General features: G+C 35.1%; 19 protein-coding genes, 1 long non-coding RNA gene and 1 pseudogene across 34 annotated transcripts; 12 read left to right on the plus strand and 9 right to left on the minus strand.

Annotated features, from left to right (window-relative positions):
• The first annotated feature begins 3,656 nt into the window (after positions 1 to 3,656).
• On the plus strand, positions 3,657 to 4,645 carry LOC136408499 (uncharacterized; annotated as a pseudogene).
• A 20,548-nt stretch (positions 4,646 to 25,193) lies between these two features.
• Positions 25,194 to 87,290, plus strand: rsh (radish). 4 transcript variants are annotated; one of them, XM_066389404.1, is made up of 29 exons: positions 25,194 to 25,323; positions 25,526 to 25,602; positions 50,808 to 50,966; positions 55,354 to 55,459; positions 57,495 to 57,548; positions 59,136 to 59,425; positions 59,514 to 59,648; positions 60,858 to 61,123; positions 61,177 to 61,360; positions 61,421 to 61,645; positions 64,098 to 64,313; positions 64,369 to 64,461; positions 64,730 to 64,951; positions 66,628 to 66,731; positions 76,637 to 76,912; positions 79,821 to 80,021; positions 80,081 to 80,321; positions 80,379 to 80,559; positions 80,614 to 80,806; positions 80,869 to 81,078; positions 81,854 to 82,147; positions 83,088 to 83,207; positions 83,259 to 83,406; positions 83,745 to 84,025; positions 84,077 to 84,256; positions 84,315 to 84,603; positions 84,946 to 85,120; positions 85,178 to 85,514; positions 86,892 to 87,290. In XM_066389404.1, the coding sequence occupies exons 3-28, from the start codon at positions 50,926 to 50,928 to the stop codon at positions 85,349 to 85,351; spliced, it is 4,899 nt and encodes a 1,632-aa protein (XP_066245501.1). In that variant the 5' UTR covers positions 25,194 to 25,323; positions 25,526 to 25,602; positions 50,808 to 50,925; the 3' UTR covers positions 85,352 to 85,514; positions 86,892 to 87,290. The 4 variants fall into 4 exon arrangements, with proteins under 4 accessions (XP_066245501.1, XP_066245502.1, XP_066245503.1 ...); XM_066389405.1 differs by lacking the exons at positions 25,526 to 25,602; positions 59,514 to 59,648; XM_066389406.1 differs by lacking the exons at positions 25,526 to 25,602; positions 57,495 to 57,548; positions 59,514 to 59,648.
• Positions 87,291 to 96,025: 8,735 nt separating this feature from the next.
• Fbxl4 (F box and leucine-rich-repeat gene 4) lies at positions 96,026 to 100,607 on the minus strand. The gene is made up of 11 exons (XM_066389101.1): positions 100,264 to 100,607; positions 100,107 to 100,207; positions 99,504 to 99,713; positions 99,206 to 99,446; positions 99,029 to 99,154; positions 98,823 to 98,971; positions 98,660 to 98,766; positions 98,450 to 98,602; positions 97,675 to 97,906; positions 96,350 to 96,545; positions 96,026 to 96,292 (listed from the first exon to the last, which is right to left on the minus strand). The coding sequence occupies exons 1-11, from the start codon at positions 100,468 to 100,470 to the stop codon at positions 96,215 to 96,217; spliced, it is 1,800 nt and encodes a 599-aa protein (XP_066245198.1). The 5' UTR covers positions 100,471 to 100,607; the 3' UTR covers positions 96,026 to 96,214.
• A 392-nt stretch (positions 100,608 to 100,999) lies between these two features.
• RpL39 (ribosomal protein L39) lies at positions 101,000 to 102,264 on the plus strand. Its single transcript, XM_066389196.1, has 3 exons — positions 101,000 to 101,115; positions 101,232 to 101,335; positions 102,108 to 102,264. The coding sequence occupies exons 1-3, from the start codon at positions 101,113 to 101,115 to the stop codon at positions 102,154 to 102,156; spliced, it is 156 nt and encodes a 51-aa protein (XP_066245293.1). The 5' UTR covers positions 101,000 to 101,112; the 3' UTR covers positions 102,157 to 102,264.
• A 461-nt stretch (positions 102,265 to 102,725) lies between these two features.
• On the minus strand, positions 102,726 to 105,036 carry Ostgamma (oligosaccharide transferase gamma subunit). The gene is made up of 7 exons (XM_066389195.1): positions 104,814 to 105,036; positions 104,578 to 104,750; positions 104,020 to 104,143; positions 103,820 to 103,960; positions 103,478 to 103,769; positions 102,912 to 103,077; positions 102,726 to 102,844 (listed from the first exon to the last, which is right to left on the minus strand). Exons 1-7 carry the CDS (start codon positions 104,892 to 104,894, stop codon positions 102,829 to 102,831), a joined length of 993 nt encoding a protein of 330 aa, XP_066245292.1. The 5' UTR covers positions 104,895 to 105,036; the 3' UTR covers positions 102,726 to 102,828.
• An 874-nt stretch (positions 105,037 to 105,910) lies between these two features.
• Positions 105,911 to 108,016, minus strand: LOC136408185 (uncharacterized). The gene is made up of 3 exons (XM_066389043.1): positions 107,706 to 108,016; positions 106,740 to 107,062; positions 105,911 to 106,675 (listed from the first exon to the last, which is right to left on the minus strand). The coding sequence occupies exons 2-3, from the start codon at positions 107,015 to 107,017 to the stop codon at positions 106,180 to 106,182; spliced, it is 774 nt and encodes a 257-aa protein (XP_066245140.1). The 5' UTR covers positions 107,018 to 107,062; positions 107,706 to 108,016; the 3' UTR covers positions 105,911 to 106,179.
• Positions 108,017 to 108,331: 315 nt separating this feature from the next.
• LOC136408343 (putative E3 ubiquitin-protein ligase UBR7) lies at positions 108,332 to 111,296 on the plus strand. Of its 2 annotated transcripts, none has more exons than XM_066389269.1 (4): positions 108,332 to 108,630; positions 108,724 to 109,120; positions 109,303 to 109,478; positions 110,379 to 111,296. In XM_066389269.1, exons 1-4 carry the CDS (start codon positions 108,433 to 108,435, stop codon positions 110,751 to 110,753), a joined length of 1,146 nt encoding a protein of 381 aa, XP_066245366.1. In that variant the 5' UTR covers positions 108,332 to 108,432; the 3' UTR covers positions 110,754 to 111,296. The 2 variants fall into 2 exon arrangements, with proteins under 2 accessions (XP_066245366.1, XP_066245367.1); XM_066389270.1 differs by having other exon boundaries at positions 108,334 to 108,630; positions 110,397 to 111,291.
• Positions 111,297 to 113,473: 2,177 nt separating this feature from the next.
• On the minus strand, positions 113,474 to 117,589 carry 7B2 (Secretogranin_V domain-containing protein 7B2). The gene is made up of 6 exons (XM_066389273.1): positions 117,449 to 117,589; positions 116,141 to 116,220; positions 115,912 to 116,081; positions 115,135 to 115,340; positions 113,699 to 113,886; positions 113,474 to 113,641 (listed from the first exon to the last, which is right to left on the minus strand). Exons 2-6 carry the CDS (start codon positions 116,207 to 116,209, stop codon positions 113,567 to 113,569), a joined length of 708 nt encoding a protein of 235 aa, XP_066245370.1. The 5' UTR covers positions 116,210 to 116,220; positions 117,449 to 117,589; the 3' UTR covers positions 113,474 to 113,566.
• A 648-nt stretch (positions 117,590 to 118,237) lies between these two features.
• Positions 118,238 to 126,206, plus strand: LOC136408362 (uncharacterized). Its single transcript, XR_010752073.1, has 3 exons — positions 118,238 to 118,551; positions 120,730 to 121,246; positions 123,186 to 126,206. It is a non-coding gene; the product is annotated as an uncharacterized lncRNA (long non-coding RNA).
• A 1,843-nt stretch (positions 126,207 to 128,049) lies between these two features.
• LOC136408480 (maspardin-like) lies at positions 128,050 to 130,896 on the plus strand. Of its 3 annotated transcripts, none has more exons than XR_010752082.1 (6): positions 128,050 to 128,263; positions 128,327 to 128,496; positions 128,690 to 128,993; positions 129,051 to 129,299; positions 129,688 to 130,011; positions 130,048 to 130,890. XR_010752082.1 is itself a non-coding variant. In XM_066389470.1 (5 exons), exons 1-5 carry the CDS (start codon positions 128,165 to 128,167, stop codon positions 129,766 to 129,768), a joined length of 903 nt encoding a protein of 300 aa, XP_066245567.1. In that variant the 5' UTR covers positions 128,050 to 128,164; the 3' UTR covers positions 129,769 to 130,030. The 3 variants fall into 3 exon arrangements, 1 of the variants encoding a protein (XP_066245567.1); XR_010752083.1 differs by having other exon boundaries at positions 128,153 to 128,274; positions 130,048 to 130,896; XM_066389470.1 differs by lacking the exon at positions 130,048 to 130,890 and having other exon boundaries at positions 129,688 to 130,030.
• Positions 130,889 to 134,990, minus strand: LOC136408495 (coiled-coil domain-containing protein 112-like). The gene is made up of 8 exons (XM_066389488.1): positions 134,737 to 134,990; positions 134,574 to 134,677; positions 134,269 to 134,498; positions 132,445 to 132,595; positions 132,108 to 132,325; positions 131,550 to 131,752; positions 131,105 to 131,350; positions 130,889 to 131,048 (listed from the first exon to the last, which is right to left on the minus strand). Exons 1-8 carry the CDS (start codon positions 134,889 to 134,891, stop codon positions 131,015 to 131,017), a joined length of 1,341 nt encoding a protein of 446 aa, XP_066245585.1. The 5' UTR covers positions 134,892 to 134,990; the 3' UTR covers positions 130,889 to 131,014.
• A 3,363-nt stretch (positions 134,991 to 138,353) lies between these two features.
• On the plus strand, positions 138,354 to 152,973 carry LOC136408477 (very long chain fatty acid elongase 7-like). Its single transcript, XM_066389467.1, has 7 exons — positions 138,354 to 138,728; positions 145,694 to 145,769; positions 146,013 to 146,203; positions 150,979 to 151,059; positions 151,113 to 151,275; positions 152,533 to 152,669; positions 152,728 to 152,973. The coding sequence occupies exons 1-7, from the start codon at positions 138,642 to 138,644 to the stop codon at positions 152,917 to 152,919; spliced, it is 927 nt and encodes a 308-aa protein (XP_066245564.1). The 5' UTR covers positions 138,354 to 138,641; the 3' UTR covers positions 152,920 to 152,973.
• Positions 152,974 to 156,284: 3,311 nt separating this feature from the next.
• CkIIbeta (casein kinase II subunit beta) lies at positions 156,285 to 159,962 on the plus strand. The gene is made up of 6 exons (XM_066389612.1): positions 156,285 to 156,384; positions 156,783 to 156,858; positions 156,920 to 157,022; positions 158,151 to 158,360; positions 158,417 to 158,588; positions 158,643 to 159,962. The coding sequence occupies exons 2-6, from the start codon at positions 156,787 to 156,789 to the stop codon at positions 158,749 to 158,751; spliced, it is 666 nt and encodes a 221-aa protein (XP_066245709.1). The 5' UTR covers positions 156,285 to 156,384; positions 156,783 to 156,786; the 3' UTR covers positions 158,752 to 159,962.
• Positions 159,963 to 160,390: 428 nt separating this feature from the next.
• LOC136408555 (eukaryotic translation initiation factor 2 subunit 3-like) lies at positions 160,391 to 168,448 on the minus strand. 2 transcript variants are annotated; one of them, XM_066389611.1, is made up of 7 exons: positions 168,306 to 168,448; positions 167,043 to 167,217; positions 162,008 to 162,244; positions 161,737 to 161,954; positions 161,431 to 161,681; positions 161,213 to 161,378; positions 160,391 to 161,028 (listed from the first exon to the last, which is right to left on the minus strand). In XM_066389611.1, exons 1-7 carry the CDS (start codon positions 168,375 to 168,377, stop codon positions 160,732 to 160,734), a joined length of 1,416 nt encoding a protein of 471 aa, XP_066245708.1. In that variant the 5' UTR covers positions 168,378 to 168,448; the 3' UTR covers positions 160,391 to 160,731. The 2 variants fall into 2 exon arrangements, with proteins under 2 accessions (XP_066245708.1, XP_066245707.1); XM_066389610.1 differs by lacking the exons at positions 160,391 to 161,028; positions 161,213 to 161,378; positions 161,431 to 161,681; positions 161,737 to 161,954; positions 162,008 to 162,244 and adding an exon at positions 162,648 to 165,773.
• Positions 163,505 to 178,661, plus strand: RhoGAP54D (Rho GTPase activating protein at 54D). Of its 4 annotated transcripts, XM_066389608.1 has the most exons (10): positions 173,370 to 173,495; positions 173,651 to 173,838; positions 175,045 to 175,199; positions 175,260 to 175,479; positions 175,533 to 175,888; positions 175,946 to 176,115; positions 176,175 to 176,333; positions 176,459 to 176,621; positions 177,061 to 177,212; positions 177,359 to 178,661. In XM_066389608.1, the coding sequence occupies exons 2-10, from the start codon at positions 173,702 to 173,704 to the stop codon at positions 177,905 to 177,907; spliced, it is 2,061 nt and encodes a 686-aa protein (XP_066245705.1). In that variant the 5' UTR covers positions 173,370 to 173,495; positions 173,651 to 173,701; the 3' UTR covers positions 177,908 to 178,661. The 4 variants fall into 4 exon arrangements, with proteins under 4 accessions (XP_066245704.1, XP_066245705.1, XP_066245703.1 ...); XM_066389606.1 differs by having other exon boundaries at positions 175,533 to 176,115; XM_066389607.1 differs by lacking the exons at positions 173,370 to 173,495; positions 173,651 to 173,838 and adding an exon at positions 163,505 to 163,626 and having other exon boundaries at positions 175,533 to 176,115.
• Positions 169,598 to 172,599, minus strand: LOC136408322 (zinc finger protein ZFP2-like). The gene is made up of 3 exons (XM_066389240.1): positions 171,247 to 172,599; positions 170,480 to 170,748; positions 169,598 to 170,425 (listed from the first exon to the last, which is right to left on the minus strand). The coding sequence occupies exons 1-3, from the start codon at positions 172,318 to 172,320 to the stop codon at positions 170,122 to 170,124; spliced, it is 1,647 nt and encodes a 548-aa protein (XP_066245337.1). The 5' UTR covers positions 172,321 to 172,599; the 3' UTR covers positions 169,598 to 170,121.
• A 1,856-nt stretch (positions 178,662 to 180,517) lies between the features above and the next one.
• LOC136408204 (uncharacterized) lies at positions 180,518 to 181,982 on the plus strand. Of its 2 annotated transcripts, none has more exons than XM_066389068.1 (3): positions 180,518 to 180,738; positions 180,790 to 181,565; positions 181,615 to 181,982. In XM_066389068.1, exons 1-3 carry the CDS (start codon positions 180,591 to 180,593, stop codon positions 181,915 to 181,917), a joined length of 1,227 nt encoding a protein of 408 aa, XP_066245165.1. In that variant the 5' UTR covers positions 180,518 to 180,590; the 3' UTR covers positions 181,918 to 181,982. The 2 variants fall into 2 exon arrangements, with proteins under 2 accessions (XP_066245165.1, XP_066245166.1); XM_066389069.1 differs by having other exon boundaries at positions 180,790 to 181,560; positions 181,615 to 181,842.
• A 1,255-nt stretch (positions 181,983 to 183,237) lies between these two features.
• SF1 (splicing factor 1) lies at positions 183,238 to 190,645 on the minus strand. Of its 2 annotated transcripts, none has more exons than XM_066388736.1 (13): positions 190,334 to 190,645; positions 190,071 to 190,273; positions 189,540 to 189,689; positions 187,523 to 187,598; positions 185,955 to 186,107; positions 185,795 to 185,901; positions 185,571 to 185,737; positions 185,358 to 185,516; positions 184,977 to 185,121; positions 184,295 to 184,348; positions 183,640 to 183,813; positions 183,473 to 183,559; positions 183,238 to 183,420 (listed from the first exon to the last, which is right to left on the minus strand). In XM_066388736.1, exons 1-13 carry the CDS (start codon positions 190,519 to 190,521, stop codon positions 183,299 to 183,301), a joined length of 1,785 nt encoding a protein of 594 aa, XP_066244833.1. In that variant the 5' UTR covers positions 190,522 to 190,645; the 3' UTR covers positions 183,238 to 183,298. The 2 variants fall into 2 exon arrangements, with proteins under 2 accessions (XP_066244833.1, XP_066244832.1); XM_066388735.1 differs by having other exon boundaries at positions 190,071 to 190,276.
• A 3,109-nt stretch (positions 190,646 to 193,754) lies between these two features.
• Positions 193,755 to 196,671, plus strand: LOC136408481 (alpha-tocopherol transfer protein-like). The gene is made up of 5 exons (XM_066389472.1): positions 193,755 to 194,078; positions 194,347 to 194,506; positions 195,502 to 195,757; positions 196,255 to 196,365; positions 196,417 to 196,671. Exons 1-5 carry the CDS (start codon positions 193,997 to 193,999, stop codon positions 196,669 to 196,671), a joined length of 864 nt encoding a protein of 287 aa, XP_066245569.1. The 5' UTR covers positions 193,755 to 193,996.
• A 19-nt stretch (positions 196,672 to 196,690) lies between these two features.
• LOC136408492 (probable E3 ubiquitin-protein ligase HERC1) lies at positions 196,691 to 217,374 on the minus strand. Its single transcript, XM_066389484.1, has 55 exons — positions 217,032 to 217,374; positions 216,784 to 216,973; positions 216,507 to 216,721; positions 216,256 to 216,428; positions 216,050 to 216,201; positions 215,822 to 215,991; positions 215,596 to 215,761; positions 215,325 to 215,537; positions 215,075 to 215,271; positions 214,728 to 214,826; positions 214,498 to 214,650; positions 214,035 to 214,265; positions 213,514 to 213,716; positions 210,568 to 213,455; positions 210,398 to 210,517; positions 209,868 to 210,059; positions 209,613 to 209,813; positions 209,247 to 209,552; positions 208,492 to 209,037; positions 208,079 to 208,415; positions 207,746 to 207,871; positions 207,431 to 207,588; positions 207,085 to 207,259; positions 206,936 to 207,028; positions 206,078 to 206,223; positions 205,832 to 206,021; positions 205,598 to 205,774; positions 205,317 to 205,541; positions 204,891 to 205,258; positions 204,672 to 204,837; positions 204,429 to 204,580; positions 204,190 to 204,375; positions 203,902 to 204,111; positions 203,617 to 203,847; positions 203,368 to 203,564; positions 203,183 to 203,315; positions 202,783 to 203,019; positions 202,439 to 202,724; positions 202,183 to 202,345; positions 201,883 to 202,066; positions 201,585 to 201,820; positions 201,142 to 201,280; positions 200,931 to 201,035; positions 200,729 to 200,871; positions 200,543 to 200,674; positions 200,242 to 200,359; positions 199,780 to 200,166; positions 199,623 to 199,723; positions 199,361 to 199,559; positions 198,756 to 198,994; positions 198,020 to 198,127; positions 197,831 to 197,964; positions 197,621 to 197,774; positions 197,337 to 197,558; positions 196,691 to 196,829 (listed from the first exon to the last, which is right to left on the minus strand). The coding sequence occupies exons 1-54, from the start codon at positions 217,290 to 217,292 to the stop codon at positions 197,343 to 197,345; spliced, it is 13,227 nt and encodes a 4,408-aa protein (XP_066245581.1). The 5' UTR covers positions 217,293 to 217,374; the 3' UTR covers positions 196,691 to 196,829; positions 197,337 to 197,342.
• Positions 217,375 to 217,986: 612 nt separating this feature from the next.
• LOC136408412 (zinc finger protein 239-like) lies at positions 217,987 to 226,405 on the plus strand. 3 transcript variants are annotated; one of them, XM_066389362.1, is made up of 4 exons: positions 217,987 to 218,127; positions 218,344 to 218,440; positions 221,819 to 221,923; positions 224,470 to 226,405. In XM_066389362.1, exons 2-4 carry the CDS (start codon positions 218,351 to 218,353, stop codon positions 225,229 to 225,231), a joined length of 957 nt encoding a protein of 318 aa, XP_066245459.1. In that variant the 5' UTR covers positions 217,987 to 218,127; positions 218,344 to 218,350; the 3' UTR covers positions 225,232 to 226,405. The 3 variants fall into 3 exon arrangements, with proteins under 3 accessions (XP_066245459.1, XP_066245458.1, XP_066245460.1); XM_066389361.1 differs by having other exon boundaries at positions 218,003 to 218,127; positions 218,349 to 218,440; XM_066389363.1 differs by lacking the exon at positions 221,819 to 221,923 and having other exon boundaries at positions 218,003 to 218,127; positions 218,349 to 218,440.
• The last annotated feature ends 2,792 nt before the right edge of the window (positions 226,406 to 229,197 follow it).

Here is a 229,197-nt window from a genome sequence, read left to right on the forward strand (position 1 = left end):
GTGTCAATATGTTGGTGTTTTTATTTAAGTTGAGTTGAAAAAATAGGAGGAAAATGTTAATCTCGTTTCTTTGTCTGAATTGCTAAGGTGATGCGCCAGTTGGTATTTGTAGGGATGAAATTTTAAATCATATGCAGAATTCTGTGGAGGCTTCGCTTGGATATTCCTAGGGCAAGCGATTGCCGATAAGCAGATTTCTTAGGACTTCTTGTGAAAACAGCTCTCGCTCGTTCAATATTTGCAGACGTACACACCGTTCTTCGACGTCCAGGTTTTTTTTAAATGTTTTGCACAGAGCCATTTTCACGCCAATGACGAACACATGTCGAAAATTGTTATTTTGATTTTTTATCCTTGCTTGTTCTTCCTTGGCGTGAAAATTCTCGCGAACTGTTCACCAAAAAACTTTACATTCCAAAAGATGTCGTTTGTTGTGGTGTAGCAACAATTCTGGTGCTAAAAGAGCAGATTTGAAATGGAACTGAAACAATTGATTGAGATTCATTTTATCGGGAGATAAAATATTTTAAACTTAAAATTCAAAATTGAACGGAAGTTGATGGAGGACATTTAGAAGACATGACTTTTAAAAATTGAATAGTTATCTAAATGACTATTAAATTCCATAGAATTAGCTATACAGTATATTTTACGATATCAGCCATGTGAAGTAGTGTATGCTTCCGTGCATCTCCATATATAGTATACAAAAACGAAGTAAACATAGTGAAGTTCAGCTGTAGTACCGCATGAATTCTGCACTGTTGCTGGCTGGCTTAATTTGAAAAAAATTAATACTTATGATTGTTTCACGTTTGAGAGTTCTATTTATTTTCTTACTTAATTTTGAAAAGAAAAATTATTTGAAATAAATTTGCTCCTGCAGTATGACACCTGATCGTCATCATGTTTATTTCGTTTTTTTTTTCTTTAAATGGAGATGCGCGAAAGCATACACTCCTTCATATCACTAGTGTCGTGAAATATACTGGATACTAGTCCAATAAAAGATTTTTTTACTTTGATTAGAACCTTTTTATTTGCCTTTTAAAGTGCATAGTCTAATATGGAAAACCCTGTATTAATAAAGACACCAAAATAATTTTTTTAGATAGCCTCTACATTAGTCTAAAAAAAGTATTCTTGCTCGTTATTGCTAAAATAAACCATTTTTGAGAAAAAACAATTTTTATCGAATATAATTTTCATTAAATAATTTTGTATGTTGGTTTAATATGGGCCCTTTCTAATCGTATGCATTCCCTGGCTCTAAGAATTCAAGATTGTTTTGTCAGCATATTCATTGAACGTAAATCCCCTAATATTAAATGAATAACACAGGAATAAAATATTACAAAATTTAAGGCACTATAAATTAACTGACGCTAGCACACAACCCATTATCGGTAAAAATTGTTTTTTCTCTAAAATGGTTGGTTTTTGTGAGAACGAGTAAGAATACCTTTTTTTTTAGTTGAAGGTAAAGACTATCTTAAACAATATTTTGAAGCCTTTATTGACACAAAGTGTAGAAAATTATGATTTTTGAGTTAAAGCTGATCTGATCCTGGCAAATCAAATAAGTCAAATGTATCTAAATGGCATAATTTTAAGTAATCCCATCTAATATCTATCATACCAAAAATTATTTAATCACATTAAGTACTTTAAAACTTATTCAAGAAAAACTGATTTGCAGAGGCGTCCTTTAAGAGCTTATATCTCCAAAGGGATGATCTGTAAAAAACTTTTATAGGAACTTGTCATATTATTTTGATGCATTCTCTATGAAACCAAGAGATTATTCACATATTCTGGAATATCTTGTATACAGTGCTACCCGTAGTCTGCATTATATGAGATTTTTTTTACTTATGAATATGGGTAAATTTTAACTTTACCATCAGGTTGCGCTTCACAAATGATGAGAAGTGACATATAAATCGAAAAACAAATAACTGTCTATAACAGTTAAATTGCAATTTTTTTTTCAAAAATACTCTAAATCTATGATTATTTCTCAAAATTTTGAAACAATTCAAAGAAACAATTTTCTTAGTTGAATGATGAAAAACTGAAATAAAGTAGCAAAATTTCAATTTTTTTCGGGATATCTTCAGGTCCAAAGTGGCATTTTCTTGGAAACTAAATTATGCAACTTTGTCCCAATTTAACCGACCTCGCATCTTATATAGTTTTCGAAAAGCCAACGATAGGCCTCGAATTTAAACCACCCTTTACATATAATGCAATATAAATCTAAGAAAGACTTTAAAGATCTAGGCAGGAGCATTTTTTATTTCAAATTTCAACTCTGTTACCAATTGGGCCTTTAGGTGTCGAGAAGTGTTATGAATGATTTAAGTTATCAGACATGTGAAAATTCAAATTTATAATATTGCCTTCCTAATAATCATCTATGTATGATAGATTTTTTAAGAATGCGGGAGCTTGCTACAATAGTCGGTCCTCGAAAAGATACGTGTTTTGCGAGCAAGGCATTCGGGGAAAAGTTGCGTAACATGATTTAATAATGAATCAATTACACTGTGCGTCTTCTGAAGTGAATAATTCAAATTTCTCATATTAAGGATTTTTAAAATCTGTTCTTATTAAAATTGTGTTCTCATCAAGTTACTTAAATAAATTTTTGTAGAAGCTCGTCTAAATTTTCTTAATATTGTCACAAAACTTTCGTTGTTAGAGTTTTTTTACGTTGTGCCGATGCTTGCACAACTTACGCATAATTTAGTTTTCTTTGAAATAAAATGTGGGTTTTTGATTTTTGGACTCATTAGAATTATCCACTTCAAAAAACGAGCAGTTTATTAAATACGAGTTAATTCTCAACGATTATGAGTTTTAATAACCATTATTTTCTCATCGATGGTATAAATAACAAGTTGCTTGGCCTTGACCAACAGTAGAACACACAGGCAACTGTCGAATTGGCTAGTCATTAGTGGAGTATGTTAAATCACAGATAAAGTAATAAAACAGCCAGATACTTTTGGGCGTATCATTTTAAACTTTATTATTGTTGAGTACCGAGTTAGTCATCCACTGTTGTAAGCAGTTTGCGAAAATGGAGCAAACCGCTGCATTACAATCTCAGTTAAACGATATAATGACGGAAGCAGCAAAATCAAAAAACATTATTAATTATGAAGTGAAGATGGACTTAAATGTGCAACTTGGGGACGGATTTGTGGGGCATTTCTACATGGCAGATACTGTAGATAAAGATTCAAATAAGGTTATACACATTGCTATAAAAAAATCATCAGGAATAGACTTCAACTACAATCCTGTATTTAAAAACGAGATTATTTTTTATAGGAAGATCTATCCGACATTGGCGGCTCTTCAGAAAACCGTTCACTAGCCCAGACCGTTCAACAACGTTCCTAATTTCCTGACAAGTAACCTCGAGCCCAAGAAAGAATATCTGGTAATGAAAAATTTGAAAAAGCAAGGTTTCGTTTTGCATGACAAAAAAAATACCTGGATCGTGAACACTTGAAGTTAATATTTCAAATCTACGGCAAGTTTCACGCTTTATCATTTATGGTAAAGAAAAGAGACTATCCAACATATAAAAAATGCCAAAAGATATTACATTAATGTTTGACGTATTTCTTAATAGTTCGACCAAAATGTTTGAAGAATGCGTGTTTTCCACAGTGGATGCCTTAGATCACCAATCTGATGTCTATGAGGAGCTTAAAGATTTACCGAAATACATAATACCAACTCTGAAAAAAGCTATCCAGTATACTGGACAGTATAGTTGCACTACGCATGGCGATTGCTGGTCTAACAATATGATGTTCAAATATTCGGTAAGATTTTTTTAAAACAATTTTTGCCTCTTGCATATCATTAAAGCCTATTTCCAGGAATCTGGGAAACTAATAGATATGAAATTCGTTGATTTTCAACTCACCCGAGAAAGCAGTCCTATTCACGACCTATCCTACTTCTTCTAGTCAGGAGCCAGCAAAGCTGACATGGATATTTTAGAGGATTATCTGAAAATCTATTACAAGTCTTTTTCAGAAGTTATTGAACACTTTGGCGAGAAGGTGGAGGAAATCATGTCGTACTCCACTCTTCTATCAGAATGCAAAGAAAATGCGTCGCTGGGTGCTTTTCTGGGAATCAATTTGTGGCAAGTCAAACTACTGCCAGCTCAAGAATATGTGGATGATCTGAAAAAGGTCTCGGATGATGGTGGCAGTGTTGATGAATTGATGAACTTATTTGAGAAGGTTCGCTTGAGGACGCAATCTCAAGCTTTTAAGGAAAGAGTGACAGCCGTATTGATCCATTCTTACGAGTTTGGGGTGATTGAAAGAGATAAGATTGTAAGGAAGCAGGTGGAAGAAAAAGTAGAACCAAAGACAACCGGCGCACGCTCGCAGATTCAAATTAAGTATATGTTGGAAGTTGTGTCCAAATTATCCTGATACTATTATAAGTGGTACTGTTAAAATATTTGTATTCTGTTAGGCAATACAGATGTTCAGCGTGTGTGTGGTTTTTATGTATTTATCTTGATTTTTAAAGAAACCAGTATTTTTGTTATTACTTTAACTGTTTTAAGAAAGTTCCTATATTATATAATTTTTTTAATACAAGTGTTAAGGACTTTAGGTTATTTTTTTTTTTGTAATTTGCTTAGTTCATTTATTTGTTCTTTCATGCTTTAAGTTACACCAATGTACATATATCGATACTAATTTAGAGGATTTCATCTTGATGCCAAATAACCGTACCCATCAGGCCATATGGAACTCTTTATGGCTGGGAAATACGCTATTTGTCAAAAGAAGCTTTCTAAATTGGACCATTGCCGCGATCTGCAATTCGACGGGTCTGTAATACTCCAATAAAAGCGACTTGTATAGGTATTCACTCGATTTATGATATCAGGCACGGCCATAGCTTATAAGGGCTCCTGGTAGTGGTGCGCCCCTGGCTGGAACTCCTCAGGTTTAGTACTTAAGGGATGAGCGTAGTGGTTTTGCTCTCTTTGACCAGTGCTCCCTCTAGACATGTGATCGTAAACATAGTTCGTAATTTTCCCAACTAAGCAAACTCCCGCTTCATACTTTGATCAACATTTGTCATTATTAAAATAAATGAAAATTAATACAGTTCACTTTCGTAAACCAAATTGTTGTTTTCGTGGTTTCGTTTATCGAAGGAATCTTAATAACAAGATTCCCTATATTAGTCTTTTCACTTTAAAAGGCAAATAAAAACTTTCTAATCACAGCAAAAAAAATCTTTTTTTGGAGTAATATGCCGGGTGTATTTTTCAAAATTTACCATTTCTAAAAGCGTAAACTAAAATTAAAAATGCTGAGAAACTTCCATCTTAGAATGGAGAGGGGTGACGAAGAATGAAAAAAGTTCTTATCCCCGATCGATCACAGGCGTGGCAACTCTCGTTTTTTTTAATTAGAGAACATGGGTTAAATGACATTTTAAAGGTCTTCCAATTCTGTAAACAACCGTGCCAATATGTTGATATTTTTATTTAAGTTTAGTTGAAAAATAGGAATAATATATTAACATCATTTCCTTATCTAGATTGCTGAGGTTATGCACCATTTGGTATTTGTAGGAATGAAATTTTAAATCCATATGCAAAATTTTGTGGAGACTTGCCTTGAATATTCCTAGGGCAAGCGATTGCCGATTAACGGATCTTTAAAGGACTTCTTATGAAAGTAGCTCTCACTAGTTCACTATTTGTAGGCGTTCTTCGCTGTCCAAGTTTTTCTATTTTGCACAAAGCCATTTTCATGCCAATAATAAAAACATGTCGAATTTTTTTTTTTAATATTTATCCCTGCTCTTTCCTTGTTGGCGTGAAAATTCCAAAAATTCAGGCAACATTACAGAGTTCCTGCAGTACGACAGCTGATCGTCACTATGTTTACTTCATTTTTTTTTAATGCTATAAATGGACATGCGCGGAAGCATATATTACTTCACATCGCTAATGTCGTGAAACATACTGTATATTACTCCAATAAAAGATTTTTTATTTTGTTTAGAATCTTCTTATTTGCCTATTAAAGGGCATAGTCTAATATGGGAAACCCTGTATTAGACAATGTGATGCACTGAGCCGATTTGTAGCCAGTAAATCGAACATTACAGAATCTAATCCTACCTGCTATTTGAAAAATTGCGCACATTTTTCTCTTATCATTCATTTTGATACTATTTTGACGTCATAACAGGGTAGTAAAGATGCTTTTTTTGATTGGGCAATGGGAAAATTACTCTGACATGGATTGTTCGACAGTACGCACCTTTAGTGATCAGGTTATTAATAATTTTTCTAGACCCTGCATTAATAAAGGCACTAAAATATATTTTTTTAGATCAAGTCGGAATATAGGAATTGTGCAAGTGAGAAAAGGATCGCACAATATTTAATATACCTCCGATAGAGACCAACAACGAAGTGGGTTCAACCGGTCCGGCCGACGTCTTCCTTTCGATGTTTTAATTATTATTGATTTCGCCGCCTTCGCAGCGATGGAAATTTTTAAAAATGTCATAGCAAAAAGCACCAATGTAAATAAATAAAAAAAAAACGAAAACACAATAACTCTGCACGTTAAAATAGAATTCTCGACATGCTTTACTTGCACTGCTCAATTTATTTAATTTCCGATATCATTTTATTTCGTCGCGAGACTATAGCCTGTATTGACGGCTCAGTCTTGGACCTACCAAAAGATCATAAATTCAAATCAAATCAATGATGTATTGATGTTATGTTATAATGGGGAAGTGTATAATCGTTTATAAATAAGTCAAAAATTCGAAACTAATTTAATAAATTACTAGGACTTATATTAATAAAAGTTCTGAAACCGTGAAAGATCTGGCAAAACACTAAACTGACTCCGCCCACTTCGGCCGCTAGTCTTCCAACCTACTTCGTTGATCTTTGTCTAAGGCATATCAAATTTATGCGTATTTCTCCCACTTGTACATTTCTTATGTTGCGACTTGAGCTGGTGATACTTGTGCAGTCATACATATAATGATTGTATAAAACGGATATATGTATGTATTAATAAACTACACATAACTTTTTCTGATGTTGCAAATGACAGCTCACGGGCTTGAACTAATTGAGAAGTTACTCCTTAAGGACATTAAGATATTTTCCCTTCAGGGCAATGAAACGGAATCCGCAAATTACGTGCAAATATTTATCTTGTTCATGAGATTTAATGCCATGCTGATATACACTGTTAATAGTGCGGATTTACTTTGGCGATATCGGTATTCCAACCTATTAAAAAATCGGCCAATGCCATGAAAATTAATTTTTGTATTGACACGAGAGAGATAGACTGAGCATATCATTAAGAGATATTGAGGAAGGAAAAATAAATCCAATTTATTTTATCTCTCTTTTACAATTTTCTGACTAAAAATATACGAATGACGATTGCGCGACCCTGCATGAACGTTCTAGATTCGACGAGATCAGTCAATGACAAGACATGTCACAGTGGTTTATATCTGACCAAGAAAATTGCTCGAGAAATTTGGAAATTATTTGGGAATCGCAATAACTGAACTGAGAATTTCAAAAATCGACCTAAAATATCGTCTGACTTAAAATTTTATGACGACGACATAAAATATTATGTCGTCGTCGTAAGATTTTATATATGAAATTTCGACTTTGTCCCATCATCTCCTTAATTTTTTTATAACATAAATATTTTTAGGTATTTTTACGAATCAGTATACCATTTTACCGCCTAGGTCAATTCAATTTGTTAGAAATCACAATATTAAAGTTGGTTTATGGGAACAGTCTCCTATTTTCGGTAATAAATACTTAATATTGATAATCTTTCGTCTAGGGAGATTGTTTATGTTTATGTCTGGTTCCTTTTTCTGGCTACGTTATGTTTTATTCTTGGGTTCTAAGTACCGTTTACTTCTTTGCATATGATATAGGTATACAGTTAGTCGTCGTCTGTAAGAGGTTACGGAATCACCTCAACCAAGCACTTTATTTCTTATACAGGGTGTCCGGATACTCCGTGTACAACACTCTATCAAATATAGTACAACTCATAATAAGTTGATTTAACTAGACTTGCCTTAGTACAAAATTTTATAATAACGGAGCTACAGGGTGTCAAAGTTGAAAAAGGAAGTCAGATTTTCTTTAATATCTTTTGACTTCTGCAAACTCATTTCACGAAATTTTGTATCCGGGAGTTTTTTGGGATGAGAAATTCAAATTTATAAACGATTTTGATGTGTCCTCTAGAGGGCGCCACAAGCGACCATTAGGACACTTTTAAACCGTCAAAACTTTTTTCTGCCACAGTGTATGTCAATTTCGAGTACAAAAATCTTTTACCCTATCTTTTCTGCTTAAAAAAGGTATACTTGTTAAATGTCGCTAAAGCCAACTGTTTAAAAGATATCTGCAATTGTATTAATAGATGCAATTTTTAATTCAAAGCATTTTATTACAAAAATTTCATAGCAAATGTTCAAAATGCGCACCATTTTATTTGTATTATAACTTAAGTTTTTTGTTGTTTCTATGAAGACGTTTAAGTAAACAAATGAAAATAACACTGCACGTCTTAGTTCCTTTTTGACGTTATTAACGTATTGAAGTTTTATTAAGTCAATAACTATCGCTTTTTCACAATGAATACTTACACCTATAGTGAGCAAGTTGACATGCTATTGGTTTATGGATTTTGCAATAAAAACGGCTGGGAAAGCGTTCGAGTTTACCACGAAAAATTTCCAAATCGTCGAACACCCAATCATCAAATGTTTGCAAATATTGAAAAACGGCTCCGTGAAAATGGAAGTTTTCAACCGAAAAGAATCGACGGGGGTCGAATTCGGACAATTAGGACAATGGGTAATGAAGAAGCTATTTTAAATAGAGTCCAAGAAGATCCGAGAATTAGTACCAGACGTTTACAAGACAACTTAGCAGTTCCCAAAAGCACAATTCACGAAGTTTTGAAAGAACAATTATTATACCCTCTCCATATCCAAAAAGAGCGATCGGTAAAAGATCTTGTACTTGAATTAAAAATTGCATCTATTAATAAAATTGTAAATATCTTTTAAATAGTTGTCTTTAGCGACATTTAACAAGTATACCTTTTTTAAGCAGAAAAGATAGGGTAAAAGATTTTTCTGCTCGAAATTGACATACACTGTGGCGGAAAAAAGTTTTGACGGTTTAAAAGTGTCCTAATGGTCGCTTATGGCGCCCTCTAGAAGATACATTAAAATCGTTTACAAATTAGAATTTTTCATCCCAAAAAACCCCCGGATACAAAATTTCGTTAAATTAGTTTGAAGAAGTCAAAAAATATTAAAGAAAATCTTATTTCCTTTTTCAACTTTGACACCCTGTAGCTTCGTTATTATCAACTTTTGTACTAAGGCAAGTCTAGTTAAATCGACTTATCATGAATTATACTATATCTGATAGAGCGTTGTACACGGAGTATCCGGACACCCTGTATAATATACTAGTAGTTCATACTATTATGTATTATTCTGGTCACCCACACCCTGTATGAATTACTTTTTAACCGACACAATTCAGACTTACGTCTGAATTTTGTAATTATTTAATCCGCTGATAACGATTTCCAAACCGTAATCCTGTTACGGTTTGAAAATTTCACGTATAAAATATTATTTAAGTCCTTTTAATTCTTTCCACGCTAATTGTAAGTGAAATTCTCTCCATATACTGAAAACCTACAATGACAGAGTAAACACTTGTTTTCAATCTATCGTTCGACTAATTGTCAGGACGATTTTTCTTCCTCGCAAAATGTCACCCAACTGGCATCCTATTATATTTAAAATTTACAAATTACCAAGTTGAAATTAAAATTTCCTCCTTTGTGCAACCTGTGCTGCTAATAAAATAGTGGACGCCACCACCAGTTTTGTGGACTAGACGCTTCTGAGTTATATAGCAAAATTACTAATTAGGCCTTTTCACGAGGTGCAATTTGAAGACTCTTCTGCGGGCTCCAAATTAAATTTTTACTCGACCTTTGGAACGAGGGAATCTCTCGAGAACCAGACAAAGCAACACCGGCACGACGCGAGGTGCCTCAAACGGCGACGACGCCGCGATGTAGGACTCGCGCGGTGCGTCAATCTCCAGAGATCCCATAATGTTAACGTGCATTATTTCATTCAGTTCGATAATGAGGCATGAATGCAGTCTATTCATGGAAGTATTGTTGGCAATATGCGAGCACCCTATTTCAAAAATTTAAATCCGATGAGAGTAACTGAATCATGATCTAGAGAGGAAAATTAGATGATGAAAACTTTTTTTTTATTTAAGTTTTATTATCTATAGCGTGTCAATTTAAAAACGAATCACCTTCAATATTTCGGCCCATAGAAAATATATAAATAGGCAAAAAAACGAACCTCTTGAAAGTCGATTTATTTTTAAGGAGGATATTCTTTAGGTCGATTTTTTATTAAGTTGCATGCATCCTTTAGGTAGAAACAATTACTAAAATCTCAAATGGGCAGGGAGGCTGAATCATATCTCATTTAAAAGATCTTTCACTTACCTTTCCAAATGTATCTGTTTTTTTTTTCGTTAAGAGGTTTTCAAAAAATAATATCCCAACCTTAAAAAAAATAGATATAAATTGTATGGCGGAAAATTTTTAAATTAATATTTTAAGTGTTCAAAATGGTATTCACTATTTTCTAAATAGTAATAAAGTCTATTTTCAAACTCCACTCTAACATTCACAAAAACTTCTACTTGAAGTTTCCTACACGCAGCTGTAATTCTTTTCAATCTTGTCAAATTTCGAGGATGGGCTTTATTAACAACAGATGATTATTTTGGTTTTCATTTGTTTATTTGCATTTGTAAATGCATTTGTTTAAATATTTTATTTGTAGAAAAAACAGCAAAAATAAGGCTATTCGGTTAAAAAAAGACGATGGAGTTCTCGAGTTTTTTCTTAAATTATTATTTATTATTGTAGTTTATTTTGTCAGTTAAAAGCTGGTAATAGCGTTTTACATGCAGATCTTCGTCATTTTCTACAAAATGGATATCCACCACGCTATTTTCTCTATTAGACAGTGGCTACATAATAGGTTTCCTGACAAATGGATTGGTTGAAAAGGACCAATTGAGTGGCCACTGCGATCGCCCGATTTAACACCTCTGGATTTTTCCCTCTGGGGGCATCATAAATCTGTTATTTATAAAACCCAACCTCAAGATTTGGAAAGATTGAAGAGAAGAATTACAGCTGCGTGTAAGGAAATTCAAGTAGAAGTTTTTGTGAATGTTAGACTGGAGTTTGAAAACAGACATTATTACTATTTAGAAAACAATGAACAGCATTTTGAACACCTAAAACATGAATAAACATTTTTTTTACCCTACAGTTGATACCTAAACTTGTTTACGGTTTGGACATGATTTTTCAAAAACTTTAAATGGAAAGAAACAAGTACATTTGAAAACCTAATTGAAAGACCCTTCAAATTAAATATAACTCAACTCCCCTTCTCGTTTAAGATTTTAATGCTTGTTTCCACCCCCGCTAGATGGTGCATGTACTTTAATAGAAAGGTGATTTAAATAATGTTCCATTGAAAATAAAAGCGACGTATTTTTTTATGTTTACATATTTTTTATAACGACCGAAATATAGAGGGTGGTTCATTTTCAAATTGACATGTTGTATATTTGTCTGTGGGCTAAATTCTAGGTAAACCGACTGTATTGTATAGCAATGGAATTGGCTATTTTCACATTTTGTGTATAATTGGTTGCCTACATAATAAACTTGTCCATTGGCTCAGTATTGCGTATGCAAATGTGCTGTTAATGGCGCTGTTAGTAATAGTCAAATTTAATAGGAAAATTTTATGTTTTAGGGATCGAAAATAATTTTTTGTAATTCAAGAGTTATTGTTATTTTCGTCAATTGTTGTAAAATACAACCTTTTTCCACCACTATTTCATCGACCCGTCGCGGTAAAGATACATCGCCCGGAAAAGAATCATGTCATTATTTATTTTTTCCATTTTAAATCAGTCCTGGACTGAACCTTCGAGTCATTTTCAGTCTTTATAACCAGGTTGAACGTTTCGTTAACGGTCTTATTTCGATTGTGAAGAGCTTTCGACGCTCAAATTGAAAGCTGTATAACCCCGGCGCGTACTGAAACGGAAACAGGGACGCCGTTTACCGCCCAAGACGCATTGTTTAGGAATTCTATTCGGATTCTGTTGTAGTTACCCATATTATTTAATGCGGAATTGTGCCAGCTGAAACGTAAAGTTTTCCAGAAATGGCACTCCTTCGCTTCCCTTTTTCCTTGAAAATCCATTCAATTATGCTTCGAGCTTATGCTACTTTATTCTCTGCTATAGCCTTTAGAACCACCTGTTATTAGACGCCGGATATTTTTAGTAGTGCGAGATGTGCAATCTAAATTTCGCGTTTTAGTGATATATAAAATTCCAAGGATTCTTCCATAACTTCCTAAATTAGCGATCCGAAGGCTCGGAATTCTCCAAGCATGCCATTCGTTCCGCTATCAGATTCAATAGATTGAAGGATCCATATTGATTTGAAGGCACCGCCGCGTCTTCTATTAAGTGGTCCGTTGTCGTAAATCACCGTGATTATCTCATTAATTTTATTTGTGGTTTTGATTTGAGCAGCACGTTCGAACAAAATTCAAGCATACAAAGACGAGGTTTTCCATGTTGATTAATGCACCCACAAATTTCTTATTTATTGTCATAAATTTACGTCTGGGAAAAAGCTCCCATTACCGCATTCATAACTCAGTAGTTTAAATTGGTTTAGAGGGCGATTTGGGCTTTTAATCCTAATTAGGGCTGAGGCTCCTCTCCACATCAGCTATTGAAGATTTAACTAAGTTTACGCCGTAATTCTCATCTCTAGTTTGTGCATCAAACGATACGAAAGGCTAAAATAAGATATATCACTTTTAAAATATTTACTGCTCCTCCAGCATCTCCCTCGTTTAAATTAGGGATATCAAATTTTTATAAGTTTCCTTGTTTTCCCTTAGGAGATCAAATTGACATTTTGATGGAAAACGACGAACTGCTCGCCGGAGAAGATGTATAAGTGAAGTTTTCTGTTGATTATCCCTGTCTTCAAGTGATCGTTACAAAGATTTATTTGAAAACTGTCAGTCCTCATCGCTTTATAATTAGGCAACTAAACTTACGCCACGATGTATACAACTTGCCATACACTCATATTTATTGATGATGAGCAAGTTGGTTCCAAAAATGGTATTTCGGTTACTTTTCTCTTTGAAACAGATTTGAAAATAACGGTGTAAATATACACAACGTAAGGTGCGTCTCCAACGTAGGAAGCCCGTTATAATGATTATAGAGTGGGCTGGGTTTGTCGCGTAAGTTCAACAACTTGCATTTTCATATAATCTATAATCCTTATTAAACGGCATGACTTGGGAAAAACTGGAAAACGGGAGTGACTAAATTTGTTACAAAAAATTTCTGCTAAGACATATCAAATGCCTCCCTTTTAAACACAACCAAAGACAATATTTTTATATGGCCAAATCGTCACAAATAAATGACAATTTATCATGAAAATACGTCACAATACTTAAAATTATCGCTAAGTGACCAGGTTTGTCACAAGAATCTAATCATCTCATAGCACATATCACTCATAATTCTTCAAATAACCTAAGCACCTTTTGTTTATTTTACCCCTGAAATGTAATTTTAATTAAGAAAAATCTGCGTTTTAATATATGATTTAAAATTGCCGTAGGTTTTTGCCAGGTGCAAAACACTATTCTTTTAAGGATTAGGGAAACGATAAAAGTTAGAGGATGACTAAAGTTAGAAAACAAATGCGGAGTTACCCTGTAATGAAGTTGTTGCACATCACATGATGCAGTACGTAAGGATTCAATTTGAAAATCCGCTCCAAAACAAACAAGTCAATTAATTTTCTTGCTGAGATCTGCATTTCCACTATTTCTAAAGACATTCAATTTTCTGATATAAATTCGTATTTTCCACTGCCAAAATTATAAAATTATTGATAACGTTAACGTTAATGGACCGTCGTATTATTTACATTGCCTTAATGCTAATTAAGGCAATGTAAATGATAAATCAATCCAAAATTAGCAAACTGAGTTATATCGGAATATTTTGAATTTTGACCCGTACTTTCATCTGAAAATTTGTGGTGCGTTTTTGTCCATGTTTTTCTGGGACATTCTATAACCCCCCAAATACAAATTTGTTACGCCTAGTTACTCATAAAGCTACGCTACAAATTCTCAAAATGCAGTAAATAGGAAAATTCGATAAATTTAAATCAAACTGACAACTTGTGACAGACAATTTTTATGTAAAGACAATAGTGTAAACATGGTCACTTTGTGGTGAATTTTTCTTTCAAAATAGATAACCCAACCAGGGGCTAGGTTTACCGTGCGAGTTTACGACTAATAGGTTACATTAGTCATTTTTTTATATGTAGCACAAATTCCTATTTCAGTATAAGCGTAGCCAAAGAACACTCAGTATGAAAGCCACAAACGACGCCCTCAATTCCAACCAACAGTTCGCCTTTGGAAGTTTGAGGCCGCGTTGCAGCCCACGTTTTATCGTTGTTGGCACAGACAAGCAAATATGCGATATGAATTATGCATATTCATCCCTCTTTTTTCATGCAAAAAATACCCCGCACGCCACTAAAAGTTCAGGACGCAAATTTCGCGAGATTTACGGCCAGATCTCCCCGGTGTCACTTGCCTTAACGATCGATGAAATTTTAAAACCTTTTGGCCGAACCACATCTCTGAAGTTTGAAAAGTTTTATTTTGCTTTTAGGGTTATAATATGGAGAAATTGGTTCTGTGCTGAAATGAATCTTTTACGACCTCTTTTCAGTTTTGTGAAACAAACATTGACAAACAAGTATATAAGCGACATCGATGAAAACACCACAAAACCTTTAAATTAGATTCGGGAAGTTCAGGTGAATAATAACTTCCCTTATGCGCCATTGCTTTGGCGACTTCCCTATGAAATTCAAACCAAACGAAATTTTGCCCGACTTCCCGGTGAATATTTTCAATTTTCGCCACTGAGATATGGATCTTATAAAACTTTTTACATTTCAGAACGGGAGCTACTAAACTTTCTTTGAAGAACAGTCAACGAAAAAACGTATTTCAGTACTTACGTGGGTGCCTTATTGCTTATTTATTAAAATGGGGACCGACGAAACGACGTTTTGTGGCTTGATTTCTTCCTATAAATATTTCAAATTACATTGAAAAGTTGGGAATTCGCTTAGGAACACTATTTTTGTAGTGTTATGTCGACAAATCTGCGAAACTGTGAGCAAACAAATTGTTTTTTAGGTCAAAAGGGCCCTAGAGGCATCCATTCTTTTCGAACAACATGCCGCTTTCCCCTTCGAAGAAACTTCCAGGCTCGACGTTTTTAAGTTTACGCCTTAATCAAAAGTTGCGTGAACGGTGAAACAGTTCAGCTGGCGATTATTTGCGCTTTGACAGGGGTGAGCTACGCCACAAAAGACAAAAAAAATCAAATTTGAAGTCTTATATTAAACGCCATCAAAATGTACTTAAATATCTACCTTTATGTTTATCAAGTGCAATAAAAATGGAGGAGAAAAAAGTAGAGAAGAAAGTAAAGAGAGTAAAGAAGAAAAAAGTGTAGGAGAAAAGAGCAAAGAAGAAAAGAGTAAAGAAGAAAAAAGTGCAGGAGAAAAGAGCAAAGAAGAAAAGAGTAAAGAAAAAAAAAGTGCAGGAGAAAAGAACAAAGAAGAAAAAAGTGTAGGAGAAAAAAGTAAAGAAGAAAAAATGAAAGAGAAAAAACTGCACAACTCAGTCTCCCAAATAAAAAAATTAAATGTGATTCAGGAAAAGATAACGTCTGTTTTGCATTCTCCCCACGCAATATTTCCACAAATTTCCAGGACAATGTCTAAATTAAAGCCCCGAGGGTGAAAATCACTGGCCTCACAACCATTTTTATAATCCCCTCGTGCGGTTGAAAATAACGTTAAATTTTAAAAGCATAAATTTCATTTTGAGAGGATCTAACATATAAAATATAAAATTTTAGGTCGTGGTAAAGCTGTGTGAATAAGATAAAAATATTATTACATGTTTTAGCTTCATTTCTTTCCTCATCTTCTTTACTTATATTTCATTGTAAACTGTTTTTTCCATAGACTATAATTGGAGAAATTAATAAAATATAAATAAAAAGATAGTATCCAGGACCAGTTTTGCTAAAACCCAGAAATACTGGTCAACTAGAGTAAAATAGAACAGAAACAGTGACGTATCATACTTTGTTCAAGCTCGAAAATTTCTTTACATTTTAGAAATTGAAAATTCCATGACTGAAACTTCAGAAAAACGTAGTATAGTACGCCCCTGATTTTAAATAATTAAATTTCTGTGCTCATAAAGAATATATATGCTAATATAAGGCAGTAAAAACAGTGGCGTAGCACTGGTGGTTTAAGCCTGACAAATCTCTAAAATTGAATTTACGATATACGTTTAGTATTCCTTTGATTTTCACGGGAATGAAATTGAAAATTTATGTCGTCGTAAAAACTATACGACTTATGCTGAGATATAGGGCACGTTAAGCAATGATATAGCATACGTCACTCAAGCTTGAGGATTTCTTAAATTCTCAGGTTCTAAAAATTGCATAATTTGTCGCTGATCGCTACGAAAGCGACTAGTACGCCTCTGATTTGTGTCTCTATATATATTTTCTGTATAAGATGCAAATTCCGTAAAAAACTCATTAGGAAATGCAATTTTGTGTAACTCGTATCATATTGCGGGGCCTCGGTTCGCTTGTCCCGCAGAATCCCACTCGTTACACGAAACAATGTATTTCCTAACTGGTTACATAAATAGCTATTTCCATATAAAGAGATTTTGCAGACACATCTCCTACATTTACAATAAACTCATATAGGACCTGGGAAACCACTTGTAGGTTCAAGATCGATACTAGCGTGCTAACTAGACACACAGCTTCAAAGGACTTCATTTGCATGACTGAATAAAGCGACGATTTAGATAAGTAAACTTCTAGTTTGTTGAGATTCAAGCTTTCCTGGAAAATACGTTTCTACTTATAGGTGAAAGAGCGAATTTTGATCATCAATAAAACTGTTTGCCGGACCCACATAAATATATTTTCAAAAGGCTTCATTCAAATAACACCCCGTAAATTAGAGATATGGACCGTGCAATAATAGATGACTTTAGGGCGTATTAAGTAGGGAGGCGAATGTGCTATTTGAGTTTCGAGTTTGTTATACGGTTCCTTAACTGCGTTTTGTCCTTCGTTACTCAAGCTAAATAACTCAAACCATGTTGGTTAGTAAATAAGTTTCCTTTATATGTATACGTTTTATTTGATTTAATCTTTGTATATCCCGTGTCACATAGCACGTCTCATATTATATGATATATATATTTAAATATGCTTCATAAAAAAAGTTCAGTGATGTCAAATCAGATGATCTAGATGGCCAGAATTGGGCCATGATGCGTCCAATCATCCTGCTCCAGAACATTTCCAAAAAGCGTTCTTTAAAGCATATTGAATTGTGTATAGGTGTTTCCTGGCACTGGTATCATAAAAGGTTCATTGCAGCCAGAGGCATGCTATCAAGAACTTTAATTCAGTATTTAAGAATTTAAAAAAACTCACGGAAGCTTTTTTCGGAAGAAAAAAATTAACGACCAACGATTTGATTATTCAACAATTGCACTATGCAAGGATGAAATTTATATCCGTGAAAAATTCGTCTAACGCTCTCGCGGTTACCGCCTGTTCTTTCGGCAATGGCTTGAAAATTCGTTTTAATGTCGACCACATCCAAGCATACTTGTAATTTTACATCTTTGGGGCTTTTTGATCGCTTAAGAGGCCTTTTGAAATTACCACCTACTGAACCAGTTAATTTAAACTTAGATATTAATCCAGTAACTGTTGATTCCTGAGCATTTCTTCCTGAATGCTGAGCATTAAAGACAAGTGTATTTTCACCGAAAATTAGTAAAATTTCATCTTTTTAAATCAGTTAAATGAGGTTATTTAATCAAATTAAAATATTTATTCAACGCATAACATTAAATAAACTAAATAAAACAGTAAAAAAACTTTCTTATAATGCCTACTTTGTGTGTGACACCGCTATTACCACTAGAAATTTTGTTACGAGCTTGCGATGAAGTAATAAAAATCATACTTACCGCATGCAAAACTGTTACTAAAGTAAAACCCGTTATTCATCGGCATTCTCCAGATGACCTACATTTCATATATATTCCCGTCGTTGCATGGTGAATGAAATTACATTCGAATCCCTTTACAAGACCGCAATTAGCATTATTCAAGTGAAATGTTTTGTTTCCATTATCCGGCCCATTTACCATCAGCTAAATATGCACCACGTGGAGCGCAGATTTCGGCAAAACACACCTGATGGAAACTTTTGAGGCCCTTTATGCCCTAAATATAAATGGGATTAGATTTTATCCGGAACCCTGATGTTGCCATGGTTACGCACGGTTTCTTTCGCCACCCCTTTTCAAATTAGAGGTAATAGAAAGGAAAGTCGGTTGTCTATTGTCAAGGAAATGGGTGCGCTCATTGCTGGTTCAAGCCGAGCTCGTAATGTCCATTAATTATTGAGCAGAGTTTTGAGAGGAAAAGTTGCGTATTAAATAGGTTTACAGCGTCACCAATAAAATCCGCATTATATGGGAAATTTTTTTATTTAAGAATTTGGGTAAGTTTTGACTTTGCCTTTAGGTAGTGCTTCATAAATAATGAGAAATGACCTACAAATCGAAAAACAAATGAGTATCTAGAACTGCCAAATTGCAATTTTTTTTTTCAAAAATATTGAAAATCTACCATTATTTCTCAAAATTTTGAAAAATTACAAAAGAAAAAGTTCCTTAGATTCTTATTTTCTACCCATATGCCAATATACAACTTTCTTGGACGACTTGCATTTTTTAATTTTTTTGTATTTCTGCATTTCCGAGGTATTCAAATTGGTCAGTAGCCCTGTAAGAATAATTATAGTATATCAATGTAATTGTCTGAATGAGTATTCATTAGTTAAAGTTGTAATAAATATATCTTTTTAAAGAAAACGTAACATTTTTTAAAGACGCCACGTATGCCTGGAAGCAAAGTTAATCTAGTTTATAAAGACCATGTTTAGGTTACCTTATTGCGGTATGTTTATAAAGTTTATTGACACAGAATTAGATATATAAACAAGTAATTATTTTTACAAGGTTGCTGACTAATTTGGATTCCTTGGAAATTTAAAAATACCAAAAATTGTTTTAAAATAAGTTGTCCGAGAATGTTGAAAATTGGCATTTGGATAGAAATTAAGAAACTTTTTCCTATGGATTTTTCAAAATTTTGTGAAATAATAGATTTTGAATATTTTAGAAAAAAAAATTCAATTTGACAGTTATAGTCAGCCATTTGTTTTTAGATTTGTAAGTCATTTCTCATCATTTGTGAATCGCAACCTGAAGGTAAAGTCAAAATTTATCCAAATTCATAGGTAAAAAAAATCCCATATGATACGGATTTTATTGGTGATGCTGTATTATGTTTTCACGCGTTATATCAATAACCACCCCATTTCGTCATACCAACTTAGCTATATCAATACCGAAGCCCTAAGGACTCTCAATAACACCGGTCGCCTGAAACTCTATGTCTCTACAGACACTTAAACATTCTCTCTGTGTAACTAACTGTCTCCTAAACCGCACCCATATAATTAAGATTCAAAATACACGTGTTTGGGTGTAAATTAGTGATCACGTTCTCCCTTAGGTTGTTTGACCAAGTACACCTCTTAAATATGATGTGCTAACAGAGGTATATTTGGAAAATCAAACCAAAATATTTCCTATGCGATTAATTTAGGGGTTGGGGATGTTGCGCTAAATCTCAAATTGTGTATTGAATATCCGAATAATGTAAACAACTCAGAGCTGATGTAGCTGACATCTAAGCACATACTGGAACAAGGTACCGAAGCATCGTGGGTGTTTGTGTTTATGACATGGTTGAGGACAGTTAATTTGCGCGTTAGATTGACGTTAGAAGGTAACTTCAAATGTTCCATGATGAGAGAGTTTATATTAGAAAATCAGAGGTGGAGTGTGACATGCGCAATTTGGTGGAAAACGATAATCGGACATTTAACAATGCAAACATTTTTATAGACAAAAAATGATTTTGTTTGGAAATCCACCAGCACGCTTCTGATTTTTGAGCTCTATTCGGATTTTTGCCAGTTAAGCTTAATAATCGCATGCTATTGTGGTCGCATCAGAGGCATTAAACCTACTGTGTGAGCTCTTATGTACAGATACAGAATGTCCCAAATCAAAGTGTGTATTTTAGTGTATTTTAACCACAGATTTTTCTAATAAAATTAACAAATATGCATTATTTGGGTCCAAAATCCATTTTTATTAGCTTCATTTCTGAACTAATAATTTTCAACAGTATTTGTCAATTTTCCAAAGAGAATCTATATAAATTACTTGCACTTTACAAATTTGCGACCAATTAAAGCCAGCTTGCAAAACTCCAAAAGTTTCTAATAAAGAGGGAAAATTCCCGATATACATGTAAGGTTACCAAGGCCAATTTATCTCCATTAAATTCGCCAAAATCGATAGAATCCTGCAAATATAACGGGAAGGGATGGAATTTAATTTGTAACCTGTTCAACGAAAACCTTTATATTATACATATAACAAACCCATTAGAGGCGCATTAAAAATGGGCGTGGGGGTCTCAAAGGGCAGGAGGGGTGGGCGTAGGCGGCTGGCTGCATCCGGACTTCGAACAGGTTGTTCAGGATTTCAGGTTCAGAGGGAGACCTTCACCCCCTACTCAGTGATGCCCCAGTTTCTAAATTTAGCGGAGTTCGATCGATTTGGCTCGACTGCCTTTTAGAGCGGGCACGCTTGTTTAAATATATTGTTATTTATTTTATTACACACAGGTATTCGAGATTTGTAGAATATTCAAAAACGCCTATGAACTTATCAGGAGCAGTATAGGAGTACAGGGTGTTCCATTTTCCAGGCAATTGGGAAAACTTTAAACAGCTTCATTCGCTATGTTGAGTAGAAGAAAAAAAATTACTTTACGAACCAGACTTAAAAGAAATTATTTTTGCAAAATCGAGATAGGAAGTCAACATTACTAGATCTTAATAGATTTTCCACAAAAATACAATTTTCCCTAGAGACTTCAAAGGAGAAATGTGACTGGATTAAAAATTAAACTTTAATAAGAGGTAGTTTGGCCTGGTATTGTGACGATAAAACATTAAACAAGACATATAAAGCACAGAACTACACTGTATAATCATTGAACATGTATTTTATCAGAGAAAGGTCAGTTCGCCGCAGCATCTTGATCTAGTTAAATCGAAGCAACATGGGTAAAATTCGAAAAAACTCACGATTTTGCCCGTCTCTCGCTTTTCAATTGTTTTTCTATAAGTGTTTGATATATCCTCAATTCTTAAAACATTCTCTCAAAACACTCCTAATTTAAAACTGACTCTTTGCATATATAAATTTAAAAAATTAAATGAATGAATTAGCTTGACTACCGAAAATATACAGAGTGTCCGAAAATAATGTCAAAATATTTTGGGAGGTAATTCTAGAGATTAAAATAATTTTAAAAAGTCCTTATAAACATATCTCAAAAACTTCTTCAAAGAGTTAGAACTCCATAAAGGGTGAATTCTGAAGATTAGTTTTTCGCAATATTTTCAAAACGGTCTGGATTAAAATTATAAAATTCGATATACTTTAATAAGATGGAATGAAAAAACTCCTTTTGTGTTAATAATTATAAATTTTAATCAAGGACGTCACATACAGGGAATCTTCTACGTAAATGTTGCCCTAATTTTGTTGTTTGTGACATTTCTTAATTTTTAAAATAAAATTACTGAATCACAATAATTTTTAAGTAAAAAAGGTCTTCTTATTTAATCGCGTTAGGACAGACTCTTTCCCAGAAAAATGAATTTTTATAAGTCGATGCATAAGTAAATGAACATCAAAATCTATGAAAAAAAGAATTAGAAGATGTATTGAAATGAACGGAGGCCATATTCAATATTTGTTATGAATAAATAATAAATATTTAATAATATTAATCTTGTTATTGCTGGCTAATAAAAAATATATTTAAATTATAAGGATGCTTACTATGTTTATTAAAATGCATTTCGATGTCCATATATTCGCGCATCGGTTTGTAAAAATCCATTTTCCTGGAAAACAATTTATCCTAACCAGATAAAATGACAGGATTTTTTTAACTTAAAAATATTTACGATTCAGTGATTTGATTTTAAAGATTAACAAATGTCGCAAATAAAAAAGTTGAGGCAACATTTACGTAGGAGACCCGTTGTATGTAATGCCCCTGACCAAAATCTGCAATTATTAACACAAAATTTTTGTCTCATTCCATCCTATAAAGTATACCGAATTTCGTAATTTTACCGCAAACCGTTTCGAAAATATTGCGAAAAAACCATCTTCAGAGTTCCCCCTTTAACGGGTTTTAGAACTTTTAAGAAGCGATTTTTGGAATATATTTATAAGACTTTCTTTATTATTTTAATCTCTAGAATCACTTTCCAAAATATTTCAACATTATTTCGGGACAACTTATATTTGTCATAGAAAATTCACTTGACCACGGCAGCTTGATCTAGTCAGATGAACGACGATAGAAACCGAAAAGCTTATTTTACTAAAAGCTCTTATCATTCGGCAGCATGCTAAAGTACTATAAATAAATGAGTGGTTTCGCTGCTTCTAGCGGGTGCGCGAAGCAGGCGGCAGCCTAGTTATCCAGGATGTGTTCGGACATTTAACGAAGCGACTCTTCTATGATATATGTATTTTCGGTGGCATTACAAGCTAAAACGTAAAAATGTACATTTACTGATTTCTAAACTCGCTGTCCATCTTTTACATAACATTTTTTCTGCTGTAGACCAATAAATCTAAAGAATGCGAAAGCGAACAACGGACATGCCTGCAAAATGCTAAACATTTTATCGAATTTTCCGGGCCTCGCCTCTCCCAAACCTGTTCCATTTTTCCCTGATGCAAAGGATTATTTATGAGACATATCTGCGTCGATATAAGTTGCCATATTTCTATAGTTTTCGGTTGTGTTGAGAGATTTCGACACCGGAGGTCTTCATGGTGTTAATAAAATTCAGAGAATGAATGCTTCGAAGAAGAATTTGTCAGCGTTAAAAGGCAGGGGACAAAGAGGTCGATTTCCGCTCCCTTAATATATAATCTTCCATTAAACAATATGATAATGGAAGGAGAGATAAATGGGGCCAAATGTCGACGCCCCGATCCTACTCAATACCTGTTGTGGCGCTGCTGTATCGTTTCGTCGAAGTATTTTTATTATACTTCTCGATGACAAGCAAATGACTAAGATGAAAATACTTTTGTCTCCTTTAGCAGGAAATTTCAATTAAGATCGATTATTTCTATTTTCTATTAATATAAAACTTATAGTTTTGCAACTTTGTGAAGATTTTTAAAAAGGTACCACTTCAACCGGTACGGACTGTACTAATAATATTCAGTAGTAGGAATTACATTTGTATCAAAAAGTGGCATCACGAACAATTCTGTAGTGAATAAATCATTCGCACGGAAACGTTCGTTTTCACCCGAAGGCCCCGTTACACGCACAGCTTTTACCGAAGCGCAAAAACAAACCGAAAGGTGGCAAAACAGATATTGAGTGGAATGGAGTGCTGAGGTTCCCAGTTTTTATTTTCCGCTTTATGATGTTACTGGATGAAATATGAACGCCCGATGCATACAACGGAAAACCTTCTTAGCTACTGTCGAGCTCTGACCTGAATTGCGTTAACAAAAGCTGGATGCTGAAGATTTAACGGGAAATAGGGTCAAGTTGGATTATTATTCATGTGGAATTGAGCTGATAATGTATTTGTTGCTTAAAATGAGACAGTGGCAAATTTAGGAGTAAGGGGTTCAAAGCAAATTTATGGGGTCTGTTTATAGCACTCAATATGTACCACGTCATTGGCATACAACAATTCCTAAGGATCGAAAAAATTTCTAAAATGACTTCATGTTTCAATTGATCCTTGATATTAGGTACCTCAAAATGGCCTCAGGTGTTCCCTTAGTTCCAATTCAACTAAGCAGGTGACTACAGAGTTGAATGGATATTATCCGATAAAGAGAATTGGACGCCATGCTCCCATGCCTGCCACCATGCATCTCAGACTTAACATCTCTGGATTTTTATATTTAGATGTCCTAACATACATTCAAGAAAAGTATAAACAACAAAACATAAGAGTTATTCATATTTTTTTAACACCCCATATAGTTGGAATTTTTGATCCATCTCATGCACGAGAGCGCGTTGTTTCAATTTCCAATAAAACGGATGGATAAATTGTTAAGTCGAGCGTTTCAATCGCTAAAAATACAGTCCACAACCCATTCCAGTAACACCAGAGTAAGTGACAGCAATAGGAAAAAAACGCATTTATTAAACCTCGACTTCGCCTGGCTATACTAAAGTCCTCGTTACGAGTAAAATGTATATCGCGACGAGCCCCATATAATACCTCTTAGCGAATAAGTGTTCTTATCGACTAACAGACAAGCCAAAATATATGGAAAAAAAGTCGACGACAGCTACTGCAAAATAAAGCCCGCAAGCGAGAGCCGTACTTCATCGAGATAATGAAACGCTCAGCAAATATAGAGCAGAGTTTTGCCGACATCAAAATATACCTGTTGGACCCGGCATGGAGACGCACTCCATCCCGGATCCCGGCGTGATTCCCGGTGACGTGAGCATCTAGCCAAGATCAATTCTTAGGCACCACGCTGGCTGGTGCGCCGCTACAATCGCTGGATTCAGTTAGAAACCAACCAGCGCCTGTTCCAGAGTCCCTTTCCAGGCGTCGCGCTTCGCTTTCGCTCTGTGTATAACTGCTATACGGTTAGTGTGCGTCGCTCTATGTAGATCTAGAATCGCCTCTCGTTGACCATCAGCAACCCGATTGCAATGTAAGTCTCGCTTTGGCTTTGGCCACTTCTGCCTATTACTCTAGACGTAGATCTTAGGTGTTGTGTATTGATAGCACTTCATTAGGCTCCTAGACACGTAACAGCTCTAAAAACCCATTATTATTACATCGCAACACTAATAGTAGCTAGAAACGTAGTCCACAAAGGAAGTTTAAAGTTCTACTTATACATGCAACTATAGCGGAAAGCGAGGCGGAATGCGATAGAACAACGTACTTATCCAGCAAGAATCCACAAGTTGCAAAGCGTAAAAAGCACGTGAGTTATATGTTAGTTTTATGTTAGTTTTATGTCTCGGGTATAATTTCGAGTTTTATTGACGCAACCGAAGGATGTCGTAAGATTAAAGGGGGATTATCCCGCAATAACGAGAAAACAAATAAATGGGATTTGAGTTCTAATGTGACTAACCCTAGACATTCGCCAATTTTGTCAAGAACACGTTACATTTACCACTTTGTCAACCCGCAAAACTGCAGTATAGAACTCAAAATGAAATATTCCACACTCTAATGACAGAGAAGAGCAGCTGTTGACCCGCAAAACGACAACGTTGATTCACAAAAATGGCGTTAGATGACTCATTTGAGCAATATTTAATCACAAAATTAAATATACTATATATATATATATATATATATATATACGAAATCCATAAACAAACAATTCCCCTGTCCAAAGTGAAATGTTTCAAATGCTTCCTAAACGGTACTAAATCCTCTATGCTTGCCCTAAACTGTGCATTCTTGAAGTCGGATTTATTCACGTGGTAAATCAACTACACATCCGGAAAGTAAGTATACCATGAAACACTCCAGTTTCTGGAAAGCAGGGCAATTAATTTAATGGCTGGCAAATGAATTTGGGAGGTTCCGCTAAGCCGATTCCCCGCTTAATGGAATTGAATTAGGAATCGGAAATCACTTTGCAAGGACTTCGGGTAGTTATTGTTGTTCAATGTTTTAATGTGCAGTCAATTAAGATGTAAATTTCTAAAATTAACTCTTAAGGATTTGGAACAAAAAATTGTGTTCTGAAAAATTCGGAATATAAAAATTGATTAATACCGCCACTGGCATAATATTGTAGAAAGCCGTACAGTGTGGAAAAGCTAAATGGAATAAATTCAATATCTGCATATTTCGACACATGTGAAAAAAATATCCGTCAATTTTAGATTCTGAAATTACATCCTGTAACGGAAAAATTTCATACCTAAATTCAACCCCCTTTGCGTGACAGTTGCGACCTCTAAATTTTTAAATCGAAATTATAGATTTGTGATATCTCAATTGAAAGGCATTTTCACTCTGTATTCAAAATTGTTATGGTTTTAAACTTTACTGCAAAGAGTAATAGGAATTGCTTAAACGTAATCCAAAAAAATTTGTTCCAAAATAAAAAATTGATTCCGCTGCTGGACGACCTCTAGAGAGCTAAATATTTTTCCCATATATTCCTATAGTTCTTTTAAATTCTTTACCTACTTTCAGTGGCGCAGATATTGTCTTTCTCGAAAGAAACATTTCTAATTAAATTCTTTAAAAATAGCACAAAAAACATCTTTCATAATAACAAATTGGTACGGTCACTAGACGAACATTAGCCAACTTAATTTTTTTCCCTTATAGTTCTATAGCTACTTTATACTTCTCAATTACTATTAATGGCTTAGATGTTTTCGTTCTTAAATTAGAAATTGCTAAACTAAACACCTTCCAATTGCTAAAAATTGAAAATTTTATTAGCCAGCACAAATCTTTCTCCACCTCTATTAATATTTTTTACCAGCAATAAGTTTTCCTTCCTTTACCAACATAATTTCCTTCGCCCTACAACCATGAGGCAGAGAAATTTTATTAATTTCCATTTAACATTTAAATTCCGAGTTTCATGCTGTATTGGGGGATTAAACAGGCGAACATCTTAATCCAACAGCGGGTAACTACGACATGGAAGTTTTTATTACTTTAGAAAAGAATTCCAGGGGGGAAATTTACTTTGACTGCTCTGTGATGTAAAGGTAACAAAGTAAACTCCCGGCTAAAGTTGGCAAACGAATGGCCTGACAAAGCTTTGTCTATGGAGAAAAAGCGTGTAAATAATCCTGATGGAATTTTGCAAATATTTGAAAACAACCAATAACTCACGAAGTCAACAACTAGATATCCTGGAAATTGCCCTAAAACAAATACAGGGTGAAACAGTCAAATAGAATAAATTCAATATCTGCATATTTCGACATATGTGAAAAAAATACCGAAACATACCAATTTTAGATTCTGAAATTACATTCCGTAACGTAAAAATTTCATTTATAAATTTAACCCCTTTTGCATGACAATTGCAATCCCTAAACATTAATGAATTTTTTTTTATTATATAATTATAAGTTTATGATACCTCATTTGAAAGGTCTTTTCATTCTCTATTCAAAATTCCTATGGTTTTAAACTTTATTTGAAAGAATAACAGAAAAAAATTCATGTAATCAACGAAATTCTCTACAATAAACTAAAGACTAATAACTAACTGATACTACTTCTTTACTAATAATATAATAAAGTAACAAAATAAATCAATGGCAATGTACATTGTCTTAACTTTTCCAAATCGGCAGGTAGAGAGGCGAGAATCGCTAGAATGGCCAGCAGAATCACCCGATCTTACTCTATTAGAGTTTTCATGGTGATATGTGAAGAATATGGTGTACAGAACTAAACAACACGATCTAGTTGACTTTAAAAAAATAATAACGCTGACGATTAGATTGGTTATGCCTTAGTTGTTGATTAATGCTAAAAGAAATTTTTATTTATGGTTAGGATACTGCCAAGAGGTTCAAGGCATGCATTTTGAACATATCATAGAAAATTAAGATTGATTTGATTTATTACTTTAACACATTATCAATAACGATATGGTATTAGTTATTAAGTTTTAAGTTTATTATAGAGAAAATCATCAATTACACGAATTTATTTTTTTGTTATTCTTTGCTATATAGTTTAAAACCATAGCAGTTTTGAATGGGGAATGAAAAGATCTTTCAATTGACGTATCACAAACCCATGCTTTCGATTTAAAAATTCCGGGGTTGTAATTGTCACGGAAAGGGGGTTAAATTTAGGAATTAAATTTTTAAGTTACAATAATTGAAATAAATAATAATTAAATTAAAAAAAAATAATTGAATTTATTCTATTTAGCTGTTCCACCCTAAATATTAAACGAGTTTTACAAGAGCTTTTAAGGAAGTTTAACTGCAACTTCAGTCGTAAGGACCTGAAGATCAAAAGATCCATAAAGCTTAATAATAAGGAGCGCTTAACGAACTTCTCCGCAGTATTATAATTATTGTATGCACTACAGACGCTTAATAATGAAGTTAATTAGAAAAATGGCATTTTGCAGTTTTGTGCCTTGCGATATTCGACATAATGGCCCTCGTTGAAAGCGACATAAGAGTCGCAATTACGTGTTACGTATTACAGGACTCCACCTGTATCCTATTGGCACAATTCACAATGTATTTTTGTACTTTGAGCACATTATTTTGAAACATGCAGCTGAACCCGATTCGTTTCAACAAAAATAATGATTTCTCATTTACTTACGGCGTGGAAAACCATTATGGGATACTGATATGTTTAGCTGGTTGCCTATCTATCTCCGGACACGTGGAATGCACTTGAAAAACCTTCCAGAGGATTTTTTCAAATTTAAACAGGTTATATTTTATTATACTAAAAGTGGGTCAAACTCGCGAAAACCAGCTATTTCGAAAACCCTGCTGCTCGGTACTCGTAAATAGAATTTAGCCCTTACAAAGTCTCCAATTTACTGCCAATACTACGGAAACAAGTGTAACCAAAAACAAACAAAAGTAATATAAAAGCGGATTATTTGAAACAATCCCATTTTATTCCGTTTTAAAATCAAGATTTAAGTTTTCGACCCCCAGTCCGCGGCCATTAGAACGTAATAAAGAAGAGAAACGTTTTTGTGTCGATTTCTTCGAAACGTTCGGAGAGATTAGCAGGGAGCAGGAAGCGAAAGCAAACTTCTGGGATTTCTTATTGTTCTTGGAGAAATGTGCTTTATGAAATATATGTTTAGTTTGAAAGCGTTTTGAAATTATATCGACTTTGCATGCATTTCAGAGCAGGTTTGACAAAGATGGGAATGTGACGATTTCCAATTGGAAGCTCCGTATCTGATTTCATTAACTTACTATATGCCTATCTTATTCCATTTCAAATATTGCCCTTCTTCGCAGTAAGTTTTCCTAGCAGTTTTATTGGGAAACTACCTATGCCAATGACTTTAACCTAGTTTTCAGCTTGTTCTTTAATCTCTGAGTTTCACGAGTTTTTTTGTATTTAATAAATGAAGGCGTACAAGATGAAAAAAAGAAACTTTCGAGTAAATTTAACGAAATCTTAAACTGACTCAGTTTTATTACATTCCTAACAGCCTTATTGGAAGACAACCGACGCCAATGACTTTAATCTACTTTTAAGGTCAAGGTCTGGTCTCTAATCTTTGAGTCTCATAGATGTTTATATTTAATAAACTAAGGTGTAAAGGGGGAAGATGAAGATATTGGATTCAACAAGAGTGACCGCATAAATAGTACTTGCAGGTAGCAGACCTTCTTATGGTAAAGTGATTGAAGTCTACCATTTCAATCACTAAACTCATGCGCTCACTCTTATTGAATCCAATATTTACACCTTCTCTTCTCTACGCCCTGTTTATTAAATAGAAAGAACCGTGAAAATCTGAAATTACAGAGAAAAAAAAGAAAAAGTCATTGGCGTAGGTTGCTTCCTAATAGAACCGTTGGGAAGTATTAAAACTGTGAAAGTGAAGTTTCTTCCCTTTTCCCTTTTGTACGCCTGTTTATTAAATCCAAAGAACTGTGAAACCCCGGGATTAGAGAGAAAGCTTTGGTCTTAAATCTAGATTAAAGTCAGTGCCGTAGGTTGCTTTCCAATGAGGCTGCTAGGAACGTGTTAAAACTATGGCAGTAAAAGTGTTTGTTGAATTCACTCGCAGTTTTGACTTTTCCCGTCAATGTACGCCTCTGTTTATTATAATACAAAGACCCGGGAAAATCAGAGATTAGAGAGCCAACTTTGGTTTTCAAACTACACTAAAATAATAATAGTAGGGTATCTTCCAATAAGTCTGTTGGTAATGGGTTAAAATTAAAGTTTATTTTCTTCCCTCTTGTACGCCTCTGTTCATTAAATACAAAGAGCTGTGCAACCCAGGTACTAGAGAGCAAGCTTGTTCCTGTAACTTATAAGGAGAGTTTTTTTCGACAATTAGTGAAGAGATCTTAAAAACTAATAGAGTTACGAAGTTGGTTAAAAGAGGAAAGAATTGCAGGTTTAGGGGACCAATTTAAAACCACTTATGGTTTCTTGAAAAAGTCCATGGCTTATTACGAGTGCTGGTAATGGTACTATTAAGAAAAAACTAAATTTTTGTCAATTTCTTTTAATAGATCTAGCCGTGTAATTATTGGTTGTAGAGAAATTATGTAAATATGAATACTGTAGATAAATTTGCCCTGAAAATGATAAGCTTATCAGATTTTTTCTGGCAACTGTCAGTTTTGAGGCATGACATAAATTTACTTTTTTTTAAATAGAAAGTATAGTAGGTTATGACCTATTTGAAAAGATATTTTTCAAGCTTCATTAAAATGATATCAATAACTAGACAGTTATTTTTCGATATAGTGGACATAAAGCCTTTTTTAATGCAATATTACAACTTTAAGATAGTTGGTCATGGAATCGTTCATATTGATTTATTATTTGTTTGAAATTGACAGCCCGCATCATTTAAGTCATAAACAATTCAGCGTTTTTCTGTACAAGGTGTCCGGAATAACGTCGAAATATTTTGGGACGTGATTCTAGAGATTAAAATAATGACAAAAGTTCTTATAGAAATATCCCAAAGTGCCTTTCAAAGGATCTAGAACCTCTTAAAAACGGAACTTTGAAGATGGTTTTTTCACAATATTTTCGAAAGGGTGTGATAAAATTTTGAAATTCAGTATACTTTAGTAAGTTGGAATAAGAAAACTTTTATCGTGTTAATAATTGCAGATTTTAATTAGACACGTCACATACAGAAAGTCTTTTACGTAAATGTTGCCCTCATTTTTTTTTGTTTGTAACATTTTTTAATTTTGGAAATCAAATTACTGAATCGTAAATATTTTAAAGTAAAAAATATTTTCTTATTTCAACTCGTTAGGGGAGATCGTTTTCCAAAAGAAGGAGTTTTTATAAACCGATGCACGATTACATGAACGTCGAAATGCATCTTAATAAACATAATAGGCATCCTTGTAACAAAAATAGTTTTTTGTTAGCCATCAATAACAACACTAATATTATTAAAAATTTATTACTTATTAACAACAAATCTTGAAAATGGCCTCGTTTATCTAAATGCATCCTCTAATTCGTTTAAAAAATATTGCGAAAAAATCACCTTCAGAGTTTTCCCTTTACGAGCCCTTTTAAGAAGCAATTTTTGGGGTACGTATACGAACTTTTTATATTGTTTAAATTTCTTGAATCACCTTTAAAAATATTTTCACGTTATTTTTGAACACCCTGCGTAATATTTTCTTTAGTCTTAATTTGTTATGTTTGTTGACTCTATGTAATTTCAATAAAATTGCCGTTGCTCTGTTATTAACGATGATGACGATTACTACTGTAAACACTTCCAGTAAATATCGACAAATTGGAACAATGGGACTAACCCGTAAATCGTTAGAATGTGCGATAAATGAAACTCGAATTTCCTATTATTAAACTGAAATCTAATTAAACGTACATTTGGTATTACTGGATTATGAAGGTTTTTGCATTTTAGGCAGTAATCAGGTAGTGAAGGGTTCGCTATTGTGCACTATATTGCAATTAGTCGAATGCGGCATAAGTTTTCAAATATAGGGCAATATTAAGTAGTTGCTCCTCGGCTATGCAATAGAGTGCTCATCTCAGGATCTCTTTGCTCGTACTGGAGATAGTTTCCCTCTATAATATCGACGAGGGAATAATGAAAAGGCCCGTGAATTCCAGTGGTATTGCCACAGAGTGAGGCAAGTTATAGACTTGCATTGCCTTTATATGGCATTCAAGAATATTGGAAAATAGTATCATCTATCCCCCGGGCAATAGCGATTTTTCTCATTTCTAAACTTCGCCCTGGAGACCTCAATAAAAACTTTCTTTGTTGATGGATTAGGACATGCGCAGCCCAAGGACTCTAAAAACTTTTACGCCGTTTAGGAAAGATTTTAATAAATTATTTTAATTCTCCCGCCCTTTCCCTTATTGCCTGTTAACTTGCCTATACGACTTCGGATAAAACTTTTTTATTGGTCGTAACGGTTTCGATAGCGGCATTTGAGAAAATTGCGACTGGGCTGCAAAAACAAGCGTCTGGTTGGGAAATGGTGTCGTTGGTTCCTCTCAGCTTTTTTATCCTTAACAGTACATGAAACAATACATTATCTACGCCATTAAGAATGGGGGGAAAATATACAATAAAATATGTCAAACTTTCTAGTAATTGTCCAGTGGCTAAACGATTTTTAAAATTTTCTGAACTATATACTTATTTCCGTATAGTTCTATAGATGCTGTATATTACGCTCTTAGAATGGCCGAAAAAATTGTGTTTTGCACGGTTCATTTCAATAAATTGATGGTGCCACCACTTAAATACTACTAGAGAGCTCACTTTCCATATATCCTATATGTAGATATTAATGTCCCTACTAATCCTCAGTAGCATGGAACTTTTTTCTAAATATTGAAATATCTAAACTAAACTCTTCCTAATTGCTAAAAAAACTGAGTTTAAGAAAAATTGGTACCACCACTGGAGGACTACTAATCAACTCAGATATTTTTTAGTCAATGACGTAATTTTTGATAGTTATGAAGCTTGACTCCATGTTGTCCTGTTGTTTTCGATTTACTAAATGTCCCTAATTTTGATATAAGGGCCTTAAAAGAATGAGACAGGAGAAGAGTTTTTCTGACGAGGACATCCTTGTGATTGAAATTGTGTCCGAAACCTGAAGGTACAAGAGGACATAGGCAAATGTATGAAAAATTGCACACGGTGGTCAAAATAATTTTACAATCTAAAATGAGGTCCAAAATGACAGAAAATTAGAAATCTGTACCGGTCTACAGGGTGTCCCGGAAAATTTGGGCATGCTTTCGGATACAAATACAGGGTGCCAAAATAACATGTCAAGTTTCTATTAAAAAAATTTTTACAGACCCTCCCTACCAAGATACAGGCTCCTAAACGACGCCCCTGAAAATCAGTTTTTATTAAATAACTTTTAAAGTACTTGAAATAATTTGATCATTTTTAATATGATAGATACTAGTTAAGGTTCCTTAAAATAGTGTCTTTGTTGGAATTTCCCAACATAAAACGGTTGAAAACCGTTGGGCCTCCAATTGTTGTTGCGCCCCAATAAAATAGACATCCTCGAGCCACCGTTACGTGCCGAATTAAGATGGGAGCTATGCGTTCCGCCCATCTGGTTCTTTGCAGCTCGGGGTTGTAGCCCAGAATTGGAACCACACCGACCTCCAATAAACCATCAGGAATTCCCCGGCGTAAATATTGCACGATGCGGCACCCAAATTAGAGGGTGGCGGCATTGATATAATTCAGAATAGGTTAAAAAAGTAGCATCTCTCCCACCAGTTCTTGTAGCCCTAAGAAGTGGGGAAGTTGGCAGACTCCTCGAGGGCGAGACCAGGAGTACTAAAAAAGACCTCTAAGAGTGCAATTGGACTCCCGATTGAGAAAAGCATCTCAATCTCTCTATCTCTCTCTCGCTACTTCGTAGTTACTCTCATAACTCAGGGTCTATTGGTCGCTGCTCAATCACTCCAAACTCTATACATGTACACTAAAGCAAACAGCTCTAGCAATTTCGCGTATTCTCACCCTAGTCCTCAGATCTCGCGTACACGGTGCCTTCGACTGTATCCGCGATTGTGAATTTATACAAGATAGTAGTGTATTAAATGATTAATTGTGCAACAGTGTGTTTTGTGAACTGGAAAACCCATAAAACCTACTTCCTCTAAATGACGGTAGACCGTCTGGTCCTTCGAAAAACCCAACCAGCATAAGTGGATTACTCCGTGGGTATCTATTGAGGTAGTCACTTCTGTTAGGCAGACTCTAAGAGACCCTGGCCTAAACAGTCTTTGAAACTCATTTTGCTGTTTAAGTTCGCCAGGAACCGACCAACTTGTACACATTAATACTCACATTTTTAACACGTTGTATGATAAAAACACAAGAAAAATATTTTTGGGTAGCTTGAAGTTTAAACTAAAAAAAGAGGTACTTTTGTTTCACGTTAATAAAATGAACCGTTTTCCAGAAAACGCCAATTATTTAAATTAATTTTTAATTAAATTAAACCTTTTCGAAATTGAAATAAAGAATTGATAATTTAAGTGTTTAATTAAAAACTTCAGAAGTGGGTTCAACACGGCCCCCTTGTAGTCTAATACATTCTCGCGCACGACAAATTGAGGATTGTCGCACCCGCCACAAAATCCCAGCATTGTTTCTATTTGATCAGAATGAAACGTAATTCTTTGAAACAGTTCCTCCCTAGCCTATATCTTGGTAGGGAGGGTCTGTAGAAAAAATTCTTATAGACACTTATCATGTTATTTTGACACCCTGTATATGCATTCGAAAGCATACTCATATTTTCCGCGACACCTTGTATAATTTCCAACTTTTCAAGATAAATCTTGATAAGTTATTTAGGAGGCCAACCCTGGAATTGCATAAATCGCACAGTGGTCCGAAATGCTAATTCTTTGTTTGCTAACTGACATCATAAGCGCAATCACTACTCCAGCAGGAATTAATCGGCATTTGCGAAGATATTATCACTTCATCTGCTGTGCAACTAAATATACCCCATTGAGACTATTAGTTATGACCCAATTCACATGCGAGGGTCATGGAAGGGATGTAATTCACCTTTATCCAGTAAACACCTTTATCACACTCCCGGGAAGTATATGTCGGAACGCAAGAGTGCGAAACTGAGTGATACTTGGAAATCTCATAAAATTCATTGTGATGATTCATTTGCGCACGTTGGGAGAAAAATATGTAATGAAGAACTTTATTAAATTGCAGTGTGATTTGGTATTTTATTGAATCGATTGGGGTAAAAACTAATTACGTGTTCGGACCAAATTACCAGGATTTTTCAATTTCCTGTGCAACTCATCGGAAACAGTTTCAGCGAAATTATTATATATATTCGATATTTGCATTAAATTCAAATTAATATTTATGGCAGCCATACAAACTATGTGGCGCTCGCTGAAATGATGGTGAAATTGAAAGAGCCACCGTATTTACCATTAAGCACTTTACCCCGATTACAATTTTTATAATCAACTTGTTGGTTAATTGATCCATTATTCAATTATGTGAGTCGCGAAACATTATGATAAATGACGCATTATTATATGGGATGCCTTAGCATCTGGTAAATAAGAGCAATAAATCATTATGTACATCAGATTGGGTATCATCTACAATGGGGTTGTAAGGAGTTGGAGATATACTCAATAATTATTGTTAAAAAGGTGAAATCAACGAAGCAGCACCAAAAAACATTTATAAAACGTTTATAAACTCTTTTGATGAAAATTCCCTTTTATATCCAATGAAAGTTTCAAGTGCCTAAAACTACCGGTAAAATCAATTTCCAAAGAAACTGTACAGGTCTCCCAACGCAATAACGATTTTCCCGTAACTTCTTCCAAAATATCACAATAATAATTTTTTACGAAGCAAAGAAACGTCAATAATTGAGCGAAGCGACGCAATCAATACGTTGAGATTTACGAACGGCAAACAACTTAATCGACTATCTGGAGCATGAGGGGAAATTACCGATGGGCATCAGTCTTCCGGAAAGAAGCGAATTCCAACATCACAAGGCAGTCGGTATAAATAACTCGACAATAAACGACCTTTTGTTAAACTTGTGGATTCCTTTACCTATACTGTTTTGACCGTCAGCCGCAGAGATTTCCGATAAGATATAGCCATACTAGTACATTCGATAGGTAGAGAAAATTGGATTTTGTTGATATTGGGAAACTCCGGGTTTAAATGATTCTAATATACCCGCTTTCGTTGCGTAACAAACGAAGAAAGTTGCCTGTAATACAAGAGCGTCACATATTGTGCATGAGCCTTAGGTAAGGGGTTACAATTCCGAGAGTGGGACAAGAGGAGTATTTTTAAGAACTTAGAATTTCAGAATTAAATTTCCTACATTACTGAATTTTCAACGGATTAGTCAGTGACGATTAGAGATTTTGCTAAAAATTGCTCATTCACCATTGTCCAAAATTTTATACTTGTGTATCAAATTTCTTTGAAAATACGTACCGCTTATCGTTGGGATTAATAGAAAACAAGAGAGAAAAAGTAGCTGTGAAATAAGCATTAGATTTCAACAACGATCTCCACATACATATAGCTAAAATCTTATTATTAAAATTCCACAATTTTCTTAGAAACAAACAAATATAAACATAAACAAATGTGCCAGATTATACGACATACATCAAAAAGTAATAGATCACACAAGAAGGTAGCGCCGCGATGGACCGTTTGTCTTTGTTTTTACCTCTGCTGCCGTTTATCGTAACAAGATCTTTATATAAGCATTATATTAAAAAACCCAAATTCTGTAAAACATCAATATAGCATGATAATTGGAAAGCTTTCAATATTTACGTTAAAGAGAAAACCACATAACGTTTTACTTTGTTTCGTCTTGCCGATAAATAAGGCTTATTCCTAAAATTGTACCAAAACCTCGAAAAATCGGTCGTTATATCTTAACAACTTTAATAAATTTTTATTTACACTAGCATCTTAACCTAACAGACGATAAGGAAATTTAATGAAAGAAAAATATAACGATATTGATATAATCCTTATTGGAGCACGTCCTTTACTGTAATATCGACAGTTAGAAAACAAAATCCCTGGATAAAATTTAATTTATACAAATATTGTTTTTTAGCTCTGATTTGTTGCTCCACGGAGAATTTTCCGTTGGACTTTTACAACCTTAAAAGAAAAAGAAGAATTATATTTTATTAATAATAATTAAAAATTTCTCGATATTACTCTAAAAAAAGATATATATAATTTTATTTCCCATCAAAATGGAGAATGCGCTTGTCCAATAATTAAGGTATACCGTAATAATTTTTGTCAAGCACTTTATGGACATACTTCACTGAAAACCGATCTTCTACTAAATAGTGGAATCAACGTTAATCATTCCGGTCTAAATCGAGCTTCCAATTAACCGGACCGATTTGGATTTATCCTTGTTAGTGTCCGGTTTCCGGAATAAATAGACGCTGGAACATCGAGCTGACAATGTTATTGGGGAGACGAAATTCCAGAGTCCAATATCTTAACTAATAATATTGGATAAATACCCGAAAATGATGTACGAATAGTGACGTCGCTAATGAAGTTCGAAATAGTTCTTTGTGTTGTAGCTTTGTTTGACAATTAAGCTACAAAAAAACTTTAATCAGAAGAAAAGTGTGCTAAGTACTTTTAGGATAAATTAGACGAAGTGGCAACATGTAAAAATAATTTGAGAAAAACAGGAGAATAAGTTGTAGCATGGCGATTATTTTTGGTAGGACTAAAACAGTGAAAGTAAGCTATGATTAACCTAAGGGTGCAAGAGGAGGGGGGACCTAGAAAATCTAGACTGAGGAGAATAAAGAGACCTCATAATCCAAATAAATTCAGTTGAATAGCTATATATTTGCAACATTGCAAACATTTCTGAATCGTGTCTACATTCGCTGTCAGGCGTATACAGACTACATCCGGCGAGTAGGGTAAATCGTCCACAGGCTTTATAACTTCATTTATTTTGTTGGGCAGAGAACTCGTCGGATGCACTCGGCATACGCCCGATAAAGATTGTGAACGCGACCCCAATGACAAGTGCGCGCGCCCGATTTAAAAGTTTCCAGTGTAGTAAGGATGCATTTACTGATACTAAAAAATACACTCAAACGACTTTGTAACAAAACGAATTTTTGGAAAATTGTAATATCTCAAACGATACCTCTACGCCAAAGACTTTCTGTAAAAATAATCACTCATTTAATTTATATAAACTGAGAAATTTGCAGCTTAATTTGTTGTGAAACAAAGACGTAGTAAGGACTGATTTATTGCCTTTTCAAAATACGATTATAAAGAAAAGATTTTAGAATATTGTGATCTCTCGAACAATTCCTTTAAGCCAATGAATATCTGAGGAAACAATCTATTTTCTACATATAAACTCACAAATTTTGATCTTGATTAGCCAACAAACAGAAGCGTAGTGAGGATTCATATACTGACACTACATTACAAATTTAAACGACAATGTAAAAAAGGATTTTTTAGTGTTAACTTTCAGACAGTCCGTCTACGCCAATGACGCCTCTAATAGGCTCCTTTTCTCTATTGAAAAAACATCCGTTTTAATTCGCCGCAAAAGTCTCTTTGGCTGAACTGACTCTAGAGAAATTTACAAAATTTCGTTTCATAGTAAAAGTGACAAAATGTAATTACAAGCGGTAACTTTCAGCTCAGTTTCAACGCTTAATTCCGTCTTGTTGGTGTGACAAGTCCCTTTGGGGGTTTCCGTCGGTAATAATAATTATTATGAAACCCGACGATGTATCTGAAATATGACTAACGTTACTGTTATACAAATTTTAATAATTATCTTTGCGGACTCTTATGAAATAACTTATTAGTGATACTAAACTGCCCATTCATATTTTTATCCATGGTTCTATAAGAATCTATTAAACTGACATATGTATTTGTAAGCACATAATAATACCTATTAATTCCTATAGGGTAACAAAAGCTAAACAGCGCTAATAATAGTTTTCCTGTCATTTTTATCATCCCCTTAGAAAAATTGTGCCTTTCACCTCCCTTATTCATCGGGAATGATAACTTTTATTATATTATCGTTACATATATGTGTATTCTTTACATATATACGCCTATATTTTTTCATTGGCGAATTTATTTAAGTTAAAAATTGTGTATCAATTGTTTTAATAGGATATCGCGAAACAACGTATTATGTATACCAAGTTGCTAAAATTATTCATTAATATTTTTGTTAACGGCTCTACAAGAATATAATATGATTTTGCATATCGGTTTGTAAACACATGATGAGGCCTAGTGCAACAAATGTTATCGAAGGAGAAATGATGAAATCGAGCGAGCTTCTCCAGGAAGGATGGTAGCCTAAGTTATATGCTTGTCCAATAATACATATTCTTTCATTGTCGCATTTACTCAATGAAAAATAATGCTAAAGATCATTATACCTGTGAATGATAAGCAAATGCAATGATGCAACATTTTTCTCATTTATACCTGAAAATATTGTTCTAAATTTGCTACTTATCTAAACGTTTAAGTAAATGGCCGACCCATATATTTCGGCTGCTACTGGGATCATTAGGATAAAAGGCAAAGAGGAACTATCGCACACCATAAATTTCAGTTCCAGGGGCCGGAAAATAAATAATTCCCCTCGGTTATTAATGAGGGTGTCTCATTCTTCAATAGGGATTTACGACGATAATATTTTAAGTTTTTAGGATATTTATCCAACAACTGGCGAAGTCCAGAATCGACGCTGAATTGAAGTGCAGAGATTGCTGATCAATTTTCAAAATCACAATAAAATTAAACGTCCATATACAGGGTGGTCGCTAAGGGTGTTCCAATATTTAAGGAGCTGATTCTCCGGATTGTTCTAAGACAAAAATGTTAGATAAACGTATATCCTAAAATGAGGCGTGTCCGAGATACAGGGTATTAAATATGAAAAAAATATATATTTTCAAAATGGCGCAAGTTATTTTATTGAAACTCAATATACATACACAGTAATCCAAACAGTACATTTCCCTTCTATTTAAAAAAACGCTGTAATCATAGACGTGCATAGGAGTAATTATGTTAATTCTTATAGGGGAATAGGAAGACGCCACTGGTATGTTTCAAATTGGATACATTTTTTTTAAATAAGAGATTCAATAAATACAAAAAAAATGTCACTTGTGTTTTTTGATACGATAAGTCATTTTTGAGGAAAAAAATAAAATATGCCCCGTTAAAAATTTATGCTGAAAATAGTAGCTTAAAATAATAATAGGCATTTTTGAATGTGTTCAAGAGTCCATGGGAAAAAGGATAGATGTATGTATGTTGACAAATGGTTATCATTTTCAACAACGGTTATGATCTCTTCAATTTAGAAAATACCAGTGGCGTATGTCCTATTTCCCTATAAGAATTAAAATGGTAACCCTTATGTACGTCTATGATTAAGCGTTTTTTTTTTAATAGAAAGGAAACGTACTGTTTGGATTACAATGTATGTATATTGAGTTTCAGTATAATATTTCGTGTCATTTTGAAAATACGAAGAAAAATGTTTTATTTTTATTAGTATTTAACACCCTGTATCTCGGAAACGACTCATTTTAGGACATAAATTGATATAACATCTTCGTGTTAGAAAAATCTAGAGAATCACCTCCTAAAATATCAGAACACCCTTAGGTACCACCCTGTAGAAACGTTTAAACGTTTCTATGGAACAAAGCTACATTGTCCTTAATATGCGTAATACACTGAGACGGGCGAAAAAGGACCTTGCATCCATAAAGTACACAATATTTCATGTTTGCCATGTTAAAAGTCCTCTACGACGAAAACAATCGCCTCAAGCAGCTTAAAAGTAGGTATATCAAGAACACGAAAAGCGTTTTAGAATATATATCGCTTTTTCCCATGCCCTTCTTTTACTTTCGCTGAATTCGTGTCCTTTTCGTCAAGGTAACGCAACGCAGACTTTTTGGAATTCCCTTTTGTACCGGCAACCCAACCCAATTTGAATTATTCGGTTCGGGGGATACGCGAAAGTCAAAGCTACACCTAAATAACTATATTCAAAGACGAAATAACTGGAAATTTTATTATCTTATCTGCATATTTTTAACGACCATGTTAGAGCAATAAGCCCTAAGGGCTTAGGAAATGATATCTTTGAGGTCTGGAAATTTGATGGAAAATGATGTTTTAGAGGTCTCTGTCTTGTGGATTTGATTTTGGCCTTTAAGCGTCAGGTAATAAATCGATAAAAACTTTCGTGTCCTATTGGATTATTAAGAGATTTTTATATAACGCTGTTCTGCGGCCATGAATTAATTCATCATAGCCTTCGTGTAACACAGCATGGTATAATCGGAGCGGTAAGTTATCTATAATTTAAGCAGATTTCCCACAATGTTTTCCCTATGCCTTTCTTTCTCATACTCTTTCCTTTACTATTTTCCTAAATTTTGTCGTATGATTTTTTCTACAGTTTTCTTTCAAACTTTTTCAACGCTTTTTCACACTTTCTTCCTTTATGTAAAACCGGAAGCGTCCAGAATACCATTTTCAGGCAAAAACGAAGAACAAAAAATTAATTTGAAGATGTTATTTTGAGAATTCACAAATACTAACCAGTGATACGCCAATGAAAAATTATCCTATTGATGTAGTATAGTTGCTCCAACAGAAGCACTATGTACCATTTTATATCTGATTTTATATCAATTTTGCTAATAATTTAACTTTTAAGTCAAAATTAACGCTCTTACGAAATATCTTATTACATTAATCACTTGGAAAAAAATTGTATACGAAAGTTAAACATACAACAATCATTGTCATGTCATGCCATTGTCAAATCAAATAATTATCATGTCATGCAATTGTCATGTCGTCACTATCACATAAAGATAAACATATGTTAATTGCCTTATTCTACTAGGATTATAATTTCATCGGCTCTATTGTACCAGTATCATAATGGATCAGTTTTGGAAAATTGATTTTATATTTTATATTTTATATTTCATATTTTATTTTATATGTACAATGCAACAAATTAATAAATAAATAATATGCTTATTACGTAGCTGTGAAATAAACAAGACGATATAGTTCGATAACTTTCATCACGAACTTTGACATCATTGTGAACATGTGGCAAACGTAAAACAAGCAAACCGTATTTGCCAACATCAGTTTTCTGATTTAATAATAAAATTTATCTTGTGATAATTATTTTCCTTTTAAGATAATTAATTTACGCTATGTCTGAGCTTGCCCTCCCTCCTAGTCCAGAAATAACTTTTCGCATATTAATCGGGCTTCACTTTCTGTCGATTACAAAAGACGCTGTAGGGGATGGCAGAAGTACGAAAATATTAATTTCATTAAGGAGTCTTTGTATATACATGACGCGAGATATGGAAATTTGTTTAGCTTCGTCTCGAATGGCGAATAATTCATTTGGACCGCCGGTAATACCATGTATAGGGCTAATTTATATGGGCAAATTTTCCAGTAAAGTACGTGTCTGTCTGCTACCAGCGTTATCGTCGGTGGGCAAACAAAAGGAGAACAATTTCAAATATGTCGGTGTAATGTGGTGTAAATTTACTGTTTTTTAACTAGACCTGTTTTCCGTCTAGACTCCTTCGTCATGAAAAACCTCTATTTAGGCAAAAAATGGCGGTAAATATTAATTCTTTTGAGCATTCTGCACTTCAGGACCCTTGCGCACCCTTCCAGTAACTACGTAAAGCACGTTTACCTAAATAATACGATCAAACATAGCGGAACAAGCCCAAATGACGTTTTGCCTTCCTGAACAAATAGAACAAAATGAATTTTCCGTTTGCTCTCGAATAATTTTCAACTGAAATGGTGCATTAGGATGGCTGCTACTTGTTGAGCACAAGATTAACAGAGCATAGCCCTTTGATTGGGTTAGCGGCTCATTATGATGTCAAGCCGAGTAAGCTGACTTCCAGCTAAAGAGGCGTGGCAAAACTTAACTAAAGCATCATTTGGGGCTATCTCTTCTAAATCCTCCGGAATAGTTTAGATCAGAGAACATAAGTAATGGCAGAGCTAAGGTGCCTCAATGCTGAGCAAATTTATGTGTACTCGTTTATCCATGCCAACAATTGAAAAATTTGGCGTGGAAAGGATGAATTTTGAATGATCTCATCAAATAAAGTAGGAAAAAATAAACACGGTTTTCCAAAATTTGAGTTTTTTTCGAAGGTCATATGCATTTTTGCTAAAGGTGGCAATGGAACGTCATGTTGGTTGAAAACATTTGCACATTTACGTGGTAGTTTCAAGGTGTATAATGTGTCAAGCGTCTCAGGATCAAGCTAAAAATGCTGATCAACGGGCAAGTTCCAATTTGAGCGTAAAAAGTACGAGGATAGCCCCAGAAGTATCCGACTTGACATATAGATGACGATTATTTTGTTAAAAAGTTGCTTATAGTACAAAGACCTAACTTTAAAAAACTTATGTCTAAAATTTGAGAGTGCTATGTTAATTTGTGTTTGCTTTGGAGCTGTTTTAGTAAACGTTTTTAGAGATTTTGTGAATATGAAAAAAAACTGTTCATCGATACGTGATTTAATACTTTCATTTGAAAGGCCTTAGCCTATCCAACGTTAAAGCGGAGTTGGATTCTACTCAGAAATCTGATCCTTCATTAACAACTGTAAAATATTGGGTGGCAGAGTTTAAACGCGATCGTACGAGCTGCCAAGACGAACTCCGCAGAGGTCGACCTAATGAGATGACCACTCCAGAAATTGTGATCAAATTCCACAAAACTGTATTGTGCATCGTATTTTGACCGGACGATTATTGAATATGAGAAAATTATGTGCAAGATGGATGCTACGATTACATACAATTGACCAAAAACAGTGCCGTGAGGATATTTCAAGGGAGTATTTGACAAAGTTTCGCAGCAATAAAGCCCAGTTTTTGCGTCGATTCATAACCATCATTTCACACCTGAGACGAAAGAGCAGTCAAAACAATGGACTCAAACGGAAGAATTGGCTTCAAGGAAGGCAAAATTCCTTCCATCTACAGGAAAAGTGATGGTGTCAGTTTTTATTGAGTGCACGTGAGATAATTTTTATTGACTATCTCCTTAAAGGAAAAACAATAAACGGTGAATATTATACAAATTTATTGCAGCGTTTGAGCAAAAAATGAGGAAAAAGCGACCACATTTGGGGAAAAAGAAAGTCTTGTTTCATAAAGACAACGGACCAGTCCAAATTTCCATCATCACGTTGGTCAAAATCAATCAACTTGGTTTCAAACTTTTCAGCCACTCTATTCGCCAGATTTAGTCCCTTCAGATTATTTTCTATTTCCAAACTTGAAAAAATGGCTCCGTAAAAAAAAATTTGCCAATAATAAAGCAGTGAAGTTCGAGGTTGATACCTATTTTAAAACATTCGAAACTTCTTATTATAAATAGGGCAAAAGTGTATCAATCTCAAAGGAAACTACGTGGATAAGTAATGTAATATTTTCCAACATTTTTTTTTCTAAGTGTTAGTGTTGGTACTTCTACAACTATCCTCGTACAATGGTTCGAATCGAAACTAGTGACAGATAACCAGTCAGATAATAAATTAAGATGGCGATGTTGAATTTGTCGTTTTTCTTTCATGCTATTTGGGAATAAGAACTCTTGACAATTTGGAGACAGAACTTTCCTTTGAAAAATGAATGGAAAAACCAAAATTGTAAATCAGTCGGAAATTCCTCTTCTCAATTCCACAGAATTCCTCTTCAGACTGTTAGTTAGCTGCTCGCTGACTAAGAGCTGAGGAAAATCGAGTTCTCTTTGCCAGGGAACATTTCCAACATCAAGCCAAGAAAAGCATATTATTTGCTCACAGTAATATTCAAAGCTTTTGTGTGGGCAAATTACAAATCACATCCACCTAGGAGCATACTAACTTCAAATGAAAATACGTTTTCTTTGTTGCGCAATTACGGACTTATTTTTCTCACATTTGCAAATTACAAATATGTCCAACGTTTTATTAATGTAATTTTCATACGACTGTGAAAGAACCTATCTCTGTATACATATACACTAATGGTTTCCAACCCACAGCCAACAAACCGAATTTTCTATTTTCCATTTTCCCGCAATATGAGCCTATTAAAATTTCCCTTTGCCATTACGGTACACGTCGTTAGTAGTCGAACAGCTATGTTGTGCAAAGTGCCCTTGTAGGGTCTGGTAAAGTTTTGTGTTATGTTTGATATACCTAGCTGTTATCACCACACGAAGTCTACAGGGTATTTCATTTAAAGTGACACAAACAATTATCTCCGAAACCAAATTTAAAATTAAAAAAAGTTTCAAACAAACATTGCTTGTTATGAAAGGGGACGTTTGCGCACATAAACAAATTTTTACTTAGGTTTAAAAGACATTTCAAAGCCAAATTTGTTTTTTTTTAATGAAACAGCCATTTTTTTTGGTAATTTTGCAAATAACTTTAAAACATTTTTGCTAAAAAAGATTTTTTCTAAAGATTCTTGTTTTCAAGATGTTAACAAAAATTTAATTCACAAGTTCTAAAAATTAACCCAAAATCGTAGTAGAAATTATTTTAAAATATTTATCAGTCGAACAAATGCTCAAAATGTTGATTTTCCGCTTCGATTTTCCAATTCTCATAGCAAACGATTTCGAAACATTTCTTCAGTGATTGCTTCACAAGCTGCTTTACGGCGTTTTTTTTATATCATCCGGAGTTGTTGAGTACATTTTTTCTTTAACATATCCCCAAAGTAAAAAGATTAATGGGGTCAAGTCAGATGATCTGTGTGGCCAGTTCACTAGACCATTACGTCCTATGCATTTTTCAGGAAATATTTCATTTAAAACGTCTCGTGCCGCATGAACAAAATAGGCTAGACATCCATCATGCTAATAGTACAAGGCAACTTTTCAATCAATAGTAAGATCTTCCAACAAAACCGGTAGATCATTTAACAGAAAACTACGACATTGCTCTCTATTTAAATTGCTTTCAATAAAAAATTGTCTTATTATTTTGTTGCCGACAATGCCGCACCAAACATTAATTGACCAAGATCTTTGATGTTTTACTTGTCTTAACCAGTGATGATTTTCAAATGACCAATAATATATGTTGTGGCGATTTACCCCACTATGGTTTGTGGAAGTGAATTCGCAAAAAAAGCACATTGAAGGAAAAATTTTCATTCAAATCTAATATTTCCTTTGCCCAAGTACAAAATTGCACCCGCCTTTCAATATCGTTGTCATCTAATTCTTGGTGAAGGGAAACATGATACGCATGCAACTTATTCAATTTTAAAATGCGATGCACAAAGAACCAACGAAATGCTCGAATCTCTCGACAATTGAAGGCAACTTAAATGAAGATCAACAGCTACAGCCGTTAAAATAACTATTTGATTGTTTTATTGGTGGCAGTTCTTGCGTGGGTTTTTTTACTTGTTTCCAAGTTGCAAGAAAGATTTCAAGAAATTTCTTGATTATTTGATAAAAAGTTCGACAATTAGGTGATCTTTCTTCAGAGAATTTTTGCACATAAATCTGATTAACTTCAGTGCCGCTTTGACCACTTTCTCCATAAGCTAACACCATTTGAATTTTGTTTTCTTTAGAAAAGGTCTCCATTTTTCACTTTAAAATTAACACCTTTAGTTGAAAAACAAATAATTAGCTTCGTCTTAAAAGTTCCTTTGTAATTTATAAATAAATTCGACACAAAAAGATATAAAAATACTACTTTATTCTAGTGAAAACATTACTTTTTTGTTCGACTGATAAATGTTTAAAAATAGTAAGTAGTAAAGTAGTAAAATTTACTATAATATTGAATTAATTTTTAGTCTGAATTTTTATTTTCCATTAAAAGTCGTGTGTTTTTTTAAATGTACCACTTCAATTTTTGTTGATATCTGTAAAACGAGAAATTTTAACACAAAAATTTTCAAGCAAAAAATACTTAATTTCTTAAGCTTTTTGTAAATTTATTTAAAAAATTGGTGTTCTATTAAAAAAAAAGAAAATTGATCTTAAAATGTCCTTTAAATGAAATTGATTAAAAATTTCCTTATATGCGTTAGACGACCCCTTTCATAACAAGCAATGTTTGAAACTTTTTTTTATTTAAAATTTGGTTTCGGAAATAATCGCTTGTTAAATAAAACACACTGTATATGACGAACCTTAGGTATACAGACGGTTGTTTTGCTATGGTATCAGTGAACCCATATAAAAATCAGTAACAAATGAAATAAATCAATAATGGCTATTCATGATACGAAAAACTAAATATTAACAAATTCATGAATAATAACGGAAACGAGTAATAAATTACATTGCGGTTAATGTCGAACCACGCATATAGGCACAATATTCGGCTTTAATAATCTGAATTTGAATCTAAAATAACATTGTTTGTGAACTAAACTTTCCTAATTAATTTTCGGTGTGAATGTCCCAGCTCTGTTCCCTTGAGAACAGAAGTTAGACACGTGTTTAATTTTTAATTTTACAAACTTTGATAAAGTAATGCAACGAACGAGCAATGTGATACGTAAATATTGATTGTCTATATATGGAAGCATCTTACAACTCTAAAATATGCAATAATAATTTATATTATGTCAGACATATGTAGTGTAGGTATAGCATTCATGCATCAGCAGGATTTCTTAATTTTCAATAAGTACTAAGTCCATTGTTCCAACATAAGAAGAACATCCTGTTATAGTACATATTTAAAATATTACGAAAACTTGACGTTTAATTAAAACTTTGCAGGATCAAAATCTCATCCTCAAAAACCGGCATAGTAAATTTAATAACCCACTACTCCTAAATATACTCTATTTTTAGGCCGCAAAGTTATGTAAACTTTCTTGTAACTGTCAAACAATAATACGTCTCATTTTCGTACAGCTTTGAAAGTTAACGAAAAAATTCAAAATATGAGTTATTCATAACTTACAAAAATCTCGGTTCGCCATAGAGATGTTTTCCCCTACATAAGTGATAAATGAGATTTTAAAAATGAGAGGCGGCAATTGACTGAGCTATTTCAAATTGACAGGCTAAGTCTCTAAAATGTGAATTTAGTGTCAATTTGATAAGAGTAAAAAGAAGTTGATTAAATCTATTAAGAGCAGCAGTCCCATAATTAATGTCTAACTACAGATATTCAGACATGTAAAACATTAAGATTGAACCAAATTTACTTATATCTAATTTATTATAATTATTCTTGGAAAAAACCGATTTTTTAAAATATTTTCCCAGAAGGTTTTTAGGTAGGGAATAAGAATATTTCCGAAATTTTGACATAAGTTAAAGAAAGCCTCGTCAGTATCATTTTCCTGATTCATAGTCTAGCGACAAAATCGGAGGAAATTACGTTACCATGAAATCTATATAGTACATCAGAAGAGTTTAATGTAGAAAGGTACTCTGTATTTAGAAAGAATGTGCTTCACTGAGAGTTAGTACCGAGAATGTATAGCATCTATAGGAAAATACAGGGCGGTCCACTTTTTTGTAACAAAACTTTAACAGTCGATAGAAAAACTTATTTTAAGAAGAACATTTCATATCACTATAGGCTCATAAACGTTTCGTTTTAAAAATACCGACCGTTGAAAACTTTTAAAAAAATTGATTATTTTTTATAATACTCCAACCTCTGAAGATATTTGAACCAAATTAGGTGTATAGCATCATATTGTATGCTGTCATATTCAGTAATATCACGGCTCACGAGTAACCAGTGTCGGAGTTGTGGGATTTTACTACTATAAAATTCAATAAATTATTAATACGGTCCTGTCTAAAATTAAATCTCTATTTTTGTCCTAAATTAGTAATTAATTCTCTATAAAAAATGTGTCTTGACATTTTTTCATATCTGGCTTAGTTGTGTAACAAATTCAATTAAAAAAAAATTAACAAATTCCTTCTATCTAACCCCGTCGGACTTTTGTGTTTGGAGATTTAAAAAAAAACAAGTGTATACATATAAACAAGGGAAGAACTTATTGGCCGCATTAGAGATGCGTGCACTCAATTGAGAAATTATAATTTAATTGGTGTTCTCCGACCCATTAGACATCGGTGTGAATTATGTGTGAAACAAAATGGTTCATATTTTGAACACCCACTTTAAATTAAGTGAATTTTTGTAGCTGTTTTTCTCTTTTAATTATACAATACGTATCATTAACAATAATAAATAATAAAATTTTATTTTAAACAGAACCGTATTAGTAATTTATTGAATTTTCTGTAAATAAAACCCCACAACTCCGGCACAGGTTGCTCATGAGCTGTGATATTATTCGAATATAACAGCATACAATGTGATGCTGTACACAAAATTTGATTTAAATATCTCCATAGGTTGAAGTATTTTATAATAAAAAATAATAGAAATTTTTTTAAACTTTTCAACGCCCGGTATATTTAAAATGAATTGTTTATATGATATGAAATTTTCTTTTTAAAATCAGTTTTTCTATCAACTGTTAACGTCCTGCTACAAAAAAGTGGACCACCCTGTATATAGAAAATGTGATGCCTAGTAGTCTTCGAGTGGCGGCATCACTAATTTATTAATTTGGACCGTTCAAAACATATTGTTGACAACTGTTTTGAAAAATTCAATTTAAAAGTTTACTCATCTCCGGCCACAAAAAGACGTCATAGGGACACTAATACATGGCTGCTCTCCGTCCAACAAAATGGGATCAATTTTAGTAGAATACCGGCAGTTTTCTGCTGCGTCCAGTGCTTTTATTCGTCTTTGATACTGATATGTCGTGGGAAGCAGCGAGTTGTCAAGGCAATATATTATGTAAAGCGGATGATAGGAATGATATAATATGGTAATTATTCACTGTCTAACTTATTTACGCATTATGACCACAAACATAACCATAAGTAAACGAGTGTCGCCGCAAAACGTATTTTAAACGTGTTTATTTAAATGGTATCTTTCCTTAAACCTACCTGAAAGCCCCTCAAAGTTTAATCTAGACAAAAAAGCTGAAACTAATCAGTACCCAACAGCTAAAATAGAAAGTTATCCTTAAGTAATTTATGCTGAACTTTCAGAAACCCGACAAAAGCTGGATTCAACTTGGCAAAGTTCCGAAACTCTCAAACTTTGCCTTCAACAAAAAAAAACAATAAGTATTCACCGTAGATATATAAATTTTCGCTTCCACATTATCTTATTAAGTAGTTAGTTGTGTTGTGAATGACCTCCTCTCACTGCAACTCTCCCGATCCCTGTAGCGATCCTTGACACTAAGTGTTTGGTGTTCAGCAGGAATCAACAGCTGAGTCGAGACCCGATCCCCCACCGGTACCGAACCCTCCGTCGTCAATCCAAGATTCGATCTTCCAGCATTAGATAGCACCAGGCATCTGCGTCGTCAGAATGAGCGATGGCGGCGCAGTTGACGTCTCCGCGCCTGCGCCATTACAGGTCCGGATGAGCGTCTTCGAATTTTCTTTGGCTGTCACATCAGGCTTGTACAAACTGCATGCAGGTTTAGTAACTTGATCATTTCTTACTTGTATAATGACATATTCCAGGAAAGTCTTTTTTGTGCTTGAGGTGCCTGTTTCACTATAGAAATTCATCCCGTCAAAATTTTCATTTTTGAAGAGGGACTGCGTGTTAGACACCTAAAGATTATACAGACTTTTTCGTCTCTATTACATAGGGTCGCTAATAAGTTTGGCAAACATTTAAAATCTCGAAATCAAACTACAAATTCAAGAAGTTTTTTTAGACGAGGACAATGTTGCCAATTTAACACTTTCTGAGTTTTCTTATTTCAAATGACACAACCCAGGCGTTACTACTTTTGTAGGTGCCGTTGAAGGTTCTATAAACATGTAAAACTTTAGGTATCTCAAAAAACATGCCGAGAAACTTGGATACTATCGGTGGCAACATTGTCGGCTGACTGTATTTTTTCTTTTTCCCCACAGCCGATTTCCAGTCAGTGCAAAATTGCGAGATATTCTAACAAAAAAATCATCGAAACAACTTCTGATGTGGACAAGAGACATTTAGGAATGTTTTTAAATCGGTACCGGCCGACCATCTGAAAAAAAGATATAATCAGCCGCAAATGTTTCCGCTGACTGAGATACTTGCCCCGTTGCCAGGCTTATCAGCAATCTTACATTAAGCACAATAATAATTATCGATCATCATCAATTCTGGCAAATACACAGTATGCACAATACGAAAAGGTAAATAAACTTCTGCATGCAGTTTGCACACAAAATAGCTATTTAAAAGCTGAAAGAGCACCTTATGACCGTCATGCTCACTGCTTCGCTGGTCATTTCTAGAACTGATTGGGACCTGGCGACATCATTCCACATCATCGCATTTTACTATAGTCGATTTGTATTTGAAATGCTTGCGCTGTAAACAAAAAATGACACATCGGCACGCCTTGATTGGTCCACCGGCCATTTGTCGCGTTGCTGCTATTGGTCACGTGTCTTTGTTTACACCACGGGCAGTTTAAATTTGAATACACTATAACCGCATTCAACACGGCTTTTTATAATTGCCATATACGAACAATAGTCGTATAGCTGTCTTCATAGAAACATATTGTTATAGCATTAGTCTTTTTCCATCGTTAAAGCTCCTTAGAAAGGTCTTTTTTGCAGATTTTATTTCAGTATGTCCTCTCTCCAGTCTTCAAGAATATGATGTTAAACGCATAAAACTTACTTTGTGAGTATTAGAAGAGGAGAAATAGAACGCGCCTAACGGGCGTTAAGAATTCGATTTAAATTCAGGCTAACAGCACCCGCAGAAATAAGCAAATTTATTAAATAATTTAATCTAAACAATATTTATTTATGCATTTAAATGCATTATTTCCTTGATACAGAGTATTGAAATAAAAAATTGGGCAACTTGTTGAAAACACCCTGTAATTTTTTTAATTGTAATAAAAAACGAAAATCTACCATCTAAAAAGCCACTAAATTACATTAAAACGATAGTTTTGCTTTTTGCCACATCCCTGAAGAGATTTTCTGAGAATTTGCTCAAAATCATGTTGCGAGTCAATGTAGCACACTTTGAACTTGCACAAAACGCACGAGTGAAGAGAATCGCAGTGGCACTAACCCAACGGCGATTTCGACAGAAAAAAAAATTTCGCTACAGGAAAACATGATGAAGTGTCACTAAACATATCACTATGAGATTGCGACAAAGAATTCTGCGAAATTTATGAAAATTAAGCCGACTTGAAATGCTGGAAAAATTGAAATTAAAAGGCAGACCCGAGTTATGACGTCAGCCACAGCTTCACTCACGACCTCGTCGAAGTTAACTGAATTCGCGTATGAATCAAGGAAAAGACAGGTGTGTATGTGATTGATGAAGATAAACGAAGTATCGCTTTAAAATTTAGAAATGTAACTGTTATAAATAATGAATTATTTTGCCTTCTTGAATTTATAAAGTCCTTCAAAAGTACGATGTGAACAGACTCGTATCAAGTTTAATTAGTAGTTAATTTGATCTTTGGTTTAAAATAGCGCACGTGGTGTAAATATACCAATTAAGTAGCTGACACATGTAAAACGAGGATTTATACAAAAATAAATTATTACAGAGTATCCCTTGGTAATAAATTTTGAAGTAAAATTTAAAAGAAAACTCTGCGTAAAAACGCATAGATCCTAAAAGAATCATTGCCACACCGAGTCCTAAAGAAAAGATTTTCAATGGCATATGATCAAATTCTGTAGTTTTAAAACCCCCAGTTAATTCACCACTATGTTCCTTACCCAGTCTTGACCAAATTCAATATAAAAGAACATAACTTAAATTTTATAAGAAATCAGTGGAGAACTAAGCTTGCATCTAGGGACACTCCAATGAGAAAATGGAAAAGAACCATAAACATGAGATGCGCCACTGTACTTCGCCTGATTATGATTTTTGATAACGTTATTCATTATATAAATTAGTAAATTTATTTTATTAACATTAACGGCGCAATACAGAGTCGTAGAAAGGTCCCCCTTCACGAACAACAACACATCACAACTTTCCCGTTACTGTCTGACCACCTTGGAAAAAAGCTCTGGAAAACAGAAAACTGCCTTTTTTAGATTTATGCAACCAGCTTGGTAACACTTTATTTTTCCAAGAATTAAGTTGAACATTTCTAAAGACTTAAAATCTTGATAATATCCTAAAATCGCAGTCTTATAAATCAACTTGGTACTCCTCTGGTTTTCGAGAAATTAATTCAAATATTTTTGAAGATTTAAACGATACTTTAAGCAAATATATCGCGGCATAAGCAATGGTGTAAAGCGTGAGAGTATTGAGCATATATTTTATGAAACACGAAAGTTATTTAAACAGATGAACCCGGTATGAACTTTTGTGTTAAAAGGAAATAAGACACATTCTATGAATATTCTGGCGATCAAATACAGCAAGATTACGCCTTTCGATTGAGATTTCCTTCCACTTAGATTCAATTTCCATTAACGAAGCTAAATTGATTGGCTCAGAATAAAGAAGTTATAACTCTCCTCCGGCTGCATTCTGGTCAGTTAGCTGGGAAAAGGGATTAATTCAGAAATTGTGTTCCAGCAGCAGATCGAGAGAGATTCAATTACGGCATGTTTTTGCAATCGTGCTTTCATTACTTAATGCCGTTTTAGCCTGATTTCCTCAGTAGGTATGCACAACGGAATATCTATTGAACTTTGGCTATTATAACACGATTAAGACGCCCTGAACGGTCAGGAAATTTACTTAAAACTTTTCGGCTTGGGCTAACTTTACCTTTGGCCAACATAAATTTCGACTTTGCTTCATGAGTTATTTTCAGCAAAGTGAGTTACAAAACCTCCGGAAATTCACCATAATTATTTTACCACCGAACATATATTTACCATAGAAAGTTCACTCAGCCGCTGCACCATGTTTTAATAGTTAAAGTTTCCCCACCGTGACTAATGTCTTTGAATCAGACTTTTCCAAATAGGACGCCCTGTATATTAAGATGTTCTTGAAACCTACAGGGTTAAACCAAGTGCCTTGTATGCGTGTTTCTATGTTTCCTTCTAGCCGATTGAAAATTTTTTAAAGGAATTTTCTATAAAGTGCACTTCATGTTATTACTTGAAAATACTGAAATATTTCCCCACTAGACTATTACTTCAGAAATGGACTTTTCCAAATACCACACCCTGTATATTAATACGTTCTTGAAACCTACAGATTTAATGCAAACGTTTTCCCTGTATACATACACAAGCCGCATTTAAATTTATTTATTTGGGATCATCCCGCGAAAGTCCAATTTAATACAATTTATTTAAAATAGGGGTAATTAACTTTCCTCAATTTGCTCCCGGCAGATCAGAAAATGGGGCGCAATTTAAGCCAAAGACATTTCGGAAAGTAATTACTAATGGCGTTGTTTTTGTCCTTTCAACTTCTGTGGACTGTATCAAAAATAAAAGGGGACTTCCATTTAGAAAACTTTACCTGCACTAATCTTGTTATTTGAGTCAGATGTAACTGTAATATTCGACAAGCTCATAATGAAGGCTTTTATCCCCGATGAAGAAAACCCGGTGTATCAAATTTCGAGTAACTTTGACAAAATGGTGAATGGTTTAGTCTGATTTCAGAACGCGTTTTAGTTGATTGAAATTTAGGCCATTCGTAGATATAACTAGTTCTTATGCACCATAATCATTAATATTTTCAATTTTCTACTATGACCGGACATGAACACATCAGCACGTTTACCGACGAAACCTCAATAAATGGATTCAAATGCGAATTTCTTTATTTACAGGACAATGACAGCCCTTTGTTTCGTTTGTAATTTGCCGATACTCTCGCACCAAGTCGGCCTGGTTTGGCAGGGTGGTAATGGATGGGATGACCTAGTTCGGGAGCAGGTACGTGCAAAATTACTATCCAGAATTTATATATCTGCTTGTTATTAGGAGGGCATACTTTTATTTTAATGCTTGCTCGCTATGGTTTCCAGGCTTACATAAGCTGCTGCTACAGTAAGAATGTGAACGTAAGGGCTCTGCAGGGAGCGAACTGCTGTTACAGGAATAAAATACGCGGGTATAAGTCTGGCAAGGGGTAATGTCTCACAAAGTCTCCTAAAAATTTCAATGCGATTGAATGTTTTAAAAGGAATCTACAGCTTTAACGAGAGATAGAGAATGTTCTCTCCTCGAAGCCATATTCGTTTATGCAGAATTTTCGATTCTAAAGAGTAAAACTTATTAATTTTTTCGAGCCTCTAATGAACGATCTGAGACACAAATCTTGAAAATTTGAATGCAATTGAAGCTACTAAAGGGCAGCTACAGTGGCTTGAAGCGTGCGAACATTCGTTCGTCGTTTTTTCTCTTCTTGAAGTGATATTTATTTATGCTGAAGCTTTAATCCTTAAAATTTAAAATTTTACTCTATTATTTTAGCTCTGATTATTTAGAGAATGATTTGAGACACGAATCCTCAAAATTTTAATGTCATGGAGGCTGCTCAAAGGCAATTGAACCATGCGAATGTTCCAGTTTACATTTTCTTTTATTGGAGCCATAATATTCCTATGAAGAAAGCGTGACCTTGATGAGCAAAGTTTGTGCATTTTTCCCAATTATCAGAGTTTAGTTTAAGGCACTAATCTTGAAAATTTGGAAGATGTCTACGGGTAATTGCGAGGATTTAAAGCATTAGAAATTCACCTGTTCGCAAAAAAAAAAAAACTAATTCGGAAATATCGTTTTTTATATTATTTCCCGAGAAATTTTAAAAATACAAAAGAAATTTAAAAATTGAAAAGAAACTAGAACAGAGAGGTTTGTAATTGTAGTGCCGACATGGCTTATATAAATCGGATAATAAAGCAAAATATGGAAAATAAATTAAAATTTTTAAAATTCAATATAAATACAAATCAACAAACGCATCGTTGGAGACCTATAGACTATTAAAAGCCTCAGATTTCCTTTTTTATTTTGCCAGTTAGCCAAATAAGCACGAAAGAAATGACTGTATTTATTGTTTGTCTTTCTCACTAGATTACACAACTAAAGAATATTTTAAAACCTTGCCAAAATATTCATTTGATACCTTTCTATGCGCTATAATGCACTTTTCGAAACTCGCAAATTTTTCACATAAGGTATTTAATTTTTCCAAAACTTCGCGCGGACAAACGCAACATTTTAAATGCGAAATATGAATGTATTATTGAGAAACTAAAGTTTTGTGTTCAATGAACGACAGCCTTTCCGAAACATGCAAAATCCTGGAATATCCCACCTGGGCCAAAGGCTAACAAAAGAATTTTCCGCCACTGAAATTGAAATGGAACATTAATGGTACATGTGCTTGGATAAAGCTTTTTCGAATTAGACACAGTCGAGTTCACATTCAATTCATGGTGACTGACGTAACTCAGGTGTATAATGGGATTTCCACTGTAATACTATTACGTTTTACCCAATGAAATAGTTTTTAGAATGACTTTTTTACAGTTTTCTTATAATATTCTACTTGCGGTATAACCGTTTTCCAACTACAGTCATTTATACACATTTCAAATTAAAAAACAATGACATGGTTGAGGTGTGGCTTCCCGATTGTAGCGTTGTCATTGGTGCGACGGGCATTTGTTATGTTCTTATTGGTCACCCATCACGGGCTTTTGCTTAGACCATGGGTATTTCGAATCTAAATACACTATAAGCAAATAATTTTGTATTTACTGGCCGTCTTTCACTCGATTACCTCCTTAAAAGACGGTGATTGATGAGTCCCGTATTAACCACAACCCCACAGAATATAAATTTGACGTATTTCATTACAGTTTTTGACGTTAATGCGCATCAATTTTTCTTGTGAATTAACCATATTGCTGTTCCATTTTGGCACAACTTTCTATTAATGCTTTACCTTTGTCTTTTTCAGGCTATATGTGAAGGTTATCTGTTAAGTGAATCCACTTATGCAATCCAAGGGCCGGTAAGGATTTGAAGCTTACCATCTGCAACATCTAACAGTTAAACACGACGCAGAGCTGTTTCTTCATTTTTTGCTTTGACATGGCTTTAGAATAGAAACGAGCATTGCAGATTTTTTTTTTTGCTTGACTTGGAATGCAATAGTGGAGCTACTTACTTACACGATTGATATGATAATATTATACCACTTTAGGCTTTGCTTTATTTTAAATAGATTAAGGGACGTCTGCACCGATCGAATGTAACTATAGGGAAGTTGCTTGCGGTGGCAGTTTGGAGATTATTTCCGACAAGTGTAATGTCACAGGCTGATTAAGGGCGAAATTATTAATGTCCCGTTAACGTTAACTGCAAATCTGATATGTGATAGCATCCGTATAACAGATATGTAATAGACTAAGCACAGTGAAACTCTCTATCTTCCAAGAACGTTTCTTTAACAAGAAAGATATTAAAATTTATTAAACTATGAAATATATAAAAATAAACTATTTACTTTCAAATTTAGTAAAGTTTTTATAGTCAATTAAAGCTGATCTTTAAATCTGTTCAGAACTTCTGAATAAACTCCCAGATTAAGCTCATATTTTGAAAACTCATAAAAGATACGTAAATGCTTCTTATGATCAAATATCAACTTCCTAGAATTTTTTATTTGGGAAATGTAAATTTTCAAATTCAGCAAATCAATTTACAACCACTCAAAAAGGTTCTTCGAATAAGTCAGGAACTACCGAATAAACTCACGTATTAGGTTTATATTTCTAGAATACGCATATTTCAAGATACACGAGTGCTTGTTATCATCAATTATGAAATTTTTAGAATTCTTCATCCAAGAATCATAAATCTTCAAATTCAATAAATTTATTGATAGTCGCACAAAACAGGTCCTCGAATCTTACTGGAATTTCCAAATAGACTCGCTGATTGAGCTCGCATTTCGAGGACCCAAAGCAGACACTGGAGTGTTTGTTATAGCCAAATATGGGCTTTGTACAATATTTTATTTGGAAGTTATATTTTTCAAATTCAGTATATTTATTTATAGTTATACAAAGCTAATCCTAGAGTCTTACTACTGGAAAACCCGAATAAATTCGCGAATTAACCTCATATTTAGAGGATTAATGACCGATATAGCCCCATAGACAGACACCCCATGTCACGAACAGATGTCTGTCTGAAGGACATCTATCTGTGAGATATTAAAAGTGAGCCTTAGGGTTGGTCAGATTCTTGTTTTCTATAAGAATATTGCTCGATGTTAAAGATAACAGAACATTAATAATTTGGCCTTTACCAAAAAATTGAAATGTAAATGGCAGAATGATTTTTCTGTAGAAGCGTTTCAAGCAAGGGAGATCTTGCGCGCATGACTGCGACACAGGGACGGACTGGACTGGATTTTAAAGGGGGCCGAATATTTTTTCTACTAATTAAAATAGGAATTTTTAAAATTGACCTACTTTACATATTTCCAATCCAATCCATCAGTTGGCCCTCTCAGGGACATGTACAAAAAATCACTATTGCCAAATTCAACTTTTTCATTCACCGGTTCCCGACTAAAGGAACTCCTTTGTAGCTCGAAGAGTCGACAATACGGCAACGTCTTGGAGGTCGCCGAGATTCGGCTACTCAAATATGTTCCATTTCCCCGCCGGTGGAGAGTCAAGAAACCTCACCTCCAACGGGGGGTAGAAGAAGGCGATCTTCCTTGGCGCAATTGTCAGATATTTTATGGGGTGGATCGAAGAAACAGCAAAAACAATTACACCGAAGAGAGACCCTCGCTGACTTAGCCAGAAGCCTTCCATGGGGCAGACAGACGACCACAGATACGGAGAAGGGCCCCACTCCCAGTATATGCACCAAGTGAGTGATTATTTGATGGACAATGGTAATATGCCTGTTGGGTGTTTATCATTTTTTTCCGTTGCTGCGACTTGTTTTTCTGATGCAGGCTAGGGATATTTGTACAAGTCCCACGAGTAACACGTTCAACCAACACTTTTTCATCACCCATACGTAGTAGGACACATTATGGCTTCAATTCTTTTATTTACAGACCAACACGAAACATGACCATAAAACTCAGGTTAGAACAGTCCCCTTGAACCATTTAAATCACATCAGCTTTCACTCTACGAAATAAATAAAAATCCTTGTGCACGCCCTAATAGAAAACTTAATTCAAATTTTATATACAGAGTGTATTCAACATGGCACTCAAACTCTTCCGTACGTTATGAGGACCATGCCCTAGATCTCGCAAAATTGATCAAAGTAAAATGGTTATTTTTGTAGCGTTCGCACAGAAGAATGTCCAACAACATACTGACGAGCTAGGGCTCCACTTTGAATACACTATATACAGAGTATTTTAGAATTAACTGTACATACGCTAGCAGGGTTTAGAGTACTTCATGATTCAAGTTCACCCATATATCGTAGGTAAATCTCGATTCATTCTCAAAATACAGGGCGTTTTCCTTTTTTTTACTCAATGACTTTATAATCATAACTTTTGACTTACTCGTTATAACTAATTCAAATTTGATTGGTGGTTAGCAACGGCCTAATATACACTATAAGATACCATTAACAAAGATTGTAAATTGCAGGTCCAGACTAGGAAAAAATCTTTTTTGAAATTTGTATGAATTTGAATACCCTATATATTATTTTCTTTAAAATCATATGGAGCCTTCAATAAAGCGTTAAAAGTTATCTTTACCACATTAGTTTCATAATCCTCACACATATGATTTTATTCCAATAATAAGACTTTTTTTTTTAATTTAAATATTTAATAATTTGTCGAAATAAACACCGTCTTTACATTGTAATAACGAAAAATTGAGTTAAATAATAACAATGACAAACTACAAAAAAACAGTTACGAAAGCTGTTCAGTGACTGCCATTCGCTTGAATGCATTTTCATGCTCTTAGCGAAAGTTGCCTTATTGCCTTTCGTATAATGTCGGGATTATTTCTAATTGTTACACAGCAGTCGTTTATTCTTTGTAACAGCTCCTCTCTTGTATTATCTCTCGTTTATAAACCTCAAATTTTAAATGACCCCGGAACTAATAATCTAGTGGCTTAAAATCTTAAAATCTGGTAATCTAGTAGGCCATGTATGAGGACCACGACGTTTTACCTACAATATATAAGTGAATTTGAATCATGGTAAAGTACTCTAAATCTTGGTAGTGTATATACAATTAACTCTCCAACACCCTGTATACACATAGTGTGAAACGGCTTTAAACACGTTTTTTTCTATTCTCTATTTGACGAAGAAAGCGAAGAGAATCCAGTGCGGACTCGGGTATAAAGAGCATCGGCTCCAAGTCACGTCGCGACTCCCATCACAGCGCCATTTCCGAATTGAAGGCGGAAGTACAGAGAATGTGGTTACGCAAAGAATCGATGACTGCCGCTGCCATTGTCAGTCCCAGCTCTGTGTCCGCTCGACGGGACAGTGGCGAATCCTCCAGAAGCGGCAGAAGAGATTCATATTCGCAGCATGCCTCCAGAAGAGGTTCTGGAGAGAGCAGCAAAAGCAGTAAGGTTCAATCATTTACCGAAATAATCATGCGTTAACGACATTTTATTTAGGTAGAAGAGGATCTACCACGACCATCCCGCCACCTCCGCCGCCCAAGATTGTTGGTGCTACAAGAAAGCGCAGAGATTCTCGTGGGAAAGTTGAAGCTCCGACGTACTACAGGCAAGAGCAAAGACCTTCGACTTCCTCTACAGCTTCCGATTCTGGGACTTCGGCGGGAATGTTGCAAATCAAGTAAGCTCGTTCAAACCAGTTTTATCCAGTCTTTGAAAAGATGCTTTTATGTGGGTCTAGCAGTGGTTCCCTGGTTCCTACAGCTACCTGCACTTCTTCCACTGATTCAGCCACGCAGTTTCAAGGCAACCTTCCATGTCCAACTATAATTACTTCCAGCGTTACTCCTCCAGCTACATCGCCCACAGTGCCAACTACCACCGTAACCACACCCACTCATCCTCTTCTGTCAACGCGTAGGGACTCTACCACACAATGTGGAAGAATAGGACGGAGGGATTCTAGGTAATTATTAATTATTTGATGGATTTCGAATAGTTGGCATGTCAATAGATAAGCCGAAAAATCACCAAACAAATATTTATCGTATAAGGTTCAGTCGCCCTCAGATCTTTCATCTGGTCATTATCATCGGGGAATATTTGTCGGGTAATACTGGTAATAACAATAAGCCGATCCACACATCAACCAGTTTGAATCTGTTTCCTCTCAATTTCTGCTTTATTCCAATAACTTGATCCCCATAACGTGGCATTGAGCTGCAATTATCAAGTCTCGTTGATATTAAGCTTCTGAAAAGAATTATTCACCTGGCAAATCCATAATCATAGTACAAATTGGTGAAGATGTATAAAATTCAGGAAGGCTGTGCCTGCTTGCCTCCAACTCGTGGATGAACCTTGTGAAATCCAAGAGGTGTAATATTTTTAAAGGTGTGGAAAGTAGAACATTTCGCAATCAAATGCGTGCAGGAAAGTTCGCTTTTGATTTGATTGCCCGCTGTCTCTCACGCGAATACAAAAAAGTTCCTTTCATTCGCTTAGCGGCCGAGCACTACAGTTCGATCTGCCTCATCTGCCGGTTTATCTAATATGTATTATGCTGTCCGTTGGAATTTTAATGCGTCATGTATCCAGATTCTCTGATTCGCGCATAATGCAGTTATTCTCGATTCAGTGTACCTCTCGGATTCTTATTCATGCCATGCATGAATTCCTACACGCGAATATACACTGTGGAACCAAATATTATAGAATAAATTCAACATCTATGCACTTCGACATATATGAAAAAATACAGAAATTTTAAATACTGAATTATATCCTGAAATATAAAAATATCATTCCTAAATTCAACTCCCTGAAGACAATAGTCTCTGGATAAGAAACTTACATATATAAAACCCTGCAAATGTTAATGTTTAAGCAGGGATAATTGGAGACCGTATTATAAGTTCTTTTTTCATTAAGGAAAATTTGAATGGAGATAATTATTTAGGACTACTTCAAAATAATGTTGTATCAACGCTGGCCAACTTATATCCTGATCAAGCGAACCTACAAGTTCCAGCTAATTTGATATGGTTCTAGTAAGATGGAGCATCATTACATTACCATATTAATGCCCGGCAGTACCTCGATTTTACTTTTCCAAATCGACGAATAGGGCGGCGAAAAGATATGTGAAAAGTATGGTGTAGAAAACTAAACCACTCGATTTAGCCGATATAAGAACAATAACGCTTGCGATTAGATCAGTTATATCTCAGATATCTATTGTATTAATGTTAGAAGACAATCTTATCTATAATTAGAATATTGCCAAGAAGTTCGAGGCATGCATTTTTTACATTTCATAGTACATTCATATACATTCGTTTTTTCATTTTATTACATTATCAATAGTGAAATGGTGTTAGTTATTCAGTTTTTAGTTCGATGTAGAGAATTTTATGAATTATATAAATTTTTTCCCGATTATTTTTTGTAACAAAGTTTAAAACTAAAGCAATTTTGAATGGAGAATGAAATTACCTTTCAAATAACATATCACAAACTCACACTTCATATTTAAAAATTTAGAGGTTGCAACTTTTTCCCAAAGAAAGTTGAATTTAGGGATGAAATTTTTACGTTGCAAGATGTAATTTCAGAATCTAAAATTGACGCGTTTCGGTATTTTTTTCACATGTGTCAAAATATGCAAATATTGAGTTTATTCCGTTTGACTGTTCCACACTGTGTTATACAGGGTGTGAAGTAAAAGGATAGAAAATTTTCAATGGAAGATAGATGGGGTCATTTTGAATCTATATAATCATATTTAACCTTATACAAAGTGTCATCGTTCTTGAAATATCAGCCTTGTTAGATTTTTGTATGAAACAATTGAGGTGATATAGTTAAGTTCATCTCTTTCAGTACCAAATACTTTCCGAGCTTGAATTTTTTTAATATGCTTAATATGCATATTGACAAAGCAAGACAAAAATTGATCAAAAATTATTATTACAATTATGTAGACATTTTTTTCCGATGAGGCGCTAGCTCAAAAAGTTCAAATAATCTTAGAAATTTCTCTATTGCATACCCTTTATGACATTATGACAAAATTATAGGTCACAAAACTAAAAACAAAAGGAAATATTACTCACAACAAGAAAATAAAGGACATTAAATTGAAATAAGTATTAAGCATTTGAAAATTTCTAGTGCTAACTTTAACTCAAACAACACTACTATTGATTAATTTTATTTTCAAAACGAGGCCCTCTATTTTCAATGCATTTACGAGTACGTGCCCTCTTTCGTATTTCTGCCGTTGTGACACCTAATCATATCTCCCATTGGAAACTTTTTACCACTTTACCAAGCGCTCTGTATAAAATATACCCAGAAATTTGCTTCTTTAATTTTATGAAAATTCGATGTTTTTTCTAATTCCCGACAAATTTCAGATCTCACGCTAGCCCAGAGAGACGTAGCTCACGACTCCAAAGACAAAACACCGCCTTTGATGAATGTTTGCCCCCAGGAATAAACCGGCGTGGCTCCCAACCAGCTTTAAGTCCCGATGTGGACGACACTAGCCGGAAAGCTCGAAGAGATTCGTTGAGCCCTGACTCGGCCTCAAGGGGCAGAAGGGACTCCCGATCTCACTTGAGCCCTGACAGGTACCATGAGGTATTTAATACAGCAATATATATTCTACAAATAATAATTTTGTAGGTCTGGCGAAAGGGATATCAGTCCAGTGCGGCGCAGCCGAAAGAATAAGCTACGAAGACAATCAACTAGTGTAGCGGGCAGATACAATCACAGGTACAGAATGTGCCTTACAAGTATTTCTGGTTACATAACCGTAACGTGGCCAAGATACTACTTCATTGATTTTTTCGTGTTGTGCTGCCATCTCTGCGCAAACTGACGATAGTAATGGCAACACGCGATTTGATTCGTTTTTCAGATTATGGATTAATGGGAATGTGATAATTTTGTGAAGCATAAAGGGCGCGCATTACTAATAGTTATTTTAACAAACAATTGCATTAATGAAGGAGATTAAGCAAGAGATTGTTTCCTATGTCAGGTCGCCGGAGAGTTCAACTGGTTCCTCGCGAGATGGGAGCCCCTGCGTCCAGGCTGTTCCTGCTCCCATTTCCGAAAACTACAGACCAACGATAAGACGGCAATCAACCACTGAAGAAATATTAATTGCCAGGGGATTCCGACGACAATCGACTACCGAAGAAATGATCCGCTGCAGAAACTTTCGCAGACAGTCGTCACAAAGCGCCGAAGAATGTCAGAGGTGAGGAAAAACCGCGTTGAAAAAGTTAAGAAAAACGATAAGATTTTTCGCTGATTGACAAAAAATGTAGTGTCATAAGAGAGGTGGTAAAGTGTCACTTTTACAACTTCTATGTTCCATACAGTGTTGTTGAAAATGTCAATAATTACAGTTAATGATCGTTAAAGGAAGGTTTCATGACGCATGACTTACTTTATTTAATCTACTTTACTTTTGTTCTAGTTCTTATTCTAAAAGCAATAGTTTCTGTATTATTTCATATATCGTTAAAAATGTCAATTACCATCGTTGTAAGTTAAAGAATAATCATATGACCCGCTACCAGCTTGAACAACCCCACTGGAACTCCATTATAAAAAAAATTGCGGTAATAAATGTGTTACTTCTTACTCTTCAAACAAATATACTAAGTAACATAGAAACTCGAACACTCAGTAAAAATATTTCGACTGCGATAATATTAAGTACAAATGTAAGAAGGATCAAAGTAAGTCAATGATTAAAGAACCAAGTAAATTTGATAATTTGAATCCATTAATTGGAGTTTTTATAATTAATAATATATTGAGGCGCCACGATTTCTTTCACATTCATTAATGCCCTCAGGCATACTCCTGATGAGGTGGTTAATATCCTCCTGAGGTATTTCATTCTAGGCACTTCTATCTCATGTGGAAACGGTGCGAGAGTTTGAGGGGGCAACTGTAAAGTTCGCAATCTCTTAACGATAATATCCCACACGTGTTCACTCGGAGACAAATCTGGAGATGTTGAAGGCCAAGGCAACAGTTCAATCTGAGCTTGTTGAAAATACTCCAACGCTACTTTTGACACGTGTGGCCACGCATTATCCTATTAAAAGATAGGATTTTAGAGAGTTCTTAAGTATGGAACCAAATAAAGTTCCACTATTTCTTGCGGATTGTGCGGTCATATTACTTCTAATAAAGACTAGAAATAACCTAGAGTTACAGGCCATGACACATCATACCATAACAATACGATGAATATGCCTTTCGACAAAAAATTGTTGATCTCCTCGTTCTCCACGTCGCCTTCTAACCGTCATGTGAGTCCAATAGAACCTGAATTTGTCGCTGAAGATTATTCCGTTCCACTTCTTATTCCGGACTAATCGTTCTCTACTCTACTCAAGTTGATTTCGTTTATACCCCGGAGTTAAAGGTAAGACAAATTGTGGTCGGTTTGACAACAGACCAAAACTTCTAATTCATCGCTATATATTTCGCATTTCAATAACTCTGCCGTGTTCTACAAACCACTGTGATTGGCAATTGCTCTGGTGGTAGAAAATCGATCCGTATAGTCAAAAATCTTAGATAACGATCTTGAAGTAGTGTCGTCATGCGAACTCGTCCGACAACTATGACATCAAATGTTAGTTTTTCTATCCTTCATAAAAATATTTAAAAAAATAAATATTCGAAACATGCAGGCCGATAAGATTGAAAATGTAATCACATTTTTTATGGCATCACAAATATTTGTGCAAAATGTTATCGAAATCGAAATATTTTTACTGGGTGTTCGGGTTTTTATGTCACTTTATATAATATAACTGTTTTCCTTCTCAGTTCTACAAGGAGAGCTTGGAATTCTCAGATTTTTACTTAAGAATGAATTTGAAATTTTCAGAATGCTTTTTTCATTTTCAGATACAAAGGACGTCGCGATTCCTCAGTTCAAATCCTTGACGGAACTGTGACTACAATGACTGTCGAAACTAGCAGTACGTTTTTCGATTCAAGCACACAAACAGGTGAGAGGTACTGCAATACAGCCTTGTGTGTTTCACTGCCTCCTATTAGGTTACACCTTGCAGTTTCTTGTGTGTTTTCTTAGCTTCATGGATGTTAGAAAACATTAGTTCTGGCATGAGTCATGGTATAGTTCCAAATCACCATATAGTTTATGTAGTTTGCCTCAAATCAACATTTTGGAATTAGTTCGATCGTTAAAATACCAATCAAAAACTGAGTAAACAGCATTAAGTTGTCACCATTGGTGAATGTAATTTAATTTACCTCTATATTCTCCAGCAAATTTTGCAAATCGTGAGAATTTCATTCTTTCTTTCTTTCCAAAGAAAATAAAATCATGAGTAATATTTTTAGGCGTTCTCCTCTCCCCGAATGACGATGATAAATCGTTTGGCGCGTTAGCTGTTGTAATATAAAATCATAAATATCTCTTCCTAGTAACCGTAAATATTTATTTAAACATCCTTCTGTGTCAATACGTGGCAGTCTTCACATATAGCAAAAATTATTACTTAATTTGATGCAAATCATTATTGATGTATCATACCTTTTCGAGTTATAACCCCGCAAGAAAGTCTCTTCACAACTCTAACCCTACTTTTCCAGTTTACGATATCTAATTCAATCAATGAATTTCTGGGTGTAAATAAGCGAATTATCGCTCTGGCACATTGACATAATGAAGTCTTTATAATTTATCATCTCATCTTACGCCTTTAAATGATGGACCAATGTCAAACGTCATACTCATCATTACTAAATTTCAAGAGGCAAAGTTGCATGGGAATCGATCCTGTGGGGGTGGGGTTCAACGTCGTTTGGCGCCTCTACCTATAAAGGGTTGCCAGTTTCGCCTAGATTCTACTGAAAGCTGTAGATTATTTCTTTCCATCACACGTGGCTAAACGTACTTAGGCATTTTTATGTGGTTCGAGCCTATTATTGTATATATATTTGAAAAGTTCAAGTTAACGTTTGATATTGTTTCATGAGACATTCTATATTATTCCAACGTATGTACTTCCCATTCGTTCAGGTAAAATCGTGTATGTATCAGTAGTTTCGTTTTTATCAATCTACTATGAAAAACATCAACATCGTCTTCGCAGAAAAACGTCTGTGAATGTGGTAGATTTAACGAATAATATTTTCGGTAGATTCCCCTTTGAAAGGTGTCGGCAAACCGCTGGTGTTTCTCAATCAGTCAGTGTGTTTGTGGGAGTTGTAGAGTACACGTTCCTGTAATCGGATCATTAACAGGACTTGTGCATGCCCATACCGTGTTTACGTGTTTATTCCAATTGAAACGATGGAAAGATGAAGTGTTGTGGATCACTAGACATGCTTCACGGATAATTTTCCTACTGAAAATTTCCTCACCTCGTATCAAGATTTCTTCTAACGATGGTCCGGATTCTCTTCCCGGTTCCTCTAAAGGTACTCTTTTCCTTTGTGGTTTTTGACTGTACGTCGCTTTTTATTTATGTACAGTTTTTGTAATAGGTTACTAACGAGGGCAGGAATTTAAGCTCTCTGTGGTCTACATCATAACACAGAGATTGTGATAAATGTGGATGTTTACTAATCCGTCATGAACCATAAAGGGCTCATGACAAATCTCTGTCAATCATAAATTGCAACAGATCCTAGAAATGTCTGCTCCTAGAAATGGGTTTTAAAAAATTACTTATAAATTGCCAATATGGTATTAACAATTAATTATTCCCGCGCAATAATCTACTAGCTCTCGATGCGGCTGAATGACTCCATTGAAATTTTAATTAGTTTTCGTTATTCGATCAAGAACGCAGCAATAATAAAAAGCCTCTTGCTTGCTTTTGGCGTTAGCTTCATTTTAAAATCAAATGGCCTCATCCAATGCAAATCGAAACGACGCTTTTTCGTGGAAAACCCGTTTAGTATCCCTTCCCTTCGACGGCCAAATGGTGATGATGTCCCGTTAATTTAACCAAAAAACATAAATGAGCTTTAAAAAATACCAGGAGGAAGTAAATTTTTCACCATATCGCATAATGCTCGCATGCACATATTCCATTGCCTCGCATTTATGCCTGCAGGCAGGAATTTGAGAGGTAATTTCAAGCTCTATCAATAAAAACCCTAATGATCGACCTATATATTCTTGCATTTCAAACCCCTTGCCTTCAACTATATTGTAAACATTGACCAGCCTAAAATAAGTTAGATTACGTGTCTAGGATGGGGTTACAGTGTTAGCATGCAAACATGTGGGTAATATTACTCATGGAAATTTATCACCTACTCCTCCGCTAATAATAATTAACCAGTGCGTGAAAATATTATTTAATCAGCGGCGACTACTCAGCAGTTTCTACAAAAAAAAACAACGTGTGAGGTAGATCACTATGTGCTGACCCTGCCCTATTATAGCCCCATTGGATTGTGGAAAAAAAACCTTAAACACAAGAGTTTCTTTGGGTTCTATCTATGCGATGGGAACAAGATAGAATTTTCGTGATAGAACCTTGTTAGACAAATTACTATACAAGCTTCGGCAACGCCGCAGAATTCGAGTCACATTTGGCATCCAAAAGCTGGGAACGGCTATTCCGCTCCCATGCTTACACACTAAGCAGTTGTTCAGTAAAATGTGCAAAGATGGTAGGAAGCCTGAAATCCTTAATAACCTGCAATGGTCCCTACAACCCCTAAACATAATCCTAAATGACCGTTTTTCGTTCCTGAAAACTGAATCAATGAATTGAAGGCTACAACCACCAACAACACAAGATAACATACTTCAAATTAATCACAATCAAAAAATGATATAATACATAAAAGATGACAATGTTGAAGTAAGTGGGTGTATTCAAAACTGCTATGATTTTAAACTTTATTGTAAAGAATAACAAAAAAAATAAATTCGTGTAATTGACAACGATTCTCTATAATAAACTTAATAATTAATACCGTATCGTTATTGATAATCTAACAAAATAATAAAACAAATCAATTTCAATCTTCTATAAGCTGTTTAAAATGCATGCCTCGAAACTGAAACTCTTAGTAGTATTCTAACCATAAATAAAAATGTCTTCTAATATTAATTAACGTCTGAGACGTAACCGATCTAATCACAAGCGTAATTGTTTTTTTTAGTTTAGCTAGATCGCCTGGTTTAATTTTGTACACTATACTCTTCGCATATCCCCATAAGGACTCTAATTGAGTAAAATCAAGTAATCCTGCTGACCATTCTAGCGATCTTCGCTTGCCTATCCACCATTTTGCACAGCACGATCACCTGGTTTTACTCCATTAGAGTTCTTCCTACAGGAATATATGAAGAGTATGGTGTACAAAACTAAATCATTCGATGTAGCTGATATGAAATAAAAATACCAATAACGTATGCGATTAGATTAGTTACGTCTCAGATGTCGATTAACGTTAAAAGACATTTTTATTTACGATTAGAATATTGCCAAGAAGTTTGAAGCGTGCTTTTTTTATATATCATAGTACATTAAGATTGATTTGTTTTGTTATTTTATTATTATACATTATTAATAACGAAATGGTATAATATTAGTTATTAAGTTTTTAGTTTGTTCTGGAGAATTTCGTCAATTACATGATTTTTTAAAAATTATTTTTTCAAATGAGGTATTACAAACCCATATTTCCAATTTAAAAATTTGGGGGTTGAAATTGTCACGCAAAAGCGGTTGAATTGAAAGATGAAATTTTTATAATACGTAATAGGATGTAATTTTAAAATTTAAAATTAACATGTTTCGGTATTTTTTTCACATATGTCGAAATATGCAAATATTAAATTTATTCCATTTGGCTGTCTCACCCGGTATGATTTTTCTCCACTAATATTCAAATTTATCAACATATATTATATGTACATTTTATTAATTTATAATTTGTGAGATAAAAATGACATGTGTAAAAATTGCTAGGCGCGGCGTCCCAGTAATTTATAAGACTTTGATATACAGGGTGTTATAGAAACAATGGTATAAATGAGTGTTAGTGCTAGAAGATAAAAGAATGAAGCGATTCAGGTAAATTTACCTTATACAAAAGTTGCTTGTTTTCAATCTACAGGGTTAGAGTTTTTGATTTATAGACTTGAAATTGCTCCTAGGGAAGTTTTTGGGTACGAGAAATTTATTAAATATATCTGTTTCTTCTTCATCGGCAGCGATAACTCCAATATTTCTACGAATTCTGATATTCCTAACTTTTCTACATCAAAAACATATTCTACAAAAAACTCGCATCTCTAACGGCTTTCGAGATATTTTCAATTTAGTGGTTGCGCACATTTATGATTTCTGTTAATATTAGTTTCCTGATACGCCTCATACACCTTATGAAATTTTCAAAAAATTAACTAAAGTAAATGTTCTAAATGTCGACCGTCTATTTCAATACATTTTCCAAGTCTTAAACTAAAATTTTGTCTTTATCATTACTATTATTATTATTCAATGTCTGTCCAAGTTCTTAGCACAAGATCTATATTACGAGTATTATCTTGGATTATTAGTTAGTTTTTACTGAGAATAGTGTACAATTCCACCCCTACATTTGTGTGTGAACCCTTATTCTCAAATAGAATAAAAGAAATTGGGTTCCACGTTTGGTAAAAATGCAAAAATAATCCATAAACAAAACTGTATTTATTTGCAAAATATGAATATGGTTTATGTAAGGGAACAAGCGACACAATTTTAAATGAAATTTAATTTTTCAACGCATATGATAACATACCGTATGTTCTAAATATTTAAACAAACGCACGTTAGGCAGATTTAATGTCTAACTGTAAAAGCATTAATTTTGATTCACTTCTTCTACATTAGGCTAATTCCTAACTGATGGAATTCCTGAAACAGTCTTCGTGTAACAGAGATATAATCGGGGCTTTACTCTGTACAAAAAAATAAGAACTTTAATTAATGTTTCGAAAACTGCTAGAGACAGGTACAGGAATCATTAAGCAGAAATGATCAAAAGAAAATATGGAGGGAACCTAAAAATGAAATCTCATTTAATATAGCGGAGTAGCTAGTACTTTTTTATACAGGATGTCCATGAAACAATGGTACCAGATAAAAAAAAACTTTCCTGATAGCAAATTGCTAATTTTCATTCAACAACGTGTCAGAGTGATTTTTTTATTCAGTAAATTATGAACAACTCCACAGTTGTTATTTTCAAAATATCAGTTTAATTAGAAATAAATTTACGCTCTCAAGAACAGAAAAATTAATTAGTATTTTTAATATAAATTAATATCGAATGATGATTTAAAAAAGAGACCACTTCAAAAATTCAAAAAAATTGAAAGATTCATATCTGATGAGAACTAGGAGCAAGAAACTGAATATTTTTTCAATAGATATATTTTTTCCTAAATTTCCTACACAATGAGAAAGGTTCAGATGCTTTATGTTTTTTCTAGAGTATTTAAAGTGATTATTATCTTGAGTTGTATTATTTACAAATGGCACTACAACCGGGGAAACCAAAAAGAAATGCAATATACATGGTGCCACTTAATGATTATTAATAGTCAAATTTGTCACTTAATGAAAGCAGTTAATAATAAGGGTGAGTAAATTATCAAACGGCATACATAAAGTTCAAGGCTACATACTAAAGAAACGGCACCTTAAAGTCTCATAATTAAATCATGAAATATAAACCCTTGTTGACGTAATAAATTTTCTGAATACAACCCATTTCTATGCAAATAAGTACACATAGAACTTGACAGGTGAGACACTTTTCACACGCTGTAAAAAGTGAAATAAAAACCCTGCCGTAACTTCCCTCTTCGCGAGAAGGTCAAATGCATTAACCTGATTCGCTCAGATTTTCCATAAAGCTCCGAGATGTTGCTTTTCTCGAGCTCAAATGGAAGCGGCTTATAATTTATGCAACTTTAAATATTTGCCTATACAGGGTCCGTCGTATATATGGAATAATGGCACTAATTTTTTAAATAATTTTTCTATTAAAAAATGTTTAAAGTAAAAGTTACAAGGCTAATTTGTTGTAACTTTTTGATGTCCTTAAACTTTTTCATCTTTATCCCATAACATTCTAACGAAATCCAACTTTAAGTTTTCAAATGTCACCTTTTATTTCATAATTATTTTATGGAATCTACACTAATTTTCAAATACAGACATAACATTTTATTGGGGTTAGGTAACAAAAATCTCGAGAAAAAATCGTTTTCCTTATTTTATTTTAAAAAAATTCAATTTGATCAGAAAAGTACAATAATAAAAACATCCTCTGTATCTTTTAAATCTTATGTAAGTTAATGTCACTTAAGTTAATAAAACCAAGTAAATAGCATTACAGAAATTCCAATTTTTAATTTAAAAAAAAGCAGCATCAATTTTGGGCTTGATAAAATAAAGTGACCAGCCCGGTCACCGGATTTAAATATCTGTGACTTTTTCTTTTGCGGCTATTTAAAAGATCAAGTTTATAAGGATTGACGAAATAACGTAGCTAACTTAAGGGCTCGTATCGTAGGAGTAATGCATCAAGCAAAACACCTATGTTCGGATGAGAAGATCATTCATGCAAAGAATAGCACTGTGTTTGGATTACGATGGAAGATATTTTGAGCAAATACTTTGAGCATTAAATAACAAATAATTTTTGCAAGTAGTAAATTGTTTTTTATTTTTCTGATTTAATTTTTCTTTTTAAATTTAATAAGGAGAATTTTTTCTCGAAATTTTCCAACAAAATTTGATATATCTGTATACGTAAATAAGCATAGATTCCATTTTAAAAAATAAAGGATAACATTTCAAAAACAGAAATTGGACTTCATTGGGATGTTAAATAAGAAAAAAATTTCATAAAAAAGTGACAACAAATTAGCCTTGTAACTTTTACTTCAAATATTTTTTGATAGAAGAATTATTTAAAAAGTTATTACCACTATTCCATATACAGATGCGAGCAAAAAAATAGCGTCACCTATGCCCTCGCAGCTTTAAGTTGAATATTTTTCTACCAGTTAAGATGAGTGAAATCATAAGTACAACACGTTCTTTGAACACTTTTAAAACCATCTACAAGTAATTTGACGTCGATGTGTCGTATATTAAAGAAAATGTTGGGGAAAGTTACAAAAAAACACAAAAACGAAAAGTATATGACGGACCCTCTGTATATTGAGCGTTCATGTCAAACCTTCACTAGAATTGGAAGAATTTGAGGTAGCAAACGTGATTTTATTTTTTCTAGCCAAAAATATTTACTGTAAAGCCGTTACAAACATCTGAATCTGCGAGTATAGTAAGACAATCTGCGTAATCCCAACGCGTAAAACTTCTCTCCTATATTGATCCAGCTCATTGGGCGCCATGAGAAAGCCAGACGACTACTAAAGTTAAATGCGAACAAATAATCGAAAATGACGCCCTGCGAAACGAAATCAACTATTTATAGCCGTTAAAATTTCTACTGTTCAATTGAATACTGTCCGTAAAAAATTAAAACAAAAATTTTCCATGCCTTAAAGAAATTGACCTAACCCCCAAATACACTCTCTCTTGCACTTGCAAACATATGTGATTTTAATGATCGCCACTCTCCTTGGTTCCCTCGATACCATCATGAAGCTCCAGAGATTCAGATTCAGTCATTGCCCGATTTAAGCGACCCTCGACTAAATTTTCCAGGCAACAAGTGTTTGGAATCCATCCAAAACACTGTCACTTAATTAAGGTCGTTGATTTTATTTGAGGATCGAGGCATTCTCTACCATCTGAAGTTTATTTATGAGGATACTACTTGTAGATTGTAGCCTGTGGATTCGCTTGGGCGATTTCCATGGAAATTATTACACGAAAGGAGGTTTCTAGTGGTAATAACAAACAAATCGATGTGGTTTATACATTTTTTATCATGCAGGAACAAACAAAACGGAACGAGGTCGTGAACGATGCCTACTGGAAGACAAGACAAGAAAAAAATCATTACTTGATATTTTTGTTACTATGGCTCAATCCACTTTGTCTGTTGAAGGTTTATGTTTTAACACTACCTGTATGAAAATAATCACCGAGCAAATATGGCAATATAATAATTTCTAATTCCAAACCTGACTAACTCATGACAAAAGCAAAAAGCCCTTGAAACTCAGGGGGGCAATATCTCAAAATTACACGAAGATTAATATATAACATTTTAGTTTAGTGTTTCAGCAAGTTGCCCAAATTAACAAACATTTTCAAGTTGGTTCTTCTAAGATTAGTGGCATTATGAAGTTGGAAACTCCTCCGTTCCCACTAATTTATTATTAAAAATTTCTATTTGCCATTGTCAAGAAATATTTTTAGAGCTTTATAGTTGACAATCTTATTCTCAGATAGCATCACCTGCCTTCGTTAGCAAAAACTTTGCATCATTCAACTATAAACATATTTATTCACCATTAATTCAGTCGAGAATACAAAAGTATTATATTTTTATCACAAAAGCAGCCATGTGACTTCATTTTATGGCATATTATACATATGTCTATTTACCATATTAAGACCTCCCAACATCGTCAACTGAATAAAGCAACTACCTCCTACATTTACATACAACCCCCTTAAGTCATAAATAGCCTTCTCAGGGCTCATTTTTAAGGATATTTGTAGCTTTTCTTCGGTTATCGCAATAACAAGTTTTAGAAAAAAGCTTAGTATTGATTCTACATAGTTTAAACATATTAAATGATTGTTGATTAAAACCATCTGTCATTTTCCCAGTGTTACGTCACTGACTTTAGTACAATTTTACAACCTCGTTTTTCCCTCTAATCAACAAAATTTACCACTAAATTTCCTCGCAACACAAAGACCAACTGAATTGTTTTAACTAAAAGTGGTATTCTCTTTGAGACAAGTTTTAAAAAACCACTTTCTCCCTTTAGAGACGCAGTTACGCCATTGACTTTACTATGATTTTATTCTACAAGACTTTTCCCTTTGATTGAAAAATTTGCACCTAAATATCCTTACAATCTCAATGCAATACTGAATTTTATTGAATTTTAAAGCTGGATTTATGTATGCCTATAGACGGATACGCCTATGGGGTATTTGTTATCTGAAGGAGCGTAGTTTTCTCTACGCTTACTTTAAATTTGATTTAAATGATTTTGCAATTTTAAAAATTTGCATATAATTCATTTCAACGCTTTTTTGGAAAATTGCAACGGCTTGAAATTTTGATTCTTGGATCATGCTTTTTTAATGTATTTTTATACGAAACTGAACGTAGTTTTCTCTACGTTTATTGCAGATGTCATCGACATAACTTCCCCACTTCGAAACCTGCAAATTTTTAGAATTAATGTCGATCCGTAATCAAACTTCTATGAAAATACTTCTAAAAACTTCCAGCTTCTCAATGTTCCAGCCAAGAAAGCCGAAAAAGCTTTAATTAATAATCCACGAGAGCTCATTCATCAGTTTGCTTTCGGTTATACGAAACGTCTTTATCTGGACACAATGTAATTTTAACCCTCTTGTTTGCCCACCTGTTTTAATTATTCCTTAGGTACTCCTTTTAGCTTTGGGCAATTAGGGTCACGTACCCAAATTTAGCGCTACTGAATAAATTGTTTGCAGACAAACTTCAGTTGATACTATTGATTTAAAATGTTTGGAAATTTAACAGGGAAACGAAATTTTTAGGAAATTAAAAACTGAATAAGAAGCACTAAGTGGTAAAACACAAATCATAGCTTACTGGCTGTAAATGGTCGTAAACGACCTAAAAAAAAACAACAATTATCGATGTCAGAATGTCAGATGTCAGAATGTCATTATCGAATGTCAGAATTCAGAGATTCTAAAACTAGTTTTTCCCATTCCAGAACCATCCCCCCTCTACGATAACAACCACTATCACGAGGAATGCCTTCGATGCAACTCGTGCGGCCTCAACTTGACTGGACCGAACCAGAAAAGGGCGCGACGGTTCAAGAACCACATTCTGTGCGATCTGCACTTTGCCGACGTGGCGCTGATGGAGTGCAGCGACTTCATGCAGCAGCTACGCAGCTTCAAGCCGCAGAGTCTTGGATGCGCGGTGGCGCGCAGAAAGAGCAGTACCACTCTAATATTCCCGTTACCACCTCAGGCGTGTTCTGGTAAGTTTCCTTTTCTCGGTTATGTTATCAAGTTGATTTCGCTTCGGCTTGTGAAGGTTCCTAAGAAAATAGACCACATAGCGCGGCTTTGCCAAAATCAGCTCTCCGAACCGCGGCGTTTTGTGTTTCAATAACAAACTGCGCTAAAGCATTGCAAATTGTGCGAAGTACTAATCAAAATTTACATTCAGGTACTGTCTAAGGTCGTTCTCAGGCCGAAATACTGCTATAAAAAAAAACCTTGCAAAAAGCAGTTAAATTTAAGAGAAAGCCAAGCAGAAAATAAGGGAAGCTTCAAGGGTAGGAAACAAAAAGACTCGTGGAATTAAGTGTTCTTCCGATAGATTTAAGTGAGCGTATTTACACCAAAATACAGTTATATAATTGACGAAGTTGACATTAAAGTACATCTACCAAACGTCGAGAAAACACTTATGGAATTGTGTTGCCGGATTGCCAAAAATCTTCTCTCCTTCATATCCGAGCACTTAAGAAATTGTGCGAAAATACCGTCAACATTTTCCTGACATTTCATTAGAATTTTCTGTGCCCAACATTGTCACTGATGAACTTTTATTAAGAATTATTATTAATTAAGGTAGATAGTGAAAGAGAAAGTTTTGCAGACTAAGATGGAGCATGCACGTGTGGCTGAGGAAGTTGGCTCGTTAATTAAACTTTTCGCTTCTAAACGTCGACTTAACGACACAGAGACGTTCAAACACAGGGCACACGTTGGATGAGGGACCATTGTCTTCAAGGGATTAAGATTTATTTTTTACGTATCATAATAAAGATAAGTGTGTCATGCGTTATTACATTATGTCTAAACCGGGTCTATGTTATTTTGCTAAACATCACGAACCCGTAGCTACCTGGCTAATGATAATATGACTTATTAGTTTTTTAATAATAAACAGTCTAATCAGAATAATTGTCATATGTGTACCAGATAAACGATCCAGTAACTGTTATCGTAGCATGTGCTGAATACATTTACTCACATCAGATAAATGAGCCGTAAATCGATATTTTTAATTATGCATTATATATAACAGCTTTAATGGGATGGTTTGAGAATTTCCTGTTAAATATGTATAATTGCGTTTTAAATACCATCCAATCTTCAACTTTTACTTGACGACGAATTTATACGTTTGTTATGGCTAGACAACTAAAAACAATAAATAAACATCTACGTTTTCTCCCTTCACTTGCCGGCCCAATTTCACGCCCATTGAACTAATCAAATCCAGATTTATTCCAACTATTATTTACTTAAACGAAAATGCTTTTCCTGATACCTCTTTAACAACATTTGAATACATGTCTAATACACACAATTTATAAATAATATTGACCGCCTTTTTCAAGCGCACACGTGAATTACATTATTTTATTGACAAGGTTATGATAATTAATAATTCGAAATTTGTAGAGTTATAAGAGTTTGGATGAGTATGGTAATGTGAAGGAATTGCAAGCAACCAAAGTGTGTATAGTTGGGTCACTCTAAGTTTGAACACCAAGCTGTTTTAGCTCGTTTGGTGTTCTGCCTTACAGTGAGCGGACTTTACACCACAACATCGAAGATGGCATACAGGAATAGAGCGTGAATGGGACCTGCTAATTTCTTTAGGCACTGGAGCAATGAACTATCTAAGCACCTTGTAAATATAAATGTGTTACTCTGTGCTACTATGCGTTATTATAAATAACAAATGAGTGACGGTCATCGCACGTTCGCCGATTTCTGTAGACCGCTAATTAATGAAATGTCTAAACACCTTAATAAATATAAAAGTGTTACTGTAAATAATTTTCTGGAAATTCATTTTTGAAAAACTTATTTCCAATTATTTATTATGTACAAACAAACAAAAGCTTCCAATAAAAACAAAAAATAAAGTTACATAAGATTTTTAAATTGACCTCCTTCCATTTCCAAACAGGCAGGACATCTTTGAAGGATCTTTGAACTCTTTCTAAAACTCCCTCATTGACTCGAAGTTGTTGGCATTTTAATTCATTCGTAGCTGCAGTGCTTTGAGGCTATTTATAGGAGTACCACAGACTAATGTTATCAAATATAAAAAAAAAAAAAGAAATTTTGAGGATTTAAATCGGGCCATGTTGTAGGTCATACTATAATTCTGCGCCTTCCTATCCATCTACCATATGTGGAAAAGTTTAGTTTAAATACTCTATAATGCTAATCGAAAAATGAACTGGAGCACCATCATGCTGGAACCACATTTGTTACCTTAAATCTAAAGACAAAATGTATATCGATTATACAGCTGTAGCAAGCAAAAACTTGTGTACAACAAATGAATTTTAACTTATATTGACAACAGTTAAATATGGTATTTAATGGTTATACTATAATAAAAAAAATGCAACTTTCGGCAAAATAGAAAAAAGGAGGTAAAAAAGTATAACTTTTGTTTGTATGTAACAAATAAGTAATAAATAATTACAAATAAATATTTCAAAAAAGAGTAACCTTCCACATTTCCGAAACTGTAACTTTGCGGATCCATGTTTACCAAAACTTTTTTGTTTATTTTGGTCCATACTATTATATCTTTATATATTTTACACTCTTTTTTTAACTCACCGTATATGATAGAAATTTTGAAATTGTTACCTTAAATATAGGTTTTGTTACATGTTCAGTATTCATTTAGAATTTAACATAGGATCCGAACATGAGCAAATATACAAAACGTATTATTTAAAATAAGAGAATTGATCTTACTTCCTGTGAAACTAGAAATTAACCATCTATACGCGCAATTTATAGACACAAAGTTATTATTTTCGTCCCTAAAATTTCAAAATTATAATTTTTGTATCACACGATATACACTCTAATAAAGCCCCATGGTCCAAATTAATGTTGCAGATGAGTTCTGCGAAGAATTTCCGCACAACTTTATACCGACACCCGGATACTGGATCGAATGTTCAAGACAAAAAATCACGACCGACACGATTTGGGATGAGAGCGAGTCGGATCATGACAATGAAATCCAAGAGGCGAACGAAGAAACCACAGATGGCACGGATCAAGAAAACGGAAACGGGATGAAAAGGCGCGATAGGAGTGCGTGTTAAAATGTCACGCCGCTTATACAGATTTTTTATAAGTTCTTGTATACATAGGTTGCAGTGACTTGTATGAAGACGACGAAGATGATGACACATCACTTCCGAGGAAAAAGACCACCATCGAGGAACAATGGGAAAAGAACCAAGGATTCGAGCTGACGAGCGTAGAACAAGAGACCTATGAGAAGTATTTCTACGGTACGGAACATTGGAACTATTTTACCAATGACGAGGATTTGGGCCCGGTGATATTATCAATCAAGCAGGAAACCCTTAACAACAGAGATCAGTTTAGGTGAGCTATCTTAACAAATTTTATTATTACTTTTATCTGAGTCTAAAATGGCTTTAGGATATTGGTTAGGGCAATCAGTTACACGGTCCATGGATTAATCCCAGCCAGTTGTGTTTTTGCTGACAGATATAACAGGGAAGAAGTGGTTCGGTCCTTGGGTAAAGAAGTGAACATAAATCCTCCATTAATCCTGGGGCAGTTGCCCGATACCCCTGAGGAACTTTTAAAATTAGATCAAGTACATGGATGATTGTATTAAAATGACGAAGTAATTACAATTATCTTCTCATAGGTGTTCATAAAATCGGAATTGAAAGTGGGGGTGATATACGTGAAAGAGGGTCAATATGCAGAAGAAGACATCCTTGACAATAACGATAACTCCATGCCTTTTGAGGAATTCCTACAGATATTGGGGGAAAAAGTCAGACTGAGGGGATTCGACCGTTATAAGGGAGGCTTAGACACTGTGCACGATCTTACAGGTATCTATACCAATTTCTCCTAATTTTAAGAACTAACAAATATTTCTTTTGGCTATTTCCAGGTCTCTATTCGATATACACCAACTGGAGGAACATAGAGATAATGTTTCACGTGAGCACTCTTCTGCCTTATGAGAGCCATGATCCTCAGAAACTGCAAAGAAAGCGGCACATCGGGAATGACATAGTGTGCGTGGTGTTTCTGGAAGCTGACAACACTTCGTTCTCGCCAGCCTGCATTAAAAGCCATTTTTTACATACGTTTATCTTAGGTAAAAAATCTTATTGGCTGCATGAATAATGGACAGTTATAGTGGGCGAATTTACGGACGATATTGTTATACATATTGTACAACTTTCTCGGTAAAATCTTGGATCCCCCTAGACTGTCTGGGAGGCATAGTTTTGTCCCTCTTTTTTTAGTAAACGAGACACTAACATATGGCAAGTAAACCAGAGGAAATGACATCAGCATTACGTCTGATGTCTTATATGCGACGTCTTCGCACATCTCTAAAGCAAAATGACTTTATGGCACCCTAATACATGGCGGCTTTCAATTCAAGAATTTGGAGCAATTTTAGTGGGTCTCTAATAATTTCACTTCTCCTGCGTTATTAGGCATTTAACCTTAACTAATCTAAAATAACGCGTATTTTATAACCGGCCGGGAGCCATTGGTAATGCTGTTGTTTGACCTTGGAGGAAGGTATTCTTGGCGTCCAATCGACCCACAAAACCACCCTTCCCAGTTTCGCCCTTGATGGTGTATCATACAGAACCCGAACTAACCTCACTCACTTGTCAAACTTGATCAATATTATTGTCTATGGGCGCATTCACAGCCATTATTGGATTGGAAATTGGAGGATAAACACTGTGAATGGCTTAACCTATTCGCCAGATGTACTTGATATACGCCCGAGAACTGCGAATACGCTCCATAGCATTTATACCGGATCGAAACATCATCTACTTTTCAACATATGATTTAATTGATCATGTATAATAATGATATAATGATTTTTTTATGTTATTTTTTTTTAGTGCGAACGTCTCCACGTATCAGAAGAAAACCTACGCGGTACGAAGTTTCAGTGGTGACTAGGGACGAAGTCGGAGCTTACAAACCTTATTTGTGGGAACAGAGTTTGTTCGATAAAGGACCAATGTTCAGAGAATGGCTACTGACGAAGATTGTGAATGGGGAGAGAGCGAGCTATTCAGCACCGAAATTTGCAAGAATGCAAGAACGGACAAGGTCTCAAATGCTTGAAGACATCGTTGCCAATTTACAGAATCACGCAGAAACGGGACAAATTCCCAAACCGTACCGAAGAGGTGAATTATTCATCTGTTCAGTTCTTTCGCAATGAATCATGTTGCACCCATTTCCCATCCTTTGGCTTTAATAATTACATAAACTTTATCCAAATTTAAATTTCGATACGGCATTTTGTTGACAAACCTGATTATAGTCTACCAAAAACGAGCCCAAATATTTAATCAGATAAATGCAAATGATCTCATTTGCATGTTGCAATATCCCTGATAGCAATGCTGAAAATTTAGTCATATCGAATTAGAACGGATTAGATTGGATAGGTTAAAAGAGTTGCAAGTGCGAAAACAATTAAGTAATTGAATTCGGTCTTAAGATGAGAAAGATATGAAGGATGATATGTATGTATGCGTATAGAGATACACCTATGTACATATTCGCGACATACTCGAGGTTCTCTTAAAGGACAGTTTCAAAAATTTATAACTATCAAGTCAGGCTTCTTTAAACCACAATCAGTTCGGTACTAGATAGCTTATAGTTCGACCTAAATGATACACTATTTTCGTTTTTAACATTTTTCGTAAAATCTCCGAAACCAAAAACTATTTTGCAACAACATTTAAGATATATCAAAAATTCTCGAAAAAATTTAAACTTTTTTCCTGACATTTGACCGATTTTGTAACTCCCACCATTTCAAAAATAACAAAAGTGAACGAACTTAAAAAAGAGAAAGTGTATAAGAGATACGTATAAAGAAACAATGAGGTAAATTTTCAATATTCAATGCCCTTTATCCTAAAATCATTAAACAAAGCACAAACCTTGCAGACCTTTTGGGTACTTCTTTTTATACTCTTTGACGCATACTCATAACAGTGAATCCCATTTAGAATCCCTCGAGCATTTTTATATCACCCTGTATATGTAATTACAACATGCAAAATATACATACAACGAATAATGGGAAAATTTAACAATTTCTGGCTCTTGTAGGTTCTTGGAGACCCATTGGCCACATGCGTCCCTCTTCACCTCTTCTGGACAGCGTAAGAGACCAGTTCGAAGACTACGACCAAATCGCCAAAGATTTTACGAAATACTTCCTCAACACAGGTCCGAAATTTACCCATTTTCCAACATTCTCACTAACGTGCTTAATAACAGAGGAGAACTCTGCCGCGAACTCGCAGCTCTTCGACGTGACCTTCATGGTGGGCCAGAGCAAGCAGAAAGTAAAATTAGTCGGCGTTCGAGCGATTCTCGGAGTGCGGAGTAGGGTGTTTCAGGAGATGTTGTACGGCATACAAACGGGGTGAGATGCAAATTTTGATTAGTTCATACGTTATTCCAACTCATTAAAATTCGGGCAATGAAAATCAATTATTGTCCAGCCCCTATATTAATAACGCACAATGATAGTAGAGTGTCAAAATTTAGCAGCCATGTGCGAAATTTTTGTGCCAATGTTTCACACAGTGAGGTTAAAAGTTCAGCCCATGTCTACTAAAATTTAACACTTGTTAAATTTCTAACCTCACTCATATGTCAAGTTTGACAGCTATAACTGTTCGTTATTTATATGGGGGCAAAACAATTGTTAATTCCCACACCATTCCAAGACATGTTGAGCGTTGATTCTATCCCGCACAGATTTGGTTCGCCTCAAGTCCCTGTGGCCGAATTGTTGGCAAGGCCGGTTCCCACGTTGTTGAGTCCTCAGCAATCCCGGCCCAAATCGAGCAACTTTCTACAAGTACCGGACATCGAAAGTCCAAGACCGAAGAGCGTTCCTAGCTCACCAATGGTCAAGAGGGCGTTCACGCGACTGGGCACCATAACCGCGGGCTGGGGACGATCCATACGAAAGCACAACACCCAACAATTGTCAGCTGATGACAAAAAGAAGTGGGCAAGCAGTCAGGATTGTTCAAGTAGGCGCAGCATCTCTCGAAAATTCAAAATAAGATAGACTTTCATTATAGATAAGGAAGGCAAGGATAGAGATGGAAAGGAAAAATGTCCCACGCAATTACCCGTGCCAAGACTAAGCGTATGCGCAGACGCTCAGAAAGTAGATAGGGCCAAGCTTGCGCAGACTGAATTTTCTATTATCGAATTTGATTCAGATACCTTTAGAATATTACTGGATTATCTCCATACAGGTGGATACAACACAATACATTGCATATAAGGGCAATTAACAGATAAATCATCTTACAGGGTCATGTCCGCTAACCTGTTCGACAATACCAGGGCTGATTTGCGCAGCCGAACACTATGACTTGCCAGATCTTTTACAAGCATGTTTTCACCACGCTAAACAATTTTTACGTATCGACGTGGTATGCTGTATGCTCTGTTCTCTAGAAAACTACTACTGGAGATATACCTCGGCCTCCGAGTTGGTCAACATGATACTGGCCTTCGTCGAAACACGAGCATATGCTCTGTTCCAGTCACCGGAGTTTCTGAATTTGAGCGAATCCATGGTCCAAATGATTATGTGCAGGTAAGTATCTATAGTCCATTTATTATATAAGCAGACTGACGTCACAAAGGAGAATGAATTGTTGTCAACCAACAAATATAGCTTTATCTTGGTTTGTTGCAATGCGATTTCCGCGCCTAGTTACTCTACACGGTCCTGAAAGCTTGCAGATACTACAGATACTTATATGAAAAATAATGAAAAAAAAAAGAAAAAAATCTGCAATTTTTGCAAAGAATCATGCAGTACAATATCAAAAAAACCATTTTTTCAAAAAAGAAATTATTCATTTTTGCCGAGTTAAAATGATATGAACCCAATCGTTAATTTAGAATTTGCGATCAATGCATTGAATTCCTACAGGAACTTGGAAATTCCGGAAATAAGAAAATTTGAATCGATGTTGTCGTGGGCACGGCACAAAATCCGCACCAAAACCTCCAGCAAATTGGACGCCAAGTTAGAATTCAAATGCATCATGGAGCGGCTGGCACGCGACTTGAAATTATACAGGATTTCCCCTCAGGAACTCATTAAGGTGAGCAAATATAACATTTTATAAAAAACTACATTACCACAACGTTCGTCCGCACAGGTTGTATTGCCCTCAAAGGCAATCAAAAACGAACGGATCTTGGAGACGTTAATGTTCCAAGCGAATTCCGGAATGTACAGAATACAAGACTCATACATAAAAGAATGTACCCAAAGACTGCAGAAACAAGACTCGCGCTTTTCAGAGTGGGAGTCGTTCGACTACAGCACTTAGATATTAAGCGACAATCACCAGAAAGTTGTTGTTTTCCCAATAAGAATCCAAAACTGTTGTGATATTAAACGTACTTGCTCCAAGTCTCACTGTCAGATTGCTTTTAGCGAACAGCTTCATGCAGGAATAATTGTCACAAACATGCGGGCCGATCAGTGAGTATGTACAGGGTGGCCACCGAGAGGTGACCTTGTACCTTATCTCAAAAACTGTAAGAGTTACAAAAAAACTTTAAATATAAAAGTTTCATAGTTTTGTTAATAGTTTTTAAGTATTTTATGTTTATGTATACAGCATGTCTCATTTTCGCGGAATGGAAACCAACTTTCTTATTTTGAATTAGACAGTATATGTTTTATTTTTTTATTTGATTCTACGTAAAAATCAAAGCCTTTTTTGTATTTAGTCATATATACCTATCTCTCATAGTTTTTGAAATAATGAAGTTTTCATTTTTTTTTCAAAAAATCAACTAACAAAGAAATAGTAATATTTACTTCAATATCTTGTGTTTCAACAAGATAACCCCTTTATCATACGACGAGTCAAGTAATACGTTTTTTGCAAATCAATTTTGAAAAATGGATAGGGAGACATGGTTTTCTTGACTGATCCGCCAGAAGTCCCAACTTTACCCCTTTAGATTTTTTTTTGTTGGGGACATCTAAAAGGTGTAGTTTATAAAAATAAAATAAGTGATATCGAAATTCTAAAGCAGAGAATTAGCGTTGAAATAATTCGTTTAAATCAAACAGATTTTATCCGCAATTCTATTAATAGATTAGAATTAGTATACACTACTTGTATAGCCAACCGTGAGGGATATATTGAAAATATAATTTAGTTATAATATCATGTCTTTTATGTTTTACTGGTTAGTGTTCTGCTCTTTCTAACGTAAGATCGAAGTAATGAAATATTCACTACTACAAATAATTACCTATAACTCAAAAACCGTTAACTTTTTGTATTGGACATATATATGAAAAAATATAGAGAAAATACAAGTTATTTAAAATATAAGTTAATATATAGGGTGTCCCATTTAAAATATTTGACTTTTTGCGCGTCAAAAATTCAATTTTTTGTTCCAAATTTTTCGGTACTCTGTATATTAATAATGCAAAGTGACCAAATATCAAGTGTTAGTAGACCATCATTCACTTGCTATTTAAAAATTATCGTTTTGATTTGTATATTGAAGTAAATATTATTATTTCTTTGCTAGTTGATTTTTTGAAAAAAAAATGAAAGCTTCATTATTTCAAAAACTATGAGAGATAGGTATATAGGACTAAATCCAAAAAGGCTTTGATTTTTATGTAGAATCAAATAAAAAAATAAAACGTATACTGTCTAATTCAAAATAAGAAAGTTGGCTTCCATTCCGCGAAAATGAGACATGCTGTATATATAAACATAAAGTACTTAAAAACTATTAACAAAACTATGAAACTTTTATATTTAAAGTTTTTTTGTAACTCTTACAGTTTTTGAGATAAGGTACAGGGTCACCTCTCGGTGGCCACCCTGTACGTAGGTACCATTGTGGTACCTATATTAATATTATCGTTTTCAGTAGTCATAATATCGTTTTTAATTTGAGTAATTATTGGTACATTGTTGGGAAAACAATGTAAAAAATTCCTCGTGAATTAACTCTGTTAATAAGGTTAAGAACCGCTATTACCTGGGAACAAATTAATCTTAAAGTGCATGTCTTCATCAAGTTTCATTTCAGATCATTCACCATAGGTACTGCACAAAAACAATTACGGGGAATTCTCTTTGCAGAACTTACTTTTATTTGTTTCTAAGTCGGTACTTTAAGCTTGAATTGAGCAGCAATTGAAAAGTTAAATGGGTGTGATCTCGATTTCAGAGTCAATCTTTAAACACCTGTAAGCTTAAAGATGCGACTGTAAATAGAGGAGATTTAGGGTGTTTAGTTTTTTTTGTTTGTCTCAAGGAAAATCTTCAAGAGACGTCCGGTCTGGTGTTCTGTCAATCGAATAGTGTAAGATTTGCCAAGGCGTCTACCCACTAAAATCCTCGGGTTTCTTTATCTTGCAACCTGCAGCAACCCAAAATTGCCCCTAGCGAATAAATCGTTACTGTGAGGGACTTGGAGCTTCAGCGGTCAATTTCTTCGATCTATTTTATTTATTTTTTTTATCAGAACTTTTTTTCCGCAAGCTTTGAATTAATAAAGCCATTCACCACAAATTTCTAATATTGTGTCGAATAACTTTTATCAATAATTCACTTCTGCTTAGGTCTCTTTTGTGTAAATATGCAGATATCCATATGTTTATATTTATAACTATACATATGGATACCCACATTCTTCGTAGGTGCAAACGTTGGTACTGGTCGTCCATTTCTTTTTGGCACCTTCGTTGTTATCTCAAGGGTCGGAGTTATTGCACCCCTATGGTGTGCCACCATTCGTACCTTTTCCTTTTATTAGGCCAGGGATTGCTGTCCCTCTTGGCAACAACCTTACGTGGGTTAAAAAACGCGTCGATGTAAGAAAAATATTAGGCGGCTATTATCCGATATAGATAAAAAAAAATTGCAACAACATAATCTATAAAAGCCGAAATTTGTCTCACTGTAGTAAATTGTAGGTAGATAATGATTGTAAACTATAAATACAAGCACTGAAAGAAGCTCACCGTTAACTTTTCTGCGCCTTTAGAATAAAACATTAAAAATTACATTAAAACATTCGAAATTAGTTCCAAACAACACACGATCGCTTCACTTTAAATTAAAAAAAATAAAATGGTCGACCTACATGAAGTTGTTTGGAAACTGTTCAATATACTCAATTTCTTCTAATTGTCTAAAATAGCTTCATTTGTCCTCTCTGGTTTCCATGCATTTTCCACAGGAGTATTACGATTGTCTGAAGCATCACAATTAGAGATTCTACACCACTGGTAAGTGAGTTTTACCAAAGCTGATGAAAATTTTTTTGTTGGTCACAGTTTATTAAGTTTCACACTTGTCTGAATTATAACAAGGGTCCAATTGCAATTTAAAACTCGATTTGCAATAGCATTGAATTAAAATACCTGTTTTCCAAATAAATATCACCTTCCAGCGAGCATCAAGAACATCACGAGTGTCTGAAGTACATATTTTCAATTTTCAGATGTGAATGTCAAATTTATTTTACCTCCACTCCGCAATAAATTTTTATTCCATAAAAAAACGTATTTTGCCAGTAAAAATCACGTTTCGTCAGGACATCAAGAATACCAAAGTTGTATGAACTATTATTTGAAGTGCCATTGATTACAAATGTTCACAGATGAGGGAAGAAACTAAACTAGTTTCATTTCATGATGATGAAATGCCCAGTGCGGATGGGTATAAATTTCTCTGGATTTTATGCATTTGATACACTCGAACTGATGGAGTTAGACCATTTAGAGAAAATTTCCACGAGACAGAAATAATATTGTAACAATTTAAACTTAATGTGATCAATGAACTAAAGTGGTTAATACCCCACCATCAGCGAATTTGTGAGAAACAGACTCAATTCAAGTGTAATTTTTTTTAAATTTACATATGTGCAACAAATATGAAGCCCGACTTATTAAGACTTCCATGCACCCAATCCTGGTATATTTTCGGTTTTTGATTATGCGTCTGATTAAGAACGAATTTAACTAAAAAACTAACAATTATACCACAATACTGAAATGCGTAATATTTAAAATTTTAATTGTTGCTCAATTATAGCTTGATTAACGATTGATTAATTAGGGAATTTCCAAAACAGATATACCTTCCTAACTCCATTCTATTTTGACTCCCTTAACTCATGAAAAACCTTGATCATGAATCATTATTATAACATGTATATGATCTTAGAAATATGCAGCAGGTTACAGCGGACCTTATTTTCTAAATTATTTAACTACATGTTAATTAGTGAATGCTAGCGGAAGCAAACATGTCCCAACCACATTTAATCTTACTTACGGTAGTCTTAAGGATTCCTGTACTATATGAATGTAACATAATCTGTATGTGTTCGATGTTATTTAATAATTATTATTAAAAAAAGAGGTTCAAGAAGCACTATAATAGCGTGTTTCCAAGACTTGATATATATATTTTAATTACCTAGGTAGCAAACGAAATGTTGACATATTTTGATACTAAATTTCTTAAATATCTAAGAATATGTGTAAAATTCGGAAAGTGTGCTTGTGCACCCGCGTTTTACCTTAAAAGGAAAATATGAAGCAGAGTTTAGACATGCCAGTGTTGGCGCCGAAAAGTCCTACTCCTTTTAACATCATTATTGCCACGAACAAATACACTTTCAGAAATTCTTACTAACCTTATGATTTCGGTAATGTGGTAAGTATTAATTAAGTGTCTTATATACACACACACATTATATCTTAATGGCGGATAACTTACACGTGCACGCGTTTCTGCGGACTATTCGTGTCGCCTTAAATGTTAATAAAACGTTACTGTAATAATTGTTGTCTGTTTAAAATAATATGTTTTCTATTGAAACACTCCTTTAGTTTTAAGGAACTAAATAAATATTCCTGTCAGGACGTTAAATTTTTAACCGACGACGACATCTTTCAAGGTGTCATTCTACCTAACGGCCCGCAATGACCGCATACAACAAAGGTAACAGTTGTACGACAACTTTTCGACTCTTAGAAATTCGGAGCATTGAAATGACATCAGGTCTCATCTAATTTCACTTAAAGGGTATCAGTAAAATACCAACAGTTGCCTAACTGTTGCTTTTGCTGGAGCCGGCCAATGAAGCGGGAGGCATCGGTGGTTTGTTGTTGATTTTACTAGTAAGATAGGATATACTGTGTATGTACTTATATTGATTGTTTCTCACTCCCAAATAACAATTTTAAAAAAATTAATAAAAACACCTGTAACTGTCGCCCACTGGTTACTGCAGAATGAAGTAAAATAGACTGTGAAGGCTCTCACTGCCGGTCAAATTATGTTTTAAAATGTTTTGCGGGTCTTGAAACCCATCAAAAAATTTCTTCCTGCTCTGTACATTATTAAAGGCGATGAGACAATGGGCGAGGCGGAGCATCATTCTAGCGGTTCTCGACAGTGACTCAGGGAACAACTAGATTGTCTGCCGTATTTATATTATGTGCATAATCATGTAAATGAGAAGGGCAAGCGATACATGGGGAAGCACACGCTTCTAATCTGAGTCCAGAGATTGGTCAACGATTGAAAGCCTAATGCATCGCGTGCGCCGAAGCCCCTCCCATCAATGCGCACGCATGCACACAGCGTAAACCGATGAAGTTGCCGCTTCAGTCATCGTCGAGAAACGTGGGAGGTTAGTTCGCCCATAATGATAATGACCACTGCAGGAAATTCCCTTATGAATCACTGTTTCAAGATTCGGAAAACATTTTATAATGCGAAATTAAACAGTACCACCTTCACAAAATTAACTCAAAGGTTCACTGTCCTATTTCTCTGTACGTGTGATCAAAATCCTATACTAATCTAGTAGCATGATATTCTAAAAAATTATATAATATGATATTATTTAAAGTATGTAATAAAGATACTAAAGCCAAAATCTATTTTAAATTCGCTACGGAATAACGTACTTACAATGTTATATTAGGAAAATGGCACAATATACCCGAATACATCAAACCAGAGATGAGGTAGAGAATTATTATTGTTGATATATTTTCTCAATCGTTAATCACAAATAATATGCGAATTCCAAAATGGATTTATGAAGAGTTATTAAGGTTAAGGTTTTTGTAATAAAGTTTCGTTAAAACTGTTCGCTGTTTGATTTCATACGCGTTCAATTAGAGGATACAAAGTAGTCCATTTAACTTATACGGGGTCAAATAGTACTTATTTTTTGCTATGTTGAAAGTGCTGGAAAATAACGGTCCCTAAAAAAGCTGTTGCAAGGCTCCAGGACGTCAATTTAACCGAGTCAGCTTGTATTTAAAAAACAAAACGTTTTTGAAACTTTTGGGTTCAAATTAGGGTTGATCAGTTTCTGTTTTAAACGTTCTCAATCTTTAAAAAAATCAAAAGTAAAAATTGTTTGTTGCAAGTTTCACTTAAAAAAATCAAAAATACAAATAGAATCCAATTTTTTGCAAAATTGCAATAAATTTTGCTAGCCAACATACACAAACAATTTGTCAAAATCATCTAGAATTATTTATAACAAAAAACGAATTAACCGCTTTCGTATCTCATAAATCGTTTCCTTACGTCAACGGAGCAAATGTTCAACCGTCATAGTCAGACTAATCAACCGGGAGGCCAGGCACACGGTAGAACGATTACCTATTCAGAAACTCGAAGTTGGGAGCGTTCGATCCATCATGAGTTTTACTGATCGACCAAATGACCTTCCGACCGATCGACCATCAAATAGGTAAGCTGATTAATTGACCGACTAACTATGAAAAAAAAGCTATCAAAACAGTTAGAGTTTCAAATTAATTTCGACTTGAAGTAGAGGTATTTACAGTTGAGACCTAAAGCACAAACAAATCAATTTGAATTTTTAAAAAAGTTTTGAAAATCTATGAAACAGCTTAAATTGCGATACTATTGTTCGGTCATGTCTAAAGATGGACCTAAATGCCTTCTAAACGAGACAAAATTATAAATAAGTTCCACTTACAACTAAAATTCTAATTGCCGTTCTTAGCTTGATAAAACTTAACTGTGAACCACTAGAAGCGATAATCAGATCTCACCCTCGGGCACCAAAAGCATGAGCCAGAATTATGTCAGCAACTTCCACTTTCACTCACAAAATGACACTTAAAGGCGTCACATTTTCAATCACTAAGTCATGAATAACTAAAACTGACTCAGACCAGAGGTGCACATAATTGACGCTTAAAACACAAGAAAATTGAATTTTATTTCCCCAATTACAATTAAAAATCTTAGACCTAGGTTGATCGTGAATACCATCATTGAAGTTGTGGGGAACTTTAGAAAGGCACTTTTTTTCGAGCCTTCATTTTTGACACCAAAAAATCACAAAAATGGAAAACCAAAATAATGCTGAATCTTGGAAATTAAAAAAGATACTGCCAAACGATTTTTGTTTCGAGCTAACTCGATTATTAGTTTATTCGTATTTCGAATATCTTGTTTGTCATGCTACTGCTCGACTAAATCAACTAAGAATTGATATCAGTACGAAAACATACAAAATACTTTACGACCTACCTTTTGCAAAGATACGAGCCATAGGCTGAACGATCACAACGATACGATAGCTTCCAAATATTTAAATAATTTTACACCCTTTTTGCGAGCGTACAGCTTATTAGTCTAATCATGGAAATGATACGCGAAATGAAATAATATATAGCGTGTACATGCTTGAGGAAGGACATATAAACAGTGACAAAAACTTCTTAGAGCGATCAACAACACAGAAAATAAAATTAAGCGAAGTTAAATTAGGTACAATGACCAATCACTTACCTTAAATATGCCTTCTGGAATTATGATCCGTTTGGAATTCTGCCAAAAAAACTGCCATTCCTCGATCATTGAGAAAAAAGATGTCAGTTACTATTTATTTTCGACACAACACGCACTGCACTGCCCGGTTTCACGTCCGCCCATGGCTTTTTTCTTTTCAATCGTCGAAATTTTTACTTCGATTCAATTTGAGTTCCTTCCGCCACTCGGCGATCGTGCGGCTTCGTAATCCCGAACGCAAACGAAACGATATTCCCGGTATTGTCAAATAAAATCGAATTTTAAATGTGCGATTTTTACCCGTTTTCAACCGAGCACAATCTCGTACGAGCACTCATTACGTTTCTATTTAATTAATCTTGAAGTCTGCACAAATGGTTCCAAATTTCTTGGACATTTTAAGTGGAAATTTGATGATTTTCGCGAGGGACACGGGAGGAAACGCGGAGACGCCATTAACACTGACAGCGTAAGTGTTATTCTTTTGTTTCCAAAGCCTTCTTAATCCAAAGCGTCATTTTCGAATGACGTATTATCACAAAAGTAGGTGTCGATTTATTTGTGCTGAAAAATCGAGGTTAAAACGAGCGGCCTTTCAGCGAATAAAAATAACCTGGAAGGGGATCTCCTTCAGCTTCGAAAATTTAGCATTCGATAACAAAAATTGACCAAAATCAGGTGTTTCTGTTATGATTTGGAGCCCAATTGTACATATTTTTTAACCGGAGGAAGGAACTCGCTTTAAAAGAACAAAAAAGTTAGCAACATATGTAACGAATTTTTCAAACACAGTCCGCATTGCGAATATCTTGTTTATCGTGCTACCACTCGGCTGGATGATTTAAGAAAAGGCATCGGTACGAAAACGTACAAAAAACTATCCATCTGCCTGTTGTAAAGGTACGAGTCACAGGCCGAACTATAACGATGCCAGGCCTCCAAACATTCAAATAACTTTACGCTCTTTTTTGCGAGCGTAAAGCTTATCGGTCTAATCATGGAAACGATAAACGCAACGAAATAATATACAGCGTGTATGGATGTGCTTCTGTGAGTTAAATTTTAACAGACCAAAAAAGCACAGTGGAAACCTCAAACATCAAAAAATTAAATATTAATTGCCGAAAAAAAAATCTTCATAACGGTTAGACTTTCAAATTAATTTTGACTTGAAGCAGATGGGTACACAGGTGAAACTTGAAACAAAAAAATTGAATTTGAATTCCTGAAAAAAATTTTGACAATCTTCGAAACAGCTCAAATTGCGATGTCATTGTTCTCCTATGTCCAAAGATGGTCCTAAATGCCTTCCGTAAGAGCCAAAATTGCAAATAGTTTCGACTTTCAAATAAAATTCTAATTACGTCATTCAACTCGACTTCGAAAAACTTACCTGTGACCACAAGAAACAACAATCAGAACTCACCCCCATGCAAAAATAGCGTGAGCCAGGATCAAGTCAGGAACGTCCGCTTTCACACTGTCACAACATGACAGTTAAACACCTTCCATTTCTATTCACTAAATCATGGATACATTAACGATGTACCTCACAAGTCTTTAGAATAAAAGAAGATTCGATTATCCTGATTATTAGTGCAGCGCGAATTGCCAACGTCTTACTCAAAACCACGCTAACATTCGACTGAATCACCTGCGAAGTGATATCGGTACGACCTGTCTTTTGTAAAGGTACAGCTGATCGGCCCTTGAATCGATAAATGCGACGTTTCCAGATTTAGTAAAATGGGGGAAGAGTTGCCAACTCGACCCCGACGAAATAAAAATATATTTCCTTTTGCAAAGAGAACTTAATCCGAGATTTTTCGTGAACAATACTAATTGAGAATTTTCTACAGCATTAAATATGTTATGTTCATAATTAATATACATAACGGGTATACCAGAAGTAAGTGCCATAATTTCAATCAATAATAGAACTTGTAAAAAAAAAATCCTTTTCAAGTATATTTTTTCTATAAAAGATATAGTTTTTCAGTTCAATTTATTAAAAGATTTATCACAATTCCGCAACCCGTCTCTTTTACTTATTAAAATTGTTTATTCTATTTCGGATCCTTCGCATAGGTCCCTACTGAATTTTTCACCTCCTTCCTAATTTGCGTATCTTTTTTTTTAATAATTCAATAATCACGTACAGCTAAGTAGGAGGGGTGTACTGGTTATTTGCCATTAAAATTTGTTATTTACTATTAAAATAAACAAAATTTTTGGCTTACTTACCAAAAAACCTATTGGGGGTGGGACGATCTGGGAAGCGATGTGTATAAATCCTACGAGCCCCGTTAGAGTTTCCACGGATTTCCCCATGAACTAACACCATATCGGTGCGCTCATTATTTATAAAACGCGACATTTTACACCAAAATTTCTCAACAGTTTCAAACGCTATCACAACATCAGAACCGAAACGTATCGACCGCAAACAATACAAGCCGCATTGTGCATCCAGCTTGAATCACGGATAATAAAAAAACTTTACGATAATAAAACATCCACAAAATATTTTCAGTGTGTGTGCTTCAATTTCTTCAAATACACAGGCGGTTGCATAACGTGATTTTAATAGATGAAAAGACCGGAAGTAAATGTGAGTTTTAAAAAAACTTATTTAACAAGAGCTGTTGCTTCTGATAAATTCTGTTACTTGTTCAAATTATGGCACTTATTTCTAAGACACCCTGTATGTATATAATAAAGATAAAGCCACTATCCAACATTTTGTTTCGGTCTGTTAAAAACTTAACAACTTCGAGGGCCGAATAACATATGTACGTGAGCTTTTAAATTTAATATTTCATTTTTTAATAACAATTTAAAAGACCGAACGACCAACTGAGCGACCGGCAGACCTACCGTCCGACGGTGGATATCGCCAATTTAGTCCATTCTGGCCATTTTTGAAATGTCGGTATACTTTATAAATGTAGATTAAATTGACAATTTTAGATCTAAAATTGAAATATAAATAAAGTTTGAAATTTGCCTTTGCAGAAAGGAGCAAAATCTTGTTGAAAAATGACAAGTAAGATTTAGAGTTTATTTAGTAGATTTTTCAATTTATTTTACTCAGACAAGCGAAGAAATTATTCAAAAAAACTAAACAAAAATCAGGATTGTACAGAAACGAAGGTGACTGGGAGATGAGTTTATTGATGAATAATTTAAATGAGACAACGAGCTAGCGATCCAAAATTTGGATAACAAACTTGATATTTTTAAGAGAAAATCTATATATCTAAACATATCTAGAGCCATAATATACAGTAATAATTTCATTAATGTCTCATTAAATAAGATTATTTTAAACCACCATAACTCCTATTATAAGTAGTCCGGAACTGTAAACTCACAACTTCTCTGTATAGTTATATGTGGATATTGTTGCCTCCATATTTCAACCTGCAATAAGCCGTTTTTGGAAAACTCCGTACAGCCTCCCTATAAAGTAAAACAAACCTCGTGTTGTCGTACCCCATCGCAAAAGCTGATATCCAAGAGACGCAATTTTGGCAAAAGAAACAACGCCTTCTCGCATAACTCTGAAGAGATATTTTTGATCCCTATCAGATCTAACTGCGATAACTCCTTACAGGACAACACGATTGACATAAGTTGCTGGTCAGTAACGCCCCTCCACTCCGAAAGAATTAACCTGTATATAGTGTATTTATTAGCTATTGTATTTAATGTAATAATTGTATAATCTAAAAAATCAGTAAAGTTACGTATGTGATTAAAAGTAAATAAGATTTAACACACAGGGAGTTTTCGGAAGTACACGGGTGTTAGCGTTGCCATAAGCCTACCATCAGGCATTAGTTTTATTTTATTTTTGTACTTACTCGACTTTGCATATCATTTGATGAAAATCGGCTCATAAGACAAAAAACTTGATGGCGTTTGGTTTTGCAAAACATGGGCGCCCTACGCATGGTACTAAATACCCTTTACAGCACTCAGTGTATATTAAATAAACGGGCTAACACACCTTTACAAAAACCAACAAATATCCGAATTTATGATTTATTTCACCATTTGACCTTTTTGTGAGCTGATTCTTACTTGAAAATTGCTTGCTGTATACCCCTGTTTTTACAGGTTAAAATGTATGTTTTTCAAATTACGTAGAACTCAAACAGCCTTCAATATGCAATTTTGGTTTTTCTTTTTAATTTCAGAGAAAAGCATAATGGTTCCACGAAGTATGGACACATTCCGCATGTAGTACCGTTTGGTCCCATATTTAAGGCAGCAGTAGGTACATTGTGTGAACCGGTAATACCAGCAAATTTGAATTTTCCCTAACTAGGAAAGATCATATAGCTCTCTATCAAGTGTTTCCCATTTAGGACGATCTTACATAAATCACAATCGTATCAAAAAAATATTGAAAAAGAAGGAAAATGTCATCTTCAATTACTTTGATATTGGAAAATTGTTAAAAGCTGTTTGAACCTGGATACACTTCTCTCATTCACCCAAAAAGAAAAGTAGGAAAATAAATTATTTTGAGTAACAATAAAGCTCATGATCCCTCTAGGGAGCCCCCTAATTAAAATGACCGCTTTTGCTTTCTAATTCCACTGAAAACCAATGACATCATAGGATTTTTGAAGGACAACCCCTCTATCTGTGCCAATTTTCGGGTAATCTCATTAATTGAACTTTTTTTGCCAGTTGTTTGCCTATAAAATGAGACATTTTTTTATTTGTACACCCGGTACGTTGATCAACACTCCTGAAAAACAATTCACTTGCCCATTATTGATAATGGCTCCTACCGTCTTAATTTCTTGCAACCGCCAGCAATCTCCTTTAAGCAATCACCAGGACCTCTATTCATTAGGCACCAACCCAAGTCAAGTTCTTCCAGGTTCTCGCACGTACTGAACTTACGCACTCCCTCACTGGTAAAAGAAACAGTTTTCCAGGAACTCCAAGTTCTTAACTTCTTGTTGTACATGGTTACCGCTTCGACCACGCTGTCCATCAAAACGAGACGTTCACATAAATCTGTGTAATAATATAAGAATATAATGAATGTGCCAATTAAATAAATTCCTGATCAACTGCGCTTTAAAACAGATTTTCTTTACTACATGCATGTCGTAACTATGTTCGGCTTTAGATTTGGCACATTTCAGTTATAAATAATAAATTAAGTTGTAATATCAAAATCATGTTTGCAGATCTTTGCACAGAACACTTAACTAGGAATTTTTCTATACATCTTTTACTAACATTAACGGGCTCGCGTATATGTACAGGACGGTTCCTTATACTTTGACAATACTACCGCACTGCAATACTGAGTTCCAGATAGCCTGGAAGAATTCCTTTAAGTCATCATAAACATAGTGAATTTAAAAATTTACATTATAGTTTCCAAATGTGATGTTCTAAAAAGTTCATATTTGAACTTGTGCATTTAAAATGCTTTTCTGCAACTCACCATAAAGGTTGTAGGGAGCATCAAAATATAATGAGACTTCCTGTACTAATATAATCCAAACACCTAATAAATTAAAATCTAAAGTTCAGCGAATATTTAGTTACCCAAAATTAAATGCTCCAGATGTGGGTTGGCCATGATAATTTGTATAAGATCCTGATCGATGATATTTGTTAAACTCAAATCTAATGCAACTAGCTTAGTGAGCTTATCCAAAGGAGACCTTATCCAATTGTCTGTATGATGCAATCTTAAATCTACAGATTCAGCATCAAGTTCCTAAGTTAGAACAAGCTTGAATTAATTATACACACCCACTAATTCCCGGCATAGGGCGATTTTATCGAGTACATCGATGTCCACAAAATAATTATCGTTCATGCTTAAATGTGTCACCGTGTGGCTTGCTGTTTCTATAATACTAGAAAGTGTTTTAAGGGACTATCTTTGAATTTCAGCGGATCCAATTAGGCTTACTTTTGCAGCTTGCAATGGTACTCATAGTTTAATCTAACATTGAAACACAACTGGTATTCATTACACCATGATAGATCCAACTTTTTAACATTACGAACCTTGTTTAAGAAGTAATCCAAGGTTTTGACATCAACAAGGTACCAATAGGTCTGGAAGAGATTTATAAGCAAATGGGAAAACAAGTTTGTTAAGTATGACTATAAAACCTTAAGGCTAATGTTTTGATACAGAGTGGGATCCTGTGCCAATTTATTCCAACGGGTATTCACTTCTGCACATCTATTTAAAGACTTTAAGTCCAGGTATTGAAATATTTTTAGTATAATTTCGTTCTAAAATAGAAACCATTATTTAATTTTATCAACTGAAACGTAGTCCCTTACTGGTAACATGGAAAAATGATCTGCAACAATAGTCTCATCTAAAACATCACAATTTCCAGTTTTCTCCATATCTCTCACAGTAAGAGAATCTGCTGGAAACTTTATTGGCTTTACTTGTGTCAAACCACTTTCTATTAATTTGTACTGAAAATGATTTTCTGGCTGAAATCCACTCAGAAGAATTGCATCAATTGCTGTGTGATACTCTAAATGACGTTGATTAAATTCAATTCTAAGTACACTGAAAAACACTAGTTAAGCATAGTTGCAATAAACTGAAATGAAGCTAAGAACTAACTTAACTAAATAATTAATTTTCCTAAGTGGAGGAGAAAACCTCCTGGAACGAGCAGCACACTTCTGAGGAAAACCTTCCCAAAGCAAGTGCCACTTTTTACGATTCAATTCAGCTGATGCTGAATTGAGTCGACCCCAAATTCGTATAACAGCCCCGGGATTATATACCTCATATATGAAAATTTCTCTAGGTATGACACTGCTACCAAACCTACAAAATGCACAAAATTAGTTGTTTGCAAAATATTTAAGATGAGTCAGTTTATACCAGTCCAACCTTTTTATTATGTTTGTAATGCAAGTAATCAGCCCTATGACGCCTCTGGATTTTTCCATTAAAAATTAATAATTTTTTAAACTCAAATACTAAATTTTAAAAAATTGAAAAATTGAAAATTAGCTTTCGATACTGTCACTACTTTTGAAATGGTGAGAGCTACAAATTATAATATATATTTGAGTGAATAAAACTTTCCATGGAATACCAAAGTCCTGCTAGCATAAATTGACTCACTCTATGTAAAACATAATTGCCTTTTTCAAAAATTTAATGAGAGAAATCATTCCTTGAAATTAATAAAAAATGTAGAGGATTATGACTTACTCTAATGTGACAAAATCTTCAGCATCCAAAAGATCAAAGTCTTGAGGCCGGTACTCTTTTTGAGTTGATGCACTGTCTCTCCACCATTTGCCATAAGATCGCTAACAAATTTAGAAGTAAACACAATTAGATTAAAAAAGAATATGTAGATACTTACCAGAAAGTACGCTTCTGGAAAATCACCGTAGGATGGATATTTCATGTACTTTCCTACTAAATTGATAGGGGCATAGGAGTAGTTGCACTGATTGTTGTATCGAGAACTGTGGTTTAACACCAAATAAACATATTGCTCCAAGTATTTCATTTTAAAGATGTTTTCAATTGGGATAAATCCTTCTTTATTAGCCATCACGATGTCCATAAAGGCATTAAAAATTTCAATTTATATCACAGAAGTAGAACAATATTTCAAAATTTTGGTGTCAGTCAGCTGACCATTCATATAGTTTGTTTAACATGTTTTAGACTTTTCTTTTCGTAAACAATAATTTGCATGGGATTGATCCCGATCAGCTGATTTTCAACCAATCGCAATCCACTCCAGTCAATCATTTCCGAAGGCCTTTTTGTTTTAGCAAAGAGGAATTACTCCACTAAAAAAAGTATGGCGGCCTAGTTAGTCTGAGGGAAATTTTGTAAAATAAAAATTAAATAGACATTCGTGTAACAGAAAAGAAATTCAATGCAAAATAATAATGTGTGAAAACACCGTTGAATTAGAAAATGATCAAGAAATATTAAAGATAAAGGAAATTTTAAAATCCATTGTAAAATGCTATTATCCTTTTTAATATTTACGGCCGCCATATTCCATCCAATTCCATTACTTTTCATTTTATTGACAACTGTCATAAATGTCACAACCATTTTTTTCTCTCTTACTCTCCCTAGTTCTTCACTCATTTTTTCTCTTTCTCTTTCTAATCTATAGCTGCTTCTCTTTTTCATCCTCCACTACTCTCTTTCTACTGCCTCTTGTTTGGGTCTTAAAAACGGCTGCAAAATGGTAGGTAAATATTTCTGAAAATATCTTGTTAATCCTTTATAATTATTTATTAAAAATGAAACTAACCACAAAAGAAAATGTTGTAGTATACGAAACAATAAAATATTTACTTTCAGTCGGCCCATAAGACCTTCATTATCAAGCGAAAACTCGCCAAAAAACTGAAGCAAAACAGACCAATTCCCCAATGGGTGAGAATGAGGACAGGAAACACAATCAGGTACGATATTACAGCGGTTTTTTTACACAAGTGAGATTGCATGCATATTTGCTGGGTAATTTGGATTTTTGGAATGTTAAAATGTGTCTTATAATAAGAATCAAATAGAGGCATAAAATCTGGTTTATACATTACATACATACAGTTAATCGTAGTGGTGGTGGGCCCCACTAGGGATGCACGCAATACCATGAATACTTTTAAAATTTTGACATTTTAAAGCTTATTGATATGACAGAACATGTGGTACATTAAATTCAATGTATTTAAAATATTCATATTTAAACACTAATATTGAATCTGAGTTCAATAAAGGGTTCAGTCACATGTAAGTCAAATATATGTTGTGCCATTAATGCATTGTGAAGAATTACTTGGTTTCTAAAAGGTAAATTTAGATTGGATTGGCTTACTATTATCAGAGATCAATTTGATTCATTTAAAATTGTTTGGTGGGGATCAATCTGATTTTAGGTCATTGTTTTCATATAGTCTTTTTTCGTCATCTTTCAATTCATATCAATACTTCCATTTCTAATATTCCAAACTATCAGTATGTTCTTTTGAATGTCTTTTACTAAACAAACTGCAATTGCCATTTCAAAATGCTCTATCAATTTTGAACATATGTAAGATATTCTTCTTGTCAATTTGTGTAGTCATAGAATATAGAGGACTCAATAACCTTTGATAAGATGTAATGTATTAGTTTAATCAAATTAATGAATAATCGAATATTTCTGTTTTGACATTGTTTTTTCTTACTTTTCAGATACAATGCAAAAAGACGTCACTGGCGTAGAACCAAGCTAAAATTGTAGGTTGACTACGGTGATTTTAAGTATTAATTCAAAATAATTAATAATTAAAACCACTTAATTTTAATGAATAATTAAAAATATATTAAATTCAATATGTTTTTGAAATACCAACCAAATACAAGCTACTAGTTAAAGTTATATCTTTTCAATTCGATGCAAGATTTATTTGCAAAGTGAAAATAACTTGAAAAAGGGGTGTTAAGATGAGTAGTAAGTTTATTAACTTTTGAGAAAATGGTGGAGATATTAAAAGTGTTCTGTATTAAGTCGTAATACCATTTTAGTACACCAAGATCAAGAGATAAGTATTTTATAAAACTGAGGAACTAAATAACTGTTATGAGATATTTAGTACCTTTGTGTGACTGATTGCGTACATATTGTATGTTATAAACAAGTTTATATAAATTCGTTTTGAGCCGTGACCCCGTTGCCCCTAAATCCTTTACTGCATTAGATTGATTAATATTTACCTGAGGAAATTCTAAAGCCCTAATCGAACAAGGTTTGTTAACGACCGAAATTAAAAACACAAAATAACAACTCAACAATAACAATACTCATACAACTCAACAAACTCAATTTACTTTATTGGACACATCTAAAAACAACTTTATTTAAAGTGTGCAGCTCCTGAGAACCAAGAGAGACATTTCCAACTTCTCAATGATTTCATTTAAACAGGAAGCTTAAATGAAGGGAAAATAATATCATTTAAAAGGAAATTGAATACTTAACTATTGAACATGACTTACCTATACGGATAACCGTGCGTTTTTGTCCGGAAAATTGACAAAATCGAGGAAAAGAATATAGTAATGAAGACAAGACCTATAACAGCCTGAATTTTACGTTTCCTTGAATCTCCTTTACCTTTCGCTGCTTCTGTCATGAAAATAATACCGACTGCTACCGCTGCATCTAAATAAACTAGCTAAGGAAAATAAGTCCACAACAATGGAAGATGGCGCCAGGCCAAAGACGTCAATTATTATTTTGTTCCTGTATAAATAATGAACAGTGACAGTGGCCAAATTTGATATATGAATGAAGTTAGAAATTTAACATGTGCTAAATTCTAATAGATGTTTACAAGCTCATTCCGTCAAATATTATCACAGGAATTTTATACATGCCTCTTCAAGTTTGATATTTGTTAAATTTCTAACTTAATTCATATGTTAAAGTCGGCTCACTGGGTTATTGATTATAACTTATATAGGAGTAAAAGAATAAATGGTTTTTATGGCTATATCCAATTTTTAACAAGTTGGAACAGTGTGTCTATACTTATTCTTAATTTCTAAGTGTTAAAGGATACTCAAAGCCATAATAATATAAGTTTCCACCACAAACTGCCCTTGTGAATTTCCATGAATATAAGCAGTTTGCCCTTGCTGATTTCTGTGTATGAATGGAGGCCCCCTAATATGATTCCACATTTGCCCTGAAGTCATTGCAAAACAGAATAGCAAAGCCCAAACGCCCCACATGGTCTTATTGTACAAGAATTCTAAATTATTTCTGCGGATATACAGGAAAACACCAACAAAAAGAACTAGCAAGGCCAGTGACAAGGTACCAGAGTAGTTTGCTGGTCGCATAATACGGATCTAAAATGCTTATATGTTCATATTTGGACATAATTGGATTATAAAAATACTTGAATGTCAGTTCGTTCATTGATCCAACGGGCGATTGCTTCAGCCCCAAATCCAACCCTTTGAATATCCATGGTGTCTGCTGCTTTGGGTTTACCTTTGGCGGGGAAATGAACAAACACTGGGGCAGTATTTAGTTTCATCTATACCAAAATTTGATTAGTTTATTAAGCACTACCAGAACAATGGAACATGATGTTACCATTTGGAACACTTCTGAACCCTCATCGAAATCTACCATTGCAAAAAACAGTTTATTAAAATGAGCCATGTTCATATTGTACCTAAAGGAATTTGCAACCACTGCAAATTCATCATTGGCTTGTCTGCAAGAAAAATACCCCATTACAGCTCATTCATACAAACATAATTATACATGGTGATTGCCTGTATGTTTGATCCTATAGGTATTTCTATAATTATCGATTCTATGAGAATATATATAATAAAGCTTCATAGTTTTTTCCTGAATCTTTAAAATCTACTGTCAAATTGAACAGATGAGCATCACGAACCTGTCAAAATAAGACGTTTTTGTTTAAATGATCACCCATTAAAATAAAAAGAATGCTTATCTGCTCATTTTGCAATATTTGCAATACTCATACCTGTTCAGTTTGAGAGTACATACTAACAATTCATAAAGAAAATATGAAACCTAATTTCTATGTGAAAGATTTTCACAGTACCCATAACACAAATTAGCATCCATTAGATCAAATACAGGGAATCATCTCACACAATAAATCATAATGTTTACTTGCAAACCATGCACTGTCTCTGAGGGGCCAAGGCAGTGAACATGACTACAATGGAGTAATTCCTGGGGACAGCTTTAACAAAATCTTTAAACTTGTTGGCATTAAACCGTAATACCACTTTCTTGCTTGCCAAATCTGTTAACTGTTGCACCCTTTCGTTTAAATTCGAGGCCTTCAAGGAAATTATTATTACATTGTGGAATTGTTTGATCGTGAAAAATGTATGGGGACCTACCGGTTTTTTGCTTTGGGCGTTTGCATGGTAAATGAATACCACGGAATACAACAATAACAAGCTGAAAACAAAGTTTTTCATTGCGAAGGCCAGTTAAGATGTTTTTAATGTTTAGTTTTAGTTACTTATTGTTAGTAATACTTAATTTGGTTAACAATTTATTGCACCTTTCACGCCACTACTTTTTTCCAAAGAGGAATTTTAATGTTTTCAAGTGGGAATGTGACGTTTTAAAGTTCTGAGTCCACGTATATGTGCAAGGACAAGTGACAGTTAACTGTCATCAATAACTGTTTTTCACATATTTCTTTTAACGAACCAATCAACTGCAAATGTGGCAACGCCGGTTCCATTCCAACTAATCTACGATCATTTAAAACCAGTCTTATGAAGTATAGATGGAATGCAAACTTTATTGTAGTAATCGTTTTATAAAAAAACAGATTTGAATAAATTATCTTTCGAAGGTGACTAAAAGGGACCTAAACTGACAAATAACCTCAATCAAATGGATGCCACTAAATTAGTGGAGTCCAGTAATACCCTCAACTGAAAATATGCGATAATCAACTCTATTGTTAGAGACAGGCACAATATTTTTGGCGTTTCGACATAAGAAATCTTTTATATTATGAATATCTATTGAGTACCTTTCTACTTTTTTTTAATCGCTTTGTATTGACGTTACAGATCCAATTCGGATCTGCCCCTCCTGAATTTTAATTACCTATAATTCATAACGTTCGGAGTAGTTTCTGAATTCCGGAGACATTTAACGCATCCAGCTACTTCACTTGCATTCTTTTTGAAGCCCCTCTAATGTTTCTTATGTAATTTTATTGCAAGCGTTGACTATTTACTTTTCCACCTATTATCATGGTGTAGTTCCTTCACCATAACATCAAGATCTTTTGTTTGCGTTTAGTTTAAAACAGTGAATTAGTATTTTATTTTTTGTTAAATTTCCACGTTTTAAAGAATTTGTCGATTTTAGAATAAACCAAAAAAAAACACAGATTTCAGTTTATTTATTTATTTTTTCGTACAAAAACATAAAACAACGGACCTCTCAATGGAGAGATAAAAAATGCACACTAAAAACTGGGCGAACAATAACAAGTATTGAACAAATGAATTTTCAGCTCGTGCAATAAAACCTGGTGAATCATTTTCAGCGTCTGTATATAAATATATTAAATTTTAAGTCATTATCTTTGAAGCAATGGTAAAAAACATCATTTTCACGACGTCATGAAAACAAATTTTGACACGTTTCTAGTACGGCGATAAATTAAAAAAAAACAAACAAACAAAAGTTGACATAACAAAAACACAATAACAAAACATAGGTCAAAATAAAAAAAAACTAATCCTCTGGCTCTTGTTCCACAAAGTCTTTGAACAAGTTCCTGCGACAATTATTATTTTCCTCGTAAATTATCAAATAAAAACTACTATCGTTAATATCATTGATGAAGTCATAGGCGATATGAATTTTGCAAGATTTCTGCCACTTAGCCTCCCTTTCAAGTTTATCTAGATTAGGCTGGTGAAACGCTACATATCCCTCAGTCTTCAAATACCTAACTCTTGAATCAGCCTCTTTATTGTCATCACTCTGTAAAACATCGGTGTCGGTAATATCTAATTGGGTGATTCTCTGATGCTTCCTGGGAGATACAGACAAATTCCGAGGGCACGACGACAGCGACCCCTCGTTCTTCGTCCTGCTTTTATCCAGATTAAATTGACTTGTATGAGATTTGGCACTGGTGGAAGAGTGAAGTTGTTTTATGGGCGTAAACATCAAAGTGAGACGCGGTATACTGAAGAACGTAGGCTGTGAAATCCTTCTTAACGGCCTGATTGTCAAAGGGAAATAATATTATTTTTCGAGATGATTTAATTTTGAACAAAACTATTCACCAAAATGTCTGCAATGAATGCGAATCCTGGAAGCTAATTTTATTAGTAGCTAGAGCTTCTTTATTAAACCCATGCTTCATAAAACGGATGTTGGTATTCATAAAAGTGGCCACTTGTTTTTGTCCTTTTACAGTTCGCCCAAACCAGTGTAGAATTACATTTTCTGATAAGTAATACTTCAGGAGGTGCTTTGAGTTTTCCATCAAATCTACATAGAAGTCAAGCAGCTGTTGTGCCTCTATTGAGTTAGTGTCTTCAGCCGGTTTTTGGTTGTCCATAGCTTCAACAGATTTTTCTTAGACTTTAGATGAACAGAGAGGCACCTAAATTGATAAATAGTCTTTAGGGTTCATTCCTGCACATAGAAAAAGAGCTGGGGTTCATTTAGTTTCTACACACATTATTAGCCAACCCTGTACGTATGTAAACTAATTATTGTCCTTCATTTTCAGGGGTGACAATCAATCAAAGAAAAGTAAGTACTTTTTAATACGGAAGTTTCTAAATAAAATCAAAAATTGATATCTCTGTCTATAACTCTAGTTAATCATCCCCTATTTGATAATAATATTATTTATTATCAATAAATTATTTATTTACAACTGCAACAATTACCAAAAGAGTACAAAGACTTATAATGCTCCTGGATTTGCAATAATTCTGATAAGAGATGGAAATGCTAAAAAACAGAACAAGAAGTGATAAAACCCAGATCAATGTGCCTGTCAATGCCAGGATTTAATTATGTTTCACAGGATTTAAAATTAATTGTAATGAATGTTGGTGCATATGAGGTTAGCTTAGAAAGAGGTATGTTCTGATAAGTCACATAAATAAATAGAATCCTAAATATGAGCAAAGCAAATTTTGCCGCAAGCCGTAAATAAAGCTTTAAAAAATGTATGGTATTGAGGTGACAGAAAGCTCAGGTATTTATGATTTATGTGATAAAATATTCCTACTTACTGAATGAAATAAAGCTCTTATTTGAAGGCCTTTAAACATTGGAATGCTGAGTTTTCTTGTGACAAATGGTTACCATGGGAAACACCTGTTTGGTTTTGTTGAGTGAGGCCTTTGTTAGTGGAGGCCCTCAAAGGATTCAAATAAGATTCTGAAACGTATTTGAACTGCAAAAACGTTTTAGAAAAGATTCGCCTGTGGCTACATGATTGGGTCGGTTAAACGGTTTTTTATTTATTATTAGAAGCATATTCAGTTTGTATTTCTTTACAAAGTAAATTTTGAATTTGTCTTTTAATTGTAAGACATGTTAAAAGAACATAAGACACTGACACATTGTCGTGCGGCATCGCCGCTGTTGCCATAGTTTTCGGCATTAGCAACGTTAATTTACCTCATCCTAGAGGTCGCGCAAGAAAGCCCGTTAAGGTATCTTTAAATTGAGCCCCATGTACCACGTAGAGTTCTTTACAACGTAAATTAAACAACGAAGTCCGCACCGTTTAAATATTAAACTCGTGAATTTATATATCTCGAGGAACTAGAGGATTGTGTAGCAGCGCACTGTTGCCTTTCTGCATTATGGCTTGTAAGGGTACATGGCCTTTGCCATTTTCAATTTTCAAGTCTCCAACGTTCTTTGAATTTCGGGCATGTGCAGTGCGGAGACATTTCTATTTTTGATTAATACACGTTAGTAAAAATTATCAGTGTTTTTCAAGGCAGAATTATGTCGGATATTCCAGAAAAGCACGAGCGCAGTTCTGATACCAAAGAGATCTCTGAAACACCAGAAAACGAAAATTCGGACGCAGAAGAAGTCGTCACTCTCAGTTTGAACGATGTTCTCGAGCTTGAAGATGAACTTATCGAGAACACAGCGGCAGTTTTAGGGGCTGCAAACGATAAAGTCTGCTCCTACAAAGAGGTAACTTAATAGATTTCCCTCCTTATTCCATAAAAATGGGCATTAATTTCGTAAAATAATTATGGCGGGAATTTCCTTCACCATAACTTTTAGGGGTATTTAAAACGTCAAGCCCTTTACTCTTGTCTCACCTGTATCCCAGAAGCAAAGGACGACCCAGAAAAGGCAGCGGGTGTGTGCTTGGCCTGCTGTTACCACTGTCACGAAGGACATGATTTGATTGAGCTCTACACTAAAAGGAATTTTCGTTGTGATTGTGGGAATGGAAAATTCTTCCAATCTGAGAACAAATGTTCACTTGACCCTACAAAGAACAAGTTCAATGAACTCAATTCCTATAATCAAAATTTCTGTGGCACATACTGTGTATGCCATCGTCCATACCCTGATCCAGACGACCCTGTGCCAGATGAGATGATTCAGTGTATTATTTGCGAAGATTGGTACCATTCCAGACATTTAGGCATTGAGGTGCCAGATAATTTTTCTGGTGAGTTGAAGATGATTAATCACAAAAGAAAAGGCTACAGCCACCATCAATCTGAGCACCATTTATTTCTCTTAAACCTTGCATTGCAAAAGTATGCAAAAGTGCGCAATGATGCGGCGGCCTGTTCTTAGTTAATCTCGACCATACTGTAACCTTTCTATTTTAATGTAAAAATTTTGCAGAAATGACCTGTGAAATGTGCATTACAAAGCATGATTTCTTGTTGTATTATGACAGTTTAACAGTAAACAGTACCATTGGAAATAACATAGATGAAATAAATGGTGATGAAGAGAAGTCTATATGCAAAAAACCTAAGGAGAAATCAGAGAGAGCTACTGCAAAGTTTTGGCAGGAGGTGAGTATATTTTTCTATATTATTAGGGAAAAGTCCCAGGGCAAAAATTTTAGCTCATGTATTACTGCTATTTTTTTTTAAAGCTTAAGTAAGTGGAAGTATCACATGCATGTTTAAGATAAATTTATTTGTTATATAGTGTCAATGTCGAGGTTTTTTATGGAATGGTTTATATAGTTTGTATGTGTATGTACAACTATTTGTTATATGTATATATATAAGTGGCAGACTGCAGAGGCATTCTGGTGTAGATAATCCAGGTATTTTGAGATACAAAGTGTTTCAACCTTCACTACTCACATTTTATGTGAAGTAAAGAAAAATAAAATTGAAGGTTTAATTGAGAGGTTTCAAGGAAGAAACTCTGACCTCCATTTTTGTGGGAAACAATTCATTTTTCAGTTATTTAAAACGGCGCACATGACTTCATGATTCATTTTTTAATTGTGTATATATGAGCCATTTACAGTCCAAAGCGATAAACTTACGTATTATAATTAATTCTTTCTTTTATAATCAGACTTAAGAGACTAAAGATAACATTTTTTTATGGCCATTGAATAATAAATGTTTTTTTACTGTTTTTTTTCATTCTTTTATTGTGGTATGTGAACACGATCACACTGTTTCCGGTGTATTATACGAATCCGTTTTATGTGAACTTATGTCATAGGGAGGTCTACTATAATTTATTACAATAAGTACTATAGATAATGACCACTGACAACAGCTAAATTTGACAGACAGGTGACCATAAACGTAGGTCGTTGATTAGGCCATTTTGTATTTACCATCAAATATCTCACAATAGACAACAGACGAATTTATCTACAACATACCTCTGATGATGTTTTAACGCCTACTTGGAGTCTTTCTACTGATCACCCTTTACTACTAAAGTATTCTGTTTCCTTGCAGGCTTCCTGGAGGAAACAATTGTGTACTTGTGACAATTGTTTAAAAATGTACGAAAACCAAGAGATCGCCTTTTTATTAGACCACGAAGATCCTGTCCACTTATATGAAGAAAGGAGTAAGGCGAAGGCGCAGGCAGTAGTGGAAGATCAAAACAATCGATTCTTAAGTTCAATGGATCGTGTGCAGTTGATTGAGGCAATCAGTGGATACAACGAACTTAAAGAGCAATTGGGAGAGTATTTGAAAAAATTTGCAGAGAACAAAAAGGTGGTTCGTGCCGAGGACATTCAAGAGTTTTTCGAAGGAATGAAAGCTCGTAAAAGGGCAAGAGTGGAAATTCCTTATTATTGCCATTAGACAGGTAGCATGTTGGCTTTAGTGCATGCTTAATAATAATCTCTGGTCTTGTAATATACTCATCCATTTAAGGAAGAATTCAAAATTTTGTAAAAGTTAACACATAAATAATTAATTTTTTTAATTTTTATTAAGAAATGTGTCCTCTGAGAATTTTTTTTCGCTATATTTGTAATTGATGACCTAGTTTTTTAGCTTTTCACAAGTATTACTAATGCATGGCTGTTTAAACCCATTTTTGGTCGTTTTTACATATGCAAATACAGAGTAGAACGTATATATTTTTCTGTAATAGAGGTGACAACTTTCTGGTGTGCTTTTACATCACAAAAGTATCTGTTTCCTAAGCAGAAAACTCCGAAACAGAGTATTGGAATTGGCTTTTTTAATGATTTTGAGGATGGTTTTCATCCCCTTAACATCCTCCAATTTTGTGTGCTAATTTTCAACTTTCTGACCTTTCAAACACAAGCTCTCAGTTTGATTTCGAGGACCCGTGAAAATAAGTATAGAGGTGTCTCTAACAGAGCGAGGTGGCAACGTTTAAGATAAATATAATACTTATTTGTTAATGTTATGTTAATATTGGTGATGTAAGGTTAAAGTTGAAGATGGCGGAATAGTAGATACATTTTACAATTAATGGTTGCATTTTTACTCAAAATCCGACCTCCTTCTCCCTCTATACGTTCAAGAGAACATTGATTGAAATAATATATTCATTCTTAGAGTTGCCGCTAACAGCCATAAGCCATATAAATTTCACAGACGCGGCACAGAAAATAAGCAAGCTGACATATATAGGGCGATCCTGAAATTACTGTACAACGCTTGACTAAAACTTCCTGTTCAAAAATAAGACGTTCTAGGCAAACTTACTCATATCTAATGTACTTCGTTTTGGCGCTACAGGGTATCAAAAATCTCAAATTAATACCGTTTTTTCGAAAGAATTGCTAAGCACTTTTATAAATTTTTACTAATTTCGAAACTAAAATTTTCCGCGGCACATAAAAAAAATCAATATTACATAATCTCTGAAAAGAATTCAATATTAATTCCTGAGAAAATGTCGACATTAATTCCTGAAAAGAATTCAATATTACTTCCAGAAAAATATTGTGCATTCTTGCAAACTCAAAACGCAGTTTACAAAATTTGTATATCTCATTTCATATGGGGGAGATTCGAAATTTTTGAATTTTGGAGGAAACATGTATTATGAAAAGTTGTTTAGAATTAAAAGATAAGTCTAACGATGATGTTTTGCACAAACTTTTATCAAGACTAAAATATTCTGATAAATTCAAATAAAAAAATTTCTTATAGTGCATACTTTCAGTCGGTCACTATATAGTTATAACTTATTTTCTGATTATTGTTTAATAAGATTGTTCATAAATGGGGGAAATAAAACATCCGATTTATTATATATATATATATTCTTTAAATTTTAATAAGAAACCTTTTTCTAATGTTTTTTGTTCATCATTTATTAGGCTTTCGAGAGTTGTATAATAATTGTCATTTAATATACAATAGATATAAGCATCACGTGGCGATCTTGCAGTGAAAACTTATCCTTCACCAAATTGTCCAAAGTTTGTAATTTTTACTGATAGCACGTTTTTGACTTAGCTAGGCAACAATTTCAATATTTATAATAAATATATAATATAAATATAATTCTACCTCTCGATTGACCTTCTTAAGGCTTTCTTACCATTTATTTTTATATTAGGAATTATTTGGAACTCGATTAGGAATGAGTCTCTTTGGTACCTTGTACTTTCATAAATATTCTGCCAATCATCTGGGATGGCACCATATTTTCTTCTTTTCAATTTCTAGCATTAGCGCTTTCGATTAACATTATTCGAATTAAAACTACCCGTTTTCCTAAGTTGCCTTTCAATACTCACGAAAGATTGATGGTTCGGAAGGTTGCGATTTGGATATTTGTTATGATAGACTTTCACACTCATATGTCCATTTCTCTCTCAGAATCCATACACTAGAAGCATGTTAACCTTCTGAGCGATAGAATAATGTTCCATTTTAAAAATTAAAAAATATTGAATTTACATTTAATGCAACTCCGATCAACAACAACTATGGTAAACACTATCGGTATATGAGATGTACGGAATATTTATTTTATTGTTGCGTTTTTAACATTGTTTTCACAACGAGGATGAATTACAAGGTATCGTAAACAATTTTTTTTATAGAGGACCTATATGTCTGGCGAAAATTTTACGAGACAAAAAAGTTTCAAAATAAAGTTCACTTGTGGCAGAAAAAAATTTAAAGTCTTTCGTACAGGGGGTAACAAAAATATAAACTTTTATTTACGAACCACGCACCATTTTTAATATTTCCGCGCATTAATAAAAGATTCTGCTCACGTTAAAACACGCCAATTGACGTAGAGTAACTCTTTGTTCCAAAATTAGTAAAAATTCTTTCGAAAAAAAGGTATTCATTTGAGAATTTTGATGCCCTGTAGCGCCAAAACAAAGCGACATTGGATATAGGTAAATTTGCCTAAAACGTCTTGTTTTTGGGCCGGGGATTTTTGGCCAAGTCTTGTACAGTAATTTCAGAGCAATTTTGTATAACCGTAAGCTCCGCCATCTTAACAAAACATTTTAGATGAATTTCTATAATGGATCCATGTAGTTTTTGGAAGACCACCTGTATATTTCAGTACGGATGTATTATTTCTTAACTAGGGTCATATTTATTAATACATTTTATGAAGGTGACTAGGGTGCTAGTAAGGTATTGTAACACACCATGAAAGCCTAACGTCAATACATGTTGTTCCCCTTTTTGGCTGCTACTGGCAATTTCTCACCAGTTAGAAATGGGTTACTTTTCACCCTCTACGAAAAATAATGCTAAATCAATAATATATTTAAAAACGCTGTGTTATAATTAACCTTTAAAGACTGGTGAAATAAGCGGCTAAGATCGACCCTGGCCACTTCAATCGGGTCTTCGATCATGGGATTTGTGGCGCTGGGACAGTCAAACATATGTTCAGTGTCACACATGCAATCTTGCAGAGCTTGGTAATTGCGGCTAAACGCCGCCGTATTCTCAAAGTTTTCCAAACAGCCTTGGTCCTCTGCAACATGCAAATTTTGAAATGTCACTAAACTAGCGCTAATAGTGTCGGGTAATAAATTAGTGTTTAGAAATGCATGGTTTATTAGTGCCAATGTAATTTCTGGAACCAGGAAGTTCAACTGCTTTTAAAGAAGGATTTGCACATGTGGCGCCAGTATTTTTGCGTGTGCATACACGTACATTTTTAAGTGTCAGTAAATAGGTGCCAATAGTTGGTGGTAATAAAGCAGGATTTGGGCATGCCAGTGCAATTACTGGCACTTGACAATTTTCATGTCTGTATGCACACGCAAAAGCATTAACCTTACTCAGCAGATACCAACTGGTGAAGCATGTGTAAACCCCCAAAAACAGTTGAATTTTGCAGTTGAACATGTGTCCCTGCTTTAAAACAGGGTTTGGACATGAACGGTTACGCTAGTATTACCTGGCACTGGCACAAATAATATACAGGGTGATTTGTTAACAATGAGCCAACCGAAAGCTGGAGACACTATACATCAGATGATGACAATTGGAGAAAACATGCCTTATTCGAAAGTTGATAGTTTCGGATATATACAGGGTGTTGAAAGTTAAAATTTTAATTCATTTTTTTGCCATTATACTGAGAGTATCTAAGTTAGACACCAAACACTTGAAAATTTATATAATTTTTTTTTGCGTAACGAACTATGCTATGTGTTCTCGAAAATGAAAATGTATTTGGTTTGCTTCGCTTTTAATTTCTCGTATTATAAAATTTGAATATAGTATGTGTCAAATAGATTTTTCCCAAAAAAACGAATCGAGATATAGAAATGAAATAAGAATACACAATTGATGGAACAATGATTGCGGTTTCAGATTTTGAATGAAATTTCATGATCATATAGTGCAATGTTTCATACAGTGTTAAAAGTTATTAACTCTAAATTCTGTAAAATTGACCGTAAATGGCATCTTCTATCAGCATCGCCGAAATTGCAAAACGTATCTTATTTATCATTTAAAAGACATAACTTTACGAATTTTCAAGTGCCTAACCAACATATTTTGAGAACAATAGCAAAAAATGGATTTAAATTTTAAGTTTCAACACCCTGTATATATCCGAAACTATCAACTTTCGGATAAGGCATATTTTCTTCAATCGTCACCATTTGACATGTAGTATCTCCAGCTTTCGGTTGCCTCATTGTTAATGAATCATTCTGCATGTCTAGACTCTGTTTTAAATATGCATCTTCGTGAATTATAACCAAACCTGTGTATTCAACCGGGCATGGGTTGGGCGGATTGCAATACGCGGGCAGAGAGGCGTCAGTTTTTATCTCTTGCTGACTTATTTTCAATCCAGGCCCCAGGATTTGATTTCCATCTCCCGCTCCTCCAGAAATGTACTGGTTTCCCCATAGAGTGCTATGTTGCAAGTATTCCTGGTCTCTGATGCTGGGGTACATGTTAGTATCGCTGCCATTGATTAGTTATTTGTAGACATGCAGGTATCACCAGTTCGAGTCGGAACATAGGAATTACGCAAGTGAGACAAAGACCGCATAAGTTTTAATATGCCTCCGACAAAGACCAATAATCAAGTGGGCGGAGTCAATCCGGTTGGCGTCTCCACTTCGATGTTTAGATTAGTATCGATTTCGTTGCCTTCGCCACGATGGAAATTTTTTTAAATATCAGTGCAAAAAGCGGCAACGTAAATAAACAGAAAAAACGATTCATCCATCACTAGAACTTATACTAGTAAAAATTCTGGAACGGTGAGAGATCTAGCAACTGGATCTGGACTGACTCCGCCCACTTCAACCACTTGTCGCACGGCCCACTTCGTCGCTCTTTATCGGAGGCATATTAAACCTTATGCGGTCTTTCTCCCACTAACCCAATTCCTATGCTCCGACTTGAACTGGTGATACCCGTTGATAGTATGCCCCGTTGAAATCAATTTTTGGTCAGTTATTCATTTCAATGACAGCATAGGCAAAACAACGTAATTTTCTTTAAAAGTGTGCCTGCTGAAAGGACCTACCCTAACCCGTCATAATCTAGTGGAAAAAGTTGTTCTTCCTCCAAATCTCTATTCATCGCCCGAGTGTCCAGTGGCAAGCCGTCACTTAAGTCTAGATAAGAGACGTCTGCACCCTTGTTTTTAATGCTGTTCAGCCAACCGCGAAGCAGCATACCCGATAGCAAACCTTCCTGAAAATTCCCGCCCGGATGATGACCACAGTTATAAATTCACAGCGACTTTCATATACCTTTCCATTAGGTATGTAGGCCAACGTTCCCATAAACGGGAGGACTACGGCGATAAGTGCAGCTTTCATGTTTTTAGCGGCTGAAAAATTTGAGATTTAATGAAAAACCTTCAGTTTTTAAAATCAGATTACAGAGTTCGCAGGGAATAGTTACTACTTCAATTACTCTATTTTCCACTCCAGAAGGGGCTATTACTAAATTCATTCTCTGAAAATCCAACGGTAGTTCGAATTTTGTAGGCGATTTTTATTACGTTTTACAGAGCTATATATTTTTAGGGTTTTGCTACCCCGCTATCCGTTAACCGATCAAGTTACAGATTTTGCCATCTACTTACAGTACTAGGGGGGTTAGTTATTCCTAATCTGATTGGCGCAGAAGGTCTGTTGGGGTTGTAACAATTTCTTAAAATTTTCACTGTGTTTTACAGTCGCGAATTAAGGCTTTACTACGCCACTGTTATTTGAAAATTTTTATATTTAATTACAGTAAATCAGGGGCGCACTTGGCTCTTTTTGAACGATAGCCAAGTGGATAGTAAAAAATTGTTATACGCCAATGATCCACTATACAGGGCGTTTGTGAAGTCCATCGATTTGACTGATAAACGTTTTCCCGTAAATGTGAAATTTTCGATGTACAGGGTGCGAAAGTGTCGTGAAATTTTACGAGCGCAAAGACGCTCCGTTAACTTCGCTGGTAGTGCGAAGCCTATTTTTCGTTCCGCCAGTGGCGTGCGCAGCAATGCGATTTGGATATTTTAAAGGAAAAATTGTCGGCCTCTTCCTAGACGAAAAAAAAAAACTTTTTTTTTGCGTTTGTAACATTTTTCGAGCCAGCGACGGGGAATTTGGCACACGAAAACCTCTCTTGGTTCGTCTTGTAGGACCGTCACGCTCATATTTTTCAGGCAATAATTAAAGCGATTTTAATAGACGACAAGCAATCAACTGCTCACTAACATTTGTGTGTAATTGTATGATTAACGCGTATCATGTGTGATACTGAAAAAGACCCACATTAGAGACGTGCTAATGTCTGTTTTTTTGCTTCGCATTCAGGTCCGAAACCACTAAACGAAAATTACACCAATTTAGCACACGTGTTGAGTATGTACTTATTGATAAAGGTGTCGCAGATATTGTTGGAAATTTCCGTTTTACACACCCGCCTCATTGCACTGCACACAAAGGAAACCCCGTTTTAGAGCAGATAGTGATGTGAAACAGTTGATGATGATGATTCACTAGTAACAGCACTAATAAGGGATATTTAGGTGATTTTCAAGGCGAATTGGCAAAACTTACCTCTTTCTATTCTGTGGAGTGCACACAGCAAGAAGGAAGCTCTTGTGCTGTACGATCAATAAAGTCCTGCGCGCTCTGAAGCTCACTTTATCATTATTAAACTTACACAGAGTGACCCAACCCCCGCAAATATTGGTACTTTTGAGATAACAATGGAAAATCCAAATTACTTTTCTATTATTATCTGCGAGATAAATTACTACTTACGATCTACCTAGGGGTTGAGGTAAGGTAAAGTGAAAAGGGGACTTACAAAGGTGGTCGCGTGTGGGGCGGAACTTCGCTCCCCGGTGCCAGTAAAACGAAAGGGAAAATTAGACTAATTTCCACCATTTATCTTAGTGAACGTTGGAATACGGCCGAATTGCGGGCCGCATCTACCTCCCCCGACCAACCGAGCTTTCGGTACTTGTCGTGAGTTCGGACTGATCACAAAGCCCCTTTATATGAATAAATAAATGCTACAAGTCCAAAAAGGAGCCATTAAAACTGGCGCTTTGTTGTAATATTTGCTGTAACCAGCTTTTGAGTCCGTGACGCAGCAATTTCGCAGCGTTTTCCAAAATGTTATTACGTCGGAAATCCAAGAAAAACGTGGAAAGCCCATCGGAAAATTGCACGAGAGTGGTACACCCAGCATCGTGGGTGTTTTAGCACGTTCAGTTCGTTTCGTTCAAAGCAGCCTCGTTGGCGCCGGAACCGAAGACTCTTTCACGTCCCCCCATTCTGGTTCTTGATAAATGATCCACCAAGTCTAATTCAACCAACCTCACTATTCTCGCAGTTTGGTGTTTACATTTGGGTCGCGCTGCAGAGGTGTTGGGAATCGCTGGAATAAAGCGCCGCGACGCTTCTTGCAACCACCAGTTAAGTTTAAACGACGCTTGCAGACGCCCACACAAATAATCAGTCGTCGGCCCGACTTCGACGAGGAAGTTGTGTTGTGTGGGGCCCTGGTAGCTTTTTCAAGTTTGATGCGTAGTTTTAAATTGATAAAATGATAATGCATGGTACACGCGCCCTCCCTACATTATTAATGGTGATTTTTCTCGAGAAGTGTCACCGGGTTTAATTTAGTGTTGGTAAAGTGGCCGAGTTTTGAGGTAATTAAGCGATATTTGTTGATACATGTGTCTACTCGTCCAGAACGATTTTCTTCTTTTAATTTGAGAAAAAAAGCGTTTTTGCCCTTATTGGCATAATATCAAAGCTGAAGGAAACGCGGGGTGGTGTTAACTGCTCATTGTTTATTTAGTTTTTATGGGCACATTTAAAAATAATTGTGAGACTCGTGGCTAGTTGTAAGGGCTACATCGACTCTAGTCACGTGTCGTCCATCGTTTCTCGTCACGTGTTGTCCGTCACTTATCATCTGTCACACAGTGTTAATCTTTTTGTGACTTATCACTCTTTCTTAAGCTATGACTCCATGATAAGTGTTCTGAACTGTGAATTTGACAACATTGTACTTAGCTTGCCATGACTGTCATAAATCAGAAAATAAAGGTTCAAACTTTTCTGATCTTCTTGCTTGTTTTTGAAGCATCGCAAGGACGAACCTATGCCTGATACAATGGTTATTCTTACGCAGTCCCTGCCCTAATAAACAATAAATTTCGCAACATTAGCGTATTAGGAACGTGATAACTTAAAAGCAGAAGCACTAAATCTGAACTTTTTCGTTACTTTTCCGCTTGTTTTTTAGAAATTCTAATTAAGGACGCCTGCCATATTCATCGTTTATTTTTACACGAAATTACAGCTCTTTCCTCGTTATTTAAATGGTAAATTTTACAACATTATACTTAACTAACCAACGTCGCATTAAATCAGAGCCCTGAATTTTCAACCTTCGCTGGCCTGCATATTTGTTTTTGCCTAATTATAAGGTTGAACCCAGGTAAATTGTCCTTAAACGGTCTTCCTTTAACAAACAATAATTTTAGTGCATTGAGCTTAGCTTGTTAGGAGAGTAACAAGTCAAAAATATGCACATTCAATTTTTGTCTTTTTATTACTCCTTGTATTCAAAAAAATCTGATTACGGACCTATGCCAAGCACATTGATTATACTTATGTGGAGCCGTGCTCTTTCCTCGTTAGACAAACAGTAAATTTCACAACATTGTACCCAATTTGCTTGAATTGAGTCAGAAACTAAGACAAAGAATTTTCAAACATTTCTGGTTTTCCTGCTTATCTGTAAGGAATAGTAAAGACGAACCTGTACTAACTACATCTATTATTCTTGCCTGATTCCTGCTTAAATAAACAGTAAATTTGGCAACATTGGGCTTCATCTGCCAGGAGCGTACTGAGTCAAAAAGTAAAGCACTAAGTACACATTTTTTGTCACTTTTCGGCTTGTGTTTAAAGAAAATTAGTCCCGAACCTCCTAACTAAATCTTTATTATCCTCATAGAGACTTGCAACTCTTTCGTCTACACATATATAAACACTAAATCTGACCATATTATACTGGGCTAAACAAGCTCGCAATAAAAATCCGAACTAAAACTTTTAATTTCCACATTTTTTTCTGATTTTTCTGCCTTTTTTTCTAAATACAGACCTGTGCTAACCGCATCGATTAGTCTTTTATGTTTACTTTTTCTGTAAACAGTAAATTTGACAACATTGCACTTAACCAATCAGGCTCGCAATACTTTACAAGTACACAGATGACAGGTGGCAGACGCCATCGTCTCCGTCTTTGCTAGCGTGATTTTGGCTACTTTCGGTCTAGAATTGGCGTAGCCGCTGCTACTATGGCTTAACGAATCTTGTGAATTCGTGCATTAATTCCCGCAAAAAAATCGATATCTAGTTAAGTTTTCTGATACGAACTTTTTATGTCTCTTCATGAAACTTTGGGAGTCTTCGAAGCCAAGGAAAATAAAGCGCTCTTTGCGATAAGTTTTATGGGATGAATTTTCCTATATAAACCGTATTTTAGAAACAGATATGACTTTGAAACTCTGCACTTGCCGACATAAAAACTCCATTATTATTATGACAGGGATAGATTTATGACGCTCACGCATTTTTTCCTAACTTCAATCAACGTCAGTCATCTGTCAAATACACAACAATTGATTTCTATTACACTGCCCGATTTTTAATAAGTTTACTTTCAGTGTTGCCACAAATGGCAAAATCTACAATTTTTAAAACCGCGAGTAATGGAAATCAAGTCCCCGCAGTACCTAAAAAACCTCTTTGAGCGTCCATTTTGCGTCGCGCTTTTCAGCCCTTAAAAACAATGTCCTCATTCTTTCTAGTATAATGTCTATGTGGACATCACAATGCATTACAGTCGGATTCAATTCCCCGGAAGCTGGAATAAAGATTTTAATGCGAACATCAGGTTTTCGCATCGACGAATTCACCGAGAGCTAAACAACAAATCAAATTAATGATTCACTCTATGGCTTAATCGAACGTTCCCTCGCTTGCGACAATAAAATATGAACATTTGCCGACATTAAATTATCGCCCACGTGACACAGTGGACCATGAAGGGATGGTGAACAATGGTTCCATGAAGTTTTCGGGGGATGCCGAGTAGCCTGTGATGCGTTTGCTGACTTGGAACTACTTGATTATGTTCGATATTGCTTTCGTGTTCTTTCTTTTCCTGGTTGGGGTCACGTGTCTGGTTTATTATTTGCCCGGCCGCAGGGTGGACAACCAAGAGACCTCTGCCGGATACCTGGACAATAATGGCCCTTTGCAATGTTACGTGACCGTTCCTTCAGGGGATGTACAAAGGACGCCCGTCAATCATGTTTGATTCCCGTAAGTATTCTAAACCTCTTGTATTCTTATTTGCCAAAAATTAGGTGTTGCCATGGAGATCAATCGTTCCTCCCCTGTAAAAATAACGGGTGATGACAGTGGCCGAGTTTGACACATGAGTAAGGTTAGAAATCTAATAGGGGGCTGGTATAAACTGACATTTCTAACCCAGAATCTTAACCAAAATTGCTCCGAGGTAAAAATAACCAAATTTAGCGTTGCGGTACGTAAAGTTTTGGATTTTCTGTTTATTTCATTTCGAAATTCTCATTGTATGGTGAATAAATTGTGACCGAGTTTATCCCGCAGTTAACTAAGAGCAATAAAATTTATTTTATGCACATTATGCGAAGTTACGTCACGTGTCAAATTCAATTCAATTTAATTAAATTTTATGCAGTCAGGCAAACGGCACGCTCCAGGTTTTGATTAGACGATTTCTCCTTCAAATCCCACACAAACGATTTGACAAACAACACGTGACCCTGACATTTGTTCTGGTGACAGAAAGACGATATGTGGGGGCGAAAACCATCGAGTATTTCTGAAAATTGCTCGTCCAGATCGAAGATCTCTGGAAATCACTTTGAGAGGAAAAAATGCTAACATTTTGCCTGTTTTTCTTTGACCCGCGCAATTTCTAGAGGAAATGTGATAGATGCATAATGAATAGAGATAACATCAGATTTTAGTTTAAAAAAGATATTATAGTGCGTAGAAGAACACTTCGTGTACGATTCGTGAAGTCACAGTGTTTATGGAACAGCTGTGGAGAAAGGACGGATGCGGAAAAACTTTTGTGTAACTGGCAGAGAGCAGCGAAATACATAGTCAAATTTGCAGTGATCTCGCAGTGAATAATTTGACATCTGTCAGATTTCTAACCTCATTCACACGTCAAATCCGGTTGCTGTCACTGTTAATTTATACAGGGGCGAAGCGATTGATTCCCGCAAAGACACCGCCCGATTTTTACTAGCTTTCACATAGCCGGTAAAAAAAACAATAACCGAAGCACGGTTGACGAATATCTGTCAATACCAAGTTGTTCGGCGGTTAAAGATATATTACGCGGCCTGACTCGACTCCCCTTCTTCGCCATTAATCATTTAAGTTCTGGGAAACTTAGCAGGCAAAACGGTTCTCCTGAGGGCTTGAATAAATGGCTTTTCAATTGATTAAAAACAATATTCCCGTCTTTCTTTTGACACTAACTAAATTGATTGATCAATTTCATGCTTACAGCCTTATCGGCAATGTTTTCTCAGAGCACCAATCGAAGCTTGAGTGGCGAAATTATTAGAGTTTATTAACTTAGGAAAATCGAAGTTTAATTTCCAGTTAAATCCCCCTTCATTCGAGTTTATGCAGTTGGAATTCTCATTTCCTGGATAGAATTACTGCTGTATCACTCCAAGCTGGAAAAGTGATGGATTTCGGAGCAGCGGCACAGAATTTATCCTGCATTCGTAAAGCTTTTTATTCCCTTTAAAAACCTGCAAAGTCAACTCGGAACTGAGCGTGAAAGAACTTTACGATTAATAAAATTGAGCGTGTAATTAGCCGGATTTATATTCGTTCTATTTTTGGTGTTCTCGCTTGAAATAGAATAAAGTAGAGGAAGGAAACGTCGCTAATAATTCTTTGGCTGAAAACAAATAATGTCAAGGCGCGAGACGTTTTCCGCCAATTATGTTAACCTGCTGCGGCCTTCTTTTTTCCCTTTTAGACTCCTTCAAGGAAATCCATCTCTTTTTCCGCTCCCTGCTAAAGTTAAAGGAGTTTGAGGGTGTCAAACTTCTGCTCCTAAAGAACCCATTTAGAAGCGTTTTGTTCTGGAAAATTGATTGTGTTTCACGTTGTTCTCGCCCAACGATCTTTGCGCTATTTTCTAATTTACCGCTCGTAAACGAATAACAGAGACAATTTCTATTTGCAGATGGATGCAGGACGTCACCTCAGGAGCACCGATAATTCGCCACGTAGTCATTGAAAAGGTGGGAAAACCATATAAACTGATTGTATTCAAGTGCCCACTTCAAATTCATAATGGAATTGAAAAGCGATTACCACCGAACATACGTTTACCATAGAAAAGTCTTCCTTCTACCTCGCGCACCTGCTGAAGCCAGCAGCTTCGGAGCGCTACCGGATGATAAGTAGCAACAAAAATAAGCGACGGAATTTTTTCTTTAATCTGACCAGATCAAAGTTTCGAAGCCGAGTGAACTTTCTATGATAAATGAATGACCGGTGGTCGTTACATCCGAATATCTGACGTTCAATTTTGTTTTGGTCTTTAGTAATTTAGCCAGAAATGGTCAACCCGGGAAAATTGGAAATTCGGATATGATAAATGACATTTCAATTTAGAGTAGTTTGGGAACATTTGTCCGCTTTTGAGTTCCCTGATTGTATGTAAGTATACAGCGTGTCCCAGATAGAACTTCCCGATATCGAAAACTTGGAAACTAAGCGAAATTGAAGCTAATTCAATGAAGGAAGTTCTAAACAATTATGTTATTAAGGTAGTGGCGAAAAGGGAACGATTTTTCTTTGAAAATTATGCATTTTCAATAAACCGTTATGAAAGGCCTCTATTTCAACAAACCACCAAATTCTGAAGAAACGTTCCTTAACACGTTGGTTACGTAAATCACCAAGCTAGCAGTTTCCAATAATTCCTCAAAGATAATAATCCACACAGCAAACCAGCTTTTCTCTTATTTGGCCCGTACGATAGCCTGATCTAAACCCGTGTGACTCATAGCGATTTTCCGTTTTTTCAACTCTACTGTTATTTTAGTTCCTTTCAACCGTCCTGCTCACAGGCAACAAATCGAGACATAAAACTAGTTATCCTCTCGTTCGTCCCATACTAGGATAACCAAGATTCACACCGCACGGCTGAACCTCATTTTTCATCTACCACTCATTTTCCATATGCATTTTGTCACCCTAGAGCTAAAGTCCTCGTGATCAAATTAACGTCGAGCTAGCACCGATGCGGGACAGAAACTTTTCTGTCTGTGACTTTGTTGGCTTTGAAATACAATTCAAAAAGACTTCCAGCGTGTCACGTTTTTCTTTATTTGAGTAATTTGAGGACGTTTTTAATCTATTTTGGCACCACTTTAGCGCGTTGACTGCTAAGCTAAAATGTTGATTTTGTCAACGTGCATTATAGGTCTTCCATAACACCAATATGGTTCAACAGCGAGGTAAATCGATTTCGGGTCGCCCGAAAGAATCGGAAATATATGAATATACCGATAGGGGCTTTTTGTACATGTTTTTGACTGTTTCTGACAATGCCTTGTTGGAGTAAAGCTATTTAAGCAAATAAAGAGGAATTTTCGATGCAGAACCGTTCGGTCTAGTTCGATCGAGAAGCAGCACATAAAGCTTCGGTTTGATGCAAAAAAGCAACAAGTTGACGGCATAAGAGTAATAAGTAATTAATCTAACGCGGTTCCTGATAGTTGCTGTGTACTGATGCCATTTTATCATGTAATTTCGCATTTCAAGTAAACGAAATTAGAGCAAAGTCATCGGTCTCCAGGCACTGATGCGGCACTACAAAATTGACGCCCGGGAGGGACTTGTGCAACTCAAAAGGTCGAAATAATTGTCTGGAACTTTCTTCCGTTTGACCGAATTCTTAGCTCCTGAAATAATTACAAGATGCCAATATATTTCCGCGCTCGACTTGGGACACTCTGTATACCATAATCAGCATCAACAATTATAATTGCATTTGAGTTAGGTAAAAACTTGATTTAATGAATATTTCAATTTAATAAATGTTAAATTAAATATTAATTTTCGGCTTGCGGAGATGAAAAACGATATTAGTGAGTATACGGGCATCACCAGTTCGAGTAGGAACACGTGCAAGAGGGACAAGGACTGCAAAAGTTTTAATATGCCTCCGACAAAGACCAACAACGAAGTGGGCGGAGTCAATCCAGCCGGCGTCTCCACTTCGATGTTTAGATTAGTATCGATTTCGTTGCCTTCGCCACGATGGAAATTTTTTAAAATATCAGAGCAAAAAGCGGCAACGTAAATAAACAGAAAAAACGATTAATCCATCACTAGAACTTATATTAGTAAAAATTCTGGAACGGTGAGAGATCTGGCAACTGGATCTGGACTGACTCCGCCCACTTCAACCGCTTGTCGCACGGCCCACTTCGTCGCTCTTTGTCGGAGGCATATCGAAACTTATGCGATCCTTCTCCCACTCGCACAATTCCTGTCTTCCGACTTGAACTGCGATACCTGCATATGTACTTTTTAGTATAGCAGAGACGGGTCTTAGCTGGCGGGTCTGAAGTTGACGAGTCATGCACATTAAGGTTGACCTGACTGGAGGCACTAAAATATTTGTAAATAGTGTCTCGCAATAAAAATGAACGGAAAAAAGGCTGTTTGCCGTTGAAAAATTGGAGGATCCTCTAGTTAAGATGCCCCAGTTACAAGCATAACTTTGATGTTGATAATAATGCCAGCAGGAGTACTTCCGGTGTAACAATGATACTTCATGCTATACGATTACCGAACACCTATACATATTTATATTAATAAGTAGGTAAAATAAATATACTTTTAAATACTTTTGGTAAATTATTAGAAATTGTTGTCTAGGTATTCTAGGTAGGTATTGGTCAGTAGAAATGCCGTAGGTCTAGGGGACTTTTAGAAAGGTACTTTAAGCAATTAAGATCTCTCTGTTATTACTTATAACTACACACTTAACTTACTTAATTAACTTTGAATAATTCCATCAATGTTTATTATCATATCGAATTCATATCCCTATACGTACCTATATTGAGTAGTTTAAGTCGGTTATCATTCAAGTTGTCTGAAGAACGTTGAACATATTTACTGGATGGCCTGTGTTTTTATCAATTACAATAATAATAAATTCCACTGATGATTGTCTTACTCATTACTGCCTGTCCTATTTCCGGCATTCGTACAAAGTTTGCCCCATGGCGCGAAAAACATCGAGATGATTCAATATAATGTTTTTATAGTTTCCTAGTTCACAAAATAGAAAAATCCATTAGAGGCGTATCGCGAGAACTAAGGGCTAAACTAAAAAAAAGTGCACAAATGATATATTGATCTATGAGAGATGAAAAGTGGTTTCGAAATATGAAATAACAATGCCAGGTCCGGATTAAAAAATAAGTGCGTTGGCGTCGATAATGATATGTTGGGCATGACGCACGATGGAGATGATGTGCGCATGTGCTGTAGGGAGGTAGAAGCTACCAAAAAAACGTTTTTCGGTCAGGCGGACTGTTTTTAAAATATTTTAGATATTCGTCGAAATATTTGAGGTTTTCACTAATTTTGTGATGTCCTCAAAATCCCGAAAACCAAAAATAGTTTGGCAAAGCCATTGATGACATATTAAAAGTTATGCTAAATGTTTGAAGTGCAGTTGGTGATATCTCGGATGCAAAAGGTTGAAAAATCAGTTATCAATTCCATCTTGTAGAATTTTCCTTGCGCCTTTCGCGTTTTCTTTAAAGTAACTTAAATATAAATAAATACGGAATTCAGAAACTCACTTTTTTGAAAAAGATTATTTACTTTTGCAAACGCCATATATGCGACCTACGCATAAGACGTCTTTTTTCTAATTTAACAAAAAAAAGTTAAAAAGTTAGGGCAACGTTTGCGTAGGAGACCCCCCGTATGTGACGCCCTTGACTAAAATCTTTTATTATTAGCACAAAAAATGTTTCTCATTACATAGTACTTATTTATGTACACTTAATTTTATAATTTTTGATGCAAACCGTTTCGGAAATATTGCAAGAATATCATCTTCAGAGTTCCTCCTTTAGCGGTTTCTAGTTCCTTTAAGAAGCAATTTTTGGGGTATGTTTGTAGGAACTTTTTTCATTATTTTAGTCTCTAGAATCACCTCCAAAACATTTCTACGTTAGTTCCGGACACCCCGTATTTAATCAAGTGAGGAAACACCTTTTTACACATCACTCGCTGCTAAAGATGCTTTTGCCCGCTTTCTCTCATTAGTCACATACATTACTGGTTTTTTTTCAATGTTATTTTTTACCCCGCATATTATTGTTCGAGATCAATAAATCTTAGTTATAGTTAGAACATTTTTTTGCAAGAAACGGCGTCTTCAAAACTGCAAATCATGGTAGTCCGAATGCGAATATCCAGTCCATGGTTAAATCAGCAATACACCAGTATAAGTAGATCAATCTACAGGGTGTCGCGTTAATAATAATTCCCTGTAGCTTTCAGGCAAATTTCTACTTTGAAGAACCACATGCGGACTCGTACCTGTTTTAAAGTGGTTTTATCACCTCCACTAATTTGAAAGAAAAGAATTAGTTTAAGTGCAAATTGTAGACAGTAAATAGCTCTGCTTTATGCTGCACTATTTGAGCCTTAAATACTGAAGAATTGACGATTGCAGTTTGAAAAATACAAAATCTGCAGAAATTTTCGAACCCTTAAATTAAAAATAGTAACGTAAAAATACCATGGAAAAACCTAATTTAGAACCGTGGAAGTCGAATTGGTATCACAATGAAGTTGAGTTATGATGGAATTTTCTCAATTTTAATCCGAATTTTATTGTGCAGACCCAATTTGTATATGTTAAATTGTTATTTATTATACAACTACTTGTGTAGGGCACCCTATATGCGACGTTGCTAGTTTTTGCGAGGTTTCTAATTATTTTGATACTTCTCAACATTGACACTTTGTCTTCAACATATGTCATTGAAGTAAATAGAAAAATAAATATTGTTATTGTTAATTAATTTTTGAAAAAATAACAGATACACTTAAGAAATACACGTATTTGCATAGATATTCCAAAAAGCTAAAATTTGCAGCTAAGTATCTACTTGGAACATGAGCAACGTAAGTGAATGGTCTCAGTCGGGCGAGTATCTAAGTTTCCGGAGTAGCATTCCTTTGAGAAAGATTGTAGTAGATCCAGATGACTCAAAGGTATGTACCAAGTAAGTCGCATATTTAATTCATAGTTTTTTTAAAACACCCTTAAAATTGCAGGCTTGGCAGATTTATGACTCTGGTCCAAAGAGCATAAAATACCCCTTAGTATGTCTTCCTCCAGTTTCTGGAACTGCAGACATCTTTTTCCGGCAAGCCTTGGCACTATCTGCAAGAGGGATTAGAGTTGTATTAGCTGAAGCTCCCAGTTATTGGTCAATAAATGAATGGTAAAGTTGTGTATTTATAATCATGGCTATTTAAGCAAGGAAATTGTTACAAAACCAGGGGTGTGTTTAACATGCTCAAGTTTTTTTTAACTGTTCACAACTCCATCAATCAAAAAGTCAGAGTCATTAACTGAGAAATAATAACATCTCTTTACCTGGTAGAAAATTAAAGATAATTTGTGGTGTTAATTAGGTGCGAAGGTTTTCGAAAGCTCTTGGATTACCTAGCTGTAACAAAGGCCCACATTTTCGGAGCTTCTCTGGGTGGCTATTTGGCACAAAAATTTGCTGAATACACAATTTCTAGTCCAAGGGTGGCATCACTCATATTGTGCAACAGCTTCTCAGACACAAGTATTTTTAAAGGGCATGAAAGTGCCACAGTATACTGGATGTTGCCTGCATTAGTTCTAAAGAAAATGCTCCTGTCAAACTTTGAGCCTGAACCTGCCAAAGATCAAGATATGGTCAGAGCAGTGGATTTTATGGTGGAAAGGGTATAAATTGTTTCAACAAAATGACTGAACTTTGTGCTTAGATAGATTTTTTTTCAGCTTGATAGCCTCAGTCAAAATGAACTTGCAAGTCGATTAACACTAAACTGTATTCGTAGCTATGTGGAGGCACACAAATTAATCAATTTGCCTGTCACTATTATAGACGTATTTGACAGAGCCCCACTAAGCTTGACAGTAAGGGAAGAACTGTACAAGTGCTACCCTCAAGCAAAGCTGGGACATTTAAAAACTGGAGGCTATTTTCCCTATTTAAGTAGAAGTGCCGAAGTAAATTTACATTTACTAGTAAGTAAATTTTAAAATGTTCCATAGATTTTAGTTATTGACTCTCCATACATTTTAAGTTAACGGTTAATTTTCGTTTTTGCATTTATTTCCCAAGAAGAGCTTTGTCACCAACACATTAAGAAACAATAAAACGCCCAACCCTTAGCTTTGTTCATATGTTATATGTTTTAGTTTACTAATTATCTTCCATATTCTACTCATTTTTCCTTCAACTTAGAATTCTAACAAATGTTAAGCTTTATGTAAATTTTTTGACACAATAACTTCTTCATAATATGTAAAATTCGGCATCCTTATTTTCACAGGTACAAAATAATTGATTTTCATAGCTCTATCTGATTGTTACTAAATTGGTTAAATCTATTTATATAGCATTTTCATATAGATTCACTTGAGGCAATTTGACAATACCTCCATGGCCACTGCAGACCGACCTTTAGTCAACACTGCCCAGGCTGATTCTTAGATTTACATTATTTGGTCATGTCCGAGCCAAGTACTTTGTACCCAAACAACATGCGTGCTAAATATTGAGGATTAATCGTACTTTTGCTGAAGAAATTAATGCAGGTACGGATTTGTGTTTTGTGGATGCTTTGATGATGAAATTTACTTTGTGACGATCCCATTCCTAGATTAAGGTAAGATACTGAAGTTTTCAATGCTAGCGATTGCAACCATGGTCCAACTTAAGATAATAAAATAGAGTGTTTTTTTTTAATTGAGGATTCTGCTTTTGTTTTAGTTTTCTTTTTATTGCATAAGACTGACTATCAATTAGTAAATTGTCTTCGGAAAAGGCATTCAATAATTGAGATGGTCACCATTCCAACAGATTAAAAATCAATTTTAAAAGTACGTTACTTTGCTTCCATAACATTACAGAGGCAGTAGCCGAATTTGAAATAATATTAGTGATGTTATATATCTAACAAAAGTCAAATTTTAGTTAAGATTTGCCGAGTGTCTAACTCCACTATGCCAAATATTGACACAAGAATTTAGTAGATGACGACTAAAATTGTTAGAATTATAAGCTCACTCATATTATATCGAATTCGGCTATCGTTACCGTCATTGTTATATATACAGGGGGGAATAATTGGCTTCTATGGTCGATTTTTATAAGTTGGGAAAGCAAATAAATGTAGTAAACGATTAACGGGGCTAATACATTCCCTATTACCAATGAAATATGCTTGTTTTTCGCTGTAATCTAATGATCCCGTATTGACTTTACTGCAAAGCTTACGCTGGTCAGAAACTGGGAATGAAGTGCCATAGTATACAGGGTAGCCTAATTGTAAATATTATAAATTTAACTGAAAGTAGAAGATATGCCTTTTTAACGAATATCGGCTCAAATCTTAATGAACGTTTATATCAGCGTTTATTTCAATCCATTTTTTTCCTATCGGCTTCAACTCGATCCTTATTGCAATTGTCGAGATGAGCGTAGTATAGATTTCTGCATTGGAAATTGCTGTTTTTTAGTTAAGTACCTACAATTATTATTAATTGTGAGACACCTTATACATATTAAGTTATATAAATATATGATAAGAATACTATAATATATTTTGTGATACAGCTTCAAAATAGCCTTAATACAATTAAGAATACAAATTGTTGTGTATATAGCTCTGCAAATAAAATGATTGTTACGTTTTAACACTTTATAAACTTCGTAAAATTTGCTCTTTTAGTAATAGTTACGTCACCTTCTTTCTCCAGTCCGGAATTCCCCTAAAATAATTATTTCACTAATTAATATTGTAGGAAATGTTGACGAGCTCACTTACAACTTCGGCATGACAAAAATAGGCCACTGTACACTATTACTATTAGGTTCGGGTGGAGCGTTCACTCGGTGGGTCCATTGAATAGTTGGTTGCATAAGTCTTCCGGAGTCTTTGGTGGCACGGGGTCCCGATGGGGCCCTTTTTGTAGGCTCCGCATTTATCTTCTGATGGATTTGTCGCATTTTAGAGATGTGTATTTCGTCCATTGAACGAAAGTGTTTTATCATTCTATTCGCAGTTGCTGCCCTAAGATCCAAATTACTCATTTGTGCGGTCAATTTTAACTACAAGTGGGTTTGCAAAATGTCCGGTCAAAAAATGGATTTTACTTGTCCGAATGTTTGACCGGCAAATTATGAGACAATTATGGTCGATTTTAAGTAATCAGGATATTATACTTGTCCTCTTGTTGCGCGTATGCAACAAGTGTGAGTAAAGTGCGTACTTTCTCTTTTTTTCGAGCTGCTCATCAACATACTGCTGATGCCTCTGGCTTTGCTCCAGTAACGTTTTGGATCCCCTCCATTCAGTAACGATTCTGCGAATGTCGATTTGATTTTGCTTTTTCACGCGTTCCTTCTCGATTTTCTCCAGCCTCTGTTGTTTCTCTTGCTCTTCATCCAACAGGAGCTTTTCTTCCTTTTCCATCTAATAGCGCATCAAATTATTATCGATAGCATTTTACAGTAATGAAAAGAGATAATGTATGCTCTGGTCCGGGAGACATGGCCATCACGTGACAACCCGAATAAAAATGAATAAAAATACAGTTAGAACCGTCATCAAGAGATCCTCCAAAAATTTATTGAGAGAACTCCGTGTCGTGTCGTTTCCACGTCTGCTAGTCTCTCCTCTTTGGTTCTGGACGTCTAATATGAATTGTCTTTTTGCTATCCATTTTCAACAATAAACAAACCCTCTTTAATCCGCAGCTTTTTTAGCTGACTTACAACTTCCGCCACGTGATCGTCCTCTCTCGTAGCTCAGGCCTCAGAAAACTCACCTTCCATTTAATGATTTTATTCTTCAACTGTAGAGCGTTTGTCGCACCGTTCATCGAGTTGCATTCGCTCTCTTTGCGAGACTTTTCTAGCTTCTTGTCCGCGTTGACCGCGCTTTTTTCCTGCTTCCACTGATTAATCGCCTGTTTCTTTCTTTTATATAAATCGCAGTATTGTTGGTACCAGCGTTCGTGACATTTTATGTCCTCCACGGATATATCTTTAAAATAAAACGCAAATCGGTGAATAGGAAGTTGTAACGTGTCAAAGAAACTTCTATGGCAATAACTTCAGGGAGAGTAATCATCTAACTGTCTGACAATAGAATGAGTACTTTACCAGGCAACTTTTCATGTAAACGCAAAGCTACATCATCAATTTGACTGCCATACTGTTTTCTCAGTTTTAAAAACAACAAGTGGTCCTCTTGACGCCAGCCGTTTTCATGTCCTCCATTTCTATGGACAAATTCAAAGAACTCTCGGGCTTCCTACCACAATATACGAAATTAATTTATATAAGAAGAAAATACAGCATGTCAACGTGAAAACGAACTACCCTCGTTATTTCGTCCCTTACAAAAGTATGTAAATATGTAAAAACAGGTCGATTTTATTGTCAAGGGAAGTGTTCTTTAAGTCGGTTTTCTATTAAATTACATGCATCCTCTAGCGGGGCTGGAAACAACCATTAAAATCTTAAATGAGAAAGAGGGTGGAGTTATACTTCATTTGAAAGATCTTTCTACTATCTTTCCAAATATACCTGTTTTTTTTCATTAAAAGGTTTTCGAAAAATTATGTCCAAACCGTAAACAAACTTAGATATCAACTGCACTTTAGAAAAACTATTTATTACTGTTTTAAGTGTTCAAAACGCTGTTCATTATTTTTTAAACGATAATAAAGTCCGTTTTCAAACTCCACTGTAACATTTACAAAAACTTCTACTTGGATTTCCGTACACCTAGCTGTAATTCTTCTCTTTGATCGTTCTAAATTTTGAGGCTAGGTTTCATAAATAACAGATCTAAGGTGCCTCCAAAGAAAAAATCCAAAGGTGTTAAATCGGGCGATCGCGACGGCCACTTAATTGGTCCTCTTCGATCAATTTATTTGCCAGGAAACCTATCGTGTAACTACTGTCTAACAGGAAGAAAATAGTGTGGTGGAGCTCCATATTGATTTTTTCCTCTGGAAACATCTTAAATCTGTTGTTTATAAACCCTAGTCTCAAGAGTTGGAAGGATTGAAGAGAAGAATTACAGCTACGTTTGGGGAACTTCATGTAGAAGTTTTTGTAAATGTTAAAGTGAAGTTTGTAAACAGATTTTATTACTGTTTAGAAAATAATGGATAGTATTTCGAACACTTAAAATATGAATAAACACGTTCTACAATACAATTGATACCTAGGCTTTTTTACGGTTTGGACATGATTTTTCGAAAACCTCTCAATGAAGAAAAAAACAGGTACATTGGGAAAGGTAATTGAAAGATCTTTAGAATGAAGTATAACGCAACCCCTTTCCAGTTTAAGATTTTAGTGATTATTTCCACCCTCGCTAGAGGGTGCATGCAATTTAATAGAAAACCAATACAAAGAATGCCCATTGAAAGTAAAATAGATGTGTTTTTGCATATTTACATATTTTCTTTAAGGACCGAAATATCGAGGGTAGTTCGTTTTCGTATTGACACGCTGTAGGTTAAATCTACTAGGAGTTACTGCAGGTCGACGTGAATTATCCATAAAAGTTAGCAGTAAAATAACCAAATGTCAAATCGGCTTATTACTTAAGTCATAGAGGGGTTGAAATTTAACTAAGCGCCCCCTGGCTAAATTATAAAATTACGCCACTGCGCTGCAGCGCATTTATCAGATTGGTTGTTAGTCAAACGACATGTATTACTGGTTACATAAAACAATTGTTCAATGTAACTTAAGTGGCGTAAAACTAATGTTCTGATAGGGTGCGAAAAAATTCGTTTCCAGAAAAATGAACTGAAAAAAAATGTCAGAAAAGGGGAAAATTCCTCGATACACTACAGTAGTTCTCTCCGTTACGTGAACATAAATTCTTCTGTTATTTTTTTATGACTATCTTCGTTTTATTGACGACTTCATGCTTACTTTAACTAGGAGTTTTAGCAACACACTTACTTTGCATTGTCTGAAACTCCTGCTTTTTATTTTCGGCTGCACGAATTCGAACATGGTCGTATTAAGATTCACCCCCCATTCTGCAACCTTTCCATTGTAGTACAAATCCAGTTCATCCAGCAAATCATTCTCCAAGCTTTCAAGCCTTTGAACTCCACTCTTAGTTGCCATTTTAAAATTAAGTATATCTTCTTGAATACCAATCATTTCTCGCTTGAATGCGTCAAAATCTGTAATTTGCGGCAATACCTTGTAATTTATCTAAGAAAACGACCTTTCAGCAGAATTAAGTTGTTATTATGTACCTTTGATTTCGCCAGCTTCTTTGCTCTTCAGAAAATCGAGTTTCAGTTTCATTCGCTTAGTAATGTCCTGAATGTTGAGACGCAAAGAGTTATCCACTTGGCTCCTGAGCAGGACGATTATTAAAAATGTTCATGGATAATTGGAAATGAATAAAATACCTACCGCACTTTGCTCCGATGGGATTCCCCGAGGTCCGAAGCGTCGGCCAAAAGAGGGCCGAAATCATATTTTTGTATTAAACTTCTCACGTTGTTCTCTAAATTTACTATAATATTTTCTAACTTGTTCGTCTCACAATTTCTAGTTAAAATCAACATTATGATCAAACGAATGAGGCGCGAATTTTCATTAATTGCTTATCGATCAAACTTTTAAGTTCGTAGGTAGGAGACGAGGGTGGAACCCTCATTACACATAAAAAATCAATCGATAATATCTAAAACGGGGTTTGTACATGCAAGACAGTGCAGAAACAACATCGATAACCGGAAAAAAAACGTTAAAGACGAATTTTGCAGGGCTTTTTTCGTGTTATATTCCTAATGAAAAATTTAGTGTACAGGGTCAGTCAAAAACTTCACGGCAAAGCGAAGCCTCTTTTTTTTCTAATGCAATACCTTGTATTTTATTCAATAACTGAAATCTTCTCGAAATTGCAAAAAAGAACACTCCACATGCTTAAATTCAAATCTTCTGGAGATATCGAGTCGTCGACATTACTTTTTACTGTAATTTACTCAATTTTAGATATGTTGAATTGGGCAAAAACAGTCGTAATGTTAAAGAAACAAAGACATAAGGAAGATAATTTTATCGATGCCATTGAGGAAAGAAATTGATCGAAATTTTGAGAAAAAAAAGTGGGGAATTTTGATGTATTTTCATTTTTAGAACACTTATGCATGTGATGTGTGTTATCCGATTTTTGTTTAGAATGCCGGGAATATTTCAGTTATTGAATAGATATTGAATTTAAATCTTTGTGTAATATGGATAATTTAGTGAATAGCGATTTTTGGTTTATACTAAAAAAGTATTTAAAGGGAAGTTTCAGCGTTGCCAAACTTATAAAAAAATCATGAACTTTGAAGAATTTTAAATGAAAGTTTGGAAGAAATATTTTCCAGTTTAATACATAAAACCCGCTACAGCCGAACAACTACCGAATATGTTCTTCTTACTGCCAATTTAATTTTCAAACGCACAGTGTATTTTCTCGGGCTCTCAAGGCAAAGTTGTATTTTCAATGTAGTCAACAAACTCAAGAAATGCTCATTTTCAACACCATATAGCAAAGGAAGATGTTTTTCGACCCCAGGTCATGCACGAGACCTTCGTTTTTTTTATGATAAAGTTGTTACATTATGATCCATAAGCAACAATTACCTTCATTTACGCGTTTTCCGCTTATTAAGAAAACTCTCATTAATTTACTTCCTTCATGTAATGTTTTATTGACGTCAAACCCATCATTATTGAAACTTATTTTGGTTTAATTGATCACAGGTATAGATTTTTTTAAGTAGTTTCAGGTAAACATTTAGCAAAAAGTAGCATTTGTAAAATTAGCACAAAACAACAGGGACGTCCTTTTCTCCACAAAAAAAAGGATTTTCAATGCGATAGCAGGTGCAATTGAACTCGTTTGTGTGCAGGGAGTATTTAAATCTTTATTTACATATTTCTCTCTTCTGATGCAAGAAAGTCAATAAATACTTACGTTTTGTACCCATATTATTCTTCAAAAGTAGGTCTTCTATGGTTATGCAACTCTCATTCTCGTTCTCTTTTTCTTTCCCTCTCTACAGCCATATCTCGTAATGCTCCAATTCGATGCCTCAAGCAAGGTCGTTGGATTAGCAAAGAGTTCTTTCACTTTTAACACTGAACTCCGACGAAAATCGTTAATTGGCGTCATTACTGATATGAGTCATATTGTGTTTGTTCAACAGAATATATGGCGTTCCGATGAATTCACACGTCTGTGTGTCCGAAATACCGTCATCTTGAAAGTACTTTAAACGGCCCACACGTGTAATGATTGAAAATTTCAACCAGATATTCGCTTATTTGGCGCATTTGCCAAAATTTCTAAAAATGCTTTTTTTTCTCAAAAAATCGATTAACTGCCGGTGTGGTGCGCTTTTGTTAATTTGGGGTGAAAAATGACGCCTTCAGCATTATTCCCTTATTAGGCCCTTCATCGACGTTTCGGAAAATAGATTCGGCGCCTTCACCATAATTTGGAAAAATGTTTGCACGCGTTTATTAATTGAGGCAACATGTTTTATTTTCGCTCATTATTTCTTCATTAAATACAATTTCTCGGTATTGGATAAACTAAATACCGTCGGTATCTGACGATTTGTACACCGCGAAACTAGAAAAATTCCAGACTTGATATGAATTTTCCTCATGTTGCCCAATAGTTATAATATAGTGCATGTCACTCCATATACAGTACAAAACGAAATGCGAAAAATATTATTTTATGTTAATCGTTGTTCTTCCACTATGCCTGCTATTTGAATAACACGCACTACCGTTCACTTAATCAATTGGAACAAAATTGAACGGAAAAGGTATTTTCGATATTACTTCTTCTGTATTAGTCTGTACCTTCCGATATTCCTCTGATAAAGTAATAATCGGAGTCTTAGGAATTGAAGTTAACTTCACAACTCTCTTATTTAAGATTCTTCCCCGTCACTCTGCAGTACTTACGGGATGAAAGAACATCATTTTTAATCAACAGAACAAAATCGTTTTTGAATCAATTTCATCTTACTTTCTGTTTACTACGTTATACAGGGTGTTTCAGGAGGAGATGCATAAACTTCAATATGTTATTCTGCATTCAATTTTAGGCAAAAAAGTTCCTATAAACATAAGTTCGGAAAGGCTTCCTTTAGGACATACAGAGCGATAAATGTTAATTTTGAAAATATTTTAAAAAGTTTTTCAAATTGGTCGTTGATATTTTGAAGAAACCTGAGAACATCATTAAAAGATGTTTTTTGCAGCAAAAGTAAATTAAATCTAGGCAGTAGCGTGCGTACTACCAGTTGCCACAATCAAACAGACAAAAAAATGGGACTCCAGTGTTTTTTGAACACGACTTCCTGATTTTTTAAATCCTCAACCATTTTGCTAAAACAGAGGTCTCCTAAAGTTTTATCGTAAATTGTGTCATTTTGGAAAAATAAGCAGTTTATTATCAGCATAATTTCTAATGCTTTATTTCCCGAACACGACGCACTTTACAATAAATCTTTAAGAAAATGCTATTTTGAAGGAAAACTTCTTTAAAATACAATTTTTTTTCTTTCTTTCGTTCTAAATTATTTGTCTTCAAAAACAACTGTTTTGCAAAACACTTAAAAAAAATTTTTAATTTAACTTTCATCGCTCTGTATGTCCTAAAGGAAGGCCTTCCGGGCTTATGTTTATAAGAACTTTTTTGCTTACAATTAAACGTAGAACATATTGAAGTTTGTACATGGTCCTCCCTAAACGCTCTACATACCTACGCTTGTACGTACAAAATATTCTTCAAGACGAAGCGCGTCACAGTTCACGCGTCATGCATAGAATCGCGCAAAAAGGGAAAAACGACTGATGCCATCAAGGATAACTGCGTCATGTGACTTGCTACCGAGCAGGTACCTACTTCAGCTTCAGCCAAAGTACCATCACCGCAGGAGCATATTTTCAAAAAGAATTAGGGTGGTGGGGGAAGATCCAAAAAGCTCACTTATTACCGAAGCCTGTGACATTTCGGTAACCTTCTGCTGCGACCATCACCGCGCTTAATATTATATGTCTCAGTATTAATGATACTTATTGTAAATAGCTACTTTCAATTTTTGATACTTTAGCGGACCTAGAGGTATTTGGCGCGCGCCCGAGTGTCGTACCGTTCAGCCGGTACCACTGTAGCACCAATAATAGTGAATTTTTATTCTTATTAAGAGTTTGATAACGGCCGCGTTCGGGGAGAGTGACATAAGCCTGTTTTTGTGTTTTAAATAACTGGAACCTTAATATCTATTAAGTGAGAGAAAATAATGGATCTGGAACAGTTTAGAGAGATTATGCTAGAAGAGCGCGCTTTCTGGCTGAACATCTCTCATTATCCAAATACCACCATGAGGGTAAGTAGGGGAAGTTTTGTTAGTTAAAAAGTTGAAAAATTGGTGGCAACGTAACAAAAATGAGTCAAAACAACAGCAGAAGCATATTTTTGCCTTGAAAACTCATTTCTTCATATTAGCGATCGTTAAATTGAAGGTATATACAGTCGCTGAAGATATATGTCGCATTAATGAGAGAATAAATATGATTAAAATGTTGGCTCATAAGACACCTTAAAATGTGATTATTTTTAATAAACACCAAGGTCCTTCGAGTGGTTAAAATCTTACGCCGACAGTCTCCGATGATGAAGACTGATGTCGATCTCAAATCATAATATTTCTAAGTATTGTGTTTTGCAAGCATTGCTAAATAGGCCAAAAATGCGTCTTGAAGTTTGCGAAATTTCTGCTACAATCACGATATTGCTCAATAATAATAATGATCTTGAAGCACTGAAACGAAGAAACCTGCATCATAGAATTTAATAATTTAATAATTTAAAAAGCATTTGAATAGGTATGTATATACAGAGTGTCCTATAAATATGCGGCACGATGTTACGGGAAAAATTTTTTGGTTCAAAATAAAGAAAAAAAGTTCTTCTATGAACTTAACACGTCCGGAATCGCTTCATTTCCGAAACACCTACGGGGTGTTTCGAAAGTATCAATGTGATGCACAAAATTTGTATAGATTTTAAGAAACCGTTGTGAAGCGATTCGTTCGGAAACCCCCGTATACATCATGACACAATTTCCAAATTTTTTTGTACCGAAATGTTTTGCCTCGAAATTTCAGGGTTCACTTTCCCAATTATTGAAATTTACATATTTTCATCTCATGACTGGGTATTAGATTGACATATTTATTAAATGTCGTGTAAGGTAAGGCCATTGCTGTGTTATTGCACAATTGTTGTCTTCTTCAAGGTATTGTGTGCTATCCCGGACATTTACTATATCAACGTGGATGTCCTCTAAATTTTAATACTATATGAGTCATTCAATATTCATTAATACTTGAAAGAAAAATCGAAAGGCAACAAAAGTTCATTTTTAAGTACTGCAAAAAGTCTTATTGAGAATAAGTAATTTTTGCTTAGTTTAGATGTTAAACCTGCTTAAAGAGCCTTTGTTTAACAGATATTTTAAATGACTTTATTATACTCAAAAAATCTCTAGGAGCAATTTTAAGTCTATAAATCTAAAATTTATTTCCAGTTGACAGCATTAAAAGGAGTATTTAGACACCCTGTAGAGGAACTTTTGAATTTTTTTTACCCTTTATCATTTATTCGGAAACACACTGTATAAAAAAATTAATAGCTAGTTCGATATATTAAATGGGTTTTCATTTTTAAACTTCCCATTTCCTTGATATTATCCAATTTTTGGTTAATAATTTCTATACCTCCCTCTAGCGCATTTCGAAACATCAATCAAAAATTATTTTTTTATGTTCAGAAAAAGCTCTTATTATATCTCTATTACACCGAGACTGTTTCAAGAATTTCATCAGTCAGGACTTGATGTTATGTAAAAAAGTCGATCAAAATTAGTGTTTTGCGGTTAGACACAAAACCTGCCCAAACTGCATTTTTTGAAATAGAACACTCTGTATATTAGCAAATGTGCTGAAAAACAGTTAAATTTTCTCCAAAACGACGTAGATGGTCCTATACCTAAACCGCAGTTTTTCGCAAATAAATGCAGTTTTGTGTATTTTCGCTAAAGATGGCCGTGTAACGCCATGTTAGTTGAAAACAATTGCATCGTTGAAGTAATCGTGAATATTCGTTTGCCGTCGTATCGACGAAAGCCTCTGGACGGAGCTAAAAATGATAAATGAAAAATTCCAGTTTGAACGTGAAAAGTCAGGGGCGTACATAACAAATTAATTTTTATGACGGTATTGTAAAATAAATGCGGTACCCAAAATTGTTATGTAACAATCGCTTTTTTTCTTTTACGGTATATCAAAAAAGTATTCGTACATCTATTAGGTTCCCTTACCTATCTATGTATTTTCAATAGTTTTGCGAAATCGAAAACATACAAAAAACAGTTATAAAATAGGTTTAACAAAAAAACTTTTCAAAGCGAAATAAAAGTCAATAATATTTATTGCAAATAAAAAATAAACTGGTAATCGAAAATGATTAAAAGAAAAAATCATTTGTACACTTCTAAATATTTGTTTTTTTAAATTGTATACAGGGTGTTTAAGTACGTTGCCAAACTTCAACCGGTGATTCTTTAAGAAATTCTGAAACGAAAGTTGCAGATAACATATGTCCGGTAATGCATTACTTTTAAGATACAGGGTGCTAACCTTTTTTTTTAAATAGTTTTTTCACAAAAATCTTAATAATCCTTTAGCCGATTTTATTGAAATTTGGCAGTGTTATTTATCGTTATAATTGTTATTTATGCGCCACTGTCTTTTTAAAACTTTTATTTTTTTTCCGCATTAAGCAACTAAGCTTGATGCGAAGTTGTATTTTTAGTTACTCAATGCAAAAAAAATATAAAAGTTTTAAAAAGTCAATGGCGCATAAATAACAATTATAATGATAAATAGCACTGCCAAATTTCAATGAAATCGGCTAAAGAATTATTAAAATTTTTACGAAAAAAACGAAAAAAAAAGTTTCACACTCTGTGTCTTGAAAACTAAGTATTACTGGACCTATGTTTATATAAACTTTTCGTTTTAAAATCGCACATAGAATTACCCCTTAAAGTTTGGCCACGTACTTAAATAACACCCTGTATATGCAATTCTGATAAAATATCGAAACGTACCAGTTTAATGAAATCTATTAAAATGTTCTAAAGCAATTCAATATTAAAATTGAACAATGGGTCGAAAAGGCAAAGAACTGAGTGTGAAAGTCAAAAAACTTATTGCGCGTCATTGTGAACAAGACAAATCAGCGAAAAAATAGCTAAAACCATTGATAAACCGACGAGTACTGTATCATACATATTAAAGAACTTTAAAAATACAAGCTTAATTGAAAATAACACATTCAGGGCACAAATAACAAAGCGAAATGAAAATTTCATTATCAAACAAGTTCAGAAAACCCTCATGTGAGTGCCCCTTTCTTGGCTGCTGAAATCTGCCACTGGACAACGCATCCATCTAAAAACTATTAGAGTCGTTTAAGAAAAAGTAATTTCCATGCTAAAAAATCTGTAATAAAGCCATGAATTAGCAAGAAGAATCGAAAATTAAGAGTGGGATTTCAAGATCCCATTTAGATAAGTCCTTGGAATTTCGACAAAAAGTAATATTTTCAGTCGAAAGTAAATTTAACCTTTTTCGCTTTGACGGAGCAAATTTTGTCTGGAAAAAACCAAAGGGACACACGAATCCACGGAATCTGCAACCAGCAGAAAATCATGGAAATTGAAACGTCTTAGGCTAGGGTTGTATGGCTGCAAGTAGGATGGGTAATTTTCATTTTATCGAAGAAACCATAAATAGATTTATGTACAGACATATTAACATAAAATTTACATAAAAATGCTATAAAGCTTGGATTGGTTGAAGATTATTATTTCCAAGGTAATGACCCCGAACATTGCTCCAAGCTAATGCGTGAATGGTTGTTGTGAAATGTTCCCCACCAGGTTGAAAGCACCTCCCCAGTCTCCAGATCTTGATCCTGTTGAACGTTTGCGGAAACGTTTTGATGGACAAGTTCGAAAACATCAGTTCCAAAACAAAACTCAAGCTGAGCTAAAGGAAGAATGGTAAAATATTTCTCCAGAAATTACCAATAACTTAATCAACTCCTTGTGTTGTCGTATACAAGCAGTTATCGAAACTAAAGGATATCTTACAAAATATTGAAACCCTATTTTTCTATTTAATTAATTAAAAATATTTCAAATCAGCTATGTGTACGAATACTTTTTTGGCTCTGGTATTTTAAATTGTTGTTTTTTTTTATTTGCAATCAATATTGTTGATTTTTATTTTGTTTTGAATTAATCTTAGTTTATAACTGTCTTTTGTATGTTTTCAATTTTGCAACACTATTAAAGATACATAGATAAATTCAGTAACCTAATATAATAGGTGTACGAATACTTTTTTGGCCAATTTTATGTATATTACTTGCGAATAAGGTCTCATCGCAAATGTAGGGGTGGAGTTGCATACTGTTCTCAGTTAAAACTAACTTGTAATAACATTAATCTTTTTCTAAGAGATCAGACAGACATTGAGTAATAATATAATTAATAATAATAACAATAACAATAACAATAACAATAACAATAATAATAATAATAATAATAATAATAATAATGATAATTTTTTTAAAAATGATACACTCACTTTCAAAAGTTTTGTCTCTCTACTTATATTGATTTTAGCAAAGTTTCATAAAATCTTCTAAAACCCTACTGAAAAGTGTGAATTTAGAGCTGATAAGAAATGGAATAATATTTTTTTACACGTTATATATTATAGTTTATTACTGTAATACATATAGTAATAGAGTATGATATAAGTACAGAGTGTCCGGAAATAACGTCGAAATATTTTGGGAGGCGAGTCTAGAAATTAAAATAATTTAAAAAATCCTTTTGAAATTGATGTCGTGTAAAACGGTATTTCCGGTCATACCGGAAGTGCCACCATTTTATAAATAAATTTCGATATATGTAGGTTTATATGAAGTTTTCGTCATTTTTTGGGACCTGGAATACGTGGTGAAATTTATGGCTTTATATTCAGAGACGCCTTGTATAAATCAAATTTGCATAACAAACCAAAAACTATCGAAATTTTTAATACAATGCATAACCATAACGCAACAAATGCCTACTGCACAAGACAGGTTTCTTATTATTAATTTGAGCAACATTTCGACTTGGTCCAATGCATTTGTTTGATTGCGGATTAGTTGCCAAATCACCTCTTCGTTTCGCATTGTCGATAACGCTTTAAGCAAAATCTTCATTTCGATTCAGTTTATTTAACTGATATATTACTTATTTGGTGTTTCATTTACCAACATGCATATTGTTGCATATAGCACCCATTTTCATCATCCACCTGCGGCATTCTGCTGCCAAAGGAGTAATAACTAAAACAAACATTGATAGTTGAACAGCCTCGCCTTACGCAACTAATCCTCACAATATTGCCGGTGCGGTTCATGCGTGGCATTAGCATACGGTAATTTTCCGCAGCTCACGCGGTTTAATTTAGGTATATTCATGCGTGAGTCCTGATTCTTGCCTGATTCACCATTAATGCTGTGGAGAAAAACACGTGGGTTTACACTTTAGAAAGGGCCCGTCGAAAGTGGTTTCACCATGGAAACCTGCACAGGTGGGGGGGCCGGGGCCCGTGCAAGCAGTCCGGGCCCGGGCTCGATCCGTGCAGGCGGGACGCGTCCACTGATTTTTCCAAATGTGTTTATTTTCCTCACGTTTGATGAACGCAAAACGAGAGACAAAAATAAACCTCTCTGATTAAAATCGAAATTTGCGGACGTTTTCGAGAATAAAAAATAAAAATGACCTCTAAAATGCCGATATGGGAACAACGCTCTTTTGCTGACCTCTGTGTTCTCCGCGAGATTTAAAACAGGTTATTTTTCTAAGAATCTCGAAATGGCCACCACCGTCTCACACATAGCCTGGACCCGGAATACCCATCCAACTGGTCATTATGAGCTCTCCTTCACCATGAAAGTCGTTGACATTTTTTCTCCTGCTGCTTCCTGGACGCGTCGAAAAAATAGTTCAGTGACATTGGTAATATCTTGGAAATTTTGCAACTTATCCGATCAGAAATTGCAAATTTAGCGACATTAGTAATTACTCTAACACTGGCGCCAATGAGTCTGCTTTAATGCGCTGAACTGTCCGACACATACAGGGTGTTCCTAAACATTATGTGCATATGGAAGGGGGCGATTCTTTAAATTTTTTCATGACTAAAAGTTCACATAAACGTAGGTCAGCAAACTCCTCGTTACCCACTTACAGGGTGTTCAAATTTAAGAATTTTCCCGGTTTTTTCTTTATGCCTCCTGCAGTTTTTGAGATATTTAGCTAAAATTTGGAATAAAGTTTGCGCTGTAGGACTTACCTAATTAGGCGTGTCAAATGGTTTGATAATCTACGGGGTGATACTTTTTCAGGGGTCATGCCCCCTTTTCTCTCCCTGATCTTTTTCGCGGTGCGCGGCTTGTAGATTCTAAAATGCACAATGACTTTTTTATTTTATTTAGAAATTCTTTAGTCCCTTGCAGTGTTTTCGTATTTACGTAGGTTACCGAGAAAAAAATCGATTTTCTACAATTCGATAGATGAAATTAAAATTTCCTACGGGTGACCCAAAAAAATAACCTAAATAATAATAATAATAACCTTAATAAGGAAATTACGTTACAGTAACTGCTGAAAGTACCCCCCTCCAACCCTTACGCATGCGTCCACCCTTCTCATTGATGCCCTTTCGCCCTTAATCTTCCTAATACTCTTTCGAATACTCTCGTAGTATTTCTTACAATTTCAAATCCATCTAATAGTCGTTTTCGTAACTCACCAACGATACTCGCTTTAGTTTCTTTTATTTGAGCATCCTGTACAGGGTATTCAGGAAAAAATATAAATGATATAGCAAAATTTTGAATTTTTCTGGACATCTCTGGAAGTATCCGAAATTTTTCCGAGTTCAAAGTGGCATTTTCTTGGGCGTTAAATTGTGCATATTTGTCCCAATTTGAACGACCTCATATCTCTTATAGCTTCCAAGATCCCAGTGATACCCCTCGAATTTGGACCGCCCTGTAGATAGGTAACGAAACTTTTGCGCACCTACGTTTATATGAATTTTTAGTCGTGAAATAAGCTAAAGAATTACCCCCTTCCGTGTACTGTGATACTGTGTGTACGTGATATCCAAGAACACTCTGTATACTTGACCTAAACAGCACGGCTTTTTTTTCCAGGATATTCCCTTCCTAGCAAAGGTAATGGCGGAACGATACGTGGACATAGGCCTGACCACATACGACAAACTAAGTGGTAAGTCACATTTTTTATGAATAAACTTATTTTTAGCAATTCGGTAATAGTTAACCTTAAAATAAACAGTATATTATAAAGAGTATGATAATGACGACTAGTCGGTGTAGCATTAACCGGTTGACATTGAACTCGAATTTTTGAATTCGTTTCTTAAGCACCTTGAAATTTCATCAGTTGTTTTTTCGTTTAATTCGCGCCATTCAATAAATATAGGGTGAGCTCAACAGATCGATGTTTCAGATCCGAGAACCTCCAGATGGCCTCTCATGCACACCCCCATACCGACCGTCCTCATGGTACTCACGTATCTTTATACAATACTATGGTTGGGTCCACGATTGATGGCCAATTACAAGCCTTTTAAGCTAAAAGAAGTCCTGTTCGTATATAATGGGGCACAGGTTTTGCTCAGCTTATATATGTTTTATGAGGTGAGTTGTGGGCGTAAATTTGATGATTATGCCATGCACATCCTATAGGTATGAGGTCTTTACAAAATTTCGTTATTCTTTTGATTCAAATATTCATATCCAGTTACGATTGAATTCTTCTTATTATTATTATACAGGGTGTTCCAAATCCGATGTGCTTTCATCGCTACCTATTAAACGGTAAGAGTTGTAGGGCCGGTTAAATTAGAAAAAATGGGCCACAATTAGTACTCTTTCAAGAACTGGAGTCAATGTTGCCAGATGATTTTTAGTTTCCAAGTTATTATGGAAAAACGAGAATTTGGCCAAATGTAATTTATTTATAAATCGGAAACTAAAGATTTTTCAGTGAACCGTTTGACATAAAAATTTGTTAGTTTTCTTATGTCTACAAGCTAATACATTTCTAAATTTTAAATATTGCTTAGTTTTTGAGATAATGACAAGTTGGGTTTTTCAAATATGAACATGTATATTTTTCGACAGATTTTTAAAAGTTCTATGTAATCTCTTTACAATGATGTATCACATGATAGAATTTTTTTTTGTTTTAGTTTGAAAAAAGGTACTTTCATTTTTTCGCAATAAGCTAAGCCGGTCCTGGATCTTTAAACAAATCAATTATTACGTTTTGCTCAAAAATATTATATAGGCAAATAAATTATTAATCAAGTCATAGATAATCAATAATAAATGAGTAATAATGCACTTTTAATTTAAAACATTTCCAAATTTTAAACTATAAGAGATTGTGAAAAGCGGAAAAATAATATCTGAATAGATATCGGTAATTATTTTTATTTATTATTAAGTTATATTATTAAATTATAAAATATTATTAAAACCTTTGGTTTTTAATTTAAAAACTAAAAATCATTTGGCAACATTTGTTTCCAATTCTAAAGAGAGCATTAATTTGGCACATTTTACCGACCCTACAACTCTTACCGTTTAAAAGATAGCTTTGATAACACATCGGATTTGGAACACCCTGTGTAATAAGAATGTGAAGGCTTTATTAGCATCGATAAAATTTACAAAGAAAATTAAGGAAATCATTAGGTAATTGCGTTAGTATTTGTCATTAATTAGAATCATATTTGAATAAAATTTTTCGCACGAAGAAAGACGGATAAATCACTTTTTTGTACTTTTGTCAACTTGTATCGCTCTAAAGTCGTTCATAGAACCATTTTGCAACATTGATGTGATTTAAGCTTAAGACAGTTTTTAAAACTCCTGGTAACTTTACCAACGAGATCATTTTTATGGGAACGCAGCAAGTTGCAGGAACTTGAAAAACCGGGCCTAATTAGATTTACCTATGGCAAGCCCAACCCTCATTTTCTATAGAGAAACAGTTCTGTAACTCCGAAACAATGACAGATGACGTTGTGCTGTTTATGTCGGTTGACACAGCGACTGACATCAATGTCATTTTTATACATGTCAAAGAACACAAAGTTCATGTTTAACAAGACAGAACGGCGCTACACTACTACAAGAAATCATAAAAACTCATACTATATCGTAGCACAGCTCAGATCGCCTTTTAATACTAATTAAGGGTGTCATTCAGAATACCAATAAATTCTACCTGAAAATACATACTATTTCAACTTATTAAAAATCGGGCGGCGCCACGAAAATCAATCATCGTTTGGCCCCTGTATAAATAACAAGTCACAGTGACAGCTGTCGAATTTGACACATATAACTAATATTAGAAATCTGCCAAATATAAAGTTTTTGTGTAGGCTAAAGTTCTAGCCTCACTATGTCACAATTGCCTATTAAAATTTGATATCTGTCAGACTGAACCCCGCCTACGTGTCAAATTCGTTGTTTATACGGGGGCAAAACAAATAGTTTCTGTGCGGCACTACCCGATTTTTAATCAGACAGAACAGCACGTGGCACTGAATGAAAGCCTTTCCTCATTCACATTAGCTCCCATATACTCGTAGTAACCTTGACATTGACAAAATTACATAAGCGGCTATAGCCGTATAATCACCCAGTGCGCTTCTGCTTTCACTTTCTCCCAGTAGAGCGCACGAGACGCTAATGATTAAACCCACGTTCAGACGAAATTACATGTCTGAACGCATTTCTCATTGATATTGGTATTTGCAATAATTGCTGGCCTTGAATTTAAAAGTAGATAAATCGACGCCCTTGGCCTTAGAGTTTGGAGGAGAAAGTTGGTCAAGGTGCCACATCATGTATAGGAAGCGAAATGGTAAATGGGACTTGTTACATGCAATGGTAGCACGACATGCGCTATGCAAGGAACGCGTTCAAGCAATGTACATACACTGAGTATCAGTGCCGTGATGTTAACTGTTGATATTAAAAATACACACTAATAAATCGCCAGATGCATGAAAGTTAAATTTCATTGCAACGGGACATTGATGGACGCCAATTCAAGCTGAATGTTCTAATAATTCTGTTAAATTATTTTGCAAAAATGTAATTAAAACGAAAAATTCTAATGAAAACACCTGCCAAGGTTGCGACAAGTGTTACTAATTAGCTACATAGTGTTCGCTACCGGGATGAATGCGGACAATGCTAGAATATATAGGAGATAATAGAGCTAAGCAATTCAATCTGACAGTTAAACGGATAGACAGGAGATGGCGTCATTAACACTGTAGTTTCCTTCATTGCCGATATTGACAGATGACATTTTTAAATTCTATGCCGCCATTTGTAAAAGTTGCGAGATTATTTATGATAATTAAATTGTGTTTATGATTTTGATAGTATTAATCGTTTTTTTTCGTGCACTTTCCATGTTACAAATTGAATAAGGTAAGTTAATTAAAAGGTAAAATAACGTGCTGAACACGATTATGATATTTGTTTTCCACTAAAACACCTGTTTATAAGTCAAAATCATTGAAAATGAGTAAAATGCGATTGTGGGGCAAAGACAGCAATTAATTTTTTTTGTTTTTAGGCGTAGTGGTACGTAATTATAGGATAAAACTGTCACCAATCGATAAAGAAACTTTATTTAAATCCATTGAGGTAATAAAATTCGATATTCAAAGCCGCAAAACAATTCAAACTCAATTATGAAACTTTGCACATACACGTTAATCGTTCTAAATAACTATAAATAAACATATTTCAATGATTAAAAATCAGTAAAAATATGCTTTTGTTTACCCTTTCTTTCATTTACAGTATTAAAAAAATTAGCATTAAAGAAAAAAATTAAGTATTAAAAATTCCAATATTGGGGGTAAAGATGGAAAATCAAGTTTTCTACTTTTTCGGCCACAGCTCAGCAGCATTACGAGCTACAGCCAAGTGGTCTATGAAGAAATTGAAGCTAACGATCAAGCTATCTAACAGTTATTTTCGTTTTTTGATCTCTTCAAATTCGCTCATAGAAGACGAAAATATTTTACTATACTACTTATGTGTGCCCCACTCTCCCCTATATGTATAATGGACTGTTTTAACTGGATACCTATAGTGTCCCTTTTTAACGTACACTTTGCAGAAGCTTAAAGATAGTGTCTCTCATAGGTCCTAAAACCTCTAAATTTTGTATTTTTTCTCATGCTTTGTCTGGGAACTTGCACTTGAAAGGGATAGTAGAAATCTACTTTTTTGAGAATGTTAGAAATAGCGTCATTCATGAGTTTAGCCTCAAGGAAATCTTTTGAATCGCCTGTATTTCTCATGGAGTTTATTATGCATGTAACAGAGATCAAGCTAATTCCATCATACATCTGTTTAGACAGTTAACTTAGGTACAGGGTGTCCAGGAATAACGTCAAAATATTTTGGGAGGGAATTCTAGAGATTAAAATAATAAAAAAAGTTTCTATAAAGATACCCCAAATATTGCTTCTTAAAGGGGGAACTCTGAAGATGTTTTTTTCGCAATATTTTCGAAACGGTTTGCGCTAAAATTATGAAATTCGGTATACAGAAATAAGTTGGAATGGGAAAACTTTTTTTTGCGTTAATAATTGGAGATTTTAGTCAAGGGCGTCACACATGGGCGGTCCCCTATGTATTTCAGTGTGTGATTCAGTACTGTCATTTGGGGATGGTAATTTAGATAGATATACAAGGTGAGTCGTAACGGAACCGACACAGAACAGGATAGTGTAGGGGACCCCAAAATATAACGATTTGTTGAATATGTTTTTTTCTACGATTTATATTGGATTAATAGTTGAGGAGATGATCTCTGAAGTTGGTTTGCAATTTTTTAAAAAACGGCATATTTCAGTAACGCGTCACCACAACGTAACCAAATTTAGAACATGTTTTATTCTTATCGACATCTTTAATTGGTAGAAATACGAAATCGATAGATGCTCAATAAGGGTTAGAGCAGGAGTGAGGTAAGGTCTAAAAGAGTTGGGATTTTTTGTCTATAAAGACACGGACAATACCATTTAATAGCAAATTTAATTATAAAACTTCTGTTCCCCTTCAAAATTTATCGACAATCTTATCATTTTTGATAAAATCGCAGTTTCATGGAATAGAACCATACCAAATTAAAGGGAAAGATATCCTAAATGTGGTATTACATAAGCACGATCTTATTAATTCATTAATTTATTTTTATTCACCAGCCAACTTCGGAGGTCAATATCTTCTCAACTATTAATCGTAAAAAAATTCAACAAATCGTCCTATTTTGAGGTTCCCTACACGCTCCTACTGGTTCCGTTACGGCTTACCCTGTATGTAGCAACCTGAAGTCGCCTTAGGACCAAAAATTACCCTTATTTCAGCACTTTGCTAGCGGTTGGTTCTTCGACTACAGCTTCAGATGTCAACCGGTGGACTACTCCAACAGTGAGAAAGCCATGAGGGTAAGCGCGCTCTTGTCAGAAATCTTATCTCAGCCTCAAAAGGGACATTTCAGATGGCCCGACTCTGCTGGATATACTACATCTCAAAACTCACTGAATTCGCCGACACAATATTCTTCGTTTTGAGGAAGAAGAACAGTCAAATAACGTTTTTGCACGTCTACCATCACAGTCTCACGCCTCTGGAAACCTGGTTCCTAACGAATTTCATGGCTGGTAAGCCGGTTTCTGCTCCTCATTAACTCGTAATTGAATAATCCGGATTTGGCGCATAATTAACGTTTTTGTAATCGTTATTCAGGTATCACTGGTTTAAGTAGAAACATAGGAATTATGTTTGTGAGACAAGGACCACATAAGTTTTAATATGTCTCAAACGAAGACCAACAACCAAGTGGGCGAGGCCAGTACGGTCAATGTCTCCACTTTGATATTTAGATTGGTATCCATTTCGCTACCTTCGGGGCGATGAAATTTTTGTTTAATATCAGAGCAAAAAGCAGGAACGTAAATAAGCGAAAAACCTATTAATTCATCATTAGAACTTATATTAGGAAAAATTCCGAAACGGTGAGAGATCTGGTAACTGGATCTTGACTGACTCCGCCCACTTCAACGGCTAGTCGTGCGACCCACTTCACTGATACCTGTCGGAGGCATATTAGACCTTATGTGTCCTTCTCCCACTTGCAGAATTCCAACGTTTCGACTTGAACTGGTGATACCTGTATACCTTCTCATTTTAAAAATGGCGATTTTCTCTCGACCTTCTGTATTAAGGATCGAACGTGATATTATTATATGCTAATCGGCATTAATTTCCTAAATCCGATTTTAAAATGGGCTTTGCAACAAAATTATTATTAGACGTTATATTATATTATGTCAAGGCTTCTTTGTTTCGTAAAATCGCCTGTTCACGGCATTTAATTGAGAGAATTCCACATTTCTGTAGCCTCAGATCGTTTAGTCCGTGTTGAAATTTTCTTTGATGAGGTTTAATTCACGATTGCAAAATTCTTTGCAGCTGGATCGGCTACGTCGTGCAGACCAGTATGTAGGTAGTTTTCAAATGCAGCAAAGAATAGGCCAAGTGGTAACAGTGTAACAGGCCATTTACGTTCAAATATTGCGGTTATTGCGAAACAACTCGTTGGAAAGTACCAACCTACATATTATTCACTAAGGCGCGATTTACACATGTACAAAATATCCATGATGTAGCGTGTGTTAACACTTGAGGATACACACCCAATATCATCTGTGAGTACCTCATCCACATGCAGACGCGTTCGAATTATACAGGGTGACTCAAAAAAAAACGTAACTGCCAGTATCGATTTCATTAATGGAACGATAAAACAATGAAACGTCTTTGTTTGACACACTGCATTTCTCAATTGCACGTCTTAGCTAACTTCGAACTTTCCCTATGGTGTGACCTTGAATTCACAAGATTCACTTTAAATTTAGGAGGGCACGGCACACTGCAAAATCTCATCAACAATTTAGTGCACGCAGTGCTGTATTTTTACTACATGATGGCTGCATTGGGACCGCAGTACCAAAAGTATCTGTGGTGGAAGAAACACTTGACCACTCTGCAACTGGTAAGAGCATCTGATCGCACTTGTTCAACTTGCTTACTCAAAATAACGTAAATTCAAGGTTCAATTCATGATCGTTTTTGCCCACGCCTCGCAGCTTCTCTACAACGACTGCGGATACCCAAAGTTTATGGGGCCTCTGATGATCTGCAATTCTACGATATTTTTCGTGCTGTTTGCTAACTTCTACTACCAGAACTTTATAAAGAAGAAACAGGTGGGAGCTGCTCAGAAGACCGTTAAGAGTGAATAAGCCAGTGATGGAGACGTCGAATTACCATAATAGAGGAATAATAAATAATTATGTTTGTTTAAGTTTGAAATTTGTAGCATGTACCCGACAGGAGTAGCCACATACAATGAACATGAAACAAGTAATAAAATTGCAAAATGGGAATTGCTTTGCGGTCATTCCACTGGTTGCAATTGTAGAAAACATATAGATAGAGAATCAAATTAAGCATAAATAGCCACAAAACGAAACAAATTATTGGAGAGATTATTTTAAAAAAATGAAATTTACTTTGAAAACGCTAAAATCAACATATGGATGTGGTACCGTTTTCAAAGTAATCGTAGTAGTGTGGCTTTTTGCTTGCCGCGCTGTAATTGATCTGGCGAATATTTGTCGTGTTGTTATTGATCACCAGTCACTTCTTCTGTTTACTCAAAACACCCTTCAAGCCTTACTGTCCTTGCCCGTATCATGTCTAAAACTTAAGCCAAGGAGTATATAACATCTTTTGCTAGTAAAAGTGGGTATATGCTCAGGTAGAAATGCAGTACATAAGGGAAGAGTCGCGTTGGATAGCAAGTATGAATATCTCGAAATATGATGAGGAAAATTATTTCGTCATAACATGTTGAGTTGTAGGTCTTTTGTCATTTTTGCTGCACAGATTAGTACATATAGGTATAATAAGAATGCCTCTAGTACATATAAAAAATGTTTGTAACCCTACGTATTATACATAGAATAGAGATTTGTTATTAATGATGCATAGAATAGAAATAGAAAATATGAAAGTCGATTGCTCAATATATACCTGTAAGGGTAATAGTTACATAAGGCTCAAGTTCAAAGGTAAACCGTCCATCGACTATACTTAGCATTAAAGTTAACGCACCACCAAAGATTAGCTTAATATAGAACTTTCAAACTTTAAAAAATTTTAATTTTGAATTGGAAATCTTTATATTAAAATCCAAACCGAAGGAAAATGGAATACCAGCTAAGATTTCATTTTTTAAGACGAATCTTAACAAAACGTTAAGGTTCTTGCTTTTTTGGTGAAGGAAAAACACAGTCATTATTCACCAAAAAAAAGTGAATCAGTTTACAAAGCGATTTGAAGGAGATTGTGAGTGGAGTAACTGGAAATGTTAAATTTCTTGGAACTCAGGAGCTACTCAGATCGCTATGAATAAAGCGTGATTAAAACACATGAAGGCAGATTCAGACTAGATCTGCCAAAGCCACGAAAATAAAATAAAATACACCCTTATATAAAAAAGATGAAGAAAACATCACGAGGTTGAACTGCGGAAAAAACTTAATGAACAGAAAACTAACTTTTAAATGAAAAGAAATTTCATTGATGCGTTAATTTTGATGCGATGTATTCTATAATATGTACCGTAATATAAGTACTTTTCTAATTATTGTTTAACATCAATATGTTGTAACTTAAAAGACTTAAAATATATTAGTTTATTCTGATCTATTCTCTTTAATTTCTGATTAATCGTTGAACACCCATATTTAAATTTTAATATTAATTTCTAATTAAACCTCAAAAAACAACAATCCAAATCTCCTCACGTAATTTAAATCATAAGCACAAGGGTGTCTCAATAAGTATAGGGTATCAAAGAAAGTTTCTACAATGGACATGAAATTGTGACCGATAGGATAGAAAAAACTTACAGTAATAGGAGAATTTATCACTTAAACCTGTGACATTTTTTGAGGCACCAAGACTTTCTCAATCTTAACCATGAGAGTGAAAAGGGATATTATGTTGTTTGTGTTAAGTTTTGCACAATTTTTATGTGTATTTGGAAAAAATGGTAATGTTGGATTAATTACTGACTTTTGCCTGCCAAAGGGTTAATTTGAACAACCACCCAATGCCAAATAGTATCTATTTCCAAGTTTCTTTAAATCTTTGATAAATTTAATATTATACACTTCAACAAATTGAGTCAAGGTCAAGGATGTTTGTTATCTTTTTGGTAAAGCATAACATATGGAAGGAATGATTGGTTAATTGTTAAGTCTATGGCAAATGAGTTCTGGGTTATTCATTTCCATCTAATTTAAAATGTATAGAGCTAAACAATCTGAGGTTCATAAGTTTCCTTTTCTTGGTGGCTTCATTGGTACACTTTTTTTTTGTAACCTTTACCCGTAAGAAATTTATCATCACTGTCTGAAAATGAAGATTCTCTACTCATGACAAGTGCTCTGTAAATTTTTATTGAAGAAGGCTGCATAGCGTCACTTCTATATTTGCTGCAACACTGCTTTCACAACATTGTTCCAATTCTTACACTAGGGATGTGCTATTTCTTGAAGTCTGTAAGTATTTGCTATTTCTAGACCACCAATCTAAGTGCTACTGATTTATTAGCCTTCTTGAGGATGACTTCCTGTTCCATGATGTTAATTAACATTGGATCAGATTCCAACTCTTCACTCAGGTAGTAAAAATTTTCAAATGAATCACATCTCAATAGGGGAAGATTATTGTTTTCTGTTCCTGTCAATGAGATATTACTTCCCTCAAAAATAATTAGATTATCACACAGAAGTGCTTCAGAAAGCAGTAATCCATCATTGGACTCAATTCCTTGTGAGTTTGTGTTATTGTGTTTGATGAAGTTTAAAAGCTTTGTGGCACAGGGCATCAGAAAAAATCAGGGCATAAACGACATATATGTTGAATTTTTAATTATAATTTTGGAAGCTATCTCCTCAGAAGTAGGAAGCAGTAATTTGATTTTGTAGCAATCACATTTTTACACTAACCTCACTTTGGTGAGCCCCTATGATTAACCACTTTCGAGAGTAAGCACTGACGTGCTTACTCTAGAAAGTATTTCCAATTGAAAAGGCGTAAACACCGAGTTTTTAACTTTGAAATTTACGTTGGTTTACTAATTATTGATGGTTTATATACCGATTTCATGCAAACAGTATTCGAATATTACTTTCATTTGCTATTTTGCACCGGCAAACCACGAGGACCGTGTGTCCAATACAAGCCTTTACACAACTGGATAAATAAAAAATATTTATATAATAATGTCGAATAAGTAAATTAAGCCTTAAATCACTATTAACTAATTTTTGCACGTTTAGACGCCAACGCTTCGATAACGAAACGCCGAAACAATTGCGCGCCACGTTGCCAGCACATGAAATAATAAGTCACGTGATTTTTTTAGACGTGATATCGTGCAGATTGCGCGACAAGATGAACCTCTCAACCGTGGGCTACAATATGCTATTAAAACCTTAATAAATTAGGTAACTACCCTGAAAAAATATAAAATACTAAAACATCTAAAAACCATTTTAATTCTTTCAACGCGACTTTCAAATTTTTTGTTGCGCGCCAGCAGATGTCGCATGATGCGTTACGAATATTCGGAATCCCTTATTTTTCGGCATAGATGAAGTTACCGTAAGCGTGGCTAATCAAGGCATAAAAAGGTATTTATTTTCAATATTTCTTACATTTTACTTCTCAAATTTGCTCGTTAATATTTATCCATTCGTATTTGTCGTATATACTAAGCCGAGACGTCCAAATCCAGTCCAAAAGGGTCCAAATATGTCCTAAATCACAATGGGTCGGGTCTTTAAAAAGGATTATTTTGGGCAGTTTGGCTATATCCATTTCATACTGTTTTCTCTCTCATACATTAGGCATTGCATTGCTTAGGGGGGTACTGCTAAATGAATGACGTTTACAATCGAACGTGCTTATCCACATTCGCAGTCACAGCATTTTGTTGCCGTTTTGTTTTCCCTCATGGAAGTTTGACTTTTGCTTGGGAAGGTTAACGTTTCTTGTGGAAAATTATCATTTTTTTGGTGTCTTTTTGTAGAAAAATGAGTAGCTCCGAGGAAGTTTCCTGGATATCTTGGTTTTGTGGACTCAGGGGCAATGAATTCTTTTGTGAGGTAAGCGATTACTTGTTACAAGCTTATATCCCAAGCTCTACCTCCTTGGATCCTATTTCAGGTGGACGAGGACTATATACAAGACAAATTTAATTTAACAGGACTCAATGAACAAGTTCCACATTATAGGCAAGCCTTGGACATGATTTTAGATTTAGAACCTGGTAAGTGCACATTAAAACTCAATCTTTAGCTCAACATAACATAATATAACTCGAGCATAGCAGGAGCATCTTACCAAATGCTCCTGTTATGGTTGACAATATGTAGATTTGATTGTTTATCAATCTTGTAATGTAGTTGTCTTGTTTTGTTGCACACCCTTGAGACTACATATATTTTAAGAGTGTGATTCTGTAACATCAGATGTATTTTTATAGCAGGGTATTTCTGTGATTTGCATTTAGTTTTATATCAAAATTGTAACTACACATCATTAGTATCCAATGTAAATAGCTTCAGAATCCAGACATAAATATGCCTATTTATATGACCCACTGCATTTGTGTGAGGTTCCCGCTCAAACCTTATATTTGTAGGAAACAAATAGCATTTTATATCTATTGTATAATATATTATTTTTTAATGTTTCATTTTGACCATTTCCCTATAAGTTTTTTTTATCACGTAAAGGCTGAGCCAGAGTTCAATAATGGTAGGGGGGTTGCACCAGTATTTAATGGTTTCCTTCATAGTTTTTCCCTAAGAAATTTGCAGCACAAGGTATACAATAAGAAATTGATTATTTATTATTTCATTCTTTCCTTAAGCACACTTGATGGAGATACATGAAGGAAGAAAGAGTGCTGCTGAATGTAGGTTTCGATGAGATAATAATCTACTGTATGGATTGTTGTCATGATTCCATATACTGAATAGAAAACATAATGTAAATTCACGAGCTTAAGACAAATTTTAAAAATCAAAATAAGAAAAGTTAATATATACTGAAAAATTAACATGTTGCATTCAGCAGAACTCTGAATGGTTTTAGGTTTGAGCTTTAAGCCTTTTACATATTTGCACTGCTTGAACAATGGGCATCGCGCGTGGTCAATTACTGATGCTCTGCTGCAGTGTGAAAAGCTTAATTTAAATGTATTATCAGATTTCTTTAAAACAGTATTACTAGGCACATTACAACTGGTGAATCTAGTACATGGAAATAAATGAGTATCATCAATTATTAAAAAGTCATGCGACTTGTATCACGCATCTTGTGTAGCGGTAGTTTTAATTAAACAATAAATGGTGTAACAATTTTCAAAATTATTCTGATGTCTTCACGGCAGATGACGAATTGGACGACAATCCAAATCAATCAGACCTCATAGAACAAGCAGCTGAAATGTTGTACGGATTAATTCACGCAAGATACATTCTTACAAATCGTGGAATTGCTCAAATGATTGAGAAATATCAGGTGGGCGATTTTGGATATTGCCCAAGGGTGTACTGTGAATCTCAGCATCTTCTGCCTGTTGGATTGTCAGATGTTCCAGGTTAGAATTTTGAGCAAATTAGTGAGTTGAACAAGTTTTTTTTTTTTTAATGTTAGGTGAAGCTATGGTCAAAACTTATTGTCCAAAATGCATGGATGTGTATACCCCAAAATCATCGAGGCATCATCACACAGATGGTGCCTATTTTGGTACTGGGTTCCCACATATGTTGTTCATGGTTCACCCAGAGTACCGACCAAAGCGTCCTACGAATCAATTTGTCCCTAGGTAAGACTAGTAATAAGTACAATGAACAGTTCTAAATAATTGATTTGTTTTTAGGCTGTTCGGCTTTAAAATTCATCCTCTAGCATACCAATTGCAGCAACAAGCAGCTTCAACTTTTAAAATCCCTCTGAGAACTTTAAATTTAAACAACGGTAAACGTTAGGAGTTTTGATAATTCCTGCATTGTCGTAACGAAAATTAAACAAAAAAAGTTAGTTTTGATGGAGTTTTTACAAGAATTTATATTTTTGTTCACATGTCTAATTAGTATTCCATTCCACCATAGATTTACTTCAGAATTCTTCATTTTGACGAATTTATGAAAATTTAGTTCAGAATTTCTTGGTTAATGAATTTATTAGGAAGATGTCAATCTTTCTTATCAGTCAATTTGATAGGGAAAGAAATATATTTACTGAACGTTGATACAAATCAAAGAAAAATACTAGATATGATAAATGAAAAGTTACACGTCTCAATTTGATTTGCTTGGTAAAATTTCCTCGTGTGAACGTGTTGGTTTGTTCCAACCAGTCAGAAAACCATCCCAAGACTATGAATTCAAAATTAGCAATGTGCTTGTGCAAAAGGACTCTTGAACCGTTCCAGGACAGTTTCCTGATAGATTGGAATAAGGCGTATATTAAATCAAAGATACCAAGGCTTATATCAAATCAATTTTGCACTCAGTGGTTGCAGCAACGGCGCATCCTGTATGTTTTTCCAATATTCGTTTTCGATGAAAAACCGAGATGGTTTATGCTGTGGAACAACATCTACAGGCTTATCTTTGAGGAATTGCCTTAATTAATTATGAAAAAATGTTAATAGTGTAAAAAATTCGTATTTAAGACGTTAATGCAGTTTTTTGAATTATTTAAAATAAGAAAGTTGACATCCACTTACTATATGAGTGTACATACCCACACAAAGAGAGCAGTTTACTGGCTCACTTCATAATTTTATTTTACCTGGCTTTTTGTTCCATGGAGCTTTTGAAGTACCATTTTGCATTTTTACGTTGTAAATCTGTAATACAAATTTTGTATATTTTCGGGTTTGCTCCTATTTTTGTTAAGATTTACATGGCAAATGATCGTTAAAGTAGGGGGAATGATAAGTGCATACGTATGTATAAATAGGAATTTCTTAATTGAATCGTGTCTACTCATCTAATCCAGTGGTATAATTATTTTAATATATTGATGGAAGGTGCTCAACTCTTTACGATACACGAGACCTCGCCAATTCAATCCGGCTTACATTAGACCATCCTATTATCGTTTACATTTCTTGTTGGGTTATTTATATTATGATAGTTCAGGTATTGCATCTTTCTGTCAACTGTATAGAATAGATTAGGTATATTTAAAATAGTTGTGTTTTATTGGAATTCGGAGAATTTTAGATGACACTACTCGATAGATATTTCGGTCGATTTGGATGTGGGGTCATGGGTTGGCAGATAGTTCAACTCCAAGCATTTTCATGAGCATCATTTACAATGTATTATCAATTCTAGAATATTCAAAGTCTGGTATAACCTTGGATTATCAGTTCATTTAAGTCGCACTGTTCTTATAAATTAATGTTCTAATTTTCTGTAATTTAATATTGCTTTGCACGGGTAAAGGTGAATATTTCAAATTTTAATGATTATCTGTAGTCTTGCTATGTCAGTATTCTTTGAACCCTAGAGGGTAAGAGAAAATTATGAGGAAAGTTTATCAAATAAAACGAGGTAGTCAAGTTAGTCAATATCCTATTATCCATATAAACTAAATGAAATTAAATAGAACAAATTATTCAACTTTGTCGGTAAATATAGTGATTATATTGTAATATACCAAATGAGAAGATTAAATACAGGCAAAGCAATAAGTATACAGTGTGTCCCCGGATATGTAAAACGATTTTTGTAAACGGTAAAAAATGTCTGATAAAATTATAATGCAAATTAGTTTTTAACCAAATAGAGTCAAATCTAAAAAAAAATTATTTTAAATCTGTTTTTTTTTCGCTTTTACAAGAATCGTTTCACCTATCCAGGGACACACTGTATAAAACCTGCAAACAATTTAGTGTATAAAAACTCCTAAGGATAATAACGTTAGTTCAAAAAGCTTTTATGAAATATGTAGGTTTAATTGGTAGTAGGTTCAATCGTCTCCCCTCCCCTAATTTGTCCCCATCCGATAAGACGCCAATGTTTTTCCACTCTTCTACTAAGGGCAATTTTCTCTCCCACTTCAGTGCAAACTGGATTGGTCAAGGCGATTTTACACAAATCGGCCTTCGTAGCCACTACACGTCCTCCGGTGCTAAGTGAACCGATGTTGACCAACAGCACCTCAGATTTCGTCAAACGTTGTACTTTGGCACCTTTTTTATCGCCTTCCGTACGTACTCCCAAGAGTCTTTTTAGCAGGTAATAACTCACCTAAAACAACACATTTTATCTATTAAGCATGAAATGCTGGTCAAATCAGCTGCATGAATACTAATTTTTCCATCAAATTTAAATACCTATAGTTAAAATACAAAAGCCTCATTGTAAGTTGTACCAGATAGTTTTTAGATAGCGAAACTCATAGGGGTAAAGAAACAACAAATAATACATTTACCTCTAGCTCAATAAATATGTTAGGCAGAGCTCCAATGGCACCTAAAACCTGACCCACCAAGCGGTCAGCTCTGCAAAGTGTCGGTTCTATTTTAGTACCAACTCCGATAAGCCCTCCAGGGACCGCAAATTGCAGCTCATTTTGTTCCGTGTACAATGAAACAATCCTTAAAACCCTCCCATCATCAGTATGAAATTCTAACACCCTAAAAGTCCCACCTTGAAAATATAGGTCTGCAAGTCAGCTTTCCTTCAGAATCTTTGCTCACTAGGCCAGGCCTCACTTCAATCTCTTGGCCAACCTTCAACACGCCTCTCAATATACTCCCTCCTGCAACTCCACCTTTAAGGTCATTTACTTCGCAGCCAGGCTTATTGACGTCGAAAGATCTGATGACGATCAAACGAGGCAATGAAGTGAAATCCCGTTGCGGAATTGGAATCTTCTTGGTAATGTATTCGCATAAAACCTAAAAATGATATTTTGATGTAAACTTATGAGATGGGTAAAATTACGGTTAATACTTCAATGTTGTATTTCAACTGAGCGGAAATTGGAATGATGGGAGCTCCTTCAGCGACAGTTCCTTGGACGAACTTCACGATTTGCTCGTGTTGTTCCTTGGCTTGCCCCTCTTTGACTAAATCAATTTTATTTTGCAAAATAATTATGTGCTTTAATTTCATGATTTCTATAGCGGCCAGATGTTCGCTGGTTTGCGGTTGTGGGCAGGATTCATTGCCTGCAAGAAACTGTTACCTATAGACATTCTAAACATACATGTAAAGACCTCACCTGCGATCAGCAGCAACGCTGCGTCCATCACGGCGGCTCCGTTCAACATGGTGGCCATAAGAATGTCGTGACCAGGGCAGTCCACGAAACTAACGTGGCGCACCAGCTGGAATCGTCCCGTGCAAGCGGGGCGCAGGCATGGAAAACTGTCGTCTTTCGAAGATGATCCCGAAATGTACGAAGCTGGACGGGGGCATTTTTGGTTATCACACTTATAGATTTTAGCATTGGCATACCCTTAAAATGGATTACATCAGTTGAATTGCAGTTCATGGATTCACGTCAAAGAAGCAGATTATTTAAAGTATTCCATAAACTACATAAACCAGAAATTGCCTCGAAAAATAAAATATTGCGAGTTGCACTCAATTTTTTAATTAATTCTCTTCTGGAAACAGCGTCAAATTCCTCGAGAGTTTCCTAGTAACTATTTGGGCTGCAGCCAAGAGGAGATTAGTTATTTAAAAAAATATCACGATTAAAACGACACTTTCTAGAGGCAAACTGGTGCTAACTCCATATTGTTGTTGCAATTTTTTCTTAGGTCAACAAAACAACGATAATGTTTAATAATTGTAATAACTATTCATATTTCTATAAAAAAAAAAGCCTAGCCGTCACAGTGTCTATCGACAAACTACTTCATACAAATACATCAGTAAATCTACTTACTAATTATCAAAAACCGGTCTTTAGTTCGTAACTTAGTTCCACAATATACAAAGTGACCACAATACCTACCAATAAATTAATTAGAAAGACTTTAACACATGTGACATGGTAATAATATTAATAAATTCTCACTTCTGAACTATTTGTATAATTGTTAAGAGATTTAATTCCTTGATTTGAATCGGTCCATTATGGTCCTAGTACAATAAAATGCAGCCATTTCGATTCCAAAGGTGCTATGAACTCGTCAAAATAATCGTACATATGTGTCCCAATACTCTTTCTCTAAATTAAAATGAACCTAACAGTACTCTAAAAAACTTATGCACGGTAAAAACCACTGACAGAGCTCTAACGAAGTCTACACACATACACGTTGCTATAAAGGACGTATAAACAAATATTGTAAAAAAAATTAATTGCAAAATTAATTATACAAAAATATTCAGAAAAGCGACAAAACATAATAACGTCTATTACTATATACCACTACACAGGGCGTCCCAGAAACAAACGGCACAATTTGAATAAGGAACAGCTCATCAAAAGCAACAACTTTTGTCAAATAAGTTTTTTACAACTTACATTTACTTTCGGTATTTTTACTTATTAAAACCAGTCTATGGAACCGCCTATGGATTCAAAAAAATCGAAGTACACACTATTTTGTGGATGTTTTGTTATCGTAAAGTTTTTTACTAACCGTGATTCAAGCTAGATGCACAACGAGACTTGAATTGTGTGCGATTGATATGTGTCGGTTTTGTTATTGTGATAGCGTTTGAAACTATTGAGAAATTTTGCTGTAAAGTGCCGCGTTTTACAAACAATGAGTGCACCGATATGATGTTAGCTCATAAGGAAATCCGTGGAAATTTTAATGGGGCTCGTAGGATTTATTCGCATCGTTTCCCGGATCGTCCTACCCCCAATAGGCATTTTTATACGTAAGTCAAAAATTTAGTTTATTTTAATAATATACAACGTAACACCCCAATAACCAGTACACTCCTCCTACTTAGCTGTACGCGTTTATTGATTATTCGGAAAGAATGATACGCATATCGGGAAACGAGTAAAAAATTCAGTAGGTACCTAAGCGAAGGATCCGAAATACGATCAGCAATTTTGGATACTATATGCCGGTAACGGAACTGTGATAAATTGTTTAATAAATTTAACTGGAAAACTATACTTTTTACACAAAAAATGTACTTGAAAATGATGTTGCTTTTTACGAAACTCTCAGATCTTAAAATGTTTTGCAAGCGTGAAAAATCACACTCCTGTCGCCTTAGTTGAATAGCAAAATTTGCACGTCGTATGCATACGATTGATTTTCCACACTCGCAAAACAACACTTTAATATACTTTTGTGACTTCTATGTAAAAGGTATTCGGGTTCTCAATAATTCCGCAATCTGAATACCAACATATGCATATGCAATGTTTTTGCACAACAATCAATTCAATTAGCCAGAGGGCGATTGCATGGAATTAAAGCAACGGTCAACCTTTTGTCAAGAAAACAGATCTTCTCACTAGACTGCTTACTAGACTAATGCAAAATAAAATCTAAAACAGTAATTATGACTAAAACCATAAGCTACATAACCTACCATTTCCTTTTAGGTTCTAAGGTTACAATTAAAATGTATTTAAAACAGATAACGCCTGCAACTATCCGCGGAACACTTGCAGGAGGGGCGGTCAGAAATGAAGGCGTCTTTCTCCGGAGTATCTAATTTTGGACGCCCCTTTTCCGGCGTTTTTACCGCGGGACGATCAATGTTCAACATGTAGTCAAAATTCAGTTCCTCCCCTTTTTTTATTTCTCGTAAGGCAAACAGTGCTAACCTGGGTAAATTGGGATTCAGGGAATCAATCCACGTAGCGTACACTCCCAAATTTGGATCACAGGAGTGGTTTATGAAATGGGAAACGTTGCCGTGTGTAGCTGCGTCCACAGTGTATAAGTTGTCACGCGAGTTGTAGTCTAAGTCGAACAAATAGGTTCTTCCTTCGGCATTATACAACTTTCCTCGTCTCTCTGCTTCATCGTGATTGATGATTTCGCCCACATACTCGCAAATAAACTCCCCACAAGGAACTTTTCTCAGAACCTTCACCCCCCAGCCGCAGCCATTAAAGGTCCGAAAAATGCAAAGGGGCACTTTCCTTCCGTGTTGGATCACCCGGTTCCGACAAGTAGAGTCGCATTTACATAGTTTATTACACTCAATAATGGCATTACCGGGATTTACATTGACCCTTCCATTAGTGGTATAAGTAAAAGCTCTATTAGTCTGTCTCCCGCAACATGATTTCATGCTTGGGCCGCATTCTTTGCACTCACAATGAACCTCCAGGTCTTCTGAAATTTCTATGTCCCCAGTAGCGATATACTCATTTATGTAACAGAAGTTTTCTGGGGGGAAATCTAAATCAGCATTATTTTCAACCGTTATGACGGCTTCAGACTTGTCCATTCTGTTTATGACTTCCTCCCATCGGCGAATTTTAGCCAATTGATCCTCTCGTTTCAACACCAATAAATATGTCAATAAGGCTCTTTTACCATCTTCAATCTTTTTAACGAAATGTGGGTGAATGGATATATTTATGAACTTTAAGAGTTGCTTCTGAGTTACAAGTTTTTTAGGAATGCTTGTGAGATCTCCTTTAAGTACTGTGCTAACGAGCATCTTATCACTAATATCATCGCTTAAGCCAAACTTTTCTCCTAGTTTTTTTAAAACATCGTCGGTAAAATACCCGCTGAGGTAGTTTCCTAAAATGTTATCTGCTCCCTCAAGATGCTCTATTGGCTCCCAAGTATTATAATCAAAATCATAACCCTTCCATTTAATAAGAAAAAGATATTCTCTCTTGTAATCATCAAACTCCATTTTTTCTATCGATTCAACCACAAACTTGTTCTTATACGTTGACGACATAATCTTTCGTCTTTTCCGTTTTTTACCCCTTTGATTCCAGCGGTTAAGGTCCAGCAGGGCAGTTTCCATACTAATGCGGCGACCTGCAATGTCTGGTGGCCAAGTGACCTGACCTTTACCATTGTACTGTAGCTTGTCTACAATGCAAAAAAACAGAAATCAATACTAAACAATCCACAGATGGCGATAATTTTTCGAATTCAAGATACTTTTAAATTTATGATATAGACAAGTTACGAGACAATGATCCAGGCCCTTTGAAGGCCTTTCAATTTGGCCTTATTCAGAATTTAATGGTAGGAGATTCCGAGGAAAGAATTGAGTGAAAATGGTACCAATAGGATACATACCGGGTGTTTCTGCGAAATAGTTTTGCATAAATTTTTTCACAGATTTTGAAATAGAAATTAAAATTTTTTTCCGTTGATACTTTGCCAGGTTTTGCCATATGTGCTACTACATGATTTACACCTTCCGGTTTAACCGGCAGTGACATCAACCTCACTATTTTAAAGGAAATTCCAAAAAGTTATTATATATTTGGAAGGGACATAAAATTTCGTTTACAATAATATATCACAAGTTGATATTTGTACACAAAATGGTGACAAAAATTAAAATGATGACGTCATTTCTACCATTTCAATAAACAGTTTTTGCCATCGTTTTATATATATATATATATATATTATCTTGTGATACTTGCAGAAACACAGGGTATATCTACTATCAAAAGAGAGAAAAGTGTTTTGTCTGAAATTTATTAGGTAAATGATAGGAAAAGTTAAGTTGTTACCTCAATCTAAATTGGACTGAAATTTTAACAAAAACTTAAAAGTATCTTAAAATACTTGTTGGTTAATAGCAGGTTCATCAAATTCAATATTCAATATTTCAATTGAACTATCTAGATTTATGGATTTCACAGTTATGGTATATGATGGTTACAAAGGCAGCACTGAAAGTTTTTAAAAATAGTAGGATGCAACAAGAAACCTTTAGAATGTTCTCTTTTCTTATTTGTAAACTTATTAAAAAGTAATTTGGTGACACTTCAAATTATTTTTCTTACAAGCGTATAGCAAAGGCCCGTTACATTTCTCATTTACAGGTTTTCTTAAATCACCACATTTTAGGAGCAATTTTTCAATATTTGGCTAAGGAACTACAGCCATAATTAATAACTAATAGCAGATGAATTCTTTAAACTGAAACTAACTCTTAATTAACAAAGTAGGGACAGCTATCTGAAACCCCTTGGCAATTGACAACCACTTAGACTAATGTGTATCCTTGCCTCTAAATTACTTCATGTGTAGTTGTTAAAAATTTGTGCTTAGTGGCTTATAGTTTATGTAATTTACATTTACACTCTTAGGATAATCTACCATTTTATAACCACTTACCCAGTTTAATTGTAATATTTCTCTCCAGCTCATTTTTGAAGCGTACAGTTTGAACACCTGATATAGCTTTAACTACAGTTGATTTTCCATGGGCTACATGTCCAATGGTTCCAATATTAATAGTAGCTTGCCTACTGATAACTTCAGGAGATAGGGCAGTTAACTTGGTTACATCCTGAAAATCATATTAGTTTATGTTGAATGCTGGCTAAGTAAACTGATGAATGATTTATTGTTGAAGAAATTCAATATACCAAAGAAATACCTAAAGGTGCCTTATCAATTTATTCATATGGGCAAAAGGATAATTTTAGATTGCACATTCTCTGTGAAATTTTATATTTATATTGTTTCACATCTAACTTAACCCCTTATTGATTTAGTGTCTCTATTGAGTAATTCATGGAAATTTCCTGAAAGGTAATAGATACAGACTTGGTTAAATGGGAGGCTTAATAATGGCTGGTCAAGGATGTTCCAAAAGGGTGCCTATACATCTTTTAGGAAATCTAGCTGATAGATATTTTTGCACACCTCTTGCATTACATGTAAGTGTACTATTCTGTTAAAACCACCAGTTAAGAGTTAAAGCAAAGGGGAGATTTTCTAAGCATTCTGAAATATCCCCCTTCAAATAAAATGGAATTGTGCTTACTGGTAAGAGAATGTTTATGAAAAAAGCATTAATTATTAAACGTAAAGCAACATTGGTGGTAAGCCATCTTGCTAACACCAAGGTTCTTCCTAGACCAGTAATATGTATTTCTTCTACTGAAAATTCTATTATTTGTTACTGACTAAATATTTTTATATACAAGATAAAAAGAAGTTCATATTGCAATGGTGCCATACACTTTCTTTTCAAAATCAGACCAGAGAATATATAATTAGATTTTATTTATCTATTATCCTTTTAATCAGCTTTGCCAATACTATAAATAAAGGAGATGCAGTTTTGCAATATGTATCCTGTACACTATGCAAAGATGCCTCTATTAAATTTGACTGCAACAATAACGGGGACTAACATAGTGGCCCCTATTTATGTGGGGAGCTCGAGAGGGAAAGCGGAAGTATGCAGTCTACAACCAGGAGCGAAGAGTGTCAATTCCACTTTACCCATTTTGCATTCCGAATGGGAAAATTAACAAATGAAATTATTAATTTTCCAGATGCCAAACCAAGCCACTTGGCCAGTTTTAAGGTTAGGTATGCACGTTTCCAAAACTACAGCAAATGTGCATTAAAAGCATGTAAAATTACCAATTTCGATAAATCCTGCTTATGTAAATTGGGCTGCCCCGTAGTTACTCCACTATTTTCACTAGATGCCATTATAATTAATAATATTTGAGGAAGTCAAAAGAAGCGGCAACAAGATTATCTCCCAATCTTTTCGTTTTTTTTCTGACTTTGACTTTGAGACGTCAATTGACGTTATTGACATTTAAATGATCTAGCATGCGCTGCGCAATGGTTCAGATGCGTGACCATGATCACCTTAGGAATAATTCAAAGCTAAGAAGTTTGTGAGAGTTAGTTTAATATTAAAAAATACATAAAGAAAATTTAACTAATTATATAGGATGGCTTTTTTATGATATGTAGAACAAACGGTGATGATTAAATGAAAGTTTGATAGTTATTACGAGATCCCACGAGGAAGTAAAAGTCTTATTCACACCTTTAAGCAGTGGCCCCTGGACGTCTCTGAACTTGAACTTTGGATAATTAGCCCGGAATAACAGATCAGGGAGGGCAAGATGGGTGAATATGCAAATCATCCTGGGAATGCCCAAGGATGATATGAGCTGAGGGAAAATAGCATATTTGATTAAGGACCAGAACCTTCTGACCTTCGTCAAGGAATTGGGACAAGAATGTGACAGTTAGAATCTACATTGGATGGTGGTTCTTCTGAGAATATTAAAACTGAGAGGAAGTAGAAGGACTGAGGGAAGAAGAAGGCCTAAGGAATTGGGAAGCTGCACTGAGCATGTGTTTATCATATTAAACCATGCAAGTTATTGCAGGGATTATGCTGATTGACATTTTAATAGAAAAGAAAGCTAAAATTCACAGAATGAAAAGAGAAGTCATAAATGAATTGCAGAGAACATGACTAAGTAATACAGTTATACATTGACTATGAATGTTATAAACAGTATGTCTACAGAAGAGGTAGAAATTAGATTTAAAAAAGCTACAAGTTAAAAGGAAAATGTTAAAAGAATCAAAAGAGCTGGAAACTAAGAATAGTAAAAACATCTGCCACCACTTGAAATAATGCTAACAGCAGTTTTAGACTGGGTACCTATAAAGATTTCCTTCCTTAAGAAAATGTTTATAGTTTTATATCTTTTTAATCTGTGCAAAAAAATACAGTTTTACATTTACGTAGCTATGCAAAAGAAAATTTATAAAAGCATTAATTTTAACTTTTTCCAGTATTTTGAAATTGGGTGCCAAGTGCCTAAATATTGATACACAATTTTTTTTCATAATTGTTTAACGTGTTTACCACAGAAAAGGCACTTTATGGAAAAGTGCGTTTTTTTTTTAATTATCGACACTACAAGCACGACTGGACCACAGAAATTTAAAAATGGCCATATAGTCGGGTTTGCCACCAAAATGTTAACAGGGGTATTCGTCCGAGCCTTTAGTAAGGGGACGTGCTATTTTCAGTTAATTTTAACTAAGAGCAGTGTTCAATTCGATCACGCTAACAACCCCTATTATCAACACCTACTTACTAAACAAAATAAAAGAAAAATCTATACATATACAATTAACATTAATGTTTATAACTGCAAATTATCGTCAAACAAATATAATAATAAAATAACCATTATCCAAAATGTTTAAGACACAATGATCCGCTAGGATAATGGGGCCTGTTTTACTTAATGTATTTTCTAATTAATATAATAAACTCATACTTAACTGGCATAATCGTAAAGCATGAAATACTACAAACTAGACATATGATATACATAAAGCAAAATAATAATAATTACAAAAATAATTAAAATTTTGAAATTTCACAATTTCCATTTAGTAAATTTTCAAACAAGTCCTATAAAGAATTCTTTAAATGTACTTTATTGTGTTTCAAAAGATAGTCTTTCCTGTTAAAGGTTTTATGACAAATATCACATTCAAACGGACGTTCCCCAGTATGAATTGCTCGAATATGTTTAATCAAATGGTCATTTCTTGTAAAGGCCATCTCACACAAGTGACATGGAAATGGTCTCACTCCAGTGTGCCTCCTCATATGGACATTTAATCGATTTCTGCACGAAAACCGAAATCCACATATTTCACATTCAAAAGGTTTCTCTCCAGTATGACGACGCATGTGAATTGTTAGTTGGTACCTACAAATTTTTCTATGAATGTTCTTGGCAGAATAAAAAGGATGAAATTCAGACCTCTCCTTAAACTTCATTTCACATTGGTCACACTCGTGAGGTTTGTCTCCAGTGTGACTCATGCGATGCTTTTCTAATCCATATTTCCTATAGAAAAGTTTTCCGCAAATATCACACATAAGATCTGGTTCAGGTTTTGGTCTCCCTTCAGGTTGGTGTGATTTGGAATGGACGTCTAAACCGGCTTTGCTTGTGTATCTGTTTCCACACACAGGACAACCATGGGGTTTTTCATTTACATGTACTCTTTCAACATGTCCATCAAGCATCTAAAAATCAAAATTTGAGGGTAACTTTTTTTTTGTTACCCATTACGAAATATTACTTCACATTATCTGAGTAGGTCTGTATACCCAGTACTACACTATGTTGATTTGTGGCCGGGAAATCGCATATTACAGTACCCGATACTATAATTAAGGATCTATCATTTGAAACATTTTTCTCTTATTGTGACCATAGTGGGCACTAATTTTTGCCTAAAGATAATATGAAACATTGCAATTTTCATTTCTTTAGATGTAAATAATTAAATTAAGACCAAATGCACTTGAGACTAGCAGGTTTTGATGAATATTATGAATTACGTAGGGCTGTGCCATAAGAACAAACGTTCACCATATTTTCAAGAAATATTATTTGTTTTAACTTTTAATACATTTTTTTAAAAATTAGGTAATAGTATGAAATAAAATAATATAAAACATAAATCCATTAGATTTTATGTGAAGATAAAGTTATATTACCTAAAAGAATTTAATACTTACACCTTGCTCAATAAATCTTTTCCCGCAGTCTTTGCATGCAAAAGGCCTTTCCTTTTTGACATGTATTAATTGATGTCTTTTTAGCTTTGCATTTCGATTGAAGCTTTTACCACACTCACATGCAAAAGGTTTCTCTTTTGCTTCCCCTGTGAAATGGGTGTCTAAATGTTTATAATAACTATGCTTATATTTGAATTTTACATTGCAGGATTCACAATAATAATTTGTACTGGAACTGTTGGTGCAATGGACTGGCAAATGCCTATCAAGTGCCCATTTCGTTGCAAACTTTCTTTCACAAATCTCACATTTAATCTCCACACTCAATAAATCTGAAGAATCAGAATGGAGATCTTTGTTATGTGAAGTTTTCTTCTTCTTTTTAACTTTTGACAACCCTACTGTTCGAGTTCTGTGTAACACCTGAGTTCTTTTTCTTCTAATTCTTTTAGGTTGCCAATCCGTTTCATCCCTTTCACTTTTTACATCTACATTGTCAAGTCCTAATGTACTAAAATCAGGGCTGATTTCATTTGAGTCTAATTGTTTATCAGAAGCTTGTTGCTCTTCTTTGATAGCAAAAACACTTATCTTATTTTTGAGGGAATATTTTAGAAAATCTTGTATGTCTATTGCCACTAGGCCTTGAGATATATTACAGTAGTCCTGGAGTTCTCTTTCAATTTTTATGCAAGCTTGGGATAAATTATAAAATTCCTCTAGACATTCAAAACACTTTTTGCAGATTAATGGATCTGTGACTAAACTCAGATTAACATTTGGTAAGCAAACTTGGATTAAATTCTTTAAATGCTTGGCGTTCCCTTGGGAATTAAGAGAGAAATAGGAATCACCAATAATAGCATAGAGACATATTCTGCACACTTTTTCCTGTTGGATATTTGGTACTTCTAAATTATCATTTTTATCTTTTATATTACTGCAATGTTCTACATGCAAGTCTGCATGTTCAGGAACATTGTCAGGGCTGTCGATACCCTCATCTGCAGACCTGGAAGCCTCTGCTATAGGCAAGTCTGGGGATAAATCCAAATCTGGAGTGCAGTTAGCCATTTAAAGTGTTAAATGTGAGTTACCAATTCCAACGAGCAGTGTGATACTATCGATATATTTTTTGATTTCCTAACACCTCATTGACACTTCTAATCCATTCACTCAACGAAAAACGTTCCAAGTTTCTCCATAATACCATGGACTATGGACCCTATATAAATACATATTCCTCCACTATGGAGAGAAGTGGAGAGGAGAGAACTCAAAAGCAAATTTTACGTTGTAGCACTTTAGTGTCACTTTTAATGTTTCTTCCTGGGGCTAAAGATTGTTATTAAAGTAATACAAAAATAAGAAAATTGAGAAAAAGGCAAATAAAAATTAGTGACAAAACTTTTATTTATTTATTTTTTAATAATAATTAACCTTAAGAATTCACAGTTGAATAAATGTATTTATATCTTGACGTCATCGAGTATGCACATATGTCTTTTAATCTGCGGGTAGAAAGAGATTGCAAAGGATTTAAGATATATAACTAACAGAACAGCCTAACTCGTCAAACATCTAATGAGACTGTGGGTAATGCTGACTGATCAAATAATCCAAGTTGAATCAATTCTGTCCAACGCAAGGAAGAAAAGGAACAGAAAAAGACAACGACAAGAACTGGAACCGATACCAGAAATACGTCCAAAATATTTCTATGTTGGTGCAATGAAAGGTCTTGACCGAAGCTCAAAAATTAAAATATTGTTCTTAGGGTATTTCTTTAATAATCACATCTTATAGTCAATTATACTATTGATTGTTTTAACATCACTAGTTTTTCACTTGTAGACACCATTTCCGAGTCGTTATAAAAGATTACCCAGAGACCATGGGTACTTTTCGTATTTTGATCAGTAATACTGATTGACAGTTAGAGACATGCGCTTTCACATTTTAGTTTTAACGTATCTGTAGTTTTAAACCCTAGAGATGTTCTTGAAAGGAACTACTTTCAACGATTTGAAACAGTCATAATTCACACGTACGTGGTATAAACTCATTATGCACTTGGCTGAACATCAGCGGTATGACGAGAGGCCAGCGCAATCAGGGAAAAAACCAATTGCTATGAGTCACTGTCACATAACATGTCAACGGCTGTATTAACTTAAAAATATTCAAAATTATTTAAACACCAAAATAATTTATTAATTTAAACACGCAGGGAAATTAAAAAGAATTAGGTAGGAAGCTTTAAAGAATAAATGAGTAACTATGAAACAAATAATAAATTAAAGGAAACACAGTAAAATAAGTCTGGGAAAACGTGGCTTCCTCAAAAGCCGTCACAAACCGTTAACAACCCTCTAACTCGGTTTAATCTCAAATCCATTTTTAGGAGTGAATTTCAGTAACTAGAAGTGTGCCATAGCTTTCTCATTATTTACCAATGTTAGCTCCCACCCCGACTTCAAGTAATATCAAAGACAATGAATTTGTTGAAGTTTTTAAGAAGGAGCATAATGAACAATATTATGTTCTTCTCAAAATGCACTTATCTTTTCTGCTTGACATGACTATGGAGGAGTAAGTATACATTTAAATTTAAGACTTAGGTAGGACGAAAGTTACTCATAACGACTACCCAGTTACAACACCTTTATCCAGGTACTTACATTCTTAAATCTGAATCTCTCAAACAGACATTCATGTTTAAGTGATTAATGTTTCTGAATTGTCAAACTTGGGCACCGAGAAAAGAAAAAAACTGTGCCTTATTAGGAATAGTTGCTGTCTCTACTGACTTTCCAGCTTGAAAAATGGGAAATTGATAAATCTGTAATAAATGACTATGCCAGATGCCCCTGTTATCCCAGAAGAAACATCCCATGACTATGTTGTAAGAGAAAAGCACATACCAAAATTCACTGTAATCATGCACCAGTCCAATAATTCATAAATCTAATTAATAAAATATTTCTAAAAAAGTATATTTCAATAATTTAGGACTCATTGCCTAATTACAATGAAATTGAAATTTGTACTATTCTACTACAAAATTCTCCTCACTGTATGCCAAATTTGTTATAAGACTATCATGATTTTTTTCCCTTAAGACCTGCTTTCATCTTTCCTATCACATCTACCTACTGATAACCATTACAGAAATATATTATTTTTGTTGTACCTTGTGGGCATGCATTCCCAGCTCACAACTCCAAGAATTGTTACTTATTTAAAAAATCTGAGTTAATTTATTTATAATTCAGAAAATAGCATATAATGGTTTTAAAGAAATTATCTATCTAATAATTATTATTTTTTAAATTAATGTAAGTCTCCTTGTCCCTGAAAATGACAATTAAACTGTAATTTCTGCGCTTACGAACATCCATTAAAGTACGTCTGGTTGACATTAACAATAAATTTTACAATTTCTATTCGTCAATTCTCTGATGGCCTAGTCACTCTAAACAAATAAAGTTTAGGTTTACTTTCTGTTAAATTTCAAACAACAAACAAACGGGCAGCTGTTGCTTTTACATTGTGCATTGAGTGCCTGATGTATTCAGTGACATTCAGTTCAATTATCAAGCTTGACTTACTTAGATTAGCACCTTGCTAGATTGTTAGACAACAATGCCATTTTTATGCGATCCCCCGACAGGAATAGGATATTTTAAGTGTGATTTCCACTTCAGCCTAGACAAGCTTGAACTGCAATAATTGTACAATTGGGCCCTAGTCACATATTGATACCTGATATTGCAGCATCTTCTTATATACTTTTAGGAGTGAGTGTTTATCCGAAAAAGTCAAAATAAAGAAGTGGCATTTGATATTCAATAAGAAACTGAAGAATAAACCACATCATGAAACTTGTAATTTAATCGAAGATGTGAAATGCCAAATACAGCAACTGATAAGCTTTCTCAAACAAGACAATAGTATGTGCAATTTCCTGCACTGATAATTTCCCTGTTTGACTTATCAATGCGATGTTTCAGATGTAAAGGCTGAAGGAATATTTAGACGAACCGGCTCAGTAGAAAGACAAAACGAACTGAAGACTTTATTAAACCAAAGCAGTAATATTAATATAAGTTTTGAAGGGTTCACTGTTCATGATTGTGCTTCAGTATTAAAAGCCTTCTTAGCTGACTTGCATGAACCGCTAACCACTGATTTTCATTTCCCATTGTATTGTCAAATAGCAGATTCACCTAAGTAAGGCCCAAGTATTCGAAGGATTATTTATTTAAGGAAGTCTGATTTACTAGATTAAGTGATCCTGTGTATGAGTCCAAAATGTTACAAATCATCCAGTTACTATTGTTGTTGTTACCAAAAGAGAACAGAGACCTACTTGAAAATATCTTTGAGTGCTTGCATCTGGTCGCAAGTAATGAAACCAGTAACAGAATGTCTGCAGAGAACTTAGCCAAAGTATTCACTCCGCACCTATTATGTCCCAGAAAATTAACTCCAGAGAGTCTGCTAAAAGATTCTCAGATGCTGTTTGGAGCAGTGGCTTTTATGATTAAAAGGTATCCTGAATTATTCGACGTTCCTTCTGCATTGATGATAGATCTGCGAAACCACTGGCGAGCAGCCGGGTTGAATGAATCTGTGAAGGGTGTGTTTAATGTGACTAATAGCTTTGACCATTTTAACCTGGTATTTACATTAATAGGGGCCGCACATACAGTATTCACTTTTGTCGACAATAAGATGACCGCGAAAGAAAACGAAGAAAACGTGACCGATTCTGCTCTTGCGGAACTTTATGCGCACATCCAAAGCCTTCCGGAAAGCTCAAAGAAACGGAAACTGGTCAAGCTGTTTAACAAACAGAATGGACATGTAAATACATTCGTCACCTCCGTAGTGGACGATTTGAAAGTATTTTCTATTCTTCCTAGGGAACTCCTTTACAAGTTGTGAGAAGCTCCGCACCCAAAAGCAACAAAGGCTTTGGAAATTCTTTAAAAAAACACATGTTTCAAAAGAAAATCTCGAAGGGCGTCAAAAGACCTGGATTTTTACAATTGAAGAACTCCAGCAGTGAAGAAATGTTGGACGTAAGCCTTTTATTGTGCAATTTGTGAGCTTTCGCTTATTGTTGCCGCGCATTTTCATTTCTAATATGCCTACAATCATTGCTTCTCTTTTCTTCAGCATGCAACTTTTGTTCTATCCATTTTAGAGTCCTCATTTGCATCATAAATCGTCCTCACGAGGACGGCTTTTCTGTCATAATTTTGATAGCAGTTCTGAAGATGAAGATCATTTAGCGAAGAAACTGAAGAGTTCTTATTGTACTCCTGTTGAACGACCTCGGAGTAAAAGCGACTCCGACATAAGTATAGGTATGAGTGTAATTTCCACTTAGTTTAAAAAATTCCGTAATGCACAGTTACTAGTCCATTTGCCTTGTGTCACGTTTTTGAAGTGCGCATGTTCCAATCGCCATTTTGTTAGTAGTTATGGTAACCGTATAATTGAAGATCTAATTTGTTTTGATTATGATTCTCAAGTCAAATGTCTTTGAAATGTTCAAATCAAAATTTGATGTTAATCGTAATTGGCTTTTGCGTTAAGACTAAATAATGGAAAAATCCTGCTCAGGTTATTTCATTAAGTACAGATGTGATTAAATCATATTTTTACCATATACCGGGTCGTTCCGGGGGTCACCGGTATGACATAGATTTACAAATTTGAACCCCGTACGCGATTTGCTCATTATTGTCTTTGAATAACCATATTAGCTTTGAAAGAAATTGGCTATTAGTATTCTCTCAACAGGGAGTTCTTCAGAATTCTCAGGCCAGTATTTAACTAGCACTCCAGCCTACGTCGTAGCTCGAACTGGCGATGTTTTCACACCAAAGGACCAGGACAAGAAAAGTATGTCTCCAATTACCAGGTCAGCGCAGCAAATGTCCAGAGCTATGCAGGTATTACCATCTTTGTATGCTCGCTTTGCTAATTTGGCTTTACAAGCGCTTGTGTATGCCCTGTGGCAAGTTATCGGGGTGCATTTAACACTGCTATTTGCCTTAAGCGCGATGTCATTATTTATTTTATGCCCAACTTTTAATAGGAAACCATGATGACTCCCCGTAGCAGAAAACCGGTCCTACTGCTTTCCCGTACCAACATAAACAACCTGGCCAAAATAAATTCGACGCTCACGCATTTAAAAGAAGAAGATTCTTCCAATTCCTGTGACGTTTTCTGGATACAGGACAATACGTCAAAGCCATTCGGGAAATCTAAAAGTGTTGTGGCATTAAGCGTTGAACAAATTCCGAAGCCAAAGATGAATAAGACAGACAGTCCAAGAACATTGAGCGATACCTTCAAGCAATACCTAAGCGGTAGGGACATGCTGACGTCCGATAGTCCTACGGATTCCATGTTTTCGAGCCGTTCGGACGATTTTCAGTCGTGTGCTAGCACGGAGGATGTGAATGATGATGACGTGTCCGTTTCCAGGTTTGATAAACTGTCCGATTCAATGCTATACATATTGGACGGAAATGTCCCTGCTGATGAATTGTGCGATAGCAACGGGGAAAAGAGACTGGTGCTGAAGCCCAGGCAATTTGACGAGAATGGCAAGCCTATTGTATTCGAGACCTCTTTTTAGAACATATAATTATTCACGCACAAATGGATCGAAACTATTTGTTCACAGCTTAGTTTTCATTGCGGAAACCATGAGCTTGCGACCAGCAGGTGATTTTTTCCATTGTTAGCAATGGGTCGTTAAGCTACAATAATGTCTGTGGCTCTAGGCAACGTGTCGTGCCGTAAGGCACAAGTAGCGCCTGTTAATTTTTTGTGGAGCTTTAATCAGACAACTGCGTATAAAATCATTCTACTTACATGTAGAAAATACAAAAAAACATCTTTGTGCGTAGGACGTTATACGTACCACGGGCAGAAAGAAGGATTACCTGATTACTTGACCGAATAAAGGTCCCCTGCTTCGCATCGGGCCTCAAAATTCGGCCGCTGGCGTAATCTTCTTCATTCAGCTCTCTACGCGTCAATAACTACTACGTTGTAGTTAGTTAATACTATTACGTACGTACAATGTTCTTAGTTATTTGATTAAAGGCGATTAAAGGATTAACAGGCGTTATTTTTACTTTGCGGCTCGTTTTCGCCCGCTGATCGTAAACTCTTTGAGTCAGCTACGGAAACTAAGATATAAATAAACATTTTTGATCCATTTGGCGTAAAATGTTTTTGCTGCTTTTAGAGATGATTTTATCATAGTTATGTTAGATGTACGTGGACGCGTACATGCGATTAAGTAATATAATTTATTTATTGTGATCTTCCAGTAAGTCTGACGCTAATTGCATTGACTGAATAAAATGGTATGCAATATATCAGCAATATTCTTTTAATCACAGTTGTACCTTAGTGACCTCAAAAGCTTATCCGGTGGCTGTTGTTTTGATATAGGATGTACATTCATAACGATGTGAAACTGTTGCACACAAACCAGTTAGGGAATATGACAAACTCGTCTTTAATCTCTGCTCTAAGTTACCCGATAGGTCTCACCTTTCAGAGTACCCTCACAAGGGTAAACGCCCAGAAAACTGAATTTTGGAAAATTAAAGAAAAACGCATATAAAAAAGGTCAGAGTATCAGTAATCATTCCAGAACTGATGGAAAAGTTAGATACACTTAGCTGATTTTATAGTGTATTTAACGCAAGTCGTACGGGCCTCCGGAGACTACAGATTTTGAGCTGGCTGACAGTTTAATCGACTTCTTAATTGGTATAAATATACGTGTGTCTATGCTAAATCGGCTAATACAAGAAGCTCCGAACCTTTTTGTGCTTTGCTATTTTTGAACTTTCCATTTATCAACCATTGTATAGAAGGTGGCACACTGAAAAGTTCCCACTCAGGTTTTTTTTTTGTAAGCAAATAAATGAAAATATGCTTGAACACGTAAACCTTAGTTTTCAAGAGAGCAGCAAACTTTCTACATATTTGCTCCCCCTCTGCTCCAACCCCTATGAAGGGGTGGCTGTCACCTTTAAAATCTTAAATGGAAAGATATGGGGAGGCGGGCGAGTTATAGCTTATTTTAAAGAGAATTGAATTCCCTTTGTTATGGGACCTTCCTCATTGGAATCGATTTAGTAGTTCGTGAGAAATAAAGACATGAATTATAAAAGTAATAAAATTTCTTGTCACTTGTATCAATGAAGTAAAGGTTGAAAATGTTCACCTCCAATCTCCATGCTATTATAAAGACACTGCTCGAAATGTTCACAAACATTATGGAGTATTTCAGAAGTTACTTGTTGGCACTATTCGTTGCTGCAAGTCTTCTAAAGAATCGAGTTTGGTTGCATAAACTTTAGATTTTTAATTGCCCCATAAAAAAAAATCCAATGGTGACAAATCAAGAGATTTTGCGGACCATTTAATATGACCTCTTTTCCCAATCCATCTACTTTTGCAAGGAATCAACTAATAATAGCAGGTTTTTCGAAAGATCAAGTGAAATTTCAAAATACTATTATTAATACACTTTTTTGTACATTTTGTTTATGGAACAAATATGAGGAAGATCCCATAACAGAGAAAATTCAATTCCTTTTAAAATAAGATATTATTGGTCCCTCTGTTTATTTCAGATTTTAGGGATGGCAACCGCCCCTTCGTAGGGGTTGGAATAGAGAGGGTGCAAATATGTAAAAAATGTGTCTCTTTGAAGACTAAAGTTTACGTGTCCAAGCATAGTTTTATTTATTCGTTTACAAGGAAAAAATCTGAATGGAAACTTTTCAGTACGCGATCCTGTATAACATCGATCAGTTTTCTTTAAAATCCCATAGTCATCCTTTACCAGGTCGATTAATAGTTGCTCCCCACGAGAACTGATTACTTTCACCACCTAACTCTATTTTCTTTCTTAAGTGCTAATTAGAATCGAAAAACGCTCAAAATTGAAAATATACTGAATAGAAGTAATAGAACCACTTGCCCTACTTTTCCCTCTTTGTATAATGAATTCTTTACTTTTTATGTAAATAGGCACCCGAAAATGGTCACTCCTTAATTAAGAGATAAAAGATACGTCTGCGGCGACATGCAAGGAAAGAATTAAAGGAAAGCGAGACGCTTTTCAGTTAGTTCCCATTTGGAAGTGTCTTTCGTTCGTCGGGGGTTTATGAAACAACTCGGGGTTGTTTAACTTGTATTATTGTAGAGTGTATGTGCAAGCGTGTCGTAGTTAAATGTGCATATTAGGAGCGGAAAAAGACTAATATGAGATTAAATGAAGACCCAGGAAAATGTCTAAAAACAACAAAGTACAACCATCAGAAAAGATCCACATGTTCAAGGAAAGGCAGCATCACGTGCAGTATTACTACATCAAAGCAATGTTCTTATTACTGGAAAAAAAGCAAGTTGTATTTCCTTTGACTGTGTTTCTATTAGGTAAGCAGAGACTTTGATAAATCGATTCCCTGAGCACGGATTTATGTTTAGTTTTAGTGCTGTTCGGGCATATTTACTCCTTGCTAGGCAAGCCGAAGAATTTTCCAAATCAGCACGTAGCCGTGAAAATAGCAGAGCATGTGGCCGACCTTTGCCTGACTGCCAGCATACTCATCGTTATACTCTATTTGCCAAAAAATGGCAGAAATTTCTTTCAGTTCTTCACCAGCTTGTATCCTGAAGGAAACAAGCTATTAGGGCCATTGCTTGCAATGAAGAAACACCACTTTTGGAGGAACTTCCTGATCTGCAATATTTGTATCGGGAGCCTAATTACCTTTGATGCCTGCTTTTTTCTGATTAATTTCGGATGGGATACGTACAAGTACCTCATCTTCAGCGACGTGCAGTTTTACCTTTACAACTTGGTCCTCTTACTACTGTTGGCACTGGCCAGAAAAATGGAATTGAGATTTTCGGAGTTGAACGAATTGCTGGAATATAAAACTGAAAATTTTTTAAAAACGAACACCAATCCAAAGAATGAGAACGAGGTCGAGTCGCACCTCAGCTTCATCCTAAACTCGGAGCATTTCTACAGTGTGAGGACTTTTAGGGTGATGCACTACGATTTGTGCAAACTGGTCAAACGGTTCAATGAAATGTTTGGTAGAATCATTTTATCCACGGTAGTGTTCAGCATAGCGAATATCTTGGCGAAGGTAACCTTCATTATCGATTTCTATGTCACCCCAAGGAGTGAGGAGGAGAAGCAGAAATGGGCAGTTTTCATGGGAATTATTGGCTTCTGGATTTTTGCTAGTATGGTGAGTAACAAATAATTCATCATGCACAGTTACGATGAGTAAATTACAGGCGCAATCTTTCTTGTTCGCATTCTACGGGGAACAAGTGACCAAGGAGGGAGAAAAAACCACAAGAATCTGTTTCTATTTGTTAAATAAAGTGCCATTTCAACCAAAGAACAATGACCAAAAACTGGTGCAAGAAGAGCTGACTAACTTTGCGTTTCAAAGTTACTCGCATATTCCTTGTCTCTCTGCGGGAGGATTCTTCGATGTTAACTTTAGGGTTTTGGGATTAATGATTTCCAGTGTGACTTCTTATTTAATGGTCATAATACAGTTCCTGTTGAGGCAGCAAAATAGTAATAATTGACATGTTAAATACGATGTTTGTAGAGTACGTGGATTGTATTAAATTTGTAATAAATTAATTGAGTAGAATGTGGAAGATTAAATTCAAGACTCACGTGAAATGAGCCAGAACCAAACCCAGTGCGTAGAAAAATATAAATTCGTGGGACTAGTCCAGGGTTATTCTCAGACCAAATGCTTTGCGATTGATCTCGTAGTGACATTTAATTTCACTACAGATGGTAGCCTGAAAAAGTAATAAAACGCATAGTTCGCGGACAAATGAAACATCTTTGTTCTACACTAAGAACGCAAAGGAACTCATCCTCTTAAAAGCCCCTTTTCGTAATATGAATATACATTATTGGCAAGAGCATTTTTCTCCGACTATAAGGTCCATCTACAATGAAAAAATTTACACTCTGTAGATTATTAGCCAAGGATTCAGCAGCTCATCTTAGATTACGAGTAAAATAAGAACGTGTAGGTATAACTGACTATTTTATTCTTATCTTTTATACTGCACTTCACAATAAATACCCTAACAACAAATGATTACTCCTTACTGTTTTAGTCACATAAAAATTGAAAACAATTATTTTAATAGTTATCTAATTCATAGTAGTACGATTAGAAATGAATCTTTCCCCAGGCTAAACAAGCAGACACTCGCAAGTAACTATCAAATATCTCACAAAATCGCCGGGAATTTTGCATATAAAGTTTTGTTATAAATAAGAATATACCTAAGCAGAATCTATCGAAAAATAAGTGATGTACAGGGTCATCTATTACAAATTGACCATAAGTACATTTTTTAAATGGAACGACCTATATATTATTGAATAATACGAAGAGGCGTATTTTCCTGATTTCACATATACTTTTGTATATAATGTATACTTTTGTATTTAAAACTCAACATATTTTGTGGTCCTCTATACGCATCTGTCCATTAAATTGTGAGTCCTCTGTATATTGCGACATGGGCTATTCAATTTACACGAAAAGATATAAAAAAATCGTGAAGACAAAATACTTGCATATCTAACTAAACTTTTGTTAAAATACAGAGTGTTTTCGCACTTATCAAAACTTTTGTTGAGGCCATTGCCTCAGCAACTGTAGGCAAGACAAAAAATTGAAATTAAACAATCGACTTGTAATGACGCCCTTTACACGCACCTGTTCTCTATCCATTGCTTTGTGTGTACTATACTTACTTGCATCTTCAGGTAGATGTGAAGGGCTACCCAATCATGTGAATGCCTATTAACGTCGCTTTGTATGGTAATGCATAAATAAAGCCTAACCGAACCCCAATTATTCCATTAAAACTAAGTCAATCTTTCAATGCCGTAGCATTCTATTTACGGTAAATCCTAAACTTTGACAATTCAAGCTTAACTAGAAGGAGGTGGGGGAGGGGGCGCAGTTAACAAACTAGTGACGTCAAAGCCCGGTGGAGGGGGCGGCACGGAGGTGGACATGGCAGCTGATGGAGCAGGCCAAAATGGCGGAGGTGCTGTGATAAAGAATGCTTGCTAGTCACAATTAATAAAATTAATATATCCTACCTGAAGCGGGCCATTGCGAAGCTCCCGGTGGCGGTGGCTGGGCAGCCCACGAGGACATCAACGGTGGAGGTGAACTTCCAACCGACCCTGAAAAACATAAAATTTCAGTCTCAATCACATAAAATTAGTTTAAATCTTTAGCATTTTCGAGAGAAAAGTATTCCTACCAGGGGGAGGTGGTGGGGGTGGAATTCCAGGCGTCATTTGAGAAATCGGACCCCAGGGACCAGCCCAAGGAGGTGGCGCCATAGGGGCGCTTATTGGAGGCGCCATCAGTGGCCTGGGGGCTGCTTGCGGCGCAAAAATGTTAAACGAAGGTGCACGTTTTGGCATGTTGTCTGCTGTAAAATATCACATATGTTATATCCACCTTAACCACATTAGACAAATCCCAAATCTTGGGGAAAATTCAGAAAGGGTTATGTTGTCAGTCATTCAGATCTCAGACCCGAAAGATGGTATAAAACATCATGTGTTTATGGTTTTAAAATGTCCGATCAGGAAAATATATTTTTTCAAAATCCTAATGATGTACATATACTACATATGCTATTAATCAACTTTGAAATCTAGTCATTTTTCAGTCAGCTTTCTGCACCGAAAAGAAAACTTTTCTATCACCTCACGGATATTTCCGAAAATGTTTGGAATTTATCTAATTTTAAAACGGATTGAAAATTTATATAACATTGAACTACGCATATTTGTCTCAATTTAGCTGATGCTGAATATTTTTCGTTTAGAAGATCCTCATACGTATACTTTCTATATAGAAGTGTCTAATAATGCATTTTTACATTACAGTTAAAGGTTTTTGCTTACCTACAGTCGGAGGAGGTGGTCCTTCTCCCAATTCCGCCATCAGAGACATGTACTCTGTAATTAAATCCGCAATATTAGGTATTACATTAACAAATATAGGACAATATTCAAATAAGAAAATTTAATCAGTAAAGGTTATAGTATCAGTCATAAATACTTCAGCCCCGAAAGATGGTATAAAAACATCATTTTAAGCTCATCTAGATATAGGTTGCCGTGTACCACGTTAATCTGTTGATTCCCGTCTGATCACTGAAATAGAGTGAGTTAGACATAATTAGCGAATGGCATGTAAAGGACAACTATTCTGCATCACCACAAAAAGAACTCGACCCTCGGGCAAAATTACACATTAGAGGCCATAAAAGGCCAAAACAAAATAAAGAATATCGGCAAAAAGACAAATCTTCTCCGACACTGACAATACATATTCCTCAAAGACGATTATAGGTCAAAGAAGGGTTCTTTCATTTACGAGGTGTTGTAGTGAGTAGGCGTGTTGGTGAAATCCCAGATTCTTCGATAGATAGAACATCACACTGAAATATTTTTCGCTGTCCTCATCATCAAAAAAAAAAAAGAAAAAAAATCATCTAGAAGCCGTCACTGAACAATCATATCGGTCGGGGTCTACTCATCATAATTCACCAACAATTTAGAAATTATTGAAAATTTCCCTTACCTTCATCTATTTTTGTTATATCGCCACCTTCCATCGGAGGTCCCCCTAAGCCTGGTCTCTTCGATCTGCAATCCTTGGCAATGTGTCCCGCGGCACCACAGCCCGAGCACACAATGTTGTTGGTCACATTTGGTTTGTCTGGACACTAGAAAATATATACCACTTTTAGTAATAGTATACATATAACGAACAGTATTAAGTACTAAGAATATAATTATCAGTAAGGGTATGTTGTCAATCAGAGGTTTTCAGCCCCGAAAGATGGTTAAAGCATCATGTGTAACCAGGTAGGAATAACGACAATATTGTTCATTAATGGGTTCATTATTTATGTCACTCTAATGGAGCAAATAATATACTGGAAGTATAATTTATACTTACCAGCCATGACTTGTGATCACTTGCGCCGCAGTTACTGCATCTCAATCCGTCATTCTCTCTCAAAGTTCCATTTAATTGAGCTAACTCGCGTAGCTGCATTCTTCTTAAATCATTTTGATTTTCTGGCACTTCTACTCCTTGCCTGATGACTTCTTTGATCTAATTAACACCAAACGTCTTATTCCCACTCAACATGCCTGAAGCAAAACTTACTCTTTCAACTGCCTTTTTCACACACTCTGGATTGGTAGCGGTTATGTAGGCGTGCAAAGGTTCGTCTTCACCTGGTAATGGTTGGCCGTCTTTCCTGCCAACTTTTCCTTCTTTGACACTCCCTTTGCCTCTGATAATGATTTTTGCTCCAGTTTCTTTCTCCATTGCTAGAATTCGAAGTATACAAACGTAAGACATTTCCATATTTAAAAAGTAAAACTTACTTTTCAACGTATTGCCTCTAGGTCCGATCAGAAGCCCAACGAAATTAATTTCAGGATGTTCTTCTTGAGGAATCATGACTTTATCACTCACACGAATTACTGGAGGTCTAAAAATCGTTACATAAAAATCTAAACAAGTTCTCAGGTATTAAAAGCTTACTTATAGTCAGTAGGAGGTTTGAAGTCAGGATTAATCGACTGCATCTTCATAACTAAATTGTGCCTTTCCTCTTCCAATCTCTTCCTAGTCCGGAATTCTCGTGTATTTAGCCGCTTACCATCGCTGCTGTAAATGGGCTCGGGAGATGGAGATCTGTCGAAAGAAAATGTTTAAATGTATTTTTGCTCCCTCATCGCTTCATGCCGTCAGCCACTTCTTTGAATAGTTTGAAGCAACTGCACGACAAAAGCAGTGTGATTCTTAATTCTAAAATTTTCGGTTATTGTTGACTACGCTTACTAGAACTATAGGATCTAAATTCGTTATGTAAACGTGGTCAACAATACTTTTCCCCAACTCCTTGCGAATCTGTTTCCTGAATAAAAGTTTGTTATTAATTGTTATTGGCTGTAAGATAAGGTATTAATTCTGTGGTGCTAAGGCAGAACCCGACACAATCAATTAGATCAATAGGCCCATCGGCTTCTGCCTTAAGACCACAGAATTATGGCTGGAAATAAATGTTTATCATTATTGCCTGAAAAGTGAAGGTAATTACGGCCTGAAAATAATTGAAATTATTAGCTTTGTTGGCTTGTTTTTGGCTACAAAAAAATCTCTTTAATCTGAAACAGATATTTTTCATTAACACATAAAGATTCTACAGGGCTTGAATGATTTTTCTAAAGGATCAACTATATTTAGTTACATATAAAATATGGAACATCCAAACAAAAGATGCACTTTTCAAAATTTCCACAATACAATAGAAGCACTTATTTAGCCACGCACGTATAAATTTGTATTTTTATTTAATTCGATTTAACTTTTACGCAGAAGGTGAAAGTTTATATTATCGGGACTTTAGCATTTGATTGAGAGCTTTATTTTAGGCCAACTATGTGATATAAAATATGGGTTGGAAAACCCGTAGTTTCTGAGATATAGCATGTGAAAGTTGATTCTTTGAACATTTTCCACACACCTTCTATTTATTTTTTTTTTTGAATCAGTAACTCATAAAAAATTTCATATTCAATTGACTCACGTTTAACGTGTAAGCAATTCGAGACAACTTACAGCCTACAGTAAAAATTTAAATAATTTATGTCAAAAACCAAAAGAATAGGAGTTGAGTGGAAAAAAGATGGTCTAAATAGAAATGATTCAAATTCTTAGTGTTGGTCGAAATGCATAATGAAAATTTTGAAAGCGGCATCATTTGTGACGTGAATATCGGCCACAGGTTTGTAAAAACCACCACCGTCCATCTTTATTAAAAATCCAATGACCATGAATGGAATCAGAATTTCAAGAGGTATAGATGGATAATTCACTGGCACAAATCAAATTTATCAGGTATTTACTTTTTTTTGCAATTCATTCTTAAAAAATGAATGATACGCAGTTCCTCTACCAAGAAACCTGATAAATATAAAATGAAATAGTGAAGATTAATAAAACAAAGTCAACTTGTCAAACCACATTTAGGCTGCTTTTTTCACGTGACCAGGCACCAATGAACCATTCGTAGTTGTGCCCCTGATAAACAATATCCTTAGACCAACCTTTGTTCTGGATTAGCTGGAATGCCCAAGTCTCCTGAACGTAGTTTCCTACTCACTTCTTCAATCTGTAGTTGCACTGAAATGAAACGGGTTAGCGAGGGCAAACGCCCTTTTGTTAGAAATTGTGTTCCAATTGAAACAATTTACAAATAAATAAAAAAAATTAAAAATGCATTAATTTTAAGATTAAACCTAAATAAAATCCGTTACTAACTAGTGCACTCATCTGTTCACTTATAATAATAATTAATAATAATGATGACTAGAATATTATTGTTAAACGTGGGAAACAACCATTTATCACGATTCATAGACTAAATAGATCGACGATCAAATTGAGAGCTTCAAACATATCAAGACGTTGAGAAGATGTTTAATTATCTGATCCGTTATGAACTCTATGCAAAAAATGGCATTCATTATCGCATTAACCAACATTTGCAAAAAAACGTACTAACCGAAGAATACAAGAGATGTAGAAAGAGAAGCCAAGAATGTAAAAATACTCACTTAGATCAAATATTACCCCTAATAAACATATCAGAAATATATAAATATCTAGGATTGGACCAAAATGTGAAACTAGATCACAAAACAGACAACCAAGACTTCAAGGAAGTAATATATGTATATGAGTGGATTGAGATTAATACTTTAATGGATCAGATTAAATCTACAAAACCTGTTTAAAGTTATCAATACATTCGTCATGCCTTGCTTAATGTATTTCTTCGGAGTAGTGAAATGGTTTACTGTAGACCTCACAAACAATGATAAAGCAATAAAAGTAGCATTTAATAAGGAGCAATAACTATATCCCAAGTTATGTATTTAACAATGGGTACCCGAAAGACTAGATAGAGCTCGAGGATTGATTGACATAAGTAAACTCCACATCAAACTGATAAAATCCATGAAAACTGATACTTTCATTATAAAGATAATTCATTTCACAAAGTCATATGTGCTCTAGACAACAACTTTATTCCACTAACTCTAACCACAATGGAATACACATTATTGGAAAAGAGAACACATATAAAGGAAACAGAATAGAAGGCGAAACAGTTGCATAGAAGGTACTATAAAATTGTGAACCAAGATCAAAAAGATAAGTTAAGAGCATACAAGATGGACAGCTACCCCCTGAAACAAAGGGTTTAATGCTTGCAATACAAGATCAAGTTATAGCAACTAATTACTATAAAAAATATATACTGAAGGGTCCCAATTCCAACGATGATAATGAAGAACATGCTATTTATCCTCAGAAACAATAAAATAATTTAGTTCATTCTCTCTGTAATTGAAATAATCTTTCTTATTTCTGTTGTTGATTTTTGTGATGGTTTTTAATAATTATTACTCCCAATTTTATCTATGGGTGCCTATTTCTTGGTAGTTAACATGTTGCTTCTGTGTTTATAAGTGCTACTTTTGGATTTCCCAATTTATCAATTTTTGATAACTGTTTTGTCTCTTTTTTTTTGTTAATAAGTTTTCTATTCTTCATTTTGTTGAATGTTGACTTTTTATTCTTATAAAGTCTTGCAGATACAGGGATCATTATTGTTGTTTGGTGGTCTTGCAACAGAAGTCTTCTTTTCTATTGGTTTGTTGTTTGCTTCATGGCATTGCAGCCTTTTTACTCAATTTTAGAATTCATATTTTAAATTCAAGTTGTCCTTTTTAATTTCTGTACTTTTGAATATCATCCTCATAAAAAGTTTATATATCTTATACCTATTATTTTTTTCAAATGGTTAAGGGAATAATATGTCCACATATAACCTGCAAATGTCCTAAAATATCAATTGGTTTAGAAAATTCAGACTTAAAGACTATTACAGAAGACTATCCTTGTCATTATACCAGGCAAATACTAACGTGGTACCGCATACTGAGACAACAAAATACCAACTTAAAATATACTTACCAACAAAAATAATATCATAAATAATAAACAAATGATAAATGGATTCAGAAGCAGCAAATGAAACAGTGAATAGTCACTTACACAAATATGCCTGTTCCTGCTCCTTGTTCAGGTTGCAAGGCAGAATTGTAGGCATCCCCGGAATGAAAATTTTGTCATGTTCCCCTCCACCCCACCTAGACCTCCTCTTACGTTTCTTCTCTGCTGTGCCATCTGAGTCTTCTTGACTGCCTACAGTCCAATAAAAAATGCATTGTATAAACCTATTGATATAAAATTACTTGTAATATTAGCAGGTGGATTAATGAATGTTATTCTTAATTGATCACTACTCTTAAGGTTTACATTCATTGAACAAAGCAAAACTGAACAAATATCAAAGAACAAAAATTATGTCAGCTTCCATTTAGTTTTATTTGTAAGATAGTTTGACATTCAGCAAAAATCCCAACAGTTCCACTACTGTTGACTGTTAAACCTTGCAATTAATATTAATACCCAAATATACAAAGACCTGTTTATAAATCCAGTAAAGCATACATAAAGCTAGCGTAATATAAAACAATTAAACCAGTGCAAACATTCTGACTATACATATAACTATGACCTTACCAGTGGAGTGATTAGAATTCTCCCCTTGTGCTTGCAAAAAGTTGACATAACTTCTTGATGCAGCCAATGTGGCCAAGGTATCTTGAATAAGCTTCTCTGCATCAATTTCTGCGGGGGTTCGTTCCCTTTTTCTTGAAGGACTCCTGGTACGGCTTCGTTCACGTTCACGATCTCTCTCTCGATCTCGATACTTATCTTTAGACCTACTAAAGGGGAATTCAAATAGAGTAAATTCTGGTTTTGGTGTCTGGTGAATTACTTACCCGTCTCGATCACGTTCCCGATCTCGGTCCCTTTCCCTATCCCGGTCTCTGTGCCTTTCTCGATCGCGATCTCTGGAACGATGCCTCCTATCACGATGACTGTCTCGGTCTCTATCACGATCACGATCCCTGTCTCGGTCGCGATCTCGGTCCCTGTCTCTAGAACGATCTCGATGTCGGGAAACCATTGTTGATCACAAATTTAATTCAATTTTAGTAATAAAAGCGAGAATAAAGCTTAAAAATGTAAGAAAACGCAACGCTTTCGACACGTGTGCCGTCTAGTACCCAAAGAAACTCTATTTCATTTTACAAAATGGCGTAACCGTAAGCGACAAGTAACGTAAGCGATAGAATAGGAAAACTATCGATAATAGTCGATATCGATAGTTATCATACGTTCCGAGCATCGATACTGTCTGTACCCAGTCCAGGAAGCTGGGTTTCTTTTCACGTTACTTGCCTGTCGCTCCTTCGTGCATTTAGTGTAATTTCTGTGTGCTGCATACAGTGTCGTGTATCTCACTTTATTAAGCAGTTACACTGACCTTACTCCACAGCTATTCACATTCCCCTTGGCTATTTCGGCACGTTACTCCGATACTAGAGAGTCGAACTGTGTTACCATATGAGCTCCGTTCACGAAGTATCGATATTAACTAGCGCACTTTGCCGCTGTCACGTGTCTATAGGTTGTTCGGTGCAAAAGCCAATGCATTTCATAAAGCTGAAATTCACAGTGTTGCCAGTTGTATTTTTTCGGCATTTCTTATGCTGCACCTACTTGCTACAGATAACAGAATGGATATGCAATCTGTGAAATTTAATAAAAGCGATAAAAACACTTTTTCTCTGAAGGCATTCAATAGCAGCAAAGGGTCGTTGTTGTTGGTTCCCCGTTCAAAATACTCTATTAAGGGTTCGACAAGCTCCTTACACCGGCTATTTATCTGCTTTGGAATATCGAAAAACACTAATAATAAACATGGAATATATTCACGCTAGTGTGTCCTTAAAAGAACAGTTTGTTTTAAAGTAAACACTAGTGAAACGGAAGCTTTGTTAGAATATAGCAAAAAATTGGATGGCATTTTAGTGAACACAACCATCTCAACAAAATAAAATAACGGAATGGGGAACGCGTATTAATAAAATGAACAAACATGCGACAAGTTTGGCAACACCGCGCTCCGTTGCCAACATTGTTGTTAACATTTTCATTATTTATGTTCAGGTTAAGTTTAAATCTTTTACTAAACGTTAACGGGCAGGTTACCCTTAAATCCAAATGTTAGTTGTAGTTTATCCATATAATTATTGTTCACCTCATTGTCACGAATTCCTCATTGAAAACTTTTCGTATTTAGAACGCGAGGGTTGGCAATGAAATTATTATGTGCATCGATTTTTATGCTGAACGATCTATATCTGTTTTGATTGGTTTAAAATTGATTTTCAGGTTATGTTTCGTACTAGTTTTAAGTACTTAAGTGACTTCGCTATAAAGGAAATAAGGGTTGACCGTGATATGATATGTTCCACCTCCATTGACATACGCTTAATTGACAGGTTAACAGAGATGGAAATCAATGACGTTATGGTCAATAGGGATTGTCAGAACATGTTATTGTTTTTTCTAGATCCCTTATATGCATCGAAAGAAGCCACCCTGTACATAGATATGCCAACTAAAAAATATTTAAAAAATCCCAGATTTAAATTTTGATAAAAAAAAACCCGATAGCTCAATAACTCGTATACCCTCCTTGATTATTTAAAACTGCTTGGCATCATGACATGCTCAGAATGAGGTCGTCGATGTCGGGTTGGGATATCTCTTTCCATGCCTTTTTAAGCCTTAAAAAAGAGTTCTACCATCTCTTGGTATATCTGTGCAAAAACCTCTTCTTTGAAGCACATCCCAGATGTGCTCAATAGGGTTTAGATCCGTGGACTGCTCTGGCCATGGTAACACATCGATATTGTTGTTCTCCAAAAATTCCATTGCAACTCCTGTTGCTTGTGTTCTGGCATTATCCTGCACGTAAACAAAGTTGGGGCCAATAGCTGCTGCATACGGAACAACAGGTTCCAGTTTCTAGTCCACATATGATTTGCTAGTCAAAAAGGTCTACAACAGAATAAAATCGGTTTTTCCCCGATACTGACTCCTCCCTACGCCATAATTATTCACCCTCGAAAAGAGTGCACTTCCTGAACGTTATAGAGGTGGTTTTCATTCTCTCCACATGCAAACTTTTGTAGAGTCAGGATAAATTCCAAGCCGGGAATTTTCAGTGAAGAGGACATTTGTCCAATTTTCATCTCGTCATGGAAAATGTTCTTCTGCCCAGAAAAGCCGTACTTCTCGATTACCCCATAATAAGGGTTGAACTCTTAAAGGTCGACAGCTATGCAGGTTGTTTTCATATATTCTACAACGTACAGTATTAGCCGAAACATTAACATTATGTTCTTGCTGGAACATATGTAACTCGCAGTTCTGTTGCCGTTACTGTAGGGTGTTTGAGTTGTAGAAAACGGTCTTATATAGGGGTTGTAATAGGAGCTGGACCTCAGTACCTTCTTCCATCGGGAAGAGGCCACATCGCCCCCTTCCCGATACCATGCATAAAGTCGTGATACCACTCTTTGATTAGTACCCATCACTATAGAAACTTGAAATAGCCTCATGCCTTCGTCCAGAAGGCCCACAGCTCTAATCATTTCTTTTCTTACCAAACGTCCTCGCTGCATAGTTAACAGGCACTATATTGACTTAAACGTATAAAATTAAAAATTATTTTTTGGTTTACTGCAGGAAAATTAAAAAAACTATTAACGACCGATTTTTTGGTTTTCGGCTATAGGAGTAAACGTTAAGGAAAAATGTTGAAGTTTTCTACTAATAGGCTAAAACAGGACTAAAGTAGTTGTATTTTTATAAACATAGTAAAAATTACCTGTGAACACGTTTAAATAAAAATCAAGCCAAAAACGGACATATTCCTGGACATTGCGGCTGTCGGCACATGACCCTTTACAGCCCCAAGCAATTCACTGATTCATTACATTTTAAATAATTCTTTCTTTTCTTTTCTCAAATTTAAATTGAATAAAATAAATCATGCTATATAAAAGTTTTTTCGGAGGCGTTTAAGTGGCATAACAACAAGAAACCAACCGAGAGGACCTCCTCTAAGAACGGGGATACCCCGAAGTTTGAGAAGCGCAGTAACATCTAGTGTCAGCCAAAAGTTATTTTCGCTGAAATTGCAAATTTTCAGTTTTTTCCTACAAATAAACAATTTACGAGACCTTTAACAGCGAAATAGTTTCGGTGAATTTGAGTCTTGGCACTCAAAAAACTGACGAAATTTGACCTCACCGCTCAGAGGAAAGAGCCTCTTTAGTAAAAAAATTTACGTGCATCAGGTTAATCAGGAATTTCCTTCTTAATTCGCTATGAGATAGCGATAACTAATAATGAGGGTAATGTTTCGAATCACATCAAACAGTAGAAAGCGCTAAACGCTCGTGAAAGTGAAACGGCTGAACGGCTTCACGGTAATTTTAACCACAACTCTTATTTTGATTGTAAATAAAATTCCCAGTATAGTTAGTGCGAGGCAGGGGAGATTTCAATCGTGCACAAGACAAAGAATGACTTCTTCGGAAAAATCTGGTTATTTAAATATCATCAAGGAATGGCTTTCGAAGCAACAACACTTGCCACAAAACATTCGTAAGTTTTCAAGCAATTTACCTCTTTCATCTGTTTATAAAAGTATTTGCGTTTCTATAGGATGACCATGAAAAACCAAGCGTTCAAGCATTAGGGACATGTCTGACTGACCACTGATAACAGTGGTCACTCAGATGTTTAACGGCAAAAACCAACTGCCTAACAAACGCCCTACTTTCGCGGTCACCGACTACTGCAAGGTTTTTTATGATCGCCCGTTATCACCGATTGCTTGAAAACATTTCCAACTAGTATTTACATATTTTAGATGATAAACTGTTAAATAGATTCCTGCACTCCTGTAAATACAGCCCAGAGCAAGCCAAAACGTTAATAGATCTGTTTTACACCTTAAGATCTCAAGCTCCAGAAATATTTGCGAACAGAGACCCCACATCACCCGAATTGCAGTCTGCATTTGAAAATTTGTAAGTTAAAGGTATTGTTATGACTGGTTATTTTAATTGTAATTTGGCCAACTGATTGCTGATTCACTCGGCGGACAATAGAGTCATCAGGCACGAAGGCCGCGCGGCTCACTTACTCTAAAGGAAAAAATTCAAAATTTGTAAAAATATTTTGGGACACGTAAACTTAGTTATCAGAAGGACACATTTTTTACATATTTGAACTCCCTCTGCTAACCCTTGCGAAGAAGTGATTATCATCTTTAAAATTTAATTGTAAAGAGAGGCGAGAAGGGAATTGAATTCCCTTTGTCATGGGACGTTCCTAGTATTATTCGGTCGATAAATAAAATGCACAAAAAGGATATTAATAATAGTATTTTGGAATTTCAATTGATCCTTCAAAAAACCTAATATTATCAGTTTGTTTTTCGCACAGGTAGATGAATTGGGAGAAAAAGACATATTGAATAACCCGCCAGATCTCCTGATTTGTCACTATTAGACTTTTTCTTGTGGGAGCATTTAAAATCTAAAGTTTATGCAATCAAACTAAATTCTTTAAAACATTTGCGCAACGAATGGTGTACGAGTGCCAACAAGCTTCTCCCAAAATGTTCCATAATGTTCGCGAACATTCCCAATACTGCCTTTCTAATTGCATGTAGGTTAAAGGTGAACATTTTTAACATTTACATTTCATATCTTTATTTCTCATGTACTATTCAATCTATTCCAAAAAGGAAGGTCCCATAACAAGGGGAATTTAATTCCCTTATAAAAATAAGATATCACTCACCCTCTCCCCTTTCCATTTAAGATTTTAAGGGTAACGACCACTTTTCGTAGGGGTTGGAGCAGAGGAGGTGCAAATATATATAAAATCTGTCCCCATGAAAACTAAGGTTTACTTGTCTAAGCATATTTTCATTTATTTATGTATAAAAAAAAATCTGAGTGCAAATTTTTCCGTGCGCCACCCTGTATAATTATTTCCTTTAAACGACTACTTACAGCGATTACATCCCAATGCCGAAACTTGGAGAAGCAAACGAAAGAATTTTCATTTACCGCATGAACAGTTCAGATATCACCAAGTATGACTTCGTGAATTCCATTAAGGCTTTCTTTATACTGGCGGATATAAGAATGATAGTAGAAGAAACTATTCCTGAGGGCGAAATTCCGATATATGATACTTCTAATTTCACTCTGAAGCATCTGAGTAAAGTTAACTTGCAGGTTCAGAAGAAATTTTTTTTCTACTCCCAGGTATGGCAAAATTCTGAGCATATACAAGGTGTTTTTTTAAATGAGTGCATTATTGCTATTTTCGAAATGGCAGTAGTCTCTAGATCAGTTAAATTAGGAAAACATTGCATTTTCTGGAACTCATTTAAGAAACCTCTGCAATGTTGCTCAATTTTAAGCAATTATCGACATATTTGGGAAAATGCAACTGATAATATTCAGAATTTTAAATACGAACTTGGAAATTAAATCTCGTAGTTTCAAAGACTTTCATTGCTAATAAGGTGATAACATGATTTTACCGATACTTTTTGACCGTTTCGCCCTAAAAAATAATCTTCAACAATTTTAAGCTCAGCGCTATATTTTCGTGTTTCCCCAAATTGTTCAAAAATCACTGAAGATTTGGCAAAGTTGTGGTCATTTCTTAAAGGAGCTCCGCAAAACGCAGCTTTGTAAAGAGAATTTATAAAACACCATGTATAATTTTTATCCTCACAGTCCCATTTATTTTGCAGGAAGCTCATCCCATAAACCTCAAATCAATTCATGTTGTGAATATCCCAACGTTTCTTGATAAATGTATGCAGTTAATGCGGCCTTTTATGAAACCTGAAGTGAAGAAAATGGTACTACTTTCGCGTATTTTTTTATGACAAGCTTCAATGAACGATTTTTAGATACATACTCACGTAGACAAATATAGTACTCTTCACGAATACATAGCTCCAAATCTTCTGCCTGTGGAGTATGGTGGAACAGTTGGGACTGTTTCAGATATAAAGAAATGGTGGATGGGAAAAGTAATGGAGCATAAGGATTATCTTACGGACGAAAGTAGGTGGGCTGTTGATGAATCCAAGAGAACGAATGATAATCATTCGAGGAGAACACTAGGAATGGAGGGTAGTTTTAGATCCTTAGATATCGATTAACTGTGTGCGTTTCGATGTAATGAACGCATTTAAATAATAGTCAAACACGCTTTAATTATTCAAAAATATATGCAACATAACAAAAAAAAAAGTAGGTATTTTTTAAAAGGAAACAATGTTATCTCAGCCTTCATTTTTGAAGAAACCCTTCATATCACCTAAAACCATTTTTCTATATATTTCGATTTCCCTAACATACAGGGTACCACAATAATGTGTTTGACCTTCTATTATTATTCAGCATCTTTCTAAAGTATGGAGGATGCGAAACCGCCAATTATCCCAGAAATTACCTAAACAAATACTCTATAATTTTCAACGGCATACGCTTCCTGCAACAAATCCTCTCAAATATATTTCGGAATTTATTCTGAAAGAGCATAAAATTTCCTTTATAATGATACGCCTAAAGTTTATATTTAAACCTAAAATGATGGTAAAAATGGCCGTTTGAAATAGTCAAAATAACGCTACCTATATTTTTATTTTTCATAATTATTTTTTCATTGAATCAACTATGCCTCTTATGAGATCCCCATGCTACCATCCTAATCTCGAACATATTATCCTGACGATGAAATAAAGGTCGATATGACAAGTTTACGTAAATACATTAAATTATGATAGATATTATTGAGACACCCTGTATTTGTTGACAAACTCACCAGAATTTAACTACCGTAAGACCAGTCCTCGTCGGACACATTACCCTGTTCGGTATTCCTCGCTAACATGTAATTATCCATGTCGATTGACCTACAATTATTTATGGAATATCTCAGCTTTTCAGCCATAATTTCTTGGCTAGAATAGGGTGGCAGTCTCAATTGGAAGAAACACGTTTGCGCTGTCGGAAGACCATTCACTGCCTTGTCCACTTTCATTACCTAGAATAATTCCCAGATTGGTTTGAAGAGGATATTTTTCTGAGACTATGCTTGTTATATACTTGAAATCTTTGGGATAAATCCGCTAAGTTTGCGGGCAATCGGGATCTACCAGACACAAATCTCATGAATAAGACCCTTTCGTTGTCAGCGAAGCTTTCGAGGATGCTCCATAACCATTTCACCAATTGGCTGTTTTCATCAAGTTCCCGATATCTAAATTAATGCATGATTCAAACACTAGCAAAATACTATTTACTTCTACTGTGCACCTTACGATCTTCTTCAGAACGTTTATTGAAATATGAGACATGCCGCATACGAGCTGTTCCAAATGGTCAGCAGTCATCAAGCTTAAAAGAGGGACGGGGATAATTCCAGACATACCTTCTCTGATGGCGGCAACCTATTCATGGATCGCTTAAAAATAAACTATAGAATTCTTTACTAGAAATGTTTACCTGAAGATCAAATTCCTGAAGCCTAAATTTCACAGCTTGTTCGTAATATTGGGCTCGATTCTCGAAAGTCAAGGCGATATTTTTTCCCCCGTGAGTGATAGGAACAATCTGAACAATGGTAAGACATTTGATCAACTACACCAGTACGGTTCACAGGTGTATATGCAATAGTATAGGTAAAACTAGTTCAAGTGGAAACATAGGAGTTGTGCAAGTGAGAGAAGGGCCGCATAAGGTTTAATATGCCTGCCATAATGAAGTGAGTTGTGAGTTGATGTGGGCGGAGTCGTTCCGGTGTTTGCTGGATCTCTCACCGTTTTAGAGTTTTTACTTATAATAAGTTCTAGTTATGGATTAATAATTTTTTTCACTTATTTGCATCGCTCGTTTTTGCTCTTATATTTTTAAAAATTCCCATCGTCTCGAAGACAGTAAAATCCATATTAATCTAAGCATCAAAGTGTCGGCTAGACTGACTCCGCCCACGTCAGCCGCCAGCCACGCATCTCACTTTGTTAGTCTTTGTCGCTGACATACTAAATCTTATACCGTCCTGCTCCCACTTGCACGATTCCTGTTTCCACATAAACTGGTTCTACTTGTATAGTACTTCAAATATCCTCGACTCTGTAGACCTCTTACATATAAAATGTGGTAAAATTTAGTTAAGCCGTTTCTTGAAACATTTATCTTTTCCATAATTTTTGAACGAAACTGTAGATATAACATAACAGACCTTTCCCGTGCAACTTTGGCCTTCGAAGGTTTGCAAAGGTATGACTTCGTGAAAGTACTCAGCGGTCACTCCGGACTGATCAATGTCTCTTATGCTTCGCAACGTTTGAACGTACATTGAGTCAGTATCTTCTAAATCTTCTACCGAAACTGGTTCTCCTACTATTAGTTTCCATATTAAGGCTGCTAAAGGTATGGCCAGAGGCTTTTTTGTCCTTACAGCCACACCAAACAAAATACCTACAATTAGTGTATTATAGTAAAATGTATTAAGTTATACTGCTAATAGTTTGAAATATGAGTAATTTATATTTAAATCTTATATCTAAAATATTCAAAGTGTTGAATGTGAGTTTCATCATTATATAAAGTACTCCAATGGCGTCTCTTGTTAACTCCAAACGATCTAATAAGTGCCCCAATAACTAATAGAATTGTTTTTATTTTTCAAGGGGAATAATGCCGTTATCAATTTTAAATTTTGTTCGACGAAAAAGAAACAGATTACGCCAGTGAATTTTTAGCACATTATAGTTCAGCATAAGCTTATCACATAAGAAGAATGAGAGGATGAAGACTGTTGGTAATCACTAAAACGCAACTTACCAACAAATTTAAACCACATCAAGTGCTGAGTGGAATTTAAGTTGGGATTAAGGAGATACTTGTCTCGATTAAATCCTTCATCGTTTAAAGCATTGGGTGTGGGAACCAAAAGTGGTACCACATTGCTTGTAATCTCTTGGCACATTTCCGTAATCGTGTCGTCGAACACTCCACCAGCGTCATCGGCACCTTCACCAACCTATCATACATTAAAATAACTGAGTTAATATTACATAACAAAATGGCAAGTCCTTGAACATACCAGTTTAACTTTCCACGCTCTTGAAGGCAATCTCAGGTCTTGAGGTTTTATTTCCACCACTTGTTTGGCAATTTGAATAAATATCGGTTTAACTTTACGGCCTAAAAACCGTATTTATATTTTTAAGAATACTTCAAAATTAAGGACCAACATTCACCTTCCTGCGATATTCTTCTAACAACAATAGGTGGCCCGTAGTTTTTACCCTGTACCATAGTCTTGCCAATACAACGCACAAACGGCAAAGTGTATACTCGGGGAGCTAAAAGTGGCCTTAATTTATGGGAAACTAAACCCTCCAGTGGTGGTACATTGAATTCGGCTTGTTGAGCACTCAATGGCATCAAAGTCCAGCATGAATATAATTTATCAGAGAAGTTGTACAGGAACTTTAATCTGGCTTGGACAGATTTGACGGAAATTCCTTGCAGAAGATCGAACTGAGGAGGAATTTCGCCAGGCAGGCCAAAGGTTAAGCATTGAGAAGCTCCGGGAGTTCTTTTAGGAAGTGGTGGAGCTGTCCAGGCTGCGCTGTGTGTGCGCCCTAAATCAATATTACCATTTTATCAGGCGATTACTTATAAAGAATGTCCAAATAAAATTTTATTATTACACTGACCCGTCGAAATTTGTTTGATTCCTTTATTGGACAATTCGGCTATGACTTCAGGGTCGCGAACCAATGAAACGTGAGGAAGACCACACTGACCTTCAGTGTTCATACCCCATCCGAATACCTGTAACAACGTGTTTTTATGAATGAACTAAAACTTTACAACTCACCTTATGGATTCTATTTACAAATTTAAATCGCAATTAGATTAGAGAAAATTAAGAATGATCAAGAAATTTAAACAAATGCTTGATGTTTCAAGTTTTAGTTCTTCTATTCAATTCTCTGAATTTTTATAAATACATACCTTTCCACATCTGCTGAGAATGAGCACATGTTCGGTTCCAATGGCAAAATCTTCGATGAAATAATCGTCTAAACTGTTTAGTTGATATGGTAAATAAGGAGGTCTATCCTTAACTAAACTGTGCCAGGGAACCTTCGGCAAAAAATCACACATTACATTGCTTTTGAAATATATATGATTACTTACCCGATCTATGCCACACACATAAAGTTTTCCGCTCTTGGTTAGGAATACAGTTAAATTAGTGCCGCAACCAACCTTCTTGATCCCTATACCACACATTGTGTCTACCTTTTGGGGTATGGATTTTGTGGTCGTGTGACCTAGACCTAAATATTCATAGAATATTGTTAGATCTAAGTTTTGTCACAAAATATTAAAGAAATACCCAATTTCCCATAATCTCCTTCACCGAAAGTCCAAACCTCCAAACCGTCCTCAGAAACACATGCAGTGTGATTCAGGCCGCACGCCACTTGACCGATTTTGCAGCCTGAAATCTCTCATTTAGTTTGAAGTTTTCACTAATTATGTAGTGCTTGTCATGTATTTTTGTTAACCCACTGAATTATTTCGTTAATTATGTGAAATAACTTTACCTTCTAATGCAATAACTCTTTCAGGAAGCTTCTTATTGGATGTGGATCCCAATCCTAGACGGCCATAGTCTCCGTTCCCGAAGGTGAAGAGTTTACCATCGCTCGTTATAACGGCGCTGTGTTTAAACCCGCATGCGACCTAGTATATTTAGAGTTATTATTCAAAAATTTAAAAATATACAGGGCGTTCTTTAAATGACTGTACAACGCCTGATCAAAAATAAAGCGTTCTAGGTAAACTTACTGATATCTAATGTTGCCCTATTATTGTATTTTACGTATTTTAGTATTTTTGGTGTTTCCTGAACAACTAAAATTTACATGGGTAAGAGAATTTAAAAAGAAAAATAGTACAAATAGTATCAAGAGTTATAGGCTTAAACTTCACAACATTTGGCAATTCTTTCTCCTATAAAAGTTGACTGAAACAACTTTTGCTTTACCTGCACGACATCCACATTTTGCAATGCTTCAATTTGCCGGGGCCGGCGCTGCCGGTCACTGTTGCCATGACCCAGTTTTCCATAGTCACCATCACCCCAAGAGAATACTTCCCCACTTTCAGCCAACGCGAGGCTATGCCCATCTGATCCTACTGAGGTTGCCAAATCAGTGATTACGAATCCCTGTAAACTGGAAATCACACTTAAGGAGTGAAGATCGTCGGAGTTTCCTTGACCTATTATGGGAAACGAAAGCAGTAAGTCTTAAATTAAGCAATGACGATGATTAAGAACAGACCTAGGCGGCCATAACTTCCTTCCCCGCAGGCCATCACTGTACCATTGGCAGTAATAACAAAGGTGCAATTCTGACCGCAAACGATTTTTCTTGACGTTGAGAAGGATTCTACTGGCATTGGAGATGAGGCACTGAAACCGAGCTCGGCGAGTTGCCCGTGTCTATCTGACCCCCACATGTATGCCTTAAGTTAAAGAGTAATAGCTGGAGACTCCCAAATTAATATGTACATAAAATATATATAAATTATAATTAGGTTGTTGCTAGTTCATTTGACAAATATAATAGTGTGAGTTTTACCTTGCATTTACCACCAATTTCCCAATCTTGAGGTCGTTGCGAAGCCCATTGCATGATTTGCTCATCTTGCTGTATGGTCCAGAATCCGTTTATGACAGCGGAAGGGTGGAACTCTTCGTCCAATACCCGAGTCACATTCAGAACACTCTCTGGTAGATCGCTTCTGCGAATAAAAAATATTCTCTATTTATATACAGCGAAATTTGACGAGTTAATTTTATTAATTAGACATTTGTTTTTCTATTAATCACTTTACCTTTTGACTAAACTATCAGCCATCTGCGCCGCTAAACTAAACGTGTGCAGCCAATGGTATTCCTGTACTATTTCAACGTCATTGCGATCGTTGTAGGGTGTCAGTTTATAGCAAATGACCTTTTCTAAGTCGAGAATTATCGCTAACGAAGCCAAACTTTTTAAATAAAGACTGTGCATTAACTGGACCCCCATAGAAACGTGCAATTTTTCCGAGTTATATTGGTTGAGCAAAATTTTCGGCAAGAGATTGGCCAGATTCTTGAAAAACGGAGAATTCTTTATACCTAAAATATATCTTCCTTCAATTATATGCACTCAAATTGTTGTAACGGAGATATCTACCCCGAACACCTTTCTTCATCAAAGCACATCTCACTGCAGCTAAAGGCAAGTTATTCTTTAAATCTTCTAAGCTGTAACTTAGTAAACTAATAGTTTTAGACCGTGAAAAGGCTACGGCCACGCTGCTAGTTGAGTCAATCCATTTTAGGCCATTTGTATCTACTCCACCCATTCCGGTAAGGGTGTAAAGCAAACTTCCATCGTGAAGAGACCAAATATTGACAACTCCGCTTGGTCCTGAAAATATGCAACTTATTGAAAACAGCAAATTTTAAAGGTTTGTCCGAATAATTCTTGCTTTTTGTGGAGTATAGGCGGGATCTCGATAGATCTGGATAAATTAATAGAACCACATTCAGTATTTTTACAGAAATATGTATCTCTAGCAAACTATGCTCACCTTTTAAACAACCACTTGCAAGCAACATTCCACTCGAGTGAATTGAAAGACTGGTAACGGCATTGTACGAGTGACCTTGGGAGGAGAACATTAAACGAGGAACTTCGTTTTTCACATTTTCATGGTCAGGAGTCTACAAAAATCACATAAAATACAGCCGAAAACAATCAATTTCTTTAAAATACCCGCCAGACATTTACAGTCCCATAGTTGGTTCCTATTGCGAGCAGCAAAGGAGTAGGACCTTTTCCAATTAATGGTGACCACGTGACGCTAGCAGGCTCATGACTCAATATTATGGTGTGCAAAAGGATTAGTTTTTGGTCGGATATCTTCCATAATTTGCAAAACATGTCCACAGATATTGTGGCCAATAATATTCCTATTGAATAGAACTTCAAGGATGCAGAAATGAATTCGAACACGCTGTTTACCTCTCGGATCCCACTCAAAAGATGAAATTGCATTTTCATGGGCTTGGACGGTAATTATTGTAGAAAGACTGTTTACATTGGCGAGTTTTAAAGAGCCATCCAAATATCCAACGGCATAGTGTAAGTTTTCATGGAACCAATCCATATGGACAACTGCGTGAGGCACTGAGAAATTCATTAGTATCTCTACCTGCCTTAATTCCTTCAAAATGGTCAGAATTGTAACAGTGCCTATAAAATAGGATTGAAATAAATTGAAAATAACTCAATTTAGACAAAACTTACCATCAATTTTGCCCACTAACAGATATTCCTTATCCGAAGCTTCCTCGTTTTTATGCTTCGGCCAACACAAAGTGGTAATGAACTCTTTTTGGTGCTCGATGAACCAATTGTAGCCTTCAGATTGTTCCGATCTTTTGATTGGCCAGATGTTTATTACGGTGTCCAATGCAGCAGCTAGATAATCGCCCAATGGTGACCAGTGCAGATGACCTACGAATCGGAAAAAGTTAAAAGTATCCAAGAGAATCATTGTAATTAAATATTTACTATTTACATATAATATCATACCAATTAATTTTCCTTGCAAATCACTTCCAAAAGTCTCTCCATTGGTGCTGAAAACTAACGTGGAATCGAGAGCTGGTTGTTGACCAGATTTAACGCTCCATAACCGTATCGTGCCGTCATATCCCGCCGAAGCCAAGGTGCAGGTCTTTTCATGCCACGCTAAAGTACTAACTCTATTATCATGCCCTGAAAAAAAAATCAATTAGCTGCAAATAAAACTCCGTTGGAGAATAAAATACCTTCAAGAACAACTATATCTTGCTTAGGCATAGTTCCGGAAAGGTCGGCGAAATTTACTTGTTCTAAACTAGAACCCGACATTATTTGCACTTTAGTAGCAATACATTTGAACAACTGTTGAGCGGCCCATTCCCGTTCTTGTTTAACTACTCTGTAAAATTTAATTTTCTATGTTTTTTTGTATGTACAGTAATTTAGCGCTAAATATTATTCAACACTTTTCCAAATAATTTGTTACTTACCTATTAGACATAATGTACGCTGAAAGGGCATTCGCTAAAGATAAAGGTCCTACCCCTCGCCTCTCCATGTGAGGACTTAGGCAAGTCTCTTCTTTAGGAAGATCCATTAAAGAGCAACCTCCGTGCGTGGAAAGTATGTTTACCAAAGCTTGAGTGACGGCAAAGCCTGTTGACGAGAAAATTGTTAATGTTAGGAGTGTCTAGGGCACCACCAATTACCAGATTGCGGAATAACGACTCCGAAAGCCCCCATTAGCAAATCCTTGGTGCATATATTAACGACCAAATTTGACGAATCCAAGTCGTTTTGAGCCAAAGCTGCTATACTAACACTTAGATATTTAAGGCAAGAATTGGCGGCACTTGGTAGTTGAGTAGTGAGCTGGTTGAAATCTTTCGGCAGCCTGAAGTTGAGGAATTCGGACGAATCTTGAATCCTGCTTATCTCGACCCGATTCATGGCTGTTAAAGTCATTAGTCGCACTACTTTCCTTATATCTCCCAAACCGATTAGTTCCAGGCATGAAATTAGACTCGCGTAATTCGTAGACATTGATAATAGAGATAAAACGTTGAGTATAACTTGTCTGGAATGGTAAATTTCAGTATTTAATACACCCGAACGCAAAGTAGTTTTCACTCAACCTGCAAAGCAATATTCTGATAGACGTGCTCAAGTCTTTAATGCCCAATATTCTTTGCAAAGGAGTGTTTAAAGTCATGGCTTGAGCACCTATGCATTTCGATTTAGTTCCTTCGCGTTTCTCAAATTCCCTTGGTACATTCGGGACGGATTTGCCACCTAGAGGATCGATCCCTGGGAAATTTATCGTCTTCACAAATAAGTCTTGATCAGACATGCCAAGGAACCTATTTCAAAATTTTAGTAATGAAAAGAGAAACGTGAAAAATAACTTGTTAAATACCCTTTAATCTGTTCCATATCGTCGCACTCGGGTATAGAAAACCTCAAACTTTGCATGTTTTCTTCAGTTATGTCATTATTATCAAGGATAATATCGGGACACTGCAATGCCAAGATGTTCTCGGCTTTATTTTCGGCTAAGTATTTGTTTTTGCACTTATAGCAAATCACATAAAACCTGACGAAAAGTGAGAATTAAAAAAATATTACCCACCTTTCAGAAAATTTCGTATACTTGTCAGTAACGTAGCCACATACTCCTGGTCCCCACAAGGCTCCACAGCCTGGATGATAAGAAAACATATGGGCATCTAAATAAGGCGATAAATGTTCACAGTAAGGACATACTCCGCATTTGTTAGATATATCGACGAAATTGGCGGTATTTGCATCGTCATTAGCAGGAGGCTCCTCGGAAAATTGCACTATATTAAATTTATGATAAAAACTTGTTTTTCTTTTAAAAAATAAATATATTCACCATCTTGAGTATTTTCTTGCTGCATTTGTGCGTCCTCAGGGTTGGCGACATGAATTCCAGGATTACGTAATAAGGGGTGTGCTTCACCTCGCACATGCTCACGTTCGTGTAGCTGTTGCCTAACGCGGAATCTGTCTTGTAAAGCTCTACAGAATGAAAGGTAAAATGGTATACATTATATTTCAATATTACATATTTTCAAGAAACTATATATTCAGAAATATATATGTTTGAAGAGAACACAGTTAGGTAATTACACCTCAAACCCTCAAAACATCATCTCGCATTACCTTAATTAAGAATAATGTCAAAAAGGGAGACAAAAACTAGCTCCGATTATCGGAACTTAATACCGAACTCGACTAAAGTTACTTATCAATAATCTTTTCTGTTCCATGAGTATAACTCAGTAAATTAAAAATACTCCTTACGGACATTTATTATAACCGATAACGGGAGTGCAATATGAGAATAGAGCTAAGGCAGGATCCATATACATGAGATTATCCTCGCCAATTACTTGTTCAATTTTGAACTGTACCAAAGACACAAATGACATAAATTGAATGAATGTCTGGAAATTTTAAAATGCAATTGATTGATAAATGTTTTTGCATTTGAATGGACAAGACATAATCAATGTGCCACATTTACCGATAAGTGGAAAACAAGTGACTGATTAGCAATGATAAAACAATTTTGATGCGTTGCAATACCAAGAGTTTTATTGTATAATTTCTCACAAATTTCGAAAAATTCTATTCATCACCGACTTTCTAAATTCTTCACTAATTTAGAATCTTTTTAATTTGTTTTCTCGTTTTTACTCTAAATAAAATTTCACAATAACTATTATACCTCTCCACTCTTTCTGCAAAAGACCGTAATTCTGCATACGCCCGCCTCCTGGGCGCCATCCCTCTACGATGAATATATTCCACGTCTTGCGACCTGTTATAGAAAAAAACTCAACTAATTACAACTAAGTATACAAACTCGATACTTACAATCTAAGATTCGAGTCTATAACAGAATTCTGACGTTCAACCAGATCATGCGACGTAATCCACAATTCCCGGAAATTGTTCACATTACTTGCACTTTGATCGGGTCTAGTTTCCAAGTACGGATGCTCGCACATCCATGTAGCAAGCATGTTGATAGTGCGTACGCTAACTTCGCCTAGAAAACAAAAAAAGTTCTGGTCTACATTCACCAATTAATTTTTGTTCACTTATTAAATGGACCTATTAGAAATTTGACTTCTCAACATGTGCAAAAACTAGATTGATAGAAGAAAAATCAAAATAATGATACATTTAATTCATGAACAGGATATATAAGCTCTCCTACCAGAACTTCTGGTCTCAGAGAGAGCTTTTAAGATGTGTTTCAACGGGAAACCCATTTCTAGTAGTGGTGCTGCTATGGGTGGAGGTGGTGGGGAACCAGATCGATTTCTCACATGCCAGACATTATCTTCAGACTCGCTAGATGTGAAGAGGTTCTGTCTAAAAATATTACTTCTTGATAACCTCAAGTATAATATTGTACTGCGTTCTTATTTACAGAAAATTTAATTTTGGAATAATATACGTCAAAATCTGTAATAGTTTGAGGAGAGGTAAAATAAAGGTAATTTAGAACAAAATATTATACTAAACTGACCTGCTATGACTGGCAGCGGTTGGACTGGAGCCTAAAGACACGGTTCTCGAACACGAAAATGGGCTGGATCCTTGAACAGTAAGCGATGAAGGAGGTATCAAGGAAAACCTCTGGCGTTTGGAACTTCTAAGTTAAATTGGAACTGATTAATGCTCTCTTATAACGAATTCGGACAAACAAAATGTGCGCGAGAGAAACAGACAGTAGTGAAACAAAATGGTCGTCTAAGGTTATCTTCATCAGTCTGATCCGTTACAAAATGTACAAAGACAGCAGAAAAAGGCGTCTATTTTGCCGCACTCGCATGTCTGAATTCGCCATTAGTGTTGGCACCTTAGGGTCATCCCTGGTGGAAACTCCCGTGACACACTGCAACCAGGTTGGTAGTTTAAGTTATTTGTTGAGCTGCTTTGAGACGAATTTTGCTCCAAATCAGAAATGTTTTTGTTTGAATCATCAAGGTCACTTTTATTTTTTGAATGGTTCATGTGAAGAACGGTCATAGCCCGCTCGGCATCGGCCACCGTAATTATATTCTTCAATTTGCATTGTTCTATACCAACATCAACCAAATCAGTCATAACTTCTCTAATACAATCTTTTTCTTCTGTTGACTTCTTATCGTTGACGAGGAACAATTCGGTAAATTGAGATGTCATAATAAATGAACCTGAAACGAACAACCACATTTTGAAGGAAGCTTAGGCTTACATATTTATGAGAACTTAGTACAAAGAGCTACATACCAAGTGCCTTTAGAGCGGAAAACTGTAAAAACGCCAACTTCAAACATTTATCTTCGACGGAAGCGAACTTCCTTTGCAGCGCCACTGCTTCTACGTTATTATTCTGTCTATTAACATCGGAATTTTGCTCCCCCCGTAAAACTGTCTCACTTTGGGAGGTCGCAATCTTCGTGACCTCATCCAAGATATTTGTCACAATTTCATTGGTGAGGCTCTCAACAGTACGCCGACCAGCAGGTTTATCTTGCGTTGTTTTGACGCTCACTTGAGAATCGGAACTTGAATGCACCATCTCCTCGCCACCACAAGATCTTTTTCTGCATTCGGCGTTCAACAGCATTAGTTCTTCTTCGCTTAGATCGTACAAAGGGAAGAACACGTCGTTTGTAACGCCCGAAAGTCTGGCTAGTTGGAGCAGGGTATCAGTCGTGAGCCCCGTGTACTTGCTTGTGTTAAATGGTTCTGGTTCTATGGGTTCTAAATTGGCTATTGCTACGTCGGATACTCCTTGATCGTGTTCCCATTGAACGTTAACTGTAGTGATACCTGGAAAACGATATACATGGTTATTCATATTTGCTGATCAACATCGGAAACTCGTAAGCTCAGCTCTTTTCAACACAAAAATTCGCAATTTTGCCTCAATTTAACTGACTTAGTTTCTCTTACTGTTTCCAAGATGCCAATTTTAAGCAGCATATCTGTTTAAACTGGTATGTATATCAATATTTTTATTGGTAAATAAAAATCCATGCCTTTCTTTAAAACTCCTAAAATAACCGCTTTCTTGCCGGTTGTTTTATGCCGACAATACCCTCCCATTTTAAGCCCTCGATCCAGTCCCCCAATGACAGCTAAGGCCGGCCATACAACACTACACAGTTCTTGCAAGTTAATATCAACATCCGCTTTCATGTCTTCCACATCCACTGAAGATGCCTCGTCCAAATTATGAGTTTCCATATTTGGGACAAGTTCTTCAATTTTATTTAAACGTTGCTTCAATACTGTGTTTATCTCCAGGGTCCATGTATCAGAATCGTGTAGCTTTCTTAATAAACCTAAAGTTAGACACAATTAAGTTTCAACATTAAGAAGTAACAGATGAAATATGTAGATACCAATGTAGGCTTCAGCTAAAACTGCATGAAGAGGGGCCAAACTAGGCTCACCAGGTAAAACGTCTCTCTGAGTCCCGTGAACCTTCATGTCAGTAATTTTTACCTTTTCCCCAGGATTAGTACTATAAAACATCACAGAAGGATACAATTCAGGGGCCTCAACGTTTTCAAATGCAACTTTAGGATCTTCTCCATTTTTACCTGACAAGTTTTGCAGTGTAAAAACCAACAAATAAATGGAAATTTGCTATTTACCGAAACTTAAGGTTTTAGCATCCATATCCAGAACTACTGTAATGTAATCGCCTTGAGTGTAACTTTGAAAGCAAATATCTCTTTCGCCATTGTGATAAAGGCTTCCACTATAAGCTCTATACAACCACATGTCGTTGGTTGACCGGTGGCTGAAGTCTCGAACTGGATATTTCGAAACGCCGATGCAGGTTCCTAATTATTAGATCACTATTAGTGAATGCAATTCATGATTGGATAAGGAAAAGGATAACTAAATAAATTGTTTTCTGCTATACAGTTAGTAGGCAGATTCACTGGACTAAATTTAAAAGACATAAAGGTAAATTTACAAGATAGACGTTTGCAACGCAATTATAAAACAGTTATTTTGCAGCGTATCTTGTTAGGAAATGAATAATTTTATGTATCTAGTGGGATTTTGCAGGTCGAGCGAAGCGAGAACTAATATAATAGATTTGATGGTCTACAAAACACAATAAAGTTGACATAAAGGAAGTATAAGTATTATGAAAAACTGTATTAAGACTTACCTTCGTTGCCACGATTTTCCTTGACAATAAGTATTTTCCACTGGTAGCAACCGGATTTAATCGCCTGCAGCCCGAGTCCAAAACCCCTTCCCCCAGAACCGTGTACCAATGTCAAATTACCTAAAACAACTCCTAATTCGCACATTGTCAAAAGCGACATATCTACCTACCTTCAATAGAACACTTGAAACATTTATCCGGATCGAAACCCATATCATGCACCGGGACATTCCCTTCAGCCTCCTTGAAATCCTTAACTGTCAGCAAATCATCGGGAGCGTTGGCGCTTAAAGACTCGAGCGATAACGACTCAAGTTTATTCGAACTCATACTTTCACTCCCTTGCACCTTTGACCACATTTCCTTCCCCAATTGACTGAAGAGTTTTGTTACTATAAGCTTTCTCAACGCATCGTCAATGTGCACGACCTTTAACTTTGGTAATATTATCTGCAGCAGCTGTATTATCAAGAGTTTAGGCTTCAAGACTCTTATCTGAGAGCTATAGCTCAGAGCTAGACTGGATGTGTCTAAAATAGATAATAAGGCATACATCCATTTTTTGGTAGCTAAAAGTCTTTGAATGTTGTTGCTCGATGAAATCACTCGTAAAAACAACAAAAAGTCGCTCATCTGGCGATCATTGCCCCATTGGAACAAGCCGCTGTTTAAATTTTGGCAACATTCGTCGAATATTTCAATGATTTTCAAAAACTGATCATGCAAAACGTTCACGATAATCTCCAAGGGAATGACATCCAGGTTTTTCGAGTAAATACAGCAAGACATGGCTAAAATTCGAATAAGCCTCAAAGACGCGATGCTTAACGCCTCACTTTTTGTGTACGGAGGAACGAAAATGCTGCCTACATTATTCCCAACCATTTCGAATAAATTCTGCACCAAATCGTTATTAATTACTAGACTTAAGTCAATAGGTTGGAAGCGAGTGCTTAAGGAAAAAACAGTCACTAAGAGCAGCTGTTTATTTTCGGAGCTTTCGGAAACCAGCCTTTTGAATGAGGCTGTTAAAAACTCGTAAATTCCCTGCACTATGGTGCGTATTTTCTCCTGAATTTCCAAAGGAGAACTCTCAATTCCTTCTAGATAATGATGATAAGGTGTGCAGGAGTCTTGTCTGTCTATATTACCGAGCCCAAAACAGCCTTCCAGCAACTGCTGTTGAATGCAGTTTAGTACCGTTAAGGTGGGCTCTTTGGTAGTCAAATGATATAACAGCTGATCCAGGCCCTCGTAGCGGCTTTGAGCCCTATATTTCTGGTTTAATAATGACTTGTAAATGAGAACTGGGTCGTTGCTCCATCCATTATCTGCTATGTTGTAAGCAACCTTTTCTTGACTGTCATTAAGAACAAAACTCGTACAAATACAACAAATTTGACGCAGGTCGTTGAGAGCAGGATCTCGACTAGATTTATAAAACTCCACATAAGGTTTTTCAGGGGCATCATCTTCGCTATTTAAGTCTATGGAGGACATGTCGATTTTCAAGCTTTTAACAAAAATCAGCAAAAACAAACAACGCTGCAGTACTTTTTGACAGAGAATTTCAAAGTCGACTTCTCTGAAGTCGTAGGCGACTTTTTCTTGATTAATTATCTTCGACTCGTCCCCGTCTTTTTCATCTTCTAAAGTTTCATCTTCCCGGAATTTCAAATTGCACATAATGCTGAATAGTTTTTGGCGCAAGGAAGTGGAAAACTTGAAAACTTCTTTGTAAATCAGATTATTGGTACTACCACGGTCCAAAAAGCCGGTGACTTTGAGGACAGCGTAGAAAAATGTGCGCGTAATGCGGTCAAACATTTTTCGCTCTTCCGTGTCGAATTCGAACGTTTCAGTCTCCTGATTTTGAGCGACTCTACTGAAAATGTCGTCAGGGTTTCGGTGCTCTTCTAAAACAGCGCAGGCTTCCTCGTACTGATAGGGCACACCGAAAGCAGTTCTGCAAAGCCCTTGCACTTCAACTGGAAGGCGTTCCAAGGTGGCCAACATGGTATTAATATTGTCAGTGAGGTAAGACAGTTCCGGTAAGCATTCCACACCTAACCCTTCATTATCAATTCCACAGGAAAAGAGTCTACTGACTAACCAATGACGGCATTGTCCTTCTTCCTTGGTGGGCGATTTTCCCACTAGCATGCCCCCCAAACATCGGCCTATCAGGATCGATACTGTCTTCTGTAAATCTACTATCCAGATCCACGATTGCTCTGCCAATTGTGCCAAAGTGGGTGTTTCAGAACGAGAGCTGTCCTTATCGTTTTCATCGAGTAATTCAACCGGCAAAAGCTGATTGAATTTATCTAAAGCGGTCAATACATCCAACAGAGCATTGTACAATGATTTCACGTACTGAATAGGCATTAACAATAAAGAGCTCATGACTTTAAATAGCATGGCTCCGGCTGCGGATTCTTGCAAGACATTATACAAGAGTTCTAAAGAGTTTGGATAAATTACCAAAATCTCCGCTGCCTCCTTTAAGATCTGTATCGCAAATTTGAAGAGACACTCCAAATGCCCAACAAGGAATTTCATGCTTTCACACGATTTCAAATTTTCTAAGTTAGTAATTTGATTATCCAGAGTGTAATGCGCCAACATATGATTTTGCAGTGAAGCTAATAACCTTTGCAAATGGTACACTTTAGAATTCCCAGGGTTTTGCCATTTACTTTTAGTTTTTAGTGCCAAAAACTTCGACACAGAACCTAAAGTTTCTTCAGTATTTTTGGCAAAGTTTTTCAGAAGCGCATGCATTAGATTTGAGGTCATTTCAATCTCTAAATCTTTTTTTTTCTCTGCATTTGAGCCATACCCCAATAAGGCTGCTATATGTACTGGATCTTCCAAGCTACTCAGTATGATACTTAAAAGCATTCTCTGTCCCTGAGAAAGCTTATCGCCACTGGAGAGATGTGAGTGCAAAAATTCTACCCTTTCGTTTAAAAGGGGTAATAACAAGGGGGCTCCGACGTTTAAAGCTTCACGTGCAAGGTCATGAATTTGTTCAGGGGATTCTATATCTACCAAACTAAAACGTAAAATCATCAGATGTACTATTTGCAGTTTAAAAAATTTTGAATGTTTACCTAAAAAGTGCAGTCCTAAGATCTTTGGCGTGCTTCTCCAAAACAGTTGTATTGAGGTTAGCGCTGATACACAAATGGAAATGCGTACAAAGCAATTTCAAATTTACCAAAACGAAATCCTGGTGATCTTTGCGAGATTTGAATGGTCGAGGTATATTTTCCTCATTGTAACTAAATGATTTAGCATATTTCTCCAGGAAAGCCTAAATGTTAATGAAAATATATTAGGTGTTGAAATTTAATTCAAGCCAAGCACAAGGTGCGGTAGCATATATGGTGGCGCAGGTTATTATCATAAAATTTAATAACCTATACAGAATTACTCAAATTCGCTGCTCACCATTGGAAACTCGCAACCACAAGTGATACGAAGCTGGTTAAATTGAATTTGAATATCCCTGTTAGAACTGAAGTTGCCGCCGACTTGTTCAATTTGCCAATAGATTTTGCTGATTTCTATTGTTAATTAGCCAACATTACATGACGCACCCTATACTCTCATTAGCTAACTGCTTTAATACCTTGAAATGGAAAAATGTCTTCTCGTGCAAATCTAGGCAAAACGGTTTATGTCTGGTGATTTGTTGAGTCTCCGATGGCACGGTGGTCCAAGCGATAGAGTGCGAAGTGCCCGAGCTGATCTGACGTATCATGATTCCGTCCAGTCCCATTACTTTCAAAGGGCTGGTGATGGGACTGGAAGTGTGTCCTTGGCCGCATTGCCCCATGGTATTCGTGCCCCAAGCGAATACCTGCCGTACAAATTATAATACCTATGCACTATGTCCAATATAAAGAGGACCACTATGTGTATCGCATGGAGGACAATCTTATATTGGACATAATAAATAAATGACAAGAAAACTCAAATTAAATTTGAATAAAAATGTACGACTGTTTTCAAATTAGATAACTTTAATATAAAAAAAGGAATATTTTAACATATTAGATGGCCATGAAAAGAAAATAAATAATACAACTTACTTGGTGATCATCAGAGAGCGCTAAACAATGATTGTCGCCAACGGAAATGTCAATTATTCTATAGGGAGTTAAATCTTCAATTAATAGTGGTTGCAACCAAATCGCGTCGGCCGAACCCATGCCTAAGGTAGAACCGCTACCCCAAGTGTAAACCTACAAAAAGAAAATTGGCAATCTGATTTATTATATTCTTGTATCTTAATCAATGATGATTTAGGTATTTAGTTTACCTGGCCAGCAATAGTCAAGGCAAGAGATGACGATGTGGCTGCGCACACCTTTTGAATTACCAAACCTTGAAGTGCTTCAATTACTTTAGGCCGGCAAACCTGAAATATTTTTTGCTTATAAAATCTGCTATATAATCTCTGATTAAATAATAGACTCTTACATAAGCTGGACACAAATATAGTCAGAACAGTACATTTTATAGAGATTAGTGTCCATAAATAATCGTAGAAGAAATTGACTTTCACACTATTATTTGTTGATGAAAAATGGATAAGTAATTTGTGAAATATTCGTTCGCAAATATAACGAAAAAATGTGCAGTTCCGGCTGTTTGTGAAAAGTTTACTTTAGCAATTTCTCCATGCCCTAATTTTCCGTTCTCTCCACTACCGAAAGACCACACAGTTTTACCATCCCGGGAAACCACCAACGTGTGGGAACTTCCACATGCCACTTGTCCCACATCTTTTAGATCAGCTACCATTGTGGGAACATGTCTTGCTGCATAATCTCCATGGCCTAATCTACCATGATCTCCTTCGCCTTTAAAATTTTTATTATACGCTTGGAAAGTAAAGAAATTATTTGAAACCAACCCCAAGTCCACAAATATCCATCGTCAGTGATTGCAGCACTATGTCTATACCCAGCATTAATATATTTGATGGTCTTTCCTAGAAATGGCCCTCCTACACGCTCGGGCTGTTTATGAGTTGCACAATTCCCATGACCTAATTTTCCATAGTCTCCATCACCCCAGCTGAAAACATGTCCTTCTTCTGTCAAAGCTAACGTATGTCCATCTGACCCTAATTGCAAAATAATTTACCCACAATATTACAGAAAGTACACCATTCAAGTATCTACCTTTAGAACTAGACAACTTTTTTACAACACTCTCCAGTAAGATTTTCTTTGGAAGTGTCTGATTTGAGGATTCTCCCAACCCCAGACGTCCATAACTCCCTTTACCACAAGCAGTCACATGTCCATCCCAGTGAATGGCAAATGTGCAATATTGCCCAGCTTCAATCTAAAATTTCAAATTCCTGTAGCGTGCAACTTAACTATATTTTATATAAATAACAATTACCTGCTGAATTTGACTGAATATTTTAGATTTTACAGGCAATAATATTTTTTCATTTTGTCCTTCAGCAAGTTGATGGGAAGAATTACTACCCCAAACAAAAACATCTGATTTTTCAAAGACACCAAATTCAGATTCATTGGTAGCTGACTCAACAGCAGAACAAGCTCCGCCTAGATATTGCATTATAGATAAAATTTATACATGAAGTAAGTGTTTAAATAAACTAACCATAATCAACTGCCATTAAGGTCAAAATTTCCAACATACACAGGGCAGTCTCATACATAGAAATAGACCCAGAACTAGGGAGTTTCTGTGTTTTATCCTTCAGTCTGACTTTTCCCCCCTCCAGCTGAATAATTGCACTTAAAAACAATTCACTGGAAAAAGTAGAAACTGTGATAAAAACAAACACAAAAATGAGAATTAAGTACCTTTCAATCACCTCTTTACAAGAGGCCTCTAATGCCATATCTATCCATTCTAAAAGATACCTTAAGGAGCCCCTTTGAAGTGCTAAACCAAGTAGGATTTCTGATGCAAGCAGTTTACCCTTACTATCTGCTGCTGCCTCATGAAGTACCGAATTCTTCAAAAAGTCACAGACCTAAAACATTAATATTGATATCAAATATAATAATGAAATAAATAATTAGTATACAATTTGTTGTGCAATAAATCTTACTTGCTCCAAACTGGTAATTCCTAAATTTGTAAGCTGGGTATCATTCGAAAGACACAAAGGAGGAAGTTTTTTAATTAAATCTACTGTTGTCTCTAACACTGAGTTGCACAGTGAAGGAATTCCAAGTATCATGCTCACTTGCCAATTTTGTTGAAGCAGTGAAAATAAGAGACTAAGCCCTGTTTTCACCCCAATTTCCAAGAGCGCTTGAGAACCTGAGATATCATTTAAATGGTTACATAAACAATTACTTTAAATGTAAAGTAAGGTAAATTACCAGACAAAGTATCTCTTGAAGAGGTGCTAATAACTAAAGCATTTTTTAAGTTCAGATTTTGTGCATCCACTGATTTTTCTTTATGATATCTCATTACTAAGGCATAATAAATTCGATTTAGGATTATCATCCTTTGCTTCATAATCACAGCAAACTGAGATGAGGAAAATATTTCTTTGGCTAGCTGTAACTGCAATTGAAAATAATCCCATAGCTGATTTGAACATGTTGGTTTCAAGGATTCTCACCTGAGAAGTAAGTAAAATATTTAAAAATGAATTGAGCTCTGATATTGTAGGAACTTCATATTGAAAACCAGGGAGGGTTTGGACATCATTGAAGTTTCCTGAGCTTGTAGGAATAGTCCTGACTTCCTTACTCTGAACCAACACATCATACATTGATTGAACCAGATCTCGATTCGCAATGTTATCTGTATCCTTTTGAGCCCATGACGCATTTGAATTGTCCAGCCATTCAAACTCCACATTTACAGAAGAACTTTCCATATTTTTATTATTGAATCTCAGAGGATGTTAACTCATCATCATGTGCTGGATATCTTATTAAATAATCGTTTCATATCTTTACCAGAAGGGTTGTTAACCTGTTGTACAGGGTGGCGATTGAAAAAAACCTCAAGTAGGCCTTGAAATATTAGAGGCGCATCTTGGATAAGCTCATCTGGTGTCGGTGAAATATTTGGTGATAATAGGAAATGGCTTAATGGATGCCCTAGATATAGGGTTACAGGTCTATTGCCAAATATTTTTTAATGATCACCCCTAAACCCCTTTTAACGCAAATATGTGTAAATGTATAAATGGGGCAAGAACATTGTATGAAAATGGATTGTCGCACTTAAATTTTGTCTTATGAACGTATGCACTTCACGAGATAAAAATTTAGCAGTGATCAGTCATCAGTCATTACTAAGATCAAAATTTCTTTGAGATTTGAGATATTTCTGAACTTTATTGACAATTTTTTTTAAACAGAGAAGAAAACTACTAATTGATTGATTAACTATGCTAATGACAACTTCACTGTCATTTCATTAAAGAGTTTTTGTTTACATTCGGAATACTCTTGTCGGGTTTAATGCACCACACTCTCAACGTCAATCAAAACGTCATATGTCATTTGTCCTTAAATTTTAATTGTCTCTGGTTTCAACTTTTTGATTTGCCGTTTGGCTTTAGTTGGGTTCAGAGCGTCGGGGTGTCCGATGCTCCGGTTCACTTTTCTTTTTTTTTTACCGCTATTTTACCTGAGTTAACAAGTGGCTTTCAGTTTCGATTTCACAGAAAAAGATAGGCCTTATACACATTTGTACTGAACAAGGTAATTTTACAATAATTCCTATTGATTCCATTGTGTATTTTACATCTACCATGGCCGTTAATTTGAAGATGTTTGTAAACATAATATCCCCTGAATCTTCTATTCTATATTATTCCTCTGTTTCTGTCTGCTTTTCTATGTTTTCTCATCTCTTTTTTATTAGAAAGTATGTGTTTATATTGAAAATATCCTTTAAATTCTTTCTTTTTCTTCCAGAATAGATATGGATTCTGTTGGTTATGGAGCAGATGATTTTAATCATCCAATTGAACCTATGGTAATCATAAACAGCCAGGAGGACGAAGAGGATCATGTATGTAACGCTCCACTATCTATATCATTTGTGCTGCCAGATCATGGGCTTAATTTGTAAATTCAGTATGTTTTTAACATAGAAAAGAGATCAGCTGGTTAATTCAGGCTAGAAAGAAGTCCAGAAATTTGATAAATGGTTTATTGGTATTCCTAAAAAAGTACCTGAATAAATTATTTCTGAAATTAACTGAATCAACCTAATAGAGTTCTATGTTTTAGTCTTCTAGTAAAAATTTTTCAAACTACTGAACATGCAAATTAAGCAAAAATTGTAATCTATAAGCCTTTTCACTGCAAAGAAAGAAGTGCTGACTTGACTGTAGAACAAATTGCACACTGCAGAACCATATTGAGAGGTTGAGACATTGCACATATTGTGGCATTTAACAAATGCCACTTAATAAGTTCGGAATACAGCAAGGTATCACAGTGATGCCTTGCGTTGCCAATCGTCACGCGTTTTGTGGGATGTTCTGGATTCATAGGCTTTTGTCCCTTGTTCCACTTGACAGCCATGCAAGAAACTACTTGCCTGTCTTAAAAATTCAGTGAATATTAATAACCTGGACAACAGGAAAGAGTACCCATAGGTCTCTCACAAGACACATACATAAGCTAAAAAAATGATCATCAATGGGGAGTTTATACCATCAATGCCTCTCCATTCATTTGACTAAATTTAATGAACAAGGCGCTCAAGCTATTTGAAAAGCTTACCTTTTTTTAGAACACCCATATTTCAATTAAAAAAATCATCTTAATTATTTCTTATTCACAGAGGTCCTCATTTACTTTATTTCTTTCTGTAAAAATATTATAATAAGGTCAAATTTGCCTAATATGAAAATTGTCAATTTTTAATATACAGGTTGTTTCATAATAGTGTGTTAAAAATTCAGGGGCGAGTCTGGACGATTTTAAGAAAAGAGGTTCATGTGAACATGGATCTATTTTTGCTTCCTGTCTGAAATGTAGTGTAACAAAAAAATTGTTTTTTAATTTTTCCTAATAAATCCGTTTCTGCATTAAATATTTTTATGAAAATTTTGAAGCGTAAAATAGTTATAGAGGCACATATTTTAAAGGGAAAACAATATTTTTTTATTTCACGAGTGGCGTCCCCATTGATGTGATTGAACATTTCAACGTAAAATATAACACGCTACTGTTTTTGTTATTAAAGATAATTTTCTAAATGCTCCATATTTCCGTGAAAAAAAATGCCTCTTGAATATTTTGCAGGACGTTAACATTAACGTTGTTTTCATGGAAAAAAATTCAATTATCTGCATTCCTAAATTTAAAGATATGATTTTTTATTCGTCAAGTTTGAAGGATTCTGCACGACTTTTTGTTGTGTCCCTAGCACATTCAACGAGTCCAAGTTTTACTTCCCCGGCTCTTTCATGTGCGAAGTAATCTTTGCCAATGGTTTTTACAGAAGGTCGTTTTAAATCCTCACATTAATTACCAAATATTGTTCACGAACGAAATTAGTTTTTCTCGAAACTCAATAAGAAATTTCAATAATAATCACCAGTGGGTTGAAGAAACTCCGCATGCAACTGAAGAATCTCAACATCAAGAGCAATTTATTCTAAAACTCTCTGTCTGAGCTGAAATTATTAGAGATTATTTAATTTAACCATTTTTTCTGCCAGCCAGATTAAATGGCAACATTTATCGAAAATTTCTCAAAGAGGAGGTGCCTTTATTACTGGAAGAATTGCCGGTTTTAATTAGAAATCAAATATAGTTCCTGCACGCAGGTGCACCACCACATTCTTCAGTCTACAAGCCAGAGATCATTTACACGAAATATTCATTAATAAATGAGTCAGTCGTGGCCTCCTCGATTGCCTGATTTAAATAGTTTAGATTTTTTTATGAGGTTATCTTAAAACTCTGGTTTACACCACTCATGCTACTGACGAACAACACCGATTTACCCCCTGAATTTTTAATATACTATTATGAAACATCCTGTATATACAGGATATCATATTTTCAATTATTTTTATGAATTTTTCTATAGCTTTGACAACTTTTCACATTATATTAATTTAGTTGGACGTCATTAGACGAATCAAGTAGTCGTTAGCCCCCAAACTCTATCTTGTAATTTTCAATTATTTTGCATCATTTATATCCTTGACTTACGAAGAGCATATGAATTTATCTGTATTTTGCATAAATTGATTGGATACTTGCGTTATTCATGGAACTTGTCAAAAATCATACTTAATATCCGAGTTTTAAATATTTTTTTTGCAGTGGAAAGAGTTTACATTTAAAATGTACTTTTAATGACACTGTTTTCAGCTGCTTGAACGTTGCAAGTTTTCTTATTTGTAGTCTTTTGCAGCAATACATTTTTTTTTATTAAGATTAAGACAATGTGGTAGGAGAGATAGGTAACATAACAATAAAAATTTCAAATTTGTTAGTATAGCTTGGCCGTTACATATCTCATCGTATCGGTAACTTTCTTCATTAATAAAAACACATGTTCGGTTAAATACGCACAGTTGTATTGAATTCGGGCCCCCTTTTAAGATTAAGGAAAATTTTAAGATTCCCGAAGAAGTTGGAAAATCGGCTTTATTTCATCATTAAAAATATCTCGCAAACTAACTGTAAAAAAATTAAAGCTATTTTACAGTCGCTCTGTCCAAAAATGAGTAAGTTTTTTGTTCATTTATTTCGTATGTACACGAGTGATTCGCGTTTCAAAAGCAAGTTTAATTTTTTGTTTAATTTCATTCCCTATCTATCTGCAATAATTAATTGCAACCAATAGAATGGCTGCTAGCCAGATTTGCTTGCAAATTTTCATTCATCATTTGTGCTGAAAACGTTGTGTGTACTATGGCTGAAAAGGAGTATTACGTCCTTTGTCGAATAAAGGTCTTCAACTTCGCTTTCTACTCGTAAATAACTTAAATAACTATTACTAAGTGATTAAGGCATTTCGGAGGTATTTTAATTTTTACTTAAAGTTAACTTATTAGCTAATTAATGTGAAATGGCATCTCAAACCCTTACAAAATTTACTGTGGAACTGTACTATTTGTATAGCAAATACACACCTTATCTATTTCTCCTATTAATTTGTCCATATATTTATCGGCTATTGAGCACCCCGATGACCCATTCTAGTCTGGTTGTCAGGCTATGTCTTTAATGGCACCCATTAGTTACATGGTCAACATTGCATGAGAGATATCTCTAATAATTAGGATTTGTGGACAGTTTTTTTTGTCATATTCTTCACCATAGACTATGCTGTGATATTATTGCACATTAAATGTGAAATACCCGGCGCTTATTGTGCAGATATTCAACTGTGAATGCTTAACATTGTTCGTTTTTTCAGTTTTTCCGGTTATTGAATTTGAGTAGAAAACGCCCCTTTATACGTAAAACCCAACTGTCGCCAGCGGACCAATTCGCAAATCATTTAAAGTTTCTAAAGAATAGGGTATGTCAAATTTCATTTATTCGGGGGTGTGGTAGAAATTTTTAAATATGTAATTTGAATAATTGGTGTTGGTATTTTAAGGGAAATAAGTACAGGGTGGTCAAATTTCTATATTTTATACGGGAAATCTCGGGTACCAGTAGGAGATAGAAAAGAAGCGAATAGAGAGCATTCGTGATAGTTTTTTTGGAGACAACATTTAGTCAAATGATTGAAAGTGTTAATCGTCTTATATGTTGGAGATAGAAACAAAAGTTCATTTTTAGCCATTTTGAGCAGAATACGACGAATTTTCTTCTATATCATATAGGTACCGAGATTTTCCATGTAAACTTTGATTTACTCATCCTGTACAAATATCAATTTAGTATGGGAAATAATAATCTATAATGTAACCACAAAATAATAGAGTCTCTATTATTCCACGCACATCAATGGAGTCTAGTGCTAATGACAAAAAATCGCAACAAATAATTCATTTCCGCACGGAAACCAGAAATTCTTATATGGAGTTTTTCTAACATGTCTCATAAGTTGATTAAAGTTATTAAGATGCAGAAAAATTACCAAACCTTTAAAAATAAACATAAAATATTGCAAAAGTGAAAATCCTTAAATTTCAAATTTCCCCATAAATTCAATAAATAACACAAAACAAATTTTAATAATTAGTGTTGCCCTCTCTACTGTTTAATACGGCTCTGCAATGACTACTGATACCCATAGTGAGCACATCGACTTCGCTTTGATCGATTGCTATCCAGCCTCTGTGTAGACATAAAATAAGATGTTCACGTGTGTTAATTAAAAGCCGGATTTTCGGATACGATTCGTCGCTGAATCATTTCCCAGACGTGTTCGATAGGGTTTAAGTCCGGAGACTGCGCTGGCCAGGATAAAACATCAATAGATTCTTCAGTCAAGAAATTTTGAATGACACATGCGATATTCGGACGAGCATTATCTTGTATAAGCTGGAATTTGATTCTATGGCCAATGCTAAACCCATCCCAAACCATAACTGTTCCTCTACGGTAACTGTATACTTTTTGAACAGTTTACAGATCTTCCAAGTTCGCGCCATATTCCAGCTCCCCTTTGAATCTGGACGAAGGTCAAACCGAGATTTATCGAAAAATAGAACTGTGTTCCATTCTTCGTTTGTCCAATTCAAATGTTTCTCGTACCACACGACTCTTGCTTCTCGATTTTCACGTGATAAAGAAGGAACTCTGAGCGGACATGTAGCATCATGATTGGATTCAGACAAACATCTTCTGATCGTCTGAGCACTAACCGTCACATTATGTGCAAACTGCAATTTGGATATCAACTGGGAAGCTGTTTGAAGTTATAAAACGATCTTGAATCGGTGTTGTGGCTCTTGTCCAACCTAAGTGCTTATCATGTACACTGTGTCACGAAACCCAGTCCAAAATTTATCAATCACACTTTGAAAGATTTGCAAATAAACAGCAACATGTTTGGTTGCGTCACCCTCAAGCATTCCAACAGCGCTGTACATTTCTTTTCTTCATTCTTGTTCTATTAAATGCCGTCTTGCCATAATCCATTGAATTAACTCCCAACTGAACAATTTGGGAAAATTCGCTATTTGTTAAAAAAAATAGCGAAACAAAAACCTTTTATACCAAATTTTATTTTTTATGCAGTCTTTCTCTTATCGTTGGTGTGCACGTTTTTTCAATCTGTAAATATTGAACTGATAACGGCACTTCTATTTGCTAACAAACTGCTTTCATAAGGCAATAAACAATTTGTTGTGATTTTTCGCATTATTCCTAGATTATTGATGTGTGTATATGCTCAATTGGCAGAATATCCGAGATGAGTAATATTACGTTATTGGCAGTGTATTGTCTGAATTTAATTAATAACCATAGGAAATAGATAATAACCATAGTCGCTCTTAGAAAAGTAGCACTTCTGGGGTTTTGGGGTTAGCGAGTTGGTATAATTTAACAACATTGTGACTATAATACATATGTATATTTTAACACTTGTGATTATTGCGTGTTTACTTTGTGGATATCTAGTTCTACATTTTTATCCCTCAGTATTCCTTTTACACCTGCTTGGCTTAGTGCATATGAACTTTAGTTGTTAGTTAATGTGTGGGCAGTATATTTGCATTTGCATGTAAGTATTTATAAGATTCATAATGAATTTCCATACCTGCTGTTTATGAAAGATGGTTTCCCCTCCAAATCGACCCAAACGTTGGAGGCATCCAATTTTCTTCACAATTTAATTTTTTTTCTTAAGATAAGAGGCAAATCATTTCGGCCCATTTGCGACTGTTATAACGATTCAAACCTCTCATTTCCATTATCGTAATGAAAAATATTTAGGTGACAAAATTGGGACGAAAAAATGTCTTGGTTGGCTCCACGAGCAAATAAAATAATTATTGTTCTAAGCTCATCGAAGCTGTGGAAAGGGGGGGGGGGGGGTCTTTTAGAAACACCCGGTATAATCAAAAAAGGAAGCCGGGAGAGTCGAGATTTTTATAATCATTATTTCAGATGCCGCCGAGATTGGGAATGTCAGATTCCTATATAAAGTTAGAAAAAGATGTGTCTTCTGAAGGTCCAGAGATTACAATATGTCCGGTAAACAAAAGCCCTTCAAAGAAGAGGGTAGTGAGATCCTCTTTTAAAATAAAACTAAATGGGCATGATTACTGTAGCGAACCAAAGAAAGAGTCCAAATCGAAGAAACGAAATAATGGCGTTACTGTGAAAGCTGCTAGCAGTAAAACTCCTGTAAGACTGATACCTAAAGATGAGGCAATGGTTGAACCGTACGCGAAAAGAAAAAGTAGTCCCCTGGAAAAATGCCCAATATGTAAAAAATACTTCAGGAGAATGAAAACGCATCTTCTTAAGCACGAAATAATGCAGAACCAGGAAGCGTGCTCGGGTTTGATCTGTGAGTTTTGCAATAAAGCTTTCAATAGCCACAGCAATTTGCAAATCCACATGAGGACCCACACAGGGGACAAACCATACGTGTGCGAAGTGTGCAATAAATCGTTTTCGCAGAGTTGCAACTTGGTCAATCATATTAGAACGCATACGGGTGAAAAACCCTTTAAATGTCCTCACTGTGACAGGGCGTTTACACAGTCGGGAAATTTAAACAATCACATTCGACTTCATACCGACGAAAAACCCTTCAAGTGCCATTTCTGCGATAAGGCCTTTGTACAGAGCGGAAATCTAAGTTCCCACGTTAGAAATAACCATAGTGTTAGGGATAGTCACGAAGGACTTATAGCCATTTAATTACTGTTTTGTTTTCATTTATTTTATATACATGTTTTATTTAGATGTCAGTTTATATTAATTGTAATTATTTACGTTGCCATATACAGTATGTTTTCTGAACTAAGATTGGCCAAGAACTGCAATTTTTATTTGACATTTACTACTTAAATCACGTACCTACTCGATAGTGCCATGTTTGATGATCTCATTTTGACTTTTTTAGTATTAAATATTGATGGTTTTGGGATGAATCTCTGTATTAGCATCAGATTTCTTGTATAAGATCTGAGAATGAAAAATGCATAGTTCCATTTCAAGATCATTTGCGTGATTTTTATTTAGCTTTAAATTATTTATAGGTTCATAAGCTTTTTACGTGCAATTTTTTTCCCAATTCAGAATTTACAAGAGCTTCACCAGGTTTTGCGGTTTTTTGGATCACATTCATTCAACTTCAGTCTATTTACAGTGTGGTTCACATTTCAGTCGTGAATCTTAACGTTCGTAACAGTGAAAAATTTTTTCTTTCATATTTCAATTTTGAGTGTTGTTTCATATATTTCTTATATTTTTTCTCATATATTTGATCCATTTATAGGATTTGCAAATTTAAGATTCCTATCGTCAGGAGTTGTAACTGCAAGCAAATCATTTTTCACAAGTTAATTTAGTTCGAAGTTAGAATTTAATTTATTTGCAGAGTAATTTAAATTTGACATTTCGATCGTGAATGTCAACGATTATAGTAGAAAAACAGGCATTAATTTTCTTTCCTAGAAGAAGCTTCCAGAAGCTTTTTTTCAAGAAAACGAAATCGAAAAATCAAGTATTTTTCTTGTCTGTATTAAATCGAGAGATCAAGACGATATTGTCTCATAGTCGATATTGCCTGTAAATGTTTTTTTATTCCCTAATGTCAGGTTGCAATGTGATTTTGTTTGTCTATTTATTATTCGTTTATTATGATTATTATTGATCTATAGTACATGCTGTAGCCTAAGATTTGGACTGTGGCTATTTTACGCTTTTTTATAACGTACGATGAAAAATGTTCCTGATCTGTATTGTAACTATAATGCATCAAATTGAAGGCTATTATGTTACATTATACGTATACATATACAAATATCTGAATAATGTAGTTTTGTAACCCATACATCTTGCCATTAAATAAAATTAAAAGAAACAATTGTTTTATTACCTTCATAGAGAATTTTATAGCGTAAAGTTTAGTTAAGTATTTTAAGCTTTAAAGGGAAAAGCTTTTAATAAGAAATGGGGCAATGTTTTACGGAAACCCCTTATTTAATTTTATACTGTCCAAATGGGTCTGCTTACCCTGCCCTGTACTGGTCGGGGCAGGTAAATCGCCAATTAGGCAGTACCTGATATGTAATATTATCGCTAAGCATCTTTAGCTGGCTCTGTCGCGTGCGGTCGTCTTCACAACTGCTTTCTTACTGAAATTACGTTTTTCTCTTCCTTTGACATTAGTATTCGCCATCGGCCTAGGAAAAGTTGACGTAACAAACAATTGCCGGCAAAATTGCTTCAATTTTTTTTTTTTGGACGGATGCGTCATGCGCCGACTCAATCGTCGCATACAAAGGGTAAGAAGTGACGTCATTTCCTCCAATTCCGTGTATAAACAAAAAAGTCAAAATCAGGGAGCTCTTTGCAAACGTCCAGCATCCACGAGCGTTCTTTTAAAATTATTATTCATTTAAGAATAAGCTAGGCAACAATTAAAAATAATATGCGATATAAATCTGTTAGATGTTGTTACGGTATTTGTTGGGACTTACAAAATTCAAATATTAATAAAATTGTGTTGTAGCAATTAATGGACCTACTGAACTTGTGCCTAATGTATCAGAACAGCGACCTCAGGAACAACTTAGAAAGTAATTTATCAGCCAGTTTATAGTTTTACAAAGGGCAGATTTTATTACACGGGGTAACCTTTATTTGACATAATTGGTTCTACATTGCCTAAAAAACTGATGATGGTCATGCGCGTAACACGAGGGACCAGGATGGCAGTACTTGTGACATGGGCCTACTGCACTTGTCACATTATACTTATACCTTTGACATTTTTAACACCTCGATCTAAGCGGGTTCGTATCAAGATATAAGAGGTTTTCAGTATATTAATATACAGTGTCAATTGCTGCTTCATCTCGGGAAATTTTCGTCAACTTCACGCCCTCAACTGAGTTTTCCGAAATAATTAAAACACTAGTACGGTTCTGATTGAAAATTCTATACCTCCAGGAATTGTGTTTAACACATTTTGCTTTAAGTCTTTAAATAAACCAGCTAAAGGGTGTGCGCAGTCACACCTGAAGACCCTTTTTATTGGATTTTGCTTCTAAGCATTGCTCGGTGCTACTCAAAGCGTGGTAAATTGGGCTTTCAAAGAAATCCTTATCTCTTGATTTGGAGACAGCGTTTATGTCTTTAGGGTATTCCATGCTGAAAGGTTAAGTATTAATAGGACAAAGCTTTTGGAATAGAATCTTTGAATCTGCAGTTCTAGCGGATGCCTCAATAGAATGGCTCATTGTAAATTTATGAAATTTATAACGAGACAACCCATATACTGTTTACAACCGACGCTTCATAATCGTAAAAGGACCCTCATTAAAGAACCATAAAATTCATAAAGTCATTACCATAACGTCCTAATATTTCTAAGAATCCTTATAATTATCGTTGGAGATTATAAAATTTGTTTCCTCTTTAAGCTCACGGCTATGCCCAATATCCCTTTCATATATTTGTTTACCATAAATACTACGTTAATGAATTCTAAAGAATTTTGAGTCATACTGATGCAGAAACAGAAAATGGAACATTAACTACCTACGGCTAAATTGAAAGGGTGCGAAACAAGACGGAAATCCATTCCACTTTTAAAAGTGAAAAATCTGGGACCGTCCAATTGTCGGATATTTCAAACTTACCTGAAACTGCCTACCTAAACTGTGCTTATTTTATGTAAGATTAGATTTAATTCCATGTTTAATTAATTGTTTCTACAGTTATTTATTTAACTAACAGGTGCGAAAAAGAACTTTACGCATGTGTTACTAAACTACTGCCTTAAATTCACAACTATTCCCCCATTTTACTAAATCTGGAAATATGGCCGGTAATAGGACCGATAAGCTGTACTTGTACCTGTACAAAAGCCAGGTTGCACCGATACCGCTTTTATAGATGATTAACTCGAATGTTAGCACGCCGAAGAACAAGATGTTTCTAATGGGGGTTACGCTAATAATCGGGATAATCAGATTTTCTTTTTTTCTAAAAACTCGTGAGTTATGCCGTTAGCACATCCATGAGTTAGTGAGTGAAAGTGGACGTTCCTGATGTGATTCCGGCTCACGCTTTTAGTGATCGGGGGTCAATTTTGATTGTTGTTTCTTGTGGTTCACATTTAAATTTTGTCAGCCCAATGAAAACGACACAATTGGACTTTTAATTGAAAGTCGAAATTATTGCAATTTTGGCTTTTTTGAAAGGTACTTAGGACCATCTTTGGACAGGACCGAAAACTGATATCGCAAATTGAGCTGCTTCGAAAACTGTTTAAAACATTTTTCAGGAATTAATACTGTTTTTTTGTGGTTCAGATCTCAGCTGTATATTCCTGTGCTTCAATTCGAAATTAATTGGAAACTCGAACTGCTTTGAAGATTTTTTATCAGGAATTAATAGTTTTTTTTTCAGAAAGTAAAATTGATTTTTTCTAGAATTAATACTTGATTTTTTTTCAGGAAATAATATTTATTTTTTTTTATATTTCAGGGTTTGTGTACGTCTCTGCTTTAAGTCAAAATTAATTCGAAATAAATCATTCCGAAGATTTTTTTCAGGAATTAATAATGAATTCTTTTGGGTGTGGATTCTAAAAATAAGCTGCCGTTTGGCCGTTTCATGAAAAAAATGAGAATACCAAATGCAACCTTTTAT

The sequence above is a fragment of the Euwallacea similis genome, chromosome 4 (genome assembly GCF_039881205.1).
Source record: "Euwallacea similis isolate ESF13 chromosome 4, ESF131.1, whole genome shotgun sequence".
Taxonomy (NCBI): Eukaryota; Metazoa; Arthropoda; class Insecta; order Coleoptera; family Curculionidae; genus Euwallacea; species Euwallacea similis.

Coding starts and splice junctions, on each gene's coding strand:
- LOC136408185 (XM_066389043.1), bottom strand. CDS start 107,017: ATGGACAACCAAAAACCGGCTGAAGACACTAACTCAATAGAGGCACAA. Junction 106,676..106,739: donor CATTCATTGCAGACATTTTG/GTGAATAGTTTT, acceptor TTTGACAATCAG/GCCGTTAAGAAGGATTTCAC.
- LOC136408204 (XM_066389068.1), top strand. CDS start 180,591: ATGTCTAAAAACAACAAAGTACAACCATCAGAAAAGATCCACATGTTC. Junction 180,739..180,789: donor TTTGACTGTGTTTCTATTAG/GTAAGCAGAGAC, acceptor ATTTATGTTTAG/TTTTAGTGCTGTTCGGGCAT. Junction 181,566..181,614: donor TCTGGATTTTTGCTAGTATG/GTGAGTAACAAA, acceptor AGTAAATTACAG/GCGCAATCTTTCTTGTTCGC.
- Ostgamma (XM_066389195.1), bottom strand. CDS start 104,894: ATGAAAAACTTTGTTTTCAGCTTGTTATTGTTGTATTCCGTGGTATTC. Junction 104,144..104,577: donor AGACAGTGCATGGTTTGCAA/GTAAACATTATG, acceptor TTTTTCTTGCAG/ACAAGCCAATGATGAATTTG. Junction 103,770..103,819: donor ATGAACGAACTGACATTCAA/GTATTTTTATAA, acceptor TAAGCATTTTAG/ATCCGTATTATGCGACCAGC.
- LOC136408343 (XM_066389269.1), top strand. CDS start 108,433: ATGTCGGATATTCCAGAAAAGCACGAGCGCAGTTCTGATACCAAAGAG. Junction 108,631..108,723: donor AAGTCTGCTCCTACAAAGAG/GTAACTTAATAG, acceptor CATAACTTTTAG/GGGTATTTAAAACGTCAAGC. Junction 109,479..110,378: donor CTGCAAAGTTTTGGCAGGAG/GTGAGTATATTT, acceptor TTACTACTAAAG/TATTCTGTTTCCTTGCAGGC.
- LOC136408322 (XM_066389240.1), bottom strand. CDS start 172,320: ATGGCTAACTGCACTCCAGATTTGGATTTATCCCCAGACTTGCCTATA. Junction 170,749..171,246: donor AAAGATTTATTGAGCAAGGT/GTAAGTATTAAA, acceptor TTTGATTTTTAG/ATGCTTGATGGACATGTTGA. Junction 170,426..170,479: donor GAAATGAAGTTTAAGGAGAG/GTCTGAATTTCA, acceptor AAAAATTTGTAG/GTACCAACTAACAATTCACA.
- LOC136408480 (XM_066389470.1), top strand. CDS start 128,165: ATGAGCAACGTAAGTGAATGGTCTCAGTCGGGCGAGTATCTAAGTTTC. Junction 128,497..128,689: donor TATTGGTCAATAAATGAATG/GTAAAGTTGTGT, acceptor GGTGTTAATTAG/GTGCGAAGGTTTTCGAAAGC. Junction 129,300..129,687: donor AAGTAAATTTACATTTACTA/GTAAGTAAATTT, acceptor ATTTTCATATAG/ATTCACTTGAGGCAATTTGA.
- rsh (XM_066389404.1), top strand. CDS start 50,926: ATGGCGGCGCAGTTGACGTCTCCGCGCCTGCGCCATTACAG. Junction 80,322..80,378: donor AACAACAGAGATCAGTTTAG/GTGAGCTATCTT, acceptor AAATGGCTTTAG/GATATTGGTTAGGGCAATCA. Junction 83,407..83,744: donor TTGTACGGCATACAAACGGG/GTGAGATGCAAA, acceptor TATCCCGCACAG/ATTTGGTTCGCCTCAAGTCC.
- LOC136408555 (XM_066389610.1), bottom strand. CDS start 168,377: ATGGCATCTAGTGAAAATAGTGGAGTAACTACGGGGCAGCCCAATTTA. Junction 167,218..168,305: donor AGCAGGATTTATCGAAATTG/GTAATTTTACAT, acceptor TATGATTTTCAG/GATGTAACCAAGTTAACTGC. Junction 165,774..167,042: donor AAATATTACAATTAAACTGG/GTAAGTGGTTAT, acceptor TTTGCATTGTAG/ACAAGCTACAGTACAATGGT.
- LOC136408492 (XM_066389484.1), bottom strand. CDS start 217,292: ATGGAAAGTTCTTCTGTAAATGTGGAGTTTGAATGGCTGGACAATTCA. Junction 214,827..215,074: donor GGCATGGAGAAATTGCTAAA/GTAAACTTTTCA, acceptor AAAATATTTCAG/GTTTGCCGGCCTAAAGTAAT. Junction 207,260..207,430: donor CTCTGAGACCAGAAGTTCTG/GTAGGAGAGCTT, acceptor TTTGTTTTCTAG/GCGAAGTTAGCGTACGCACT.
- RhoGAP54D (XM_066389606.1), top strand. CDS start 173,702: ATGTTAGCTCCCACCCCGACTTCAAGTAATATCAAAGACAATGAATTT. Junction 176,116..176,174: donor TTAACAAACAGAATGGACAT/GTAAATACATTC, acceptor TATTCTTCCTAG/GGAACTCCTTTACAAGTTGT. Junction 176,622..177,060: donor CGACTCCGACATAAGTATAG/GTATGAGTGTAA, acceptor TTCTCTCAACAG/GGAGTTCTTCAGAATTCTCA.
- CkIIbeta (XM_066389612.1), top strand. CDS start 156,787: ATGAGTAGCTCCGAGGAAGTTTCCTGGATATCTTGGTTTTGTGGACTC. Junction 156,859..156,919: donor GCAATGAATTCTTTTGTGAG/GTAAGCGATTAC, acceptor ATCCTATTTCAG/GTGGACGAGGACTATATACA. Junction 158,589..158,642: donor ACGAATCAATTTGTCCCTAG/GTAAGACTAGTA, acceptor ATTTGTTTTTAG/GCTGTTCGGCTTTAAAATTC.
- SF1 (XM_066388735.1), bottom strand. CDS start 190,521: ATGGTTTCCCGACATCGAGATCGTTCTAGAGACAGGGACCGAGATCGC. Junction 184,349..184,976: donor TATAACAAAAATAGATGAAG/GTAAGGGAAATT, acceptor ATTTAATTACAG/AGTACATGTCTCTGATGGCG. Junction 183,560..183,639: donor ACCCCCACCACCTCCCCCTG/GTAGGAATACTT, acceptor TATGTTTTTCAG/GGTCGGTTGGAAGTTCACCT.
- LOC136408481 (XM_066389472.1), top strand. CDS start 193,997: ATGACTTCTTCGGAAAAATCTGGTTATTTAAATATCATCAAGGAATGG. Junction 194,507..195,501: donor CAGTCTGCATTTGAAAATTT/GTAAGTTAAAGG, acceptor GACTACTTACAG/CGATTACATCCCAATGCCGA. Junction 196,366..196,416: donor AACCTGAAGTGAAGAAAATG/GTACTACTTTCG, acceptor AACGATTTTTAG/ATACATACTCACGTAGACAA.
- LOC136408495 (XM_066389488.1), bottom strand. CDS start 134,891: ATGTTGATTTTAACTAGAAATTGTGAGACGAACAAGTTAGAAAATATT. Junction 134,678..134,736: donor TCCCATCGGAGCAAAGTGCG/GTAGGTATTTTA, acceptor CGTCCTGCTCAG/GAGCCAAGTGGATAACTCTT. Junction 132,596..134,268: donor GGAGTTTCAGACAATGCAAA/GTAAGTGTGTTG, acceptor ATATTGTGGTAG/GAAGCCCGAGAGTTCTTTGA.
- LOC136408412 (XM_066389362.1), top strand. CDS start 218,351: ATGGATTCTGTTGGTTATGGAGCAGATGATTTTAATCATCCAATTGAA. Junction 218,441..221,818: donor AGGAGGACGAAGAGGATCAT/GTATGTAACGCT, acceptor TCGTTTTTTCAG/TTTTTCCGGTTATTGAATTT. Junction 221,924..224,469: donor TAAAGTTTCTAAAGAATAGG/GTATGTCAAATT, acceptor TCATTATTTCAG/ATGCCGCCGAGATTGGGAAT.
- RpL39 (XM_066389196.1), top strand. Junction 101,336..102,107: donor AGGACAGGAAACACAATCAG/GTACGATATTAC, acceptor CTTACTTTTCAG/ATACAATGCAAAAAGACGTC.
- 7B2 (XM_066389273.1), bottom strand. CDS start 116,209: ATGAAAGCTGCACTTATCGCCGTAGTCCTCCCGTTTATGGGAACGTTG. Junction 116,082..116,140: donor CCTACATACCTAATGGAAAG/GTATATGAAAGT, acceptor GGGAATTTTCAG/GAAGGTTTGCTATCGGGTAT. Junction 113,887..115,134: donor ATGCCCGGTTGAATACACAG/GTTTGGTTATAA, acceptor TGCATGTTGCAG/AGGACCAAGGCTGTTTGGAA.
- LOC136408477 (XM_066389467.1), top strand. CDS start 138,642: ATGGATCTGGAACAGTTTAGAGAGATTATGCTAGAAGAGCGCGCTTTC. Junction 145,770..146,012: donor CACATACGACAAACTAAGTG/GTAAGTCACATT, acceptor TCGATGTTTCAG/ATCCGAGAACCTCCAGATGG. Junction 151,276..152,532: donor CCTAACGAATTTCATGGCTG/GTAAGCCGGTTT, acceptor CTTTAAATTTAG/GAGGGCACGGCACACTGCAA.
- Fbxl4 (XM_066389101.1), bottom strand. CDS start 100,470: ATGGACATCGTGATGGCTAATAAAGAAGGATTTATCCCAATTGAAAAC. Junction 98,767..98,822: donor TACCATTGCAAGCTGCAAAA/GTAAGCCTAATT, acceptor AACACTTTCTAG/TATTATAGAAACAGCAAGCC. Junction 96,293..96,349: donor ATGGGGTACGACAACACGAG/GTTTGTTTTACT, acceptor GGCTTATTGCAG/GTTGAAATATGGAGGCAACA.